This window comes from Camelus ferus, chromosome 14, assembly GCF_009834535.1.
Source record: "Camelus ferus isolate YT-003-E chromosome 14, BCGSAC_Cfer_1.0, whole genome shotgun sequence".
In the NCBI taxonomy this organism is placed as follows: domain Eukaryota; kingdom Metazoa; phylum Chordata; class Mammalia; order Artiodactyla; family Camelidae; genus Camelus; species Camelus ferus.
The window spans coordinates 10150185-10438542 of NC_045709.1; the positions used below are offsets into that span (position 1 = coordinate 10150185).

At 38.8% G+C, this 288358-nt stretch overlaps 1 long non-coding RNA gene across 1 annotated transcript; it reads left to right on the top strand.

The window, feature by feature from the left end:
* Positions 1-7157: 7157 nt before the first annotated feature.
* LOC116668538 lies at positions 7158-222667 on the top strand. Its single transcript, XR_004325672.1, has 3 exons — positions 7158-7187; positions 140114-140224; positions 222568-222667. It is a non-coding gene; the product is annotated as an uncharacterized LOC116668538 (long non-coding RNA).
* Positions 222668-288358: the final 65691 nt, after the last annotated feature.

Here is a 288358-nt window from a genome sequence, read left to right on the forward strand (position 1 = left end):
AAAACACTAAGAACTACCTGAAGGCACTGGAAAGTGAATAAATGCAAGGAGATTACGGAGGGTGGTTGGCACTTGAAGAAAGAACAAGACAAGAAATGCCTTCTCTTACTTATGGTTTTTTTAGCTTAAGAGTAGGCTATAGGCAATGCTCATAGTCTTCTGGCCTGAAGAACTAGAGGAAAGAGTTGAGAGCAGATGCAACCAGTGAGAAGTGGCCGGGTAGGGATGAGAGGGTGGTGGATCTCTAAAAGGAGAGAACCAGAGAAGGGAGCCGTAAATTCTGTGTATAAACTCCCCAAATTCCTGGCTGATTCCTGAACTATAAATGTATGTGGCAGACTACAAGTAGCTCAGTAAAGGGTAAATGAACTGAACTGACATATAAGCTATTGCCTGAAAAGCAGAGGACTTTTTAATTTTTTTACAGTTTTGCCAAAACAAAAGTATCATACTCTTTGGGAGAAATATAATAGAATTTAGAGACCTCACAAGAAACCATCCACAATGTCCAAGATATCATTCAGAGTTACTCGACACACAAAGAGCAAGAATGGGGTTCTTGACCTATTCTTGAGAAAAAATATAATCAATGTAGATCAATCCTGAGGTGGCTCAGATATTGGAATGATCAGATCTGGATTTTAAGGCAACTATTTTAACAGTAATTAGGGGGAGATTCATATCTTTAAGGACTTATGTTAGAAAAGAAATTAATGAACTAAGGTACTACCTTAGAAACCTGGAAAGATTAGAGCAAATTAAACCCCAATTCAGTAAAAAGATGAAACTACATAAGAACAGAAATCGGTGAAACTACATTGGTTACAAGAGATACACTCTAAATATAAAGACAGATGTAAAGTTGACTTTTGAAAAGATAGAGAAAATTTATAGATCCATAGCTAGACTGATCAAGAAAAAATGAGAGAACACAAAATACTGATGTCAGGAATGAAAAAGAGAACATAACTACAGACCCCATGGAGATATAATAAGACAAACGCTGACTGCTCTTTGCCCCTGTGATTCCTGGGCTCTGAGAGGCCAGCGTGCTCTGTCAGTAGTCATAACTTACAGTTCAATGGGACTCTTCTGTGTCTTCTACTTAGAATGTGCCCTTCAAGGGCCAAGGCCTCCAACTCTGCAGAACCCAGAATTGTGGGGACAGGAAGGACAAAATCCCCCAGTAGGTCATTGGAAGTGATGGCGAGTGGGGTCTCTCTGATTTCCTCCCTTGGTTACACATTTGGAACACTGAGATGTTTCAGAGCTTTTAGGTGGATATTTGGCTACAAGAATACTGTCCTTGAGAATGCTTCTCTGGAAATTCCTTCTGTAAATACTGGTCCATCTCCCTCATCACTGTGACCAGATTTCCACCTTCTTTTTTTCACCCCCGTCAATGTAACACACCTCAAAGCAGACCCTTTGCTGAAATAGTTTATTTACTTGCTCCCCTACCACTTCTGGAAGCGGGAAAGGGAGTAGAGTCGGGGAAAGAACTGGGTTTATCTGCAGTAATATGCTTAATGTTCACGACATGCTTGCTCCCCTGTATTGCCTAGTCATCTCGGCCACATGATTAGTTCTGCTCAATGGACTATAGGTGAATCTTCCGAGCTGAGGCAGTTGAGAGTCAGTGTACTTCCTCCATGGTGTTCTGGCCCTGGTATGACAACCTTAGGGGCCACATGCGAGAGAGAGTGTAGCTAGCTATGAGATGAAGGAAGCCTACCCGACACATATCAACTAACCTTTATTGTGCTAAGCCTCCGAGATTCTGGTTTATTTGTTGCGGTTGCCAAGTGCAAACTACCTTGATTAATAAATCTATTCTTGTCACACCCACCAATTAATAAACGGCATTTTAGGACCCTAATTGTAAAAGTATTTACACTTGGAAAAAGATTGGTCAGTCAAGGCTTCATTGTGTATTACGTACACCTAGCATTATGGTGGGTGTTTCACTCTTGGGTGCCCGTCTGGGTAGGTGAAACCCTCTTTCCTGGTGCCTACACAGAGGTTAAGATATTTTAAAAGCATGCCAGGTCCGCTTTATTCAGTTCTTACGAGGGCTTGGAGAAGGCTACAGGCTGCCCAGAGATGTAGAGAACACACAGTGCTACATACTCAGGTTTCTTCTCTGGCTGACTTGCTAATCCCTTCTAAGTCTCATTCCCTAAACTGGAACATCACCAGTTATTCTCTTAATGTAGGTACGTGCAGCAGATTCTTAGTGTATATTCTCTGTCTAGCCATGGGTATTAATGCTGCTGCCACAACAGCACCTCATTTGGTTATTGGAGTCTTGGGGTTAATTTACACGCAGATCCTACTGCTGTGGTCGTTGGTTCCTTCTTCCATCTCTATCTTATCAGCTCAGATGTCTTTTGCTTTGAACCCACACTTTGTTGCTTCATCCTTATAACCCCTCTATTTTCCTCTTTATCCTTTTACTAAATAAAACTTAATAACCCTATAATCAGACCAGTAGAATTGAGCAGCAGGCACAAATGTTGGGTGGTTTACATGTGTGATTTTGTGTTCAACTCTGTGAAGTAGGTTTTGTTTTTTTTCAATTTCCTCTTCACTGAAGAGAAAATGGAAGCTCAGTGAGGACACAAGACAGATGTTAGTGATGTGTTTCTCTTAGATACAGTCTAGGTAAAGAAATAATATGGACATGAGAGAAGTTTTTAATAATAGCAATATCTGTATACTGTAAACAACTAAATCTTGCTAAGAGAAATTAAAGAAGATTTAAATAAATGTGGAGATACACTGAATTCTTAGATTGGGAAACTCAGTATTTTAAAGTTGTTAATTTCCCCAAATTGATCTATAGATTCAAAGCAGACTTGATTTTTTTATAAAGATGCAAAGCATTCCGTGGAGAAAGGTTAGTCTTTTCAACAATTGGTACTGGAACAAGTGGACATCCATATGCAAAAAAAGAAAAAAAACTTTGATCTGAACCTTGGGGCATATACAGACCAAAAAAGGATCATGGACTTAAATTTAAAATCTAAAAGTATAAAATTTCTAGAAGGAAACATAAAAGAAAATTTTGGCACTCTGGCATTAAGCAAAATTTTCTTAAATTTCATATCAAAAGCATGAGCCATAAAAGAAAACATACATAAGTTTAACTTCACCAAAATTAAGAATTACTCTTTACAAGAGGCTGTTAGGAGAATGAAAATACTAGCTATATATATTTTGGAAGAAAATATTTACAGATCACGTATCTAATAAGAGACTTGCAAACAGATATCTAAAGAACTCCTGAAACTCAGTAATAAGAGAACAAATAATTCAATTAAAATTAGGCAAAAGATTTGAGCTGGCACTTTACCAGAGAAAACATACAGGTGGCAAATAAATATATTAAAAATGCTCAATATGATTATTTGTTACGGGAAAATTAAAACCATAATAAGATGATGTTACACACCTATTAGAATGAAGATAAACTATGGCAAGTTGAGGAAATGGAGCAACCGGGAACCCTCCTACACTGCTGGTGGATGTGTAAATTGTGCAACCACTTTGGAAAATAATTCAGCAGTTTCTTAGAAAGCTAAACATACACCTACCATATGACCCAGCCATTTTACTCCTGGGTATTTACTGGAGAGAAATAAAAATATTTATCTATACAAACACTTGTATGTGATTATTCATAGCAGCTTTATTGTAACAGTCAAAAAAAGAGACAACTCAAATGTCCATCACTAGGTGAATGGATAAATATGGCATATCTATACAACAGAATACTTAGCAATAGAAAGAAATGAACTATTGACATACAACAGTATTAATAAAATTTGAAGTAAGCATGCTGATAGAAACAGATGAAAATGAGTCATACTGTGTGATTCTATTTATATAAAAATCTAGAAAATTCAGGCTGTTCCATAGTCACAGAAGGCAGATACATAGTTGCCTGGGGATGGGGCATGTGGGGAGTGGTGGTGGGGGGATTATCATGAGGCTTGAAGAAACTCTTGGGGTGATGGGTATGTCCATAGTCTTGATTATGGTGACAGTTTTACAGGTACGTAGTATGTCAAAACTTATCATATTGTACATCTTAAATATGTGCAGTTTATTGTACATCAATTATACTTCAATAAAAGTGTTAAAATAACAATAATAATAGGGATTATTTGTTGGGAGGTGGGAAATGATAGTGTAGAGACTGAGTTCTTGAGCCAGAATGCCTGAGGTGCCAGTTCTAGCTTTTCCACTTACTAGTTGTATGACTTTGGTTGGGTTAGCTTCTATGAAGTGGAGAAAATTTCTACCTCAGTGAGTTGTTGTTGAGTGTTAGTTTATTGATATAAAACCCTTATGATATTCCCTGGCATATAGGATCTAATCCTCTAGTCTTATACTCTCATTTTACTGATGATGAAGCTGAGCCCTAGAGTCAAACAGAGAGCTCTGCAAAGTGTGGTCCTCAGACTGGTGCCTGTCTGAGGACCACTTACTACTGGTTGGTGGCAATATACGTACAGAAAGTGAAACTAAGAAGCATTTAGTTAAAATAAATAAGCTACAAGGATATGTTGTACAGTATAGGGAATATAGCCAATATTTTATAATAACTTTAAATGGAGTATAATCTTATATAAAAATTTTGAATTACTATATTGTATATCTGAATATTATAAATTTACTATACCTAAATTATAAAGAAAGAAAGAAAAAAATAGAATAAAACATTTAGAAACTTTTATGGTAATTTGACAGAGAAAATTTAAGTCAATAATAATAATAATAATTTAACTAATTTAATAATAATAATAAAGAAACTAGGCTATGTATGCTTCTTAAAAATTCATGTACATTTAATTCATTTTATTTTTTAGAAAAATTTTAGTTTTACAGGAATATTGAGATGATAGTACAGAGAATTCCCATATCCTATGTACCAATTTTCCCTTTTTAATTAATATATTGCATTAATATGGTCCATTCATTACAATTAATGAACTCATACTGATACATAATTAACTAATGTTCGTATTTAATTATGTATATTTCCTTAGTTTTTAACCTAACGTCCTTTTTCTATCCCAGGATCCCGTCTAAGATCCACATTAACCTTTTTTGTCATGTCTCCTTAAGCTCCTTTTGGTTGTGACAATTTCTCAGACATTTGTTGGTTTGATGACTTTGACAGCTTAGAGGAGTAGTAGTGAGGAGTTTTGTAGAGTATCCTTCAATTGGGATTTGTCTGGTATTTTCTCATGATTATATTGGGTGTATAGGTTTTTGGGAGGAAGACCAGAGAGATAAAGGGCATTTTCATCACATCATTTCAAGGGTACATATTTTCAGCGTGACTTATTACTGTTGATGTTGACCTTGATCATGTGGCTGAGGTGGCATTTGTCAGTTTTCTCCACTGTAAAGTTATCTTCCCACATCTCACTTCCATAGTGTACTTTTTCGAAGGAAGTCACTATGTGCAGCCCACACTTCAGGAGTGGCGACTTGTAATTTATTTTATTGTACTTTATAAAAATATAGCTTGTGATATATATCAAATATATATAGTGTGATATAAAAATGTAGTTGGTTTGTAATAGATTGAAAATGAAAAAGGTCTTTCACCACTGATCATTTGAGAAGCACTGCTCTAAAAACCTACTTAAGGGCACACAGAAGAAGCGCTGGAACCGAGCCCAAGACTTGTTGGCTACAATCCCAGCTCTTTTCATTCCCTAGAGCTCGACTTGAGTATCCATCTTATTGTGGAGCCAAGAGCCAAGCTGACTCTGTAACGCCATAGACTACTCTGTCACTATTTCCGTGGATCTTAAAGAAGGCTTCAGGTCTTGGTGGGAGTTTCTGGAATATCAGTCTCACCGAGCCTTGAAATGTTAGCCTCTCTGGGCTATCGTGTTAGGTCATGTAGCAAACAGATACTGAGATGGAGATTTGTACTCAGGATATTTATTAGAAGTGAGGGGAAGGAGATTGGGCAGAGGAGAACAGTTAAAGAGCAGTAAGTCCGTACAAAGGCTCCCATCAGCCCTGTGGGGAGCACTGGACCTGGGATGCCCGTTCAGAATTACCCTGAATTCACCCAGAGAGATTAGGCTTTGAACACCCTACACTGACCAGGTATTGACTGCTGTCTGTCTCTGGGAAGTAGGTGTAACTTTGGGAGAAGAGGCTCCCTTAGCCTAAGGACATAACCTAGAAAGTGACATACCTATACTTCTGGCAGCTGGGGGAATGAGCTAATGGGGAGATCTGGATGGCACCCCAGGGCATTTGTTATAGATACTATTAGTATTTTTTTTTAAATTTCTTTTGCTTTTGTTTTGTGTCTAGATTCTAGGAATCAGAAGGTAGTTTGCTATACACCTCCATGCATTGTTAACTGCCTCTAGTGCCTGAGTGTACTGATTGCACCTTGGGTATGGATGAGATAATCAAGGAAAGGAATGCTGGGAAGAGAAGCCATATGAGAAGGTTAGTGTGGGTGTAAGACATAATGCAGAGGATTTGTATTTGTGCAATCTGCCTGCTTCTATGATTCATCTGGGTCTGTGCATCCTCATAGTCAGCAGGCTCTGGTGAACTAAGCGTTGTTTTCTAAAGAAAAAGGAAAGCTGGAACTTCTGCAAGGAGGAAGGTGTATGCCCAATAGTAACACGTGCAGACAAGCACACCACACCAGGAAAACCACGTAGAATAAAACTGCAGGAAGATTTTTATAATTTTTTTTTCAGGAGAAAGGATGTAAGAGACAGAATTGTTTTAATTGGTCAAGAATTTGTCTTTCTAGACAGTTGTCTCTCATAGGATCTCAAGCTTGCTCTTTCCCACCCCTTTTGGTTGGGAGTGAGACTAGGGATTTTAATTACAGGGCAAAAGATGGAATTTGAAAGCAGAGAAGATTTGTCAAAAGTAAATTCTTTTGTAAAAACATGCTTCCTGTATTTGGTGTCTTGTTTTTCTGACTCTGCCTTATATTCATCTCTCTATTCCTTGCAGTTTGAATTCAGACATGCACTTTCCTTTCAGCTTTACCCTGGACAGAAGGATGCTTGGCATGAAGGAGCTCATCCTGGTTGACAGGAGAATCTTACACCTTAGACAAAGAGGCTCAAAAGAAATAAAGCCCTTTCCACTCAATGGGTCTTTTCAACCAGCAGCCTCAGGACATGGTATGCACCATTTGGATTATATGTAGCTGTGGGGCAGGAAGGGGTTAAAGGATTTAGAAAGCATTGAAAAGGGGTTCCTTTTCCTTTTGAGATGGCAGAATGTGAACCACCATTTTTGCATAATAACCACAGACATATATAATAATAGCTAACTGAGTGATTTCAAAGTGCTAGGCATTGTGCTAAGCACTTTATAGGCATCATCTATAAAGTTTTTATGTTCATAATGATGTGAATATTTTTATGAACCTCTCAAGACAGATGACGAAACTGAGATTGGAGAGGTTAGGTAGGTTGCTTAAATGTGGAGATGGAATTCAAATCCAGGTGCCGGATGCCAGATACCTTTGCATCACTTCCTATACTGCTTCAGTAGCTATAAAATTGGGAAGGGGGAGTGGTTTGAATAGGAAAACAGGAATTGTGCTCAGAATGGCTTTCTAGGAAAAAAGCCTTCCGAGGAACATCTTACTGTAAGTTCCTTCTTATAGCACAGGCCATTTTCTTTTACTCTTAAAAGGAGAGACCAAAGGACAGTTCAGGTCTGAGAATCAGGACCTTAAGACTGAATCTGGAAACTCTGATACTGACCTGGAAGTTTGTGACATGAAGGTGGCGCTGGAAGCCATAGGTGTGGGTAAGATTGTCTAAGGAGAGAGGGTGCAATGAAGAGTTTAAGGGCTCAGGCTGGATTCCTAGAGACCAGTATTAAGGGGAGTATAGAGGAGGACAAGCCAATAGGAAGGTCCAAAAGGAAGATTCAGTTTTGGTGCAGTCATCTAGGACAGGCTGGTGTGTGGTCATCTAGGAGAGAGTAGAGTGTGGTCATCCAGCAGAGGCTGGAATATAGTCATCCAGGACAGAGTGGTGTGTGGTCATCCAGGGGAGGGTGGGGTATAGTCATCCAGGAGAGGGTGGTATGAGGTCATCCAGAAAAGAGTGGGGTGTGGTGCGGTCATCCAGGAGAAGGGCACCATCAGAATGGAATGATGCAGAACTGTCAATTTAGGTGACATCTCTTCCTCTAAGAGAGGAGAGAAGGAAGAGGTGATGGGGGAAAGACAGATACACTAGAAAGTGTAGAGAAGACAAAGTTAAGGAAGATATGTCAAGGCCCATATATTTTTAAGGAAGTAGAATATTCTTTGGGTTTTTCTGGCTTAATTCCTTCCTTCCCAAAGTATCATGTTAGTAGTTTCTCTCATGCTGTGCATGAGCAGGAGCACTTCAACCCCAGGGTAACCCAGCTGCAGACCTGCCAATATCACGATGCCTTACCAGGGAGAAATGCATCTGAGCCTCTGCTAGGCCACTGGTGATAGACTGGTTGGACCACTGTCAGTGTTCACGTGGCCCTGTTGGGTAGTTTTCATCCCTGATGATATTCTCCAAACTTTCTTAGAAAGAGAGCTGATTGATTTCACCTTTTGTTTGTTGTTTTGGATAGAGCTCATTTCTAGCCAAGTTTGTATCCAAGTATTTGGTGGCTGCCTCCTGACAGTGGAGCATCCAGGGACAGGTGGCATGAAGACACTCAGCTGACTCCTCTTTTAGCTGAGAACTTGTGCCAAAGGCAACTTTTATGAATGCTAACGTGGTCAAGAGTTGGCAAATTCGTGGTAAACACTGTCTAAGATTAGATTCCTGTGAGGCATTTGAGATCTGGGCTTCCTGAATGCTTACCTCTCAGGAAGGTTTTCCTTGCTCTTCAGTGCTCTGGTGCCTACCACAGCTTTCCTGCTTCATTTATGTAACTGTTAGTTAAATATTCTGTACTTTGAAAAGACATGAAACCCACAAATCAGTGTAGTAAATCACTCATTCTGTGGAGAAAGACTGAGGCCTAGAGAGAACTGAACTGCCCAAAGTTACATAGTTGGGATTTGAACCCAGATCTTTTGGTTTCTAGTCCAGTGTTTTTTGCATACTGTAACTTCATCATGCAGTAAAGGGTAGCTCAGAAATACAGAAATACAGGGGGAAAGAATGGTTGCCTCTCTTCTTTCTCATAATTTTCACCACATTTGTATCTCTTGCTCCCAGTAATTCAGGATATAATTGAACTTGTCTCTCCAGGGAAGGGTACTTATAGCTCCATACCCATAGCTAAAACCAATTCAATTCCCTGAGTTTGCTCTGTTCACAATGTACTTCTTGGAGTTTTAAAATTAGTGAAAAAGCTCTTTTTTTTTTTTTTTTCCCACAGCTAGAGATACACCCATAAGACAACTGTCCTGGAGAAATTTGGCTTAAATTTAAACCAAATTATGAAACATCAATATAAGATGTTTTCCTGGGAGCAGATATTTAGTGGAGGTGGGAAGAAAATATGATAGTGGCTCAATGTTAGTTATTTTGCACATTCTGACATTATAACAATAGTAGGCATTGTTCCATTTTACTGCACAGGAAACTAGGTCACAAAGAAGTTAAGAAATTAACCCAGGTCCCCTAAGGTTAATTACGTTAATTAAGTGGCAGTGCTGGATTTCAGATCTTGGTTTATCTGCCTGCAGCGCCTGTGCTCTTTGTACCACCAAATAGCTCTTTAACTTGACATAAAAGTTTCCTGAGAAAATTGTTTAAAAAGCAGATTCCACCGTATCTAGGGATTCTAATTCAGCAAGACTGGAGTATGGTCAGGAATCTGTATTTTAAAAAGTTCCCTCAGTGATTTTGGTGTACAGCTTGTTGGGAAATACTAGAAGGGAAACAAGAAAGAGGGGCAATTAGGAAACACGGTGGGCTCCCCTCTCTGATAGTCTGGGGCAAGGCCACCAATGCCCTGAGGCTCACAGCTCTCTAGACCTAACCGAAGTTCTCCGTCTCAAAGGAGGGGATTCTGCACAAACTCTGCTAGAGGAACTTGCACTAAGGCAGGGCTTCTGAGCACATAGGTCCAAAGCTGGTCCAGAAGTTTCCAAGTTTTAGGAATGTAGTTCCAGTTGTCTTCTTCCAAAGGAAGGAGCGCTTACAACTGTACTCTAAGTGCAGAGATGAGATCTTCCTTGTCTCTGTGTACTTGGTTTCAGGCACAAGTGTCTGGCGTGTGGTGTGTGCTCAGTGTACACTGGATATGTAGGGTGGTGGGCATGCTTGTGTCCAGTCCTGGTGGGTAGGGCTGAGGGCTTACATTTTAAAGTATCTCCTGTTTGGAAGCTCCACTCTGTTTTGGGGGCCACCTCTCTGGCACATAGCTCTGAGGAAGGCATAGCTGAGAGTCAAGATGTAGCCAGTCTTCTAAGGTACACCTGATGCGTGTGTGATAGCTTTTTTCCCTTCATAATGTTTTATAAACTTAATCTCATTTACTTGTGGGAAAGTCCTATGGAGATAAAATTTTTAATCTAGTCAGCCTGTAATTATTTTATTACTTCAGCCGATTACTGATACTTCAGGCGGCTCCCTCCCCAATTCAGAGTCAGCAGCGAGTATCATTAACTTGCCTTCTAGTATTTCTCCCAAATCATTAGTATGAGATGGACAATCAGGAGATTCCACAAACCTGAAGCTTAATCAAAGAATCGTGTCTTCTGGTTTGGAGTTAGTGTCACATGTTCCAGGGCTCTAATTTCCCATGCCTGCAAGCCTCGAGAGCGCAAGTGAAGGTCTTTGATAGTTTTCAATAATGCAATTCCATGTTTTATAGGATTCCATGCCTGCCCCCTTCCTCCAGCTGTACTCTGCAGTTAAAGTAAACCACTCATGCAGAGGAGTCATGAGTTCATCCACCAACCTAATGTTCTATACTTTATCATTTATATGAACTCCAGGTTTTCCTCCTAGCCTACGTTGTCCAGAGAGCTGAAAATGGTCCAGGCACAAATTAGTGAAGGAGTTGGATGGAAGACATCAGGAAGTTGTAGCAGCTATAGTGAACTGGCAGGGCCCCCAAAGAAGGCAGTAGTAATGTTTTAGCAAAGTGGGGGCTCCAAGGAGACTGAACATCTGTCTTCCTCCCTCTCTCCTCCCCTTCCTTCTTTCTTTCCCTCCCCCTTTTTGTTTCTTCCTTCCTTCCTCTCACAAATACTTCTTAAGTTACCCCCCTCCGTAATCCAGCCACTGTACTAGGCTGAGAATACAAAGAGGCAGATGACTGTTTTTTTGCATTTTGAGAGCTTACAGCTCACTAGAGCTAATCGTTTGTCCAGGTGGAGCTATGAATGGAGCCCAAGTTTTCTGGGCCATCATTTCTGCTTTCTTGACCCCTGATAGTTTACAAAGCCTGGAGGCTGTTCTGACACAGAATCAAATGAGAGGAGGTGCTTGAGTGCTGGGCTTCTGTGTCACATTTCTCCAGCCCTCCAGGCCTCCCTTCTATCCAAACATTTCCTCATTTAGATAGGAACTGATTCTTGGCTTGTGGAGTGTGGCAGAGGGGAGGGAGTTCAGAAAGGTCTCATTTCAGAGTAACTTTTCCCATGATTGCTGTACAGTCAAAACAACTACAACTCTGAGTGGTCATGGGTTGGAGGATTTATCACTGCTGATTCTGTAACTTGACTGCTGGTAGCTGGTGGTGATAAGAACAAAGAGAGAAGAAACCTTCGTGTTGGAGAAATGCAGTATTTATAATGAACAAAACCTTATAACATTTCTATGGAATATTCAGATAAGTAGAATATTCAGTAAACCCTGAGCTAATTTGGTCCACACAGTGCCCATTTGTTCATTCATTCATCCAGTCACCCATCCATCATGGTGGTCACTGGGTTTGGAGCTGGGTTTGCAGCAGCCCTCCTTAGTCTGGTGACTGGGAAACCAGTGTTTTCAAACACTGGATCTGAGTATCTTGGCATCATGAAGAAAAGGACTTGTGGCTGCAGATGTCTGGTGGGTAGAGTAGAGGGCTCTTGGCACTTAATCTATATTAAGAACATTTTCCAGTATCATTTTACCAGCACCTCAGAGCTGTAAAAGACCTTATGAAGTTAAAAGAGAAAAATCAGGGAAGCAACTATTAAAATGTAGAATATTTTAGCTGAAAAACTTGGATGTAAAAAAACACAAAATTTTAAACTTGGGACCAGTTTTGTCTCAAAAGGGGGTTTAAAAAAATCTTAAAAATAAAAGGAGCTTCAAAGTAAGTGGTCACTTATTATGTGCAGGGCTAAGGGAAGCTTAAACTTACAATGTTGAGTAATTTTTAAAAGTTCAGCTAAGAGACATTATTTTGGGATAGAAAAAGAAAGTCTGTTTGTTCCTCAACTCCAGTTCCTCCAAAGCAGGGGGTGGATTTTGCTCCCATCTTCCAATGCAAGTGAGTTTCCATTGGGTTGAGACCAAGCATGGACAATTTCAGCCTGAAATGATTGCTTTCTGGAAATTTTCAGTGAGTGGAAATACTCATGTAGAGGTGTAGATCCTGCTACCTGGATCAATAACTTTAGCTAGTTAAGATTCCTGCCAAGAAAAGGCAAGGAAGATCAAATTTCATAGACCTAACAAACCACTGGAAACTTCTTGCATGCGTGTGTTCAAGGATCACCTTTTATGATTTATAGAAACCAAAGCACTCATTGGAATACAAATAACAGCTAACATTTATTTGTCATTTATTATGCTGGCCACTATGCCAAGTACTTTATATACATTGAGTCATTTAATCCTACTGACAACCCCACCAGCAGGTACTATTATTTTTCCTACTTTACAGATGAGAACACTGAGGCACAAAAAAGCCTAAATTACAAAGTAGAATCAATGCATCATTCATTTAGAAAATGAGTTGCTTTTGCAGGGTGTGTTCTTGGGGGCCTTTATCTTTCTCTCCAAACACCATTTACATTTCCTTTTCAAATAAGAGGTTACAAAGCTCAACAAACTGACTCATTTCCCAAGTGATTGACACATTACCTACTCTTATAAGTCTAAGCTTTCAGCAGTTGCCTAATGCTTAGGTTACATGAGATGTCATTTTCTCCTCCTGCAATGTCTGGCCTTCCACACTGTGGCTTCCCACAACTCATTCCCAGTGATGCTTTGGTACCAGTTCTCTCCTATGTTAGAAAGTTTTCTTGGCTGCTCTTTGAACTTCAGCTGATGTCTTAGCTCTGGTCATTTCCCCTGGTGTTCGCCTCACATCTACCTTATGGAGCACTCTTCTGAATGACTCCAGAATTTTGCTGTTAATCACTGAACTTTATTGCTGAATCATTTGTGGCCACAGGTGTTCCAGTCAGAATGCCCTGAGAGCCTGGACTTGCAAGAAAAAGTCTGTGAAGCCTTTGGCTCTGGCACCAAGCCACGGAATCTTGCTGAATCACACAGCTTCTCTGAGGCTCAGGGAACCCACTTTGTAAATTGTAAGGCATTAACCAAATGACAGGAGAGTGTCAAGGATTCTAGTCTACACTTACAGGCAGGTGTCTTACTTGGTCGTGATTGACAACCCCCAGATAGCCATCTTCCCTAGGGGAAACATGCTTGAGGTACACGTCCCTTGACATGCTTGGGCCTTAGGGAACATGTGTCCAAAGCGAGTTTAAACAGTGTCATCTGGGCAAACACGTTTCAGTGAGTGGCTAAGGCTGTTGGAAGTTACCACTCTGTTACATTTCACTTTAAACTCCTTCCCTTGTAAAGAAGTATAGTCAGGGCAGAGAATTGGATGGATTTGCCCTTGGCCACAGGATCAAGCAGTAAACGGAAGGGGAATAATCGTATGTGTTAAAGACCGTTAGCTTTTGCCAAACCATGGACTTTTAAAATATATATACATATATTGCACAAAGAATTTGGCATTATAAAATGGATCTTGTAAGTACCATAGTCTTTTATCCAGAATGTTATTAAGATCTTTCTATTAAAAATTAGGATGCCTTAGAAACCACATAAAATTTTAAGAGGCTTTTCAAGGGCACCTCAGGAGAGATGGAAGAATTCTCAAACAGTTGGAGAGCTCTGCAGAGGGACACTCCACTCAGCCAGTTTGCCTCCACACTGGCCCAGGGCTGCCATTCACCACCTTGTTTTTGGTTGTTTAACTGCTGTTAGGCGTTCTCCTTCATGAGCACCTGCACCATAGCAGGCAGAACGTGGTGTGCTCATGTAAGCTGGGGCTGTGGGCTCTGCAGCCCCTTGTGTGCCTTTCACTGATCTCAGTGAGCTTCCTGAAGTTCTCTGGATTTTGTGTGAATTCTCCCTAGACTGTGAGCTTAAGTACAGGATCAACCTCATATTTATTCATCAGTGCAGTTTTCTTTGTTCAACTCAACTTAGCACAAAAGGGGTCTCTTCATTTTGTGGGTCTCAAGCAGTCTGCCCTCTTTTTCTCTTCTTTGCTTGCCCTCTTTTTCTTATCTGTTAACATAGGGATGGTCTTTCTAAGTTTTTTTCTGGACCAAGAGACCCTTTTTATAGCCAAGAGGCCCTTTGCCATTCTAGGGTGCTGTAATTTGGCTAATACAGCATATGTCCCTCCCCACCCTTGCTCATCCCACGTACTCCCTTCATGGTTCCCTCACCTTGATCCTGTCCTTTCAGCTTGTGCTTTTTGGAGTGAAGAGCACCTGCTGTTTTGTCTGCTGCTTGCTATGACCACTTACTCCCTTCTCATGGGTGCTCTTCCGTATCTCTTTTGTATTTCTCTAATTCTAGCAGCAAGCTTGCAGCTCAGGTTGTAAAAGCATATGTTGCCCTCCTTCATTTCCATGTGATCAGTTGGATTTTGCCTTACCCTCAGCTCTTTTGGTTGAGGACCTGAAAACTTTGAGTTTGCCCTTTCCTGAGAGTCTCTTTTCTGCTTATGGAGAACCAGTAGACGCTCTGAACCACTCTGTGCACAGTCAGGAATTTTCCGGCCTCCTGCTATTTCCTCTTTCATGCAGGAAATATTTGCAGAGTCCCTTCTTCATGCAAGACAACATCCTCGGTGCTGGGGATACAGAGGCCTTGTCCAGAAGGCCTTGCAGGCTGCTGTGAAAGACAGACATAATGACACATCCTATCATCTATTAGATATCAGTATGCTGGGGTAGAGTTGGAGGAAGGTTATATGGGATGCTCCATCTCACACAGAGAATGCACTACCTAATTCAGCAAGGGAAGGGGTGTCAGGGAAAGTGTCACCCAAAGGTCCTAGTGAAACTGAGTTCTGAAGCAAGATGAGGTGTTCACCAGGCAGTGTCAGCCAGGACCTTCATGGTGGAGGGAGTGACACAGACAAAGGCTCAGAGTATGAAAGAGGATTGATGATGTCCAGTCTGTGAGCCTTGTCAAATGTTCATCTAGTCTGGCCTTTATGCATTTCTTGCCAGCCCTACAAGCAGAATGTGCTTTGAGTGGGTTATCAGGAAAGGTCAAAGCCTATATAGCTGATGTGAGGGGCTGGGGTAGGGAAGGGTGAGTCACTTGAAAGTTTTGTATGCTGAGGCAAAGCTCTTAAAGGAGCCCTGGAGTTTTTGTAGAGGAGAAAGTGCTAAAAAGCAGATTATGCAGCCAGCGGTGAGCCAGTAAATGGTTTCACTGGGGCCAATACTGGGACATTTTGGCAGCCCTCTTTATTGGGCTTGGGGCTCTTTGGCTACCCAATACCTTTGTGACTCTCCTTTCAAATGCTCATGAGGGGTTAGGGTGAAAATATAGGGCTTTTGAGCATTTTAATGTGATTTCAATTACTTTTTAATTTTTAATAAAACTTTTAATAAAGTTCTGCTTTAAGAGCCACAGGGATCAAAAGATTCCATTTAACAGGGAGTCCAATATTATAGTATTGGGAGATAGATGGGTTTAACAAGACTGTGGTACATCTCTTTCAAATAAATGTAATAAATGGTTCTGTTGGAATGGGAAAAAAGGGAGGGTGCCTATATACATGCATATATCTTTTTATTTTTCTGTGTAGCCAGTAATTTCACTCTTTGGAAGTAATTGCTGAGTTTCTGGCATCTTTGACTAATACCCTTCTCGTATGATAGTACATAGCTCCAAAGACAATACAGACATCTGAGCCAAACATTTTTCTCATTCGTTTGCAAGAAATTGAACTGACAGATATACCTGTCTCTTTTGGTTCCAAGAAAATGTCTTGTTAGAAATGTGTGAAAATATATCACTGAAAATGTTTCAGATGCAGCAATAAATTGATTGTGGTTTTGGGACCAGATGTGCACCATGTTTAGAATTTATTGTGCGTCTCCATATTCTAGCTCAGTGCTTAAGTAAACAGAAAGAAGTATTGTGCTTTTGAGTAAAACTCCGTGTGTGAATGGATGGCATTTTTTTCTCATTTAGTGATAGGCGATGATAGGAATCATGCAAATTGGAAATACTCACTCTTCTTACACCCACTGTAAATTAAGGGCCTGTTGTTTTGTTCTGACTCCTGAAGTTAACAGTGAGACTTAACCAGCAAATACCCATAGCTTAACTGTGTAGCATTTTTGAGCTCACACACAAACTAAAGAAATGTTCTTCCTATCTTACTGTAGTCTTTTAGATCCCTGTCTTGTGATTTAATGTATGATAGGACCTAATCAGAACTCAGTTAGAAAGGCTGAGAGAGACACCTTTTTACTATATATCCCTGCAAGACTCAAGGCAGCCTCTGTTCAAGGTTTAGAGACAGGACGTTTGATTTTCTATGTGTGTTCCTTAAAATATTTTTCTCAGTATGCAGATGGTCTGTGTGTTGTGACTGGACTCCTGTTTTATGCTATCTCATTTTCCACCACAATTCTAGCGGCACATTGTCTCGAATGGTTACAGGTCTGTCTCATTTCCTTCCAACTGAGATTGTGTTTCTAGCTTTTTGTTAATTCAGTCTCTTCAACAATTGCAGCTGATCATGTCCCGAGTCACCATGCTAGGCATTCAGTGGACCTGGTAACCAGCATAGGATATGGTCCTGCTCTCTGGAAAGGTGTGAGAGAGTTCATGAAGGGCAGGAAGGCTGAGAGCTTCACATTTGGGACCTCATTTAATGCATGGCGATCCTCACCTTTGCAAGAGGGTGTTTATTTCTTCATTTTTCAAATAATAAAACTGAGCCTCATGTAGCTCAGAAATTATGATCCAGAGCCAACAGCTCCTTGATTTCAGAGCCTACACCCTCCCTCCAGCTCACTGGCTGGCTGGTTGGAGGGTCAAGACATAACAGTGAATACCAGGCTAGAAAAATTCTGAATAAAGGCTAACATAGGTGCTATAGCATTAAAATACCAGATGGATTACAGAAGGCTCACTGAGCACCCCATAGGCAGTGAAGGCTTCCTAGTGGCGCATCCAAGCTGTGGTTGGAAGCCTGGAAAAATGAGGGCAGAAATCACAGATGCAAAGATATTGAGGGGATGAGCTTGCCATGGTGTTGACAGGCTACATCGGATTGCCAGATTGCCGTAAAGCTGGGGTGCAGTGAGCAAGCAGGAAAGGTGTAGGGTGAGGCCAGTTGATGAAGGACCCTGAATGCAGAATGGAGGTGTTTAGACCCTTGTGAGAAACTCTGTGTCTGTGTGTGTGTACATGTGCATGCCAGAGAAGGTTTTAAAATGTGGAGGAAAAGTGTCATTTAACTAAAAGTTTCAGCATTTGGGGGCTGTATGATGTTGAATTTTCCCGTAGCAGCAAGAAAAAGTAGTATTTTAATAATGAGGAGAAAGTCACGTTTCTTTTTTCCCACCAGGGAATAAAATAATTCAACCTCTTTGCTGAACTAAAAGTGTCTGAGGATTTTTGGCAAAATGAACAATTTTTTTTGGCGTCTCAGTGAGAGAAGGAGGAAACGGGACGAGGGGTCAATGGGGCATGTGAGGAGGACAAGACTGCTAGACCACCGCAGCCTGGCAGTTCTTACGACGTTCTGGAGATGCCTGGACTCTAGGAGGCAGGTGGAAATATAAAAGAAAGAAAATCCAGAGGGAAAGGCTGATGAGCCCAGGGAGCAGCAGGGAGCATGTGGGTCTGCTCTTTGGACCTGGAGGAAGAACTGGAATTTGGGAGAGATTACCTGCTCTCCCAGAGAATATAAGTTTTAAAATGTTTCCAACAAATGTATTTTATGCCAGGCACTGCAGTATAAAGCCTTTTTTCCTTTTTTATAGAGAGATACAGAGCAGTATTTTGTACAATTTTAAAAGTGGTTATGACATGTGATAAGGACATGTGACTTTATAATTGGGCAGAAGAAAAAAAATCTAAGATGTAAAAGGTGACTTAAGAATCCCATTGCGGTAATCAAAGATGCCTATCTACTGGTGAGAGCCGCATTTCAAACATGAAATCTAAATTTAGGAGAAAGGGGCTTACTGAATTCATACCTGCATTTTTCTGGTTTGAAAGAAAGTGAGGGAGTTTTGTCAAATGTTGGAAAACTTGTTATGAAATTTTCAGTGCATACATGATCATTTATGTGGTGGAAGATGGGCTAGATGCTAGGGATACATAGAGGAAGTCCAAGGAGCTTGCAGTCTATTGAAGGAGGCAGAGATATGTGTAATACAAAGTGATTGGTGCTACCATATACAAAAGAGTGGTGGGAATAAAGAAGAGGAGTGCTTCACACAGGCTGGGTAGATCAGGGAAGGCAGAGTAGATCAGAAAGTGACAGCTGATTGGGTTTTGCAGTATTGATAGGAATTCAGATGAAGAGAAAGGTGAAATAAAGGAGAATGGTGAGAAGCATCATAGGCAGAGAAATATACAAATAAAAAACTCAAGCATGTTAAAGTGTACTATCTACTTAGAGGACTAACAATAAGGCAACAACGGTGGTGCATGATGGAGGGGAAGGAAGGAGTGATAAGAAATGGAGTTGCAAGGAAGTAGATTAGAGACAGATGACAACAGCCAAACTCCTTGCTAAGGAGTTTGAACTTTATTCCTTAGACAAGTGCGTCCCAAGGTTTTTTGTTTGTTTCCTTATTTGGTTTTGTTTTTTCACATGGGGTTTCTTTTCTTTCCTTTTTTCTTCCTTCCTTCCTTCCTTCCTTCCTTCCTTCCTTCCTTCCTTCCTTCCTTCCTTCCTTCCTTCCTTCCTTCTCTCCCTCCCTCCTTCCTTCCTTCCTTCCTTCCTTCCTTCCTTCCTTCCTTCCTTCCTTCCTTCCTTCCTTTTTTTCAACATTAGTCCTGCAAGATGCCCTGAAAGAAAAATGTTCTATGGTCATAAGTTTGGGAGAGATGCTGTAAATATGCATCTTTACTCTTGGATATACACAATGTTTTCGCTACACTAATGCATTTTAGCATTGCTAAAAACTAAATAAGCTTAAATAACAAGCCCTGAGAATTCCTGAAAAAATAACACAACCAAATGGTCTAACTTTGTTTTACCTGTTACTTCCCATTTATACTACCTCAAGGTCCCCTTTTCATGTAATGCCTTCTCAGAATCTCTGAAACTAATGTTCCCGTAAAGTAGACTGGGAAATGCCATTGGGGAGCCACTGAGATTTTTTAGCAAGAGGGGGATTTAATCTGAAATGCACTGGAGGAAGGGAGTTGGTGCCAGTATGGAGGCTGGAAGGGTGGCGAACCCAGCACAGGGACATAACACAGAAAACTGAACTAATACTAGTAAGTTCTCTGTCCTGAGAACTTACTTTGTGTTGCAATTTCCATCTCTTCCTCCCTCTGACTTCCTTGTGTTAGTTATTTTAAATTCCATGCAAATATATGTTGAAAGAGTCAAGGGAAGAGTGAGCTACTGTAGTTGTTAAGAGATGCTGCTGAAGGTATGAGCTTCTTAGGGAAGCTTAGAAAAGGTGAGATACTTTGAGGCTAGAAAATAAGAAAACTCAAACTAAGTCAAGTTTAGACACAGCTCTCAGTCTTGTTATTGACTCTGATAAAGCAGTATGACTTTTTAAAAAATTTTTATTAAATGTAGTATTCCATGTGGATGTATTTTCTGTAAACCACCAGTAAGTTCTTTTGTCCGCATTGAAATGTTTTTCGTACTCTTGTGAGATTAATAAAATATAAAAGGGAAAGTATTATTTAATATATTTATGATGATGGAGGAGTATGTTAAGGAGGATAAATTACCTTTTGGTGTGGACTGACTGTTATTTTAGCAGATAAAAGACAAGTTTCTTAATGTTTATCACCGTTTTTATAGAAAAGGTGAAATAAGGGAATTGGGTAAATCTCCATTTACAATTTACTTTCTCCCAGATTTCACAGTGTGAGGCAAATCTTGAAAACGAGTTAAATGGATCATCTTACTTCATCACCATCATCACACTTGAAATGGCAGAATCACAGAGCCATCAACTTAGCTAAAGGTTGGAGGTACCCCACTGCAGCTTGGCCAGCATCCTCTAGAGGAAAGGGACCATGAAATCAAGGCCAGAACAAAGCTTTGTGAGACTATTGTAGAGTCCTGATGCACTGTAGTGGGGCAATGTTTTGAAATTTGAAATTTTGAAATTTGAATTTTGAAGTCAACTGAGGATTTTTCTAGTATTTCCTTGAGTTGTTTGGTTCTGACTTCCATTTAATAAACTAGGTCTGTCTAGTTTTACTGCCTTTGGGAAAGTAGGTCATACAGCAAGCACAAGATATGAGGTCAGTCTTGGCTTTTGGGCCCTAAAACCCTAGCTCCCTCAGGAGAGAGGAGAACCTCAGGGCATGAACAGTAGGTGAACTAGAATATCACAGGACGGGGGCCAGCTGCCCTCCCGGAGCAGGACAAGAGCCTATGGAGCAGGACCATCAGGGAGTTGTAGGGGCACATTTGGAAGCTTTGGTGTGTATAGTCCCTGAGAAAGAGGACTGGTGCCCAGTTCTTACCTGGGTCAAGCCCTGGGAAGGTGTGACTACAGAGCCCCCAGACAGATCCATGGGAATTGGATGCACACAGGATGTGCACCGTGCTGGTGGTGCTCAGATAAGAAATGACTGTATGGGGATGAAGAGCCTTAGCATCAGGTTCCCATGGCCCAGTGTGGTGGGAAAAATGATTCTCTGAGCCAGGTAGATGGGTTCTTGAATGGCCTCACAGTTTCTCTCAGCCCAGCATGGCATGGGCGGTAAATGAATTCCTGGACACCAGAGAGGAGCATACGAGAAGCAAAAGCAAAGGTATAGATGGGAATGTGGGCTGGGCAGCAGTGAACTTGTTCGATGATAACCAGGGCCAGAGAGTGGTCCAGGGGGCATCTCAGAAGACACCACTGTGGATAGTAATGACAATGACTAGGAACTCAGTGTCCACCAACCCTACCCTGCCTCCTTGTTACCACTCAACCCTCCCCCAGAATCCTGAAATGAGTGGACTAAGCTTCTCCCACCCCTTCAGCAAGTACTCTCAAATTAGAAATTCAGTTGTAGTATTGAAAAATAAAGTCTTATTTCTTACACACATGAATCTGGGGAGCTAGATCTAAGCCTTTCCCATATCTCTTTATTCCTTGCTTTGCCTATCCCCTGAGCCTAGGCAGTCTCTGATGGCCCTGCCCCAGGTCTCCTGCCTGTTCAGTCACCCCATTAAAGAGGCTCCTTCACAGTTCAGTGTCCACACAGCAAGAATCTGATTGGCTGTCTTTGGTCAGGTGTCTACTGTTAGTCCAGTCACTGGCTGGCTGTTGGTGAAGAATCGCAAAACACATTTAGAGCTTCAGGGGCAGGGATACCGATTCAGATGTTCATGGTGATCAGAAGGAGGTTGCTTTGTCAACTTGGGTGGTTCCTGGTTAAAAAAGAGGCTTAGAGGATGTACTTTGATGTTCAAGAGACTGTGTTCACATCTCAACTCAGCTTATAAAATGTGATGTTGGTCAAGTTACTTGATTTGTCTAAGTCTTCATCAGTAAGTGGGGAGTGGGGGTGATCATTTCTATCCTACAGCGATTCTTTTAGGGATTACAGGATTCAATGCATTTAAGGAATTTAGGCCAGTGTCCGTTGCTTCACAAGTACCCCATAAGTGCCAGATGTCATCAATTCTATTATTAGTGATAATAGACCATATAAATTATGCAGTCATGAAATATTGACTCATTCTATGAAGCATTTATTTATCTGCATTCAAGGTAATTACTGTGTGTTTGGTTAAGGTCTGTGTAGTTAAAATCAGAATCATGTTTTACCAAAATTGATGCAGATAATAATTAACAACAATTACAGTGATATTGGTGATGATGAAGAAATAAACCTCGATAAAATTTTGTCTCTGGCTTGTGTGGGGTAGGTATGCATATATGTACTATATCTGATTTTGATTTTATTTAAAAATCTTTGTCCTAATAACTTTTTTCCTTATCATCTTGACCCTGTTGTCACATTTAGCAAGATGTGATTTTTTTTTCAAGCTACATGTTTCATAAACAAAATATATGTTTATATCTGACTATACCCAAGCTGCTAATTATGGGCATCTCTTTCTATAGCTCATTATTAATCACTCATGTCTTTGGGGTTATATAGAGAACAATTTATGTTACAAAATAAAATCCTCCCTCAAAAATGTTTGCCCTGGGAGTGGGGAGGGAGGAAATCACAAACTGTTATTATTTTCCCTTAGATGGATCTAAATATTAACATTCCCTTAGCTTTAAAGATTATTTTTATGCCGCTCCTTTATAAACAGTTGAAGTACACTAACTCTTCTGTTGTCCCGGGTTCTGTCTACAGCATACCCAAACAACCAAGCTGAAAAAATGAGAAAATCACTTCAACAGGTTATTTGGCATTGCAAGCAGAAAATAAAAATGTTTGAGTAGCTTAAAACATTTAAGAAAGTACAGCATATAGTAAATTGATTTGATGTTAAACACTGCCTAAGGATTCCTCACACAGTGAAGGGGGTTGTTTTTAGGTTTCACTGCAGCAGTATTAACTCTCCAGCTTCCAGGCGGACAGCATCAGCAGTATTAGGAAGAATTGGAGAAGGAGGAGGAGAAGGAGGAAGAGGAGGAGGAGGAGGAGGAAGAGGAAGCTAGTATGATAACAACAACAGAAGCAGTTGTAGTAGTAGTAGTAGTTGTAATAATAGTAGTTAACACTAAGTGCAGACAGTGTTCTACGCACTTAGTATCTGGTAACATTTAATCTTTAGAACAACCTTAAGGGATAGCACTGTTATTTCCCCAGGTTATGAAAGAGAAAACTGGGACATCAAGGAGTGAAATGCCTAGTGGAGGAACCAGCATTTGAAGAACAATAACAATGGCTGACGCTGATGGAGTGTGTCATATTTCTCAGCTATTGATGTGCTTTACCCCACTGAATTCTCACAGCAATTCTAGGAAGTGGGCTTCTTTATTATGCCCAGTGAACACAGGAGGAAACTGAATCTTGGAGACTTGACTAATTAAATGGCAGACAGGGGGCTTAGACCAGGGAGTCAAAGCCACAACTGTAACTTTGCCTTTCAGTTTGGGGTTTAGAAGACGAATAAGAGTCCTGTTGGTTCTGCTTGAGCTGCTTTGTTGAGAGAGGAGAGTCCTCTGCTTAGAAATTCCCTCAAGGGCACCACTCTCCCTGATAACAGGCTCTCCTTGAGCTGCTCTCTCCTGCTGCCTAACTTGGAAAGCAGTTGCTCTTCTTCTGAGGGACCCTACTGGGGATGAGGCAGTAGGGTAAGGCGACTGAGGCACGTGCCTGGGGTACAGAGCTTAAGGGGACACCAAAACTTCAATAATTGAGATAATATTTTAATGTATTAAAATATATAAATATTAAATATTTATGATAAGCATTTTTGAAAAAAATCCATATCTGAACAAATTATCAACATTTAAAATAAGGCAGGCTCTCTGTGGTCCTGGATCATCTGCTACCAGGTCCCTGAATGGAGACCAGACAGGAGTGTGAGCCTGATGCTGGCCCTCTGCTCATGGCCACCCCCGCTGTCCTCACCTGCAAAGGGCCTTCTTGGGCCCTTCATAATGTTTTGGCCCCTCAGCCCGCTTTGCTACACCAGTGCACCCATAGGCCCCTTGCATGGTGGCACTACGGAGGAGAGGGGACGGTGTGCTGGTGCTTCTGCAGCCATCACCAAAACAATATGTCCTCATTCAGCGCTATTTTTAAGACGTGAGGATGGCATTTTCCAATGATTTGCTAAAAAAAGTTAAGCCTCTTCTCTCCCACCTTTTCTCTCCAAAGCTCAACTAAGGGGCTGTTTTAAAAAGAGACAGTTGATGCCTTTCCAATTTTAGGTCTGTGTATTGGGCTACTCTTGGTTTCTCTTTTCTTATTTACTACTTGGGGTGTCAACTTAAGAAAACACTGGCTCTCCTGCCGGCACGTCAGCTGGGACACATATGTCCTGCTGATTTCTTCTGAAGGCACTGAGGAATCGTCAGGTCCCAGTGGCCTTGGGCTTTGAGGACTCACCACAGCACTCATGCTTTTGAATACGAATATGACTGCTTCCCACTCCAAAAGACATTTTATTTATTATTTTAAAAATATTTTCTTTGGGCTTCTTTAATCCTAGGGGACATTTGCTTGATGGATAGCAAATAAGTTCCCTAACCAGACTGTTGTTATAAATATCCATGGCATTAATTCAAACCATTTGCATCGGAAACTTTTTTTTTTATGGAGGAAAAAAGGGTGGCTGACTTAACCTCAACATTTGGGACATGATTTTCCCTAAAATAACCACAACATCCATCATTTTTTTTTCCTGCTGGTGTGTCAATTTTTTAATGAGAGGCCGGGTCCCTCCAGTACCTTAGTCTCCTTAGTAACAATTCCATGTGTTTATTCTGGCTTACTGAAATAAAACACCGAGTAAAAGGTCAGTGACTCATTTTTGATTGGAGGTTACTCTAATTAAAGGATGATTACTTAAAAATTGATCACTAACTTAAAGATACTATGTGTTTAAAAATAAAATCCCTGGCAAGCATTTTAAATGACAAATTGTAAAACTTTTATACAGTCAGCTGTTTCCAAACTCTGGCTGTTTCTTCACAGGTGCAGGTGTTTTCGAAATTATTATTGTTTCATCCATGTATAACCAACCTTGACTTCCTGCCATTCCCTCTTGGTACCAGGATCTGAGTAATGCACTCAGTAATGGATTAAAGTGTCCAGAATGACGAATGCAGTTATAGAAGTCTATTTGGACCAATGGTATATGCATCTGAGATGAGCTGAATCAATACAATAAAGTCTTTCTGAGGAGAGGCAGAAACATTGTCTGAGTCCCAATCTTCCCGCTTTTTTATTCACAGAGCATCTCATGAGTTTAGTGTTTTCCAGAACACCTCTTGGGAAACAGTGCTTTAGAAAATGCAGTTTGATTGGTCCTGTGTTGTGCACTTCTGAAGAGTAGTGTGTCCTTGAAGAGAAATGTTGCAGGTAAGGCATTTCCCTTTGTTGGCTATCCTAGATGTCTGAATGTCTGGCTCATCTTCTAGGTCTCAGGCATCTCCCTGATTCTGTGAGACCAAGAACCCACCTCCACCCCTACTTGTGAATGTTACTGCAGAGAAAACTGAAAGTAGCCCCCCAAACAAAGCAAAGCAAAACAAAAACAAAAACAACTGGTGTTTGATGGCAAACATGTTAGGAGATTCCATTTTAAAGGTTAATGCAAAATAGATAGATATAAATCAGGTTTGTTTCTAAAGTTTACAAAAGTTTAAAATGACATAGGATTTTTTTGGGGCAAGTATTGTATGTGCCAAAAATGTACTGTGCTTCTCTTTTTCATCCTTAGACCACTGTAGTTCTTAAAGTATTTCTAAAAATTTAAAACAAACATGCAATTCTTCTTTGCTTGAAATATTGTAGGTGCAAAGGGCATTCACTTGCCTATCCACTGAGCTTTCGTATCCATCAGAGAGATTGCAGTAGCCTGAGTCAAGTTTGTTGCTCTGTGGAATCTGGGTGCTAATCATCTGTTGCCAAGTTTGAGGCCTGGAATCTTGGTAATAGATCTGAAATTAAAATGTGATGTATTAGGAACTGATTTCAGTGAGGTTTTTTGAAAAAAATTTTTTTATTCCTTAAAAATATTGAGAATTATGTCCAAAAGACCATGTCCATACATATGCAGATGGATGACCAAGTGGTTCTATTAGGGGACACCTCTCCCGCCTCCTGCTTCTCCTGTGGTCAATATAACACTGCACCTAATCGCTAACTTATTAAAAGTAAGGGATACCCAGCTACTGGGTAGAATTTAGGAGGTGGAAGTGCTTCAGAATAGCCAATTTTGCCTCATGAGTTTCAGGTATATTTTAGAAGAAGATGCTTCTGTGCAGCTCAAGGCACTCAGCAGCCGTAAGTCCAAGAGAGATTCCTGTGACGGGGCCCCCTTCCTCTGCTCGAGTCCCCACTGCTTCCCCACTTGCTTCTTTCTGTACCTTCCTCAGAGCAAACTCTCTTCCCAACATTTGTTGGCTGTCCTATTTTTGGGCTCCTCCTTCAAATGTGGAAATAGTTTTTCAACATTAATGTGTATCGGAATCAGTTGCAGAGATTTTTTTAAAAATGGGAGTGTTGCAACCTTTAGGTTAATCAATAAGAGTAAAGGATATATGACTAAAAAGCAGTGCTGCTGTTCACCACTTAGTAATAGTAATACTCATGTTTGGAAAGTACTTTACAATGCCCACGAACAACGTTTTTGTACAATCTGAATGTTTCCCTATTCCAGCGTCCATGGGCTGCTCATGCCTTATGTGCCTGTTGGGTTATTACACCTAATACCGTAAACTTCATCACCCACCCTGCTTCTTTAATGACAAGAAATTATATTGAATAAATTATCCTTTTCCTACCTCTGGCTTCTTTTTTACTCAAGTCCTTCCTCCCCATAGTTTCTGCTTATTTATTCATTCATTTCTTCATTCAGCCAGTCAGAAAACACTTATTGTCTGCAAAATATCAATCCCTCTGCTAGGTATTCTATTCTCTTGAACTCTCACAAAACTCTGAAAGGTAGATATTTTTACAGATTAAAGCAGTGAGATTGAGAGATTGAAGCTTTGCACGACTGGACTGTGGTAGAGCCAGGATTTGAACTCCACACACAAAAAAACCTCTTTGGTTTGTGGGCTTCTCGCTAGCTAGAGAAGCGTTTTCCCGTGTCACTGTCAACCTTGTCCTGGAGCAGTAACTCTGAACGTTTACTGGTGCCCCAGAGACAAAAGAGGGGGGAAGAAAGCACAGAGGAAACACCCAACTTTATGAACTAATAAAAGCTGAAAATAACCTTGGAGTGTTTGATGTGGAAAACCTGTTTTTGATAAGTGATAGAGCACTTGAGGTGACTTTTATTTTCATCTTGCTGAATTTGCATACAAAACAAAGAGACTGTCCACCCTGCCTGACTGAAGATAAGAAATGATAAGGCCTCTAAGAAGATGAAGTCCGTGTTGGATTTTAAGTGATTTGGGCAGTTTTTGTCAAAGTTTTAAGTGCGCCAAAAGTCACTAAGGGTTTTGTTTAAAAAAAATTTCTGATTTTGTAGTTCTGGGGAGGAGCCTGAGAATCTGTATTTCCAACAAGCTCCTGGGTGATGCCCTGGACCACACTTTGAGTGCTAGGATGTAATGTGCTGGGAACTAACTGCACCCTGACACAGACTGGGTTGTGGGGTGCTGACAGCTGTGGTTCCAGGGTAACTACATGTAGAGTTAAGAGAGTTGGAATCTAAGCCAACTCTCATCAGTTTGTAGCTTGAAGCAAGACACTTAAACTTTCTGAGCCTTTTCTCTTCCTTTAGAAGAAGCTCTCATCTTACTGAGATAATTGAGAAGATCAAAATGAGATGTTATGGGAAAGCACTTTGCAAACTATGAAGTATTAGGTTATAACCTGGATTAGTCTGTGACTCAGTTGTCCTTGTGTAATGTTGGGAGTACGCTGTTACTGAACGTGGGCTTGACAATTAATTCCTTAAATTTGAGAAAAAGCATTGAAGGATCTCTGTAATATGGAAGGGGAAGGAAAGAGGGGTGGACCTGAGTGAGTGCCAGTGTGGGAAGGGAAGGAGTATTCATGAGAACTGTGGCACTTTGGAAAACAGGGATTTTTTGGTGAGCTTGGAGGCAGGACTGGGTACGGCTTTTTTTTTTTTTTTTTTTTTGCACATATTGAAGGAAAGTGACCCTAGGTAAGTAAAACTAGGGAAAGAATGTGGAGTAGAATTCCTTTATCCCTTAAAAGCATATTAAAAATAAATGTAGTTCTATTTTCAGTAACACTAGCAAATCAGATAACCTGAAGCCCTCCAGCTAAAAAAACCCAAAAAACAAAAAAACACTTGGAAATGCTGGATAAAATATAACAAGCATTCCTTTTAAATGCATACTTGAGCTCTCAAGAAAGTAAAGGAAATACCTACGGATATAAAACAAAGAGGGATCTGAAAATTAGAACGGTGACAAGTGGCTATTGTTTTAGCTACCTTTTATTTTGTAAACTTGTTTTAGTAATTGGAGAGTTTGGGTTTAATAGTCTTTCAGGGCCTGAGATAAGACATGAAGTTGTCCAGAGGTGGGTTGTTGAAACTGAGATCCCTCCCTGAGCAAGCCTGAAGCTGAGACCCTCAAGTTCCTGTTCCCAATTCCCCAATAACTCTGACCCTCACTCTGCTTTCCCCCATTCTGTAGTTTATTCAATAAATATTTATTCGAGTCTCCTCTGTGCTGGACACACTGTGCTGGGTACTAAAGAGAAGATTCTGGTTATTCTCAGGTCACACTGGATGGTTCAATGTACTAATGCATAAAAAAGTGTTTTTGAGACTGTGAATTGCCATACCCACGTGTCTTTACGATCCTATGAGAGTCACGGGGAGGAAATGCTGGTCTCAGCCCTGCTAGCCCTGGGTGAGGCCTTGGGGGCACTTTCTTCACCTCTGCAGTTTCCTCCCCTGTAATCACTCCAGCAGGAGCTTGCTCAGTTCAGGACATTAGGCACACCCTTCTCAGCCCTAGGAAACAGTCGTTTTTAACTCCCTCCGTGGATCTTAGCATTCACCCTTCCACCCTGAGGTCAGCGTGCAAAGCTGTGGAGACCCAGGCAGAGAGGGTGGGCTTTCCACAGAGGTTGGCTGCTGGGCTTCCAGCCACCCTGTCGCACTCTCTCGGAATGGCACCCTCCATCTGCTCCAGGGGCTGGTGGATATCACCGAGAGCTTCCAGAAAACTACCCAAGAACAACAATACTTCCCATAAAACTGGAGGTAGAATGAAGCCATGAGACAAAGGGAAGGGTGGTGGAGGAGAGAATACCGTGAGCCACAGTGTTTGCACAGCCACCCCCCGGGCGATGGTTAGTAGTCCCCAGGTTGAGGCTTTGCTAGAGGAAGACAGTGGCACTCACACCCTCCCACTGCTGAAAGTCCCGAATACAATCCAGGGTTTGCTGGCTGGGGTCCCAAGTGCCTGCTGTGCTTTGAGATGGGGTGAAGAACCAGGAACTTCAGGGAGCAGCTCACAGACCCTCCCCCCTGGGGGATGGAGTTTCTCCCATAGAAGCCTTGCTGTTGGATTCTCAGGCCTACAAACAAATTCTATTTTCTGAGTCATTTAATTGGTAACTGTAAATTCACTGAAAGCTGTACCCAAGGCCAAATTTTCCCTCTGATGTAATTATTCAAGAGCCACCATGTGCTGGCAAAAGTATAAAGGGCAGAGCTTACCTCTGTCTACAGCCTGCTTTCAAAGTTTAGGAAACTGAGCTGGTTGATAGGCTAGTTGGAGTCTGGGTCCCTGGGGAGCTATTGTTGACAACTATTTACTGTCCAGTCAAGAATATGTTTTCAGGTCATTTGTTCACCAATGTTGATCCCCTTTGAGGCACAGGCTGCTTTAAAAGTTAACAGGAAAGTTCACTTCCCTTTAAAGACTGGCATCCTCCCTTTTTTTTTAGAGGTAGCTTAGATTTGGGTGCCAGAGAGACATGGCTCTCTAAATCTGGGCATTACGACTAATTAGTTATATGAACATTGACATGCCCGTTAAACTTACAGAGACTCAATTACCTCACTCTGAAATGGAAATGCTTGGCTTGCTCCGGGAGAAATCAGATGTGTTGGGATTTTGGTTTTGTGTGTGTGTGCTTTTTAGGACATTTTTGTAAAGAGTGCAAAATCTGGCTTACCTTTAGTCCTTTGCTCATCTCTGCTTACACACAGAGAGAAAAAGTTCAAAGGTGGGCAAGGATCCTCGAGCCTGTGCCATGAGACTGGGGGGAGTTTGCCCTAGAGAATCCTGACTGTTGGGAATCCACACTCAGAGCTTGTCTTAGAGACACTGCCCACTGATAACGTTCATAGCACCTAGAAAGTAGTTAGTTAAGCGATCAGAAGTAAAACGTAAATTTGGTTTGATAGTATAAAAGCAATATTTATCAGTATCAGCACTCGTTATCACCTATAAATTACTAGCTAAAGCAATGTTCAATGCAAACTTGGAGTGAATGAATACTGGTGAGGCACAGCCAAGGGCTCATTCATTCACTCAGTCATCAGATTTTTGCTAAGCCACTGCCAGGTGCCAGGCAAGGCTTTCAGAGGTTGGGGTGTGTTAGTGAAGCCAGCAAAGTGCTACCCTCTCAGAGCAAATTCCAGTCTGACAAACAACAGATTAAGAAATGAAAATGTGACACAAAGTTAAGTAGTAACAAGGTATTTGAAAAAAAAAAAATAAAGCAAGGAGAGGAGATAGAGTCAGTTTTCAATAGTGAGATCAAGACCTCTCTGAGGAGATGATGTTTAATCAGAGAACTGAGTCAAGTGAGGGCATGAACCATAGGGATATTGGGGGAAGCACCTCATTACCATAAACCAGCATTGTCCCAGAAGACCTAAAACCTTCGGTTACGTTATAGGCCCCGGTGAGGACTTTGGATTTTACTCTAAGTGTGAAGAGAAGCCATCAGGGAGAGACATGATCTGATTTTTGTTCTAAAAAGATCACTTTGGCTGTCCTATGAAGGTGGATCAGAGGAAGGCAAGAGTGGAAACAGTTGGGAGGCCATTGCAAAAGCCCACCTGGGAGATGACAGCTCATTTTTACATAGGGGTGGTTTACAAAAATTTTATTTGACTCCACCCTGAACTCATCCTGAGTGTTCAGCCCTCTCGTTTCTTCATGGACAGAATCACTTGCTCTTGATATTAAGGAAATCAGGAAGATCAGTGATCCTCATTATCTCCCTTCCGAGGATGGTGCTAGGCTGGTAGATCTTTGCAGATTCTTCCTCCAGTGTTTCACTGTCCTCCTTCCTTTGTCCTTCCCAGGGAGAGTGGAGATACCAATCCCTCTTTTTGCTCATTTCTTTCATAGGTTTTTTTTTTTTTTTTTTTTTTGGTTCCAGAACTGAACGTCCTTTCCTCCTTTTCATGTTCCATCTTTGAATCAAAAATTTCCATTAGTTCTCCGAAGTAATTTTGAGCACACACCAACTGCATCCATAAACAGTCTCATTTAGGGACATTTTGTATTTCATTGAAGTTAGTCCAAAGGTTATGATATATGAATTTGGAATTGTCAATAAAACTTGGAAAAGTTTTATTAGGTACATAGTGGACCTGGGAAAATGTGTTGGAACTTGTATGTTATGTAATTCTAATAGCTTAATTGCTAGAATGCTTGGGACTCTGACCAATGACTTCATTTCTCCTCAATGTGGGTTTCATGCATCTGGTTGCTTGGCTGTTTTCAGAAAGTAGGGGTAATAGTCACATTAACGTATCATCTTTTCCATGATTAGTAAAGAAACCTGAGAATGCTTTCCTAGCAAATATGTAGACACAGTTTCCTCCAACACCTGTTCTCTCAAGTCATGAGATGTTTGAAAATAACCACACAAGCTCCTGTGTCTGATCCACTCTTTTGAATACCAACTAGGGCAACTTAAAAATTTTGCTAATGTGAACAAATGTCAGCATGCCCCCTCGCACACACCTCTGCCCATGGATTCAAGTAAATGCCTATTGATTTGGAATCACCCAATGGATGGGTTATTTTGGTTCCGTGTAATTAATCAGCAGAGGAGAAAAACATGCTTTTTACAAGTAAAATGCCTAATTTCATACTGCTATTAAATTAAGGAGCTGGAATTCCATATTCCAAATATTCATTCACCCTACTTTACTCTGAAAAGTTTTAAAATTATGCAAAAATGCATTCTTATTGTGAAAAAATTAGGAAACACAAGTGGATTTAAAAAATGAACCTCAGATAACCGATAGAATGGGAGGAAATATTTGTAAATGATGAGACTGACAAAGGCTTAATTTCCAGAATAAACAAACAGCTCAAATAAGTTAAAAACAACAACAGCAACAACAACCCATCAAAAAATAGGCAGAAGACCTAAACAGACATTTCTCCAAATGAGGACGTACAGATGGCCAATAGGCACATGAAAAGATGTTTAGTATCGTTAATTATCAGAGAAATGCAAATCAAAATGTATTGCCTTACATCAGTCTGAATGGCCATCATTAAAAGTCTACAAATGATAAATGCTAGAGAAGATGTGAAGAAAATAGAACCCTCCTATACTGTGGTGGGAATGTAATTTGGTGCAGCCACTATGGAAAATAGTATGGAGAATCCTTAAAAAAACTAAAAATAGACTTAGCCTATGATCCAGCAATCCCACTACTGGGCATATATCTGGAGGAAACTCTAACTTGACAAGATACATGCACCCCATTGTTCATAGCAGCGCCATTTACAATAGCCAAGACATGGAAGCAACCTAAATGTCCATTGACAGATGATTGGATAAAGAAGTTGTGGTGTATCTATATAATGGAACACAACTCAGCCATAAAAAAGAATGAAATAATGCCATTTGCAGCAACATGGATGGACCTAGAGATTATCATAGCAAGTGAAGTAAGCCAGAAAGAGAACGACAAGTATCACATGATATCACTTATATGTGAGATCTAATAAAAAGTAAGATACAAATGAATTTATTTGCAAAACAGACTCAGACGTAGAAAACAAACATGGTTACTAAGGGGATAAAGAGGGGAAGGGATAAATTGGGAGTTTGAGATTTGTAGATATGAACTACTGTATATATAAAATGGATAAACAACAAGGTCCTACAGTATAGCACAGGGAACTATATTCAGTATCTTGTAGTAACCTGTAATGAAAAAGAATATATGAGTGTGTGTGTGTGTGTGTGTGTAAGTAACTGAATCACCATGCTGTACATCACAGACTAATACAACACTGTAAATCAACAATACTTCAATAATAAAAAAAAAAGAACCTCAAAAAATTTTCCACCATTCAGAGATAATCACTGCAAACATTTGGTTCACTCCTTTCCAGACATTTTTCTACACGAATATAATTACAAATATCTTTTCAAAGATGAATAATGCTTTACAACTTCATTTCTGCTAATAATATCTTGTGTTTTGTTAATGTCTTTCTATGTTATGAGTATAGATCTGCATTCTCATTTTTAAAACTTGCATTGTTTTCCATTCCAGGATGCTAGTACTACTTATTAAATATTTTAGTGTTTTTTCCTCCTCTAAGTTGGACTATTACTTGATTAACCAATCCCTCCTGTTTTAGGACATTTATTGAGTGCTAATGATATTCTTAACTTACACTAGCACTTTACATATGCTACTTCATTTATTTAACTTGATTACAATTTCTTGATATTCCTGACAATGCTTATTCTTTACATACATTTCTGTATGATTATGCAGGGGTTATTTAAAGGTTTTTCTTAAATATTGCCAAAGTATCCTTCAGAAAGGTTCTAACAGTTTATACTGACAGAGCATTGAAAGTGTTTAATTCTTCACATCCACACAACTAGTGGGTGTTATCAATTTTTAAAATCTTTCCTAGTTTTGTAGGGAAAAATGCCATCTCATTTTAGTTTGGATTATGTGATCACTAGAGAAGCAAAATATTTTTCTATTGGTGTATTCATCTTTTTCCTGAAAATACTTAAATCTAACATATTTTAAAATAATATATATTTTATTTATATATGTCCACATATACATAATTTTGTCAAATGCATACCTTTGAAATTATGAAGTGCTCTTTTTGCTGCAAGTTTTTCTTTTTCTTTTTTGTTTCACTATCCTCCTTCCTTTCACAACAGCCTATTTCTCAAGTAGCCCTAAAACAGCATCAAATCCATCTTTTTCTGCATATTTTATCTATCCTCCATATAATCTTCAGATAATGTGTAATACACATGCATACGCACAATATCATATAACAAGTTCTGTTTTATGTGTTTTTTAATGAAGGTAGGATCATATATTACATGCTTTTCTGCATCTTGCTTTTCTCATTCAACAATAGCTCATTTGAAAATCCTCCAAGTCATCTGGTAGAGCTCCAACTCATTATTTTTAATGACTAGAATTTTTAAAAAGCCATTTTTCTATTGATAGGCATTGCTTTTGTTTCTAGTTTTTTTTCTACCACGACTAACAATGCTGCAATCAGTATCTTTTTACACACATCTTTATATATAAATTATTTTATTTTATTGGAATATCCACGAATGTTATTGCTGTATGGGTCTAAGTGTGAGTATACGTTTTAATTATAATACGTGATGCCTGATTGCTTTCCCCAAAGGCTGTGACACTTCATATTCCTACCAGCAATATATGAGAGTATCCTTTCATTACATCCCAGCCAGCAATAGATGTTGTGGCTCTTTTTAATTTTTGTCAGTCTGATGAATATAAAGTGATAATCATGTAAGTACTGTAATTTGCATATTCATGGTTACCCCTTATGAATTTGTGCATCTTTTCATTTGTAACTTACCACAGGATTTATTCGTCTGTGAATTGTCTTTGCCCATTATTTTATTGGGTTACTAGTCTCTTGCCTATTTGTAAGAGATTTTTGCATATTATTAATTTAAACTTCTAAATCATCATGGTACAAATGTTTTTTCCACATCTATTGTTTATCCATTATATTTGTTTATGAGATTTGTTGTCATTACAAAAGCTTTTAAATTTTCTTTAGTCAAATTCATCTAGCTTTAGCTTCTGGATTTTTAGTCAGAGTTAAGTCACAAATTCTAGACAGTACTAGATTGTGAGATCTCAGATTTTCTTATAGGTTCTTAATTTTGTTACTTAGAACTTTAATCCATCTGGAAGTTATTTCTGTTTGTTATAAGAGACATGTTTATTGTCTTCCAGATACATATGTAGGATATTAGTACCAATTATTTTTTCTTCCAGCTTTATTGAGATAGAATTGACATACAGTGCTGTATAAGTTTAAGGTGTACAGCATAATGATTTGACTTACATAATCATGGAATGATTATCATGATAAATTAGTGAACATCATCTCATATATGTATATTATTAAAATTTTTTTCCCTTGTGGTGAGAACTCAGAATTTACTCTCTTGACAGCTTTCATATGTAACACACAGCAGTGCTAATGATGTTAATCATATTGTACATTGTATCCCTAGTGCTTATTTATTTTATAACTAGAAGTTTGTACCTTTTGACCACCTTCATCTAATTCCCTGTCTCCCCCACCTTTACCTCTGGTAGCCAAAAATCTGATCTCTTTTTCTATGAGATATTAGTAACTTGTATACTAATATTAGGATATTAGTACCAGTTATTAAACAGTCTGTAATTTTTCCTGTTGAAAATATACCACATGTATAATATATTGAGCTCTCATCTACACTGGGATTTATTTCTGGAATGTCTATCCTGTTCCACTGCTCCATTTACTTGTTTGTATTTGATTATAATGACTTTGTAATATATTCTGGCTAATCTTCCCATATCTTTTTTTATACTTTTCTTGAATACATTTTCTTTCACATATAATTTTAAAATAATGTATGATATAAAAAATTTAGTGGGATACCAATGGAAATTGCATTAATTAGTACATTAATTTTTGGAGAATCGACATTTTTTGATTTATTATTCCCTTCTAAGAGCATGGAATGCATTTTTATATTTTTCATGTATTATATATTTTAATAAGATCCTGTACATCCTGTTTTTTTATTAAATTATTTTAAAAGTAGTTTATAGTTTTTGTCTGTATTGCAAAAAGATTTGATTTTTCATTTCTCAATCCTAATTGCCAGAGAAAAGCTGTTAGTTTAAAAAAATTTTTTTAATTCAGAAATTAGAACAAATTATTTTATTAGTTTTAGAATTTTTTATATTAGAATTTCTTGAGTTTTCTCTGTATGCAAGTGTAGAGTCATGTAATCAGCAAAAACCAATTTTTTTCTTTTTTACAATTCTTTTTGCCAATTGTTTCATTTTCTTCTTTTAATATTTATTATAATACCCATAACAATGTTAAAATAATGTGAAATAGGCCATCTTTGTCTGGTTCTGATTTTAGAATTTTCTGCTAGTTTTTGGAAAGTTTTTATTGATTTAAATATTTCTTTCTAGTGCTGTTTTTAATTAGGACTGACTATTGAATTTTGTCAAATGTCTTTTAAGTATTCGTAAGACATGGGCTTTTATATTTTACATTTTTGCTGTACTGGATAAAATGGATATCTTTCCTGATATTAAGCACTTTTTAAATGACAGATTCTTGACCATCTTATGGATTATTTGGTAATTTTGATGAAAATTATCCACTTCTTGTTGGATTGGTTTTGTAATTGGTATTTTGCTAGGAAATAATTCATTCCTCTGAGTTTTCAAATCTTTTGTCATGGAGTTGCGTTTAATATTTTTATGTCATTATTCAGTCTCTCCTGACTCAATGGCTGTGTTTCTTTTCTCGTTCTTAAATTGTGTTTCCTTTGTAATTTTTGTTTATTTTATCAGGCTTACGTGCCTTTTAGTTATTTCGGTGGTCCTTTCAATGGATCAGCTTTTGGGTTTTTTAATTATCCTTTCTACTATTTTGTTGTTTTTTAAATCATTTTATGAATTTTACCTTTTATCTTTATAAATGCTATCTTCCCAGCTTATTTTTTGCTAATTTTGTTATTTTTTTCTTATTTACCAATACCAAGTTCCTTTATTCTCTGCCTTTTAAAACAAAGTAAGGCATATAAAACTGTATATTTTGCCTTGAGTATAGCTTTTATGTCCTCTAGGTGGTTTTACTATGAAGTGTTCCTTTTATTGCCTTCAGTGATTTTCTAATAGTATATATTCCTTCATTTCTTAGTAAACATCTTTGATCACTTTTTAGTTTTTTTCTTATTTTTTGTTTTTAATTTTAGTTTTATTTTTTTAATTGAAGTATAATTGACATACAATATTGTATTAGTTTCAGGTGTGCAACATAGTGATTCAATATTTGTATATATTACAAAATTATCACCAGAATAAGTATAGTTAACATCCATACCATTCAGTTACACATTTTTTTCTTCTGATGATAACTTTTAAAATGGTCTCTCAGCAACTTTCAAACATGCAGTATTATTAACTATAGTCACCATGCTGTATATTACATCCCCATGACTCATTTATTTTATAACTGGAAGATTATATCTTTTGATTTCCTTCACTTATTTCACCTACTCCCAACCTCCGCCTCTGGCAACCACCAATCTATTCTCTTTATCTATGTACTTGTTTACTTTTTTTTTTCCCCAAGATTCCACATGTAAGTGAGATCATGTGGTATTTGTCTTTCTCAGTCTGACTTACTTCACTTAGCATGATACCTTCAAAGTCCATCCATATTGTGGTAAATGGCAAGATTTCGTTCTTTTTGTTAATGGAGGAATAATATTCCATTGTATATATAAACATTTTCTTTAACTATTGATGAACACTTCGATTGTTTCCATATCTTGGCTATTGTAAATAATGCTGCAGTGAACGTGGGGGTGCTTATATCTTTTTGAGTTAGTGCTTTCATTTTCTTTAGATATATACCCAGAAGTGGAATTGTTGGATCTTATGGTAGTTCTATTTTTAATTTCTTGAGGAAACATAGTAACTTTTCCAATAGTGGCTGCACCAATTTACATTCCTACCAACAGTACACAAGAGTTCCCCTTTTCTTCATGTCCTCGCCAATACTTACTTCTTTTTGATAATAGCCATTCTAACGGGTGTGAGGTGATATCTCATTGTGGTTTTGATTTGCATTTCCCTGGTGATTAGTGTTGTTGAGCATCTTTTCATGTGTATGTTGGTCTTCTTTGGAAAAATACCTGTTCAGACTTTCTGCCCATTTTTTAACGGGATTCTTTTTTTTTTTTTTTTTTTTTTTTTTGCTATTGCCTGGTACGAGTTCTTTATATATTTTGGATATTAACCCCTTATCAGATATATGATTTGCAAATATTTTTTTCCCATTGTATTTATTCTTAGTTATATTATCTTGTGATCAGAGAAAGTAGCCTATGAAATCTCTCCTTTAAGATTTTATTTTTAAAGTTTGTTGTATGGTCAAGTACATAATAGACTTTCAAAAATGTTTTAAATATACATCTATTTGGTAACATTTTATATATCTTCTAGGGATTGTAAGAGGTTCTATATATGAGGTTTTATATATGTATGTGTACATATGTATGTGTGTGTACGTATGTGTGTTCATATACTCTTTAATTGAAGGCATTTCTTTTTTTTTATTTTTCCAGCTTTATTGAGATACAATTGACATTTAACATTGTGTAAATTTAAGATGTACAATGTGATGATTTGATACACGTGTATTGTGAAATATTTACCACATAAAGGCTAGTTAAAGGGATTTCTTAATTTCTTATTATTGTTTATTTTTTGTCCTCTAAATCTCTCCATTTTGGAGGGTTGTCTTCTACTATAGCTAAACGTTTATCAAGTCCTTTCTGCATTTTGGATACTTTTAAAAAATATGTGTTAAACTACTATAGTGTTTGGGAATAAGTCAGTTTATGAGTGTCATAGATTGTTTTAAAATGGAATCTTTTATACTTCTCTATATATTTTTAATATTATTTGTTACATTTATTCTTAAATGTTACTTTGTCTGAAATTAGTATTTTTATTCCTACATTCTTTTTGTTTTCATTTGCCCAGTACCTCTTTGGTCACTTGGAAAAAATTTTTAAAACTTCTTCCTTACTACTGTGTTTTAAGTGTGCTTCTTATAAAATAGCATATGCCCAGATTTTATTTCTTAGCCTAGTTTGATTCTTCTTAAGGGGAAAAGTTCAGCCCTTTTACAATTAGTAGGGCCATGATATGTCTCATTTCTTTTATCTGATTAATTTTTATTATTAGCACATTTGCCCTCTTATTTCTTTTTCTTATTTTTGTTAATTTGATTCAGTTGCTAGTTATTCTGTTTTATTCTAATGAATTTGGAAATTATGCTGCTGTACTTTCCCTTCCATTAAACGTTACTGTCCTTTTCTTTTTCCTCATATTAGACACTACTCTGATATCACATGGAAATAAGTGCCCCATTTCCCTACAAACATACATGGTTTTTCTTAACAAGATGCTCTATCTCTTGCCTACTGCCTTCCAGACCTATATAATGAGGCCTGAGAATAGTCTATACCCACCTCTCTACTACCTTCTTCAGAGGAGCCTTGAAAATGCTGTAACTTCCTTCCCACCTTCCAGTTCCTATGCTTTGCTGACATAGTTTAATATGTATTAAAATTTCTTTTATTTGGGTCTTGAGGTATCATAATTTAGATTTAGCGATGTAATAGATATGTTTTTGATGTATACAATCTTATATAAATAATTACAGTTTTACTTCTTGCTTTTTACTTCCTTTTGAATTTATTTTTTTCTTGCTTTAGAGCAGAGGGTGAAGTCAGCAGAAAACTACTGAATTAAAAAAAATGTAATAATGGGCATCCCTTTAAGGAAAAACTTTCAACATTTTACCATTTAGTATGATATTTTATATAGCTTTTTGATAGGTGATCTTTATCAGACTAAGAAAGTTTCTATTCTAAGGTTACTAAGAGGTTTAGATAAATTATCACAAATGTTTATTTTTAATAATGCTTTGTCTATATCTATTGAAAGTATAATTTCATTAATTGGTTTTCCATTGTTAATACAACCTTATACTCCTGGGATAAATTGATTTTTATTACAATATATTATTCTTTATATAATTCTGAATTTATTTAGCTAGTATTGGCTTAGGATTTTTTGCGTCTGTATTTTAGAATGAGTTTTTTGGATTTTCCTTTCTTGAATTATCCTAGTTGGGTTTTGTTATCAGAGCTATGATAGTCTGATGAAATAAATTATACAAATTTATGCAATGCTGGAATTATGTCATCCTTGAATGTTTGATAGAACTCACTGGTAATGTTCAGTCTTCCCCAAAAGAGTCATTTCTTAAATAGTTATATGACTATTCAGATTCTTTATTTTTTCTTGAGTTAATTTCTGTAAATTTAATTTTTCTAGGAATTTAAAAATTTCATTTAATTTCATTTTCACATGTAATTAGCAAAAGTTGTACATTGTACCCTTTAGTCTTTTTAATGTCTGTAACATCTGTAGTGATGTTGCCTTTTCTTACCTGGAAATTAATAATTTATTTTGATTCTCTCAATGTACTCTAATAATGGATTTTTCTATTTTTTCTTGTTTTATTTCTTTAGTCAAATTTATCTTGTATATTTAAATACTATATATTTAGTACATATAAATTTAAAATGATTCTATTTTCCTGCTGAATTGAACCTTTTTTCATAAAGAAATATCTCTCTTTAGCTCTAGCAAGTCTTTTAAATATAAAACCCCAGCCTTCCTTTTGTTAATATTTGTAGGATATTCAGTTTTTTCATTCTTCTGCTCTTTGCCTTACTATCTCTTTATATTTTAGATGTTTCTTGAAAACTCTTTATAGTTAAATCTTTTTCATCCAGTTTGATAATATTTTCCTCTTAAATGGAGCCAATTTAATTTTAGGGTAATTATCACTAGGATTTACATCTTACCATCATATGTTATGCTGTTTGTTCCTCTTTTTCCCATATGCCTACTTTTAGAATTTTTTTCTGATTCTATTTTCTTCTACTTGTTTGCAAGTTAAATACTCTTCCTATTATTTTAGTAATTATCAAAAAATTACCATGTTTACTGAACTTGTCAAGGTTTAAAGTTGATCAACACCTTTACCCTCCTGCCAAGAAATACAAAGACCTTAGAATATTTTAACTCAATTTACCCTCTCTCAACTTACATGTTATTGTTTTTCTTTTTATTATATCTTGCTTTAGAAAAAACTCACAAGATACTATTACGATTGTTGTTATTATTATAACACCACTACAACTACTACTATCATTAGTAGTCTTATACTGTACTCAATGGTTGTTTGGAATTATCCACATATTAATTTCTTTGCTCTTCATTCTTTCTTGCATCTCAGGACTGCTTTCCTTCTGTTTAAAACACATCTTTCAGAATTTTCTTTAGTGAAGATGATAATGCTAAACTTTCTTAGCTTTTTTTTCTTCCTTCCTGATAATGTCTATTTCACAATAATTTTTAAAGGATATTTTTACTAAGCTTAGGATTTAGGGCAACTAATTTCCTTTAGCTCATCAAAGATACCTTTTCACTGGCCTCTGACTTCCTTTGGGTCTTACTTTTAAGCAACTGAGAAGTTAGCTGATAGTCTAGTCCCCCTTTAATACTCAGTATTTTCTCTTTACGTGCCATGTTCTGAAGTTTCCTTATGCTTGTCTTCCAGTATCCTAATAGTGTCTTTCAAAAAGAAGTTTTTAATTTTGATGAAGTCCATTTTATAATTTTTGTTTCATGAAGCATTCCTTTGGTGTTTTATCTCAGAAACCTATACCTAATGTAAAATCATGTATTTTCTCCTATTTCATCCAGATGTTTTCATTTTAGGCTTTATATAATTAGGACTATGACCCATTTTGAGTTTTTTTTAATGTGGTTTGAGGTATAAATCAGTTTTTTTGTTTTGTTCTTGTGTATGGATATCCAATTCTTATGGCACCATTCATTGAAAAGACTATTCTTCATTTGTTGTATTGCCTTTTTACCTTTGTTGAAAATCAGCCATCCATATACTTGTGAGACTATTTCTGAATTTTCTGTTTTATTCTATTGATCTATAAGTCTATTTTTGTGCCCAAATCATGCTGTTTTGTCACTGGAACTTTACAATAAGTCTTGAAACTTCGTAGGATCAGTTCTCTAATTTTGTTCTTTTTTAAAGCTTCATTTCCATATGACTTTTAGAATCTGCTTGTCAATTTCTACCAAAAAAGCCTGCTGGAAAGTTGATTGGGATTGCATTGATCCTATAGACCAGTCTGGGGAAAACTGACATATTAATAATATTGAGCCTTCCAACCTATGGACATAGTATATCTTTCCAGTTATGTAGGTAATTTTTATCTTTAACTTTCCTCAGCAATGTTTTATAGTTTTTGTGAACAGATCTTGTACATCCTTTGTCAGACTTATCCCTATGTATTTCATATATTTTGATGCCATTATAAGTTATATTAAAACTTTGGGTTTTGTTGCTATATAGAAATGTAATTGATTTTTTTTGGTAAATTCATCTTGTACCCTACAGTCTTGCTAAATTTGCTTATTAGTTCTAGTAGGTTTTTTTTTTTTTTTTTTTTTTTTTTTTTTTTTTTGTAGATTCAATTGGATTATGTACATAGATGACCATGTCATCTACAAATAATAGCAGGTTTACTTTCTTTCCAATCTGAATGTCTTTTCTGGAAGAGTTTGTGTTGAATTTACATTTTTCTTCTTAAATGTTTGTAGAATTTACCAGTAAAAGCATCTGGGCCAGTAATTTACTTTGTGGGAAGGTTTTAAACTACAAATTCAACTTTTGATATAGATATAGAACTATTCAGGTTGTCTTTTTTGTTTTCTTGAGTGAACTTTAGTAATTTGTATGTTTCATGGAATTTTTCCTTTTTACCCATGTTGAATTTATTGGCATAGAATTATTGAATATTCCCATATTATCATTTTAATAGCTGTTAAATCTCTAGCAAGATCACTTTTCTCATTCCTGGTATTGTTAATTTGCTAAAGTATATTTCTTGTAAGCAGTGTGTAGTTGGGTTATTTTGTCCAATATGACAATCTCTGCTTTTTAATTAGGGTGTTTAGCCCATTTACTTTTAATGTAATTTTTGATACAGTTAGATGTATATCTGTCATATTGCTGTTTGTTTTCTGTTTGTCCCATCTGTTTTTTTTCCTCTCTTTCCCCTCATTTTGATCATTACAATACTTCCAGGCTTTAAAGTCCTGCTCAGGCAAAATCAAAACTTCAATTTTATGTTGAATCCAAAGCTTCTCCCCTCACCCTGCCCAGGTCTGAGGGCCTTTTTCTGTTCTTTGTTGCTCTTTTACTTCTCTTCCCTTGCTCTTTCTGATACTTTTGCCCCTTTCCAGGGTAGAGGTAGGATGAAACTAGATTAGAGTAAAAAGACCGTAAGTCTTTTCATTCAACAGAAGCAACAGCAACCAGAATCTTTGTTTTTATCTTATTTGTGGAAGTCTCAAGTGTTTGGCCTGTAGAAAGTTATAGATACTGAAAAGCAGACCCTGGTATTATTCCACTTGCAACTTTTGCAAGCCTATTGGATTTAAATGCAGGAGACAGTGTCTCTTGGAGCTTGGCATACGGTTGTTTACCTTAAATAGATTAGTTATTAGTAACTTAATTACTAATTAAGTCTTATGATTCTGAACTAAGATAGGATGTTTGTTAAGGCAATGTAAGCTACATTTTTTTTGGCAACAAAAATTTCTTAATAAAGCTTTATTTTATCATCTATGTAATATCTAAATTTGGTTCCCTTCCAAAAGACAAGTATCTTCTAAGTAGTGATTCAGGGCTCTCTCTATTTGTGGCTCTGCCACTTTGACATATGTCTTCTAAGGTTGCCACACCCATTTACATCAAGCTGGCATTGTTTGGGGAGATATTTTTATAGGCTAAAGCCTAGAGGTCCATTACACTTACCTGCAAGAGTGGCTAGAAATATAGTACAGTTGTGTGCCAGATGAGAACAGAAAAGTTTTGGTAAAGAGCTAGCTAGTTTATGTGTGGGATAAGTTTCCTTGTTACAAGTGGTCCATATATTTAAATATGAAATTAAAGCTCAGTGAACATGGCTCTCTTTCCTGTTTTCTGTGGCAATATGTTGACATAATATAGCCGGGTCACTCACCTCTAACTCAGCCCTCAACAGGACATTTCTTTGTAGGAGGAAAAAAAGATTACTCATCACACTAACACCAAAGCTCCCATAAGTTGCTAAACTTGAATTTTTAAGAAAATGTTTTAGAGAGACTAGGCCTTTATAATGATCATTTTAAATAGAACACTGATTAAAGTCAAGCAGTGATGACTTCATACTTCATCCTGAGAAGATTTTTTTTTTTAAGAAACTTTTGAATCTCTTTCTAGAGATATTTTTTTCATTTAAAAGTAAGAACTTAAAGTTCTGTTTTCCAAAGTTTTGATTTCAGACAAAAAGGCATTTGTATAAAGAATCTTGTAGAGTGTTTATACATGTCTCTGTGTTTAGTATTTTCTTACAAATCCCAATCCTCTGGAGTCATGGGGTGCTCTGGGTCCAGGGACTGCAGTTGGACATTAGTTTAATGGTTTTGACCCCTGCTCTGAAGTGGATTTATACAGAGGAGTCATGCCTTGCATGTCCTGAAGTCATTAGCTTGGCATGAAATGGCCCTGCTGCTTGTGTTGTCTTATACAGGATTATTTCTGAGTTGGGCTTCTGTAAAATGACCATGTCTATTTGAAGCCTTGAATAATTTGAAGAGCAAGCTGCTTGTGGAGATGACAGCATTTGAGGGCCAGTGACTCTCTGATAATACATGTAGGGATAACTCTCTTTACTTGTTTAGTTACCTAGGCACTAATCACTTAATAATTTGAGTGACCTCTTTATAAGAATGGTAAGTTTTTCCCAGCATGGCCATTGAAATGGTTCTGTATGTTGGCTAAACCAGCTCTGAATAATCTTTTGGGAACTTAGTATACTTATTATTGAATATGCTGCTCATGAATTTGGGGTCCTAAGTGTGTCTCAGTTTTTTTTTTAATATGTGGTCTTCAGTTGTGATATTTGCCTCAACTCATATCCTGGGAGTCAAGGCTTGTAGTTTCATTAATTTGACAATGATTTGTTAAATGCTTACTGTGTGCCAGGTGTCTGGAATCACTTGATATCTGTCATTTGATAGAAAGGACAAGATGACCACATTCAGGCCAAAAAGGAGGATTTAAACTAAATAAGAAAATTCAGTAGCATGTTAGAAGTTGGTAAGTGCCATGGAGAAAAATAAATGGAGATGGGAAGTTTGAGGGTGGTGGATATTGCACTTTTAAATAGGGTACTCAGTGAAGGTGACATTAATTATGTCATTAATTAATACTTGAATGAAAATTTGAAGGAACTGAGGGAGGAGCATTCTAGGTAGAAGAGATAGGAGAAATCCTTCTAAACTGATATATTTAAGGAGAGGCAAAGAAGCCAACTTGTGCAGCGGTTGAGAGTGAATGAGGGGAACATGATAGGAGAGGAGGTCAGGGAAGGTGAGTTCAGGGATGGGGTAGGGAGGAGGAAGCAGAGGAGAGTAGGCACTGGTCAGGAGCAGAATCCGAATTATGTGGCATTCTGGAGGCCAAGTGAAGAAAGCACATCGAAGAGGGAGTGATGAACTGTGCCCAAAGATGCTGGTGGGTCATGTAAGGTACCATTCGAAAACTGACCCTGGGATTAATATTTGCATTGAGTAGTTGTAGTGAGATCACAGTGAATGAGAGGAGAGGAAGTATACATATCTATTTAGAGGAGTTTTGCTGCAGTGGGGTGGTAGATATGAGATGCAGAATATTTTTTCTTATTTTTAAGAAGAGAGAAATGATAGCATGTTTGTATGCTGAAGAAAATAATCCAAGAGAGAGGGGGAAATGGATGACATAAGAGTGAGAAGAAAGAACTGATGCAGATGAGAGGGAGGGGATCTAGAGCAAAAGTAGAGAGGTTAATCTTCAATCAAATCATGGTCAGTGCATCCATGGGGGAGGGCAGAATAAAAATGGGCACACTTGCTGGTAGCAGGGGAAATAGAGAGGTGGGAGTATGTGGAGCTCTCTTTTAATTGCTGCTGTTTTCTCAGTACAGTATGGAGCAAGGTTATCATCTGGGAGAGGAATTTTGGAGCTTTGAGGAGGTAAGTTTTGATGTAATTATCTAGGAGAGAAGGGGATGAAATGGAGCAAGGAAGGGTACTGTAATTGCTGGGTAGCATTTTATTGTCTTAGATACAGAAGACTTGAGAGATAGGAATTGGGGTCTGGGAGATGAGTCGGGGTCAGATCTAGTAGAGCCTTGCAGGCTTTAATAATGACCTTGGGTTTTGTTCTAAGCAAGATGCACAGCCATTGGAGGAGTGTCATGTCACTATCTGACTTAGCATTTAAAAGGATCGCTTTGATTACTCTGTGAAGAATATTCTGCAGAAGCAGGAAGAGGTTTATTCAACAGTCTAAGTAAAAGATTCTAGTGGCTTGAACTATGGTGGAAGTGGTGAAGGTGAAGAGAAGGGGCGAGATTTGAGTTATAATTTTGTTGGCAAAGCTGAAAGAATTTTCCAATTAAATATAGAGTATGAAAAAAGGCATCAAGGATGAATTTAAGGTTTAATTCTGAGCAGTGCATGGATGCTAGAGCCAATTAGATAATCAGCTTTCTCAGCCCCAAATAAACATACAAGATCAATATTAACTTTACTGACATCTTCAGCCAAACAGCAAAATGAGCTCCATGTAGACTGAGACAACATTCCCAGTTAGGTTACCGTTGCTAATAGCGTCACATTTCAGACAAAAAGGAGGCAAATTTCGGCATGAACACACCACACTGGAGGTCTAAAATATGTAGTTTTTCTAAGTATTTTAGCATGTTTTCTTTTAATCTTGTAATTCCAAGATTAAGTAGATACCAATTTAACATACCTTCTGGAAATATGCTGAAAATTTCTTCTTTCAAAAATGACAGAATTAAGTTAGCAGCCTGGAGCTTGTTAGAGATTTCCAAATAATAAAACAAAGTGAATTTATAATGAGAAGCTCTGCTCTGTCCATTCAGTGTTTTAATATTTCTACTTTCTCCTTCTTTAAAACTGAAGTAAAACTATGAAAGTCTGAAAAATGAATATGCCATCAACTTAAAAAAAAAAAGACACTTTCCTCCTCCCTTTTAAAGAGCAGCTTGTCTCAGTTTTCCCAGTCAACATTTTTGTTTGTTGTTTGTTTTTGTTTTTGTTTTAAAATTTTACTAGCTTTTTGACGAGGTCAGCCTCATTTCATACCCTCTTGCTACTTCACCTACTTCATTGCTTTTTCATTAGCTCATCAGCATACTTTCTGATAACTGAGAAATAACTATCTTCCTTTCGTCTTCAAAAGTGTCCATAACTGCTCACTAACCAGAGAAAACCAAACTAAAGGATGCTAAGATATTTCCCCCAAAAGTGCAGTTCAGTCATTTTCTTTATTGTGTTTGCAAATGGTGCCACTGGGACGGAGGGAGGAAATTAATGTATTACATAGGAATCTTTGTTCTGTGATTTGGGGAGATCAAGAAGAAAAATCGTACCTGGATCTTTTAGTCTTGTTTTCAGTTTGTTTCTTTTGGTCTTCTTGTTGGGTGAGTGGTCAATTTCCCCCAAAGGTGAAAGGGAGCAAGTCCTTTAGAGCTTTTCCCCATAATCAGGGAACTTGATGGCTCCAGTTGTCAGTGCCTTGAAGTGCAAACAGCTGTCAGGTCTGTGGATTAGTGCTGGGGTGGGAAGTCCACAGATATTTCAGAGGAAAAAAGCAATGTTGATAGTTGGGGCTCTGGAGTTTGACTCGGGTACAGTTTTTGGTGTCACCACTCTGTAGCTGGTTAGGTCACTTAGCCTCTCTGAGGCTCAACTTACTCATATGTATAATAGGGGTAAAAATACTTGCAGAGTAGTTGTGAAGATTAAAATAAGTGATGTGTCTTATGCATTTATCATAGTACTCCGCATATAATAATACTCAATTGTTGGTAGCTATTATTATTTTTCAGTTTTATTAATTTGTAGTTTAAGGGGTATAGTAAGATAAGATTATTATAACTATTTTATTATGTATTTTATATATATGCTTATACTATTATATATACATATGTCTATATATTAAGAAAAGGTTCAGATTAGTGAAAATACTGTTTTCTCCAAGCACCCCTGAAGATCTAGACCAAATAGTTATTAAAATGTAGTCTCCAGACCAATGGCATCAACTTCACCTGGGAACTTGTTAGAAATTCAATTTTTTGAGCCCCACTCTAGAAACTCAGGGAGGAGGGCTCAACGATCTGTGTTTCAGTGAGTCTTCCCAGTAATCCTGATGCCCTGTAAAGTTTGAGAACCACTGGAATAGACACATTACCGTTCTATGTTAATGATCTTCAATCTAAAATGTAATTTGGTTTAGCTGGTGTCTTGTTTCATATAGTAACTTTGAAGCAACCTGTAAATGCTCAACTAAAATCAAATGGTAATGTTAAAAACACGAATATTTTGTTCAGCAAATGTTTACTGAGCATTTACTAGGTGCAAGATGTTATTCTAGCATGCTTTAATGTACATTTAGTATGACTGCGTTTGGCGCAGTGGGCAAATATAAGACCCAGCAGTACCACTTCTTTCCTTGTTGTTTGAAGGGTTGCGTGGTCAGACATTCTCCCTCACACATCAAGTGATTGATTGAAAATATTTGGGGCCAGCCCTGTCTGATTCCCTAAGATTCAAGGAATGGGACAAAAAACTGATGATGATGTCAATCCTGCTGGGCATTTACTATTTGGACAGCAAAGGGACACAGGGGCATATTGGTTCTCCAACTGCTTAGTGGCTTCCTGTATGACCTCACCAGGTTGCAGAATGACCCCCTCCCAACAAAAAAACCTTAACTCAGTGAATGTAAAACTTTTATGACCTCCTGGGAAGAGTTAGTTCTGTATCATTTTTTGTAGCGTGACTAAAATTACTAATGTTCTTCTTGTGGCATCTGTGAGATTAAACAATGACTGCATATGTGAATGGAATATTTAAAGTAAAATTAAAAGCATAGAGAAAATAATGAATAAATAAAAAGGTCCCATATAGTCACTATGTAGATTTAACAAACATTAATGTTTTGCCATTGTATTAGTCAGCTCAGGTTGCTGTAACAAAACGTCATCAACTATTTGGCTTAAGAAGAGAAGTCTATTTTTTCACAGTTCTGGAGGCTAGAAGTCCCAAATCAATGGGCAAGTTGATTGGTTCCTGGTGAGAGCTCTCTCTTTCTGGCTTGCAGACTTCTTGCTCTGTTCTCACCTGGCCTTTCCTTAATTTGTGTGCATGAAGAGAGAGCGAGATCTCTGGTGTCTCTTCTTATAAGGACACTAATCCTGTTGGGTAGGGCTCCAACCTTATGAGTCATTTAATCTTCATTACTTCCTTAGAGGCCCTTTCCCAAAATACAGCCACACTGGGGATTAGGGCTTCAAGCCATGAATCTTGGGGGGGACACATTTCAGTTTATAACAGCCAGATACCTGGTTTTACCCTCCTTGACCCCAGTCCCCCTCCTTTCTCTCCAGAGGTAGATTTTTCTGAAGTTAGCATGTGTTCTTCCTCTCCTTATGTTGTACGTTTACTGTACACATACATGCACATATTTATTTCTATAAGCACTGTATTACTTCATATAATGTACTTCACATTTGAATGACACTTGCTTTTTGCTTTCATCATTTTGTTTCTGACATATAACCATGTTGATGCTTGAGAATCTAGTTAATTTATTTTAATTGCTTTTTGATGCATTATTGAATGAATCTATCATGATGTACTTATCTATCCTGTAGTAACAGGCATTAAGAATAGTTTCCATTTTTTTCAGTGTCATAAATGATTCTGCATTGAGTATCCTTGTGCATGATTCCATGTGAATATGAGCTAGAGTCTCTTCAGGGGATATACCTGGGCTTGGAATTCCTGGGTGGTAGGGTATATACACCATCAGTTTTACTAGATATTGCCAATTTACTCTATTAATAAACATTCATAAAAATTTTAACTTCCACCAGTAGAGTTTTAATTTTTTATACATCCTTTGTAATTCTTGTCAGACTTCGTAATTTTTGTTTGTCTCATGGGTATAAATCACTATTTTATTGTTAATTTAAATGTACATGTCCCTGATTGTACATGAGGTTAGTAATCTTTCATATATTTATTTGTCAGTCAGATGGTTCCTTGTGAATTGACTTTTCATTTCTTTATCTACTTTCTATTGGGTTGCTTGTCTTTATCTTTATGTAAGTTATTTATATAATTTTTTAATTAAAATTTTATTATTTATAGTGATTGCAACTACCTCTTCTTGTCTGTATCTTGATTTTTCACTTCTAAAAAATAATGTTCTAATTAAGTAGAAGGTTTTTATTTTAACATAGTTGAATGTACCATTTTTTTTTCTTTTGTGGTTTGGGTTAATTATGTCTTACTTAAGAAACTATTTCCTACTCAAGGTCATAAACATATTTTCTTTGACAAGTTTTAGTTTCTGAGCTCTCCATTCTTTCCTATTGGTCTGTCGATCTTTTTGCAGATTGTTTTAATTATTACAGCTTTACAGTAGCCTTGGTATCTGATGGCACAAATCCCTATTCTTTAATCTCTTCTAAAGAGATCTTGGTCATTTTTTACTTTTTTTCATCCAAATAAAATTCAGGAAAAACATGCCAACTTTCATGACAAGGTACAATATTATTTGAGATTTCCTTGAATCTGCAGTTTAGTCTGAGAAGAATTGACATCTTTATGATATTGAGAGCATTCTGGTAAATGAATATGGCATATCTTTCCATTTATTTGAGTGTTCCTTTATATCTTTCATTAAAGTTCTATGATTTCATTTCTTCAGGTAATATACAACTTTTATTAGATTTAGTTACAAGACATTTACAGATTAAAAACAATTCCATCTATTATGGAATGAGTATTTTTATCGTCATCTACTTTCTAATTGGTTGTTTCTTGTGCATGGAAATGCCATTGTTTTCTTAAAAACTAATTGATCTTGTATTCAGTAACCTTACTGAACTCTCGTATTATTCTAATAGTTTGTGAATTCTTTCGGATTTTCTGTGACAAAAATATATTCTAAAATTAATGCCAATTTTGAACCCTTTTCTTCTTTCCTCTTATTTCTATTTCCTGTCTTATTGGATTGGCAAGGACCTCCAGTTACAAGTTGAATAGTTGTGTCAAAAACAGACATGTTCATTCTTTTCCTGACTTTATTGCAGGTGCTTCCATCATTGGTCACAAAGTAAGAGGCTCATTATTTTGTGGATACTTTTCTAGCTGAAAGAAGTTTTTTCTTATTCCTAGTTGCTAAAACTCTGTTTTATAGGAATGTTAACTTTTTTCATCATGTAATTTTCTGTATCTATTGTGATGTTTTCCTTACTCTGTTAATACAATATTTACATGAATAAATTTTACATCCATTAAATCATCCTTATATTCCTGTTTAAAGCTTGCTTGGTTTGCTAACATTAGAATTCAGAGCTTTTACATCTATAATCTATAATCATAAAAGTGATTGAGGCTATAATTTTACTTTCTTATACTGTTTTTTTGGTTTCATTTTGATATTAAGGTTTTGCTAGCCTCATAAAAGGAATTGGACAGCTTTTCCCTCTTTTTTGGCCTCTGGAATAGTTTGAATAAGAATGAGGTTATATAATATTTAAAGATATGGTAATATGCCTCGAAACCTATCTGGTTTGTATGCTTTGATGCTTCTTTATGGGATAGTTTTTTATTCCCAATGACTGATTTACTTTCTTTAATGGATATGTTTTTCTTCAGATTTTCTGTTACTTCTTAAGTCAGTTTTGGGAAATTGCAATATGTTTTCCAAGAAGTTGCCCATTATATTTAAGTTTTTAAAATTTATTGACTAATTTGGTATTCTTTTATATTTTTATAAATTTTTACTGTAGCTCTATTTTGTCTCTCTTTTCATTTCTAATATTGTGCATTCTGTACATACACTCTTCCTGTATTATACTCTCACTTGCCAAAGATTTATCTATTCAAAGAGTGTTTGATTTTGTTGATACTATTTTTTCTTTATTTTCTATTTAATTAATTACTTCTCTTACTGATATTTTCTTCCTTTTTATCCCTCTCTGGGTTTACTCCATAGCTTTTTAAATAATGTATTGAGTTGAATGCATTAATTATTAAATTTCAAAATTTCTTTTCCAAATTTGAATTTAAGTCCATATGCTTCTCTGTATCACTTTAGCTGCATACTATAAATGCATTGTTTAATTCTAAACATTTCATAATTTCCATCGCAATTCTGCTTTGACCTTTGAATTCTTTAGAAGTATATTTTTAGTTTTAAAAAACATGAATTAATTTTTTATTGATTCCTTATTTAATTACCTTATGGTTAGAGAATGTGGTCTATATAATATCATATCTTTGGTATTTGTTGAGACATCCTTAATTTGCTTCAATAATATTTTTGGAATTGTTTCATGTGTACTCAAAAAGAATGTCATTCTCCATGCTCATGCTCATTAGATCAAGCTTGCTTTTTCTGTTTTTTGAATCTTCTATAACTTTACTTGCTTTTTTCCAATCTGTTTTAATAATGTTAAAATCTTTCATGTAGGTGTTATTTGTAAGATTCTCCTTATAATTCATCAATGTATGGTTTATATATTTTGAAATTATCTAATTGTTAAGTGAATATAGCCAAGTGTCTATAGAGATGGGTATAGAAGTAGAGCATAAAGATTTGGCAGATGTCAAATACTGGAGATAAAAACCAGAGGATCTGGATAAGAAAAGCTTTTTTTTTCTCAAACTCCAAGCCAAGAGTTGACACAAAAGAAGTGCCAGGTTATATCTGCCAAGTTCATGGGAAAAAGACTCATATCAGGGACCATGTGCTGGATGAGGAGTGAAAGCATAAGATGGGGCTCCAAGATGAAGTCAGCTGGATGTAACTCACAGCCAACTGTTTTTAACTGCTGCCATACCTGTGTATTTGTTTGAAAGAAGTTAGAATTAAAGGTTGCTACCTATCACTGAATCCTGGCAGAAGGAAATTTTTTTTTTTTAGCTGAGCAGAGCAACTTCTAACATTTAATCAATTCCACCCACTTTTATTTTGGAAGGATATTCCTGACTTTTGTGTACATCTTTTTAAAATCTTAATATCACATTTCATATTACCCTTTGTGTTTTGAACTCCAGGAGGATGAATTATTCCAATCGTCTTACTTAACTGTTATTGTCTGGTGGAAACTTTACTGAATTCAGTTTACCTGGTAGCCTTTCCCTCTGAGATTTTATTTCTGGTAGACTTCACCACTGAGCAGAATACCCCTGTTACAGCACTCAGTTTATCTGTAGATGAAAACCTTTGCATATGAATAAAACACTCAGCTAGTGGGGTCATGTTTGGCTCTGTTTCTCTTCATCAGTGCTTCTGAGTCTGTTTGCCAAGTCTGAGATCCTGGACTCAGACTTCTTGGAGAAACACTAAGGGTAAAGATGCTTTTCATTGAATGTGAAAAATGGCATTTTACTTTAGGCTATTTTGTGCAATTGCCCCAAAGTAATTTACCTTGGGGAGTAGAGACCAAGACTGAAACATTCAAGACTAAAAGGAGAATATATATTTTTAAAGTACTTATAGTTATGAGCAATCAACAAAGGGGAGTTTATGATAAAAATTGTTCTTCAACCGTGACAGTGACATCCTCCATGGTAAAAGATTCAACTCTCTCATAAACATAAGTAATATGTAACCCCTCTCCTCTCATTCCTTTATTACTTTCAGGTCTTTTAATTTTGGGTGAAGAAAACAAGCAAATTTATTGTGAGATTTATTTTAATAAAACAGACAGCTACCCAGATGAATCAAGATTCTGCCCTTCCCTAACTCCATGTAAACATTTATCTCCCATATTTAGTTTATGCAAATGAAAGAGTCGCTGGGGATAGGGAGGGTGTGCCAAATACCATATAACTGCACAGTTTAAAATTTTAGTTTCTTAGTACAGTTCGGCATCTAAGATGGTGTAACATTTTCAGTCTCCAAAAAAACCTTATAACAAGCTTTATAAATTCTGTAGTTGAGTCTGAGCATTTTCTTCTTTGGTCATTTTCATGCTATTGGATTATACTGCTCCAAATTCTGCATGGTAGGTCTGGCACCAGATCCCTTCCATGAATAACTACTACTTTTCCAAATTTGAAAATATAAAAACAAACTAGCTACAATAAACAGTAAATGATCCGAGAGTTAATTTTTTAGGAGAGAAAAGAACAATAGCCCAATTAGACAGTATTCACTTTAGGACTAATGCTTACACCAGTTCCAGAATAATCTAACTCAGTTGTAGCCTCCAGACTTTGATTATGTCTCTTTGCTAAATTACTTAGAATTCATTTAAACTCAGTTCCTTTCCAGGGTAGATACTAAATGTTGGGGCTTCAGTCCAACTTGCTGTTAAAATTCCCTTCACATGACTTTTTAATTTTAATCTTACTAGCAACTTTTGTCCTTCCCAGCTCATGGTGGTATAATTACCCTGCTTATGCTGGTAGAGTGTGGACCTACTTAGATTCTTAGCTTGTCTGTGTACACTCACTAGGGAAAAGCCATGCTGCTTCTCTACCACTTCTCCTTTGGACAGAAGGTGAAAGATCCCACAAGCGCCATAAACTGACAGTGGACATCTCTACCTGACTAGAGATTGCCCGGGTAGAAGGAAGTCCTTGTCCATTACAACCACAAAGAAGAAAAATCTGTGCCACACTTCTTTTCCCAACAACCATGAAATTGAAAGCAAGACATTTATACAAAAATAGAGGTTGAAAACATTTTGTTCAGTCTAAAGATACTATAAATATTTCAAAAATTGTTCAAATCCTATAGTTTGCATGGCATGTTGCTCAGCAATATGTGTGATTTCACTTTTTACAAATTAGGAGGTGAGATGAGCATGTATACTAGCTACTATAATTTGAAGTAGTTACAGAACAAGGATCCTATGTATAATACAAACAATATGTTTACATAGTGATCCTTTCTGGCCAAAGTTATGTTTGTACTGGGCCATAGAGATGGGTAGGAATTATTAATGGGCAGACATATTTCAGTGGTACTAGGACTGGTTTAAATGGAGCATGATTATGAGTACAACAAACTGCATGAATGAGAACAAGGAATAAGAAAGAATAAGTCATGCTCAAAGACAAGGAAACCCAATTATGTTGGGTAGAAAGGGGCATAAAGTAGCATGAGGGTATAAAGGTGGTATCAGACTGTATAAAGGTGGGAGAATGATAGAAGACCCAAAATGTAAGTGTAGGTCAGGTTATGAAGAGTCATCAGTGACTGGGCTTTGTAGGTAACACGAATCACTGAATTTAGGCAGGGAAGTAATATGATGACAGTAGTGTTCGCAGAATTCTTCCATGATGGTTGTGGTAAGGATTCAAACCAGCAGCCTGCAGGTGAGGAAATCAGGTAGAAAACTTTTGCATTAGTCTGGGTGTTAAGAGCCTTGAACTGAGACTCAAAGCACATTTCTACCTATTCCATGAAGGACAGATCCAGGTTTGGTGGAGAGTAAAGCTTATCTGATTTGGGGGAATCCTCTTTACGAAAAGTAAAACAAATTTATAAGTAAAAACATTGCTATGCTTCTTCCTGGCCTTGAGGACATGCAAACGAGGGACGCTGAGCCCAACTTCATGGTAAATCCACCTCTGGGTGAAAACCGTGAGAGCTTCTGAGTTAGAATGATTTGCCCTTGTCGTTATTGTTAAATGCATCTGCTTGTTCCAGAGAACAAGGTTTTATGACATTGGCTCATATAGACAAATGAAACAGTTCAGCCCATTAGCAAATTGTCTATTTGTACAAAACTTGGGTCAAGTGGAAAAAATTTGCTTATTGCATTTTTACCAATTTTTAAGTCAATCATTTTCAACACCCAAACCAGTTCTAAAATTTAAGAACCTTTGCACTGTTGAGAGCATAAAATAGGGATTTGCCATGCAGAGGATTGGGTTCAAATACTGTGTCATCCATTTCACTATGAAAAATGCTTAGAACAGTACCTGGCATGTAGTAAGTGCTCATTAAATATTTATATATATATATATATATATATGTTTATCAATGGGGAGTTTAAAAATAAAATTAATGAAAATGTGTCCAAAACAGATGAGTGTTAATTGCTTTTAAACAGATCACTTGCCTATGGTGATTATTACCATTGTCATCTATATTTAGATTTGCAAATTAATTCCCAGAGAAGTTCTTTATTTCCTAGTGGTTTTAGATTTAGGTGGTTCACAGCTGTCTGCATATTAAATTACCTGGGACACTTTTAATTCCTAGTTCTGCCAGGGCCTCAGCATAGCCAATTTGATCAAAACCTCGTCTGTGAGTGTGGGCATCAGAGTGTCTTACAGGCTCTATGACAACTTTGTTAGACAGCAGAGTCAGAGCTGGGAGTCAAGGTATGTGGCCTCCCAGTGTTTTGGGATAACCCAGCTGTTAGGTCCAGAGCAACCTGACTTCACCCACAGGTGAGATTACCTGAGGAAGGTTCAGATTTTCTTTGCCCCATGTTATTATTCTATCAAAATAAACCATAACTCATTACAAAAATAGATAAATGTTGAACAATGAAGAAGATAATTCCAAGAGTAAATTTAAAAAGTCCTTCATACTCATTCTTAACTATGTCAATTTTTTCCAAAGCCTAATCGCCTCACAAATATTCATTACAATGTTTCTTGTTACCCATTGCTGTTTCTTTTAACTTAAAGATAAAGGACGTTCCTGGACCATTCATAGAAACAGTCGTCCTTACACTGGTAATCACATACCGAACACTTTCTAGGGATTGGGCCCTGTGTTAGTTCTGTATGTGTATTATCTCTATGTCCTTATGACCCTCTGTATGTGGTAGGCACAATTATCATGCCCATTTTACAGATGGGAAATGAATTTCCTTGGTCATACACCTGATATAAAGAAGAGTTTAAGGGCATGTGTTCTAGAAGGGAGGCAGAACAGCAGAACAGAATAGTGGCTGAGAGCCCTACGTAGGAGGTCTGACAGACCTGGCAGGTTGTCAGCCTTTGCTCTCTGTTTTGGTTTCCTCATCTGTAAAATGGGATAGAAATACTTTGTAGATTCATCATAGTTATTTTGAGGATAATAACCACAGAAGTACTCAGAGGTGGCAGCTATTAATGATCTAATGAATTAGGTGTGCTGCTGTGAGAGAGTCCTATATTTTAAGTACACTCTAGGTTTTTAATAAGTTTAAACTTCTATTGTTATTTATTATTTCACAAAGAAATGCATGTGATTGTAAAAGAACAGGAAATCAGGCAAGCAAAAGCTTTAAAAAAAAAAGTCACCATTAATTCTACAACCGAGAGAGAACTTATTTAATTTTTTTTCTATCCTCTGAATTTTTTCTATACATTCACACACATTATTTAGAATGGGATGGTGTACATGATTGTTCTTTAAATGCCTTTTCATTCCGTAATGTTTGTTTTTTGTTTTGCTATATAGTCTCACTGTCATGCTTGTAGCTGTATGCTTATGCCTGTAGATGTTTAATACCATTAAAGATAAACCAGGCCTTTGCCACAGGATCATACATGATTCGAGGACTTGCTGTTTTATATAAGATAATTCGCTTGTTTTCTTGTAGGCAAGGCTGGTTCTCCTGACTTTACACAGGGTGGAATCAGGGCAAAGGGGCCAGAAGAGGCTTGCCTGGAGGAAGTCTGTCAGACATTCTCTTGGCCCAGTTGTGAAGGCCAGAAGTTGAGGATGTTGGGAGACATTAAGGAGTTCTAGGTGGGAGGTTCCGGAGATGCTCACACTGCAAGGAGGAGCTAATGTTGGATGGAGTCCGAGGGCCAGGACAGATCTGAATCTTAGACTTGTGAGAGGCTAAATATACAAATGGACAATTGCTGGACCATATATAAGAACAGAACTCTGACCCACAACCTGCAGCAACCAGCCCAGGGGGCCAACCCCTTATTACAGTAAATAGCCCAGAAAGCCAGCCTTCTAGATGTCAGGCTTGCAGGAAGCAATCCAGGAAGCTAAACAATTCGCACCAAGGACTTGATTAATAGTTGACAGCTCCCTGTATTTTGTCCCTATTTCCAACTTAGGACCAACCAAAGAAATTCAAACATGCACCCTAACCAGTCACATCAGATGACCCACTTCTAGTTAAACCACCTCCAGCTTCCCCAGGCCAACAGCCTCCAACCAGGGCTCATCTTAAGGCTTCTCTTTATCCCACTATCAAGCTTCCTCACTCTGCCTGCTTTGAGTCTCTACCGAAACACAAGTGATGGTAGCGGACAACCTTGCTAGAGCAAGCTCTGAGTAAATAGCCTTTGCTTTTCTCATTTGCTTGGTCTTTGTTTATTTCCACACTTGCTTGATGTCCAAGGCAGGCTGCTCACTTGTGACAACTGTCAGAAAGGGCCCTTTGTCTTTGATGGAGCTTCACTTGATCTCTTCTTGTGAGCTACAGGCTATTTTTCTGAAAGGCAGAGATCATCACCTGTTCATCTCAGTGTTCGTAATGTCCAGCACTGCCTGGCTTATAATAAAGACTGCTAAAAAGAGAGGAAATGAGGTCCCACTCACAAGGATTAGGTCCTTTCTCTTCCAATATGGAGCCAGGAAAGCCCAGGGTGACTAGTCTGTTTTGTTTTGATAGAATGAAATGTCATTCCCAATTCCAGCCTAAATGTAAACCAAACTGGAATCGACCTGGGGATGAGGGGAATTTCACAGCCTGAGGGATTTTGAAAAATCTCTAGAGAACTATTTTTAAATGTTTTTGGCAAAACTTTCCCCTTTTTTGTTTAACACCTTCTAAACCCACGTGAATTTTGAGGGAAATTTAATTAAAAAGATGTTTTTCCTTAGCTAAATGGAAGCAGGTGCTATTCAGACAGTAAAGAGAACCATGGCTAAGTTAGTTTGGCTTGCTGGTTATCCGTTTCCCAAGAAGATAACTGACATGTGACCTGTGGCCTGTTAATTGTCATTGAGATCAAGTTTCATAAGGTTTCTTCACTGATTCATATTACACCAGGAACTTGACCAGAAGCCCCACGTCTCAATTACGGCCCCTGTCAGCTCCAGGCTCCCTCTTTCAGAACAGAAATACCTGTCTAGCATTGGGGCCTGGAATACTACACTTGACCTTGACGGGTGTGTTCTTCCAGAAGACTCTCCAAATTCAAACACTGAAGCAATTTTACTGTGTACCTACAACTTCTTCACATGTGGGAACAAAGTCCAAAGGTGATTTAACACTGGAGCAGTTCATTTCCAGAAATTCCACACAGATCTCAGGGCTGTAATGGTATTACTTTCTGTGTTAAACGTCTTTCTAGAATGCATCACTAGACTGCAAGCTCTACGAGAGCAGGTACCACGTCTGTCTTATTTATTTCTGTCTCTTGTCCTTGACATATAATAGCACCTGACAGGATTTTGTTCACTGTGTGCTGGGATCTTGGAATTCACAGAAGGTGCTGAAATAGAGCAGACACAGCAGAGACAGAGAGCAAAGACCCTGTTGTAAAATACATGCAAACACCAACAACATTACAGCAACTCTAACTGCAGAAGGAAGGCTATTTTGGATAGATGTTTATTAGTAAATAGACAGTTTTCTATTAGTAGAGCCCTCTTCCTGTAGAACCTTTGGTGAGTCTGGAAGTTCTGCCCAATAGAATTAAGCAGATCTCAGGATGAGTAATTTTATTGCCTCATTCAGAAGAGAAGACTTAAAATAATGCCAGTGACCCTAGGTTGGCTTGTGAATAGGCATATAATAGAGTGGCATAATGAGCTCAGACCACCAGTGGGAGGAAGGCGTGTCCCCTGAGGGTCCTGAGGAGAACAAAGCTTTTTCTTAAATTTTGCTGGCTAATGGAGAGGAAGTTTCCTCAACTTTGTTGTAACCTCTCCTCCTAAGCAGCCTAGTGTAAACAGCCATGCCAGTTCTGAGCCATCTATTTGTACAAACAAATCCTCACTGCATTTATCACCTAGTTTTCCCACAACTCTCTCAGCAGTCTTGGTGGGTGGGGGGGGAGAAGGGCTTGTGAAGAAGGTGAATCTCTCTGTATTGACTTACGTGGTGGGGTATGAGGGGTTGTCACAACATCCGTGTCAGTCTCCTTCTGCCGTGCCCCTCTACACGGCAGGGGCTGAAGAGCTAAAACTTACATTTCCAGACACCCTCGCAGTCTGAATTATGAGCTGAATTTAGATGCTCTTTTATTTAGAAGGCAGAAGTGGCGCAGAAGTATTTCTTCTGCGGCAGGGATGACTGGGAGCACGTGGTTTCCCAGTAGCCGGTATTAACAAAGTCCCCAAAACCCGGCCACTCGTGTTGTGGGTATTGAGAGTCGGGGCAGAGGCACCCATATTGCCAGTGCAGATGGTCTCCTGATGGAGTCCTGAAACCGGCAGCAAGAGTAGGGCTTGTGGAAGTCTCTTCCTCATGGCAGTAGGGTGTGTTCGTAGACCAGCTTCCCAACCAGCAGGCAGCAACCTGGGTGGCCTGGTTCTGCTGTGTGGCTTGGGAGTTATTTCTAGAAGAACCTAGAGTTTGTTTCAATAGCCCTCCCAAGGCCCTGTAAACCATCAAGCACACTAACAAACCCGGATCTGCTTAAACGAGCCAGATTGAATCTTTTCTCTGCAGTGGAACCCTGACCACTGAGGGGCTGAATCAAGCTTTCTGAGTTAGGTATTATGGAGGGCTGCCCTCCCCCATTGCTGTTGCCTTGGTTTTAGACAAGTATTTGCAAGACCACTGATGTATCACTTTTTGTTCCTCAATTCCAAGCTATTGTGCATTTGCCCACTATAGTCTAGTAAGTGGGAAGCAATTAGAAATCCAGGGTTATAGGCTTTATTATGTTTAATAAAATACCGAAACTGTTACATACTAAATTCTGATTTGTTCAGAAAAATATTGAGCCTACTAACTTATCCATCTAGGACATGAGCTTAGAATTCCCTTGTCTGTTCTTAATGAGCCTTTGCTTCTGGTGTCTCAGAAAACTCTGGATGATGTAAAATATGAAAGCAATACCAATAACCATTATAACAAAGCATTATGTTTGTGTCATTCTTTTAACGATTTTTGAAAATACTATATAGAGTTATGGGAAAGTATTATGTCAGAGTTAAGGGAAGTTATTGCGAAAAAGAAAAGTAAGTTTCTGAGATGTATGATAATTTGTTGGGAGTCACAAGGTTCGTTAGAAAATAGCAGAATCAAGCCCATACCAGGTCAAAACAGCTTATCTTTGACAACAAGAAAAGTAACTGCCTGATGTAACAGGTTTCCTCCAATAACTAGCCAAGAATAGTCTGAGATGGCCAAGGGAGCTAGCTCCCCTTTAAAAAAAAATTAACTGAAAAAGTTCATTGGATGGTACAAAATGGCTAGTGCCTTTAGAACTGTCACTTCGGGTGCAAAGGACTGTGGCATTGACTGTGGGGAGTAAAGGGCAAGAGACAGGCGTCAAGCTGAAGTAGTTCCTTGCGATATGCATTAGTGCCCAGACAAGTGTGGGTAACAGCTTTATTCCATCAAACAAGGACGTGAAAGCAGCCTTAAGGAAAAGACATTAGGGTGGGTCGAGGCAGGAGAGGAGGAGTGCAGGGGGACTTGTGGAGGAGAACAGACTACCTGCTGGGCTTAGTACCTCGGTTAACACTTCTTTGTTTTGTTTTGTTCTTGCCGTTAATTCCTATTTTTAAGAGTCCTTCAGAAGACCCTTGTAGGTTTGAAACAGAAAGAGAGTAAAACATTCTTTTCCACCAGATATCTCTTCGTTCCTTCTGGCTAAGACTTTCCTGGACTTAGTTTTAGCGTTACTGGTACATGAGGATTTTTTTTTTTTTCTTCTGTGGAAGGATTTACATGTAGCCAAATGTTTCATGGTCCTATCTGTAATGTCCTTTAAAGCCGTTTCTGAAAGTGAAATTTATTTAAAGGAAAGGCTGTTTCCTACCAGTTGGAACAACGTCTAGAAGTGTGACTCATGCAGCAGGTCCCAAGGGTTTTGATAGTAGAAACTTGCCGCAGAGCAAGTGGAAAGATGTTAACCTTTATAATGCTGCAGATCTGTCTTTGTTGGCCTGGCCACTAGGAACCTAAGCATTTCCAGTGCCTTCTGTTATTTTGCTTCCATTGGGAGGACAAGGCAACTGATGGATAATAGTAACTGAAGCCTGTTGGGGCTATTACCATAGGAGGTAAATTGATGATTGGGAGAAAGATGACGTGGAGGCTCAGCTCTCTGGTCTCAGGGCTTACCTCAGAAACCCTGTCTGGTCCATGTATGGAATCCAGGCTGGAAAGGGGCTCTTGCCATGTCCTTATATCATGGAAACTGGATGGGCTTTGCACACAGACAGTCCTGGGCCCGAGTAACTTTACTAGCTGTTTGGTTTTCGGCAAATTACATAATCTCTCTCAGTCTGGGTTTCCTCATTTATAAAATAAAGATGATGTGACCATCAAAAAGCTGTTGGGAGCACTAAAAAAAGTGCTTTAAAGGCACAAACCACAGTGCCTCCTGGCACATGATAGGTACTGAACAAATGGCAAATGACCATTCTAATTATACTTACGTTATGTGCTGGTTATTTCCGTAACCAGTGCTTAGTTTCTCTTAACTGCTCAGGTTTCTAAGTTTCTCAGTTTTCCACTCAAATCTGTTCTTCCCTATTTCTCTATATGTTATGAATGTGAGATTTACATGTAGTGTTTTTATTTCTGTATCTCAGAACCCTTATTTATACATGTGTAAATATATATGTATATACACACACACATACATCTTTGTAATAGCCTGGCAAAGTGGACAGCCAGGAAGGTATGTGTTCTTATTTCAGAGATGGATGGAAATAATGAGTTAAGAGACACTAGAGAAAAATGGTAAAGAGAGAATAAGCAGGAGTACTTAATCTTGGGTTTATGGGCTTTAACTCCTTGAAAATGAATGCAAAACAGTTTTTGATGCATTTTGATTGCGAGGAGGTCTGTAGCTTTCATTGGATTCTCAGAGGGGTCTGGGATTCCCTCACAAAGCTTATGAACCACTGTGGTTGGAGACATCTTAGAAGCCACCCAGGGGACTCTAAATCGAAGTGGTACTCCGGCCACATACTGCCATTTTAGACTCGGATGTAACGCAGGCAGGTTCCTTGCCCCGGCTCAGACCTGCAAAATCAGAGTCTCAGAAACTGGAGCTGGAGAACCTGATGGTTGAACAAGTTCTCCAGGTGATTTTTATGACTGCTAATGTGTGAAAATCCACTGATGTGGTAATAAAACCTGCCTTAGGAGTCAGATCCCCATGTGTGGACTCACCACATACGGCTGTAGGAACCTGGGCTTGTTACTTCAGTCTCCTCATCTGCATTATGGGGTGAATAACCATACCTCCATCATAAAACATTCGTGGACATTGAAACAGATGATGCCTGTGCAGTGTGGAATTAAGGGCTTACTATGATAATTACACAATAAATGTTAGCTGAACTGATAATAATGATCATTATGAGTGTTGTTATTATCGGTACTATTATTAGGAAGGAAGGAGCAAATTGAAGGTCCTGATTCTGTGGGAAGTCAATGGATGGAGCCAACTGAGTGTTTACTTCAGTTGCTTTTGTGAGTTGCCTGGCTCACACCTAGTACTTATGAGTAATCAGTTCTGTATTATGAAGACTACTGAAATGAACAAATCAGTTAGATTATAGATAATGGGAAATTTCCTTTCCTTCTTTCTCTTTAGTTTCCAGTTTTCTACTATAAGTATATATGATTTAAAAAAGAACCCCTTTATTTCAAAAGAGAGCCTTTCGTACAACTTACTGAAAAACAATTTATAGTTTATTATCTGTCACATTGTGGTAAATTCTTCGGTTGGTCAGGAATCTCACCCCCTCTATTATGTTGCTTGAAAAAATTAAATTGTACTTAAATTGCTTTGGCTTAAAGAGTCTTTTCCTTAGGAACTGAAACACATTCTCGGTAAGAGGACTGTCTGGGGAGGTGTGGCATTCTTGTTACAGGTATTAGAGTTCTAGAGGGTGCTGTCTAATGTTGGAATTGTTGCCTATCTTCATGAAAGACTGGAAAATTTGATAGTCTCCTGAAAGCTCTTACATAGTGACTGAGAAAATCTAATGAAATACTCTCACTTGTCTTCAGAAGGGCAAACAATACTTTCCATATATGTTAGCCTTATTGATACAACATTGTAAAATGACTATAACTCAGTAAAAAAATATTAAAAATAAATAAATAAACTAAAAAAAAATAAATGAATTTTGAAAAAAGAACTGGTATATATAACATAGCATTGTTTAAGATTATGTATCTATATATCATATGTACAAATATTTGGATTATAGGTTGAAAATCACACAATTCAAATCAAGACCATGAGCCAGGCCAAATATTAATAATGCTACCATCCAGCATTGAACCTTGGGCTTGGTACTGGTTGCTACATTTTTTAACGAGTTGCCAACGAGAGGAACAAGTGGCAAAGTCCTCTGGTGGCAGTAAACTACTCAGGTGAGAAAGACACGTAGCAAAGGACAGTAAAACCAAGGGACATAAGCCAACTGGGAGGAGCAGCATGCAATTTAAATTCAAAGCAATTTCACAAATCTCACAAGGAATATTTTAAGGAAACACGACCATGAGAGTGAATTAGTTTGTGGTAACTGGTGAGGAAAAATAAAAGATAGTTTGAAATGTGCAGATACTAGTTAATATATATAAAATAGATAAACAACAAGTTTCTACTGTATAGCACAGGAAACTATATTCAGTGTCTTGTGGTAATCTATAATGAAAAAATATGAAAAGGAATATATATATGTACATGTATGACTAAAACATTATGCTGTTTCAGAAATTGACACAACATTGTGAACTGACTATGCTTATAATAATAGAAAAAGATAGTCAAGTGGTAACAAAAGTCTTCTGAGAAAAGTCTCCCTTTCTTTTTTCCCTTTCATCTTCTCCTGGGCAAAGAATTGTCTTCAGGTTGCCCTTCAGCAACTTGTCAAGTATGCTCTTGGCTCTGTGCTCTTGGCTGGATTTCACTGCAGCTGGAACTCATTCTTCAAATCATACTCTGGCACTGTGAGGTTGTGTGTCATCTCCAGACACTGTCATGGCCCCATCCATTCCAGGAACGACTCAGCAGTGTGATTGGGTGTGGAGGAAACACCCGGAGTGTGACATCAAGGGGTTTAGGTGACTTGGGCCTGTGAGGTGGTGAGTCAGCATGGTCCAGCTGTGCACGTTGATAGAGCCACTGTGTCCTCCAATCATTTTCTCATGCAAAGCTCCAAACTACCATGGGTTTTTCAATGAACAAGAAAATGTCTGCATTGAGTCTGCAATCAAGCCAGGCTGGTCCGTGGTCAACTGAGAAGAAAATGGCCTAATTGGAAGCCCCATTCATATCTAATGTCAGTCACCAGAATATCCCCTGGGCCTTGACCTCAGGGAATTTCCTCTGCTCTGTGTGTGCCCAAAGTCCTCAGAGACCTCCCTTCTCTCTCTAATTTGTGAGTTCAGCAGTAGCAGCCAATCTTCACATTGTGAGGCATTCTGTACTCTCTGTGTCCAGCCCTGTTCTCATCTTCAGCTCCTACCCTTCAGGAGTAGGACTGGAAAATTGCTTCGTTGCTTTACTCAGGTAAATCTCTAAAAAAAGGTTGCCTCCACAAGTCAGGCTCGCTCTCTTATGACATCTCATTCTCTGGGTCTCTGTCTCTGAATCTGCCTCTCACACATACACATTTATAATGTATGCATTCCATGTTTTCTCTGGCATTGCTCTCTCCTTGTTCTTATAGGCTTCCTCCTGTCTTTACATAAAAGGTTCCTGCTAACTGTAATTTTTTCCTTTGTGTTAAAAATAACTTTTATTGTGGGTCCTGTTCCCATGATCATCTTCTTTCATTGCCTCAATCCTTTTTCAACCTTACTGAAATTATATATATTTATATACACATTATATGTGTTTCACTGTATACATATGAAATTAAAAGGGAGAGCACCTTCTCTTGTGAATCAGATGTCTGTGGAAACCTTTACCTTCCTCAGCTGTCTTGTGATAAAGTCCCCCAGTCCTGGGCAAACAGTAATTGACGTGGACTTAGATAATTGGTAAACTTTGTGGTTATCGTGCTAGCTCTTAAATGATGTACAAACTGTATTAAAAAAAGAATCGAAGTCTTGTGAGGAATATTTCCAGGCATTGGAGCATTTTCTTTTGACATAGCTCGAGAGTCTCCTTGAGAAACGATGAGGTGGGCTGGCACCTGAGGAGAGAATGGTCAGGAGCCCCTTTCATCAAGGCTCCTGCCTCCCACAACTCTGGTCATCAGGCTGGCTTTCCAGGCGCAGAGACAGGCATGGGAGTTTTCCACTGAGCCTGAATAAATCAAATAAGGAAATGGATGAAGGTATTGGTTTCCAGCACTTAATTTCTCCTGTGGGCTAATAGGCAAAGCCAGGGGACCATTTCAGATTTTAGTTTCTGCAGCACAGCAGGGTTGCATGAATAAAAGTAACAGTTAAAAGTTGGCAGCTTCACTCATGGGCAATCAATCTAACATCTCAAGGGAATTGTTTGGCAAAGTGGATCCAAAAGTTGGAATGAAGTTCATGGGCTAAGATTTTGGTCTTCTTCCAGGCTTACTAGTAGTATGCTATGTGACTGGGTCTGTGCCTCTCTCTCAATACTATGGAAGACACCACCACATCAGCTGAGCTGGTATAAGAATTTACTAACATATGTGAGGCGATTTATAACCCTCAGATTGATAAGTAGTAGCATGTGATCATCTCCCATTGTTGTGCACCAGCCATATCTGATACAATGTATTCTAGTCTATCAGCTTTTCATAGTTATTACCAAAATATGATTGTATTCACTCTGTGTTTAGCTCTTATTGACAACATCTGCATTGCCTTGTGCTATTTTAACCTATATATTTTCTTTGAAGTATGTCTTCAACTTGATTAATTACGTGTGGTTCTCCTCTTAGATTATTTCTATGGTGTTTTCCTCTACTCCTTTCCAAGCGTTCTCTTTTCTTAAATGTTCTTTCTGTGTCTTTTTCACCCTAGAATTTTGCCTTAGTCCTGGGATTCATTGGACCTCTTCTCCAGTGCTTCATTAGCATTTCATCCATGGCGTCTCAGGATTCCTTCACAGCCATTTTTATACTTCTTAAAACTTTTAAATCTTTGATTAAATAAACACATGTGCTAAAACACATAAAAATTCTTTGACTAGGTTGAAAAGAAACCTCTCAGAATACAATTCTTACAAACATGTTTATGCACCACATTAAGTTTAAAATAGTGTGTTTAACATTGCACGTGGTACAAATTCTAAGTTTAATTTCTAAAAGGTTCAGTAAATATACACTCTGAAATGCCTACAATTCTTATAAACAGTTCCTATCTACCTGTCAACTGTCAGTATTAACATTTATAAGTCAACAGATGACATGCTTTGACACAATCACTGAAACCTTGTCTGTTTATTTCTTGGGAGTGATCGTGTGAAAGTCACATCCAGTTGAACCTTGGAAAAACATACAAATTTTACACAGAAAGAACACAGAGAAAATAGAGGTTTTGCAACAGTGTATCTGTCTAGAACTCTTAGGGGCTTTATCCATGTCCAACTAGGACAGTCTCACTTCTTATGGCCAGTCCTGTGCTTTGGAGGTAGTGGTGTTTGATAAAGGATTTGGTTGCCAAAATATTTCTACTAAACACTGCCCGTAGGTCACCTGAAACCTTGCGGCCCCCGCCTCCCCCCGAGAAGCAAATAGAAAGCAAAAGTCACTCCAGATCTCACCATACAGAGATAGCCACCTAAATTAAAATTTTGCTGAATGTGTTTAAAGTTATTTCTCTGCAGGTTTGTATATAACCACACACAGAGAATTTCTATAAAATTAAATCTTACTATACATGCTGCTCTGCAGTTTTCCTTTTTAATCAATAATACTTCATTGACATTTCTCCATGTCAACAAATATTGGCCTGTTTCATCAATTTTAATGACTACATAGTGTTCCATTATATAGACATATTGACATTTATTTAGTTATTCCTTTATTGATGTAGGCTGTTTTCATTTTTTTAATTAACAAAGAATGCTGCCTTAAACATCCTTTGTGTTTAAATCTTTCCAATTATTTCCTTAGGATAAATTCTTAGAAATAGTTTGGGTGGGTAAATATATTTATATCTTTTATGTCATGTTTCATTTATGAGTTATAATATAACTTTGAAAACACGAGAGCTGGAGGAGATGGGTCTTTTGTTGTAGATGACAAGGTAAAGACTGAAGAAGCTGTGGTCTTGAGGGAAAGAAAAATGATGGAGAGATTTTGAGTAAAACTATCAAGCCTATTGGTTGTCCAAGAGTAACCAGAGTGGGGGTAGCATTGGGGAGAATGGAGATTTGGAGTCATTACTGTGGAGAATGAAGTATGTGTCAGAAAGAGATGGTAACAACAATAACAATTCCTAAGCCTTTGCCATATAGATGTACAGTCCTATAAACTTACAGTGTGCATTCTTACAGTTTTGAAGCCTTTATTTGGGTTTGGGGGGGCATTGAGTAGAGGCCAGCAATATTTGGGAGGATGAGTTGAGGACATTTTTATTTGGAAAGATGATGAGGATAAGGCAACTTTATTTAAGGGGAATGGTGAAGGGAAGGCACCCAGTTCTAGGGACTGGAAAAGAAAAAGCAAGCTGAAGGTGAAGGCTCTTGGGTGGCAGAGAAGTCCCCTTTGAACAACTAACCGTGTGCTCCAGGTCAAGAAGGAAGACAGAGAAAAGGCTGCCTGAAATTGGGAGACTGCCTCCGTGGAACATGGCTGGTAGAATCAGTCTTACGAAGGACCAAGGACATAGAAGGGTCAGAAATTGTGGCCAGACAGGAAATATGTGCCTTGCATGGTTATTCTCTTCTGTTCTTGGTGTTCCTTCTATATTCTGTTGAAGAAAGAGCTTTATCCCATTATTCTGTTGTTACATGTCTTTCTCCCCATCAGCCTGCCAGTTATTTGAGGGAATGGACTATGTCTTTAATTTTTAAATCTCTTGAACCTGGCACTCAAAAGGTACTTAATTCATTTTAATTGAATAAAAAAGTGTCATAGTTCAGTTAAAAATCAGCTCAATACAAGATGAGGGATACTGAAATGACAGCACTTACTCCCAGGAAAAGGCCCTGGGCGTAAATGGTTGAACATGGAGTGAGAGAATGTGCTGGAAGGTTTACTGGGGCAGTAATCTCAGTTGCACCACCCAATGTTAGTAAAAAGGAGAAAATGAGAGGGCACTCTTACATAGATACACAAAAATTACAAGCAAAATATTACCAAAGTGAACTCAACAACATATTTTTAAAATACATCATGACTTAAGTATGATTTTTTTTTCCCAGAAATGTAAGGATTATTTGTTGTCAAAAAAAAAAAAAAAATCCATCAATGCCATCGATGTAATTCAAAATCTTAACAAAGTAAAAAAGATAAAGTATATCTCATTTGATGTAGAAAGAAAGGAATAAATAAAATTAGGTGCACTCATGATTTTTTTTAAAATGGGCTTTAAAATTGTATCGGTTTCCTATGGCTTCCATGACAAATTATTTGCAAACTTAGTAGCCTGAATCAGCATGAATTTATCCCCTTACAGTTCTGGAGGCCAGAAATCCAAAAATAGTTTTAAGGGGCTAAAACTAAGGTATTGTCAGGTCTGGTTCCTCCTGGAGACTTTAGGGGAGACTCTGTTTTCTTGCCGTGTGTAGTTTCTAGAATTTGTATGCATTCCTTGGCTTGTGACCTCTTCCTTGCACCACATCATCTTTCTCCCCTTGCTTCCCTCATCACATTGCTTTTTTTCTTTTTCTTTTTTAAAAATTTCCATAGTCGAGTCTCCCTCTACCTCTCTGTACCTTAATCACTTCTATAAAGCCTCTTTTGCCATAAAGGTAACATTCACAGATTCTAGAGATTAGGATCAGGATTCTTTTGGGGGCCCTTAATCAGCTATAGAAAGTTGATTTAGAGTATAAATTGGTCTGCTACTTGTAGCATCTTATAACGCTGAAAGTACACCTATCTGTGAGCTGAAATTTTTACTTTTGGCACATGTGCAAAGGAGACATAGCCAAAGATGTTCATTGTAGCATTGCTTATGTTATAATAATAACCCCATAATATTGTTATAATAGAGGGGCAGTAAAGTGCAGTGCTGGAGTTAGAATATAGTCTTTGGAGCCAGCCAGACTTAGATTTGAGTCCTGGTGCTGTCACTAACTAGATGATTTCAGGCAAATTAGTTAACCTCTCTGGTTTACTTTCCTTATCTGTAAAATGGAGAATGTAGCAATAGCCACATCACTGGGTTATGGTGAGAAGTAAATAAGTAAATCCATGTAAAATGCTTAATTACACAGTGGTTAACACATGATACACTCTAAAAAGGTGTATAACACCACCACCACCAACAACAATAGTAATACAGTTGAGGGGTTGACCTAGCTGATGGTGGAACATTAAATACTTAGGGAATTGGAGAAAATGTCCTCTTTATACTACGTTTCTCCAGAAGACAGACCCAGGACCTGAGTGGATATTAGAGGCTGACATATTTGGAATAAAGTAAGAAAGAGTCTTCCAACCATTACAGCTCTCCAATTATAGAGCAGGCAGTCGAGCAAAAATATGAGAACTCCCTGTCTCTGGATGTTTTCAAACAGTATAAAAGGCCATCTGGCAGAGATATTGCCAAGGAGATTCCTGTTTGAGCAGGAGTTGGAATAAATACATTTTAAAGTTTCTTCCAGGTCTAATAATGTAATTATCTTTTATTTATTTAAAATGTTTAATTGGATTTTTTCTTTGAAACTAGCATTCTTGTAACAAGCCAAACCACAAAGCAACACAACAACGTGGTTGTGTGGCCAGTCTCCATACCAAGCCCCATCCTTCTGGGGTAACTGACACTGACAACTTGGTTTGTGTTTTTTGCTGCATTTTTCTTTATACTCATACAAACTTAAACAAACACACACGTACACCACTCCTCCATTCCCTTTCCCCTGACCCAGTGTTCTCTGTTTTTCAGGCCATCAGGTCATATTATATATGCTGTTCAGCACCTTGACCTTTTTTACTAAATATATCATGGCTATAACTGATTTTAAAGTTCATATAGAAGAAAAGGTGTGCTTTAAGCACTAAGACAATTTTGAAAATTGTCTTATCAGATACTAAAATTGATGATGAAGATACTGAATCAAAACTGTGTGGTATTAGCACAAAAATAGATAAATCAAAGTAGGGAGTCCAGGAATAATTCTAAATTCATATGGGCATTTGGCCTGTTCAATTAGTAAGAAAATGATTCCCACACACCCATCTATGTAGATGATTACTATTCACCATATATATGAATATAAATATAAATACAAAAGTGAATTTAAGGAATTAAATGTAAAATGTTAAAAATACTGGAAGGCCACTTAGGATGTCCTTTGTATAACTGTGGATGTGTGTGTGTGTGTGTGTGTGTGTGTGTATTGAGGTAGATTTCTAAACAATGTAAGAAATCCAGAAGCCAAAAAAAAAAAAAAAAAATTGACAAATTTAACTGTATGAAAAACTTTTTTTGGAAAAAGACAATAGACAAAGTGAAAGTGGAAACAAATCATGTAGGGAGAAAATATTCGTAACATATGTAATAGTCAAGGGGTTAATGTCCTAATGTTCTTCTTATATTTAAAAAACCCCTACAAACTGATAAGGAAAAGTTAAGTAACCCAGTTTTAAACTGGACAAAGACTATCAACAGGTAATTGAAGAGGAAACAGATGGGCAATACACAAATGAAAAGATGCAAACATCACATGTTGTGAGGGAAATGCAAATTAAAGCAACAACAAGCTGTCATTCTCATGCGTGATACTGGCAAAAATGTAAAAGATTTATAAAATCTAGAAATAAAAAGAATGTGGGGAAATAGCCTTCATAAATTGCTGCTGGGAATGTGAAGTGTCTTCTTTGGAAAGTGATCTGGCAGATTTAAGTAAAAACGAATCATATTCTGTGGCTGATTGGTTCTGCCTTTAAGAATCTCTCCTATAGAAATGAAGTCATTAGAGTGTAACACTGTATATTCAGGGATTCTTATTATGCCCTCACTTAATGGATGAGGAAAACTGAAACTCAGAGAGTTCCAGATTTTTGAAGTGGCAAAAATCTGGAAAAATCAATGTGTATAATTAGGGCATTCGATGAATAAATAATGATTTGTTTGCACATATTTTAAAAGACATATTGACTTAGTGGGAAGATCATAATTTGATTAACAAGAAACATTTTTAAATCATAGAAGTAGCACATAGTCAATATAGAAAATTCAGAAAATAAATATGAAACTATAAACTTTTAATTTATGTTTCTTAGAGTTATGTTTTGGCCAGTTTTTCAGTTCTCTCTGTGCATGTGTGTGTGTGTGTATGTGTATGTGCACGTGTACACATATATACACAATTTACATGTATATACTTATACTTATTTCTACTTACATTTGAATTTCTAAACTTAGCATTAATTGGTATTTTCTTCGCATAAAGATGTATTAAATACTATTTTAAATGCCCTAATATTAGTACATTCTGAGGCTATATAGCGTTATTTGTTTTTGCCACTAGAAATTGAGGTGGTTTACTGTTTTCAGTGTTTAAAATAATACAATGGGTTACTCATACATTGCTGGTGAAAATGTAAAATAGTACAGACACTTTGGAAAACATTTTGGCAACTCCTTAAAAAACTAAAAATGCACGACCATACAGCCCAGCAATTGAGCTCTTGGGTATTCCTCTCAGAGAAATAAAAACTTATATTCACAAAAAAACCTGTATATAAGTGCTCATAGCAACTTTATCCATAAGAGTCTCAAACTGGAGACAACCCATGTATCCTTCATTGGGTACATGGGACATCTATTCCAGGGACTACACTCAGCAAGAAAAAGGAATGAACTACTGAGACATGCAAACCTGGATGAATCTCCAGGGAATTATGTTGTGTAAAACAAGCCAGTCTCAAAGATTTCATACTGTCTGCTTCCAGTGATGTAACATTCTTGAAACGACAACACTATAAATGTAGAACACACTATTGATTGCCAGGGGTTAAGGAGGAGGTGGGAGAAAGTAGGAAGGAGGTAGGTGTGGCTATAAAGGGCAACCTGGGAAATCCTTGTGATGGAAATGTTCAGTGTCTTGGCTTTATCAATGTCAATATCCTAGCTTTAATAATGTATCATAGTTTTTGTAAGATGTTATCATTAGGGAAAATTGGAGAGAGGGTACACAGAATCTCTCTATACTGTTTCATACAACTGCATGTGAATCTACAATTATCTGAAAATTAAAAGTTCACATGAAAAAAAAATCAATGCAATGAACATTCCTTTGCATGTGAGTCTCCATCTTGTTTCTTTAGGCTGTATTCCTGGAGGTGAAATTTCTGCTGCAAATTGCACTAACACTTTTAAGGTTTTTGAAGCACATAGTTAAATTGCTTTTCCTGAAGGTTTGTACAGTTCGTGTAAGCCTGTATTTTCAGATAAGGTAGGTTGTGGCTACAGTTTTTCTATATAAATAGCCACACATTATCGAAATCTTGCCATTTGCGGGGCACTATGTCAAGCACTTTGTCTTTCATTTGACTCCCCAGAAGGCCCATGGGGCAAGCCCGATTTTGCCCTCACTTAATGGATGAGGAAAACTGAAACTCAGAGAGTTGGGGAACCTGTCCAAGGCTCCCTGCTGGCAAGTGGCATGGTGGAGACTCATACAAGGTTCGTTTAATGCCAAAACCAGTGTGTTGACCACTGTTTTATCATATGCTCTTATTTATTACACTACCTGTTAGTTTCCAGGCATGCAATCTAGGGATGAAGAGAATATTGTGCAGAGATAGGAAAAATAATTTCTGTCTGAATAGTGCCTAGACTTTAGAAGACCTAGCATTGTGGGACACAGATGACCCTTCTGGAATCAGTATTCACTGAAGTCAGGCTTTTCTGTGGCCTCTGGCTCTTCGGAGTTCTGTAGAACTAAGTGGTGTGCATAAGGGTCTCATAATGTTTTCTTCCCAAAGAAATACTCTGCTTCCTTTTAAATCATAGAAGTAAGGATGGTTGCCTGTTGCTGGTGCATTTCTGTTAAAGACAGTCCTAATTTTCTAAACACTACATTTATAACACGTGCAGTTTTGTTCCCAGCTCATTTACAGGCCATGAGGAATGTTAAAACAGGGAAAGGGACATTACACACGGTGCGGTATATACTCCATCTTCGTGAGGCCGCTCATCCTAATTCTCATAAATGTGCCAAAGCTTTCATCCTTCAGTTGTTCTCAGTAGGGAGTTAATCTTCTTTATTAAGTTTTTCCCGGAAAGTGTAAAGCTCCTTTTTTGTTGTATGATTTTCAGGTTTCATTTTATGTGCTGGATTGAGTCTTCCAGGAAAATGACATTTTCATGGCGGTCCTTTGTTTATGTAGGGCCATGTTTCACTTGAAACTTTTTAACTTGATCTATTTGTATAGTTTATTAAAGTATAGTTGATAACATTTAAATTAGAGGTTGACAGTTTTTCTAGTACAGAAAAAGTCAGAAACCAGTTTGTTTTGCTAGTCTTTGAAGACCTGGAATTTTGTATGATTTTATATTCAAAATCATTACCTTTAATTCAGTTTAAATAAATACTTTAAATCAGTTAATAAAAATTAGGTTAAAATTTTATTGTCATAATTGTGACTATAAAAACTACTAGGTTTTTATTAAAGTGATTTGGTTAATTTGTATAGCATGCCATTCATTCATTCATTCATTCATTCGTTTTATTCATTTTATTCCCCCTTGCACATTATTTCACATTTCTCTAATTACTCTGAAGTACTGTCTTCCTTTTCCAAAAACAAAGTTCCAGGCTTTTCAGTTCCTCTCTGTGTGAGAATTCTTGCTCTGTCTTGCTTTTTTATTGCTCTTTTGTGGAATTTTGTCCCTTTTGGGAGAAAATGACCCTAAATGATAAAAGATAAGTCATGGATGATTTATGAAATGGAATAATAATATACCCCATATCCCCATATTTTTTCCAAATCCTTTTACTTCTGCCTTTTTTTTTTTTTTTTGGATTACCACTGTGTACTGAGCATACATCTTCATCGAGCTGTCCAGAAAGACGACTAAGTCTTTTTACAGGTCTGGAAGCTCTCCATGTCTTCCTCAGGGCCAGTGTTAAGAAGGATTGTAAATTGCCAAGAAAGCAAAAATAAAAATTCAGATGTAATGAACATCTTATGACAGAGGTGATTGAGTTCTTGGAAGTGAAAAGTAATTGGATCTAATTGTGAAGCCCAATTGTTTATAGCAGGAACATGTGTAGAATTTATGAGTTTGGATAGTCTACTCCACATTGAATGTAACTAGTGTTAGCCCCAAGTAACTGCATAAATAAAGTGTATTACTTCAAGTCATGCTCCTTATTGGGCAAACCAGATGACAGTAATGCTGTTCCAACAATGTTTCAGGCTCTTCCACTAAAAGGAGGTCTGGAGCAAGAGTGCCCCATGGTGGTTCTCAGCACTTTTTTAATGACTTCATGCCATTCGTGTGTGTAATGTACACCTCTCACTAATTGTTCTCCTAGTTGTTCATTTCAGTGATTCTCAACAATGGCAGGGCAAAGAGTGAGTGGTGGTAGGGTGCACTGGGCACGTCTGACAGAATGTTGGGGCATGCGCTCTAGAGATGCTCCCAGGAGATTATGATCCACTGTTCCTCCTAGTGCTACTACTCCTGTTGAGAATAACATTGCAAGGGCTATAAGGAAATACTACATTAAACTCTATGCCAATAAAATGGAAATATCCAGTGTACTGTTTTCTTAGAAAATTACGAATTATCAAGATTGACTCTAAAAGGAAAAAATAATATATAGGAAAATATCATGAAAAAATTTTAATGTCAGAGATTTATATCCAAAAATGTTTAGAACCATAGGTAAGGTCTTTCAAAACTTTCAAGGAGCAAATAATTCTAATCATATAAATAAGCTGTTCCTGTATAACCATATATATGATTCCCCTATTTTTTAAACCAAATGCATATGCATGCGATTATTTGTAGGAAAAAAAGACATCGGAAACAAAGACTTCTAAATATTAAAGGCATTTATATCTGTTTGGTGGGATTTGTGGCTTTATATTTTTCTTCACACTTTATTTTCCAAATCCTCCATATTGAGTGTGGAATATTTTTAAAACTTTGTCTTTATAATTTTATAATTCAAAATCTGTGCCATCAACCTTTCTTGAAGAAAGGAAGTAGACATGACTACAGTGAGTGATAGGCCACTTGAACAAGATGTACAAAGTCTGTGACAAATGTCCACCTTGCATTGAAGGGGGTCTCTAGGGAGCAACTTTTGCCATGGTCGCTAATAGATCTTGAGTGATTCCCCTTGCCTGGTGGCCCTTCACCCTGGCTGTACATTAGAATAATCTGAGAAGCTTTGAAAATTATCTCCCAGACACGGGTATATCTTCTTAAAGCTCCCCAGGGGAGTCTAACACACAGCCTGGTTCCAACCATTGTCAGAGGCTCACCCTGTGTGTGTGAGAATTTCTGATGTTTTGGTTCATTTCAGCAGCTGAGGAAACAGAAGCCAGAGGCTTCTCTGGCAGGATGAGCTGAGGCAAGGGAAAGCCCATCCCCACCCTCTAGTCTGCTTTTCGGCCCTTTGAACGAAGGGGCAGAGCCCGCACTTCACCATTGTGTTTGCCAGGCATCCAGTCAGAATATCTGTCCTTCACGGAGATGCAATTTGGGGTAATAGCTCTCTAGTGAAAATTGCTCACTATGAGGCTATTGTTTATATGAACTCTTCAGTTCAACCCTTCTTAGGGAATGAGAGGTTTAGTTTAGTTCCTAGTGATGTGCAGTTCCAAGAATTTCCATTATACCTGGCATGGTTGTCAATTCTATTTCTTATCACTCAATAAAACAATTTATTAGGAAAATAAGATTTAAAAGTGCCAGACTACATACAATATGGCCCTTGGAAATCATAAATGTCCTAAATCTTGTTGGACAGGAGGAGAGGCAACTAAGATACGTCTTTCCTTACAGCTCCTGGCTGGGAGCTGGGTATTGAGGTCTGCACTGGGCTGGGGGATGAGACTGTGCAGATGGTTGGAAGCCAAGTGAGAAGGGCCTGGACAAAGCCTACTGGCTCCAGTCTGAAATCTGGCTATGGGCTTTGGGCTTGTCCACCTTAGATACACTTGGTTATTATCACAAATAGGAAGCCCAGTTTCTTGGCAGTAGCCAAGAATAAGGAGCCAGGTGGGCTTAAGGAATGTGACGTGAGACAGGGCTCTATTATGCAGTTCTTGGTTTTTCCATTGAACTATAAAGGTGGGGGCAGTAATGATAAAATGATTGGGGAAAGAATGGAGAGCAGAAATTTTTCTGTCTTTCCCAAACATTCTCTAATTCCTTTTATATCCCTGCCCATTTTAGATGATTTATCTTTAAAATCTAAAGTCCTCTAGAGCAGCAGGAAAATCATTACTGTACCCATCTAGTTGCAGGAACATTTAAAGCTTTCATAAAGCCCAATCTTTCGTCCTGCTTGCCCTCATCATCCAGTGAATCACAAAGATTTTGTAGATGCAAGTATTTTCCATCAAGCTTATGAATAACCACTTGGCAGAAGACCCTGAACAAAGAACCAGACTGCAATGTTTTGTAGTGACTTTACATACAATGTGCCTTAATTACTGGCAAGCCTGTCAAGAGCTTATTCCCACATATGTCAACACTTTCTTAATACACTGTAATTCATCATGTTAGCATGGCAGAAACCAGGTACTCTATGTTCTTGTGCTCATCTTTCTCCAAGTGCTGGTCTTGAACTGTGTATCCCACTGCATGTCTTCGTCTGATGAACAGAGAACAGACTATGGCGTTTAAACAGTAAGATCCCTGGAGTCCGTCAACGTCGTACATCACCAAGCACTTCTGCCTGTGCTCACAGCACTCTGCATCCAAGAAGCACTGCTTTACTGTTAAAAGGATGTTAGCTTAATAACAGCAGTAAATCCTAAAAGGCAGTCTAATTTTAGACAGAAAGCTTGGCTAAGAGGGAATCCTATCATTTACCCCTTTTGACAATTTTATTCATTGAGTTCATTTTCATGCTAGTTGTGTGATTAAATTAATATAGAATTTATTTCTTTTTATTACAGAAAAAAGAATGCCTTTTGAATTGGGGAAGGAAGGCAAGGTGGGGAAAAAAGAATTCTAAATAATGAACACTACATTTCAATTGGAAATAGAGTAATTTGAAATGCTGTGTTATGTTTTCTTAACCCTTTGGCTTTTTTGAGTGAGTTTAGAAGTGGTCTCTGAGCCTGATTTTAGATGGTTTGAGGAAGAAGTGGTGAATCTGAGTCCTGTTTCAGGAGAAAATTGGCCTTGAAATCCAAAGCAACTTTGCTTTTAATAGTTATTCAGGTTACTTATTTAACTCCAGCATTTCATTTTTTTATATATTAATGTCATGATATTTATTAGAAATAATTATTAAATATGTTTTTATTTCCTGCATCAAATTACTTACTTGTGCCACTCATACTCTCTCTTAGTTAGTTAGGGGATTATTAATCTCTCAACATCTGCGATTCTTCAAATTACATCCCCCCTCTTTTTTTTTTTTTTTTCAAACTAGACAAAGTCTCATGGAGACTATGAGAGTGGTCAAAGTGGTCTTAGGGCCTGGGGCCAATGAATATTGGTGTCATATCCTAAAGGATAAGCCATTGCTTATTTCTGGGCTAAGCTGCTCTACTTAACCCCTTGGAAATAATCAGTCTTTTCATTATAAAATGAAAATAGCCACTCTTTGGGAGAACTTTAACGTTGCCCTTTTCCATGGTTATATCCCTGGAATGACCAAGGACAGATGTGCTGTAAAATACATATACTTATTTGATTTTACTCCTTAACCATATGGATATTATTACTAATATAGAATATACTATCTTATTTTAAAATAAAATATTTATTACTTTAAAATACAAATATCAAAGCTTTACTAGGTGCTTACTCTGTGCCAAGTTATACGTTAAACACTCAGCAAGTATCATCTCATTTAGCCCTCATTTCAGCCCTGAGGTAGATACTCTTATTATCCACTTTCTGATTGCAGAAGCTGAGACACACAAAGATAAGGAACTTCCCCCTTGGACAGAATCAGTATTTGAACCAGACACTTAGAATCTAGAGCTCATGCATTTTGCTGCAATGTTAAATTTATCATTTAAAGACTATTTTTTGTGATTTTTCCCTACTAAGTTTGAGGGGAGTTGCTTTTGTACAAAGTTCTCTAGGCCTGGAGCCACAACAAACTTTTTAGACCTTGCCCTAGGGCTGGGAGCTTCGTGAAGAAAGTGAAGGCAAACTATCTGAAATAGTAGCATTTCCAGGAAGGTGGGTGAGGCAATAGTAGAATTAGGCAGTACCTGAATGTCATGTGAACATAACATGATATAGAAACATGTAGATCTCTAGGGAAGAAAATTCCAGAATCTCTCTTGGGAACACAGTTCTGCAATGGTTCCGCTATGTTCGAATTGCTCTTTTGTTTAAAACATAGGCAGTCTTTTCCTAGAGATATTTTTGGAATCAATAAAATTATCTCCTAATTTAATATAGCAATGTTAAAACCATGGGTATTACATACTTCTTTCTCCCAAATATTAGAGCTACAAAGTATTAATATTCTCTCAAATATTGTAACTATGTAGAGCTTTCCTCGAACAGCCAAAGCAATGTTTTGTAGGTCTCTCTCTCTCTCTTTTTTCTTTCTCTTTCTTCTTTTTTGTTTTCTTATGGTTTGGTAACTAGAGAAGGTCCTTTAACATTTTGTTGTAAAGCTGGTTTGGTGGTGCTAAAATCTTTTATCTTTTGTTTAACTGTGAAGATTTTGATTTCTCCATCAAGTCTGAACTAGTGCCTTGCTGGATAGAGTATTCTTGGTTGTAAGTTTCCCCCTTTCATCACTTTAAATATATCGTGCCACTCCCTTCTAGCCTGTAGTTTCTGCTGAAAAATCAGCTGATAACCTTATGGGAGTTCCCTTGTATGTTATTTGTTGCTTTACTCTTGCAAATTTTAATATTTTCTCCTTATCCTTAATTGTTGTCAATTTGATGACTATGTGCCTTGGTGTGTTCCTCTTAGAGTTGATTCTGTGTGGTACTCTCTGTGTTTCCTGGACTTGGGTGACTGTTTCCTTTCCCAAGTTGGGGAAGTTTTCAGTGATTATCTCTCCAAAAATTTTCTCAGGTCCTTTCTCTCTTCTGTTTCTGGGACCCCTATAATGTGAATATTAGTGCACTTCATGTTGTCCCAGAGTTCTCTTAAATTATCCTCATTCCTTTTCATTCTTTTTTCTGTTTTATGTCCTAAAGTAGTGATTTCCACTAATCTGTCTTCTAGCTTACTGATCCATTCTTCTGCCTCATTTGTTCTATTCTTGGTTCCTTCTAGTGTACTGTTCATTTCAGTGATTTTATTCTTCAACTCTGGGTGTTCTTTATATTTTCCAACTCTTTGCTAAAAACTTCACTCTGTGCATCTATACTCTCTTGAGTTCTCTGAACATCTTGGCTATCATTACTTTAAACTCTTTCTCAGATAAGTTGCCTATCTCCTCATCACTTATTTCTTCTTCTGGGATTTTATCTTGTTCATTGGCCTGGGAGATATTCCTTTGCCGCTTCATATTGTCCATCTTTCTGTGTGTTTGTGGATTCATTCCACAGGCTTTGGGATTACTGTTTTCTTATTTTCAGTATCTGTTCCTGGTGGATGAGGCTGGACTAGAGGCTTATGCAGGTTTCCTGGCAGGAGGAGCCAGTTCCTGCCCACTGCTGGGTGAAGCTTGGTCTTGGACCTCTGGGCAGGGCTGTGTCTAGAGGCCTTTGTGGCTTTGGAGTCTGTTGATGGGGGAGTTGTGTTCCCACCCTGTATGTTGTTTGGCCTCAGGCTTCCCTACAGGCTGTTGGGTGGGGCTAGGTCTTGGTGCTAATGATCCAATCAAGATGTCAGCCTCTAGGAAAGCTCATGTAGATTAACACTCCTGGAATATCTTCCACCAGCTTTTATGTCCCCTGAGTGAGCCACACAGCAGTCCGCCACATCCCCCAGGAGACCCTCCAAATCCTGCAGGCAGGTCTGGCCCAGGTTCCTATGAAATCACTGCCTCTGCCCTTGGACCTGGTGCCTGTGAGTTTCTGTGTACACTTCCTAAGCGAATGGAGTCTCCGTTTCCCCTAGTCCCGTGAGGCTCCCAGAGCCAAGCCCCTCTCGCCTTTAGAACCAGATGTCCTGGGGTCTCCTTCTCTTCCCAGTGCTGGAACCTGAGCTGGGGAGTGTGGTGTCGGGCTTAGAGCTCTCACTCTTGTGGGAGGGCCTCTGCAACTTAACAAATCTTCAGCTTGTGGGTTGCCCACCCAAGGGGTATGGAGTCCAACTAAATTGGGAGCATGCCCCTCCTACCATCCTGCTGTGGTTTTCTCTTTATGTTTCCAGTTGCAGAAGATCTTTTTTGCTAGGTTACAGTCTTTTTTTTGATGATTGTTTAGCATTCAGTTGTGGTTTCATTGTAGTCACAAGGAGAGGCAAGCTGATGGTCCTAACACTCTGCCATCTTGACCAGAAATCTCTGCATTTCATTTTTATAGTTTAGGAGAGAGAAGATAAATTTATCTACCTAAAATTTCAGATTTCTTGAGCTATGCGTCATATGATCTCTTGGGTAATAGAAGAATTTTAGAGAGTTCTGAAGAAGGGTATGAGGAACTGAGTATGTGAAGCAGAAACTTTCTTTCTGGCACTGCTAAGGCTTCAAGGAAAGTTCTTTCTGTGTGTCCACCTTGCTATTTTTAAAAAATTATTGTTATATTATTTTTAAAATATATTTTTATTGAAGTATAGTCAGTTTACAATGTTGTGTCAATTTCTGGTGTACAGCACAATACTTTAGTCATGTAGGAATATACGTATATTCGTTTTCATATACTCTTTCACCGTAAGTTACTACAAGACATTGAATATAGTTCCCTGTGCTATACAGTATAAACTTATTTATCTATTTTTTATATATTAATTAGTATCTGTAAATCTCAGACTCCCAATTTATCCCTTCCCACCTCCTCCTCCCTGGTAACCGTAAGTCTGTGAGTCTGTTTCTGTTTTGTAAATAAGTTTATTTATTTATTTTTTTTTTAGATTCCACATGTAATTGACCATATGGTATTTTTCTTTCTCTTTCTGGCTTACTTGGCTTAGAATGACATTCTCCATCCATCCATGTTACTGCAAATGGCATTATTTTATTATTTTTTATGGCTGAGTAGTATTCCACTGTCTATAAGTAAACCACAACGTCTTTATCCAGTCATCTATTGATGGACATTTAGGTTGTTTCTGTGCCTTGGCTATTGTAAATAGTGCTGCTATGAACATTAGGATGCATGTGTCTTTTTGAGTATATTAATATATGCCCAGGAGTGGGATTGCTGGATCATATGATAAGTCTATTTTTAGTTTTTTGAGAAATCTCTGTACTGTTTTGCATAATGGCTTCACTGATTCTTTGATTACCATTCCTTACCCTCAACTGTTGAAATACATGAGTGGGATTAATGGTGGCATCTTGGTCAACAATGGAGAAACCACCTGTTTTGCATCAATCTTTTATATTATGCTACATTGATGTTTTTCAATAATTGGAGCAAATTACATGTGGTAGAGCTATATTAACAGTCCTTAAATTTTAATATTTGTCAAATATGGAGCATAAAAATGCCACAGTACGAAACATATGAATAATAAACAAATCCCCATCATAGCAAATCTCTCTCTCCATGCATATAATCATGACACAATTATGATGATGATGTTAAAGCATAAAAGGAGGCATACATTTTTCTGTCTTCTAGAGACTTGCAGTTCAGGTGTGTGGTTTGTGTATGGTTAAGTGCCCATAGGAGATATCCTGATGGTAAATGTAAAGGCTGTAGAGGAAGGGATATGGGATGGTTAGTTTAAGTTCTAGGGAGAAATTGCCTCTGGAGTTAGGCCCTGACTGATAATAGACCTTATCAGAGCAGAAGAGAGAGCAAATTCCAGGAAAATAGGAAAACAACAAACAACTTTTTTGAAGATGCAGTGCAGACATCTCGAAAAGAAGCTTTCTAATTTTCTAGAGACATGTAGCATGTTACAATATACATTGAATGACTTGACATGAAGATAAAGCTTAATATATAGGTTTTTCCTTCACAACTTGTTTCTTTTCTTGTATTCCTTTGTGTATTCATGGAACCAACATTCTGTCTGTTTTCTAGGTTCTAAATCTCAAAAGGATCTTTGCTCCTTCTCTTTCATCTTTGCCTGCATCTGAGTGTGCACCAAAAAATCCTGTTGATTTTCTGTAGTAGTGCTGCAAGCCCTTTCCCCTTTTGCTACTCCCTTATCCCTGATCTCAGACTAGCAATAACTTCTCCCCTGAGCTCTCAGCCTCCAGTCTCCCTGCCTAATTTATTATGCTTTAGCTGCAGGTTAGGCTTTTTTGGAAGCACAGTCTTACACTCTCCTTCTCAAAACCTTTCAGTAATGCTCACTGCTTATAGAAAAGTTTACAAATTCCCTTTCCTACATGCAAGAATCTCTCCATTTTGGCTCTATAGACCTTTTTATCCTGTATAATTTTGTTAAGCAAACACTACTCCGTACTTTTCTTCCTTTCTTGATTGTTCTTTGTACTTTGAACTCAGTCCCTAGGGTCAGTACTTAAAACATGTTTTGTTGAATAAGGATATTGGAGTTTTGAACAGGAAAAGTTAATTTATTGGAGGCTTTCATGAATTGGTAAATGAAATAGTATTAATAGGAGTTAGGGATTAGATATTTATAGAACTATTTCTATCCATATGTTAAGACAAACATTTTCAAATATTCCTTCCATTTACATTAAATCAATGGTCCTTTCAGTTACTGGTAGAATTAGAAATCCTTTGACTGTCTTCCTTCCCAATAATATTTGATTCTGATAACCAAAAGTCCAGATACAAGATTATAGCAAGCAGAGAAATAGAAAGAAGAGGAAGATCAATGTACTAGAGTAATATTATGTTGTTGTGTTACATTGCACTAATTAGATAAAAGCCTACATTCCCCTGATTTGATAGAACAAAGGCTCATTTCTCACCACATAAAGCCCAGTGCAGGTCAGGTAACCCTTGAGAGCATTTCTCCTCGAGGCAGAGGCTTTGGGGTTCAGGCTTCCTCCATCATATGATACTACCATCTCAAGACACGGATGCATAAGCACAAGGGTGCTTATTTTCACACATTTTTTTCTCTCATATTCCATCAATTGTAACTAGTCATATGGCCTTGCCTAAGCAAGGGATGTCAGAGGAGTATTGGAACATTTGGTGAGTACTACCATCTTTGCCATAGAAAAGAAAGAGTTAGTGAGAAGTATGCTGGTGGAGCCCTATTAACATAGAAGATAGTCATTTGGCTAGTACTAGCTGTGTGACTCTTGGCAGTTTGTTAAGTGTAAAATGTATATAATAATAATATTAATAATAATAATAATAATAATAACAATGCTGATCTCATAGGGTTGTAGAGTTTATAATTCCTGTAAAGCAGTTGGAAGTGTGCCTGGAACATTTTAAGTTTCAGTTGATGTTAGTTATTATTATTATTAATATGGAAAACTTGGGATAAGAGGCAAAGAGAACCATGACTTGCAATAAAGGCCTTAAGAATAAGCTTAATGGGAGAAATAAAGGTATCTTTAAGCCTTGACAAGCGTTGGGGAAATAATCACAGTGGCCAAGTGTTCTATCAGGAAATTTTTTGAGGATTTGGGATAAAGAAGAAATATGGTTGTTTTGTGTTATTATTATTCTTTTAAGGGAATCTGTCTGAAAATTATGCTCAGAAGACTAGATTTTAAACTTATGGCATAGATAAAGATGCTTCAGTTGACAAGATGAGCTTTTTAATCATCAGACAGTAGAATGAACTGAAGGATGATCTTTATACTCTTGGCAACAGGAGACGGTAGAAGCATTCATATGTGAGGAAAAACTATGCCTGTGGTTTCCAGATGTGCCAAACAGACAGTAGAGCCTGTTGATGCAGTGTAGAGGCATGGTTGGGTGCAACATGCTCCTTGGAGCTGGGCTTTGGGGCTTCCAAGTCCTGAATCTGCCTCTTTCTAACTGTGCTGCCTTAATCCTCCTGTGCCTCAACTTCACTTTCTATAAAATGGAAATAGTAATTGTACCTAGCCTCCCAGTACACTCATTGTGAGGATTAAAGACAATAGGTCTTTAATAATAGTATGTCAAAATGCTAGCTCCACAGTAAATGCTCATTAATTATTAGCTGTTGTTATTATCTAGCTGAGGACAATGAAGAAATGTAAATCATGGTGAAGATGCTCAGGAGAGTAGGACTAAATGTCATGATGGAAAATGGAGAAACATGTGCTCAGCAAATACGACAGTGAAGTATATGAAGTTGTGGAACAGGGTCCCCAAGGATGATGTGGAATCTCTGAAGCTGCAGTCATGTAAGCTCAGGCAAAACACAGGCAGAGTATGCCACAGAAAGTATTCTTATGCTTGTCAGTTTATGGACAAGATGCCCTAATAAAGTATCTTTCACCTTGCATTTTTCTGGTAGCTTGGTTAGGAAGCTGGAGAGACTTTTTTTCAGAGAGGGAACTACTTTAAGCATCTCTGCCAGCTAAGTCTGTGCTGAGTTAGTCACAGAGGTCATTCTGAGCTTGGTGCTGACGTGCATCATCACTTCTAAAGGTGGGGGCTCTTCAGGCTCCAAAGTCCAGTGTAGAACGGAGTCAACCACCTGGCTAATTTGGGCCAAAATGCCACAGCAAAATGATGGGAAGGAAGCTTTTGAATTTAATTATCTGGAAAATTACTTTAATTCCCACCATCATTTTGCATGTTATAAACATCCCTTACTTCTAGATATTTTGGAAAACAAGTCTGTGGGTTGCAGGTTTTGACATGCCTTAGTAAAGAATGTTTAATGTATTTTGATATTTCTTGGTATCACTTTTCATGTGTCAGGCTAAACACAGATGCCAGGTACATATTCACAGAAGTAGTCTCTACTTTTTATTTTATTTTTTCTTAGTCAGGAGGAGGAAACTTAGGCTCATTGGTAGAAGTAATGGAGGAGAATCTTAGCATTCCCCACAAAGTCCTAACAGTATATGGGGTTCATGGCATAGTGTGCCTTTAGAAAATTATTTCTAATATTATATTATTTACATTTGAAAATAAATAAAAACTTTCATTTTCTTAATATGAGCTACCTAAAGATTATAAAAAACAGAGCTGGTATAAAGAAGATGCAATGATTCTTAGTGGTTTTCAAGAATGGATATCATAATATATTAAAGGAAGGACTATGTGTGGTATGGGTGTATACATGAATACACACACACATACATATGCACTCATCTTTTAATGAACCAAGTTCACCATCTCAACAGAGGGAAGACCAAACTTTTTGACTGAGACAGTCTCAGTTTATGCACATAGAAGGAAAAGCAAGATGGTGCAATAGAAGAGTTCTGGGTCAGAAATGCTGGGCTCCTGTCAAGTTGAGGTTCCAATTCTGAAACCTTGAGCAAGTCACTTAACCTCATCAAGCCTGTCTCCTCATCTGCAAAATGGGAGTAATAATAACATTCCTTTATGAGTTTTAGAGTTCAAATATACATATAATAAATTTCAAAATATGTTGCCAATTGTAAAGTGCTAAAATGTGAAGATGCTATTATTATTATGATACCATCACTGCCATACCTGAACTTATCTTAAAGTATACAACGAAGACCCACTTACTGTCAATACACTCACACACACACACACACACACACACACACACACACACACACACACATTCTTAAATATGCCATAATTTTTCCATTTGGGGCTCAAGTATTCTTTTCTTCCTCCCTTCCTTCCTTCCTCCCTCCCTCCTCCCTCCTTCCTTCCTTCCTTCCTTCCTTCCTTCCTTCCTTCCTTCCTTCCTCTCTTTCTTTCTCTTTCTCTCTCTCTCTCTCTTTCTTTCTTTCTTTCTTTCTTTCTTTCTTTCTTTCTTTCTTTCTTCCTTCCTTCCTTCCTTCCTTCCTTCCTTCCTTCCTTTCTTTCTTCCTTTCTTTCTTTCTTTCTTTCTTTCACAAGTGTTCTTTCTATCCTCATTTTGGGAGGACAAGAGGTACTTTAAAACTAGATGAAGGCGGTCACAATAACCATTTCCTTTATTCTGAGTTTATCCAGCCACCTGTGCTTGATAGTGAGTGATCTGTGCAGGAATATACTTTTGAGAACATAAAGAATTATTTTAACTTTAGCCTCTTCTCTAGGGGAATAGGGATATTCAATGTTCAGGTCTCCAACAATTATTTCTCTGAAAATAACATTCTTCTTATTATTCAAACTTCCTCCTCGTGCTTCTGATGTCTTTTTGGCATGAAACAGACAGCTGGAAATGCCAAACCTTCCAGGATCTTGTCTTCTCTCTTGAGAATTCATGATTGGACTCTTGACCTTTGACCTTCTCCATGTTGCTCTAATGGAGAGCCCTCATTCTGACAGTCCTGGTGCATGAAGGCAGAGATAATTATAGAACATCAAGTTATTGTACCGGCTTGTGTCCTTATGGTTAAATACTGGGTTTCTGCCTCCAAATTAGTAGTTTACTATGTTTTCTTAAGTGCTGGAAATTTATGGAGTTATCATAGTTGAATTCTTGTTTCTAAAACAAAAACAAAGGAAAATAGCACTTGCTGATTTCTTACTATTTTTATGTCTTTGGATAGCTTATATTGCCCTGCAGTAGCAATCAAGAATGTTACAGAGTTGCTTTCCTCAGAACCAAACTGGTTTTTTGGGAGGTACTTCATGTATATCTTTTAATAATGATGCTGTCCTCAGACCCAGGAAATCACTAATAGAGAGAGTGGTGTTTGCATTATGTTAAACTGTTAGCCATTTCTTTGACTGTCTAATATTTTATCTCACAATAGAGGTAATTGGTGAAATGTGAAATCTGCATGTATACTGACAGTTACCTAGGAGACTTTGAAAATATTTCAAATCATTTAAAACTAGGAACAAAATCTGTGGAGGGGATGAGATTCCTAAAACTAATTCACAGTATCATAAAAACTCAAATTAAAAAGTACTTTGGGCCCAAAGGACCTAGAAAATTAACTCACAGTTCTTACAAGTACTGGTGCAAAGCATGTTTTATTTAAATTTTTATTATCTCCTAAGTTTTTATTATGCCTTAGATGCCCCATGGGTGTAGGGATGAGATGAGATATAATCTGTGTAGAAAAAAGAAGAATGATATGATTTTAAAATTTTGTTCCATAAGATATTAGGGAAGCAAGAATTCTTGGAACATGGCAGCAGTGGCAATATAGTGTAAGACAATCCCTGAATCCTCTAGTAAACACAGGCAGAGCAGCAAAGCAAAACTGCAAAGATGAAGTCTACAATAAAACAGTAAAAAACATCTCCCTAATAAATGTGCATTTGGGTACAAAACCCTGATGGCAAAAAAATGTGTGGTATCACCAAAACTATGCAAGCAACCAAGGGAAGGAATTGAGACCTATAACGGACCTGATTGCTAGAGACCCACATCACCAGTGCTACTCACTGGAAGGCTCAGTGGTCTCCTCTGAGAAGGACAACTGATTCTGGGAAGAGGCTTCACAGAATTCAGTTCATTGGTGAGTGCAAAGAGGCTGTGGTAACTGAGCAGAATGGGGACAATGGAAACAAAGAAAGAGTAAGTCCCCACAACAATGATGCAAATGAGGAAAGATCTCACGGAGTATGAGGCCATATTCTGAAATACTTCAGGGAGGAAAAAAATAGAAGAGATGTTTTAGAGTGTAAATTAAGGCTCTTGTTACTGCTCTCAAGTATAAGAACACTCAACATCAACACGAGAAACGGAAAAGGACTACAGACTAATCCCATATACAGTTACTGTAAGAAAAAAGAGAGATGGAGTAGAATAGTGTCTCTCCAGACAATGAAGGCACTCCAGAAAGATAGGCCCCAAAAGCAGATAAAAACTGTAACCTAATATTTCAAAAGGAGCCAAAAGAAATTGAGAAAACTCTAATAGATATGAAAGAAGAACACAAATCTGAATTAGAAAAGTTTAGAGATGAGATGATTGAAAGAAATAATATTTGGAAAGAGGGATGACAGAACTTAGGAAAATTTGATAATAAAATATAAAATATCAATTTCAGTAGAAGAAACCCAAGAACAAATAAATACCTTAAGAAAACAAGATAAAGGAAAGAAAAAAAACTTAAAATATAAAAATGAATGAAGAGATTAAAAGGATTGAGGAGAAGGTAACAGCTATACAAAAAGGCCAAGTAAATCCAACACATATATAATAGGAGTCCCCAAGGAACAAATCAGAGCAATAGAAGAGAACAAGTACTCAAAATTATGATTCAAGAAGAATTTCCTGACTTGAAAATACTTTTTTAAAAACATTTTTAATTGAGTTATAGTCATTTTACAATGTTGTGTCAAATTCCAGTGTAGAGCACAATTTTTCATTTATACATGAACATACATATATTATTGTCACATTTTTTTTTCGCTCTGAGCTACCACAAGATCTTGTATATATTTCCCTGTGCTATACAGTATAATCTTGTTTATCTATTCTACATATGCCTGTGAGTATCTACAAATTTTGAAATCCAAGTCTGTCCTTTCCCACCCCCCACCCCCTTGGCAACCACAAGTTTGTATTCTATGTCTATAAGTCTTTCTGTTTTGTATTTATGTTCTTTTTTTTTTTTAGATTTCTCATATGAGCGATCTCATATGGTATTTTTCTTTCTCTTTCTGGCTTAATTCACTTAGAATGACATTCTCCAGGGACATCCATGTTGCTGCAAATGGCGTTATGTTGCCGGTTTTTATGGCTGAATATTCCATTGTATAAATACACCACCTCTTTATCCAGTCATTTGTCAATGGACATTTAGGTTGTTTCTGTGTCTTGTCTATTGTAAATAGTGCTGCTATGAACACTGGGGTGCAGGTGTCTTTTTGAAGTAGGGATCCTTCTGGATATGTGCCCAGGAGGGGGATTCCTGGGTCATATGGTAAGTCTATTCCTAGTCTTTTGAGGAATCTCCATACTGTTTTCCACAGTGGCTGCACCAAACTTCATTCCCACCAGCAGTGAAGGAGGGTTCCCCTTTCTCCACAGCCTCTCCAGCATTTGTCATTTGTGGACTTTTGAATGGTGGCCATTCTGACTGGTGTGAGGTGATACTTCATCATAGTTTTGATTTGCATTTCTCTGATAATTAGTGATATTGAGCACTTTTTCATATGCCTATTGATCATTTGTATTTCTTCCTTGGAGAATTGCTTGTTTAGATCTTCTGCCCATTTTTGGATTGGATTGTTTGTTTTTTTCTTATTATGTTGTATGAGCTGCTTATATATTCTGGAGATCAAGCCTTTGTTGGTTTCATCGTTTGCAAAAATTTTCTCCCATTCGTTAGGTTGTTGTTTTGTTTTACTTATGGTTTCCTTTTTGTGCAGAAGCTTGTAAATTTAATTAGGTCCCATTTGTTCATTCTTGCTTTTATTTCTATTGCTTGGGTAGACTGCCCTATGAGAACATTTTTGAGATGTATGTGAGATAATGTTTTGCCTATATTTTCTTCTGAAAGGTTTATTGTATCTTGTCTTATGTTTAAGTCTTTGATCTATTTTGAATTTATTTTTGTGTATGGTGTAAGGGAGTGTTCTAGCTTCATTGATTTACACGCTGCTGTCCAGTTTCCCCAACACCATTTGCTGAAGAGACTGTCTTTATTCCATTGTATATTCTTCCATCCTTTGTCAAAGATTAGTTGACCAAAAGTTTGTGGGTTCATTTCTGGGCTCTCTATACTGTTCCATTGGTCCATATGTCGTACCAATACCATGCTGTCTTGATGACTGTAGCTCTGTAGTATTGTCTGAAGTCTGGGAGAGTTATTCCTCTAGCCTCTTTCTTTTTCTTTTGGCAATTCTAGGTCTTTTGTGGTTCCATATAAATTTTATTATGATTTGTCCTAGTTCTGTGAAATATGTCCTGGGTAATTGGATAGGGATTCCATTAAATCTGTAGATTGCCTTGGGCAGTATGACCATTTTAACAATATTGATTCTTCCAATCCAGGAGCATGGGATATCTTTCCATTTTTTAAGTCTTCTTTAATTTCCTTCCTCAGTGGTTTATAGTTTTCCATGTATTAATCTTTCACCTCCTTGGTTAGATTTATTCTTAGGTATTTTATTACTTTGGGTGCTATTTTAAAGGGAATTGTTTCTTTACTTTCTTTTTCTGTTGATTCATCATTAGTGTAAAGAAATGCAACTGATTTTTGAACTGGCAATACTTATTAAAAGGTATTACTGCAAACCTGGTAAAATTGACTTAGGAGATATTCCACTAAAACTGGACTGTAAAGGAAAGAAAACAATCCTTTGGTCATTCAAGCAAAATATTGAAGTCATTGATAAGAGGAAGGAAATCAGATTGTATAAGACTTCTCAACACTGAAACTTTTATTGCAAGACATTTAAGAAAACTAAGAATTGAAATATGAGCCAAAGATATTGTAACTTGTGAAACTGACATTTAATTATAAAGATCATAGACAAACATTTTACTATGCAAAAACTCTTGGAATATTGCTTCCCTGAGACTTTCTGAAGACTGCACTAAAAAAAAAACCAAGATTCAGACAACTAAAATGATTGGAGGGACTGGATTGAGAGCTTTAAATATATATTTATATGAAGAATTAAGATTACATAATATTTATAAGGGAGAAATTTTATAATATATATTGGCTATATGCTCTGAAAATGTAAATAAACAGAATTTAAAAGAATTTGGGAGATAATTAGGAAATTATTAATATAAGTAAAGTAAGTTCACTTATTGCCTTATAGGTAAAATTGGGAATATGAGGACATTATTTCAAATTAGATACTAGAGAAGGGATAGAATGGGAGAAGTATTTAGTGGCTAATTTCAATCATGCCCATAATAGGGACCCAATAGACAACAGCAAAATGAAAACAAACAAACAAACAAAAACAGTTGAGGGAAAACTAAAGAGGGAAGATTTTCAAATCTATTTTTTAAATGAGATAATATTGACCACCAAACCAGGTCAAAGGCTGCACCAAAAAGAGAAAATTACAGAATAGTCTCAAATATGAGTAGTGATTAAAATTTTTTAAAATAGAATATTAACAGCATATTAAAAAAATTACACATCATTACCATGTGGGATTTACTCTAGGAATACAAAGTTCAATCAATATTGGAAATCCAGAGAATTAAGGAAAAGATTATAATTAGCTCTGTATGATTAGAAAAGGCATGCAACAGAATTCAGTGTCCTTTTATGCTACAAAAGAGTCAAGAAAACAGGACTCATGGATGTTTTTAAAACATGACAATATACCTCAGGGTTAAAGTGGAAAATTATTGGTGTGTTTCCTTCTAAAGTCACATTCAGGAACAAGACAAGGAAGTCCATTATCTCTACCACCATTTAACATTTTGTTGAAGGTATCAGCCAATGCAGTTAGAGGAAAGAAGGCAATTAGCAGTAAGGAATTGGGAAGGAAAAAGTAAATTATCTTTATTTATATACTATGTTAGATTAAATATCTGGAAATCTCAATGATATCAACTGAAAAACTACTATAAATAATAAAAGAATTTCACAGAGTGTTAGATTATAAAATCAGCATATAAAATAAGCAGATTTTATACATAAAAACAAAAACTACTCAATATATATAATGGAAAAAAAGACTCAGCAAATAAAATAATGTAAAATGAAGTGAAAATAAATGAAATATTTCAAAAAGACACATTTAAAAATTATTTGAAGAAAACTGTAAACCTTTCCCCAAAATACAAAAATAAACTTGAACAAATAGAAAGGAATAGTATATTCTTGGATAGGATGATTCAGCATTAAAAAGTTTTCAGTCCTCCTTATATTAGTTTGCCCATTTAATGCCATCAGGTTTTTAAATTTTTATAATCAGTTAGACAAGTTGATTAAAAAGTTTACCTGAAATAACAAAGAAGGAAGAACAGTTAGGAAAAGAACAAAAGTAGAGAATGGAGCAAGTACAAGCTGATAATAAGACACATTATAACGTCTATATAATGAAAAGAAAGTAGCTTGTGTACATGAATCAACAGTCAGACCAATGCATCAGAATAGAAAATCCAGAAATAGATCAATTACTAATGGAACTCAGTGGGAAAAGAGATGGACTTTCAAAAAGTGTTGTTGGGAAAACTGGATGGCCCTATGCAAAAATATAAAATTGGATTCATTCTGTGAACCCTGCACATCAAGATAAATCTCAAATGTATCAGAGATTTAAAGGTAAAAACTGACAGCTTAGAAGTGCCAGAAGAAAGTACAGTGGAGAAAACTTTTCTGTAACTCAAAAATCAAAAGCAGTAATAGAAAAGATGGATACACTTGATGATACAAATGCAAACAAAATTTTCATGGCAGGAAAAATCTACCATAAGAAAAACAAGAAGACAAACGATAAACATGGAAAAAATATTTGCAATTTGTATCATGGATAAAGGGTTATATCCTTTACATAAAATGAGCTTCTGAAAACAGAAGAGTAAACGATAATCAGCCTACAGGAAGATCAGCTAGAGATGAGACAATTCACAGAAAAAGAAATACAAATAACCTTGGCCATATGAAGAGATAGATACTCAGTCTCCTGTATAGTAAGAGAATCACAGGTTAAAATTACATTGAGATATCACTTAATCAGCAGATTGATTGTGTCGTTAAGAGCCAGAATTTTTGCCTAGGGAAAAGACTTAAAAATGTAAGGTGAAGGAGGTTAAGTAAAAATGCAGTACTCTTAAATAAAACTTATTTTATCTCAAAAAATACCAAACATACTAAAAAAATACCACCATCTTTTCAATGCGAAGAAATAAAAACAATCACTAATTCAGTGGTAATGAATACCTGTAGGATTTAGATTGTGTTCTTTAAATCTCAGCTACCAATAAAAGGAATCAGGACTCTGGAGAAATGACTTGTTCTTGGTCTGGATCGGGAAATGTATACTGTTAGCCTGGACTACCTTGTCATAAAGAAAGCAAGGAAGCTTTGAGATTATTGAGAGCTGTGCAAAGGTAACTGTTTTGAAGTTGTTCCCACTGGCTAAATTTTGAGTATCAAAAAGGACAGAAATGTCGGTGAGTTGTGACACATCAAATATATTTAAATCTACGAATTTTAATTATAAAAATATCTAGTTATAAAAACATCACTTTGTATTTTATAATAACTACAAATGAAGTATAATCTTTAAGTTATGAATCACTATATTGTATGCACATAACCTATAATATTGTATATCAACTATACTTCAATAAAAAAGAAACAACAAAAAAATCACTTTGGTCACCTTTGGAAGACTTAGGGAACCATTCAATATTTTGAGGAATAGAAAAGAAATACCAGCATTTATCCTTCCTTTCCTATATTAAAACTATGTCAGGGTAAACCAACAACTGATGAAGAGAAGTTTCTCTTAGCAATGGATTCTTGGTAATACATGGAAGAGAAATAAGAGAATTGAAGTATCACCATTTTGCAGCCATAGTGAACAAATGAATGTAGGCAATAATCCTCAATAGCTGCTCACATCACCAAAAGAGAGACAACTAGACATTATATGTCCTTCCTGATCAAATTTCACATTCCCACTATGAAGTATTCTGGCCAAAAAAATTGAACCTAAATCCAATCATTTCTAAATCTAATCGCCATCTTACAGGATCAGAAGGGCCAGCAGAACACATTCAGTGAGGCCATGGGAGTACAATTGGCAAAACCTGGATTGAGGAAATCTCTGTAGGAAAGTCAGTCTGGTATTCTCAACAAGAGCAGAAAGTGGCAAAGGAAAAAGGTAGGGAAGAAACCAGCATTAAAGAAGCACGTCAACCTATAACAACATACGGACCTTATTTGAATCTCAATTAAGAAAACAAAACTCCTCTAAATATTAACAAGATATTTGGTACTACTAAGAAATCAGTGTTAAATTAATTTTTTAGGCACGATAATGGTACTGCATTTTTGTTTTAAAAACTTTGTCTTTTATCTAAGAATTCTTAGAAATATTTATGGGTGAAATTATGTTTTCTTGGATGGGCTTCAAATAATCCAGGAATAGGGGAGTGGGGTACAGGTGAAACAAAACTGGCGGTGAACTGATAGCTGTTGAAACTGAGTATTGGAGACTTGGGGATTTATTATACTCTTCTATGTTTGAATATATTTGAAACTTTCTGTGATAAGTGGTTTTAGAAAAATTAGGGAATGTCTCTTTTTTTAAAAACAAGGGTAGACTTTAGGTGTAGAAAGTGTTAACTGAGCATGTAAGAACTTCTTGAAAATACTTTTTGGAATCGCTGGAGTCCTAAACACTATGCCAAATACTTTCCCTATTATTTGACATATCATTTGTATTTTAAAAGTAATTTAATTTAGATGTTTCTACTTAGCTCATTCAAATATTATTGTATGAGAACAATTTGATGTTCAGTTTCTACTCATCCAGATAAACAAAAACAAAAACCCCAGACCAAAAACAAACAACAAATGCTTATCTTTTGTGTTCTATTTAAAATTTGAAGCTGTTGTTTTGCCAAAATAGACCAAAAAAAAAAAATAGACAAAAGATACAAAAAAAGCAGATGCTGCCAAATTTTCTTAATGTCTTGAGCTCGGAAGTCCCAGAACATTCTTCCGTATTCTATTGGTTAAAGCTGTCACGGGCCAGCCAAATTCAAGTAAAGGAGGAAATATACTCCATCTCTTGATGAGAAGAGCAACATGTGTATATATGGGAGATTGGGACTCTTTGGGGCTGTGGAGACGAGTTACCACAATTAGTTTATGTGCAAAGTCAGAACATTCCTACTTATCAGAGCCTGCCTCCCGTCATCCGGGATGATGTATATATTTCATATCTCTCTACAGGTATAATGCAATATATAAAATACAGTGTATGTTGTAAATGTATATATACAACAAATAAAATAAGCTTTGGTGTCAGCTTAGCCAGGTGGGCCCACATAAATGACGCATAGCCCCATTTTTGCCTGAAAGGGAAAACTACATAGTATGGGAAGAATGTGTAAGGACCTAAATGGGAGTTTAAGAAAGCCTACAAGTTATATTTTAGACCTGTTCAATCCACTACATATCGCACAGATATGGGTACAATTTCTAAGTCAGCTACTGTCTTGTGACTGATGTGATACATGGCTCTTCTTGGGGGAAAATGCTGTGTCTTTGCTTTAAACATTCCTTCTCTGATTTGCCTTTTCAGTTGTGGGGACTATGTTTTTAAACCCACAAAATGCAAGGAAACAATGGACGTCTTTCTTAGCTACTTGCAAAAGGTCATATGGAAAATGCGCCTGGGCAGAGTGGTTCCAACTAGACATGCAAGCACATGTGTAAATGAACACACTTAGAACATTGTTTGTTAGGGTTAACCCTTTGCCTATGCAGAAAAAAAGGAGACTGTATTCCTGTATTTCAGATGGTTTTAAACAGAATTTGCGTGAAGTAGAAAACAGAGGTGAATCACTGAAACTTTTACTTGATCTGTTAATGCTAGAGCTCTGGGATGACCCAGTATGGAGGTGGTGCCTGAGTCCTGGAAGAGATAGGTCGCTCAGGACCTTTCCTCTCTGGTCTATTGTTAGGACAATAAGCAGACCAGAGCTGCAGGAAAACTTTCAAAGGCCTCTAGTACTATAAATATTATGCCCCTCCAACACAAGTCAAAAGAAAACTAGCAAGAAACTGTAATTAAGTAGAAGGTAGTAGAAGATATAAATAAGATATTCTGACCTTTATTCTTATTTTTCCATGTGATTAATAATTTTTGTAAAAAAAGTATCACATTCTTACAAAGGTTTTTTGTTTTTTTTTTTCCCATGGTATAGTGTTCTTGCTTTATTATTGGGGCCTAAATACTTGCATCATTTTTGGGCAATACAGCACTGGCTCAGATCCATCTTCTCAGGAAGCACAGGTAATACTTGTCAGGAAACGTGGTAGGATGGTCAGTTTGCCATTGTAGTTTATTGACTGATACTTTTGCACTGATCTAAGAGTACTGTTTACTTTTGGTTGGATTATGGCTCTTTGGGGAGAAACTGGTGAGGTTAGGTCATCCTCAGATTTCTGGAAAATATTTTATTATAATAGATCTAGCCATACAAAGGAGGATTATAATACCTCATGGATCATCTAGAAGAAGAAAACCCCTGGTCTTCAATGCCACTATTTCCAACAGGAAACAAAAATACTTCAGTCCATTTCCCACAATGTAGAATTCTAAATTTGTAAAATTTGGCATTTTGATTGCTACACATAAACAAGAAGGGACTTAAATATATGCAACGCTGTAAGAAACTCTTCTGTAAAGCAATGCAACTAACAGTTTTAGACAAATGCTTTTGGTAGTGATATTGAGCACACATGCAAAAATGAAGGTGGGCTTCTCCAGTAAGAGATACAGGAAAAGCATGTGTGAGATGCACACATGAGAATAAACAGTAGTCATAAAATGTTCTCAGAAATCCAGCTTGTCTTTCTATAAAGATGGAGCAACAGAGTAAATACCCATTGTGTATCAGTAATGTCTGAAAGCCCAAGAACTTGTGTGATCTGCACTAAATTCTGTGAATATAGTGCATGCAACTGATGATTTCATTTTGAGTGCACAAGTCATTTTTCTGCTAATATTTTTTTCTGCTCTCTTCTTTCCTTCCCTCCCTCCTGTCCTAGCACCCTTCCTCCTCTCTACTTCTAAAAGAAGAGAGCACTGTTCCCAGAACTCTCTCAGGCTTTCTTAATTGAAAGCAATGGTTCTGAGTCACTCCTTTATATTAAGTGAAACACTTTTGCATGAATCTCCAGGGAAGAAGTGATTAGCACAGCAAGAAGCCAGTGGACTCCGGTTGTCCCTGCAAGTGGTGGAAAGAATTAAATACAATTTTGCAAAGATAACACTGAAAGAATGGTATTTTCTTTCAAAACATGTCCCTCTCTGAAACATCAGTGCAGACATATGTCGAGATAGAAACTAGATCGTATTTCTAACAGTTGAAGACTCAGATTTCATCAAACAAGGCTGTTTGTTCTCAGGCCCAAACTGTATCCTATACTGTCCCCTTGTCTGGACTATAATGGAATATAACATTAACTTTGGACAGTGGGGGTTGAGTTGGTGCCAACCTTGCTAATAAACATGTGGTTTAAATAATAATGTGGCTACTTGCGTGTTAGGTGGCAAGGTGCCAGGTACTTAATGTCGAGGGGGCAACCAATGTAAAAAGGACCATCTCCTGATATGATTGCATTTACAAAAATGCTCTGTGCTCAGATCGAGACTCAGCAAATCAGGAGGTGTCACTTGGTATGAGGGAGTTAAAGGCATTGACAGATGAGGAGGAGGCCTGCAGATCTTTCTGCGAACCTGAAGCATCCCACAGTGTTGGTGATAATGAAATTGATAACACTGCAGTGTGGAAAAACTCAGCCTGCCCCAGGAGAGGGGTGGGAGGGGAAAGGATTAGGATCACTCCCTGCTTCAAGTTCCTGGTGTTCTGGACTCTGGGACTTGAGGGTCTGAAAGCTAGAAGACAGTGAAATGAATTACAGTTTAATGATATTCCCACTACACTGACAAAATGGATTCAATTACATAATGGTAGCATTAAATGTTATTAAGAAGGGATCCAGAGTCTTGAGGCCAGACTCTTAGAAAATCACGATAAGCTGCTTAAAACAGCTGAAATAGCACATTTATAGGCTTTCCAGTCCTCGGTTTGTTGAAGAGGAAAAGAGCTACATTTGCTCAAACATTCTGCAGTGCTTGTCTTGTTACATGGTGAGGTAAATCATGTTAAATCTGATTTAATTATTCTATTTTAAAATTCACCCCCCCCCCCCAAATGCTTTGTGAAGTGCAGAGCTAAATGGCTTGCCTGAGGCCTTGGTGGCTTGGGATGACTTGAGAGGGCAATGATTTTTCTTGGAGGCAGGACCCCTTCTGTAAGGGGACCAGATTTATATGGACGGTTTTTCTTCAATTGTGTCTTCTCCTTTGGAATGAAAGGCCTTTTATTTTTGTTTTACTTTTAAATTTGCATAATGTAAAATTCTCTCTTTGTGTTGTACAGTTTTGACAAATACATAGAGTTGTCTATCTACTACCATAATCAATAGTGTTCCATCACATCAAAAGATGTCTTATGTAGTCAGTTTTCCTCCTCACCTCCAATCCCTGGCAACCCCTGACCTGTTCTCCACCTAAGGTTTTGCCTTTTCCTGAGTATCACATAAAGGGAATCTGCAGTATGAAGTCTTTTGGGTCTGACTTGTTTCACTTAGCAAGATTCATTTGAGATTCATCCATGTTCATGTATCACTGGATTATTCCTTTTTATTTCTGAGTAGTATCCCATTGTATGGCTGTACCATAGCTTATCTTTTCTCCTGTGGGACATTTGTGCTGTTTCCAGTTTTTGGTGATTATGAAATAAGCAGCTATAAACATTTGCATACAGGCTTTTTGTATGAACATAGGTTTTTATTTAGGTAAAATCTTAGGAGTGAGATTGCTGGATCATATATGGTAAATAAAGGTTTAACTGTATAATAAAAGGGTAAGTTGTTTTTCAAAGGCGCTATTAATAGTTTGTTCCCACCAGCAAAGTATGAGAGTTTTAGCTCCTCTCTATCCTCACCAACTCATGACATTGTCAGTTTGTTTCTTTAAATCATTGCAGCACATTGTGATTTTAATACACATTTTCCTAATGATTATGGATGTTGAATATCTTTTCCTGTGCTTATTTGCCATCTGTGTATGTTTTTTGGTGAAGTGTCTCTTCCAGTCTTTTATCCATTTTTAAACTGAGTTGTTTTCTTATTATTAAGCTTTGAAGGTTCTTTATATATTCTAGACACAATCACTGGTCAGATATGCTAATTGTAAATATTTTCTCTCAATTTTTGATTTGTCTTTTGATTTCCTTACAGTATCTTTTGCAGAGTTAAAGTTCTTAATTTTGATAGAGCATAACAATCAATATTTTCTTTTGTAGATTATTCTTTGATGTTATGTCTGAGATTTCATTGGTTAACACAAGATCACAAAGACTTATCCCGTTTTCTTCTATGAATTTCCTAGTTTTATATTTTACATTAGGTCTATGATCAATTTTGAGTTATTTTTTGAGTAGTGGGTAAGCTGTGGGTTGAAATTCTTTTTGTATGTGTGTATATATGCAATTTTTTGAAAAGACTATTCTTTATCCATGGAATTGCCTTTGCAACTTTGTCAAAAGTTAGTTGACTGTATTTGCATATTTTTTTTCTGGACTCTATTCTGTTTCATTCATCTGTGTGCCTGTACACACATAGAACGTGTTCTTTTTACTGTGGATTTATAATAAATCTTGAGAACGGATAGTGTGAGTCCTCCAACTTTGTTCTTTTTTTATCCCAAATTGTTTTGACTATTCTATTCGATAATTATTTTAAAAGTTCCTTTTGAGATATTGACTGAGTTTGCATGGAATTTATAGATCAATTTAGGGGAAATTGACATCTTAACAATATTTAATCTTCCAGTTATGAACATGGTATATCTATACTTATCTAAGACTTTTTTTAAATCAGTATTTATAGTTTATAGCATATATATTCTGCATGTATTTTGTTCAGTTTATAACTATATTTTAGTGCTGTAAGCAGTGCTATTTGTATATTTTGAATTCCACTAACAATTGTGTTTCTATATTGCTGGTATATAAAAATACAATTGATTTTTGTACACTGACTTTTTATTTTACAACCTTGCTAAACTCACTTATTAGTTGTAGGAGCATTGTGTGTATGGTACAGATTCTGTGTATCTCCTTAGAAAGGCATTTGATCTGTAACTAGAGACAGTTTCACTTCTTCCTTTCCAACTCATATACCTTTCCTTTATTTCTTTTTCCGTCCTTATTGCATCAGCTAGGATTTACAGTATGATGTTGAATATGAGTAGTGAGACAAGACACCCTTGCCTTGTTCTTGAGCATTTGAGAAAAATATTCAGTCTTTTACTTTTTTTTTTTTAAATTGAATCATCGGTTTACAATGTTGTATTAATTTCTGGTGTACAGCATAGTGATTCAGTTATATATATACATACTTTTTTTCATATTCTTTTATATTATAGGCTATTATAATGTATTGAATATAGTTACCTGTGCTATACAGTAGGTCCTTGTTCTTTATTTTATATATAGTTGTATCTTTGAATCCCAAACTCCAACTTATTCCTCCTCACCCCTCCCCTTTCCTTCCTGGTAACCATAAGTTTGTTTTCTATGTCTGTAAGTCCATTTCTATTTTGTAATAAGTTTGTTTGTGTCACTGTTTTTTAGATTCCACATATAACTGATATCATATGGTATTTTTCTTACTCTTTCTGGCTAATTTCACTTAGTATGACAATCTCTAGGTCCATCCATGTTGCTGAAAACAGCATTATTTTATTCATTTTTTGACTAAGTAGTATTCCGTTGTATATGTATACCACATCTTTTTTATCCATTCATTTGTTGATGGACACTTAAGTTGCTTCTATGTCTTGGCTATTGTAAACAGCACTGCTATGAACATTGAGGTGCATGTATCTTTTCAAATTAGAGTTTTCTCCTGGTATGTGCTCAGGAGTGGGATTGCTGGATCATGGGGTAAGTCTATTTTTAGTTTTTTAAGGAATCTGCGTACTGTTTTCCACAGTGGCTGCACCAAATTGCATTCCCAGCAACAGTGTAGGAGGGTTCCCTTTTCTCCACACCCTCTTCAGCATTTATCATTTATAAACTTTTTAATGACAGCCATTCTGACTGGTGTGAGGTCGTACCTCATTGTAGTTTCAGTTTGCATTTCTCTGATAATTAGCGATACTGAGAATTTTTTCACGTGCTTATTGGCCATTCGTGTATCTTCACTGGAGAGATGTTTGTTTAGGTCTTCTGCCAGTTTTTTGATTGGGTTGTTTGGTTTTTTGTTATTGAGATATATGAGATGTTTGCATATCCTGGAAATTAAACCCTTGTCAGTTGCATCGTTTGCAAATATTTCTCCCATTCCATAGATGTCTTTTCATTTTGTTTCTAGTTTCCTTTGCTGTGCAAAAGCTTGTAAATTTAATTAGGCCCTATTTGTTTATTTTATTTCTATCGTCTTGCTAGATTGCCCTAAGAGAACATTGCTAAGATTTATGTCAGAGAATGTTTTGCCTATTATTTATTTTACTACGGTACATGTTACAATTAGTGACCCAATACTGATAAATTACTATTAACTAAAGTCCATACATAATTCAGATTTTATTAATTTTTACCTGATGTCCCTTTTTGTGTTCTAGAATCTCATCTAGAATATCACATTCCTTATACTCCTCTTGTCTGTGACAGTTTTTCAGATTTTCTTTGTTTTTGATGATCTTGATAGTTTTGAAGAGGACTGGTGAGGTGTTTTTAGAATTTCCCTCAATTTGTATCTATCTGATGTTTTTCTTATGATTAGATTGGAGTTACAGGTTTTTGAGAGCAAGAACATTTAAGATAAAGTGCTATTCTCATCACATCATATGAAGACTACATGCCATCAACATGACTTATCTCTGTTGATGTTTACCTTGATCATCTGACTGATTTAGTGTTTTTCAGGTTTCTCCCTGTTAATTTCTTCTTCTTCTGTCCTCTTTGGAAGGAAGTGAATATGCACCGCTCATGCTTAAGGAGTAGGGAATTATGCTCCACATCTTTGAAGGTGGAGTATCTTCATATTTTATTCGGAATTCTTCTGCAAAGGAGATTGGTCTCTTTTCCCCCAATGATTAATTTATTCAGTCATTTATTTATATCAGTATAAAAATGCATCTTTTATTTTTATCTGCCTTCAAAATTTTCTCCTCTTTTCTTTGTCTTTTTAGCAGTTTGCATAAATTGTGTCTAGAGTTTGTTTTGTATTGTGTGTATCCTCCTTGATGTTCTTTGTGGTTCTTGGATCTGTAGTTTGATATATATCGATAGTTTTGGAAAATTCTTGGCTGTTATATCTTCAAATGATTCTTCTGCCATGTTCCTTCTCTCTTCTTGCAGGATTCCAATTAAACATTTTTATAGATGGATGTTCCATTCTGCTTTTCCCCCTCTTTTTATCTTCTGTGTTTCAATCTGGTTAATTTATATTGAACTCTATTCGGGTTTCCTGATTCTTTTCTTGATTATGTCGAATCTACTCAATGACATCCTTCATCTCCCTTACTGTGTCTTTTGTTTCTAGCATTTCTACTTAATCTCCTTTGTAGTTTCTATCTATCTGCTGAAATTACTTGTCTGATTCTGCATGTTGTCCCCCTTTCCCATTAAAGCATTTACCATATTAATTATAGTTATTTTAAAATTTCCTGTCTTACAGTTTCAATAGTTGTGTCATATGTGAGTCTGATTCTGTTTATTTCCTCTTGACAGTGTGTTGTTTGTTTTTCCTTGCTTTATTTTTGTATGCTTTGTAACATTTTGTTGAAAGCTGGACACCTTCTGTAGGACAGTAGATACTAAAGTATGTGTTTTATTTGTGGAAATAGGCACATTTCTTTCTGCTAGGACTTAGTATGGATTATTGAGTCAGTCTAGTTAGGAATTGAGCTAAAACTGGGGAATTTTATTATTGCCATAGTTACTCATAATGCTTTATAAACCTCTGATTCTTCTAGTGTTCCTTTGTGCTTTGTGTGGAGACTGGTGGCAAGAAGGCTTTTCTCGATGTCCATTCTCTGATTTTGGTCTTTAATTTGCAGTATGCCCCAGAGAGTCTCTTTCCACACTCATCTAATTCTCCCAGCACTCCTCCACTGTTGCTTGCTGCTTACTACTTTTAGCCCGGTGATGTAGAGTCAGGAGGACGTTCTCTGTTGTTCTCATGAAGCCTGCCTTGGGCTAGTACTGGGTCCCTGCAGACTTTTTTCTACATATTTTTAATTTGTTACTTTAAAGAGTATGGTATTTATTCTTAAGGATCTGGGGAGGAGTAAGGAGGTGTCCTGACGCAGTTTAATGCAAAGAACGTATCTGAGCACCAACTGTATGCCAGACATGTTGCTAAATGCTTGAGATGCAAACGTGACTGTAGCTTGGCTCATCCATGCAGAGAACCACAAGCTGGTAAATATCACAACCTAGGGTGTTTTGTGATAGGAGTGGACTCTCTGTGTTTTGAAACCCAGCAGAGGGCCTTTTAGCTTTAGCTTGGTTGAGGGTAAAGTTCAGGGTAGTCTTCCTGAGTGAAACTGGGCAGATCATCATCTCTTTAGGACATCTTAACTTTGTGCTTCTTTAGTCAAGTGACAGTGGATTTGGGATGAGAGAGAGAAAGGCCTGAGGATCTGAAGTAAGGATACAGGAGGCAGATGAGGAAACTGGAGAAATACAGTACCTGCTCAAAGTCATAGTCTTTGCATTACTTCAGTTACCTTCATGGTGTCATTTCTAGAAAAATCGAGCTTTTGATTCAGACAAATCTGGGTTTGAAATCTGGCTTTCTCACCTACAAGCTGAGGAACCTTGGGAAAATTACTTCCCCAAGGTTCAATTTCCTCATATATAAAATGGTGAAGGTGCTTCCTATCTCACAGGATTATTGTTGACATTATGGGAAGCACCAGACATCTAGAAGAGGGTCCATAATGAGTAGCTGTTGTGACTCTTGTTGTTGTTGTTGTTGTTTGGAGCCATTAAATTTATTTTAAAATTAAAATTCTTTAGGTACTCAATGATGAACTCAACCCGAGGTCTTCTTGGGAGGCCACTTGGAAATGAGAAGCATCTGTCCTTCCTGTAGAAGCTCTTTCCAGAGTGGTTGGTTCTATGCTAATGGTGAAGAAGCAGCTTGCAAATAAGATCCCATAAAGGTATATCTAAAAACTCAGCTCCTGTGGTCACCTCTTCCAAAAGCTTAAGTCTCAAGAGTTTTTTTTTCCAGCGAGCCTATAGGCGCCATAGGGTTCATAACCCTGCAGTGTCTTTGCCTTGTGTACCCATCTGGTACATTCAGCCACCAAACTGGAATATGATATTGCGTTTTCTGTACAGGATTAAGAGTGAGTTCTTTTGGGCTCAAATGACCCCTGCAATCAGGGGCAAGAGGGCTGTAATTGAAATGTCACTCAACGAACATGCCAAAAATAATAGAAATGGAGATGAATACCTTGCCTTGTGGTGAGTGCCCTCCTTTTGGGGCAATATTTAGCAATATGGTCAGAGGATGAACAGATGGCAGCACTACATGTCTAGCCCTGCTTCTTCCTTTAGCATATAATCTAGTTTGTTTTAGAAACTGGACACCAGTGATGTGGCTATGACAACTTCTTCCTTAGAAAACCAATATTTGTCTTCACAAATAGAGACTCCAGTTAAGATTATGGGAGCTGGGTGGATGAGGAATGCTTCTGTGCCAGTCTTAATTCCTTCATTTATTCATTCATCAGAAAATAAAGGCCAGTGTATTAACTGGAGCACTTGGTCTTAGAAAAGAGAAGAGCTAATTCTATTCTAACAGAAAGAGAAGAGGAAGAACATAGATGTCAGGACTTCATTGTGGAAACTCCTGTCTTGTGGCTTTTTGTGTGTTTGTGTGCAGTTGGAAGTGAGGGAAGAATGAGAGGGAAGGTGGAGGACAAAAGGGCAATATAGAGATCTGAGAAGAGTAGAGGAAGTTTGAAATACGCTCTAGAAATGTGGGAGAGAGAAGTGATTTAGATGCACATAGGAGTCTTGCTGGGATGTGTTGAGGACACATTGGTTTTGGTATTTGTGACTTCACAATGATGCCAGTCTGCTCTGTGTGTCACTTTCTCCAGCTATACTTGTTTATTTGGGCTCAGGCACAAGGGAGAAAGGATAATGGGGTTCAGGTAACATTGGCATTTTGTTAGCAGCTGCTGATATAAATAAATAAAAAAGAGTCTAGGGCACTGGCAAATATATTATTAAAATTATGTACCATGGAGTTCAAGTTTGGAAAGGAGGGATTTGAAAAAGAGGCTGATGGATTGGGAGGAAGTAAAAGAGTCAGTAGAATGGAGGTCTTAAAAGAGCTGAAGAACATTTGTAATCTGAGGAGTCAGCTAGTAAGCCGGATGGAGAGGAGTCAGTAGGATCATGATTTAATCATTTTGGTGATAGAGAGGGTTGGAGTCATGACAAGCTCCAAGGTAGCACTGGGAGAAAATTCTCCATGAGTGTTTCTGTATTCCTGCACATTCTGGGCTTTCTGAGCAAGAATGCTGGCAAACTTGGTTAAAGGATGATTGAATAGCAAATATGCCTTAGAAAGTAGTGATAGTGTATATTGCTCCAGAGAGATTTAGAGACTTACTTCTCATAGAGTCACGTATTTCCATTTCTAGGTGGTAAAAACCTAGGGACCTTCCCCTCAAATTCCCAGAGAGGATTTGTTTCCATTCCAGGGTATTCTGCTGTGTGGTGTACTGGTCGTTACTGCATCATGGACCTCCCCCAAGATTCCACCTCTTGATAAGGGAGCATACAAGGAGGAAAGGGGTTGATGGTGGCCATTTGGAGACAGGTACTCTAGTCTCCCCTCAGGCTACAACAATTCACCTCTCTCCATGTGGAAAATACACTAGTCCTCTCCTAAGACTGCCCCAAAGCCTCATCCTGTCATAGTAAAAGGCTCAAGTTAAAGTCCAGGATCTCACTAGCCTGGCTACAGATAAGGTACAACTTTCTTAGATGCGACTTCTTGTAAGTGGTTCCTCTCAGTCTGAAGATCTGTTAACTAAAGAGACAAGTTATGTGGCCCCCACACTTAAGGTACAATAACAAAAGACATAGGATAACACAAAAAAGGTGAGAACTGGAGCCAGATAACAGTTACTATTCCATGGCAACTCTGATCTCAGACAGGCATACAATGCCGGTTGCTGTTTTAGAGCCCTGTCTTGCTATCTGAAAATGTTTCTCCATGGCACTTTTCATGGCTTTCTGAGTTATTTTTCCTTGTCCGTAAAAAATTATCTTTATTTGCAACTGAGTGGCTACCTCAGTCTGCTTCCCAGCTATAGAACGTTGGGGCCCCCAGGAGCTCTTTTATTTTGAACTCTCTTTATTCCTTTTGGTCCAAGTCAGTGATCCTCTTTCTCTAAGCATCATTCTTTTAATTTTGCATATTGTCTATAAATCTTTTTGGGGCTCATTTAAGTGGACAAAAGCAGCATTCATAAATCTCTAAGAGATTAAATAAAATTAAAAATTAAAACTTATGTGTACGTATAACATGTATGTGTAGTACACTTTCATATACGTGTATTACATTTCACAAACTGTCTTACAGCTACATGTTTTATTTTTATCCTGAGGCCAGTTATTACTTTGAGTGAGACTCTTTCCCTGGATGGACAGATTATCTTAGTGCCTCTATAGTTTCTTTAAATTCTGTTTAAAAACTGAACAGTTTTGTTGCTGTCTTATCTCTTTTATCTGTCCATTATCAAATGTTGCTGAAAGAAACTATTTGGCACTTCCAGTGTCCTGCCTGGAATTCTCTATCCAAATTCACATATTCATTAGGAATATTATCTATTTTTCCTCACATTATCAAGGGTGATATATGGTTAAACTTTTCACCACCACATAACATTAGTCGTCCTTCTTTCAGCCTGCAGTAACATTATCCTCATTGTCCTTTCAATTTTAAGAGTCCTCTCAAGGCCTCTGGCCTCTGTCCGTTGCCCGGTTCAAAGTCAATGTCACACTCTTTGGATTTTGTTATGGTGGCACTATAGTTCCAAGTACTAGTTTCTTTTGTGACTATCTGTGGCTGCAAAACCATCTACTCAAAAACTTAGTAACTTAAAATGACTATTTTGTCTCTAACAGTTCTGTGGGTTGACTGAGCTTGGCTGTGTGGTTCTCATTTGAAGTCACTCAAGAGGTTGCAGTCAGACGGTGGCTGGGACTGAGCTGAATATCTAAGATGACTTCTTCATTTACATGGTTTCGGTGCCTCAGACAGGAGGACTGGAACAGCTTGAGACTAGCTGAACGTTTCTTTGCCTCTCCATGGCCTCTCCATTTAGGTACCTTGGGATTTCTTGTAGCAGGAAGGTCTCAGGGTGCCTGGACTTCTTGTATAGCAACCAGCTTCCCTCAGAGTATGTGTTCCCAATGACCAAAGTGGAATCTTCAAAGCTTCTTAAGAGCAGCTTTGGATATTATACAACATCATTTTACTGCATTTTATTGGACATGCGTGCCAGCCTTGTTTCAATGTGGGAAGGGTCTAGATAAGAGCATGAATCCCAGGGGGTATGGTTCATTGAGGGGGCCATATTTGCAGACTAGTTACCGTATGTGGGTATACCATAACTTATTCAACCATTCCTCTATTGGTTAAAATAACTTTAGGTTACTTAAATTTGCTATTCTTGTAAACCTTGCTGCAGAGAACACCCTTTTCATATGTTTTTATCAGTCCTTCTCAGAAGTATATACAAATGTAATGTTATTTAATTGAACATAAGTAAGGATTTTTTAGGGAACTCTAAAGATTTATTATAAAACTTTATGGAAGAAAAGGTATATGAAACTTGCCAATAAATTTTTGAAAAAGAATAGTAAAAAGACAAAATTTCCCAGACATTTCAGCATATTCTAAAGCTACTGTAATAAAAACAATATGGTACTTGCAGAGGAAAACAAAAGTAAAACAGTGTAACAGAGTCTAGAAACAGACTCAAACATATATGTAAGTTTAAGATCTGATGATGGCATTTCAAATCAGAAGGATAATAATGTATCATTTTTTATTTTATAATTTGTGATTTTACTAGATATATAATTTAATGCTATCGCATTCCACCTGGTTATGCTGCAGATGACCACAATTCAGCCATGCTAGTTTGTCTCTTCTTCCTTACCCAGGGGTATCTCTGCCTCTTCATGTTCCCACCTCCCAGTCTGTGGTATTATTGTCGTGTCTATAACACCAGCTGCAGTTGAGCATAAACTCAGAAAACACGAGCCTATTTCTGTTTCTCCTTGGTTCAATAAGTGATCGTGCCATTATTACTGACTACCTTGTATGTACCAGGCACCTACTGTGAAGAGCAAAACAGACAAGATGGAAAGAAATAGTTAGATTCAGGTTGTATTTTAATAGTATAGTTGAGAGGACTTGTTGAAGGACTGGATGTAGAGTTTGAGCAAAAGATGGGCAAAGATGATCCCAAGGCTTTTGCCAATGGGCCACTGGAGCAAGGAGCTGCCATATACTGGGATGAGACAGACAAAGAAGAAGAAGGTTTGGGAGGTAGAGAGCAAGAGATCAGTTTTTGGAAGTATTAAGCTTGATATGCCATGAGACATCCAAATGGAGATGTATGGGTCCAAGTGGAGATTATGGGGCTAGAGCTCAGGAGAGAGATCCAGGCTGGGGATTTGTCAACAAAGAGATGATGAGATCACCAAGTAATCAGGGTACCTAGAAAAGTGAAGAGAATAAAAGACTAAGCCCTGGGACCTGTCACTGGGACGCTATTTAGCTGGCATGGATGAGAATAAACAAAGGAGGCTGAAAGCAGCAATCAGTGAGGTAGGAGGAAATCCAGATGGTTTTCTGAAAGCCAAGTGAAGAACGTTTATCAAGCAGGAAAGAGTGATCAACTGAGTTAAAAGTTGTTGGTGAGTTAGGCAAGATATAGGCTGAGAATTGACAAATAGAGCAAAATGGGGATTATGGGAGATTTTGACAAGAAACATTTCAGTAGAGGGGTGAAGGCAAAAGTCTGAAAGGAGTGGGTTCAGGAGAGAATGGGAGGAGAAATTGGGACAGTCAGAATGCACTCTCCATTATGGACGCTATGCACAGGTGGCCATTGGGTATCTGAAATGTGGTTACTCTGAATTGAAATTTGCTGTAAGGATGACATACACATCAGATTAGAATTAAAAAAAAGTGTAACGTCTCAATAATTTTTGTTAACAGTTACATGTTGAAATGACACTATTTTGGATATGTTGGGTTAACTAAAATATAAAATTAACTTCATTTGTTTCTCTACTTTTTTCATGTGGCTATGAGAAAAATTAAAATTATAGATGTTGCCTCTTACATTTCTACTGAACAGCACTGGTATAAACAGTGCTTTCAAATAGTTTTACTGTAAAGGGTAACATGGGTGGTAGCTGGGGGTGAAGTGGGGTTAAGAGGAATCCACTCCATGGGGTATGGATTATTCATATAGCGTTTAACTGAAGGGAAGTAATGGTCTGGAAGTGGAAAGGTGGGTATTTATGGAAGTTCCTCTTCTGTATTCTTAGTGACATAGGAAGTCAATCTTCAGCTGAGAAAGAAGATGGGAAAGGAGGTCTTTTCTGATACACACTGTAGACCAGAGAGTTTGACAAAAGCTACTTGACAGTAGGTTGCTTAGAAGAGAAGGAAGGGAGATTACAAGGGTGCTTTCTGGGTTCATTGGTAGTTCATTACTGAAGGCATAAAATGAAATAACCCCTTGGAGAACTCGTCCCACTTGGTCATCTTTTCTCTTTTATTTCTTGGATTCAATTTCTTTTTATCAAAGCAGAAAATGAAAAATTGACCTTAAACCCCCTCAATTTGCTCAGTCTTCAACATAGTGTCTCCTGCTGCAGGCAGCTTGTTTTTGTTTGTTTTGTTTTTGTTTTTGTTTTTGTTTTTTTAACAATTTAAGTGCTGCAGAAATATTTGAATCCAGAGCCTTAAAATCTCCAGCTCATCCTTTTGTGTTTCTTGTTTCCCTACTTCGTTTTTTGCCTTCAAGAAAGAAGAGGACAACCCTGCCTGTCTCGGCCACTCTGAGGAGGCTGCATGGGCTAGGGAGGCAGCTTCCCTCTCTGAATGTGGCCATTCCTGGCCTATAGCAGCCAGGCTTCAAAGAGAAACCACCACTTCCTCCCCTAGCCCCAACACCAGCTTCATAGGCAGCTGGGCTGATGAAACACTTAAGTTTCACTTTGAGCTACTTTAAACATTTGCTTTATTCCAGAAAGCTAAACTGGGAATTATTTTCAGGTATCCCATTGGGATATAGGCCATTTTTTATGCCCCAGTACATTGCTTGGTTTTGAAATGTTTCTTCATAGTTGCAACACCCAAAGGTTAACAAAAAGGTTTAAGTAAAAGCCTTACACTGACCTCTGTGTTCCCTGGATGGGACACTGGTCAGTGTGAAGACAGCTGGACAACCAGCCAAGCCAATTTGGTACAAGAGTACCAAATTGTGACTCTTTGAGTTGTCAAAGATTATGTTCTGGTGGAGAGGAAAGAGAAAAGGGCTGAAGTGACCAGTCTAAGACTCAGATTTGGTTTGAGTTTTGGCTGGGATCAAAACTTAAAAATGGTTTTGATAGTATGCTGAATTCTTTTGTCTTCCCTTGCTGACTTGGGGCAAGGATCACATAAAAATTCTCTGAGTTTATTTTCTGTGAAATAGTTGCAGTTCACCTTGAGCTGTTGAGCATCTGCACCTAAAAGACTGTAAAAAATGGAAGAGTTTACAAGACACTGTGAGTTGGCACAACCCAGCAGGGGAGGAGAAAGCACTTAGGAAGAGTAAATATTTTACAGCATCTGCATTTTCAGACTGCATTTGACTTAAAGGACAGCCTCCTCTCTCTCTCCCAGCTCTCCACTCCCTTCCCTTTCCTTTGGCTTGTTTTCTTTCTGTCATTCTTTCATTTTTTTCCTCTTTCTCAAAATTAATTATTCCATTTAATTCTACCTGCTTCCTCCAGTAGTTACCTTGTTAATTAGCCATTTAAATATTTTATAAATTTCTTTGAACTTGTCATAGCTGTTTTCTTGGCCGACCATCTGGAGTCATTCCATGTCAGGAGACAGTCTGAACTAGAAAGACTCAAACTTTAGGGTGGGTTGAGTTGGGTTACCCCTGCTGTGACAAAGCCAGTCTTTATGAAAACAAAAAGAAAAACGTGCAAAACAAAAGGAAAGACCACAGACAGCCAGCCTTAGTAAGCTACATGCCTCTTTCTCTACCTGTTGCCCTTGTTTTTGTGCATGAGATTTGCCTGGGTTTTTGAAGGGATACTTCACTTTACAGCTGCCACTGCCCTCACTGAATTAGTTTTTGGTGCAATAAATCATACCCAGAGGGGCCTCCTAAGTCAGAGAGGATGGTTTCTTTTGGCTCTAAGGAGCATGTGAATTTTGACAGCAGTTTGTTCCAAGTAAATGCTCATCTTAAGTTTGAAAGGTATAACGGAACAGAATATGTTTCTAGACAATGTTAGTTTTTGTTTTTAGTTTAGGGTTGGGTGTTAGGCTTAGTTAAATGTTTTTGCAAATGAATGAATTTGCAAAAATTCTCAATTTTTGTAATGCTGAAAAATTAATGACCAGATGGCAGAATACTCTGACTGTGGGCATTATGTAAAGCATTGAAGGACACTGCCTAATGGAGACAGACGAGGTTTTCCTCTGACTCCATAAAGGAGTTAGATTTTAAAATGCAGTTGGGCTTAATATTTCATCTTAATCAGCATTCCATGGCATGATGTCAATTTACCATAAAAATTAGAGAGTTTCTATTGGTTAGGGAAAAAAAAAGAAAGTAGAGATGTGATTGCTCTGTTGAAAAGATTAATCAAGTTTATGAGGGAATAAAAATATTTTGTACGTATATGGCAAATCTTCTTACGTGAGGCTCTCACATCTGCCAAAGGGTGTAAATCAGTTATGATGATGTCGTATCAAACAAGAGTGAGAGCTCTGCCCTGGGACAAGAAGAAGGGGTTTTCTTTGCACTCCTTGCAAGAGGCTTAGTTTTTCTAGAGCCTGACACACAAGTCTGAGGGCAATTCAGAAAAGGTGCAAATGTGATCATCAGAAAGCTAATTCCCAATGTTTAGTGAATATTAGATTGAACTTTTCCTCGTTTAATTCTTAAATGAGGGTAAGGGAAATTAAAAGTGGTGGTGGTTCGGGCAGTTGTCTGAATATTTATTCAGAAGTTTCAGTTATGCATAATGAGTAAGTTCTGGAAATCTAATGTACAGCATGGTGACAATAGGCAACAATACTATATTGTTACTCGAAATTTGCTATGAGGGTAGAACTTAAGTGTTCTGACCACCAAAAAAAAAAAAAAAAAGAAAAGAATAAAGAAAATGGTAACCATGTAAGGTGGTGGATATTTTCATTAGCTGGATTGTGGTGATCATTTAATGTATATATATCAAAATGTCAAGTTATATACCTTAAATATACACAATTTAAAGTTATCTATTATATCTCAATAAAAAGAGAGGTATGACAATTAAAAAATACAAAAAACAAAAACAAAAAACCAATAAAAAACTCATTGCCAAACCCAAGATCACCTAGAATTTCTGTTACGTTATCTTGCAGAAGTTTCATAGTTTTGCATTTTACATTAAGGCCTATGACACATTTTGAGTACATTTTTATGAAAAATGAAAAAGAGAAGTGAGATTTTAAGTAAAGAACAAATCTTAAAAAAAAAAAAAAAAAAGAGCAGATAGTCCATTGCAGCTGTGGGGCCTCATATTAGGCTGTGGCCCACTGTCCCTATCTCAAGCTCCTGGGGGCTTTACCAGGTATGACAGGGAACTGGGCTATTCAGGGAGTCAGCTCACCTACATTGCTTGATTGTTTCCATGATGTGGGCTGAAATTCACCCTAAGTTGACGTCTTTGCAATTATTTCACTTGCGTCATATTGTGGGCTGTCATGATCTAGCACTTCAGATGGCCCCCTAGACTCCCCATTTTGGTCTCACTCTGGTGGGAGTTTTTAACATGAATCTGGATTGGTGATGCCAACTCTGGAATTTTTTGCAATTATTTTTTATTGTGGTAAAAAGTGCATAACATGAAATTTACCGTCTTAACCATTTCTAAGTGTAAGTGTTAAGTACATTCACATTGTTATATAGCCAATTTCCATAACTTCCCCAGCTTGCAAAATTGCAGCTTTATACCCAGTGAACAATAGCTCCCCATTCTCCCTTATTCCAGCCCCTGGAAACCATTCTACTTTCTGTTTCTATAAATTTGAGTATTCTAGATAACTCATATAGGTGGAATCATACAGTATTTGTCTTTCTGTCACTAACTTATCTCACTTAGTGTAATGTTCTCAAGGTTCATCCACGTTGTAGCATGTGTCAGATTTTCTTCATTTTTAAGGCTGCATAATATTCCATGGTGACAATAGACCATGCTTTGTGTATTCATTCAATACCTCAATGAACACTTGGGGTACTTCTACCTCTGAATCTGTATTTCTTAGAATTCAACATAATTTGAGTGTCAGTGCTGTTCTGTTAATATGTATACAACCATCTGTCCCAAGGCCTCAATTGTCTTACTATATGAAACACCTCTTCCCCAAAAAGCACTTTACTGGTGCTAAGACGAAGTTTCAACTTGGAATAAGGCAAAAGGATGGCTGCATGTTCTTTCACTGTCTTACTGGAGCATTTTCCAACAGGTCCATGCAAGGATTATCTGATTATCTAAGGGAATGCACCTTTTTTGACATACTGTTTGCCATTGGTTAAGTCTCAGACCCTAGGAAATGTTTATTTGTAGATTTTTTCAGTAGTGATGTGAGCGATTTGGATCCAGTAGCAAAGAGGACCCTGTAGGCTGTTCTTTTATAGCTGTGTGTAGCATTAACCAGTGTGCTATCTTACCAAGCTGTCTCCTTCAAACATTCATTCTTCACTGCATATATATATATATTCAGCCCCTCAAATGCTCTTTGCACCAGCTTTACCATTCTTCTTCCCTTTTCATTAATGAATTAAGTGAATCTTTGCCATATGCTCGTGTTATGTTTATATGTAAGCCATATTTATAACTTGAAAAATTTACAATTTAAATTTTTTTTCCTGCCAGGGCAGCTAGTGTAAATGACCACTACACTAGCTTAACAAAAAAAGTGAAGTTTTTGTTAAGAAGCTATAGAGAAGCCCAGTTGTGTCAGAAGAGTAAGCATGAGACCCATTCTAGGATAAAGTTAGAAAATGGCTTTCTGCTAAATATAATTATAAATGGACTTTCCTTTCTTTTTAAAGAAAGCTGACCAACAATACAACAAATTTAGCCTATAAATATGCCCGAGTGTTTTTATCTAATATAAGGACAAAATAAGCCTACATGTCGATGCTTGGGCAAAGAACTACCAGGCTTCTTCCGTCCATTGCAACTCAACTATGCAATGGGAGTCAGGAGGCTGAAGAGGCCTCAAGGTATGTTTCCCAAGTCAGAATAGGAAGGCTGGCTAAGCTTACAGGTTTCAACAAAGATATTAAAAGTAAATAAATGAAAGGCGAAGTTTCCACAAACTCTGCATTCTCATACCCACCTGCAGCAAAGCTCCCTAATTTGGAGATGTGGCGCCCCCCCCCCCCTTTTTTATTCGCAGGGTTTACTGTTATAGTTGCACTCTACATAGGCAAAGAGCAAATAACTGGAAAACAGGCCAGAGACACAGTCCGCCCCTGCTGATTCCTTTTCCTTTCTACGTGTGTGTGTGTGTGTGTGTGTGTGTGGTTGCTCCATAACACACACAGCATGGAATTTTAAGTGTTCCAGAGGTTCATTTATTTGACATTTAGTGAAGAACTAGTGGCTCATTTTAAATGTATATCCCTAAAGATCAGGGACTTACTCTCAAGATGGAGGTAATATATTGGTTGCCTTCCTTTTTTAATATCCGGTACCTAGAAGAGAGACCAGCATGAATTAATCAATGCCTTATTGAATTCTGAAATCTTGCTTCTTCTTTTGCCCCATGTGAGACAGAATACTAAGATAAACGGTAATTTCTAGACTAAGATTCAAGGAGGATTAGAAAAGCAAATGGTATATTTCAACTACTTAGTACCAGGCCATAGTGAACTCTTCTAAAAGCCTCTCCTACCACTTAATCATTGTCACATTGCAAACTCTAACTTGATAAAAAGAAAAATTTTAAACTATGGCCTTCCTCAATTTTTTCCATCTCTGTGTGGGAGCTCTCCCCTGTGAGATCTTCTGTTTGAATTTGACTCTAAATTATTCAATCAGCCAATGTTCCATTCTGGTTTGGTAGCCCTTTGGCTAAAATGGAAGGGTTGGTGGTCTCGCCCTGGGAATATACAGATACCTCCCTGGCATAGTGACTTCACCCTGTGGAGTCAACAAGTGACAGACAGATTTCTCTGTTGAAGCTAATGAGGCTCTGTCCATTTCTAGAAAATCTTTCTTAATTCTGGATTTATAATTTTATGAACCCCTGCTTTACAAGCAATACTTCTGTTTTGTGTTATTTCAGACTTTTAAGCAAAACTGGTATCCAGCTTTTTTTTTTTTGTGGTGGTATTTTGCATTCTTACTTTGATGTCATAATATTTCAGGAATAACCACAAATGATTCTGTAATTCTTCCAGACATTTTATTTTTAACCTGAAGAAACCATGGTCAGTGTCAATAAACGTTTATTGAGTGTCAGTTGGGTATGAGCCCTGTCCCTGGCCCTTAAACAAGTCTGTTCCAAGTAGTCTGGGTTTCCAAGATGGTCCATTGTCTGATTTAGGAGTCATATATTTCCCCAAAGGGGTCTTTGGAGTTTCCTAAGTTTTAAAACTAAGTTCCCAATTTTTAAAGACAGTATCTGTAAGATAAGAGTGTCCAGCAGTTTTCATTTGTTAAGTGCTTACTATGGGCCAGAAATGGTTTTACAATGTATTTCCTAATCTTAATCCCCACAAAAACCCACTGAGTAGAGGGGTGACTCTTATGATTCCCATATTAGAGGTGAGAACACTAAGGCTTAGTGAGAACGTGTCATTTGTTTCAGGTTGTACAGCAAGCCTGAAATTCAGTTTGAGTCCAGGTCTGTCTGATTCCACAGCCTCTCTGCTACACTAATGTCCAGTTTGATATTTGGTAAACTTCTGTAAATTCTCATTTGGTGCCATAATATGTCAGAAATTATGAGTCATTTGGTTATACGTTTTAAATCTTAGGAACCTAGGTCTGCATCAGTGCATGTTTACCAACTGCTGAGTGACTCCGTACTTAACATGGTGCATGACTTTTTTGCATCGTCTGGATTTCCAAGTTATTTCATTAACTGATTATTTCGGTTAGATGTGTTTCAGAAGGGGACTTTGAGAGTGAAACTTACTTTAAATTCCCAATTATCCAGGATATTTTGTCTGAAGATGCGAACAGCTGGCAGTTTTAATTCCCAAAGTGTTGAAATATTGTGGAAAAGAGAAACCCCAAACCAGCTTGTTAACAAATGGCTTAGTGAATGAATCAGCAGGATTGAGCGCTCTCTGGTTCTTTTTGGATGTTTTCTATGTGTCCGCACAATCTGGGTGTAGTGTGATGAGCTGTTCTGCTGAGAAACCAGAGTTGAAAGAATAAACAGGGTTGACAGAATAAACAGAGTAAACCCTGATTGTGGGGGAAGGTTTACAAGTCAGCTTCCTTCTGTGCTTTAACTCACATTTCTGGCCTTTAGGGAATACACCAGAGCTTTCCCTTTGTGAACGAGTGGAAATGGCTTAGTGCCTCTGATTTGTTTGGTTTCTCATTGACTAGTGCAGGGTCCTAGACAGGCCCCAGCAGATGGATGCTGCCATTGGAGGAGCCCAGAAAGCTGGACATCACTCAGTGAACAAACACATGCACGGGTGTGCTGAGGAAAGAGAGGGAGAGAATGGGATACAGCACAGTGCCTGCGCGCGCACACAGACAATTACTTAACAGAAAACCAATGCCTTTATTGATGTTGACCATTGTGGCTGATACCTCAAATTAAATGTCACATTTGTCTAAAAAATTTTGCAGTTTATATTTGTCAAGTGCTCTCCCCTTAGGAGCTTTAAAAGCACACATCACTCCATAAGAGCTGATCAACTAGCACTGTTAAATGAGCAAGTTGGGTGGAGGATGGGCAGGAAAGGGACATTGAAGAGGGAGTTGAAAAGAAAAGGGAAGAACAAACCTCAGGCGCCACCCGTAGTCACTCAGCTTTGGGAATAATGACAGGAGGCGCCCACAGCAGAGCTCCCTGTATCAGCAGGGCTCTGTGGGCATGTCTGGGACCTGGACACATTTCCTTGCTGAGAAGAGCTGTTATCTGGGAGTGAGTTCTTAAGGCTTAAAATCCTTGTCTGTGCAGTCCTGTGCTTTGAGCACGTTTCAGATGTTTTCAAGAAAGTTGTAGAACTTGTTCATAATTTGTATAGCAGAACAGCTGCACTTTGGAGCCTAGGTGGTGATGTCCCAGAGGTGGGCCCGAGGGAGAACAGGGGCCTGGTGGTCGGTGACAAGGATGCATGTTTCCTGTGCTGCTTTGGACATCTCAGGACTGACTCCCAGTGACACCAGCCCCCAACCACAGGCCAGCAGTGTGCACTTGTAACATGAGCTCAGGCAGATCTGTTGACCTCCAGGACAGCTGCAGCTTGAGTTAATAGCACATAATTCAGCCCCTCACTGAGGCTTTCCTAGAAATCCAACCATGAACTCTATATGGAGTCAGTCCAGGAACTCCTTTTCTATTTCAGAAAGCAAAAATGCATCTTTTGGCATTTGATCATTTGCAGCAGTTGGATGAAGCCTCAGTCACCAGCGTCTCTTTTTCTTCTTCTTTTTGTCCCATGTGTCCCCAGTGCTCTTTTCAGAGTGCTGTTTGTGAGACATAGTAGGGACATCCAGTCACATTCAGGATCTTTAGCAGTAGGAGTTTCCTGGTGATGTAGAGAAGACATTCCTGATTTCCAGTCCCCAGGAAACAGAGGCACAGCTGAGACACAGTGAAATTTGAAGATCATGATTTGGGGGAAAAAAATGGAGCAGCAAGTTGAAACCTGGCTGACTAAGAGTTCTTCTCTTTAGGTGTACACATTCTTTTGATCATATCTCCCTCCAAAAGCACAAGCCTTTCAAGGTGACATTTGTTTCCTTGGCACTGAAACCCAGCATATTGAATGTGATGCTACTTACTAACCGAAGCTCCTGAACTGAAGATGTCTTCTGTACACAGAGTGCGTGGAAATGGAGAGGAACAGGACAGGAGGAGCTGCTTTTTGCATCTTTTAGAAATAGCTTCATATTTTCCCTACATTCTTATTCCCTTAATAATGTGCTTTGCTCTTTGAAGCTGAGCCCCCCTTTTCCATCTGAAGGCAGTATTTCCTTCTGTCTTTATGATAGCCTCAGAAAAGTTCTCCTGCAGTAAGTAGATGGATTTCACATTTTGAAAGGAGAAAGGAACGCCACTCCAGAACACCGTAGAATGGCCAGGGCACTATTTATTTACTTTAGAGGTGGTGGCAGCTAGGGAGGAAGGTTCAAAAGACATGGAGTTGTATATGAATTATGATGTGATACGTTCACTTTGAGCTCACCACCGGGCAGACCTTCAAAGTTAGTTTTCAGTGGGCTTTTCTCAGGGGGCCACACCATCATCTTCCAAATGTGACTCTGAGGATGCTTCCCATCTTACATCACTCACAAATAACTGCCAGAGCAACAAGAAACAAAAACTATACAATTTATAGTTCACCCTCTTTGATGTGACGTGGCATGGGGGACGCAGGGCAAGGGCCTCTGAGTAGATGGCCACAGAGAGCAAACTCTTATTTCCTTAAGAAAGCAAACTGCACTAGCACATTAAAATTATTAGAAAGCCTTTACTCAGATTAAATTGAGCTTGATCTGGGTCAAGGTGGGGGAGGGGGAGAGGAAAGAAACCAAACAGCATGGGCCAAGGATTTGCTGAACATGTTTAAAAAAAAAAAATGCTGATGGGCATTAAATTAAGTAACAACTGAAGATTACACAAGAGTAAACACTGCTGCTAATGTTTGATTAAAAGCTAACTGAGGGCTCGAAGTGACTCTGGTTAATTTACAGATCATGCCAATAGCAGCCCCAGTTCAGCCCCAGGAAACTGGGGCTGCTAAGGGTAGGGGAGAAGTTTTATATGCAGAAGCCACATTTTTAAATGTAGAAAAAGAAAACTAGAGCTGAAGGAACTGCTTTATAAACTTCAGGGAAGGAGAAAAGAGAGAGAGAGAGTGAGAGAGAGGGAGGAGAGGGGGTGGGGGGGAAGAAAGGGGAATTGTGTCTGTGTTTGCTGGGCTTGGGGTAATAAAAAAAAGGGGGGGGGAGACGTGTAACTTTTAAATAACTCTTCTAGGAGGAGAGAGTGTGCTAGGATCAAAGAGTTAACTGTTCCTGTGGGACAGAAGTCTTAATAAATTCTAGACTGTGCCAGGGGTTCCATCTACCCCAAATGAAAGAGTGTAAATTCCCCCGTGTGATCAAATAAAATTGATTTAACTTTGCAACATTTAGCTTCAGGTTTAAATTTAAATGTACAGTCAAACAGTAAATGATTTTAAAATTATAGTCCCTCTCCAGCACAACCTCTTTTGATACAGTTTTAAATGCTTTTATAATGGGATGTGTCGTTTATTTAGTAACATAGCAGTTGATATCCTTAGATTGGGGTTTCATCATGTACTTTAATTTTCTAGGGCATAGGGGATTGACCATAATTGCTGAACAATTCAGTGGAATGGAATGGGCTAATTCAGCACTTTTTTTTTCTGCATTTTTCCACAGAATATCTAAAATCTTCTTTCTCCTCCATCATAGTATGTTTATGAAAGCAAGGCATTTAACCCTCATATTTCCTGGGCTTGAATAGTTTTCTTAATAAGACATAAAACATTTGCAAGTTCATCCCATTTACATTAGCATGTTGTTATGGAGGAGACAGTGTTGGTCAGTGTGTCAGGGCTGGATCCTGTCTGCCTGGTGTTTGGCTACCCTCAGAAGATACTCAAGGAAATCCAGTCTCTCCAAAGACCCTTCTTTCTTTTCAAGTTTCTGTCTTCTCTCAGACAAAAGCAAAAATATCTGCTGTGCTAGGCCAGTCTTTAGTTTAATCTTGGAGTCTGGAAAACAAACAGTGGTATGGTCTGGATAACATTGATACACATTTCTGTGTTTGCCCAGATGAAACTTTAAAAATGCTAAAAGCCACCAGAATCTCTGCTCTTTCCCTTAATTGCCCTGGATTATCAGGCTGGGGAAATAGAATGGGTGGGTATGTTCCAGTGCTATTAAATCTTGTGCTCACTTTACTGATACCGGCGGCCTCGTCTGCTTTCCAGCATTCTCCAGGGACCCTCCCAGGATGTCAGAAACCAAACACCCTGTCTGCAGGGACAGGGCCGATGCCAGAACTTGTGTTCTGTGAGAGAGGCTAGAAGAGAAAAATCATGCTGTCTCATTCCTTCTGCACTGTCAGTTGACTCCCTTTATGACTTTTATTGCCAGATCCAAAACCTGATGGCTGACCTAAGGTCACCAGCCCCACAAAGATATTTTTAAAATTGAAAATCACTTGGCATTTTCAGTTCTTGCCATTTATGAGTTTGCTCCAATATTCTGATGAGCAATGCCAAACTTGAAGGCGTGTGTGCCAAACCATAGCAAAACTGAAAGTGACACTTCAGAGTGACTGGAATTAGTAGACATTGGTTTGGAACCCCTTGTCCCCCCTACTTGACCTTAAAAACAAGACTAGCATCACCCATGTCTACTGGGTCAGTTTATTAAAAAAAAAATTGAGGAAGGTCTAAGGGGGACTGGGTTTTCATGTACAGAGATGTTTTGAAACTCAAGCTATTCACTGTAATTTGTAAGAAGTTTGAGATGAAGGGACGATTGTAGATATTGTCACACTGTATGAACAAACAGCTAGATTGTGACGGTGTGGCATTTCCTTTCCTTGTCTTTAACAGAAGATATGACATTAGGTTGCATTTATCTGGCAGTTTCACTCTTCTACTTTAACCTAAAAAATTCATGTAATTTCTCAGAACTTCAAATCACAAAGCTGGGGAATGGCAAACGGTATCATAATAACAATCATAGCTGAAATTTATTGTGTATCTTCTCTGTGCACCGCTCTAATAAACAGCCCTGTAGAGCAGAAACTATTGTTCTTCTATTGCAAAGTTTAGAAAGGGAGGACAAAGAGATAAGCCAGGTGCCCATGGTCACCCAGCAGGTGGTGGGGGAGCCTGGATTCAGCCACAACTGTCTTCATCCAATCTTGGGCTCCATCAGGGACAGGAGACATCATCACTCTGCATTCCCAGGCATCCACGTGCATACACTCACCATTTTGGTTCCACTGGACCCCGTCATTAACCTGTCTTGGCATGTCAGACCCTTCACACTGGAATAGGGGAAGAGGAATTGGATTTCTTGAAGCTCCATTCTCCATTATGCCTAAAAAGTCCATCCCTTCCCACAGTTTAAAACACACATTTCATTTTTTAAAGAGTGGGCTATTTTATTGGAAAAGAATAATAGCTACATATAGTCTACTACACATCAGATATTATTCAAATTATATTTCTTATTCATTTTATTCTCACAATAGGTTGAGGTAGATAGTACTTTTAAAACCATTCTACAGATGAGTAAACTGAAGCACAGACAGGTCCATGTCACTTGCTTAAAGCTGCCCTAGTTAGGGGGATGCAGAGATGGACTCACACCCAGCAGGTTGGTCACATGGTTCGTGGTCTTAACACTACCTTCTCTCTCTCCAGTGAACTGAGGACTAACCGGGCAGTGTAAGGGCTAGCAATGAAATGACTTCTGTCAGATAATTTGGGCTGAGTTCTGTCACAGCTGATTGTGGAATTCATCACTAATGAGAGCAGCACTGCGCGTGTTCCTGTGACTGATACAGCAGCACATTCCAGAAGGAGGACGCTGGGAGGATCTACAGAGACCTGGATTACTTTCCCAGCAGCTCAGACTGGACCATTTCCAAGTCTTGCTCTCCATGCCTTGGTTCTCTCTCCTTCAGCACACAGGCCTAACAACAAACAATAGCCTCTTTTATTGGTGCAGATCTCCAGTGTTCAAAGCAATTCCTTGCAGTTTTCCTTGTGTGATGTGAGGCTCACTATGGTTTTATAAGATGTAATTATGCAGTGAGGGGCTTCAGGAAACTGTAGCTCAGAGACACTGAAGGCCACAAAACTGGTCAAAAATGGCGAGACATAAGACCTGGCTTTCTCATTCTAAGACAAAATGTGTTTCAGCCAGATCCCCAGTTCTTTCTGCAGTAGAAACAACCTCTTAGAGCTAGTTTCCCATCACATGGCAGTATCAGTGCGTGATCTCATAAAACCCTCTCCTTGTTCCTTAAAGCAAGTCTCTGACGTGGTCCAACCAGCCACTCAGACTGGCTGAAGACCATCACATGCTGCTCGCACTGTTTTTTGTGCTTGAATCCACTGGCCACGGTAGATATCTTTCAATGGTAAATGAGGATATTAGAACAAGTTATGTTTATGAAAACAGGTTGGGGTGGAGCCCACAGATCGGGCAACAAGGTCACCAACCACGCAGAGGTGGGAAATGTGCTTAAAATATGCTGGGCTTCGGGTTCCAGCCTCATGATTGTGGGGAAGTGTTGCTTTATCTTAAAGAAATGAACAAGACCTGTTGTCAGTGAGTGGGGGTGCCAGTCCCCCATGCTTCCCTTCCTCCTCCACTCCGTTGAGCATGGCATGCCGGCACAGGGAGGAGTGGGTGGTTGGCCTACTTATTCATGGCAGTTTGCATAGCTTAACTGGAGGATGGGTCCTGGAACCTCAGCTCAGAATTTCAGAACAGTTGGGCAGTTTCCACAGATCTGAATCTGGAACCTGGAAGCAGGCTCTTACAATGTGTTCTCAGATAGTGTGACTGGATGGCTCATAAAATGTTCCTAAGAAAGCTGAAATCCTCTGCTCCAACCAGTGGAGGGAGGAAAAGAGAGGAACCTGGAGAGAAAAAGGCAAAAAATTTAAAAATTAAAAAATAAAGACTTGTAGAAGGAAAACTCACAAAGCCCCTCTCCTAAGAAGCCTTTAAGCGGGAGCCGACCAGCAAGGCACAAGCAGACACATATGGGCAGGTTAATGTCCCTGAAATCAAGCGGGAGCCAGTAGTAACAGGGTCAGGCAAATAGAAAGTTCCAGCTGGTAAGGAAGTCTGTGCAGCTCCATGCCATTACCCACAGAAATTACTCTAGATACGGGACTAGCTCCCCAGCTCCGGGCACACACGCTGGGGCCGGAGAAACGGGCCCTGCTTATCATAAAGCAGCTGCCTCTCGCTGGGACAGATCCCTGGAGAATTAGGAAGGCTTCACAGTGAAATCAAGCATTATCTCGGCCGGGTTCTGGAGGCCAGGTTAGAAGCGGCCTGCATGATTATTACTTGAAGCTGGGATGGTCTTTGTGGGCAGGGGCCTGGGTGGAGGAGGGAGAGGGCTGTGTATGTGTGTATGTGTGTGCGTGTGTGTGCTGTGACTTTGCAAGTTGTGTGGCAGCTGTGAGATACAGCGGTGTTTGCTGCTGTGACTGGGGCCCCGACTTGCTGATCGTTTGTTGCCCCTTGCCATCCTTGGGTGGTGTGGGTATGCACTTCTTTAGGGGAACAAACTGAACATGACAAGTTTCTGAGGCCGGCAGCAGCTGCCAATCGCTTGCTTGTGTGTTGCCCAGCTCTTTCTTTGTCTAAAGCAGCGGAGTGCCAGCTTCTGTTTCACTGGTTTCTGTTTCTGTGAAAAACATTTCAGAACCACTTTCCTCATCATTCCCACTAAAGATCAACCTTCCCTTCTCTTCTGTGCTGGAAGAACTGACCCACATTCACCCGATCCATTCCCTCCTCCACCGCTTCCAGCGCCAGATGGGTTGCTGCCATCAGATGATGCCCTGCCCTGGCCAGGGGAACCCATACCATGTTCCTAAATAAGTTCTAGATAAAGTAAATAAATAAACATTAAATAAAGTTTAAAAAAAAAGGAATAATAGAAGTGATGGTAAATATTCATCAGTTCCCATTCTATGGAAACACTTTTTAAGCAAAAAGAAGAATCTATGAAAAGATCAATTTTCTGGTATAAAATGAAAAGCTTTTACATATCAAAACTTATGATTAAATAAAGCATAAAGAAATCTGGACAAATGGCAAAATACTAGACAAAGGTAAACATGGTTAATACATGAAGAGTGTCTAGAAATCAATAATTAGAAGATAAATATTCTAAGTAGAAAAATAGTCAATGTTCACAGAAAAGCACTTTGTACAAGCAGAAAAAAATTAGACAACTCATGGAAAAATTTCAAACTTACAATTAATTTAAAAATAACTAAAGGAAGACTAGTTTTTGCCTGTCAAACTGGCAAATGTTTTAAACAAAACAAATAATTTCATATTTGGGGAAAAGTTTAAGAAAAAGTATCATACAGTGCTGGGGGAAGTTAAAGATTTTTCAAGTTTTCTGGTTGTAAATGTGGCAACATGTATCCAAAGACAAATTTGTGGACAATATTTGATTATAATTCCTCTTCTAGGAATCCATCCTTAGAAGATACTTTTAAGAAATATAAAAATTTAAGTTCAAGGATGATTATTGCAGTGTTATTTATAACAGGAAAACATTCTAAAAATAGGTTTAATTAATTTACAGTGCATCTGTAAGCACTGAAAATTACATCCTCAAAAATATTGAAGGCTTTTTAAAATGTAAAAAATAGGATGCAAAGCTGCATGTACAACTTGCTTTTGATTTTTGTAAAAAATGTGGGTTTGGTTTTATATATGTGTGTGTATGTGTATATATATATATATACACACAGAAAAAAGACTGGAAGGATTTGTACAAATGAAAGGTTAATAGTGATTCTCAGGATAGTGTAGTTATCAGTGGTTTTAAAATTATTTTATTTGGTATTTCTGCAGGTTTTCTGCAAAAAGAATACTAACTTTATGATCAGAAGCATAAATATTTTTGTAATTTTCTTTGCTATCAAGGGCTCCCCCTGCTGCTCATCTAAAAAATTATGGAGGCTTGGCCTCCTATTTATTTCTCATTTTCCTGATCTTCTAAAACCTCTGTTCTTGATCTTAATGACCGCTCTCTACTTCTTTTTCTCCTTAGAAGCAAACTCTGCTCATTTGAATACTTGGAAAGGTGTGTCAAGTTCTAGACTTTTTTTTTTTTCAAAAATTGAGATATAATTCACATACACTAGTCATTCATTTAAATTGTATGATTCAGTGGGTTGTTTTTTTTTTTTAGTATAATATTGGGCAACTGTCACTAATATCTAATTCCAGAACATTTTCATCACCCCAAAAGAAACCTTGTTCTCATTAGCAGTCACTTCCTGATACCACTAAGCTACTTTCTGTGTCTACAGATTTGCCTGTTTTGGATATATCATATAAATGGAATCACACCATATGTGGTCTCTTGCCTCTGGCTTCTTTCACTTAGCGTAATGCTTGCAAAGTTCGTCTACATGGTAGCGTGTGTCAGGGCTTCATTCCTTTTATGACTGGATAGTATTCCGTTGTTTAATATTCCATGTTTCATTTATCTATTCATCTGTTAATGGCTATTTGTGTTAGTTCCACTTTGGAGCCATCATAGTTAACACTGCTATTCCCTTTTTTGTGAAGATATGTTTTCAGTTCTCTTGGGTATACACTTGGAAGTGGACTTGCTGAGTCGTATTATAACTCTATGTTTAACTTTTTGAGGAGCTGCGCAACTTATTTTCAAAGTGACTGTGTTATTCTGTGTTCCCACTAGCATTACATGAGGGTTCCAATCTCTCTTTATCTTCACCAATGCGTATATATTGTGTTTCTAATTAAAGCCACTTTAGTGAGTGTAAAGTATCATCTCATTCTGGTTTTGACTTGTATTTCTCTAACAACTAATGATGTTGAGCATCTTTCCATGTGCTTGCTTGTTATTTGTACATCTTCTTTGGAGAAATGGCTGTTCAGATTCTCTGTCTGTTTTTTAGTTGGGTAATTTGTCTTTTTATTGTTTGGTTGCGGTAGTTTTTATATATGTTCTGGATACTAGGTCCTTATCAGATACATGGTTTGCAAATGTTTTCTGCCATTCTGCAGTCTGACTTTTCACTTTCTTGATGATACCCTTTGAAACACAAGCAGTTTTTGTTTTGATGAAGTCCAGTATATCTATTTTTTCTTTTATTGCTTGTGTTTTTGGTGTTATATTTAGAAAATAGACCTAATCCAAAGTTGTTAATTTTACAGCTATGATTTGTTCTAAGAGCTTTGTAGTTCTAGCTTTAAAACTTTTAAATGTACCTTTAAATCTTTGGTATTTGTTTGTTTGTTTTGTTGGTATATAGTGTGAAGCCGGGGTCTGACTATTCTTTTGCATGTGGATATCTAGTTGTTGTAGCACCATTTGTTTAAAAGACTATTGTTTCCCCCATTGAATTGTCTTGATACTCATGTCAAAACTCAATTGACCATAAATGTATTGGTTAATTTTTAGACTCTCAGTCCTGTTTGCAATAATCTGTATAACTATCCTTATGCCACTAGCACACAGTCTTGATTGCTGTAACTTTGTGCTGTAGCTTTCAAATAGGGAAGTGTGAACGTCCCAAGTTCTTCTTTTCAGGTTGTTTTGGTTATTCTAAATCCCTTGAATTTCCATATGAACTTTAGGATTAGCTTATCAATTTTTGTCATAAAAAGGCATTTGAAATTTTGATATAGTATGGAATCTACAGATTAATCCAGGGAGTATTCTTTCTTTTTTTTTTTTAATATTTTTTATTGGTTTATAACCATTTTACAATGTTGTGTCAAATTCCAGTGTAGAGCACAATTTTTCAGTTATACATGAACATATATATATATATATATATATATATATATATATATATATATTCATTGTCACGTTTTTTTCTGTGACCTACCATAAGATCTTGTATATATTTCCCTGTGCTATACAGTATAATCTTGTTTATCTATTATACAGTTTTGAAATCCCAGTCTATCTCTTCCCACCCCCTGCCCCCTTGGCAACCACAAGTTTATATTCTATGTCTGTGAGTCTATTTCTGTTTTGTATTTATGCTTTGTTTGTTTGTTTGTTTGTTTTTTAGATTCCACATATGAGCGATCTCATATGGTATTTTTCTTTCTCTTTCTGGCTTACTTCACTTAGAGTGACATTCTCCAGGAGCATCTGTGTTGCTGCAAATGGCGTTATGTTGTCGGTTTTTATGGCTGAGTAGTATTCCATTGTATAAATATACCACCTCTTCTTTATCCAGTCATCTGTTGATGGACATTTAGGCTGTTTCCAGGGAGTATTCTGATTTAAATAGTTTTAGGTTTCCAATCCATGAACACTAGATGTATTTCCAGTTATTAAGATCTTTTAAAATTTCTTTCAGTGCTGTTTTGTGTTTTTCACTGTACAAGTCTGACACATTTTTTGTTAAATTTATTCCCGAGTATTTTATTCTTTTTAATACTGTTATAAATTAGATTTTCTTTATTTCATTTTCTGATTGTTCAATAGAAATTTAACTGATTTTTCTAGATTGATTTTATATTCTGTAATTTGCTGATCTGGCTTATTATCTCTAATAGATATTTCTGGATTCCTTAGAGTTTTCTGTTTACAAGATCATGTCGTCCGCAAATAGGATATATTTACTTCCTCCTTTCCAATCTGGATACTTTTTTTTTCTTTACTAATTGTCCTGGTTAGAACGTCCAGTACAATGTTGAGTAGAAGTGGCTAGAAAGAACATTCTTTTCCTGGTCTTAGTGAGGCTTTCAGCATTAAATATGATGTTAGCTGTGGGTTTTTCTTAGATGCTGTTTATAAGCTTGAGGAAGCTCCTTTCCATCACAGTTTGTTGTGTTCTAACATGATAGCATTTTCATCATGGATTTGGTTAAATGCTTCTTCTGTGTCTATTGGGATGATTCTGTGATATTTATTCTTTTTTTCTGTTAATACGGTGTATGACAAAGATTAATTTTGGTATGTTGAATCAACCTTGCATTTCAGAGATAAATTCCTGCTCATTATTTTGTATAATTCCCCCCTCCTTTTCTTTTTCTGTTGCTAAATTAACTATGTTAGTACCTTGTTGAGAATTTTTACAAATGCATTTATAAGGCGTGGAGGTCTGTAGTTTTCTTGTGATGTCTTTGTCTGGTTTTGGTATCAGCATGACACTGATCTCATAGAATGAGTTGGAAATATTACCTCTTATTCTATTTTTTGGAAGAGTTTGTGAAGGATTGATGTTAAATCTTCTTTAAACATTTGGTTGCATTTATCACTGAAGCCATCTGGTCCTGGGCTTTTCTTTTGTGGGGAGTTTTTTGATTACTAGTTCAGTCTCTTTACTTGTAAAGGTTTATTTATGTTTTCTATTTCTACCTGAGTCAATTTCTGTAATTTGTGTCTTCCCAGAAATTTGTCTGTTTCATCTAGGTTACATTTTTTTGTTATACATTTATTAAAATAGTCCCTTTTAGTCCTTTTTATTTTCTATGTAAATAAAAAATCCTTTATTTTCTTTCTGTAAGGTTAGTAGCAATGTCCCCTCTTTTGTTTCTGATCTTAGTGATCAAAGTCGTCTCTCTTTTTTCATAATTCTAGCTGAAGTTTTGTTAATTTTGTTCATCTTTTCAAAGAACCAACTTTTAATTTCATTGAATTTTCTCTATTGTTTCTCTCTTTTCTATTTCATTTATTTCCACTCATATATATATTATTTCTTAACTTCTTCTATTTGGGGGTTTATTTTGCTCTTATTTTTCTAGTTTCTTACAGTGTGAGCTGAGTTTATCGATTTTAATTTTTTTTTTCATAAAAGGTACTTACAACTGTAGGTTTCTCTCTGATTGCTACTTTAGCTACATCTCATAAGTTTTTATATGTTATCTTTTCATTTTCATTCATGTCAAAGTATTCTAATTTCCCCTGTGATTTCTTCTTTGATTAACTTATTACTTAAGAACATGTTGCTTAATTTCTATATATCTGTGAATTCCCCAAATTTCTTTCTGTAGTTGATTTCTAATTTCATTCCATTGTGGTTGGAGAACATACTTGTTATGATTTTAATTCTTGTAAATTTATTAAGATTTGTTTTATGGCCTAACATATGGTGTATCCTGAAAACCTTAACATGTGCATTTGAAAAGAATATGTATTCTACTGTTATTATGTGGAGTGTTCAATAGAAAGTTAATAGATGTCTGCTAGGTTTAGTTGTCTGTTAGATTCATAGTGTTTTTAAAGTTTCTATTTCCTTATTTATCTTCTGTCTAGTTGTTTTCTGTATTATTGAAAGTGGGTTTTGAAACCTCCAACAGTATTGTTGAATTGTCTATTTCTTCCTTCAGTTCTGTTTTTGGTTTGTGTACTTTTGGACTCTGTTATTAGATTCATATACATTTATAAGTGCTATGTTTCTTTATAGACTGGCCTTAAAATGTCTTCCTTTGTGTCTAGTAACAATTTTTGTGTTAAAGTCTACTTTGTCTCCTGTTAGTATAGAAAGTCCAGCTATCTTTTGTTTACTGTTTGCTTGGTATATCTTTTTCCATCTTTTAACTTTCAATCTTTTGTGTCTTTGACTCCAAAGTGTGCCTTTGGAGACAGCATATAATTGGATCTTTTTCTTTTTCTTTTATTTTTTGTCCATTCTGCTAATATCACCTTTTGATTTGAACATCACCTTTTGATTTGAATGTTCACACATTTACACTTAATGTAATTACTGATAAGGTAGGATTCACATCTGTCATTTTGCTGTTTGGTTTCTATAAGTTTTATGTCTTTTTTTGTTCCTCTGTTCTTCCATTACTGCCTTCACCTCCTCCCCTTAACAGAAGTAATGGGGATGGGGATCGAACCCAGGACCTTGTGCATCCCCCGCACTAGCTCTACCACTGAGCTATACCCCCCACTGCATTACTGCCTATTTTGTATTGAATAGATGTTTTCTAGTGATCATTACTTTTACAGTATTTTGTTGAGTTATTTTCTTAGTGATTACTCAGGGGATTACAATTAACATCTTAATTTGTAACAGTCTTGTTTAGGTTAATACAAATTTTAATGTAAAATTGATAGTGTAATTTTAAAGAAAATTTTTTATTGAGTTATAGTTGATGTAAAGATTAATACAAATTTAGTTTTAATAGTATATAAAAACCTTGTCCTCATATAGCTCCATTCCTGCTTGTCTCCTTTGTGCTGATATTGTCAACAAATTACATATTTATACATTGTATGCTCATTGACACAGGTTCATAAGTATTACTTTATAAACTTTTAAGAATAATTTAAGAGAAAAAAGAGAGTTACGAACAAAAATATATTTACACCATGTTGTAATTACCTTTACAATGCTTTTTATTTTCCTCATATAAATTTGTGTTATTGTCTAGCATCCTTTTATTTTAGTCTAAAGGACTCACTTTAATATTTCTTGTAGAGTTGTCTGTGACAGATTATCTCAGTTGCTTATTAGGAATATCCTAGTTTCTCCTCTACTTTTTGAAGGATAGTTTTGCTGTATATAGAATTCTCAGTTTGTAAACATTTTTCCTCAGTCCTTTGAATATGTAATTCAACTGCTTTTGGCCTCTGCAGTTTCTGATGGGAAAACAGCCATTAATCTAATAAGATTAGAACATCCTCCAATAGAAGATAAACTGTACCTGATAAGTTGCTTCTCTCTTGTTGATTCCAGATTCTCTATCTGTAGTTCAGCAGTTTTGTGTGGTTCTCTTTGACTTTATCCTGCTTTGAATTTGTTGAGCTTTTTGGATGTACAGACTAACATTTTTCATCAAGTTTGGGAAGTCTTGAGTCATTATTTCTCAAATACTCTTTCTGCTCCTTTCTCTCCTCTGCTTCTGGGTTTCCATTTATGCATATATTGATATGCTTGATGCTCTCTGAGTCTCTGTTTACTTTTTTTACTTCTTTCTAATTTCTGTATGGTGACTGAGTACTCTCAGTTGATCTATCTTAAAGTTCACTGATTCTTTCTCCTGCTTGTTAAATTCTGCTGTTGAGTCCCTAGCCCCCAGTGAACTTAAATTTTTTTAGTTCCGGAATTTCTATTTAATTTATTTTTTATAATTTTTATTTCCTTATTGATATTCTTTATTTATTGTGATGTCATTCTCATACTTACCTTGAGTTCTTTAAATATGATTCCTTAGTTCTTTGCCCATATTTAAAAGAGCTGATTTAAAGTCTATGTCTTATATGTCTAATGTCTGATCTTCCTCAGGGACAAATTCTCCTGGCTATGTGTTTTCTCCCTATATATGGCCTTTACTTTCTTTTATCTTTGTATGTCTTTTAAGATTTTGTTGAAAATTGAATATTCTTTTATCTTTGTATGTTTTTAAGATTTTGTTGAAAATTGAATATTTAAAATAATGTAGCCACTCTGGAAATCAGATTCTCCCTCCTCCTAGGGTTTGGTGGTGATAGTGGTTTAGTGATGTTTCTAAACAAATTATGTAAAGTCTGTTTGTTTGTCTTTATTGTGTTATAACCACTGAAGTCTCTGCTATGGTCAGATAATGATTAGAAAGAGATTTTTGTTAGATGCCTGGAACCAGTAAGTCTCCCAATTTTTGCTGAGGGACTCTGTGTACATATTAGAGTACACCTTCAACACTCAGGAAGAACTTGACTATTCTACCTGAGCCTTAATTTCCTGCATGTACAGAGCCTCACTTTTAATTGGAGGTGAGAACTTTGGGCCCTCTCTGATCTTCCCTGAGCATGTGCAAAGTCAAGAGCTTGCACACAGTTCCATACATGCATATGGCCTTCTAGATTCCCAGAAATATGTTGGAGCTTTTCAAAGTCACCTATGGACATTTCATCTTTTCCTTTAAAGTCACTTACCACTGATGGTTTTTGACAAATGCCCCTGAATAAAAGGCTGTTTGCAGTAGGTGACCTGTGAATCAGGTCAAATAAAGACAGTTTTGGAAGTAGGATTTTCCAGAGTACCTCCAGATAGGTCAAATAATGACAATTGTCTGGAAGTAGATATTTGAAGAAACTCTAACCTCTTTCTGTTCCCCCCAGTGGCTACAACACTGCTGTTTTTCAACATGATTGAGGGCTGTTAGTTTTGAAGGCAACCATGGATCTGGGGAAGGTTAGGTAGAGGAATAATTGGAAGAGGACAAGTTAAAATGACACAAAGCTCTCTACACTTACTGAGATTTAGCCATTTTTATGAACAAACACTCCTCAAATTGCTGCAAGCTTTTCGTTCATTTCTAGAGTTCTGAAAAAGTTAATTCTGATAATTTGTTGCCAGTTTTCTCATTGCTTATATTGTAGTAGAGGATTTTCAGAGGGCCATACTCCCATTTTTGTTGACATCACCTCAAGTTCTAGACTTTTAATGAAATAAATATTTTTGGAGAATTATCAAAATTCTTCTTAATCATGCCTAAATAGCCCACTTTTTTTTTCTTTTCTTTTTTTTTTTTTAGTTTACATTATCTTAATAAGGATAGAGTTCAGTTTAACTCCCCTGGCAACCTTGGTGAAATGCAGAATCAACTGAGACATTACTCTTTCCCTAAATAATGCCGATTGAATGCAATGTCACTTGGATAGACATTGAAGTCGAAAAAATGTTTGATACTATATAGGTGTCTGTATTTGATCCTATGCTGGGTGCTGAATAGGTAGAGTGTTAAAGTTCCTGACTCTCAGCCAACAAACATATGAAAAGATACTTAACATCACTAATCATAAGAGAAAAACAAAGCAAACCCACAGTGAGATATCTCCTGACACCCATTAGGATGATTGTTATCAAAAGAACAGAAAACAATCAGTGTTGACAAGGATATGGAGCAATTGGAACTCTTGCACCATTGATGGGAATGCAAAATGCAAAATGTAGCCACTATGTAATATAGTATGGAGGTTCTTCAAAAAATTAAATAGAATTACATATGATCCAGCTATCCAAATTCTGGGTATATATACAAAAGAATTCAAAACAGGATCTCAAAGGGATATTTGCACATCCATGTTCATTGCAGCATTGTTCATGATAGCCAAGAGCTAGAAGCTACTCAAATGTCTATCCATTGAGAGGTGGATGGATTAAAAAAAAAGGTGATATAGACATGCAATGGTATATTATGCAGCCATAAAAAAGAAGGAAATCCTGTCATATGCTTCAATGTGAATAAAGCTTGAGAACATTATGCTGAGTGGAATAAGCCAGCCACAAAAGGACAAATACTGTATTATTCCACTCACATGAAGTATTTGAAATAGTCAAATTCATTTAAACAGAAAGTAGAAAGACAGTTAGCAAGGATAGAGAAGGGGGGAGGGGAATTAGTGTTTAGTGGGTACAGAGTTTCAATTTGGCAAGATGAAAGTGTATGGCGATCTGTTGCACAAATATGTAAATATACTATTTAACTGTACATTGAAAAAAAGAAAAATTGCCAGTATTTCAGGAGAAAAACTGCCAAATGTGTATGGGAAAGTGGATCATAGGATTACTGTTCTTATGACAAAATTTTTAGAAAATTTTAAAAAATCATAATTAAAAAAAAAATCTTGACTCTCAAGTTTGGTGGTATTATTTCTCTGTTTCTGACCAGACACTGAGTTCTTCTTACAAATCTGGGCTGTGTGGATGACATCTTATATTCAGTAGATTGTTAATGCTTGTATTTTGCGTTTTAGGGGAGGACACTTTAAGACTGCATAATTTCTGGGTTTTCAATCTTGGATCCTTTTAGAGATGAAAAGATTCTTATGTATTACCTGGCTTATCATGTATGAAAGGTGTGCTAGAAGTGTCAATAGGTGCTAAAGGACAATTCTGTGAACAAATGCCTTGGGGAAGTCCTGCTGAAACAAAGTTAAACAGGTTTGTTTACTGCTAGAGTTTTCATAGCCTTCAATATACTATTTTGCACTGTAAATTTCTAGAAGGGGGATACAGTCTGCTGCATTTCCCAAATTAATTGGAGAATGGCCTTCTTAAAAATTTTATTAAGAAGTATCTTCTATTAACATATGATCTAGCAATCCCACTTCTGGGCATATATCCTGAGGGAACTCTAAGTTGAAAAGATACATGCACCTTAATGTTCATAGCAGCACTATATACAATAGCCAAGATGTGGAAGCAACCTCAATGTCCATTGACAGATGACTGGATGAAGAAGTTGTGATATATTTATACAATATATATAATTATACAATAAAATACTAGTCAGCCATAAAAATTAATAAAATGATGCCATTTGCAGCAACATGGGTGGACCTGGAGATCATCATTCTAAGTAAAGTAAGCCAGAAAGAGAAAGAAAAATACCATATGATATCAGTCATATATGGAATCTAAAAAAAGAAAAAAGAAGACACTAATGAACTCATCTACAAAACAGAAACAGAATTGCAGACATAGTAAACAGTCTTATGGTTACTAGGTGAAAGAGAGTGGAAAGGGATAAATTTGGGAGTTAGAGATTTGCAAATATTAACTACTATATATAAAAACAGCTAAAAATCAGATTTCTTTTGTATAGCACAGGAAACTATATTTGATATATTGTGATAACCTTTTACAAAAATGAATATATGTACATATATGTATGACTGCGACATTATGAAGTATACCACTAATTAACACATTATAACTATCTATAATTTAATTTTTTAAAAAAGTATCTTCTAGAAATAGTGTTCTGCAGGGTTAGGGAAACGCTGGCTTAATCCAATGCAGTTATTTTACCTATGAGGTTCAGACAGGTTAAATCAAGGCTGCCAGATTTAACGAATTAAAATGCAGGCTACCCAATTCAATCTGAATTTCATATAAATAATGAATAACTTTTTAGCATTTACATGAGACATACTTATACAACAAATTTGTTTTTTATCCGAAACTCGCATTTAACTAGGCATCTTGTATTTTACCTGGCAGCCTTAATAACTGACTTGCCCAAAGCCACACAGCAAGTTCATTGGAAGAACTGGGGGTAAAATTAAAGTTTTCTCAGTCTTGTTCAGTTATTTTATTCTCTAAGGCACATAAGCATGGTTGATAATCTAATGACATTCTGATGTACTAAGGAGATACTGTCATACCTAATCTGAACCACTTCACTCTTCTGTGATTCTCCTTTAATGAGTCTACGTGACATACTAGCAGGATAATACTATAACTAGTACCTCTGTAATTTATTAGTGATAATGATGGCTAACCTTTATTAGTTGCTTACTACATACCAAATTCTGCTTCTTGAGGAGTTTATCTTTTATTGTTTAAAAAGCTCTTTGGGGTAGGGGCTATGACTCTCCCGTGTTACAAATGAAGAAACTGAGGTGCAGGAGGTTAAACAACTTACCCAAGATCTCTTCCAGCAAGTAAGTGGCAAAGCGGAGAAAGAAATGATCCTCATTCATTATGGGAGGCGGGGGTTGGTAAAACCTAATGTTCCCTTTGACCAGATACTCTGGCTTAAATGAGGATGGAATGAAATCACTTACAAGATATAAAACCTTCAAGAGATAGGTAAATATTTTTATTGCAAAATAAGTTTTTATCATACAGATCTCTGCTGGATCGGGGTGTCTCTTTTTAGAGGAAAGTTTAAGGCAGAAAAACAGGTCTAAGACTTGGAGCTGCAAACAGCAACAGGTCCTCCCTAATGGTATGTGCATTTGTAAACGGAGGACAGAAGCCTTGTCTTCTTACTCTACTTTCCTCCACAGAGTACCCTGCAGATAGAATGAACTCAATGAAGATTTGTTAAGTTGAATGGGAATGAAAGGGAGTATTTATGGGTATATATCAGGGTCAAGGACACTCGCTGATCCTTTGAGTCAGAGCTACACATTCATAGTGCTGTCACCAAAACGTTCTTTTTCCATGTGAAAGACATTGTTGTGTGTGAGAATGCCTACAGACACCCTTTTGCCAGTGGAACGTGGCGTACTTGTGGATTAAGGCCCCAACTAGGTCTCAGATTCCTTGACTGCAAAGCTGCCTTGAAGAGTTAAGAAAATTGAGACTTCCAGAAAATTGAGGTGAGGAGGCACAAGCCTCTCAAAGTTATCATATTAAAGTCATTATGTTGACCTTCATCTCCAGAAGATTTAGCCTACAGAGAAGGAGAAGGTGGACTTGGGCACAGAGGAATGTGATTTAATCTCAGTGATTAGTTGGAGTCTCTGTGTATGGATTTCCTCATTCATGTGGCTTTCCTCAATGATAGCCAGCCCTTGTTTGCCAAGTCTCTTTGGCCTTAAAGGAGCTGCCTTGCTAGCTACATGATGAATTATTTGGATCTGATGCTCATTGAATGAATCCTTAGCTTTCCTTCCTCCCTCGAACTGGTGCAGACACTCCCTCTTGGGCTCTTGACAAAGTCATTTTAATCATTATAGATTTATGGCCCACAAATCTGAGAAATTATACACTGGTATCTTAAAATGGCAACCAGACCCCTATATTGTCTCTCTATGACTACAACTAATATAAATAATAACTGTTATGTACTGAGAGCCTGCTGTGTTCCATGTACTCTATTAAGCACTTCACATACATTAACTATTGATCAAATAGATTCTATTATTTCCCTGGAGGAATAAACTGATGATCAGAGAGGTTAAGTAACTTGCCTGAGGTTCCACAGGGAGTTAATGGTCTGGGAATAAATGTGCACTAAAGGATTGCAATAAAAATTTACTATTTCAGACTAATGGAGGCGAGACAACCTGAATTTGTGAGACACATGCTTTAATAAACTATTTTTAAAGCTGAAGAGTTTATTGCCTTCTTAGACTCTGAGTAACTTAAACTGTATATGGAAAGAGAGCAGTTGCCTCCTAGGGGGTCTTGGAAGACCTACAGATAGGCATTATTTATAATTAGCATGTCACTCTTAAAGCATTATTTATAATTAATATGTCAGTTATTTATAGTGGAAGAAGTACTTCTAGATCATTTAAAAAGGATTTTAAGAAACAGTGTATCTTAAGCTATTTAAATTGTAATTCTTTACATCCTTGATTTGCTTAGGATTTACTTAGCAAACCTCAGGCCAGTCTTGTAACTGACTCTGAATTGATGGGAGTGTGGACTAATGCAGTTCAATGTAGAGGATTGTAGCCATCCTTGGTTGCCTTTCTTATTTAAAATACATGCCTTAATGACTAGGACTGGCTGTTTGGATATCTGTGAGATTCATTCTTTGTAATGATAATACAATCAAAGCCTGTAAGGAATTGGGTTTCGTTCTGAGAACCTGGAGTCTTCCTTTGAAGTGACCCTTTAAAAATATTAGCAAGTATCAGCCTTAATATCCAACTTGTATGCCTCACCAAGTTTTCATGAGATTAGAAGCCATTACTAGTTCTTTGTCTGGCAGTTGAAATGAAAAGCAAAAAGTTGCAGTGGGCTGAGTGAACACTTCTGTTTCATGTCCCCATGCCTGTTTTTGTCCAAATGACTCAGATACAGTACTACAGCTGTTTCAGCATTCTTGGGTTTTGTTTGCCAGCTCTATTGGAGACTAACGCTTATATAAGTAATATAAAACCTCAGCATTTACAACATAAAGGCACCACAAGAACTCTCAGACATTAAGCTTTGGTAGGATTTTATTTGGAGGAATTTTATTTTAAAATGTAATATCCTTTTCCTTTCTTTGGCAAAATAGAATCAGGAGAACTTGGATGGAACTCTACTGCTTATGAAAAGTCTCACCCTGTTCATATAAGCAAGTCTGTCACCCTTGATTGGAAAGTAATAATTCATAAAGCTTAATGTTATTATCATCCCTCTGCCTGGAGTGATAGATATTCTTGAGGCCTTTTAAATAAAAAGTTTAAAATTGAATTTGCAACTCAAAAGATTGGTGGGTTCAGATGTTAGTTTCCTGCTGAGTAACTGGGAAAACAATTCTAAAGTAGCCAGTAGTGTGTTAGGCATGGCAGTTTTATTAAATGTCTTGACGGAGTGCAATGAAAACACACTTTTGGTGTCTTTACGCAGCCTTTCCCTCTACAAAAGTAATAGTTTTCTTATAGACGTTAGTGTTTGCCTTCACTCTACTTATTTGGTTATTCTCTCAGTTCAGGTTTTCTGCAAATTTTTCAATAAGAAGATGAGATTTGGTTTTAGTAATAGCAGACCAAAAAAATTCTTACGTATGAACTAGTTGTCTGACACTGCTCAGAGATTACTGATTTGCATTTCATTGTAATTTTGTAGAACGACAAATCTTAAACAATCCTTTTGGTCTAAAATAGTGCCACTAAGTATTATGTTCTCATGGTAATGTGCCGTCCAACATTGCAGATCTTGAATGAAGTCCTTGAAGGAACTGGGTCTTGCTGGAAGGAAGAGAACTATCCAGATGTGGGAAGGCTCCTCTCTCCCAATAGAAAACCGGCAAGTTCATTTAAAAAGGTATCTTTCAATTACGAAAACTGGCAGGCATCAAAGGACATTTGGCAGTTGAACTTTGCAAAAACATTTGCACTGGCGGCTGAAGAGGACCTTCTCTTCTTTTGCTGGTTTGATGAAAAAAAAAATGAAACATTTTGCAGTTTCACCTCAGTTTCCTCTCTCCTTTTTTCCACAAAAACAAAAGGTAATTTTTCAAGGTCCTGTATCAGCCTTATTTGACATCCTCATGTGGGTTTGACCAAATAACCAAGCAAACCCCTGAGGATGAAAATTGGAAATCTGTTATGATTTCCACCCCTCACCCCCAGTCCTGTCTCCCAGTCAATGGCAAATTGTCTCTTTTCCCAGTTTCTTTATTTTTCCCCCTATGGGCAAAAAACACTGCTGCTATAAAAATAAAAACAGTGAAATTCCAGCCTTGACTAAATCTGGGAATTCTCATACACATGAAAAAAATCTTTGTTTCTCCTTGGGAAATTGGCAAAGTGAAAATTGACAGCTTAGCTTTTCTCACATTGGCACTTACGGTAACTGCAGGAATTGGATTTTTAAATGATTTTAAACATAATTTTAGGTAAAAACCAAAATGCTACTACGTGTAAGTGTGGCTTATGTTTATCTACACCACCAAATGTCTTGTATGGAGATCCTTATAATCAGACCTGGAGCATCCCTTTCTTCTTGGGCAAGAGTGTAGCTTTGTATGAATGGAGGCCTCTTCCTCACTAATCCTTGAGTCAAGACATTGTCTATTCTTGCTTGGATTATTAGGGATAGTGGTGGGTAAGGAAGCCTCAGGCTGCCAAGTGGCTGGCGAGTTAAGTGCATCTTTGAGTCTCTGGCAAGACATCAACAAAGCCCTCACATCAGCAGACTTTGGGTCCCCTGTGCCTAAAAGTATTTGCCTATGATATAAAATAACTCTGGTTAATCTTATCTGTATCATTCAATGCACTAGTGGTTCAAGTCCTACTCTGTAATTTGTGTGTACATGTATGTGTGTTTTCTTCAATGTTTATCCTGAACAGAGTGAAATATTTGCTCTAAAATCCTATGCATAAACATAGGTATAACAACTGGTGAAGAGAGAAAGAGCAACCCACTCAGATTTTAAACCCCCAAATTTAACTCTCTTCTTTCCGACACGTCTTTTTTTTTTTTTTTTTGTAATTTTGTTTCTAATATCCAAATTACAAAATAAATTTAGTTGTCTGTTGCAATTTTGGTGAAACTTTTGGTTCCACCTGTAAGTCATGGAGGAATTGTCTTGCATTCTGCACTTAAATGTGCCTGTTGGGAGCGTTAACCCGTTCAGCTATGAAGGGAAAATGGCTAGCTGGTGGAATTGGCAGGGAGAAATCTTTGCTGTTGCTTGTGAAGAGATCAAGCCATCTTGATTAGTTTGAGGCATGAAGAAGAAAAGGGTTTCCATTCTCCTGCAGTGAGCCTTAGTGTCAACTGTTGGTTTAAGAAAAGTGAAGGAAAAAGTGTGCAATTTTTTTGTTTCATGAGCACATCAGTGCTTTGCCTTTGGCCGCAGCCATGGCTGTCTTGCCATTTTCAGATGTGGGAGATGATTCATTCCCCTCTTCCCTTCCCACCTCTATCCTCTACCCTCCTGTGGCAGGCTGTAAAAGGGCCTCCCAAAGATGTCTAGGTCCTAATCCTCAGAACGTACAAGTACCTTACCTTATGTGGCATAAAGGACTTTGCAGATGTGATTAAGATTTCTGAGATAGGCTTATTATTCCAGGGTATCCAAGTGATGAATATCATCAGAAGGGTCTTGTATAAAGAAGGATGCAGGAAAGTAAGACAGGGGAGAAGGCAATGTGACTAGAGAAGCAAACATTGGAGTGATGGGGCCATAAGCCAGGGCAATTTCTAGAAGCTGGAAAGGCAATGAACAGATTCTCCACTAAGAGCCTCCAGAAGGAACCAGCCCTGCTGACACTTTGATTTTAGCCCCTTTAAACTCTTTTTGGACTTCTGACCTCCATAACTGTAAGAGAATACATTTGCGATGTTCTGAGCCACAAGTTTGTGTAATTTGTTATAGCAGCTGCTTATCCTCCCCTCGCCTCCTTCTCAGAATCTGACTTCGCTTCCATCTTCACTTTTGCTTTTACTCAAGTTTCTCATCTCTGTCCCAGTTCTCTTGACCAAGGATTTGTCTACTCTTCCTTTAATTAACCATCCTCCATACCTAGATTCTTGAACAGCCAAGGAACTAGTCAGTCTTACCCTTCAATAAGGGCCTGTGGTTACAGAGCCAGAGTACCATTTCTCAAAAGGTGCTCCATGACGTATAGGTCCTTGAATATGTGAACACAGGGTATATAGTAAGGAAATGTTGCTTATCTTAGCCCCCTCTTAGAGACTTATACTCCATATTAGCATGTTAATAAGCTTGATAATTCTACAATTTTGTTCAATGCTATATTTTCCAAATTTATGTAGCTACAGAACATTTTTCCCATAACAACAAGTATGACTATGTCCCAGAAATGGTGTTCTGAGGAGCTGGCTTGGGAACAAGCTGTCCTGGGGTATACCCAGGGTCTTTGGGTTGGTAATATCCTTCCCCATGCCCTGAAGCAAATGTCTGGCCTCTGGATGTGAAAGGAAAGCCAGCTTCCATCAACCAGCGGCTGGGCTCTGTGGATTTCCCCTGCATTAGATGAGGGGTATAAGAAAATCAGTTGATCGAACAGGCTCTGTGTATTTATGGCAGTTTCCTACTTGGCTTCTTGGGAAATGGGTTTGAAAGTCACATGGACAGATTTGACTCGTGTTTCGTAGATCTGCAGTGGCAGGGGGCCTTTAGTATACAGATCCAGTAGGTTTTCCGGGCAATGGCCTGATCATGGACTATGTAAACTCTTCTAAGATACGTGTGTAAGATCTGAAGAAGATGATAATCTATGAGAACCTCCCAAACAGCCCAACCTTCCTGGTTCCCAAATCCAGAAAGGATACTTACTGGCCTCCTTAGGGTCAGGTGCCTCCTCTAGACCCCAGCACTGACTAGGACACAGGCTGAGTGTATGATATGAATACCTGGTGTCAGAATTGTATCATATGCTTGCCAGTCTGTTATACTCATCTCTCCCTCATAACTGATCCTCTCACCAGTCTGTTTTGGGAGAATCATGACTGTCAGTTGGTGTCTGATCTTCTTGAAGAAAGAAGTTATATTCTGCTGCTTGAAAAACTATGCTGAGTTTAGTTATTGTTCTTTCTTGAATAATTTTCTTTTAGTTATTGTTCTTTCTTGAATAATTTTCTTAAGTTTTTTCCTATCACAAAAGTAAATACATATTTATTTTAGAAAAGAAAGCTAAGCAAAAGTAAGAAAAAAATTTAAATCACCAATAATTCTAGAAGATAATTGCTATTAACCTTTTGATGTTAATATTGTTTCTATTTTTTTTTACTCTATGTTCTCTACATATGCTTTCATACTGTGTTTTTTTTACTTTATATGTTTTCTCCAAATGGTAATACTCTAAAATGCAGTTTTTTGAAAATTGCTTCCTTTTATTTGGTATATCTTGGACAATTCTCATGCACTAAATATTCTACAACTTTTTTTTTAAAATGACTGCATGATGATGTGGCATATTTAAGTTGTTTCCATTTTTGTTTCTGATTGTTGTTAAACAATGTTGCAATGAACATCTTTGAGATATGTTTTAGACTCATGATTAATAGTCAATCTTGATGGCAACGTTTTGGATCTCTTGAAAGTCCGTTGCATTGAATTACAAAGGGAGAAAACTGATTCATTCAATTTACTTCTACTGGCCAGTGCCCAGAAATAAAATTAGGTGATAACTAAATGAAAACTTGTTGACAAGGATGAATAGAATCTAAAGCAGTTGCTTCCTTTCCAGGTAGACTTCACGCCAGTAGTCTAGAAAGTAGGATCCATGAGAATAGCTGGGTCTCATGCAGCAGGTGACTGGCATGGAGGCTCATGTGGCCTCACCCTCATTCATACCTTGTTTCATATGAATCATGACCTTCCCAATATTCTAGAGCGAATAGGACACTTTTGGAGCATTGTTAAACTTAGATATGCCTCCCTCCCCTGACCCTTACCAGGGCTTTGTTTTTCCCTTGGAAATAAATTATGTTGCTGAGCCCAAGTCGTGGTATTTTTAGCTCATTTGCTGACAAATGATCTTCTAAAGTTACTAGTAATTATTTTTCCCTAGAGGTTTAAATTCTGAAATTTTTCATTGTTATGAAAATCTGTATATTAAAATCACTTTTTTACAGTGGAATATCATGCAGCCATCCATAAGGATGTGTTAGATCTGTGTTTTGACATGAAAAGATACACATAATAGGATATTCCATTCATACTAAACAAATATATGTATGTACATATGTTCATATGTGCCCAGAAAAATCAATGAGCATATAAGGACTGTTAACAGTTGTTACCACTAATGGGTGCTTTTACTGTCTACTTTTCTCTCAAAGTGTTATTTGAATTTTCATAATAAGCAGGAGTTTTCTTTCATAGGAATCAAAACAATAAATGATGTTTTAGAAAGACAAACAATTTTTTGAATGCCGCCTGTATTATTGTTTATAATGATAAGGAGATAGATTTAATTTATATTTTGAACTCAGCTTTTATGATTTAGGGGCCATAATATGTGCTCCCAGAATTTATAATACAGTCTTTTAAAAAATACGTTTTGGTTAAAGAAGTAGACTCTATATTGCATATAATGCCATGTTTTTCTCATAACTTCTTATAAATGTGTGTTCCTTAAGTATATCAAAAGTATTTTGCTGGTGCATTAACTTATTAATTCACTCATTCATTCCTTCAACAGGCATTCATTGAATGTTTTATGTTTCTTGCACTGGGCCACACAGGGCATACAGTTGTAAGCCCACAGACCAGGTCCTGCACAAAACATAATTCATTCATTCCAAGTGAAAATTGATTTTTCACAAGATAATGGATTCTGGACTAGGTAGCATTTCACTGGTATGCCTCGTTTAGGACACAATTAACTTTTCATGATGAAAAGAAATCGGAAGGAATCAAGTACTTAATTTATTGAACAAGTCACATCGAATGCAAGTTTGTCAAATCTTTCACAATAGACTGTTAATTAGAACACTTGATATTATACGCATTCTTTAATTTCCACAGTCTTGAAGAAGATACTCTTCCCTCCTCCGGGAATTCTGAATGATGCTGGCAGGAGTAGAGGGTGGCCTGATGTTCTCCTTTCTCCCATTCTGTTCTTTCTATGTTTGTTACTGGTACGAGGGGATTACTACCAGGTAGGCATTTGGGGGACTTCCAGTTCTAAAACCAGTAGAGTCCAAGGCAAACTGGGACAAGCTGGTTACCCTGAGTAGAAGGGAGGCTGTAGGCTTCTGTGAGCAGTGAAGAATGTCCTGAAATGAGATTCCAGGTCTGCCTATATTTACTATAATTTCAGAAGAAAGATGATATTTCTAAGTCCTTTATGACAGCAACCTAAGATGTTCTTTCTCTTTTAATATTTACCCAATTTTCTTACACTTAAGAAGTATACATTTTATGTAAATTGTAACTCAAAAGTTTCAAGTTGCAAGCTGGGAAAAATATTTACAACATATATATAAGCAATGAAGAATTAACATCCATACGTTTGAAAGAACTTTTACAAATCAGTTTTAAAAATGTACAGACCAGTAGAAAACTAAAGCCATGCACAGACAAATTTAGAAAAGAAAAATACACACGGTAAATTAAAACAAATAGTTACACAATTTTCCACATTTTCCTTTCTTACCTTCTCGTCGAGCCTAGAGAAGCATCAGATGTAAACAACAATGAGAGAACTTCAGGTCAGAAAACTAGTGAGCTCTAGACTAATGGAAGCCATGTGTCCCTGGCAGGAGAGCCACTTCCAGGGGCTCCAGTCAGTGGCCACTGCCTGCCCACAGGGGCCAGGACCCCTGTGACAGCACACCCTCAAGAGTTTTTTGAACAAGAGCTTTCCAAAAACAACACCACAAAGTGCATCCCTCATCGTCTCTTTGTGATGGTCTGTGGAGTGGCCAAGGGTAGACTTGGGTAGCAAGCGTATAATCACTTTTTTTATTTTTGGAAGCAGAAAGCATGTCTACTTATTGGCAGCTAAAACGCTGGCATGGGCCAGAGGGAAAAGTTTAGATTACACTGCTTCCTAGTGCCCTTGTTTATCTAAACCAACCCCTGGGGCAATGGCTTTGGCAAATCTCTAAGTGGTTGCCTTTGAGGAAATCTACCAGAAGTCTTATTCTTTTGTTTTGAAATGTGGATATCACTTGTGAAAAATGAAACAGAAACGAAATAAAACAAAATAATCCTTTCAGTGACCCTGAGCTTTGTCCCTGTTCCCCTACTGCCCCATCCTGCACTCTTGCTGCTGTGGCTCTGAGAAGTGGGGGTGGAGGTGCCCTCCATTCCCTGAAACTGAATGCCAGCCTCTCTCAGCCAGGCCTGATCCAGCAGGACCCACAACTGGTTATGTAGTCTTTTTGTCTAGATTTGGGTTTCCGTAAGGAGTAGTTGATAATTGTCACGGTGACGTGGAGAAATCAACCTAGCTTCGGCTGTGGGTGTAAGGGATTGACACAGGGAAGCTCCGTTTTGCCAGAGGGAGCCATAAAAAGTTTACTTGGAGATTATTTAGTGGAAATGCATTTGAATTCAGATAATAAAAAGTGATAGCTCCTGGAATGAGTGGAAAGATCACTGACGATCAAAAGATTGGCTTCCAGTCGTAGCTGTGCTGCTGTCCACCCTGTGAGCTCGGCCAGTCCCGTCAGTCAGCTCTCTGGACTTTAGTTTTCCTACCTAGTGAGTGAGGATAGTAGGTGGTGTCATCATCTCCACACATTAGTTAATTTGGAATATTGTACTCATTGACCATTCAATGATCCAAACTTTATTGTCATCTTTCAAGCATAAAATAAGTAAACACTATTAATTACTCCATTACTTAAATCAACATTAATCAGTGTTTATTATGCTCCAGGCACTGAAAAATGGGGAGACAAGGATGTATTGCCTGAACCTTTAACAAGGAAACTGGTATAAGAAACAAATTTGTCACTTATGGTATTATCCTTCACAGTTTCCTTTAAATCTTATCACTATTTCTATGTACATTTTAAATGTCATCTCCTCCATATGCCTCCAGTTTCTTTTATGCTACTTTGGACCATTTTATGTATCTCTTGTAGTCTTTTAAATATATTTCCTTGCATTCTTAATTACTTGTATTTCTATCCAGTCTGCTCTTTCCTCAAGCCTATTAAATTTGAAGACAGGTACTGAAGTGGGTTTCAGTGTTTTCTATCTCCAGTGGCACAGTGAGCACACAGTAGGTGCTCAGGACATGTTTGTTCAATTGCATCAACTGATGGAGTCCTAATTAATGGCTTTTTATTATCTGTGTCCACTTGCCTTCTGTCAATGGTGCTCTCTTTGTGTCCTAATGACACCCACCTCCCCACCCCACCCGCCCACACCAGGCTCCTTTCAGGGGATGTTCAGCTGGAAACCAGAAAGAAACCTTTCAGGAATGGAAGATTGTTTTTCCTTGAAGACAGGGAAACTCACATTATTAACCTCGGGATTTTAAGAAGAGCTTTTGCGAACATGAAGTAGTTTGGATTATGGCACAGGTGTCGTGGCACCCCGTCACATCAACACCAGGAATATTCATTGCTAGCAGCTGTAGGTTTGAATTTCCCTTAAACCAGCTGTAAGTCTGGATGGAGGTGAGAATTTGCTAAGGGCCACAGGGTACCCTCTGAATTCCACAGCCGAAAGGTCAAGGGGAGGCATTCTTACTACCTGCTAATGCAGCTCAGGAAACAGATACGATCTGGGCTTATTGTATTGCACTTAGATGCAATAACTTGATACAGACTGTATTTAATGGGTTCACTTTAAGAAGTGGCAGTCAGTACACTCTGTTGAGTGTTCACCTGTTGTTTGAAAGTCTGCAAAGTAGTATTTCCTATTTACGGAGTGCTTCCAATGTGCCAGGTTCTCATCCCGTGTTCTATTCCATTGAATCCTCACAATGAGAGTGTCAGATTGGTAGGTGGTATACAGAGGAAGGGGTCAGTCGGTGCCTTACTCGTGAGTAGGGGGTGGTTGAAATAGAACTAATTCATGCAATCAGACAGTGATTTCAAGCAAAACTGTGTAGGTACAACAGTTATTTGCTCCAGGATTGTCATCCAGATCATCTAGGATATCTTTATATTGATTTCCAGAAGATTTTGATAGCAGTAACCCCATACTCCCACACCCCTCAAAAAAAAGGAAATCTTGGTAGAGAACTGTGGACTCCTGGGAATATACATATTCACTTTCATGGTTCATTAGATCCATGCTTGAGAAACTATCTTACTAAAGCTTGCAAATCAACCAGAGCAAGATTAGCTTTTAAAAGAAATATTTCAAGCCTCAGAGCTCCTAGTTGCGTTCCTGATAAAGGACTCTGGGTCTTTGCTTCTCCGCTGTCAGCATCTCGAGGTGAGAATTTACCTGGGCTCATAATCAGGTTTTCAGCAAAGCCTATGGAGATGGGAGAGCCAGAAGGAGATGTCTCAGCATGATTCACCCATCTCCAAATGATGGCTTTGTATTTACACTGAAATCAGACTTTCATCCCAAATGTGCCACTGCAGTTGGTTTACTCTTGGCAAAGCAAGACTTCCTGTTTTTCAGAACAGACTTAAAGAGGCTTAGACAAGAGGCTTGAGAGCTTTCTCACACACCAATCAGTTCTTGCAAAATAGCATTTTAATTATTTAAGTGCAAGTGAATCAGTAACATCTGAATTAGATTTTCTGGAAAAAAATACAATTGGCTTTTGAAACTAAAGGGAAAAGTGCTTGGCTGGCTAAAAACAATTTAGGTATTGTGGTAACTCCAAAGTGTTTGAAAAACAATTTACATATTTGATGAGCTCAAAATGTCTCTGGATTAGGCCTTGTTCCCAGGATAAAATACACAATAAATATGGACATTTTAAATAGGGGTCACATTGGGTTCCATTTCACAGGGTCTCAAATTTGGTAATCAAAGGTTGAAGAAGCCTGTCCTTAATTTTTACATGGTACATTTTCAAAACCATTAACACTCTTTTAAAAAATTATTCAAATAATGAAAACATCTTATGAACTAGGCTCTTCATGGTGTCAGAGCAGAATAACCTGTCAAAGTATTTAATAACATTTTTATAGCTACTTTTAACTGAGCCTATCTTGTACAAAGAAGAAATTATTTCAGGTAAAGTCTAAGAGTATTTAGGTTCTCAGAGAGTCTGAGACCACAACACATTTTCCTGAAAAATTAGCCATCAAGATAATTTTAGAACTTAGATTTAGCTGTATTCATGGGAGGTTCACACCAAATTGGGTTGATTGTGCTTATTAATCAATTTATGCTGCCCTTGCATTTTCTTAGAAAGCTCCTATTTAACCAGTATAGATGTTTTCTGGTTGACAGTTATAAACCCAGTCACAAGAGTGTGTGAATCACCAGTGGTGAAGTTTAGGTGAAAACCAAAAACCAAGAGATGTCCACTGGGAAACATGAGAACCTACTGATTAAAACTTGCTATGAACTGACAATGTGGTTGGCAATTTAGTGGACTTAAAGCTAGAAAATTTTGTTTTCTCTTCAAACATGTCAGTGGCAGGCAAATTGTTTAGCCTCTATCCTCTGGTCTATGAATGCCCTGCCTGATTCAGGCTAATAGAGAAAGAAGGGGCAGCTTGACATTGGGTTCTCAGATACTGGCAAGGTAAAATTCTTCCTGGACTTTCATATTGGTTTGGAGTCTCTAACAGCATGTTGACTTGATTAAGTTTCTGCTACTTCTATAAAATATTGATAAGGTATGTGCAGAGTCTTTTGCTTGAAGTCTAAGCTTACTTCCTTTCCTTAATAAGTGCTTGTCAAATTGGATTGATTTTATATAATCAGGCCATACTTTTACATTGGAATGATGTGTCTCATTCACTCCTGTATCATTTCTCTTCGAGCATCTGTTGTAAGGGACATGATGAATGAAACAGGCAAGTTACTGTCCTTATGCCGGGTACTCTGTAAGGCACTGTAGACTTAGAGATGATAAAATCAATCCTGGACCTCAGGAAACTATGGTGCAGAGGGAAGATAGATTGAAAAAAAGTAATTGTAATTCACAATGTGGGCTGTTGTCAGAAGCTACAGTTACCTACCCCGACATCTGCTTTCCCACTTCTCCTTAGAAATCAACCCATTTATATCTGGGTATGTGATCTCCAAGCATAATCAGTTCTATTCCTTGATTTGCTTTGCTGCTAGGTGTGGTCTGGGGAGATGTAAAGGGAGATATATTATGTGGCCTTTCCAAGAGAAATACTTACAGGAAGCTAACTTAGCAGGAGGGGTCCTTTTTCACAGTTGCCTTTCCTTCTGCTTCTGGCCTGAAACTCCAGCAGCTGTCTTGAAACATGAAGTAAACACAATATGGAATAGAGAGGTGAAGAGATGATAGCAAGCAGCAGCTTTATCAACCATGGAATGCTTGCTCCTAATTTGCTTTGTTTTTAGCACAAGAAATAAATTCCTGCCTTGCTTAAGCCACTGTTTTTCTGGAGTTTTCTATTTATGCAGCCAAGCTAAAATCTAACAGATGCAGCAGACATTGGGGGATTTCTATAAAGTAACATGAGCGTCCAGAGCAGGATGACCTCACTATACGCTGGGAGACAGGTAAGTCTCTCTAGGGAAGGAAATCCTTGAATGAACCCTGAAGATAAGGTTCCTATCATAAGATAGGAAGATAAGGTTGGGCAGGACAGAGATGATATTCTAGGTAAAGGGAAGATGGCTGTGTGCTGAAGTAGTGGTCAGAATGGGGGCCTCCTGCAGCCTTGGGAGGGAAAGTACCGTATTTCCAGGGCAAGGTAATTGCAAAAGGTCAAAAGAAAGAATCCCAAAGTCGCCAGGTGCTACCTCCCTTTCTACCCTTATACCCTCCAACCAATTATCTTTAGTATCAAAATATTGAAGAAACTTTAAGATGGCCAAAATCAATTAAATCATTCTTGCTCTGAGAGGGCTTCCATTCTAAGGGAGAGAAGAGCAACAAACATCTGTGAACATAATAAAAAAGTAAACACAGGAAGGGGATGGGAAAGTGTAGAGGGTAGGTGGAAGGGAGGTGACTATTACCCTCAAGGTTCCAACTGGGAACTTTGGTGTTACCCCGAGGCTGCTTTAAAATCCCATCCTACCCAGGGTTTGGGAACAGAAATTGGTGAAGTGAGATGGGGTTGTGAAAACTTTTAAGACCACCCAGTAGCACAGTGGATGGTGGCCTGGCCCTTAGGGAAATCAACAGGTAAGCATTGAAGACATTTTTTGTGGAAGCATCCTATGGTGGACAGACTTAGCCATAGCTAGAGGATGCTTCTTCTGGGAAGGAGAAGGTGCTTTGTGCAACAGAAATGTAGAAAGACATTTGAGAGAGTTCCAGATTAGAATATGAAGCAAACACACTGGGGATTCACAGGCTGTGACTTGCAGCTTGGAGTGGTCTGAGTAATCGTGAAGTCATCTGGCCGTATCTCCCCAAAATACTCCCGGTATTTGCTTTTTGTGGTCCAAGAGGCTGCAAACTCAACAGGGAACAAGGTCAGAAGAAGAAAACCTTAGAATTTGTAGCCTATTAGGGGATCAATTTGAGTAACTGGTATATTGTTTAAGAAGCCCGGGTATAGGAAAAACTGAGAGCATCTATGCAGGGGCTGGGATACTAATTTCAGGAAGTGACTTATCTGAAAGTTTGTAGGAAGTGAAACCAAAATTTGAATTTTCTTTAAGCCCTGGGGGAAGGGTAGAGAAAAAGATGATAAAAAGTGCATATCTGCTTTGTTTCATATGCCAGGACATAGCACTGTGTGCTTAGGGCAAGAAGGACTGTACTGAGCGTCATTGTGGTTGGGGGGTATGGGTGGGGGCAGGGAATAGAGAACAAAATGAAGCTAAATATACCAACATAACAGTTCCAGAACAATTTCACCTCCCAAGAAGAATGTGACACTCTGGGTCCCTCCTCCTCTGCAGAAATAATAGATAAAGAAATCTGTTGCTTAGTGAAATAGGTCATGTGAATGGATTGTTCTAGGGAAGACAGAGATTTGGAGCATAATTTCGAAAAGAGATGGGGCTTCAAAGCCATTCATTAGCGATCCAAAGAGCCTTTGTGGTGTCTGTAGAGTCCCTGTGTTTTGGGCTCATGTCTAGCCTTGGAATGCCCTTGTCTGAAAGAGCACAGATGCCAGCATGGGACCTATTTGGACAGACACCCACCTCCAACTTGTCCAAGGCTGTTAATGCAAACCACCCACAGGGCTGCAAGTCAGAGAAAAACACTGCTGGCATTTTGCTGTTGCCCCGCCTGTCTTTTGTCTGTTAACATGGCATGGCATGGCATGGCCTCTGGAACTAGTCTGCCTGGGACCTGCCACTTATAAACTGTGTGACATGGTCAAATTAGTTAGCTTTTCTCAGTCTCCTCTTCAAAATTGCCTACGTGAAAGGTGCTGTCTCTCTCCCTCTCTCTCTCTCTCTCTCTCTCTCTCTCTCTCTCTCTCTCTCTCTCTCTCTGTGTGTGTAGGTTTTAGAGTATTTCTAGTTAACTTGTGAGAATTTCTTGTGTAACAAGAATACTAGCAGAAAAAGCATTTGATAAAATTCAACACCCATTTATGATAAAAACTCTCCCCAAAGTGGGTATAGAGGGAACATATCTCAACATAATAAAAGCTATATATGACAGACCTACAGCCAGCATAGTACTCAATGGTGAAAAACTCAAAAGCTTCTCACTAAAATCTGGAACAAGACAAGGATGCCCACTGTCAACACTTCTATTCAACATAGTCCTGGAAGTCCTAGCCACATCAGTCAGGCAAGAAAGAGAAATAAAAGGGATCCAAATTGGAAAAGGAGAGGTAAAAGTATCACTATGTGCTGATGACATGTTACTATATATAGAAAACCCTAAAAGGTCCAGACAAAAACTACTAGAGCTGATCGAAGAATTCATCAAGGGAGCAGGTTACAAGATTAACGTTCAAAAATCAGTGGCATTTCTTTACAATAACGATGAATCAACAGAAAAAGAAAGTAAAGAAACAATCCCTTTTAAAATAGCACCCAAAGTAATAAAGTACCTAGGAATAAATCTAACCGAGGAGGTGAAAGAATTATACACAGAAAACTATAAACCATTGATGAAGAAAATTAAAGAAGACTTTAAAAAATGAAAAGATATCCCATGCTCTTGGATTGGAAGAATCAATATTGTTAAAATGGTCATACTACCCAAGGCAATCTACAGATTTAATGTAATCCCTATCAAATTACCCAGGACATATTTCACAGAACTAGAACAAATCATAATAAACTTTATATGGAACCATCAAAGACCTAGAATTGCCAAAGCATTACTGAAGAAAAAGATAGAGGCTAGAGGAATAACTCTCCCAAACTTCTGACAATACTATGGAGCTACAGTCATCAAGACAGCATGGTACTCGTACAAAAACAGACATATGGACCAATGGAACAGAACAGAGAGCCCAGAAATGAACCCACAAACTTTTGGTCAACTCATCTTCGACAAAGGAGGCAAGAATATACAATGGAATAAAGACAGTCTCTTTAGCAAATGGTGTTGGGAAAACTGGACAGTAGCATGTAAGTCAGTGAAGCTAGAACACTCCCTTACACCATACACAAAAATAAACTCAAAATGGCTCAAAGACTTAAACATAAGACAAGATACAATAAACCTCCTAGAGGAAAATATAGGCAAAACATTATCTGACATACATCTCAAAAATGTTCTCCTAGAACAGTCCACTCAAGCAATAGAAATAAAAGCAAGAATAAACAAATGGGACCTACTGAAAATTACAAGCTTCTGCACAGCAAAGGAAACCATAAGTAAAACAAAAAGACAACCTATGGAATGGGAGAAAATTTTTGCAAGTGAAACCGACAAAGGCTTGATCTCTGGAATATATAAACAGCTCATACAACTTAGTAAGCAAAAAACCAACAACCCAGTCCAAAAATGGGCAGAAGACCTAAACAAGCAATTCTCCAGGGAAGACATACAAATGATCAATAGGCACATGAAAAATGCTCCATATCACTAATTATCAGAGAAATGCAAATCAAAACTATGATGAAGTATCACCTCACACCAGTCAGAATGGCCATCATTCAAAAATCCACAAATGACAAATGCTGGAGAGGCTGTGGAGAAAAGGGAACCCTTCTCCACTGCTGGTGGGAATGCAGTTTGGTGCAGCCACTGTGGAAAACAGTATGGAGATTCCTCAAAAGACTAGGAACAGACTTACCGTATGACCCAGGAATCCCGCTCCTGGGTATATATCCAGAAGGAACCCTACTTCAAGATGACACCTGCACCCCAATGTTCATAGCAGCACTATTTACAATAGCCAAGACATGGAAACAGCCTAAATGTCCATCAACAGATGACTGGATAAAGAAGAGGTGGTATATTTATACAATGGAATACTATTCAGCCATAAAAACCGAAAACATAATGCCATTTGCAGCAACATGGATGCTCCTGGAGAATGTCATTCTAAGTGAAGTAAGCCTGAAAGAGAAAGAAAAATACCATATGAGATCACTCATATGTGGAATCTAAAAAAAAAAAAAAAAAAGGCATAAATACAAAACAGAAACAGACTCATAGACATAGAATACAAACTTGTGGTTGCTAAGGGGGTAGGGGTGGGAAGGGATAGACTGGGATTTCAAAATTGTAGAATAGATAAACAAAATGTGACAATGAATATATATATATGTTCATGTATGACTGAAAAATTGTGCTCTACACTGGAATTTGACACAACATTGTAAAATGATTATAAATCAATAAAAAATGTTTAAAAAAAAGAACTAAAAAAAATAAGAATGCTAATATATTATCTTCCAGGGAGAGTATGATTTTTTCAGATTTTTTTTCTACCATTTAGTTATTTGTTGATGATATTTTTTAGTTAAAGGCATTTTAACATCGTAAAATAAACCAGGTTTTACTGCTTGATTTATACAATTGTTTTTGCTTAGATTTTTCTCGTCCCAATAGACACAGTTGTATGCCAAATTTATTATACCAGTTTTACAATTAATTTTGGAATCCATTTAGAAGTTATTTTTAGACAGTGTATAAATGTAATTCTGAGTAATTTTTTAATCTAAAGATTCAGCCAATTTTCTAAACACTATTGAATAATTCAGTATTTATTAATGTGTGTTCCTTTATTGGATGTTAAATTCTTATATATAACATAGTCTGGTTTTAGCCTCGTGATTCTTGCCAATACCACACTGTTTAACTAAAGTAGTACTATAATATATTTTAATACTCAGTCATACAAGTCTTCTGGATTAGTTTACCTTTATAAAATCTTCTTACATGTTTGTTTGTTTGTTTGTTTGTTTATGTATCCAAATTAACTTTAAGTCATTTTATTTCTAAGAAAATTTCTACTGAAAAAAAGAAATAATTTTAAAATACTCAGTCTCCCAAATAAAGACATGATCTTTTCTTATTACATATTATGGTTTTCTTCATATGGGTCATGCACACTTGAGATTAGACAGTCCACAAATATTTCACAGTTGTCCACTATAAGAGTCTGTAAGATTTTTTCACTTTTGTGTCTGTGCACACACACACACACACAGAGGAAAATTAGCATCTAATATAAATTGCTGCTTTTTAAAAATTATTATTCTGGCCTTTGTAACCAGGTATATGGCTCTCCTTCATTCGGCGAAAGCATCCCTCTTAATGTCTCTTTATAGATGGTATTTTAATCTCAACATCCTTGAGCACTTGCAGTGATGTTAAGATGGCAATGGCAACAGTGAATCCCAAACTTTCCTAATAGATAACTTCACTACCCTTCTAACTAAGGAGTAAATGGTCAAGTGTCATTTTATGAGTGGCAGCCTTCTCATTCTGTAGAAACAATACAATAGACTGAGACAATAAATAATCATTGCTGGGATCTTTGAACTAAATAAATACCACCCTGTTCCCTGCTGGATTTACAAACCAACTGATAAATAAAACATGAGTCAGCAGATGGAGTGCTTCAGTGTGGTAACTGGACGATAGAGCAAAACTGAATCCCCCAGCACAAGCTCCCACTGGTTCAGCTACAGAAAGAAGGAGAAAGAAAGGACAGGTCTTTTCCCTAGAATTTTGATAGATGATCTCAACCCAGAACAGTGAGAGACTGGCTAATACCTTAACCAAAGTAACACTCTTACCCTTTGGTGGCAGGAGTAAGAGGGTGTTTGGAAAAAAATTTTTTTTTGTGTGTGAAAACCAGGAGGGAAAAGAGATAGTGCCTCTTAAAAATCAAGGCTTTGTGTGTGCTCTCAGCCCGAGAAATAGGCTCACCTTCTTTTTATTGGTCCAATTACTTTTTTTCTCAGGACATATTTCTGTGTCCATTCTGCACCAGACATAGTTCTGGGGTCAGCCCTGAAGACTGAAAACCCCTGCTTTCTTGGAGCTTGCAGGCTGGAAGAGGAAATATAGACCAGAAACAAAACGAAGAGAAATAAATAAATGGTGATATGCCATGAACAATAAAACAGGACAATGGGACCAGACGGGGATGGACATGGAGCTTGAATCTGCACGAGTCTCGGAGGAGATGATACTGAGCTAAGGCTCAAATGATATGGAGTAAAAATCAGTCACTTGAAGATCTGGAAGATTAGGGCTCCTGGAAGAGGCAGCAGCTGAGTCCCCAGGGCAAGAACAACCTCAAATTGTCCCTGAACCTACATCTTGTGTTCTTGTGAACCTGTAGCCATGGCACAGAGAGGGAGCTTAGAGGGTCTCTGACAAATTGCTGTGGCCCTCAGAGGCTGGGGTGCGCTAAATCTTTACTTGTTTAAAGAACATGTAATTGAAATGATTACCTTTACTCTTGGTAAATCCTTATGAGGGAAAGCAAACCCACTTGATCTGGAGGGTTGAGAATGAATACAAACTGAGACCAAAGTCTAAACTCTTAACATTCCTCACACCTGTGACTGGTGGTGTAGGACAGAGACGTCTCTAGCGGCCCAGAGCAGGTACTCCTACCACCATGTGTACGAGGCACTGGGAATAAAGATGTGAGCAAGCTTGGTTCCTACCTCAGTCAGGAGTCTTATGGGGATGATAGGTGCTTAGAATATTAAACAGAGCATTGAATTTTCCTGGTTGGGGTTGCTGCTAGGTATTTTATTGTTGTGTGGCCTAAGTGAATAAAATGATTTCCCCCATTCTGTATTTTAACTGGTTATTGCTAGTTGTAGTGGTTTGCAGGGGCTGCCATAACAAAATACCACAGACTAGGTATCTATTTTCTCACAGCCCCAGAAGCAGGAAGTCAAGAGCAAGGTGTTGGCAGGTCTAGTTTCTTCAGAGGCTTCTCTCCTTGGCTTGTAGATAGTCGTCTTGCTCTGCCCACACAGGGGCTTTGCTCTGCACACAAACATGTATGAGTCTCTCCTTGTATTCAGATTTCCTCTTCTAATAAGGACACTGTCAGATTGGATTAAGACCGGCCCTAAGGGCCTCATTTTCACTTAATCTCCTTTTTAAAGGCTCCATTTTCAAATGTAGTCACATTCTGAGATTCTCTGGGGGTTAGGGCTTCAACACACGAATTTGGAAGTATACAATTCAGCTCATAACACTTGTAGATAGGGAAATTATTTATTTTTTATAAATTTAAGGAAAATTTTATATATATATATATATATATATATATATATATATATATATATATATATATATATATATATTTGGCTACTTTATTGAACTGTTTTACTGATTCTAAAATGATTCTATTTTATTCCTTTTGAGTTTTCTGGGTACAAAGACATACCATCCTATAAATAATAGAAAATTTTTTTCTTTAAGTAATTAGAACCCTTATTTTTGTTTAATATCTAGTTGTATTGGGCAGAACTTTCAGAACAAAATGATAAATAGTGGTCATGAAAGAAAATCTCATTTTAAAACTGATTTTAATGTTAGCATTTCCCCATTAGTATTAATTCAGCAAATATTTATTGAGCTCCTATTATGTTTCAGGCTTAGTTCTAGGTGCTGAGGATACAGAGGTGAACAAAATAGAAATTCCTGCCTGCATGGGGCTTACATTTCAGTTTGGAGAGACAGACACTAAACAACATTACTAAGAAAGACACATAGTACATTAGAAGGTGGTAAGCCCTGTAGAGATGAAAAAAGCAGGGAATGGGAGTGAAAAACACTGAAGTGGGTTGAAATTTTTGTGAGTGATTAGGGAAGGCTAAGCTGACATTGTGCAAGTCAGAGAGTGGATAACCAGGGAATATGTATCGAAGGCAGAGGGAACAGCAAGTACAAAGGCCCTGTGGTGGAAATATGCCTGATATGTTTGAGGAATAGGCTGGAAACTAAATGTTGCTGTTGTGACAGGGAGAGTGGTAGGAGATGAGGTAAGAGAGAAAATAAGGGGCTGGACTGTGTAAGATCTAGGAGGCCATTAAATTTTTTTCTTAGTGAAATCAGGAGTCATAGAAAAAAGCTTGAGCAGAAAAGAAACATGATCCTGTAGTATTTTAACAGGGTCACTCTGGATGTTGTGTTGAGAATTGATTACAAAGAAGGAAAAAAGAAGCAAATAGGCTAGTTAGAAGGCTGTTGCAGTTACACAAGCAAAAAATAATGACATGGACCAGGATGACAGCAGTAGAGGGAAGCAAAGAGAGTCTGAATATGTGTTGGGGATAGGATCAAATTGTGTGGGTGGCATAAGATAAAGAAAAGAAATGAGAATTAAACCTTCTCGAAGGTTTCTGGTTTGAAAAACTGAGTAAGGGGAATTGCCATTGTGAATATATGGCATTGTGGGAGGAAAAGTTTTATGGGGGAAGCTAACAGATCCTAATCTTGATATGTCTAACAGACATCTAAATAGAGATGTTGAGTAGGAATTTTATTTGAAATCTGGAGTTCAGGGGAAAGCTCTATGCTAAAGATATCAACATAGGTGTTGATACTTAGTTGACCACAGGAGTGGATGATAGCACAAAAGGTATGAGTATAGGTACAGTAGACTAGAGGTCCAAGGACTGAGCCCTGGTATACTTCAGCATTTAGGGATTGAGAAGGGATGAAGAGCCAGCAGCTAAGAAGCAACTACTATGATAGGAGGAAAATCATGGAATGTAGTATCCTGGAAGACAAAGTGTCTCAAGAGGATGGAATAATCAATGATGTGGAATATAGATGATGGGTCATAAAAGAAAGAATTGGTTTTGCAAAAGGACTTAGCAAAGGGGAAGTCATTAGTGACTTTGACCAGAATAATTTTACTGTGATGGTATAGGTGAAAGCCTGATTGGAACAGGCTTAAGAGAGAATAGGAGGGAAATTAGAGAAACTAGTGTGAATAATGCTTTCAAAGAATTTATTTAGAGAAATAGAGCAGTACCTGAAATGATAACTGAAGAGAGTATCTTAAGAGCTTTTACAAAAATCGATTTTCCTGACGTGTAATTTGTATACTATAAATGTACCTATTTTGAATGTTCATTTTGATGAGTTTTGACAAACTTATATACCCATGAAACCACACCATAACTTAAGTAGAGAACATTTATATCATTCCCCTAAAGTTCCCCTCTGTCCCTCCCCAGTCAATCCCTCCACTGCTGACCCAGGCAACCACGAATCTACTTTCTGTCACTACAGATTATATTTGCCTTTTATAGAATTTCATTTAAATGGAATCATACAGTATGTACTCCTTTGTGTATGGAATTTTTTACCCAATAATAATTTTTTTAAAAAGATTTGTCCATGTTGTTGAGTGTTTATCCCTTTTATTTCTGGTTAGTATTCTTTTGTCTGTATATATTACAATCTGTTTATCCATTCACCTGATGATGGACTTTTTATTCTTTCCAGTTTTGGATGATTATGAATTGATGTGCTGTAATTATTTGTTTTCACCTATGTGTTCATTTCTATTATATAAATCTTTTAGAAATGGAGTTGCTAGGTGAAATGGTAAACGTCTGTGCAACTTTATAAGAAAACTGCCAGCTTGTTTTCTACAGTAACTCTATGATTTTCATACCAGAGGTATAAGAGTTCCAGTTGCTCCAAATTCTTCTAACATTTGGGATTATCAATCTTTTAAATTTTAGTTAGTCTAGTGGGTATGTAGTGGGTGTCTTGTGGTTTTCTATTTCTTCATAAGGCAGTTTTGGCAATGTGGAATTTGCAAGGAATTTGTTTACTTCATTGAAGTTGTTAAATGTATTGTTCTAATGTTATTCGTAATGTGCACTTACTTTGCTTCTAATGCCTGTGTGATCTGAGGTGATGCCTTTGCTCTCATTCCTGATACTGATATTTTGTTGTTGTCAATGATTAGTTTAGGTAGGGTCTCATCAAATGTGTTTAGTATTTTTAAAGAACTAACTTAAAAAATTTTGAGATATAATTGATGTATAACATTATGTTTGTTTCAGGTATACAATCAACTTGATCCTCTGTATCTATGAATTTGATTTTGGTGGGGTTTTTTTTTGTTTGTTTTTCATTTGGTTTTCTTTCAGGCTCCATATAAATGAAATCAGATGATATTGGTCTTTCTCTGTCTGATTTATTTCACTTAGGTTAATGCCTTCAAAGTCATCCATATTATCACAAATGGCAAGTTTTTCTTCTCTTTATGTCTGAATAATATTCCATCCTCAGCTTTGTTTATCTCAAAAAGTTCTTATTTTACCTTAATTTGAAAAGCTATTTTTACTGTGTGTAGAATTATTGGAATTAAAGATCCCCTCACTCCTTTAAAAATACAATTACATTGTCTTCTGTCTTGCATAGTTTCTGATGAGAATTTGTGTGTTATCTTTGTTCCTCTGTGCAAAGGTCTTTATTCTTTGGTTGCATTTAAGATGTTCTCTTTATCATTGATTTTTATCTGTTTGATTATTACATGCCTTTGAATGTTTTGTGTATATATGTGTGTGGATGTATTCTGCTTGAGATTTGTTTTGTCTTTTGAGTCAGTGGGCTTAAAGTTTTAGTCAAATTTGGAAAAATTTCAGCCATTATTATTTTCATTCCTTCTGATACTACAATTACAAAGGTATTAGACTATTTAATATTACTCCAGAGATCACTGAAGCTCTGGTAATTTTATTTTCAGCCTCATATCTCTTAGTGTTTTGTTTTGGATAAATTCTATTGTAGTGCCTTCAAGTCTATTGACCTTTTCCTTTGCAGTGTCTAATCCAGTGTTCATCCCATTCAGTAAAATTCTCATTTCAAATATTGTAGTTTTTAATCTCTAGACATTTCCTTAGGTTCATTTAAATAGCTTCCATTTCTTTCTTCATTACATTAATATTTTCCTATAAATATTTGCACATAATCTCAATAGTGCTTTAACACCATTGTCTACAGTTCCATCACCTCTGTTATTTCTGGGTTAGTGTCAATTCACAGATTTTCCCCCAGTTATCTGTCACATTGCCTTCCCCTTAGCATATCCATTTTTCATTTTTAAGATCTCTAACTGCTTTCTTTACAGAGTGTTTTTTCTTAATTCATATATATGATACCTTCTCTGTTCCTTTGAGAATATTACCTTTTATAAAAGGTTCTTATTTGTTTATTCTATTAACTGTGTATCTTCAAGTGTTAACTCTCCTATTTGTTGAATTTGTATTTTATCTGGGTGTTTGTGATTCTGTGTTTATGCTTCTCTCAGATTCCTTCCTCTTTTTATATGGTTGCTACTGTACATTGCAGTTACTTTCAGTTATTTTAGGGGAGAGGTAAATTGTTTAGCAGCTGGGCAGCATGTGCCAGTAGCTCATCTTCTGGGTAAGTGGAATTACCTCTTCCCCCAGGATATAACTAGACTCCCATGGGACCTCCCTGTGTTTTGCACCTAAACATTTGCATTTCTTACTGCAACCTCAGAAGCAAAAGTCTACTGCTTATATCTTGCCCCAAGTTAGGGATGAATGGGTAGATAGGAAAAAACTACTGTCATGGATGCTCTCTGAGTCTAGTGATCAGCTGACTCATCCTCTAGATACTGTTCCTGATGTACACTGCTTCTGCATTTGAAGTTTTCTAGACCCACTTCCAACTTACACAAAGTCTTCTCATGTATTATTACAGAGTGGTGTTTACTTCCATTAATTCATTTCTTTTTGCTTTATATCTTTAAAGGACTTCTGAACAAATTTGTTCTACAATAGAATTTTCTAATTTTCTGGAGTGATTATTAAGATTTTCTTAATTTTTCTGTCATTTCATAATCAGTATTTGAATTTCTTCTGTATTTTTATTATCACTTCTTCAGATTTATTTATTTGTTTGTTTTATTACTTCTGTTTTCTTAGTAAAAATTTGCCAGAATTTTATGTTCCATATAGTTGATTTCAAATAACTAATTTCTATAATTGTTAATTTTTTGATTTATGTTTTCCAGTTATCCTGATTTCCTTAAGTTTTTTCTAAATATCTTGTTTATTTCCATTCTATTTTATTTAATAATAAAGATATTGAAATCAGTAATTTTGCTTGTATTTCAGTTTTAGCATATCTTAAGTTTTGATTTCTAACATTTCTTAACAATTATTTTCTAAATTATTTGTTTTGAAAATTTGACTATTAAGTCAAAGATGAAATGGTAGGGCTTTGTAATTTGTAATTACTAAGGTTTTAAAAAAGCTTTTTTTTTTCTGTAAGTCTCAGCAAATATCTCATCATATATCATTGATTCTGATTGTTTGTGCTCATCCTTATATCAAGTTCTGAACTCATCTCAGTATTAATTATTAGGGTCAGAATGATGAGAAATAAGACTTCTGGCTTGACATTATGCAAGTGATTGATAATGGGAGACAGTTGGTTCCCCAAAGACTATCTGGAGTGCTACGTGAATGGGGAAAGAGAGGTATGGATTCTGGATGGCAACCAAAAATATCCACTAGAGTAGACTGATTTTCCTTTTTTATTCTATTAAGAATGTCATAATGGCTGCAACATTATCTTAGCAAACACTATTAATAATACAGAAGTGAATAACAAAAACAACAATTTTATGTTTGCCTGTTAACTCATTTTTAAAACTCATTTTCTCCTCACACCATCCATGTGAAATAAATTAGGATTTATATTATTGTTCTTATGTTGCAGATGTGGAAAATGAGGCTCATAGAGATGAAATAATTTCTCCAATGTTCCACACTTATTCTGGTGGTAGTTATTTCTCAGGCTAGCCAAGACAGTACACTTTCCAACTGAAAATTCAACTAAACATCCTTTGTCTTCTTTACCTTTACTCCAATAAAGTTTTCTCATTTTAAAATTGCCATATAATTTTTGGTACCAATTACCCTATTTTGAATTGCTACCAAAAAGCCTATCATTTTCACCATATGATTACTTTTTTTTTAGGGGTAAATTATAGATAGTCTTAACCTCATAATTCTGGTTAGGCTGATGTGGGTAAATAATATGATGTTCTTTTCAATAGCATATTTGAAAATGGTGTCACATTGTTTATTGCATTTCTTTTGTGCTATTCTCCATGTTCTAGGTTTAATGGTTTAAAAATCTTATAATTTTGTAAACCAATTTATAAAGATTGCTTTTATATTTGCTAAAATAGTGCTTTCTATAATCTCACAATTTGGTAACAGTATTCAGTCTTTTAAATTATGACTCCCTAGTTTTTTACCATTTAGTAGGGTCAAGAATTTTTTCAGTTGAAATTTTCAAGCAAGATGCATGCTTGGTTTTTAATACTTTGATGCTGTAGTGACAGGACCATTTTCATTAAGAATAAATGCTTTAACTCTATTCCTTAGGATTTAATTTTATTTCTTGCACTTATATACATTGCCATATATAGTAGTAAAAATTTCCAGTAGCTTGACAAACTGTTTTGCAGTTGGCATAAAAGTGCAAATCATTCATCACAAAGATTCATGATATGATGATCATGTTTTAGCTTAACACCATGATCAGGATCATTTACTTTTCTATTTCTATTTTTAGCCAAACTCAGCAACAACTAAGTCAATGCCTTGGATATAGGTCCTACTTTATCATACAATTCCTTATCATATGAGACTCTCTTCTTCCTCTGAGAAATATCAGCATGTATTTTATTTTATCTGACTCAGAATATCAATATTTGAAGTGTCACAAACTTATAAAATCCTTAATAATACAGAATAAGTTGGGAATATGGAGCTGAGCTTTAATCTTGAAAAATGACTCATACTCAATTTTTAAATTTTATTAGAAAAGATGTCTATTTCTTAATGTTTATATATGTAAAAAGAGCAAAATGACAGAATTGAAAGTTAGCTGGCTTTGGGTTTGGAAGGTTCTAGCTCTGGCATGGGCTCTAGCATGAGGTAGCTGGGAAACACTGAGCTGGATACTTGGGTCTCTGAGCTTGTTTTCTCATGTATTTATGAGAATAATAACATTTGTCTGATCCCGAAGAGTAGCTGAGAGGCTCAAATGAGATCATATATACAGAAGGGAACTGCCAAAATGTAATGCAGCATGGTGGCCATGTTAGCTTGTGTACGCGTCGGGTTTCAGGCCTGAATGTAAACAATGCTCCACCAGCCCATGTTGGAAGGGAGAAGGAGAAGAACCTATGAGGGAAGGGCCCCTTTATTTTAAAAAATTCTGAATTTGATTGGTCAAGACATGCCCTCTTCTAGCAGAGGACAGCAGCATCGTGGCTACATCGTGTTCACTCTGGTATTGTCACTCTTGCTTCCAGGGAGGGATATTTTAGGAATTCTCAAGTGCTTCCTCATGACTCTGACACTCTATTAAATGGTAGTCCATCTTCTGGATCTTTTAATTGTGATTGCTAAACGTACACTGTAGCTCTTACGCTGATTTTTGAAGCATTTAAAATATCTTTTCTCTTACGGTTTTATTTTATATTTGTGACTATTTTTAATAAGCATATCAATTATTTTCGTCAAACTGTCATCATTCAGATGATTCATTCAGATTAATTATCCTAGTAACTTCATTATGGAAACATCTATGTAACACTTAAGATATAGATTGCTTCTGGGTGCAGAGAATACTAAATCAAATAAGATACGGTCTTATTCCAGCAACTTTGTATTCAAATTAGGAAAATGCAGACCCAAACAGCTAACTCTAATAGAATGTGATAAGAGCTACATGAAATGACATAAATAGAGTGATAAATAGAGCTCTAGCTTGGCCTGGACACCAATGTACATGTTTAAAAAAATTAGGTGGTTTAAAAAAATTTCAGGTAGAGTGCAAAGCTCTGACATTTAAATACATCAAGTAATTCTGTTTATCTAGGGTAGAGTCCACAAATTGGTGGCTGCAGGCTAGATTTGCTTGCATATGTGTTTATTTTGGCTCATAGAATATTTTTAAAAATTTGAACCAACACAAAAACATTACGAGGTTTCATACAAAAGTCCAAATTTCTCAGTTTCTCTTGAAATTTTTTTTTAAAGATTTGCCATTAGTCCTTAACTAATGTCTATAACATTAGTCATATTTTGTACATGACGACAGATGAATAGACTCTGCCTGCCTTAAAAAAGGCCAAATGCTCTCAAGTTCACCACTAGCTGTGCCATTCCACACTCCCCTCTGCTTGTCATTTCTGCAACACCCACGTTGGCTCCCATCTCATGGCCTCTGCATTTGCTGGTCTCTTCTTCCCCCTCCATTCATTCAGGGCTCTGGTGAAAGGTCACCTTATTCATAGAGGCTTTCCCTGACCTCCCACCCTAAAAGGACACACTTACCTCATCACTGTCCCTTTATCCTACTTAATGTTCTTTGAGATACTTACTGCCATATGGGATATTATGTATTTTTTAAATGTTTATTTATTTATTAAATATGCCCCTCTGATGGAACACACGCTTTATGAGATCTGGGCCTTTGTTTTGTTAACCGTATTTTTCTTGCCACCTATCCAAGTGTGTAGCACAGAACAGCCAATAAACATGTGTTGAGTGAATGCTGCTGAATGTATACACAATGTGTGTACAATGTACATTACATCTGAAACATACAAAAATGTTAACATCTACAGTATGTATTGTAATGACCACAGAAACTGTTCTCAGAGTCTGATTACCTGAATAGTGAAAAAAGAACCCTGTTTGATCATGAATGCTACAAATTCAAGAGGCTGTGGAATGCACATGATTTGGGACATACCGTGCCATTTGGATCAAGCTGAAATTCTGAGCATTTCATAATTTCTCCCTAACACTTGACAATATAACTCTCCCACCAGTGTATTGTAGTTTTATTTCAGATCATATGAAAACCACTGTTATGGAGGTGAAGGGGATGTAGAAAATAACACATTTTATGGCTTTTGTTTATGAATTCTCGTACTCCCTGTAGAGCTCTGGATTGGAAGTAAAAATTTGTCCGGGAGAATCAAGACAAAGAATTGAAGAAATGTTTGACAGGATAGATGAGAAGGAAATGGGGGAGGGAACATGTTGAGTCCAGATAAGTTATACCACAATGTAAGAGTAAGCTCCCATAATCCCCCTGCCCTCATTGTGCCCTCAACAAATGACACAAATATGGAAAGATTTATGTAATTCAGTGAGTCTCACACTGTTAGGAAGAAATATGGGACTGAGGGAGTGAGTGTCGCTGTGAAACCCTGACTGTGAACTTGGCTTTTCACTAGCCTGACTGTGTGGTACGTGTGTGTGTGTGTGTGTGTGTACTCCCCAAACAATTAAGAAATATTTCGTTTTGCTCCGTAGCAGATATGCCTCATTCCCATGTATTACCACCAACTCTTCTTTCTTCTTACAACTCAAAGAAAAAGGATAAACTCCCTATCCATGATTTCTTACCCATCTGTGACTTAATGGCTCCCCAACTGTGCTATTCTCTCTGCTTTATAATTGTAAGGCATTCTCATTTATCCAGAAAATGTTTATCGAGTGCCTACTAGTTCTAAGCACTAGGGATATACCATGGAACAACAGATAAAGCTTTCTGAACACTTTCCATGATCTGAGTAAGCTCCGTGGAGAATTTTTACAGATACTGGTTGAAAAATGCATCAAAGAAGGATGTTGAGAAAAAGTAAACAAATGATATTCCTTTCCTGCAAAAGATAGACACTTAATCCTGGTGTTCAGTGGAAAATCTCACTGTAAGATGTATAGGGAGGTATGTATGCCAGTGGTTCTCTATCAAAATAAGTACAAATTCTAACACCAAGAAGAATGTCTCAGAAGAAGCTAGGACCAGATGTTTTAAGACATGTGCATAAACGGCACACAGGAATGTGCTTATATATTTTATCAGTCTTATATCTTCAGGCTGAGATGCCTAACCCTGAGAAATAAGAGGAGTATGCTAACATCGTATAGAAAGTCCTCAGCCCCTCTTGCTGCTTAAAGAAGGAAATAAAAACATTATTTTGGAAACCAGCTGAGTAGGTGGTTCCCTGAGTATGATGGACATCTTTTTTTAGGGACATTTTAATCAGCAAATTATTGAGATGACATCATGTATTGTTTTTAGCTGAATTCTGTTGCAGAAAGTGTGTAGGAAGAAGCCACAGTCCTGTAGAAAAGTTAATGTCATTCAATATTTCCTATATTCTTTTAAACCAAGATGGGAGCAGCAGTTTTGGTAGCAGAAATATTTGGTTTTTAGAGTTTTCTTTGCTCCCCCATTGGCACTCATTCTTCATGAGAGTTGTGAATGTGGAAGTTATAAATGCACTGCTACGTTGTGCTACCCATTTGCCAGCAGGTGTTGGGGATGTTCAGAAAAGTTCTTGGGAGCACAGGGGTAAGGTAGCTCTTTCTGCCTACTCAGTTGAGGCTCTGGACAACTGGGATGGTTGGAGAAAGGGAAGTTCTGACATTGGATTTTCTGATTAACTCTGTTACTAAGAAGACTCCTGTTTGTTTCCATTCTTTCCAAGAAGTCTGCTTACCTTTATTAGTAAATACTGTTTACAAACTATAATGGAGTCTTTGCTCAAGGTTGAGGACCTTGCACCATCGGGCACCTACGGTGGGGATTATAACTGTGGTCTAGTTGTAGAGGAGAGGACATTCCATAGATGCTGGATTTTGGACTATATCTCTAATGAAGATTTGTGTGCTGCCTTTCTTAGAGCTAGTAAGATTCTGGGTAGCTGTGTGTGCCTGTGCTGCAGCCTTCCGGCCACAAGCATTTTGAGAAGAAAGAGACTCTTGGGGGGTTATTTCCAAAAGTTATATGACTAGTAAGTGACAAGGGAGTGATTCAAACCCAAAGCCTTAAATATTAACAATGTAAAACAATCTCAGTTTATAAATAACTAAGTGACACCCAGAGAAGTAGGGGAATCATTCAAGGCCACAGAACAGGTTAAAAGCAGAGACAGGCCAGGCGTCTGTCTCCCAGGCTGGTCTTCCAACCACACCATACATCTCTATGTGTGTACAGCCAACTAGGGTCTCAAGAGAAGTCTTGGGACAAAGGGAATCCTTACCACATCAGCTATAGCACAAACAGAACCTAGGCACTCTTTTGGGAAAGTCTTTTTGCTCCTAGCTATCATTTATTTGACCCCCTACTATACGGCCAAACTCTACGAGGTACTTTACTTCTATGATCCTCTCAACAACTCTATGAGATGGCAGTAGTATTATGTTTACTTTACAGATTAGTAAACTGAGCCTCAGTTCCATTAAGGAACTTGCTCAAGGTTGCACAGGTAAAAAGAAACTGAGCTGGGATCCAGACCTTGGTCAGTGGGACTTGAACTTGTTCTCTTTCCACAACACACAGTATCCTTCTCTGTTGCTCCTGGGGATGAGGGGGGAAGGTGCCCTGTGCAAACATCTCCTCCTGCCCAGCCCCAGAGATCACTGCCATGCTTGGCCAGGTGCCTGGCACCTGTGAGCTTGGAGCCAGCTGCAGCTAGACTTTGCAGGCATCAGAGGCTAGGCTGGGTGGGCATGTCACTCCCAACTGTGTGAATGAATGTTTGATTTGCCTTAGCTCACCATTGGGTGGAGTCCACTTTGGGCAGAACACTTAGTGGCTGAATAAACACTCAGAGCATCTTGGAAAGGCTGCATGGGCTGGTGGTTTGACATTGATTTGGGTGTTTGGAGAAGCGCCACTGAAAGCCAGCTTTGACCACTGGTGTGTATTGAGAGACCTTGCCTTCTTAGCCTCTCACTGTCCTAGTTTCCTTGGAGGTCAACTGAGGACAAAAAAATCCTGTTATTTCTGCTGAGTTTCTCTTCTCCAGACTGTGGACAGAGGCAGGAGACACCTCGGAAATTCTGGACAAAATAAACAAAATGCTGCCAAAATGGAAGAGGCTGCTTCAGAACCTCACACCTGGGAGGGTGATAAAGATGTGTAACTTGGGCACAGATGGAAGAAACTCTTTTTTATATTCTCAGAGCCCCTTGGAGCTAGCCTGTTAGCAGAGCTGTTTCTTTTTATCACCTCAAGGACTGGGTTAGAGGCTTTGGGGAGCCTATGCTGTGACTTGGATCTCAGAAGGACATGATTGCTATGGCCATGAGGCTGAGAAAAGTGCAAAAGAGTGGGAGTTAGTATGTGACTGTGAATGCTGCTGCACTGTTCCTGGAGACACATGGACAGGAAGAGTGTTCCCATTGCGCCAAGACAGCCCATTACACGGAGGAAGTGGGGAAGCTCTGCTGTGAATTATTCAAACTTAAAGCTAGAGCATGAACACTGGGGACAAATTCATTGCATTTTTTTCCTATGGCCCATATAAAGATCTAATCTATGCACATATGAAAACTCACAGGAGATCCCAAAACTAAGCTAGAAAAATGTCTTTGATATAGGAAATGTTCTTTGACTATGTAAAATTAATTTTTCCTTGACTGATTGAAATGAGGCACTTGGAGATTCAAGACGGTTGATGGGATAATAAAGTGCCATTGTGTCTTCAAAGAAGTAATGAACAAGAGTCAAAGAGAATAAAGCCATCTATGACGGATATTATGAAATGGATATACCTGCTACAAATATCCCAAAGGAGAGCCATCTCTGGAGCTCGAGACCTGAACCGCTGACTTTCAAAATAGTGTTTTTTCTATCCCCTGTCGATCTCTACCCAAATAAAATGATCACACTTGAGTAAATTATTTCTCACACTGTGTCTCACGGAGAACACTGCAATTATTGTGCAGCTGAAAAATTACTGACAGGCATAAGGGATGTGTTACTCTAAGTAGCCTGGAAAGGTGTCTAAACAGTTCAGTAACTTCGTGTGATTAATGACCGTGTGAGAGTCAATAGTAGGGGCGGAGCTCTGAGTTCAATTTCTAGTCCTTAATGCTAATGAGCAGGGAATTGGGACTGGCTTAGATTTAGGAAGTTGAATGAGAATCTGAATAATTTAGAATCATGATAATATAGCTCTAAATAAGGGTTTTGTCACCTTCAACTGTATGCCAACTTGAGCCTTTTTTATTGAATGACTCTTCGGTGGCATAAGGGAAAAATAGCATTAAAAAATGTTGAAGACATCTCAGAAAATCAAAACCAGATATTTCAGGAGAAGACAGCTGCCTCTTTCTTATCTCCCAAGGGTTCAACTTAAATAACTATAAATAATCATTCTCTCTGCCAAGAGGCTTTCTTTAACTTGTCTAAAATGTTAGACACTCGTCTTACAATTTCATAGCTCCTTGGACTTTTCTTTTTGTTATATTAATCACAATTGTAAATCTGTAGTAACTTTGTAATTATTTGTTAAATCTCTCTCTCAAGACCATGAAGGTAGAGGCTGTGTCCATTGTCTTAAATTCCTTGTTTCCATCTCCTATCACTAAAGCTGGCACATAGTAGGAATTTAATAATCTATGTAGAATAAATGAGTGAATGAAAAACTCCTTCACAACTACTACTAAATTTTGTTGTTATAATCTCATTCTATACACATTTCGATTCTTTGAAGCATTCAGAGAGATACGGGTCTGATCAATTCAGTATCTTTGGAAGGCTAGGAATTCTCGAGATGAGCTGTTGAAACTAAGCATACATTTTTCCAAAATGAATTCTGATTTCAAGTGATAGCACTTACAGCTGTTTTGCAGCATCGAGCAACTCCGTTATCCTGGGTTCGTATTTTTGGAGGGGAATTCCCATATCGAAATGGGATTCTTCTCTCTCTTGTCAACAAGGCTCTGTATTTCCTCATGACCAAGAGTTATGGAAATACTATTGGGGAGGATTATCAGAGACATGGACACCAAAGAATGATGGTTATTAGGTCTGTCTTGCAGGCCATGACTAATGAATCTTCACTGCAGTTCAAGGTGTAGGCCATTTCCATGCCCCTGACTGCCTGTAAGCAGGAGTCTTGGTTCTTAACGTGGGCACCAAATCTATAGAGTGAAAAGTTTTCTCGGAATTTTTAAACTTTTTTTTTCCTGATGATTTAAGGGGAAATTTCCAGAATAAACTTCAAAGAGCCATGAATCAACAAAGAAGAAAGTCATAAAATTGATAAACTGGAGAAAAATGTGCTTTCCCTCCCTGCTCTCTTTCAGGACATTGAAAACGAGGTTTTGAAGGCAAGTTGTTAAAATCAAGTGAGGGTGCAAACTTTGACCTTTGTTATGGCCTTTGAGCCTAACTCTGCTTTTTCTCAAAAAGCATTTCTGACTCCACAGAGCCAGCATGAGCTAGAGGAAGATGCTGAGAGCTGCACAAAATGCCTCTGGGAGCCTGTGACTCGTGTAGCTCATGCTGGGCCACCACCAGGGGCAGCGTTCATTCCGTGCCGACTCCAGTGAAGCGTTCTTCCATACCTGAGATGACAGCAGAATGTTGCTGTGAAAATAAGCTGATAGGTTTTCACTTCTGTTTCTATCTGGTTGACTTTGAAACGTCAGTTTTCTGGTCAGAAAGCTGCTCACTCTACAGTGGTGGATGTGCGTGGATCCCTTCCACACAGCAATGAAATGCTTCGTTGTTGTGAGTAATTCACATCATGAAGTGAGTTAGGACACAGTAGCCTGGCACTGGGACTTGTCCTGGGTCCTAGTTTCGGTTTTGACACTATTTCATCCTATTCTCTGAATTTTGAGTAAAAATCTTGTTAAGCTGTAGTTTACATATCTGCGAAAATGGTTAAACTGAATAGATCATCTAGTCTGATCTTTAGAAGCTAGTATTGTATGAGTCCTCGATGGTCAGGCGAGCCACGTCACTCTTTTCTACATGTGGCTAAAAATACTAGATCACCCTTGCCAAGGCCTGTCCGTTTTAGCTGTGTTATCAGGGCCTTTCCTTTCATACGCTTTCTCCAACTCTGTTCTCAATCATACTCTGCATCAATAAGAAGTACAAAGAAGGAAAAATATTTGAGGCACAAGAATACATACAGTTTGCTTACATCTGCACTAGTATGTCTCAAACAGTACTTCTTCGTACCACTTAGACAATTTAGATACTGGGCAGCAACTTTGATAATTCTAGACGTTTCACCATGTAAGCACATTTTTCAATATCCAACCAGTTTCTTTTTCTTAGCTTGACTCTTCTGTTAGACTTTTTAAAAATTACTGATTTGCACACAACTGTTTCTAAATTACAATATTGACTCCTACTAATAATGTGATAATTGCAAATAGTTGTAGAATGTTTTGCAGTTTATTTTTGTCCTTAGAACACATCCCACTTAGAGGTATCCCAGAAAATTACTGTTTCTTTCTAAATTTGAAAAACAATAGGGAAACATGAATGTTGTTTTGATGAAAAGGGGGCAGATCTTTAGTCACCAGTATCTCTTACTTTGGAAATATCCACTTTGTTATTTGCATTCATTTGGAAATCAAAATTCAAATTTGGTTGAGCCCCAAGATGGTGCTTCTAAAGACTCAGAATCTGATCTTGCACAGTAGATTCATCATTTAAAGACAGAGAAAGAAAGCTGTTAATTCTACAGAGGTAGAAGTGTATAGATCCCCTCTTTCATACAGAAAGCAGAGAAGGCTGCCTCACAGAGAGCAGAAAGGACCATACTTGCCCCCGAAGTAGTCCCATTCTTTGACCCAAGCAAGCACCTGAGTCTCCCCTAAGGGCTTCCAAGACTATCACTCCTCAATGACAAGTGGCCCCACCAATAAGTGACCTCTCTTGTGGTGTCCACTTGATGTAGTGACATCATACCCTGCCCAGGGTGAGAGAACAACACTTCTTGTGTGAATACAACCACTCTCACCACTCTGTCCATAGGCTCTTCTTATCCTCCGTATTGGTGGTAGTGTGTGAAAGGCAGGGGTGTGGCCAATAAAGAAAAAGTTCCCACTGAAGGAGTACAGAGCTTACAGCCTAAAGAATATAGGAGACAACATGATTGGAAGACGTGTTGTTCTATATTTATACTGCAAAATCTGAATGGTTAATTTAACATTACCAGAAAGCAAAGTGTTGTCCACATTAGCCTATGTGATCTGGGTAAGACTTGTATTTGTGGTCATTTTCCATGAACCAGTAACAACCTTGGAAAGAGTAATTGGAAACCAAGATTCGCATGACTACGATGTAATTAGCATAAAAAAAATGTAGGGGCATGAGCTATCATGTTTCAATATATACAGCTTCTGAAGAGCCATGGTCTTGTGAGTAAAGCAGTGTCGCTATGTTTTGTCTCATGGTGGAATACATGAAACTAGCCAGCATAATTGGCAATAAAAAACCTAAAAAGATGGTTCCTAGACTTGAAAGGAGAAGGTAGCACCTGGATTCCATATGAGCTGTCGGACAACAAAGTAGTGCGAAAGTAATGCTTCTCTGTTTATTACCTCAAATCTTTCTTGATAAATCACTATATCTCACATGGGGCTATGATTTTGTAATTTTTTAACTGGAGATTAAGTTCACATAACATAAAATTAACTATTTTAAAGTGTATCATTCAGTGGCATTTAGTACTTTCACATGTACAACCATCACCTCTATCTAGTTCTAAAGTATTTTTATGACACCAAAAGGAAACACTGCTTGTAATTATCCAACCAGAATCTAACTTGAATGTATATAATTATCTGAACTTAGAACCTAAACTAAAATATATGTACACACAAATTTTTCTTATAGTTTTAATAAATATAAGACTTTTAAATGTAAGTGCTTCTACTGTGTATATTGAAGGAAGATAGTTCTTTGTTTCATTCAGCACTTAACCAAATATTGTTTTGGAAAATGGCTTCACTGATGTTGATACTGAACCTTGTGTTTGAGTCTTCATTAATCAGTCTGATTTTCTAACTGCCATATTTGTAATAATTCCACATATAGGTATGGTAAAGGATACTTTTTGAAAGTGCTTGTAATGATGACTTTCATTCAGCTGTAAAATGAGCTTGTGTGATGGTTAATTTCAACATGATTATTTTCTTTTAATTTTACTTTATATTATAACTAGAGGAATGTATTAATTATTTTAAAAGTATGTGTTCAGATAAATTATATTATCTATGGAGTTCATTTTAGAATGCTAGATGAGATGTTAGGAAATATTTGTTACAAAAAAGGGACATTAAGTCTGTTACAGTTGAGGGCCACTGGACAAAACAATCTTTAAGGCTTCTTCCAACTTTGCAATCCTGGCTGACACCTTGATTTCAAAACATCTAATTTTATTTTATTTTTTTCATAATTCTACTAAATTAATTTATTGTTTAAAAATTTTTTATTGATTTATAATCATTTTACAATGTTGTGTCAAATTCCAGTGTAGAGCACACTTTTTCAGTTATACATGAACATACATATATTCATTGTCACATTTTTTTTCTCTGTGAGCTACCATAAGATCTTGTGTATATCTCCCTGTGCTATACAGTATAATCTTGTTTATCTATTCTACAATTTTGAAATCCCGTCTATCTCTTCCCACCCTCCGCCCCCTTGGCAACCACAAGTTTGTATTCTGTGTCTATGAGTCTATTTCTGTTTTGTATTTATGCTTTTTTTTTTTTTTTTTTTTTAGATTCCACATATGAGCGATCTCTTATGGCATTTTTCTTTCTCTTTCTGGCTTAATTCACTTAGAATGACATTCTCCAGGAGCATCCATGTTGCTGCAAATGGCATTATGTTTTCGGTTTTTATGGCTGAGTAGTATTCCATTGTATAAATATACCACCTCTTCTTTATCCAGTCATCTGTTGATGGACATTTAGGCTGTTTCCATGTCTTGGCTATTGTAAATAGTGCTGCTATGAACATTGGGGTGCAGGTGTCATCTTGAAGTAGGGTTCCTTCTGGATATATACCCAGGAGCGGGATTCCTGGGTCATACGGTAAGTCTGTTCCTAGTCTTTTGAGGAATCTCCACACTGTTTTCCACAGTGGCTGCACCAAACTGCATTCCCACCAGCAGTGGAGAAGGGTTCCCTTTTCTCCACAGCCTCTCCAGCATTTGTCATTTGTGGATTTTTGAATGATGGCCATTCTGACTGGTGTGAGGTGACACCTCATTGTAGTTTTGATTTGCATTTCTCTGATAATTAGTGATATGGAGCATTTTTCATGTGCCTATTGATCATTTGTATGTCTTCCCTGGAGAATTGCTTGTTTAGGTCTTCTGCCCATTTTTGGACTGGGTTGTTGGTTTTTTGCTTACTAAGTTGTATGAGCTGTTTATATATTCCAGAGATCAAGCCTTTGTCGGTTTCACTTGCAAAAATTTTCTCCCATTCCATAGGTTGTCTTTTTGTTTTACTTACTGTTTCCTTTGCTGTGCAGAAGCTTGTAATTTTCATTAGGTCCCATTTGTTTATTCTTGCTTTTATTTCTATTGCTTGAGTGGACTGTTCTAGGAGAACATTTTTGAGATGTATGTCAGATAATGTTTTGCCTATATTTTCCTCTAGGAGGTTTATTGTATCTTGTCTTATGTTTAAGTCTTTGAGCCATTTTGAGTTTATTTTTGTGTATGGTGTAAGGGAGTGTTCTAGCTTCACTGACTTACACGCTGCTGTCCAGTTTACCCAACACCACTTGCTAAAGAGACCATCTTATTCCATTGTATATTCTTGCCTCCTTTGTCGAAGATGAGTTGACCAAAAGTTTGTGGGTTCATTTCTGGGTTCTCTGTTCTGTTCCATTGGTCCATATGTCTGTTTTTGTACCAGTACCATGCTGTCTTGATGACTGTAGCTCTATAGTATTGTCTGAAGTCTGGGAGAGTTATTCCTCCAGCCTCTTTCTTTCTCTTCAGTAATGCTTTAGCAATTCTAGGTCTTTGATGGTTCCATATAAAGTTTATTATGATTTGTTCTAGTTCTGTGAAATATGTCCTGGGTAATTTGATAGGGATTATATTAAATCTGTAGATTGCCTTGGGCAGTGTGACCATTTTAACAATATTGATTCTTCCAATCCAGGAGCATGAGATATCTTTCCATTTTTTAAAGTCTTCTTTAATTTTCTTCATCAATGGTTTATAGTTTTCTGTGTATAATTCTTTCACCTCCTTGGTTAGGTTTATTCCTACGTATTTTATTACTTTAGGTGCTATTTTAAAGGGAATTGTTTCTTTACTTTCTTTTTCTGTTGATTCATCGTTATTGTAAAGAAATGCCACTGATTTTTGAACGTTAATCTTGTAACCTGCTCCCTTGCTGAATTCTTCGATCAGCTCTAGTAGTTTTTGTGTGGACCTTTTAGAGTTTTCTATATATGGTAACTTGTCGTTGGCATATAGTGACACTTTTACCTCTTCTTTTCCAATTTGGATCCCTTTTATTTCTCTGTCTTGCCTGATTGCTGTGGCTAGGACTTCCAAGACTATGTTGAATAGGAGTGGTGATAGTGGGCATCCTTGTCTTGTCCCAGATTTTAGTGGGAAGCTTTTGAGTTTTTCACTGTTGAGTACTATGCTGGCTGTAGGTTTGTCATATATAGCTTTTATTATGTTGAGATATGTTCCCTCTATACCCACTTTGGGGAGAGTTTTTATCATAAATGGGTGTTGAATTTTATCAAATGCTTTTTCTGCATTGATTGAGTTGATCATGTGGTTTTTGTCCTTTCTCTTGTTGATGTGATGTATTACATTGATTGATTTGCGTATGTTGAAGCACCCTTGTGTCCCTGGGATGAACTCCTATTGGTCATGATGTATAATCTTTTTTATGTGTTGTTGGATTCTATTTACTAATATTTTGGTGAGGATTTTGGCGTCTTAGTTCATCAGTGATATTGGCCTATAATTCTCTTTTTTGGTTGTGTCTTTGCCTGGTTTTGGTATCAGTGTGGTGGTGGCTTCATAGAATGAGTTTGGGAGTATTCCCTCCTTTTCAGTCTTCTGGAAGAGTTTGAGAAGGACTGGTATGAGTTCTTCTTTGTATGTTTGGTAGAATTCCCCAGTGAAGCCGTCTGGTCCTGAACTTTTATTTGTAGGGAGGATTTTTATTGCTATTTTGATTTCATTTCTAGTGATTGGTTTGTTCAAGAGGTCGGTTTCTTCTTGATTCAGTCTTGGTGGACAGTATGTTTCCAGAAACTTGTCCATCTCCTCTAGGTTATCCAGTTTGGTTCCATATAGTTTTTCATAATATTCTCGTATGATATTCTGTATTTCTATTTTATTTGTTGTAATTTCTCCATTAGCCTTTCTTATTTTGCTAATTTGTGCTCTCTCTTTTTTCTTCTTTGTGAGTTTGGCCAGAGGTTTGTTGATTTTATTTACTTTTTCAGAAAACCAGCTTTTGGTTTGACTGATTTTTTTCTATGGTATTTTTAACCTGTATTGTATTTATTTCCTCCCTAATCTTCATAATTTTCTTCCTTCTGCTGCCTTTGGGGGATTTTTGTTCTTCTTTTTCTAGTTCATTTAGCTGGTGGGTTAAATTGTTTATTTGAGATTGTTCTTCTTTTTTGAGGAAGGCCTGTATCGCTATAAACTTCCCTCTTAGCACTGCCTTTGCTGTGTCCCATAAATTTTGTGTGGTTGTGCTTTCATTTTCATTTGTCTCAAGTTATTTTTTAATTTTAGCTTTGATTTCCTCATTGACCCATTGGTTTTTTAATAACATATTGTTTAATCTCCATGCCTTCCTTTTGTTCTCCTTTGTTTCCTCTGTTGTTGATTTCCAGTTTCATGGCTTTGTGGTCAGTAAAGATGCTTGAGATAATTTCTATCTTCTTAAAATTGCTGAGGTTTCTTTTGTGCCCAAGTATATGATCAATCCTGGAAAATGTTCCATGTGCACTTGAAAAGAATGTATATCCTATTTTTGGGGGGTGTAATGCTCTGAAAATATCCACCAAGTCTAATTTTTCTATTGTAGTATTTAATTTCTCTGTTGCCTTATTTATTTTCTGTCTGGAAGATCTGTCTAGTGATGTTAATGCGGTGTTGAAATCTCCAACTATGATTGTATTCCCATCAATATCCCCCTTTATCTCTGTTAGTAATTGTTTTTTGTACTTAGGTGCTCCTATATTGGGTGCATGTATATGAATGAGTGTAATATCCTCATGTTGTATCACTCCTTAAATCATTATAAAATGTCCTTTATCTTTCTTTATGGCCTTTGTTTTAAAGTCTATTTTGTCTGAAATCAGTACTGCAACACCTGCTTTTTTGGCTTTTCCATTTGCATGGAATATTCTTTTCCATCCTTTCACTCTCAGTCTATATGTGTCCTTCTCCCTAAAGTGGGTCTCTTGTATGCGGCATATTGAAGGTTCTTGCTTTGTTATCCTCAAAACATCTAATTTTAAACTGGTTTTGGTGCTATTTTTGCATTGCAATTCTCACCTCATAAACCCCAACTTTCAGTAAAAGTCTCTTGCCTTGGGGAGAAATGAAATGGGGAGGATGCCCAGTATAGGGTCAGAAAAGGGCCAGGCTGCTTCAGGGGTAAGAAAGAGACAGTAGAGAGGGAATTTAGGAGCAGAAAATTAGGACCAGAAGTGGCATCAAGACCTAAGCTCCCCACCCAGGAAACTCCAGAGATAGCACAAAGGATGCTGGAATTTCCATAAGCCGGTTTACTCATTAAAGAACAGGGTGCCCCAACCTATTGGAAGACTTCACAACTCCAGGAGGATGGCAAGCATATATATATATCTACCTGCATGGAAGGGACAGAGCAAAACTTTCTAACAGAGGGCATACATTTGGCTCAATAAACTGGGTTTAGGGCAGAAATAATAGAAGACAGAGAACAGAGACTTGGGAAAGAAGCAGTGAGTAAAGAATGCAGGTGAAGGACAGTGGGAAAGCCAGTTGAGTCCTTTATGTATTCCAGAGAACTATTCTGGTGTCAGGTTGTAGCTTTTTCATGTCAATATTTTATGATTTACCAAAAATCTAATTCATTCTTTGGGTTTCATTTATATTAGGTGCTTCCTGAGTGCAGGAAGATGAGCTAGGCTCTTCATGAGTAAACGTCAGCAGAGCCTGATCTGGTTTTATTTCCACACGGTATGACTATTTCTTAGTTGAAGGATTTACTTGCACTTCTGTGAAGCTGCAGAGTGCTTTATCTTGGCAGATGTGTTGAGTCTGCATCAGCTGTGTCAGCAGATGTCCCTAAGACGGTACTGCTCCCCTGGGACTCCAGGCAGGGATTTTCTTCTTTAAACCTCTCCCCCTCCCTTTTATTTAAGTGCTGGCAATAGAGTTATAATGAGGAACGTATCTCAAAACCATTTTCTCCGTCCCTATCTATTTCTGCAATCTTTATTTCAGTAAATAAAACCCAGGGTCCAAGTCCTGTTTTCCCAGAACAATTTCATCTCTCACACAATAGTGTGTTTCTAAAATACTAAATCAAGAGCTGTTGGGAGCATCCTCAGAGCACAGAACAGCACGAGCTGATGCAAACATTTTCTTTACAGGGCCCTTCATCTGTGTCCTTCCACAGCTATACCAAGGGAACTGTGCAAAATGTTGCATTTTTTTTCACACAGACCTCAGGCTTTCTGACATCTGGAAAAAGTGGTTTGCTATTGGGACCTTCCAGCAAAGTTCTCTTTCGGTTGGATTCACATAAGACAATATTGCTCCGTTGTAGTTTGGATGACAGTGACACCTCTCTTTTCACTTGGCAGTGCTAGAAGCTATTTGGATAGAAATGAAAGCCCTTGAAAAAGCATTAAGGAAGTTGCCATACTCCTGTTGTAAAGGGGTGACAGACTTGCTCAGTCTCCTGACCAGACCTGGAGAGGTCTCTAAGCTCACCTGAATTATTGCGGCCCTTTGAATGGGCGTCTAAACTCCTGATGTTAAGAGTTTGGCATCTTTAAAGTTTAGTACTGGGGTACCAGGTGGCAGAGCTGCAGGGAAGCCAGGTCTGCAGAGGATAACCTGAAATGAAAACCCCTTTGGTTGGCTTGTAAGGGCCTGGGTGATGCAGACCAATTGTCGACCCCACTCATAGTCCCAAGCCATCAGTCAGCACCTCCCTTCCCTTATCCTAGAAAGAGTTTCCCATAGAAGAGGATTTTGCGGATCTGAGCGGGGCTTGGAAAAAGAATCACAAAGAGAATGGCAAGAAGCAGGAGAGAAAAATCATCAAGATGAAAAATGAACAAGATTTATGAGGGCAGCCTGTTCCCCACCTGCTGCACAGCTCCGTTTCCTGAGATATATTTTCCAGCCCCTCATACAGACTGGTTTCAAATGAGGCAAATTAGCCGGCTGCCGTCACTTTCTTTGAGAAACTGTCAACAGATTAATAGATCTTCCCAATATAGTAACTGCCCTCAAAGTGAGCCTATATTTTCCATCATATCACTGAATTTATGTTTTCCTTGGAGTAGCCTAAGCCTTTGTTTATGCCCTTTGACTGCTTGTTTCATATCCACCGCTATTATATTTCCTTTTAGCAATGTGATCTCTTGGCCAGGTTATACAGAGTTAAGCCTTTAGAGTAAATCCTTCCAACCATAACTATTTTCATGGCGCTCTTCACATTTCCTCTGTGTATCATTGTCTTCTTGTGCTTTGGAGCTCTACCCTGTGCAAGGATAGTGGTAAAGTGGCCGTGCTTGAACCCTGGTACCTGGAGCAGAGTTCAGTACTTGGAGGGCTTCAGCTCTTTCTGGCATCCACTCTTGCTTTATGACAAGTTATTAAACTTCTGGAAGTCTAAAATTTCTTACTAGTGACAAGAGTAATTTTTGCCTCTTCCCTCAAGTCTTGGCCACTGAGTTCCTTTTCATACTCTGCTAACCTCTACACCCAAGTTTGGAGGTGTCTCATTCTCAGAGTAATTTGTCCCCACCATGTCCTATGACCCTTTTGAATGTGGAGACTAAGGACACAGAGGTGAGAAGAGAAAGGACAGGTCTTTGGTAATTCTCCCACAAGGGGAAAGAGAATGAAGAAATACAAATTGCCTTGTAGAATATAGACAGAATTTGATGGAGGTAGAGTGAGAATTTGAATTTCTTGGAACAAAAGTGTTAACTAAATACAGTGTTTGCATCATAACTTACAGTCTCAAGACGCTGCACACAAGATCACCTTACTTTGTCAGGTTCAGTTGTTGCCTCATTTGCTCTCATCAGCTTGATTTTCTGCTGCTGTGTTCTTGATTTTTTTTTTCTTTCACCAAATTTCAGGCTTTTTGTAGTATTTTTCTCCCACGTGTACTTAAATTAAAAAAAAAATTCATCTGTGTCCTTTGGTTTTTTAGAAAGTTCTTGACAAAAACCTGAAAACCATTAGGACTTCGAAAGGCCGCTTGATTAAGATGCCACCCCCTCCTCCAACCCCGCAACTCCTTCATTTAAAAAGAAAAGTTCTTCAAAGTCGTACAGCTATGAAGAACACATTTTTAGGTTCCTTGCGGTTACTTTAATGTCTGACCTTTCTTTGACATTGCATTTGTGAAAGACAGGGGATATCTCCAGAGATAACAGTTGGATCTACCATCTCAGCCCATGCCAAGTCCCAAACAGCTAACCCTGACTCATCTTGTTAGAGTCAAATGGTCCCCTTCTTTTGCTCACACCCCTTGAGTGGAGCATCACTCAGACCTTTTGGTGCCTGCTTCCCGTCCTCTCCCCACGTCCTCCCAGTTCATGGAAACAAAAGTTTTTCCGTCACCAAGGAAGTCAGCAATGCTGACCAGGTGCTGCACTTTGCTGCCTGTAACCATGATTTACCCACTATCTGCTCTTCAGTACAAATGACATGGGCATGAAGTCTGGCCTGGGACCCACTCTTGGCAGGGCTCCTCTGGGCTCCCCTCTGCCTGCAGCTGCCCCCCAGGTACAGGGTCCATGTGTGCACACCCTCTCCTAGACTGTCCCTAGAGAGCTGGGACCTGGGACCCTTGATGACTGAACAACAGCCCCAAGCCCCCTTCCAGGGCCCGTGTGCAATCTGGCATTGAGGAGGAGCCAGTGGGGGGGCTGTGTGGGCGCTGAGGGCAGAGCTTGGAAGTGAGGGCTGCGATGTCAACTCTCTGTGATGTTGGACAGAACCGGGGGGAAAGGGCAGTAGGATGGGTCACAGGCTGGGAGCTGGGTGACCGGGTCCAGCTTTCCCTAAGCCCTGGTGTTCTGAGGAGTCTGTGGATTCTCAATGAGTACTAGGCCTTCTGGCTATAGACACGTTTAATGGAGCAGACACATTTAATGGTTCGTTGGCTTGCTGTATAACTTGTGAATAGCTAGACCTACACGAAGCGCCCCTCCCTTTGTAGTCTTTGCCCTGGGCCTGCTAGCACACATGTTAGGAGCAGGCCTGCTCAGGACTGCAGCGTGGAGCAGTCTGATTTTGTTGCTCAGGGTGAAAACCATCAGAAATGGGTGCTTTCTGCTGAATGAAAGAGGAGGCTAGAGACTGAATCCCGGGCCCAGCCTCCTGAGAGTTCCCAGAGTTTTTCCATCTGTTTGTCTCCTCAAGGGAATGTGGCTCTCTGGGGAAAGAGCTGTGATAGTTCCAGAATCCGCCGGCCATAGGGAGCTGGCTTTGGCATGTGCTCTCCTAATGACACATCAGTGACCCTGCAAAGCTGACTGCGGGGTGGGGTGGGGAGCTGCTCCCTTTTGTTACAATCACCACTCACACTGAACCAAACGTGTGGCTTTACACCGGTACAGGTCTGTAGGGAACCAAAATGCCTTTCTCTCTTTGGCGCAGACATTGGCACTATTGGATTCCCAAAGCACTGTTCATCTAAAGTCCAAGTCACTTGCATCCTTTGAGGAAAGGGTTAAATATTAAATATCACTGTGCTCTTTTCCCTAAGTGAATAAAATAGTAACATCTTCAAAATGGTGATTTCTTTTTTTAAGTCCCCCAAATAATATTATTAAACATTTTCACGCTGATGAAATAAACTTTTCAAAGTAATATGGAAAAAATGATTTCATTTAAACACCTTTTAGCCAAAAAAACATATGCTGCTGGTTAAGCAGTGCAGGAGTGGAGACTTTTGCAGGGCTTGCCTGCACATCCTGAGGTCTGTGGTTCGGCCACTGGCCCCACCACTGACTCGGGACTCGACCGGAGTGGAACCCAGCAAACAGGCAGACCCATGTGTCCTGGTGGGTCCCCAGAATGCAGGCAGGTTTGCAGAGGCAGGCAGGGAAGTGACTTGAGTGAACATGTGCATGACTGTGCAAACTTCTCTGCAGAAGCAGCCTGCCAAGTCATGCTGCAGGCTTTGAAGTCTTCAGGTGTCCAGAGCTCTGACCGATTTATGACTAACGCATGCATTTTTGAGTTCAGGCTATCCACAGATTCAGGATCTTAAGTAACTGCCAAAGAAGAAGACTCTTCTCTCTTCTCAGTAATTGCTTTATTTTACAGTGTCAGGAAATCTCATTATAGGTAAGCAGTATGCTTGAAACTTTAGCATTAGCTATGCTCTTCTGCAAATAAACAAGAGAAAGTAAAAATACAAACTCTTTCCAGCAACCCTGGATAGGACTCCCTGAGAAAAAGTTATGCATTCATGTAATAAATATTTATCATGAGCCTATACTATGTGCAATCAGTCAAGGCAAAAGGTATGAACCAGAGGGATCAGAAGCATAGGCTGAGCAGGGACATAGGGAATGCTGTCCTCTTGCCCTGGTTTTGTAACATATTGACTCACCAAGTAACTGTCTTGGTGAAAGTTACTTATATCCTCCTGCTTCTGTTTCCACCAACACACTCATGTAGTTTAAGTGTGCTCAGTGCCATTGATTCTGAACAATGACAATAAGGCTCAACAAAGTTTAACACACTTTATTTTGTTTAACAAACACTTACACAGCTCTTTCCAAGCACTGTTCTAAGAACTTTACAAATACTCATTTAATCTTCATAACAACCCCGTGGGGCAGGTACTATTATTATTTCCATCTTAAGCATGGAGAATCCAAGGCAGAGTAGCTTAATACCTTGCTCAAGGTCAGACAGCGAAGCAGTGGTGGAACTGGGATTGAAACCTAAGGAGGCTGACCAGTCACCCTGATTTGTCCGGTACTGAGGGGTCTCCCAGGACATGGAACTTTCAGTGTTAAAACTGAGACAGCCCCAGGACAGAGATAGATGGTCACCTGAGGAGTCCAGCCTCAAAGTCTGTGTCAGTTGTTAGAACTCATTACTTCCTTAATTCTTTTGAAGTCATTGGCTAATGGTGAACTTCATTCAAAAACTCTCATCCGGTTCCTTTCCTGGCGGGTGGGTACATGAGACTGGGAGATGCCTGGCCTGTTGAGGTTCCTGGAAGGTAGAGATGCTGTGTATTTTGGAGCTGACACTGATTTCATCAGTTTTTCCCACATCAGTGGGTCCAGACCTCTGTCACATACTTGATCCTGAGAAAAGTGTCTGTGTTGTTCTACTTTGTTTCTCTCAATCATGGAACAAAGGGAATAGTGACTAAACAGACAGATCCAATTGGTACTGGTCAGTTTTGATGAATTTCAAACTGTACTTTCAAGTGTACAGTACTTGAGACCAGAAGTGATTCTTTCCAGAGATAGAGTCAGCTTGGGCTCCATAACAGGCAGAAATAAATAATAATTATTTCTCATAGTTCTGGAGGCTGGGAAGTCCAAGATCAAGGGGCTAGCAGATCTGGTGTCTGGTGAGGACCCTCTTCCTGGCTTGCAGCTGGTCATCTTCTTGTTGTATCCTTACATGGAGGAGAGCAGATAGAGGAAGTAAACTCTCTCATGTCTCTTCTTATACAGGCACTAAACTCATCATGAGGAATCCATCCCCATAACCTCATCTAAACCTAATTACCTCCCTAAGACCCCCATCTCCATATACCATCACACTGGGGATTGGGGTTTCAACATGTGAATTTTGAGGGGACAAGCACATTCAGTCCATAGCAACTTTCTGCCTCTTCTTCCCCAGCCAGTGCTTGTGAGCAGTCTGGAGCAGAGGACAGTGCATTCTCCCGACTAGACTGCTTGTCCACTGTGGATGAGCATGTTCACACTGGACTCCACAGGGCTTCAGCTCTGTGTGATGGAGGAGCTCCCCTCCCAGGCCACTCCCAAGACACAAACCCCCTTGCTCTGCAGGCTTTGCTGCTGTTGTATCATTAGCAATACCCGGAGGAGTCAGAGCAGAGCAGAATTTCAAACATCCCTAATACTGTGTTCAAGAAAAGAATCATCATCTGGTCATAAATTTCACATATGTTTGCAATAGATAACCACCTACTTCTCATTTTCCAATGTTCTTTTGTGCCATAGAACTCAGACTCAGGCAGCTTTGGGTATGAATCCCAGCTCTCTGATTTTCTGTTGTGTAGTTCTAACTGAAACTTGGTTTACTCTTCTCTAAAATGGGTATATTCATGCCTACCTCACATGATCAGCTATAATCTGAGTGATGCACTTAGCTTAGTGCCTGGCCCATACCTGGTACTTAATACATGGTGCCATGAGGAACTTCCATATAAGGATAAAGCCTGAGCATCCATTGGTAACCCATACACACATTATGTTTAGCAATTAAAATGTGAATGTTTTCATTTGCTCTGAATTGGTGATATTTATACATAGGAGAGATATGAAAACATATACAGTGAAGTCTCTCTCTACCCATAGTTCCTAAACTCCCCTTAGATCCTCTCTCCCGAAATAAATGTAGTCTTTTCGTAGCCACCTTTGGCTTACATAAGGAAGTACGCACAGTAATCATCCTTATCCACGGTTTTGCTTTCTGTGGTTTCAGCTACACGTGGTCAACAGAGTTCTGAAAATATTAGATGGAAAATTCCAGAAATGAACAATTCATAAGTTTTGAATTGTACGCCATCCTAAGTAGTGTGATGAAATCTTGCTCCTACCCTGTCTGTCCTGCCCGGGATGTGAATCACCCCTTTGTCCAGCATAACTTGCCTGTTAGTCACTTAGTAGCTGTCTAGGTTATCGAGTCAACTGTCTTGGTATTACAGAGCTTGTGTTCAAGTAACTCTTATTTTACTTAATAATGGCGCAAAGCACAAGAGCACACTGGCAATTCAGATATGCCAAAGAGAAGCCATTAAGTGGTTCCTTTAAATGAAATGGTGAAAGTTCTTGACTTAATAAGGAAAGAGAAAAAAAAATATGCTGAGGTTGCTAAGATTTATAGTAAGAACAAATCTTCAATCCATGAAATTGGTGAAGAGGGGAAAGAAATTCATGTTCGTTTTACTGTTGCACCTCACACTGCAAACATTGCCACAGTGTGTGACAAGTGTTTAGTTAAGATGGAAAAGTATTAAATTTGTACAATAAGGCGTTTTGAGAGAGAGACCACATTCATGTAACTTTTATTACATTATATTGTAATAATTGTTCTATTTTATTATTAGCTATTGTAAATTTCTTACTGTGCCTAATCTATAAATTAAACTTATTTAGGAAAAAAAAGTATATATAGGGTTTGGCACTATCCGCGGTTTCAGGCATCCACTGGCAGGGCTTGGAAGGTATCCCCTGCAGATAAGGAGGAAACAACTGTATACTCTTTACTCTTCCCCCCGCTTTGTACACACATGTAGTTGTTTTAAACTTAGTATATCTTGGAGATTGTTGAGTTCAGAAACTGTTTCATTTATTCACAACTTAAGGTATTCCATTGTATGGATGAACATGTCTATAATCTCCTGTCTGTAATTTCTAACTTAAAAAACAAAACTCTGAAATCAAAAGTTTTCCTCAGTTTGTGGCAAACTCATTTGGTGGCAAACATAACTTGGATTGACATGAGTTGTATTTCTCCCACTTTGTATGAATATTCATAGTTTCTCCACAGAAATATTAATGGATTTGATTACTGGGTGTTGCCCCAGAACCCTCTGGGATGTTACACAACATATAGAACATGCACTATATTAGCCTTCTAAATTTCAAAAAGTAATGACATGTAAACCACATCAAACCCCAGGGTTTCAGATAAAGAATTGTGGAGCTGTACCATAATTCATTTAACTAGTCCCCTGTTGACTGCCATTTGGATTTTAAAAATACTTTTTGCTATCACAGTGTGATAGTAAATAACTTTGTACCTATGTTATTTCACATGTATAAAATAATACACATAGGGCAAATTCCTAGAATTGTGATTGCTGGGTCAAAGAATTTGCAGTTTTGACAGATTTGGCTAAATTGTCCTCTGTAGAGGTTGTATACCTTTTTATCCCCATCAGCCTATTTGGCTGTCTTGCCCCAATGTAGAATTATTCTTTTTCATTTTTCCCCATTTGAATGAGAGTAAAGATCTTCTCATACTAAATATTCAGGGCCATATTTAGTTCCTTTTCTGTAACTGTCCATCTATTTTGCTTATTTTTTACATTATTGTTGGAATTTTTCTTACTGATTAGTTGGAGCTCTTTATATATGAAGAACATGAACCTTTTCTGATGTAATTCACAATTTTTTTCTAGATTCTTTTGGTCTTTTTGACTTTCCTTGCAGTAGCTTTTGCTCTAGAGTTTGTTTATTTGTGTCTTTATTCACTTATTTATACTCTCCTTCCACAAACAACTTTCCTTCAAGCTATGTGTTTTAATTCTGTATTTTGCATAATATATCCCTTTTTTTTTTCATCAGAAGGGAAAATAGAAAAGATGTAGGGTGAAAAGCTATCCATATGACCCAGATCTTTGGAGAATCAGAAAATTCATAGGAAACACTGGACATTCAATTCAGCATTTAAAATAAGAGTTTTGTTTTAATTTTTTTGTATCTGCTATAGCAATAGCAACTTACATCAGTGCATAATAAAATATATTTTATTTTTGAAAACAAATATTTGTCTCAGTAAGAAAGCACAGCTGTGTGAACACTCTCTAACCATGTCTGTCATCTGGCCCCTGCTTTCCTTTCTCAAAGCATATTCTGCTTGTGTGTGTGCATGTGTGCATGTGTTTTGTTTTAAAGAATTTTGCTCCTGTCCTCATTTGCCTTTTGCAAAAGTCATTAAAGAGCAAGCTTGATTGGTTATCCATGTATTTTATAAATATATCAGGTATTGAAGGACACTTATGGTATTTTCAAAGAAGAGATGGGTATTTGAAGTAAGTACTTGAAGATGAATGAGACTTCCATTGAAGTCACTGACTTAACTTTCAACTATTCAAATCAAAACATTAAAATCAAGCATGGTTAACCGCCTGACATTATTGCTACACATACTGTAGTAAAGACATAAAACTGAAATTTAAGAGGGAATAGATCCTACTATTAGCTTACAGAGGTGCCTATTTTATTAGGGCTCTGTCTCATGCACATCATGCAGTTCAACTTGCATACTCTTTGGGCTTGTGCAGCCGTCATCTTCTCTTTCACTTTAAGCCTGTGGTTAACTTTCAAGTGAGAGGGCCCGGGGCAGTGAGGCCTGAGAAGGGCTAGGGGCGGTCAGGAAGGGGCCCCTGCAGAAGGCAGGCCTCTGTTTATTCATGGCGCAGGTGCAGGGAGGGTGGCGGGCAGGCCGTGCCCCTGGGGTTTCCCCCAATCAATCACCCCAGCTGGGCCACTGGTTGTCCCCTTGGGGCTGCTGTGCACAAAGTGTAGCCTTTCTCTGTAACATCCCAAACAGGCAGAGGGGCCAAAGTTCACGGAGAGCAGGGCTTTTACTACTTGGCTGTTTTTAAGATTTAGTCCAAAAGTTAAATTGGGGATAGGGTCCCAAGTGGTCAAAATCTAAATAGTCTCTCTTTCCTCTCCACTCTCTCCTCTCCCTGGAGCTGTTCTGACAGTACCTTCCATTTCCTGCCTTGAGCCTCCCCACTCCATTTGACGAGATCACTGTTGTTTTTTCCCTCCTGTGAAACTCCCACTTAGCTTCCAGCCTTTGGAAGAAGTACTTAATATTTTCAGCGGCAAAAACCTGTATTTGCAAGCTTCAAAAATAGAACTTTCCTTTAGGACAAGAGACGTGAGACCATAGCCTATTCTGAAACTAACAGCCTCTACCTCGATAGATGTTAGAGGAAGAAGAGGTGAGGAACTTGGTAATGTACTTCACGAAACCAAGTAAGCTCTGAAAAATTATTAATTATACTCTTCCTCAGGGTAAAACACTGTATGAAGGATAGGGCAGGGAGATGAAGACATAGAGAAACAGTTTCTATACTTTGGCTTACAGTCTACTTGGAGAGATAAAATAATGGCACATTAAAACAGGAGACAATGAATCAGGTAACTCATGGTTTAAATCCTAGCGTTCTTAGTGAATAGCTGTGTGACCTTGGCAGATTGCTAAACCTCTCTGAGCTTCTATTCCTCATCAGTAAATTGAGGATAATGATAGCATCTATCTCAAAGGGTTGTCCTGACAATTAAATGGGATAATGTATTTAAAACACATCACTTGGCCTTTAGCAAGCCATGATGAATGTGAATGTTCATTAGTACAAACCAAATATATGCCAACAGAGTAGGGCAGGAGTTCAGAAACAAGTAACACCCCACTGTGGACAGGAGGATTAGAGAGAAGTCTTCATGAGGAAAGAAAGATTTGGCTAGAGCCTTGAAAGAAGTGAAAAACTTATATATATGGAGAGAAGTGGGATGAAAACTTTCGCTTGGGGAGCGCAGGCGAGTGGGTGGTGTTAGGGCTCCCAGTGAGGGAGTGGGGGTGGGAGGGCTCTCAATTTTATGTGAACAAGAAGAGCTCCACTATTAACATTGTATGTACTGGGGAGCTGGGTCTTCCAAATAAGGTTTTGTTTGAAGTAAGGATTCTGTTCATTAAAAAACAAATTGAAAACCAATGACTCAATGAAAGGCACTTGGTTAGTGAGACAAAACCAGTGTCTGAAAGGTCATTTATATTCTCTAATATTTGTTTGTTTGAAGAGTCATTCAATAAACATTTACTGAGCACCTGCATGTGCTGGGTAAGGAGAAGACACAGAGGTAACTGATGTACTAGTGGGTCCTGCTCCCAGTTTCTGCTCACAAGGCAGATAGAGCCAACAGACAGCCTGCATGAATTAAGTGACAGCACCATAAGCAAAGGGCTACTGCAGCCATCAAATCTGCCTGGAATACAATGGAAAGGTCCAGACTGAAGGATCTGGAAAGGCTTCATAGTTGGGGGAAGTGACGTGTGAGCTGTGTGGCTGAGCCATGCATGCTGTCTCGTTACACTTGATCTTAGCCAAAAGGCCGAGAAGCGATCCTGCTGTCTCTTTATGTTTCAGGACAGCAAGGGGTGCCTTGCCCCCTCCAAAGATATACTTAGGGATGCTTCCCTCCATAGAAGAGAGAAGGTAGGCAGTGTGTGGGAGAAGGAGGGGGAAAGCTGAGCTCAGGCAATGCAGCTGCCAGTGTGAGCCCTTGGCAGAGCCTTGCTCAGAGCCTGGACCTGCAAAGGTGAAAGTGCATTTGGGCCCTGACTGAGCCTGGGGTGGGAAAGCAGGACAAGGCCCTTTGGGAAGATTTGAGTTAGTGACTATTTTCTAGACTTGCTGTGACTTAACCTTTCTGCTTCTGCCTCCCCCTTTCTGCTTTAACAGCCATTTCTTAAGTCCTTGTGTTAGAAGGAATAGTCCTTTATGTGCAGGATCATAGGGCTCTACTGATCAGATGAGGAGACTCAACAATGTGAATGAAATGAGGCCACCTAATTCCTTTTAGGGACCCTTAACTTTTCATTTTCGTATAGCTGCACAAGGGCATGCCTAGTATTATCTTTGGAGCTCAGGGTGCTTTGTGGAAAATGGATGCATAATATACATTTGTACCATGGAATGAAACAAAGCCAAATGGGGCACAGCTTCCTAATTAAATTTACAGATGAAACCTGATAGAGATAGGATCTGAGAACACCAGTGACAATTGAGAAACTGCCCCAAAGGGATGGAAGGGAAAGGGACTAGCTGCATGGGCAGGAAATAACAACTGGAGGTTTGACCTTGAACAATGGCAGGGTAATTCACCTAGGGTGACATAATTGAAAACACAGATACTCAGCCTAGAAAAGGCACATTGAAATCTAAGACGTTGATAAGAACTTGGAGAGGCTAAGTAGCGAGTTGGATTGCAGATTAAATCAGGACAAGGCTGCAAAGGCTGAACTCCTGTGAGGGGTCTGCCAGACTTGTAGCCCAGTTTGGCTCCGCTGTGGACACTGTTGGCTAGTGCAGGCAGTAGAAAGACCGGGATATCATAAAATAGGAACAAGGGGCTCCCAAGATCAGCGTTATAAACGCGTATAGTAAGGCAGGCAAGGGCTCATATCTGGGAGGCCACTGGTTGGTGAAGGTCTGAGCGTGATAAAGACTACATCTCTCTTGGCTTCAATAAAGTGGGGAACAACATTTTGTCCCATTGATGTGTTGGGACGAGGTTGGGTGGGGAGGCTTCAGAGAGGAGGCTGGTGGAGGTGCTGATATAGGTGAAGGGGAAATTGATCAGGAAAGGCTCTCCTTCACATTGAGCAGAGAACGTGGCACCTGCTAGCCCCCAGTCGGAGTTAAAATGAATCTGAGTTTATTTCAACCACTGCTCCCAGAATAAATAATTCTGACGGCTCTCCAGTGGAGATGTTAGGCATCTTGGGGTTCTCCAGGTGGTCCCAAGCTGGCACATTGTGTGCTTTTTTTTTTTTTTTTAAGGTTTTCAGTGTCCAAGTCTTTTGCTTTCAGTATGAGTTAACTTTTTAGAGTTTTATGTCTTTTCATTAAGTCTCGTAAAAGTGGCCTCATTTTTTTATGGAGATTAAATAGCATCTTTGGGCCCACTTAAATGTTGAAACAATCTGAGAACCAACACTTTAGAAAGTGTCAGTGATTCAGTTTAGAGGCTAATTTAGCATTTTTTAATCCTCCCAGCTACACAGGCATGAAAGGACTGTTGGATTTCTATCCCTTCCTTTTGCCACTCATGTTGGTGTTTCGGTCCAGTGGATTCTGTCTCCTTAAATATCTTTGCAGCTGTCCCCTTCTCTCCATCCCACAGCACTGACCTGCTTCACCTGAGGCGGTGCAGTAGCTTCATCCTTGCTCTCCCCATCTCCTCTTCCACTGTCCTCTGCCATCTGAAACTGGGCCTTAACTGGGTCTCTCCCCTTCTCAAAAATCTTCAATGACTTCTCATTGCTTTTTTAGGTATTCTCAAATCCTGCTCTGCTATTCAAGGCGCCCAACACTTGCCCCTCCTACCTCTGCAACTTCCTCATCACTCCACCTCCCGTACCTGAGATGACGCCTTCCTCCCCAGGTCCTGGGCTTTCCCCAGCGATGTCTTTTCCCCAGGCTTCCTTCTCTCTAGCAGATCTTCCCTGTCCCACCTCTGTCCCCCCTCTCCCATATCCTCAGGTCTAAAACCTACTAATCTTTCAAGGCGCAGCTTGGACACATAAGCCTTTCTAGTTCCTCCAGCTTGAAGTTCTGTCTCCCTCCTCTGGGCTCCAGTGACACTTGGCCCTTATCTGACCATCTCATGGGGGATAGATGCACCAGAGTCATTGTGTTGTTATGTAACGAGCACATACTTTAGAGTTCAAAACCTTGCTCGGTCTCTTACTAACCATGTAACTTCTCTGAGTTTGAGCTTCCCTGCCTGTGAAACGTGTGACGTGCCTGGCAAGGTGGCCGCGATGATCAGCAAGAATGCGTGGCACGGGGTGAGGGATCACTAAGCGACAGCTATCACTACCACATACTAACTATCCTAAAAATAAAATGTTAGTTTATTATATTCATCCATGTTCATGTCTCATCTTAAGCCTTTCCTTCGAGGCAGAGCCCCTGACTAACTCATCCCTGTTCCTTCTGCAGCACCTAGCACATCACTTCCCATCAACTAGGTCCTCAAAGAGTGCTTACTGATGGCATTGATGACCAAATAAACAGAAACACAGTCAATGGCACGACGTGGAACACTCTCTTGAGGCAATCATCTTGTCATTTGACTCAGCCTGACCTTTGCAGTTGAACTGAAGTGACTGCAAATTTCAGGCATTTACAGGCGCCCTGGTGGAAGCAGAAAGCATTCTGATGAGCAGGTTACAACCTGAGGCATTGCCTGCTTGGGTTATACAGTGAACTAACTGACTTCCATGCCTTATTTCCTTTCTCTATTTGACTAATCCGAACCTACCCAGCAGCCAACACTGCAACAGAGTCCTGGAAATGCAGGCAGGTTTCCTTCTTTGGGTCCCCTGGGAGCTTCACTACCACAACCATTATTAACTGGCCGGAAACAATTTAGCATCTGGCTCCCAAGAGGTAGAAATGTACAGAATAGGGAAGGGGTGAACGTACATCCCATCCTGTTGATTAAACAATATTCTGGCTCTGAAAGGAATAAATCTAAACATATTTTTTCCAAGAAAATATTATAATAGTTATTCTTCTTGAAAAAGCCCAATGTTTCTAGACTTTTGATAACAAAGACTGGGTCTAAAGGGGAGGCATCATTGCACACAACAAGGTCTGTCTGGAAGAATTTTGTGGGAGGCTTTCCTTCTGAACTGATTTTTTTTCCCCACTTCCTCCCCTTAGTATGTACCCCCATGACCTTCTGGTACCACCCTTGGAACTTAGTTCTTGTTTTCTCCCCTGGGCCAGGCATGCCCTGGGTTGATGCCCTGGGCCCTTCTCCTGGGGCTGGGTCCTGTAGTCTGACCCTTTCCACTTCTCCTCTCGCCTTACTTTCGGCCACATCTTCTCCCAAACTAGTCTGAGGTGCTCACCTGTTACTGTTCCGTGAAACATCAATGCTTTTTAATTTTGTGTGTGTGTGTGTGCGCGTGCGAGTGCGCGTGCACGTGCAGGCTTTTGGGGTGAAATAAGTTTTCAAATCCATTGGGGAAATACCTTGGGGCACAACTGGTGGGTCATATTATAAGACTATGTTCAGCTTTATAAGAAGCTTCCAGCTGTCTACCCAAGTAGCTGTGCCATTTTGCATTCCCATTGGCAAGGAAAGAGAGTTTCTATTCCCCAGCATCCTCGCCAACAATTGGTATGGTCAGCTTTTGGATTTTAGCCATTCGAATGTGTGGAGTGGTACTTCATTGCTTCAGTTTACGGTTCCCTGAAGACAAATGATGCTGGTTATTCACAATCTGCACATCTTCTTTGATGAGATAATCTGTTTCTGATCTTTTGCTCATTTTAAAATTATGTTGTTTGTTTTCCTATTTTTGAGCTTTAAGAGTTCTTTGTGTTTTTTGGATATAAGTCCTTTATCAGTCTGTGACTTATCTTTTGATTTTCCTCACAGTGTCTTTTACAGAGCAAAAGATTTTAATTTCAATAAAGTCCAACTTAGCTATGTTTCATTTCAAGGATCATGCTTTTGGTGTTATAGGCAAAAACTCACCACCAAATACAAGGCGACACAGAATTTCTAGTGTTTTCTTCTAGAAACTTAAAAGTTTTTTTTTTATTGTTGTTTTGTTTTGTTCTTATTATGAGGCTATCTTCTTATTAAGAAAAAGGTTTGGCATTTTACATTTAGGTATTTGATCCATTTTGAGTTCTTTCTTGCTTGGGTGTGAGGTCTGTGTCTAGGTTGATTTGTTGTGTTTTGTTTTGTTTGCATACAAATACCTATCAAAGAGTGCTTCTAATGGCAGAAAGAATTGGTTCCAGTCTAATCTACCTTCACTCAGTGCCAGGCCTGGAAACTATGGCTGTTTCTATGTATCTTCATTTTCTTTCAAGTAATCTTTCCCTAACCTGCCAGGGAAAGAGTTACAACAAAAACTAAACTGAGTAATCATACATGAAAATTCATATTGGGGCATTTTCATCAAAGTGACACCATATTTAAATATCATATTGGAGAATGGTTTGCTTTCAGGGAAAATTATTTCCTACTGGTTTGTAAGTACAATTTGAAGATTTTAAACCTTAGAAAAAAGAATTAAGGCCCAGACTCCCTTCCTCCATCCATTCTGATCTGAAACACTTTCCAAAGTTCTGCAAAAACACAGAATAGGTCTATTGTTTGTACAAGAGGGAAAGATGATTGCTCATAAGTTGTTCTCAAGCTTCACATGGAGCAAAAAGCCTAGTAAGGGGCAAATGTTTTAATCGTCAGGATTCTGAAGCCTTTTCAAAATAAGATGAAAAGACAAAACAAGATTGAAGTGAGAGATAGTTTAAATAAGGAAAATATAATGCCAAGAAAGGAGAGCAGGAACTCAATGAAAACAAGGATAGTTAACACCATCAGGACTTTTTGAAGTAAGGAAACAAACAAACAAATAAACAAAAAAACCACTGACAGTATGGAAGTGTATCCTTCTAGAGAAAAACTCCTGTTTCAAAGAAAACCTGAGCTATGATACACTCTACCTGTTGTGTTTAGATGAAGAAATGAAATTGGTGTCCCATTAAGATGCAATCCATGACGTCTAAAATGGCAGGAGTTAATTTGGATTTTAATTGTATGCAGTATTATATACAATTACAGAATATAATAATATATTTTACAAAATTTATAACAAGCATTTCCCTCTTTCAATAAATATTCTTCTAAGGCATGCATTTCATGGCTGTGCAGTATTTTATTATATAGCTATAGTATAATGTATTTAATCATTTATTTAATCCAATCTCCATCAGACTGTCTCCACTTTTTTTCACTGTTATAAATAAAGCCACAATAACTATCCATGCATGTATTTCTTCTTCTCTGGTTCAAAAGAATAATTTGAGGTTACCTCAAACCATGGATTTCACAAGGCATATAGCTATGAACAGATTTTCCAGTGGTATTTGCCAACTGCTATTTTCTTTTACATATTCCTAAGACCTTCACTGCTTGCCAGGATGCTCCACCATTATTCTCTCTGGATATCTCAGTATATTAAGATTGGAGGCCAACCATGGTGGTACTGGAAGCGCTGTAGCAAATGCATGAGGATGGAGGGATATGAGCCAACACCTGTATTTCAAATAACAGCAGCAGCTACTTAAAGTTCTGCCTGTAACTGAGACTCTTATCTTACCCTCTCAAAGAGCTGAGCCAGCCATAACTAATACAAGACATCATAATTATTTTTATTGGGACATATAAAGTGCCTATGTTCTTTATTTCTCTTACTATCTTATCAATCGCTACTTTTGCAACCGGTTCCAAGTGGTGTCTCCGAATCTCTTGGCATTTTGCATTTCATGGATGAAATGGAAATGAAGATGATATCAGCAGTGATGGAATGGAATGAACTTTTCATCCAGCTGAAAAATCACCCTGAGCTACTGAAATATAACAGCATACATCATAGTCAAGTTGTCAAAGGGGGATATTTCACAGCTATGACCTCACAGCCATAAAACATAAGCCGTGTAATGTGTAAGGAAACCCAAGACAACTTTTCCAGATTTTTTTAACTAATAAGATTACCATATGGAAAATAACTTTAACTAGTTATAGTAATCTAATTAAAAGAATACTTGGAAATTGTATAGACTTTTCCATTTTCAAGGGCTTAAATTTCATATTTATTATCTACACAGTACAAAGTTATATTGTCTGTTCTCATATCACATGCTCAGCCCCAGAGTATCCAGGGAAGGGACTGAGTCTTTTCGCACCTATCATGTTTGAAGTCCATCCCTGCCTGCCTTATCCTCCATTACTAACTGGACCACAGCAGCAGGTGGGATCTGGTGAGTTAACTCCCAGTCGACAGTGGAGCTTTGCAAGCAGCTGTCAAAATCAGTCTGGGGCAGGCTTTAACAAAAACTATCCTTTTGACCTTTCCCCACACAGAACTCACATCCAACTCGAACAATTCATCAAGGACTTTTGATGGCAGTTCTGCAAGTTTCTGAGGTTACTTTAGATATCCCTTTGTTTCCTTTTATTTAAGTGTCTTTGTATTTTTTCAGAGTAAATTTGATGACACTTTTTTTCCTTCTTTGCATCTCAGCTTTCTTATTTATGATTAACAAGGCTTATGGCAAAATCAACAGTGCTGGAAGCATTTGATGATTTATGTAAACACTCTTTCTGATCTTTATCGGGATTCCCACTACTCCTGGATGAGTATCCTGTTTCTTCCCCATTTTGGAAAAGCACAAGCTGATTTAGGTGACCACTAGAGGGGAGAGACAAGGGTGAACATTATCTAGAGATTATTGTACAAGAAATGTCAAAGCGTCAGTGAAATTTCAATCGGCAGGCTGTTTCTACCTATGGTGTTGCAACATAGACATTTACTGGTGACATTCTGTCCTGAGGATAGATCATCACCATTTCAGACCTTATGAAAAGTCCAGCACTCACACCAAAAATTTGTACGAGTGTCCAAAGGGTGTACATCTCATGATCACATTTGACTCCAACTTCCAGTCTTCACTGCATCTTGTTTTCTGTTCTGTCTTATGGCTGTTGCTTAGTCTCTGCCTTTTCCGTTGGCTCCAACATAGAACGTATCCTTTTCCATGGTTTCCTTTCAAAACAAAAACCAACACAGGAACTTACTTATGTAAAACTTTCCTGAATGTTTGGGGAAGTGAAAAGGGCTTATGTTGCAACAGTGACTGGCATTCCTAGTGATAACAGTCCCCTGGTTCTTTCACCTTTCTTCTTAATTCTGCTCTTTGCTCTCTCTTTCTCCGGAACATTCACCCTATTCCTGCTCACCAACTTCTCCATCTTCTTATGCAGGGTCATTGGCGTCCCTCCAGTTCTTCCACAGATTATGCTGAGCCAGGTGGATCTCTCAGCCCATTCAAGGATTTCACTGACTCTTTGACACTCTTGTACAAACAGTTTCTACATAATATTCATCCTTGTCCCCATGCACTCTCTGGAGAAAGGGGGGAACAGAGCTGTAGTCTCAGTCAGGAGACACATTTCATGAGAGTCAACACTGAAGACCTATTAAATATTTACTTCACAAATTTTGCTTTGCTTTTTAGAATTTTTGTCTCTGTCCCCCACAGTTTCTTCTTCTGTTAGTCCAGTCCCTCATAGATAATAACTCATCAAATATTGAGCCCAAATCCCTTTCCAGATTAGTAGACATGAGTATCCTCAGTAGATGTATTGGATACTGAGCTGGATACACTGGTGCAGATTAAATCACTGCACGGCTCCCCAGCAGTGATCTCATCAGTTCAGCGACAAAATGATTGATGGAGTCCGACAGGAAAACGTGCATTTTTGCTGTCCAGCAAAATAATATATAAAAATACATCACTTCTTAATGGACATAGGGGAGGTGAACAATTCAATCTGGTTAACATATAAAAGCAGCAAACTTTTACATGTAATCATGAAGTTACTGCTTTTGAAAATGATCTATTGGCCTGCTCTTACCACCAAATTGAAAAGGAATGAGGACAAGCTTTGTGAGCTACAGCTGGAGTTTGGGAAGAGTGGAAAGGAGGGGGAAGCGGACAACAGGAGATGGAAGTCTCATCTACAGGAAAAGCCCAGCAGTGCTATTTAGCATCCCTGTAATTACTGCTAACATCTACTGAGCTCTGCCTATGGACTCCACATGCAATGGCTCACTTAATCTCAAATCTGTACATAAGGGAGGCTCTATATTTTTCATAGGAAAGTCAAGTAACTGGTGCCCATGTGCACCCAGCCAGTAAGAGCAGAGTCTGACTCCAGAGTTGGTGTCCTTGACCTTCACATATATTGCTTCTCTGGAAGGTCCAAGAGGGCATTTACTTTCCCCACATAAATGCATGTAAGGATTCCAGTGGCTATGAATAGTAGGATACTTTTTGTGGCCCCCAGAGCGTCATCTCACCTTACTGAGGATACATGGAGAAGTGCCGTGGACAGTGTTGTTAGTACTCTTGTCACCACGCATGTCGTTTCAGTTCTTAAGGCTGCTTTCTTTATCTTGACACCCACTGCACTCCGATAAGGTAGGCAAGGAAGGTATTACTGAACCAATTTCACAGATGATGAGAGCGAACATTCCAGAAGTCTTTGCATCTTAAAAAGAAAGGAGCTTTGGAGCAATTCAGTCCTTTATTCATGTACTAGGCTGCACCATTAACTGGCTGTGGTGCTTTGGGCAAGTCATGTACCCTTAATGGGGCTCATTTTTTCATTTATAAAGAGAAATGCTAATGCCTCCCTCTAAGGCTATGGTGAGCATTAGAAGTAATGAGTGTAAAACACCTGTCCCAGTGTCAGGCACACAGTGGGCTTGTTCTTTGTGCCCAAAAGATGAAGTGTTTTCTTCCTCTTGGGTTTGAGGGAAAGTGGGGTCCCTAATTTCCTATTCTAACCCTTGAACCTAACTCTGAACGTTAAGCATATAATTGTGTAGGACAGCATGCTAGGAGGAGAGGGTGGCACCTCTGAGACAACAACCAAAAATAAGTTTCCAAGAAAACTCACATCAAATGGGCGCCCAGGTCACTATATACTCTGGATCCTAAGATACCAGCAACAACAGCCTCCATGGGGCACGTTCTCTTTTTCAAAGCACTTTCAAACAAAGAATCTCACTTCATGGTCACAGCAAGCCCATGCAGTGTGCCAGCCAGGTAACAGTATGCCCACCTGGCAAAGACAAAACAGGGATCAGCATAAATGGAGTAATAGCCACAAATCTTGGATACTTTGGTAAATATTTCTAAGTCATCCTGTAGGTTGAAAATCAGCACAACTATCATGAAATAGCTCAGAGTTGGAAATTAGACTTGTAGGTTAAAACGCTCCCCATTTGGCAGATAAGTCACCAAACCTTCACTTTGTGCTACGTGGGTGGTTTATGTACAAACATGAATAAATCAAGAGTACTTATTGACCATTTCTGTGACTTCAGTATTCAATACACGTTTTTGAATGTTTGAGGTTGATTCAAAAATATCTATTGGCGTCCCCTTATGCAAGACACGGCCAGGTGCTTGGGACACAAGCCCTTCAGTGAGCTCCCAGTCTCGTGGGGAACAGCATACGGCATAGTCAAGGTTGTGCTACCATTATCATCAAGCAGGGAGTGACCGAGACTGCCTCAGGGGTCTAGGAGAAGTCTCACCTAGGAGCTGACGTGTGAACTAGACCTTGAGGGAGTGGAGAGGAGCCAGGAAGTGGGCGCATATGTAAGGTATTGGCTTTTTCATTCCCACCTGTGCCTGACCAGCGTGCAGACACATCAGCATGCTGAGAAACGAGACTTTGCACCCCATCCCCATGCATCCCAAGCCAGAGAAAGGACCATTAGATCCCTGTCGTTATGCACTGTTATTTAGGGCACCCTTCATTTCTCTGCCTGGAATGTTCTCCCCTACTCAGTGATTCTTCTGATTTTTCTTCTTTTAACCTCTCACTCCTCCTTAAAAGCCAAGCTGAAAGGTGAGCCATGAAGTGAATTCTTTCTGCACTAACCCTCCAGTGCATGTTTAACTGTTTCTTCCTCTCCCTACACATTGGAGAGGGTCAAGACCTCAATATGGCAGCCCCACCATGTGCCTCCTCCACAAGACTGTAAACTCCTGGAAGCCAGGATTTTATTCACACCTGTTTCCCCAGAGCCCAGAATGGTGCCCAGCCCAGAGCAAGTGCCCAGCAGATACTTGTGGAAGGACTAGAGAAATGCAGGCAACGGAGAACTCCTGCCTGTTTCAAACAGACAGTAGCCACCTCAGCATATTGACTGGGAGAGGATTTTCTTTGGCTTAAGGGTCTATTATTTGGAATTTAAGATAAATTGTTTTAAGTGTGTGCCCATGGACCTTTTTATTCCCACTCTTAGGCTTTCTGGAAAAATCTAAGTTTCAGAGAAATGGTTTGATTTACCCAAAGTCACTTTGCACACAGTGCTTGGGAGCCTCTCCTAACTTTTAGAGGGTGGAGCTGAGTCAGCACTGGGACCCAGGTCCCCTGCCTGGCCAAGTGTTCTCGCTCTGACTCGGTACTCCTCCTTCTAAAAGCTTGCTGCATATGCAAATTACACACCAGATTTTGAAGACTTAGTGTATCAAGTCTTCAAAAGAGTGTAAAATAACTCATTATACTTTTATATTTTTATATGTCAAAAATGACAATATTTTGGACATATTGGCTTAAGTAAAATATATTATTAAAATTCATTTCACTGATTTATTTTTGCTTTTTTGTTGTGAATACTAGAAAATTTATAATGGCATCTGTGACTCACATTTTATTTTATTAGAACAATGTTGCTTTATAGTATTCAACCTAAGTAGATTTGTTCTCACCTATAGAAGTGACAAAAGCGTTCTCTAAAATGTGATTGCAGCTAATTTTAGAGGAAGCGAAAGACTGTTAAGTTAGAAATGATCCTAATGATAATATTAATAATGAACAACAGCGACATCAGCCAGTGTTGGCCAAGGGGTTCTTGGTGCTGTGCACTGTACCGAACATATATTATGTATATTATATCTGCATATATTAACATGCTTAAAATTCATGACAAGCTATGGAGTGGGTCCTATCATTATCCCCATTATACAGACAAAGAAACTGAGGTACAGGCAGAAATGATACATTATCCCTCATGGTGCAGTGGAGCTGGGATTCAAACTCAATGCCTTTTGGCCCCAGAGCCCACATCATTAACTGATGTTGGTCTGACTGGGACTCACCCTGTAGAATCAAATGCCTCACAAGTCTCTGAAAATATGGCCGGGGATAGAGACTCTCACTTCGAAGGAACTTTGTCTTGCATGACACTGTTCCAAGTGGCCCGTGAAGCCTTTCTGGTTCATGGGTGAGAAAAGTTCACTGTTAATGTAGCGTTGACTCCAGGGCCGATCATGGTGGCTTTTACAAGTCAGAACGAGAGCTGGGCATTTCCTCACATGTCCCGTGGAGACAGGACTGTGAACTTCTCAGCTCAACGAACCACACAGTTAGCACCCAGCACTCAGGGCAAACAAAAGGAGTAAACACAGAGAGGAGGGAGGGAATGTTCCTCCAGTCAGGCTGATGGGAAACTGAGCTAATACACGTGAAGGTCCTGAACACAGTGCCCAGAATAACTTAAGTGCTTAATACATAGCTGTTCCTTTCCTTTCTGCTTTCCTCGCTAAAATCTAAAATTCAGGGTCCTCTGCTACAGTTATTTAGTAAACATTACGTGAGTCACATTCACTGTCAATGTAAACTGACCATTCATGCATCCGCTAAGAGTTTAGTTGAAGCCCCCCAAAATCAGATGAAGAACTACGCATTGTGACTTTCTAAGAATGTCCACACCTTTTCTCAAAAACAGTATTGCTACAAGAAGTGCCATCATCGTCACAGTTTCCCACAGTAAAAAAAAAAAAAAAAAAAAAAAAACAACCCTGTTTTTATGTGTTTTTTTCTCCTTTTATTACTGAATTCAGGTTCAGCTGCTTGCTACTTGAAAGCTAATACTCGAGAGACAAGTGTTGGTAGGAAAGGAGATTGCTTTATTTAGGAGGCCAGCAACCTGGGGAGAAGGTGGAAAATGTGAAAAGCCAACTCCCAACTGGTGATTAGGGGGCAAGAGCTTTTAAAGGACAGTTTCAGAGGTGTATAGTTAAAGGGAGGGGTTTGCATGCGGAACAGCCCCATCAGCTCCGCAGTCATCTTGAAATTGGTCGTGCAGGGTCTGAGCAGTGTCGTCTGGATTGTTTTAAGTACAGTTAATTTTCAGTTCCAGGACTGGTTTGTTCTCGTTTCCTTGAGGCTAGTTCTTGGACTTGTGCAAGATGCAGCAGCTTATGTCATGGCTACAGTCTGGTCATCACGTAGTTAACGTCGTCCACCTGGTGGGGGTTTCAGTATCTGCAAAACAGCTCAAAAGACATAGCTCAGAACATTATCCATAGTCCTGGAGGAGGAACTAAAGGTCCTTGACTTGACTTAATAGCTAAACTATTATTCTGTCTTGTTTGACTGTTTTCCTTTGTTTCTGCATTTTCTCATTTCTCTGATTGAATTAATTTTTTGGCTGAAGTTTTTCTACAGACATAGGCAGGGGGTGAGGGCAGTCTGTCCTGGAAAGACCCCATAGGGTCTTGCTCTGCTACATTGTGATTCCCATTTGCTCTTTTTTCTTTCTGGAATAATTTGAAGCAAATCCCAGACAGTTATACATTTCACTTATAAATAGTTCATTATGAATTACTAACAGATAAGGACTTTAAAAAAATCCACAATACTACTATTTTACTCAGAAAATTAGTAACAGTCTCTTAGTATAATACCCATTTTCTAGTTCCCTCACTTGTCTCAAAATGTCTTCTTAGAGTTGTCTGACTCGGGATACATTCTTTAAAAATTTCATTTCTCTCGTTCTCTCTCCTTCCCTATTCCAGAAAATATTTAAATGATCTTTCAAAGATACAAATGGGACTGTGAAACAGACTAATTCCAAAGTAAGTGACAAAATATGGCAAAGGGGTGAATACAAGTAGATAAGACAGATGGAGCCAAGGCTGGGTGAGGACCCACAACACCGGCTGTGAAGTTGCACGTGCCCTTTCCCCGGGAGCCACCCAATTCCTGCTGCGTTTTCTAGCAGGCGCTGCAAAGTTGGCACATGTGCATTTGTAGGACTCAGATTTGATAACACACAATAAAATTGCTTAGGAGAAGCAGGAGCTGAGAGAGATTTTCCTGTGGATCTCAATAAAGGGAGCATTTGGTAATCTGGAAAACCACGTTCTCCATAGACATCCATGCTCGCTTGAAATACAAGAGCTATGAGTTTCATAGGGATTTTAAAAAATCGCATCCTGAGTATCCTAATGATGTGCCTGAGAATCAATTTCTTTAAAGCATAAACATTCCTTAGGGTTCAGTCATGACCATGCCCAGATCCCTCTGACAACTGCCTTGCCGACTTTTCCTGGAGTGGCGCCCCATCTCACCCAGCCCAGCCTGTCTGGCCTGCAGGCCCTCCAGGCTAACCTTCCTAAGAGACCACTTTAAACCTGCTGCTCCCTTGCTCAAGGCTCTCCAGCTGTTCCTTATTGTCCACTACTGCATGTTCAAGTCCAAGTTTCTCTACTGCAGTGATGTTTCTCAACTTACTCTGCTAATATCTCAGATGCTGAGTGAGGAGAGAATTTGAAGAAGGCAGGTTTGCTTAAGACTTTTAAAAGCTTCAGAGAGGCTGAGGAAAATAAGGACTTAGAAAGGCATATGGATTTGGTCACTAGTTGTTTACGGAGTGATCTTTTAGAGAGCATTTTCTGAAAAATGGCTGGAGGCGAAATGAGACCTAGATTTAAAACCACAATGTTTAGCATTTAAACGCTCTTTTCTTGTTTCATATGGGCTTAAACTTTGTGTTCTCAGTGCCTGGATTCTAGTCCCAGACATATCAGTGCTTTGAAAAAATGACCTAATCTGGCTGTGCCTCAGTTTTCTCATCTGTAAAATGAGGATAAGGTAATAATATGTCTCTGGGTATTATTAGAACATATTGCTGGGGAGACTGAGTAAGCCACACAGAGGAAGCGCTATGTAAGTGTTAGCTGTCATTCCCCCGGATTGAGAGCCACGCTTCTTTGTACCAAGTGCAGCAATTCATTTTTTTAATTTATTTTTTAAATTTAAAAAATTATTGAAGTATAGTTGCTGTACAATACTGTAAGTTACAAGTTTACAATATGTTGATTCGTAATTTTTAAAGATTATATTCTACTTATAATTATTGTAAAACTTTGGTTATATTCCCCATGTAATATATCTTTGTAGTTTATTTTATACTTAATAGTTTGTACCTCTTAATCCCCTACCCCTAAATTGCCCCTCCCCACTTTTCTCTCCCCACTGGTAACCACTCGTTTGTTCTCTATATCTGTGAGTCTGCTTCTTTTTTGTTATATTCACTAGTGGGTTGTATTTTTTGGATTCCACATGTAAGTGATATCCTACAGTATTTGTCTTTCTGTGATTTATTTCACTAAGCATAATGCCCTCCAAGTCCATCCTTGTTGCTGCAAATGGCAAAATTTCACTCCTTTTGTGCCTGAGTAGTATCTCATTGTGTGTGTGTGTGTGTGTGTGTGTGTGTGTGTATACACCACATCTTCTTTATCCATTGGTGGACACTTAGGTTGCTTCCATATCTTACCTATTGTAAATAATGTTGCTATGAACATGGGGGTATATGAATCTTTTCGAATTAAGTGTTCTTGTTATTTTTTTTAATATATACCCAGGAGTGGAATTGCTGGGTTATATGATAGTTCTAGTTGTAGCTTTTTGAGAAACCTCTATACTTTTTCCCACAGTGGCTGCACCAGTTTACATTCTCACCAACAGGGTATGGGGGTTCTCTTTTCTCCACGTCCTCAGTCGCATTTGTTATTTGTGTTCTTTTTGATGATAGCCATTCTGACAGGTGTGAGGTGATCATTGTGGTTTTGATTTGCATTTCCCTGATGATTAGTGGTGTTGAGCATTTCTTTCACGTGTCTGCTGGTCATCTGCATTCCCTCTTTGGAAAGATGTCCGTTTATCTCTTTTGCCCATTTTTCAGTCGGGCTATTTGTTTCTCAGTGTTGAATTGTATGAGCTGTTTATGTATGTTGGATATTAACCCCTGTCTGGTCATACCACTTGCAGATATTTTCTCCTGCTCTGTGGGTTGTTTTTGTTTTGTTTTGTTTTGTCTTGGTTTCCTTTGCAAAAGCTTTTAAGTTTAATTAGGTTCCATTTGTTTATTTTTGCTTTTATCTCCTTTGCTTTAGGAGACGGATCCAAAAAAATTGCTATGATTTATGTCAAAGAGCAACTCTTAATATTTACTATAGCCTGCATTCGCTTTATTTTCTAAACATTTTCTCCTATCTCTTGTCAATAATCTCTGAAAAAAACATTTTTTAAAGAGTAAAACAAGAGAAAAAATTGTTAAGGTTAGTTTCTCAAGTTGAAAACTGTAATAAGTAGTTACTAGGGGTTGAGGAGAGAGGAGTGGGGGACTTAGTGCTTAATGTCCTGGATGGTGGAAAGTTCTGGAGTAGTGGCAGTGGCTGCACAACTATCTGAGTGCACTTCATACACTGAACTGTACACTCAGAAAGAGTCAGAATGGTAAATGCTATGTGTATTTTATCACAATACAAGTATCCTAGGTAATACAGGCTAAGAAAGAATTATGTTTAATTAAATTTAATAGAAATCCTAAAAAAGTCATAAAGAATCACACAACTACAAAGTTTAGATTTGCAGATACTAACTAATATATATAAAACAAATAAACAACAAATTTATACTGTAGAGCACAGGAAACTGCATTCAATATCATATAGTAACTTATGGTTAAAAAGAATATGAAAACGAATACATGTATGTTCCTATGTGACTGAAGTATTGTACTGTATGCCAGAAATTGACGCAACGTTGTAAACTGACTGTCCTTCAATAAAGATATATAAAAAATAAAATAATCACAAAAGACAAAAAGATAAAGATCACTGGTTCACTGACTCTCCTGAGAAACCATTCGGTCAGTGTTATTCAAGAATGAGGAACTTTTTATAAAGTAGTCACACGCCTTGTTTTGAGCTGCAGTTAAAAGGTGCGATAAAAACCCCACCTCACACCAGCAGATGGGCCCTCTGGTACCACTGTCAGATGCGGACATACCACTGGTTTGAACATACTGGAAATTCTCAAACTTTATTGTCTAAAATTCTATTTGCATTCAGCCAGGTTTCCATGAGATCATCTTTCATCAGATCATATTATTTATGAAATCCAATTTTAGAAGAAATGGCTCCAGAATCATTCTTTGGCTGCATTAAGGTCTTCGGTGGGATGGCAGAGTCACAGCATCTGGCCCCACTTTTCTTTTTAAAATCCACTGAACACAACTTAAATATTTCTTGAGAATTAGAAAAGAAAATATCCATGAAACTTGAAAACAGCCCAACTACTGATTAGTGCAGTCAGGTTGGGCTTGGTTAAGAGAGGAGGTTGGAAGAAGAGTCATGACTCTCAGAGCTCAGGAGACACAGAACCTGCCTGAAATGGGCTGAGCATCTGAAAGAAGAGATCCTTGGCTTCAGTGAACAGCGAGGTCTTGATAGGAGGGCAAACTTGGGGGCAGCCCTGAGCCTTGTGAGAGGATGCAGAACTTAAAGAAGAAAGGAAGAGACATGACATCTTTGCTAAAAGGCAGCGTGGAAGAGTGGGTGATGACCATGAAGCTCTGTGTTGACCATTCTGGCTGGCCAAGCCTACCTCCTGTCAGATGGGAGACAAAACCCACAGGGCAGAGAGAAATCCAGGAAGGTGACTGACCCAGCTCACTTCACTGTACTCTTTGCCATATCATATATTAGGAAATAGTTCACCTATAAAAAACAGTCCACATGAATTAATGAGTACTCTCATGAAAATATAAGTCATAATACAAGAGGAGTTTGTGTGGAACATGATGCAGATATACTGCAAGAAAAATAAATGAGAGGGACATGGCAAAGGGCAGACTCACATTCCCGAAAATTATGCTATAATGTAGATAAAAATTGTAGAGAAACACATTTCCATTAAAAATGTTTAAATATGGCTTTTCTGAAGCAGTAGTTCAAAGAAGAGTTATACTGGCTTAAGTAAGAAATAGTTAAATAACAGAAAATGATTAAAAAATAGAAACTATAAGTTTCTGGAAAGAAATAAAGAGTAGATTTGTAAAAATAAAGGGAAATAAGTAGGAAAGAATATTTAAACATTTAAAATGATTATTGAGAAAATGCTAGTTGTAGAATGCGGAAAAGGAATTTCAGCTTTCCCATGAATGGTGTCTCTAATAAAGGAAACAGAACAAACACTCAGATATAATAGAGTAAATATTTCCTGAAATAAATAAGACCTGAATCCATAGTTTGAAATAGGTCCAGCTGTGCCAGGAAAAAAAAAACAACGAAAAAAAAGAAAAATCGGCAAAATCAACACTGAGACATGGCTTAGTAAACCTACTGGACTTCAAAGATAGAGGAAAGAATCCAGGCCTTAAAAAAAAAAGTCAGCCAGAAAGAGAAGGAAAAATTTAACTTTGTTTTCAGACTATTTCTTAGCAATATTAACTACTAGAAGATGAAAAAAAAAAGTGGAAAATATATGACCCAAGAATTTTTTACCTAGTCAGTTTGTTGTTTGATATTTCCAAGCATGCAAGAATGCTAGGGAAAAAAAGAAAAAAAATTCTGTGTCCTTTTTTTAAAAAAGAATTACTTGAAGATGCCAATCAGAAGATGAAGGGAATAGCTGTGGTGGTGAGGAGAGAAAGCACTGAATTTATGGAATAAAGGCATAAGGCTAAGCAACTGTAGGAATTATGATTACAGAATACAATGTAACGTAGAAATAGTAGTACTAGCAGTAGTAACCAAGCCAAAAATGAGAGGTAGAGAGAGGAAAAAGCAGTGTAAGCCTGAGTTCCTCATGTTTTGTAGTATGATTTCCAAACTTACCATTTAAAATGATAACCCAGCTGATGGAGGTGTCAGTGCGTTACTTAAAAGTGTAAAGATAACAACCAGAAGCGTTAATGAAAATAATAATCTAATAAACCAAAACTGGGGAGGAGTAGGATAGGCAAGATGGAGTAAGTGTAAGTGTAATTTGCAGCGGTGAATCATCAGATGCCATGTAAGAATTTGAAAATATGATAATAATACATAAAATTGTAAAGGTAACCACTAAAAGATCCTAGAACAGACTATAAGCCTTTAAAATGATCAAAATGAAAACACACACAATAAATAAACCAAGGACCAAATAGGAAAAAGATATGTGTGTGTTTTTAATTTGTGTGCGTACAACATTATAAAGGAAAACTGCAGCTAAGGGTGATGGAACTGTGACCAAATATTTCTCTCATATCAAGAAATGTAAACCTACAGAAAGAAAAAAAAACTCTAAGCTTAGATCACAAAGCACAGTCCAAATATATGCTGTATACAGACGAAGGCAGCTAAAATCATGCCAGGCAAATGCAGCGAAAGAAGCAGGGCTCCTGATACTAATGTTACTTCAGGGTGAATTAAGACAAAATTATTAAAGAGAAAGAAGAACATCTTAAAATGAAAAAAGGTTACAATCCATAATGAAGCTCTCATTTTCATGAATCTTCATATATCAAATATCTAGGCATAAAAATTCATAAAGCAAAAGCTACTAGAAATATAAAGAGAAGTAAGGAGGAACTTACTGATAGAGGAGTCTGGATTCTCTTCTCTCATCCCATGAGAGTTAAAAAAAAAAAAAAGAGTAAGTCAGGCTTGAACAACATAATTAATAAGGTAGATCTAAGCAGTAGACATACACGTCTCTTTTTTCTAATTGTATCACCAAAGAGAAAAATACTTCTTCTTTTAACTCCACATTTAAAAAAACGACAATAAAGGAATCTTCAGTAAACCCCACAAGTTGAAAAGGTGTTGAACTAACTACATTCTCGTAGCTTAATGAAAAAAAAGCATAAATTAATGACAAAAATAGACAACAAAACCTCTTCTCTCCAGAAATTTTAAAGCCAAACAGAAAGAACAGAATCTCCCGTGGAAAAAGTATGAATAAAAAGCATTACTCACCTCATGCCAGTGAGTTGTCATACCCCTTGCTGAGCTTGCTACTCCATTAACTGAGCTTTTTTTTTCCTTCAAAAAAGGCAAGGATAAAATTGATTTCTTCAACGCACTTTTAAACTAGAAATTTCCTAGTAAACATGTACAGCTGCTCTACTGTATTCATCCTAGTTCCTTACATAGGTGTGTTAAATTTATTAGGATTTAATTGCACTTGCCACGTATTATAAGAGAACAAACTATTTAAAAATTCTTGGGGGGAGGGTATAGCTCAGGTGGCAGAATGCTTCCTTAGCATGCATGAGGTCCTTGGTTCAATCCCCAGTACCTCCTCTAAAAGTAAGTTAAACCTAGTTACCTCCCCTATCCAAATTAAATAATTAAATAATAAATAAAACATAAAGCTAAAAAAAAAAAAAGAAGATATTTGTAGGACTAAAGACTACATTTAATATCATTAGCAACTTGGATGTCATATGCTCCTTAATATTACAAAATATAAATGAAAACCATGAGATATACAGCAAAAAAAACCCAAAAAAAACAAAATCACAGCATGTTAGCAAAACAGGATGCATACTGAGTCAAAATACAAAAAAAAATTCTTTATTTGAATTACTGCCTTGGTTTCAAATAAACAAGCTTATTTCCTTGTGTACTAAGACACTGCAAGTAGCCGATTGGAGCAGCCTGACTCAGAAAGAGACAAGGTGAGGCTGTCATCCCAAGGTGGCTTTGGAATCTGAGGACAGAACTCCTGGATGAGCCTGTCCACATTCTTTTCTGTACCTGGCCTGCCTTGGCTGCGTGCTGATGAAATTTCTGCACTCCCTTGCTGCCCTGCAGCGGGATAGTCTTTCTTTTCACCTCTAGGCTGTGTTCTGCTTTTCCCACGCCTGGGATCTGAAAGCCTGGGGAGCTTGAAAACTACAGATCGCCCACTCCCATTTTCTTGCTGGATAGCTAGCACCTGGCCCGCACAACAGCCTGCCAGATGACCAAGCTGTCACCAATCTGTGCTTTCCTGACTCACTCAATGCTTTGCCCCCTCACTTCTCTGAAAGGGTGCTGGTACATGTTGGCAGAGCTAAATAAGTCTGACTGTGACCCAGAGACACTGTCCAGATTATCTGCTCCAGGAATCTTCATCTAGTATTTAATAATTATCCTCTTCTTGTGCAGCCTGGTTTTTGCACACACTACTCAGTTTTTATATTAATTTCTTTTCATCTTTGTTTGTATGTAAATAATTGGTAAGAAAATAATACCTGATTGAGGAAAAAAAAAAAGCAAACAAGTAAGCACATGGCCACTGACAACTCGCCTCGTTTCTGTACAGTGAACTTACTCCCTATTCCTTTGTCAAAACCTGAAGTTGGGGAGGAGATTGGAGCACAATCTCTGATAAAATTTATAGTGTTTACCACAATATTCAAACAAGCTTTCAAAGTTTGGGGGCAAGTTGTTTGTAGCAAAAGCATCGTGATGCAGTATTATGTGTGTTAATGATGATAGTCTACTTTCTTTACAAAGGCAATGGATCTTGAAGTTTTCTTCGACTATCAGGGGCACCATCAGTGCAAATTGATTCACGTATGTCAAGCATTGACTTATACTTTGAAAAAGCAGGCACTGACAGTACTGAACTCATCAACTCCTTTGTAGTTGTTTGCAGTGGTTCACAGAACAAGACTTCTTTGATCTGTCTCTCCTTTCTGTACATCACAAACATGGGCGCTCACTACAGCCTTCAGCCTCAGATGACTCAGATGAATAGCTACTTTGAGAGGGCAAGTGTGGTTATCTTCTAAAACTTGCTCTTTAGTGAATTCTAGAAGAGACAACATCATTTTCTCAGGAACCTACTGAGGATTCTTTTCTGCATTTGCTTCCAGTACTATTTTTGGGGGGAATCCCTTTCAACACACACGATGTCACTAATTTTTCAACTATTGTATGAAATTTTCTTCTCTTGCCACACACATATGCAAAAGGACAGGAAACTCAGAATAAACAAGGGCTTCTCAGGTGCCAAACCCAAACATTTCAAGACATTTCTAGAAACAGTCTCATGTCCAGCTGCACAGCCTTCTTTTGTTGAAAGTTTGGACAGTTCTGATGGTTTGGATGTGAAACAAATAAATTGCACAAACACACTGAAGTTTATAGCCATTGCAGAATGAGCCTCTAAGGAATATGTTTCTGCTCCCATTTGTGTTTCTTTAACGTGGCTCACTCCCAAATATATGGGTATTTCCCTGAGATGATGTCAAGTTTTGCTGAGTGAATTAGCCTCGGCGCTATCTGTATTACCTGTGTAAGTGTTGTGATAGCAGCTAACGTTTAACAAGCAGTTTCTATGTTGTAGGTTCTGTGCTTTCCAAGTATTATTGCATATAATCCTCACAACAACCAAGTGTGGGTAAGAATATTATCATCATTTTATAGAAACAGAAGTTGATGCTTAAGTATGGTTAAAAGAATAGGTTTTTCAAATCCCATTTCCCACTAAAAGGAACCCTGGTGGTATTGGAGAAATAGCTAATTCCAGGTCTGGAGAGGAAATGTACGTGCTGAGCCTAGAATTCCTTGTCTTACCACAGAATACTGGAGCTAGCAAAGACTAGTGAGGTTAGGGTGACCAGCCCCCTCCAATTTGCCCAGCACTCTCCCCATTATCAGACTGAAAGTTGTGTCACAGGAACCTCTCTGGCTCCCAGGTAGACTGGGACAGTGGTCATGTCAAAAGGACATAAGAGCCAACTTCAGTAGCCTCCATGGGACAAAGAAGAATAATTTGAGCATAAACAAAAATAATAACTACAGTATATTGAAATATGTCAAATACGTATAAATACACGAATTCATAATGATACTAAAAAACCTAACAGAAACACAACTAATTGGTTACTGTTGGAGAGAACCAACTCACTATTTGAAAATCAAGCATTTATCTGGCCTTTCTAAAATAAACAGTATTCTTGAATATTAAGATTTGTAGGTGAGGAGACGTTTCTATCGATGTATTCCAGCTAATACATGGGGAAGAAAAAAAATTAGAATATTACCATTTTGCAACCCCTAAAGAATCTAGGCATTGAACATAAACAAAAAGAGAGACAACCAAATATTATATACTACCTGTTGGAAGAACTAACACTACCTATGCAGAATTCTTCTAGATCTAATTACAGGAAACTCAGAGGACACAGGGCCATGTTAAACAATACCCAGGAATGCAATCAGCAAAATACAGACTGTGGGAATTTCTACAGGGCAAATGACCAGTTTTCTTCAGGCAATAATTACATGGGAAAAAGGTGAAAGCAGAATGTAAAAATTAAAAGAGACTTAAGAGATGTGTCAACTAATTGCAATGTGTGGACAATGGAAAATAATTTAAACTGATAAACTATAAAAAATTAGAAATTTTGAGATAATTGTAAATTTAAACACTGCATAGTTGATGATGTTAAAGAATTATTTTAATTTTTAAGGGTGCTAATGGTAGCCTGGTTTTATTTGTTTTAAAACAATATTTATATTTTAAAGATATATACTGAAATGTTATGAATAAAGTGGTATGACATGTTATCTGGGATGTGCCTCAAAATAATACACTGTAGAGGTGGGGGAATGGGTTGCAATGTTAATGAAACAAGATTGGCTGAATTAATAATTGTTGCAATCAGGTGAGAGATACATGAGGATCATCTACCCTTGAATCTATTCTTGTACATTTTAAAAATTCTTCATAATAAAAAGGAGAGAGACAGATGAGATTAAGGTTTTAATGTCACATAGCTAGGAAGTAGATGAGCCAGGATTTGAACAAAGAAAATTTTAGTCTAGAATTGAATTTCTTAAGTTCTCTACTACCTCAAAAAAATCTTGAAAGGTGGATACTAATTAAACAATGACAGAGAGCTGAACAAAAGCAACTTAACCACTTCTCATCTCCCTAGTGATAGTCATTTCAGTCTAAAATGGCAACGTGAATTGAATTTTAGAAAACTGAGCTTTTTCTACATGTTTTGGTTGAGCTACCATAATGCTTCTATATTTATTTTTTCTGCAATTTCTCTTTCTCCAAGGAAGAACATCTTATTTCCCTAGAGGATGCATAGATTACTGGTAAAGAATCTCTCACAAGACTTAATAATTATTTTCAAAGGAAAGTCAGCCGCAAGCCTTTACTTTTCCTAAAAGATGAAACTTAATGTTAGTTATTTCATGCTTCTGTGTTTTACTTAAGGATTTTCTAAGTCAGTTCGTGGTTGACCTGTTGACTTCCTTCCTGCTTCTCAATGGAAGTGTATCAAAAGTCTTCGTGCCTCAAGCCATCAGGGCATGAGGGAGGGGACAGGAACGATGTCTAGTCTTTGTTTGCCATCTATCTATCCATGGGGAATCTGCTACTATATCCTTAGCCATATTGGTGTCCAGGCATTGGTGGATATACACATGTAAAAGAGCTCTATTCCCCCATCTAGTGTCTGTCCAAAGTCCAATCAGATCATTCTACATCCCACTTGGTCCCATGATAGGGGTTCTTCAGGTCCACTGACTCCCACTAGACATAGCTCTCTTGAATGCTCGTCTTTACCACTGAAGCTGTCTCAGGACCCATTGCCCAGACTGACTGGACTGCCCAGTCTAGTCAAGTGCTGTTCCACCACTCAGGATAGGGAAGAGACCTGCATCCTTATTGCTCTTCTAGGTTCCACTCAGGAAGTGAGACACAGATTTCCTCCACCCTGATTTCCTCAAATTTACAAACAGTTCCACTGTTTTCTGCGTTGTAGATTTTGACCTCAGGAGAGTGTAGTATCCCTTACCAGACTCCTTTAGTACTACTTTCCTTTTACTCTTTCTTCCTCCCCAAGCCCAAGGAGTTTTTATCTAGTATCCAGTGGGCAGAAAATTCACTCTGTCTGCTCATGGAATTTTCCAACTCTTTTGCCTCACATCTGGACCTCAGATTTTGAAGCTCAAAAGCTAAGAATTAACGTTTTATTTTTGTTCCGTACAGTCAGCTATGACCTTCGTATAGGCAATAGATTCTCATATCTAACTGGCTAAATGGGGCAGGGTCATGGGTTAACAGGGAATACATGAAAAAGACCATAGCTGTTGACACATTAAAACACTGTCTTGTCACAAGGGGATAGTAATTGTACTGAATGGGCTGCAGCAGAAGTCCATACAATCTGGAATGCTTTCTCTTACATACCTACTTTTGAAGGAAAGTGGTTTCAGTTGGTTCTTTCTAGCATAAGCTGCTATGACATGCCATTTTCTTTTTAAGTGAAACTAAGCCTCCCAATCTAGGTATAGCTGATTAGACCAAAGAGCAATTTTTTGGACACAGGCTACCACTTGTATGAATACCAGGGAAGCTGTCTTTGAAGTAGCTGGGCAAGGTATTTGAGCAGTAAGTTCAAATACTGGCCAAATATTCAACCTGTACTAGATGGGTACAAATGGACCCAACCAAGTCCTCCCCTTTAGGATTAGCAATTGCTAGAAAAATTAAAAGAACACAGTTCCTTTGAGCTAAGGTAGCCATCCCACAGAATACTGAGTAACTTGTTGGTAACCGTAACTCACACTGTATACTGTAGCATTGGGAATCAGGAGATACAGAAATGATTGTGTGGCTGAGAGGGTTAACTTTAGGGTCTTATGTTCTTTCAGATTCAGTTAGGGAGGTAGGTAAGATAACCCTTCTCAATCTGGGGAATCCTCCCCACTGGAGCACTCAGCAGCTGGGGGTTCCCCAGGCTATGGGAAACGGGGCATGTTTCTACGATATGTGATTTTAAAACTTCTTCTATATTTAAGCATTCATGGACAACTTATGACATATAATGAAAAATCTACACGAATAAGGGCAAGACATGGGGCCCCAAAGAAAATCCCTAGTTGTAGTCAGCTGTCATGGGGACTGCTCTTTCCTCTCATCCTTGTTTACAATGTAAAGCACTGGGCAGAAACATCCTGCCAGGTTCCCTCCAACGTTAAAAATGGCGAGGACATGGCAGTGTTCATTCCAAGTACATCTGTCTCTCCATTTAGGCAGTGGGTAAGTTTCTGAAAAGGGGTGGGAAATTTTAAATGTCCAAGTCAATAAGTATATTTTAGTAGGGCAGACCTTCCAAATCAGTCATACCCTACCATATTGTATTAATTAGAAAATTATACTTTTAACAGATACTTGTAGAGTGTCAGCTCAAGAAGGAGTGAAGCAGGAGGCAAGGCACATGAGAGTCAAGTGAGGTCTGAGGAGGAAGTGTGCTTGGAGGTCAGTGCACCTGTATTGAGGCAGGGGAGGGTATTAGGAAATGATATGGGACCAGAACCAGGTTCTGCCTGGGCTCCACCCTGGACAAGTTCAAACCTAATTGGTAGGGGTGGTACAGGCGTATATGTTACTTAAAGCTCCCTAGATGACTTAGATGCCCACTGGGAGTTGAGAATCACTGATGTGGGGGCCTTGTTGGTTTTTTCTCTGAGTAGAGTGGAAAGCCATCAGTCTTTTAAAAATAAATTTCATTGTGGTAAAATACAAATAATATAAAATTTACCATCTTAACAGTTTTTTGTGTACAATTCAGAGGTTTGCACATATTCATAATATTGTATAACTGTAACCACGATCCATCTCCATGACTCTTTCATACTGTAAAACTGAAACTCTGTACCCATTAAATGATAACTCCTCATTCTCCTTCCCCCCTCAAATCCCTTGCAACCACCATTGTGCTTTCTGTTTCTATGACTTTGACTAATCCAAGCATCTCAAAGTGGAATCATACAGTATTTATCTTCTTGTGACTGGCTTGTTTCATGTAGCATAATTTTCTTAAGGTTCATCCATGTGATAGCATGTGTCAGAATTTCCTTCTTTCTCAGGCCAAATAATATTCCACTGTATGTATATACCACATTTTACTTAACCATTCATCTGTCTCTGCCACTTGAGTTGCTTCCACTATTGTGAATAATGCTGTTATGAATAAGAGTGTACATGGTGTACAGACTCTGCTTTCAGTTATTTTGGGCGTATACCAAGAAGTAGAATTGCTGTACCATACAGTAATTTATCAAGGATCACTTGTATGTGACAGATTCCTTCTTTCTTGCTTCTTTCAAGAGTCTCTCTATTTGATTATATTGAGTCCCAGTGTGGATTTCTTTGAGCTCATCTTACTTGGAATTCATGTAGCTTCTTGGGTATTTATATTCATGTCTTTGCTCAAATTTGGGAAGCCTTCAACCATTGTTTATTCAAATATTCTCTCTGCCCCTTTCTCTCTCTCTCTGTTTCTCTCTCCCTTCCTTCCACAGGACATATGCTGGTCCACATAATGATGTTCCATAGGTCCCTTAGGCTCTGTTTGCTTTTCTTCATTGTTTTTTCTTTCTGCTCTTCAGACTCAATAGTTTACATTGTCCTATCTTCAAGTTCACCAATTCTTTCTTCTGCCTGATTAAATCTGCCTTTGAGTCTCTCTAGTGAAATTTTCATTTCACTTGTACTTTTCAGCTCCCAGACTTTCTTTTTTGTTCTTTTTAGATTTTCTCTTTACTGATATTCTATTTTGTTCAAAAATAATTTTATTGAGTTTCCTCACATCTTTCTTTCATCCTTTGAAAACCTGTAAGATGATTATTTTGAAGTCTTTGTCTGATTCAGCTGCCATCAGGTCTTTTTCAAGGATTTATTGTTTTCCTTTGAATGGGCCATACTTTTCTGTGTCAATGTATACCTTCTGGGTTTTTTTTTTTTTTTTTTTTTTTTTTGCTGTTGTTGAAAACTGGACATTTGAATCTAATTATGTGGTAACTCTGGAAATCAGATTATCTCCCTTCTCTAGAGTTTGCTGGTCTTGGTTATTGTTTCCTGTTTTGTTTTGTTTTTTAAATTGTTGTAATCTGTCTCTGTGCCAAGGAACTGGCTTAAACTTAAAATCGTCTCAGGTCCTCTGAGCCTGTGACTTTCCCTGGACATGTGTGATTACTTTCTAATTTTCCCCATATATGCAATTCTTTTTGAATGTCCTGGTCTTTAATGTCTGACTCCTAAAAAGGGGAAAAGAAAAATAAAGAAGGAGGAGGGTGTGCCAGTTCTTAAAATCCCCTGTAAGTTACTTTAGCCATGAGAGGAGGGACTTGCAACAATGTGGGGAGGTGCAACAATAATGGTTGCCCTCCTATTTGTTGGCACCTCTGTAATCAGAAGCAGCAGCCAGCTATTAGAGCACAGATCACTGATACTTGGTGGACAGGGTACTTTTTGCCCACCTTGGCTCCTACAAGTTGTGTGCAAGCTTGTCCACAAACACATGCACAGCTGCCTCCCATGCAGCTGGGAGTAGGGGATGGGTAGCTCCTACTCTAGTATGGGTTAAAACTGACCAAAAGTAACCACAATGTACTGTCCATGCCGTCCTCTGGAAGTTGTGAGCTTTCAGTAGACTCTAGAGTTCCAAATAGTTGCATCAGACAGATTCTACCAGTGAAATTGTTGTTTAGATGGGGAGACAGATTCCTGGTACTTCTTATTACCCCATCTTCCCCAAATCCTCTCCTAGTGGTGAATTTTTGAACAGAGCTCCTCTATGTCTGTAAATCACTCTGGATGCTGCATTGGGAACAAACCACAGGGAGGCCAAGGTGGGTGAATGGGGGCCTAAGAGGAGACTACTACAGTAATCCAGGTGAGAGTAATCATGCCTGACCACCATAGGGTTGTCATGGTGATAAATACGGGAATCTGGATATAATTTGAAGTCAGAGTTGCCACGATTTGCTGCTTAATGAGAGACAAATAAAATTTTATGGATAAAAAGTAAATATAAGAGATATTTGAAATATAAGAAATATATTTGAAAAGAACAAAAATAGTTACTGAATTGTCCCAGGAAGCTCCAAAGAGCATTAGCTTTTGACTATTAGCTCTGACATTCCCTATCTTCTTCATTTTGATAATCCTTACCATGATTTTTGGTCATGGCCACTGAAATTGCAGACACAGCCCTTTCTCTCCTCTGAGCTGCATTGGCATCACTTGGTCTTACCATGTATTCTCATGGATAAAACCTGTGACTTCCCTTTTCAATGGGCTTGAAAACATCCATTTTGGCTCCAAAGATGAAAACTGTTTGCTGATTCTCAACTGGGGGCCTCCCAGAGATGATAGCTGATATTTTTGCAATGATAGCTTTATTTTGGACACACATAAAACCACCTGGAAAAATAAGTATAGTCTATTTGTAGCTCTCCTGAACTATTCTGCTAACATCAGATCCTCCAAAATTTTAGCAAGTGCTTTAAGTTGTATAATTCTGAAATTAGTATGTCTTTCCAAAAAGGATTTGGCCTACACTCTTAAAGACTGTAATAGGTGACAGTAAAACACATCACTCATCTGCTTTTTCAATTTCTGGTACTCTCTACCAGGGGGTAGTTTATCCTTGAGAACCAAAAACATATCTTTGAGATCCTTCAAATCAATGAGAGGCACTGGGGAGAGGGGAGAAATTCCTCACATGTGACAGACATTTTAGGCGATGTAGTTATAATCAGTCTTGTCTTCTCGGACTCCCAAAAGTGCAGCTCAGTCAACATTGTGAATCACAGAATCCTCTCATTGGTAAGCCCCGTTTCAAGGGTGTTAAATGTCTCGCTTGGCACTTTGTTTTATTTAGCTAACTTTTCAGCCTATTTTAACACGTGGAACCTCCTGAAACATGAGCCAGAGAGCCTACGGCTCTAGCTCCATTTCGTTCTGGTCTGTCACTTTGGTGTTAGCATTTTCCTCACTCTTGTTTCCAGTTTGAGTTATGAAACCATTTCAGTTCAGTTTTAATAACCTCCCTGGCATGGCAAGCTCTACAAGGCTGCCAAACTTAATACGTTGACTCCCTGTGAAGAGGGCAGCAGCTCTGGCCAGGGAAGGATGGGAGGTGGATTTTCTATAAACGCATCCGTTTTCCATTACAGCTCGTTCTGATTTGGTAGCCGACTGCCAGGTGCAGCTGGCTTCCTCTTCTATACACAATCACTTTTGACTTTGGTTTCTGAATTTCCTTGTCTCCTGACTCACCCATGATCCTCTGACAAAATAAACTACCTTGTGATCAATCTTCCTGCTCACAGAGTAGGTCCCAGGGCTCAGCGGCTATGAGAGGGCTAGCTTCACCCTGCAGGACAAGACTCTGAGCAGTGACTTCCATGTCTGCTTGTGGAGACTTCCATGACCACTATGGGGAAACAGCTGCTCTGGTGCAGAGAGAGCGCTGTCTTTGTGGAGTGAAAGCAGGATTCTTTTCTGCAGATGGATTTCCAAGTGAGCTGCAAGCACACCACTGAAGATGTCAAAACTCTCTGAGTCTCCACCAGTGAGAACTCCCCACCAGCCACTCCTCTGAAACAAAACAAAGGTTAGGGTAGGAGTCCAGGTCCCTATTCTTCAGTTTCACCCTTTCCTTAGATTCTGTTTTTATTTAAGACACAGATGCTCTCATCTCATTGACTAGAGGACATGGAAATTTTTATTTCTTACACAATGTTCAATAGACTATAGATTTCATGGCTGGTTTACAATATAGATACCCTGCTTTAAGCCAATGAAATGCAGGAAATTCCAAGTTTATAAACAAATAGAAAGGTTAAGGCAGTATGCAACTACTTGCTTTACAGGAAGAATGGCCATAAGAAATTCTAAGTAGCTATTCTCTATCAGGACAATGATAGACTATCATTTCTTTATTCAACCAAGGTGAGCTATTCCTGTCACAAGAATATTTAGTAGAAAAATAGGTCAGGGGCCAATCCAAAAGGCTGCCCAAAACTGGTGTGTAAATTCCCATTTGGGAGTGTGGCCACCTATAATTTCCTTTGGAACCTCAGCTTAATCTTACTACATTTCCACTGAAATTCTCTAGGGGAATTAAGTGGTGGGGGTTGGAGAGGTAGAGTTTCCTTGGGTTTTAGCTGCTCATGTGTGTTTGTGGCCTCTGGAAACAGAGGGCTCAGAGCAGAAACCTCAGAGATGCAAACTCACAGTGTGGAGAGAGGTCAGGCATCTGGGCATCTCATCACCGGGCAGTTCTCAGTCTTTTCTTCTGCTACCGCCTGTGATGGGTGATGACTTATCCCTGTGGGCATGGACTGCAGGCTGCTTCATCGAGAAGAGAGACCATGAGTGAAGTGCAGTTCTGCAGGTGGTGGCTGAAATCCCCCCACCTTCTCCCCTGCTCAGGAAAGTGCCTTAGGATGCGAGTGAACAAAAGATTCAGCATTATCACAGGGGGAACTTGGGATGTCCTCTCACTGTTTTTATGTTTATCATCCATAAACTTTGGTACCTTCTAACTCTTTAGTAACAGTTTGCTTGTTATAAACCTCTTATTTCTGTTGCCAGTAGTCTTCAAAGCACAGCCCTTTTCTGAAACACAACAAAACCTTCTAATTAACAGTCTCTGGCCATGAAGAGTTGCAGCTTGTTTTATGTGTCCTAAAAAAAGCTAGGCAATTTTTTAAACCCAAAGTTTGATTCAGAGACATATCCTTAATTTATTGATAACCAAGTTAAATGAGCACAAATTCTTCTGTAATATTGAAAATTATTTTTAAATTTAACAAAAGTATTCACTGAACTACTTTTTTCCTTACAGGAAAAAGAAAATGTCATAGCAACAAAAGGGGACCTTAAAAAAATGAAAAATCTGTTGTTATTCCAGCTTTTCTTCTTTGCCCTCCCCTGACCCCTGGGGCACCTACAGAATTCAGCTTCCTTGAAGGGGAACTATTCTGGAACCTATTGTGGAATATAGGGGTGGCCACTTAGATTCATCAAGGCTATGTGTTAGTTAGAACAAATGGAAAAAGAGAATGACCTCATTATCCTGGGAGTATTCTCAAGAAAGGAAAGTCAATGGGAGGACAGGGGCTTCTAAATCTGGCTTTGTGGGGTCCCTTAGTGGGTATGGGGTGAAAAGTGGAGAGGGAAGGTGCTATAGATTGAATGTTTGTGCTCCCCCAAAATCATACGTTGAAGCTCTTAAGTTCCAGTGTTGCCGTTTTTGGAAGTAGGGCCTTTGGGAGGTAATTAGTTAGAGGTCAAGAGGGTGGAGCCTCCGTGATGGGATTACTGTCCTCAAAGGAACAGAAGAGACCAGAGCTCTTTCTTTCTCTCCACCAGATACAGCAAGAAGAAAGTTACATGCAAACCAGAAAGAGGACTCTCACCAGACACTGACTCTGCTGGCACCTTGATCTTGGACTTCCCAGCCTCCAGAACTGTAAGAAATGAATGTTTATTGTTTAAACCATATGATAACTTGCTATAGCAGCCTGAGGTGACCAAGACAGGAGGAGAAAAGGTTGAACAGAGCAAGTTCAGGTTTTTTTCCTCCAACCTGAGAAGCTCTACTTTTGGGAAAAGAGGAATTATCTTTTTTCATTCAAACAACCATGTGGGTATACACGTATAGACATTCTCCAGGCTTACTATTTGATACCAATGTTCTATTGTCATTTAATGCCAAGTACAATTTAAAATTTGGCAGGGGGAAATCAATATACTCTAAAAAATTGCCAAAATTTCCTGTCTCCTAAGATTACTTACTGCAGAGCAGGGAGCAGAGGAAAAAAAAATGGATTAAAAAATTACAAGTAATGATGAAAGAAAATTCTGCCTTTTTTTTTTTTTTTTGTATGGGCAACTGCATTTGCTATTGTGAAACTGAATGATATATACCTCCCAGAGCTGTTCCAGAAAGAGCTACTCAGTAAGGGGAAATTCATCATTAGTGCGTTCAGAAATTACAGCTCCAGTATGTGTTTTGGATGACCAGATACAAAAGATCATCCATAGTCATGAAAACTAAAGAACAGCAAAGTTAATGAGTATATTTAGAAATGTGTATTCCTATCCTATCAAAGAATCTCTCTCTACATGAATGGCAGCTGTGTCCTTGATTTGGGTAACTGTTTCTGCTAATCAAACAAAACTCAAGCTAATGGACCCATATATCTTATCAGTACTAGAATGCAAAGAGATGTTCTTGGAAGTTTGATTGTTAGTGATGCCCATTAGTGTCTTTCAAGTAGATAAATAGTGTAGCATGTAATCATAAATGTAGATTACAATGGCATGCAGTGTTCTCATTTTGAAAAGAGAGGATTAGACCAGGGAATCTCTTCCCTAAGCTTGACACTGTTCCTCAAAATGCATATAGTCTACTAATTGAGGAGATATGGCTTCTATAATAAATAAGGTACCTTGTAATACAAAATCTGTGCCAAATAGCCGTTTGTTCCTGGTCACTAAGACAGATACCAGCAGTAAGAGGCTCAGAGTTAGGGTGATGGTAGGAACATGGGCTTTGGAATTTGATTTGCCCAGATCCAAGTCCCAGCTGTCAGCAGAGTCATCTAAGCAAATTAGATGACTCTGAATCTTGTTTTCTTCCTTTGTAAAATGGGAACAAAATTACACATCTCACAAGGTCAACTGAATATGAAAATTGTCTAGTATAAAAGTGCCTTGCCTACAGCAGCCACTCATATATACTGGGTTTCTTTATTTTTCTTACAGACTGCCTGAGAAAGGATGTGTTAACTTATCAGGGGTCAGGCATCTTGAGGGATTCAGCTAGGTCTCCCTTGGTGATGGTTTTTTCTGCGTGGTCCAGAATGCAAGGCCAGTACCTGGAGAGGTGCATGGTCATGTCCAGGTAGAATACTGATGATGGGGGCTGCATGGATGTTGTTCTGAATTGCTCCCATTCACTGGCATCCGTCTGAGCTTCCCATCTTTAGATTCTGCTGAAGTGCATGTGGTACCTAGATGTTAACCTGCCTAGCAATGGCTCTGCCCAGCAGCACTGATGAGACATTTGGTTGAAGAAGCTTTCAGAAATCCTTTGAACTTCATTTCTTTTGGAGATGAAGTAGGGAAAAATTAGTTTTCTTGGAAATTCTTGCAATCTGGCAAGTATTTTGAAAATTGATCAAAGCATTGAAATTGGCTTGGAATTATCAAGAGGCTCCACTGTGTTTTAAATATTAGGCTTCCTGATGAGATTTCATTGAAGAAAGATTTCTGCCCCAAAGAATTTGTAAACCACTGACAGTAGCACAAGAGAGCTGTACCCTAAGAATGAAGTGCCTCAGACTGAGTTGTGTCGCTCGTTTGCTGTGGGATGCTCTACTTTTGTGTGTCACTGTCTTCAGAGTTAGAATATGGAAAAGATAATGTATTTGGGGCATGATAGTAGCTTTTTAAAGTTATATATAAAGTATATGCATCACAGAGATCATCTGAACACTGGAAGTTCACTTTGTTCTCAATAGAAGGTTTGCTGTTGTTTAAATTATCTCAATATCATAATTGCTTTGATGGGCCATCTCAAAACACAGCTGAAATTAATTAGTTCAGCGTGGAAGAAACAGAATATCTTTTTGTTTTCTTATGCTTTTTAAACATCAAGCATTAAGAAGTTTGCTAGTCCTTCTAGTTAGAGAAAGGACATCTATTTTTGTGTAAGTTTGTTTTCTCATCAATCCCAAAAAATCTTTTCATGGAGCAAATCCCAAGAATAGAAAAAAATTTCCCCCAGTTCCAACTAATCAGTGTTTCCTGTGAGTTCCTCAGTCCATTTCAATTAAGGGTGAAAACCATCTCTGTTCAATTAAAGTATGTAGAACACTATGTCACTTTGCACCTGCTTTTCGAGCACATAATGTGCAAACATTAGGCAAGACAGGCATTGTAAAATTACACTGTGAAAACATGTATCTAAATAGTCTCACAACATGAAATGTTTTCCAGAGCAGTGCTTTATAATTAATGAGGGTGCTTGTGAGCATCCATAAGACATTGTGCAATAAAAATAATGTCTGATTCCTTAAAAAATGTAAATGTGATACGAAATGTAAGTAACAAATACTGATTTAAAAGCTGACGTTAACTGCCAATTGAAACTTAATCATGAGCTATTTACCATAACATCTGGGAGTCCTGATTAAAATTCCAGTAACCCAAAGAATTGTAACCTATTACACTCAATTTAGAAAAAAGGAAACAGTGACCATTTTAATTGTAAGCTTTTGTCTTGATCACCATGCACAGCTCTTACCAAATGCAGTCATACAATGAGATACCTTTCCTATTTTTGAAAAATTGTGGATAGAATGCAGTGTACAGCAGGTTTCTATAGAAGCAAAATTTGGAGCTGAAAGGCATGTGGAAGTTTCATAAAGATATAATTTGTGTCATTTATATTTTTATTGAAATGAAGATTTGGTTCAGGAAAAATTTTTAACCAGTTGGGCTGAAGAATCCGGTCATGGGAGCTCTAAAATGAGTTCCAGTGTTTTTTAGGGAGGAGATAAGGAGGAAGGAAAATCACTTTCCTCTGTTCTTCATCCTATAAAGGGGCTTTCGCACTCTGGCCACTTGGAGACCTCCTTAAACACTTGCCATTACAGAAGGAGTCACTAATCTGATTGATCAGCTTGAAATTAATCAGACCACATTAGCAGGGGGCAAGTTCTGCAAACGGGCCCCCCTCCTGCTGTTCTGCCTGTGCCCAGCTGGGTCACTAGCCTCCAAGTCTGCCCCGGAGGAACAGGCATGGTGCCTCTCTCCCTCTCTCTGGAGGACACCTCACCATAGGGAATCGAAGATTTAGAGTCAAGGTAGAAAGCCTCACATTTGCTTTCATTCTAAGTCCCATTTTCCTATCCGGTTTACCTGAAGTCTCGCCTTTCCTAGTTTTCTGTGACTTACCTACATGAATAAGTTGGTATCTCATGTTTCATTTCTCTAGTTGTCATTGTTTGCTCTGTGAGAACCTGCGGGGGAAGAGAGGCTAGTAATAGGAAGTACTGGGGGTGCAGGAGGGAGGGACATAGGGTACTTAGAGGGAGTCTTCTGTTCTCAGAGCAAATAAAACACACAGAGAACAAGGCCGAGCAAGCCAAGGAGGGACATCCTGGAAAGATGTTTTCTCTTCCTCCATCCCATCTCTTCTGCACTAACCACCTGCTGCTGTCTACATGAAGACCTTCTGGAGGTCTTGACAATTGACGGAATCAGAACTGCATCTAGTGCCTGAACCATTACACGCTCAGAGACAAAAAGCAGGCTACCAGCGGATGAATAACTAGGAAGGATATATTGAATACAATGTTCTGCTTTTCAAAATAAGATTTTTTCCTGATTTGATGTGTAAATATACACTCACATGTGGAAAATAGAAAATACATAAAATGGGAAACAAATATCATCTGCATCCTACCAGCCAGGAATAGTACTTTCTTTCTCTGTTTCTGAGTTCCCCTCAGCCACCTCTAAGCTGTTGGCTGTCCCACCTGGTTCTGCTTAGGCTCAGCTGCTGGTTGGAGCACAGGTGTTAAAGACCTCATTAGCACAGTTTTGCTACTCACTTGGAGAACTAAATACTCTCCAGTGACTCTTAAGTTCTCCCAGCACAATCCGTTTCTCCAGCTGGCAAGTCCAGAGTTTTAGAAGTTTGTTGTGTCGCTGCTGCCTTCTCTTGAGCTGCTCTGATTTGTCTTTCAAAAAGGACACACGTAACTGCACTGTGTTAGGCCCAGCTGTTCCTGATTTCCTGGCTCCGGGTTACTTCCGCACACCATATTACTGGTTTCATTTTATTTGCAGGGCAGGGGGGTATGATCATTTTTATTTCTTTCCCACAAATGAACACAGAAACAAAGCAAGAAGCAATGGTTTAAACCCATTTCTTCACAACTTCATTCTAAATTGTCCAAGGAAATTAAGTCCCCATATGACAGGGAATTGTGCAACTTCTTACGTCATAGTACTGGCTGGAATGCTAGTAGAAGACAGTGCCCTTCTAACTGTTGAATATAGGGTGCAGAGAAGCGAAAATCCTAAGCATGGTATTGGATCCAACGTGCTCCAATATGCATGTTCCCATGGGTGTAGCAAACATGTCTGCTCTTCAAAAATCAGGGTGAGCTCTGGGGAACACAGTTCAAAGTAACAGAGAATAATTTTTTCACAAATGTTTTTCTTCCAACATTTTAAGCAATAGATCACATCAAGTTATGTTTTTTTCTGACCATTCTTTTTCTGTTTTCTTGTCAGCTTCCTCTTTCTCCTCCCAAGTATCAATGTCTCCAGGGTTCTGTTCTTGAATTTTTGTCCTTCTCTTTTTTCAGACTCTCTCAGGGACGTTCTAGCTCACCTCAGCTTCAGTTACCACTGCTTCGCAAAGGGCTCCTAGACCCTTCCTGAACTTTTCTGAAAACAGTCTAAAAAAGTTAAGAGTCTGCATTTTCAAGTCCCAGAGCCACACATCATTGCTGTGTGCCTTTGAAAAAGTTTTTCAGTCTCTGGGTCTCCATTTCTTCAGCCATACAGTGGTGAGCAAAGCATGAGATGGTATCTGGAGGCATTTAAGTATTAGTAAAGGTGTGTTGGTCGTAAATTATCTCAGGAGCATTTGTTTGTTTGTTTGAAAATGTCTCTATTTCATTTTGATTAAAACCCAACTTGAGTTCCCTTTATCTTTTGAAAAAATTATGTATTCACATAGGAATTTCAAAATGTACCGCAGGATATGCATACATGTAAATCTCCCTTAACTTTCATCCCTCAGCCACCTTCCAGCAGCAACTACTTTTTCATGCCTCACTTCTAGCTGCTAGGAAAATTCTCTTGTAAGAGCTCTTGAAATATCTTGTTGGATATACAGCAACTTATTATTCATTATACGGTTTGTAGATTTCAGCCTAATTCCAATTACATTATTAAAATCAATGGTGGACAGGCTTGAATATAATTGAACTGATATTGATGGGTCAAAGGATATATGCATATTTTGTGATTAGGTTTTTTGAGCTATAAATTACACACAATAAAATTAAAGACTTTCAAGTGTACAGATCTGTAAGTTTTGAAAGATGCATAAGATGCATACAGTTGTACACCACCACCAAGAAGACCAAGATGTGGAGCGCTTCCATCACCTCAGAAACTTCCCTTGTGCCTAGTGGTGTGTTGGAGCCAGCAGATTGTTAAGCTTTAAGGAATTTTTGAAGACAGTTGTTTAAAAAAGCCATTATTTAGAATTAACATACAGACTTTTATGTGAATATTAGGTTTTTTTGTCTTGAGTAAATACCTAGGAGTGAGATTGTTGGTTCATACAAGAAGTGTATATTTTACCTTATGAGAAACTGTCAAACTGTTTTCCAATGTGGCTGTATCATTTTCCATCTTGACAGTAATGTATAAGAGTTCTAGTTGCTCTTCATCCTTGATAACATTCATTTTTGTTAGTTTTTAAATTTTAGACATTCTAATAGGTTTTTAGTGGCATCTTGTTGCTGCAGGAGCATTGGTCTATTACAAGGTTCTTAAAAGTAGAAATCCTTTACTTTAGTTTTTGAAGACTATTTCCACAAAATACGTAATTTATAAGTTGACTATAATTTTCTTTAAGAACTTTGAAGAATTATTCCATTGGTTTTTCACTTTTAATCTTTCTGTTGTGAAGTTTACATTCAGTCTTATAATTGTTCCTTTAAAGGTTATATGCCATTTTTTCTGTATCTGTTTAAGAGTTTGTTTTTTGTCTTTGATTCTCAGAAGTTTTATTATTATGTGCTTCTATGTGGTTTGTTTGTGTCTTTATCCTGTTCAGGGTTGGTTGAATTTCTTGTATCAGTGGCTTTGTGTCTTTCATCATTTAAAAAAAACTCATAGCCATTATCTTTTCAAATATTACTCCTTCCAAGACTTTTTTCTTTTCTTTTCTTCTTTTTTCTTTTCTTTTCTTTTTTTTTTTTTTTTTTTTTTTTGCAGGGAACCTGGCTAATGGACTTACCAGAAGGAATTCATGGGGCTGAATAGCCACTCTTTTTCTTTTGAAATTGAAGTATAGTCAATTTACAATGTTGTGTTAATTTCTGGTGTACAGCATAGTGATTCAGTTATATATATATGTATCTCCTTTTCATATTCTTTTTCAATATAGGTTATTACAAGATACTGAATATAGTCCCCTGTGCTATACAGTATGACCTTGTTATTTATCTATTTTATTAGAAGACTTTTTCTTTTATTCATTCTTTATATTCCTTTTTAAGTTTTACATTTTCATTTACTACACTTAACAGTTACGTGTCTTCTACCCCAGTTTATAAGGCTTACTAAGAGCTGTTTGCTGCTTTAAAGGCAGGACGAGGTCTTCTGAGATATTCTGTCTGTCTGAAGTTCCACTTATTTTCCTTCAATATACCTCCCATTTCTTCCTCTTCCGTCCTGCCACTGCCCTATACTCAGTCATTAAGGCTGTGAGCTCCTTGAAGGAAGGATCTGACACAGGTGCTTAAATAATGGTCATTGAGTTGAATTAAATGAAACATTTTTTCAAAAATAAAGTTTCATGAAAATAAAACTGCCTCAGGAAACTGAAGCCTTATTTGATCAACCTTGATTAAATTCAGTCCATACCTACCTGAACTAGTAGAGAGAAAATATCTTTCTTGCTGTAAATGAAAATAGTGCTCAGTTCCTACTCTGCTGAGTACCCATTTACTCTGTACTGTCTTTCCTCGAGATGTTATAATATTAGCTAGCATTACTTCGTGCCTGACATGTGCCAGGCATAATGCTATCTTTTGCCATGTGTTTTCCAATTTTGTCCTCACAGTAATTCCACATGGTAGATGCTGTTGTTATTAAGGCTGGGAGCTGCTAGGCAATCTTACCAAGATCACATATCTGGTGAGTGGCTGACCCAGGACACAAACCAGGGTATATCTAACCTTAAAACCCAAGCTTGTGTAACACTGTACTAAACATTAGTAGGAAAAGCATGGCTCTACACCTGGGTTCAGACCTCATTTCTGTGACTAACAGTGTATCATAGGACGAACTACCTAAGTTTTCAGATCCTCAGTTTCCTCCTCTAAAACAACTGAATTCAATTCCTCCCTGAAAAGTTCTAAGGAAAGAGTGTCAGATGTATTATAGGTGCTTGATAAATATGATTACTCTCTTACACACACACACACACACACACACACTTTGCGCATTTCTTTCTTTTATTGTTTTCTTATTTTTCATAGCATCCGTTATTTGACTATATCTACCTTAGTTATTTATGCATTCTTTTTCTATACTCCAGGAGGTGCTAGCATGGTTTTAACTAACTTCATATGAACTACTTACTTACCATTAATGACATATTTACTATCAATTGCACAATTGCTTTACAGAGCTCTAGTAAAACATTACTTCAAGTATAAAATATGTCTAGTTAAGAACAAATTACCCATGCTAATAAACAAATTTGACACAAGCCATTATTTGCTGAGCTTAAAGCTGTATTTTTTGAAAAGCTTCAAGTCATTTAATTTTTGCTGAGGACTCATATTTAAGTAATTGTGTAATATAGTCATTCATTACTGCCAAGCTATACGTCTCTCTGCCTTTACAACAAAGAATGCAGTCCAGCATTTAGTGCATATTCTACAGAATTATTTCTCATTGGGAAAAAAACAGAGAGATTTCTAACAATCCTGGATGAAGGGAAAAAGTAATGGATTAGTACTGTTCAATACATTATTTCATAAAGTGGTCATATTTTAGCACACTTGCTTTTAGTTTGTCTGCCTAGCTTTCTCTCATCACTTTGATAAAAATAAAACAAAATACAAAGACTACACTGATGCTAGTTTCCTTGGTTATTTTGAATATCAAAATCTGTTTTAACAACTGCTTTCTGCACATCCAATTGGTTCCCTCTGCGAGATGTCCATCTGTGACACTGAAGTAGGTGAGGACACCTGCAGGCCATTTGTAAGACTGGCCAGAGAGAGGGCTATAGTGAAGGGCTTGGTTTCTTAAACATTTCTGATAAGAATTACCTTGGGCTCTTGGTGAAATGGACTTGGCCTTCCTAGTCCTAGCTCGTAGCGATTCTGATCCAGTCACTTGAAAAATCCAAAAGAAAGCCCAGATAACTTTCCAAACTTATCCTCAGGTACATTTGGAAAACACTGTTACAAAGGTTGTATGAGCCTTTAAAATGCTACCTTTTTATTTGATGAGATACAGCAGCATCCCTTGACACAGCACTCGTGGCCCAAACTCCGACAAGCCATTTCCTGGGAGGATTCGGCACTGAAATGGCTGCCCCCAAACAGTTGCTACATTTGAAAACAAAGTAGCATTCTGTTTTTTTCTATAAATGGTTCTTGCTACCCTGGCTCCAGCTGTCTGCACCAGGGATCGGTGAGGAAACCAAGAGCAGCCACACGTGCGCTAGGCACGTGAGAAGCCCTTTGCAGAGGCTTGGTGAGAGAGTTTGTCTAGTAGTAACAATTCCTATTGGATAGAGGTATACCAATCCAGCGAAAACCCCTTTTGGAGCAAATGCCAAGGTACAAAGGGAAGGCAAGACTTTCAAATGTAGGTTGTATACTGAGTGACACTTGCCAGATGTCCTTGTTTCAGCTATGGTCACTGAAACCCTGAGTGACCATAGCTACTGAGATCACTTATGACACCACAATTCCATGAAATTTTGACATTGAAGTTTTTCCCCAAAGCAATCTGTTCATGTACCTTTCTTGCAAGCCTAAATAGCCAAGTAATATAAGCACACACTGTCCACCTGAGCACTGACCCCATGTCAGTCAGCAACCACAGAGAGCTGTGGGTCCTGGGAAGTTCAGGATATAGCATAAATTAGCTACGTTGCCTTAAATCCAGAAATCTGACTCTACTGGTGAAGGTTTATGTAATTTTCAGTTTATATAATGACCAATACATTGTGGTACCATCTAACCAGAACGGATGCTGGCTATCAAATACCAACTTTGTTCAGGGTCCTTAGCTGAGAACACACAATCTACTCTAACTAGTTTAAGCAGGAAAGGATTTATTTAGAGGTGCTGAAAGTTCATATAGTCATTGTGAGGGCTAAAGGAATAGACTCTGATCTCAGTTTTCAGGTTATGTCTCAGAACAACGATGCGGAACTAGAAAGTCAAGGGAGCTGCTACCTCTGACTTGATCAAAAGCTGAAGAGTCAGGAAATGGCTGCTATGGCTCCTCGCTCCAGAGCAATACCGCCCTCACTGCAGTCCACACAGGCAAACAGAGGCTTTGTGATCTACCTCTCTCCCTGCATGTAGCAAATGCTGTAGTGTGTCACCCAGACTCTTTAGGCTCTAAGGCATGGTCCTAGTGTGGTCCCCCAGATGCTAGGAATGTTGGCTGCAACTCAGAACTGAGAATTCCTCTTGGCCATAGGAAGCTGCCTAGCCCCAAGTCTGCATTCCACACCACTGACTGGCTGCTGCAGGGCAGAGACCAGCCTCCTTTCTTCAGTTGGGACAGCTCTGAAGAGCCATCCTAGCTACAGAGCATCCTACAGGATCAGCAGAGGTCTCTGTTGCTATTATATCTCAGTTAGCCTCTTCTTCACATTGGAAGCAAGTGGGTGTAATGATTGTTATGAGTGGTCTGAGTGGAGCCAGACCAGTGGTCTGAGTGGTCAGGAAGCCTGACTCAGAGAGAGCCATGGGGGTGATAAGTGGGACATGGCATTCCAAGGGGCAAGAGAGGTAGGCAGCCAACAAGGGTATTTCTCAATCTATACAATCAAAAGAAATTAAAAATGGATGATTAGGGGACTAAGGGCAGCAACCTCACTAAGTAGTTCGTAGACTTGAGCTGGCTCTCAGATATGAAATCCATTAACTGAAAAAGAAGCTGGGCCTCAGGACAGGGGACCCCGGAGCAGCATGGTAATTGTGTCTGGTGATGATCCCCTCTACCCCTCCCCAGAGGGATCTACAGCCAGCTGCTTGGGTAACTATAAACTTGAGAAAGGAAAATACTCCAACATTTTGAGGACAAGAGGACGTGGACTCCAAGCTGACTGTGATAGCTGGGGACCTGGAGCAGCAAGGCCCCTCTGTTGGATATGGGAGCTAGGTAATACATGGAGTTCTGGCCCAGATCTGGCTCATAGTAGATTGCTGGGTCCAGAGACCCACCCACTGGTCATTTCAATGATCCCTGAGTGTATATTTTGAATGAACAAGCTTAGTAGTTGGCAAATCTTCCACACTGGTTTCTTGGCCTGGGAGGTTAGAGCTTTTGTAGTGGAGAATGGCAAGTGGAAGGCTTTGAAACTATCTCCCTCTTCCTGCCATGACTGTAAATGAAAAATAGTATCACATCTTGGGGCCGGTGACAGAGATAAATGCCAAAACAAATACTTCAGAGGCTTTGGTAAGTCTGTGAGCTTCATGGGACAGGAGGTGACCCTATGAAGTTCAGAGGCCTCCGCATCAGTATAGGTTTTAAGGTCTGGATGTCTCAGGGCATGGATTCCCGAGTTAAGGACAAATTATTGTACCTCATACACCCCATCACTAAGAAGGAAGCACACGTAAGATAGACCTCTGAGTTTTGGATGCAGCAAATTCCATACTTGGGAGTATTTCTCCAATCCATTTATCAGGTGACAAGGAAGCCTGCCTGCTGGGAGAGGTAGAGGTGGAGCGAGAAGGGCAGAGCAGCAGAGCAGGAAGGGGTTGTGCAGCAGGAGCAGCCTTCTGTAGAAGCGGCCTGGCCACTTGGGCAGTGGTCGGGTACTAGGATAGAGACATCTTTGGTGGAAACAGATGCCCTGTGGAGTTATGGCAAGTTTATCCCTAGAATCACAACACAGACACCTAGCAAGGCAGTTGATATCTGCAGCATAAAATTATATTCCATATGAAAAACAGTTCTTAGTATAGCCCACAGGGCCCTGACCATGGGGTTTCAAGTGGCCATCTGGTCAGAGCTGCCCATCTGTCATGTGCACCAAGTCCTAGGGCTGGTGGCCCAGCTGCAGTCTATTGTAAGATGGAAGTGGTGCATCTGGGATTGGCACAAATTAGCTGCACAAGCAGGTAACCCCAATCCTTGTGTCATCTGCCACTGGCACTGGTGTTTCTCAGTGCACACATGTAGCCACATGGTGAGTCTCCTATTGCCAGATGAGAAAAGAGGGAGAAGGTTATGCTTCATTCGCAGGTGGGATGCTGTCCTCTAGGACACAATACACTCAAATCCAACCAACATTATATGGTGCTGTGCTCCCAGGAGGTAGAATGCATGTGCCTAGGAACTAAGGGGTACAAATATGAGTAGCCCAAATTATCACGCTCGCAGTGAACCCCCCCTCCCCCAGGGGAATTCGTGCTTTCTATCCCTGCACCTTTAGGCACTATGGCTCGTCACGCCAAAAGACCAAGGGGAGGAGTCACCCTGCGGGTGGGAATAATTGTCCTTGATAACCTGCAGTGGTAGGGAGCACAAAAGATACAACAAACTATAATTCTGGCATTTTGGTGATTGACTGGAATTGACAGCTTTTTGTTTGACCCTGTGCAATTTTGGTGATTAGTGGACAGGTGCAGTAGCCACAGCCTGAAAAGAGCATGCTGACCAGGGGTTCAGACCTTCAGGGAGGAGGATTTGGTCACTGCACCAGGGAAGCATCTAGCCCGGAAGTGATAGCTAGGGTGAAAGGAATCTAGAACAAGCAGTAGAGAAAGGAGACAGTGAGTATCAGTCATGACCTTAAAACCAACTGCATCAGTGGAGGCTGTAGTTCATTGACCAATCTCTTTTATAAGTTTTCTCTGGAAATGAAGCCAACCAAAATCCCAGTGAAGCTGTTTGCAGAAGGGGTATATATAGCATAAGCAAGTCGGTCTGAGCAGCACAGTGGGTGCTCAGTAGTGGACTTCAGGGGTCTGCGCCGGGCCGTCCGCATTCCCCCTTCAAAACCCAGGCACTCATTCTCCCAGCTGCCAGGAGAGTTGACTGCTGATGGCTGTGTCCATCTTTGAAAAGCTCTCTTGACTGTTGGGGGATGCCTTGCCCAAGGTGTACCTTGTCCTTGGGGGCAGCCCACGTCCATTGACATACAGATGCAAGATGGGCTATACTGGTCCCATCTGCCTCGACGGGGGACACCAATGAATGGCCTTCCCAGTGCAGAGTAGCCATGGGATTGGTTGAAATCTCTCTTGCAACTACACTGCAGTTCAGCTTTTCCAAACTCAGTCCAGTCCTGCTTCGCTTTTTCCTCTGGATGTTGTTCCTGAAGACAGTCCCTAATAAACCTTCTGTATACAAATATTTACCTAGGAATCTGTTTTCAGGGATTCCAAACTAACATACCGTATAAATTGATTTTAAATCTAATGGTGCATCTGATTACTGCAATCTACTTCAGATATGAAATGCTAATTGTAAAGGGTCTGAGAAATGCAGTAGTTAGTGTTGCAAACTCTGAACTACTGGAAGACATGCCCGAATGGGGACTGTGTGCAAAGGGAGTTGATTTGTGGTATCCACCCTGGAAACCCATAAAGATATGTCTCAGGAGCCTGTCCAGCATGCCGACCTGCCTTCAATCGTAGGAAATGGTGGCTGGAAATTATTTCATGGAGCAGGGAGAAAGCTTGCTTCTACCTCAATGCCTTTGTACCCCTAATCATCAGCACAGAGTGGTTTTTCCTTTGGCGTTGACTCCTCACTACCAACAGTCTAAGTAGCAAACTGTTCAAATATATGCCTAGAATGATTGTCAGTCACATGTGCTTGAGAGACTTGTGAAGGACATTGATACTCATGGGTGATTTAGTTTGTGCCAGGCATGGTGTGAGGTGAGTTCTTGGTGGATTTAGGAACAGTGACTCAATGTTTGGATATTACCATCTAGAAAACTAGAAACAGAAACTGGGGAGTTAAATTGGTATTTTGTTGAATTTTGTTCTGTTTTTGCATCATAGTGGCAGTTGTGGGATTTGAACTTTCCTCTGACTCCGAAGCCCGTTCTCTTTCCACAATACTGTGATGTCTGTTGAGTAGCAGGGAGAAAGTCTTCCTTTTCAACCAGAGTCTAAATGAGCTTCTTGCTCCATGGGGCTGATGGAACAAAGGGTCCTGGTTTTATATTTCCCCCAAAGATGTGTCTGTCATGTGTGGTCTCACTGCCATGGAGCATATCCGGGACAGCAGCCCATCCCACGTGCCCATGGACACAGCGGGAGTCAGTCCAGATAGACTCAGGAGGCTGGCCACGGCTCCAACACCATCCCTGTGAAAACAGCCTGGAGGTCAGGGCCTGCTAAAAGCAGGGCAGAAGGGGTGCTTTTGTGTCTTAAAAGCAGTGCACAGTCATTCCAGTGTTCTGTGGAGAAGATGAGCTTAAAGCAGAAATATGCAGCTGCAGCATCTCAAGCATCTTTATCGTGCCAAAGGACAAGTGGTCAAAACCTTTGCTGGCAAATTTGAAGGCAATTTGGACTTTGTCAATTACTTACCTGAACATACGGAAAGAATTTTTCCCATCTCTGCTTAACCTAGTATGAGAATTGCATTTATGGGAAAGGAAGCAACATTTACTGAGTGACCACTGTGCATTGGGCACTGAATTCCCTCAGTTACACTGTGAGTTTGGGTGGTGTTAGCCAATGTTTATGGATTAAAAAATTAAGACTTGGCGAAATTTCGTAAATCACCCAACATCCCTACACTGAGGAATACCTGCCTGAAATGCTAATCCAGTCTGTTTGGCCTGAAGCCCACACTTTGTCTAATACACTGTTTGGGGGAAAAGCTGGACAAGGTGAGTACTGCTGAGCTAGTTCCCTCACAACTCCTTTGCTGAAGTGCATTTGCTTCGTCTATCTTAGCAGTCAAAGGTGGTTTTGCAGCATCTCTGGAAGGGATGTGTTCACAGATGGTGCATAGATTTCTCAGCCAAGAGCTCTTAAATATTATGTGACTATATTCTCCTGAGGAATTCCCCGAGCACACTGGGTCTCCGTGCCTTCGACTACTTGGACACCTGCACACACAAAACTTACACTCTGCCCTCCACGTTCTTCCACACAGATGCACATTTTCTCCCGTTCTCTCACACACTCCCTCTCTCACAGCACACCTGTTACTGCCTCTCAACAAAGGCAGTTTTGTGCTGTGAAAGCACCAATTCAGAAGGAAAACGTAAACCATATGGAGGGAATGGCAGAAGGGAAGTTCTTAAGCAAATAAATAACATAACTTGTCTCATGAATTTTCCCATTTTCCCTTGGGGTGAAGATGAAGTAAAGGGAACTAGTGCCCACCTGCCCTAGTGTTCTTGCCAACTGCAGTTTGTTTCCAATTTTAATGGAGAAAAGTAGCTCTTTCCTAGGACTAACCAGTAGTGACTGGGGGAGGCGGAGCCTAGGAGTGTCAGTTGCTAGAGGAGCTGAATATGATGCAGCAGATTGCAGAATATCGAGGGAAATTAGTATATTCCTGTACTGAGATTAGCTCCAAGTCCCAGATGACCAGGAGAAGATGGAATTTGGTACCAATTCCTATAATTTTCCAATGGTAGTCCAACTAAACTGTATGTACCCATAAATGTACAAGTTGGCAGGTCAATAAAATACATATATAAATATTTTTTTCACTATCACACTGAGTAGAAAACACCATGTTGAATCTTGCAAGAAGTTTTCTAAGTTGTTCTTTACAAAAAGGTCCTGAAAAATCCAAGTGCTGGTTGTGAGATGCAATTCAAAATTGAACAGTTATAGGATTTCCTCCCATTTCCTTTTGTCTATCCCTTCTCATCAGGGAGAAAGAAAACCTTAGCAAAATAAATAAAAGCAGATAAAGTGGCCTGTGGAGAAGTAAGAATCATGGGGTTGATGGAAATGAGTTTTTAGTGATCATTTTCCCAGTTTCCTCATTCTACAAATAAAGACACAAGAGGTCCAGAAAGGTCCCCAAGATAGCTCTCCAGGATGAACAGCTGGCAAAGGGGGAGCAGGGCAGGGCTCTGACCCCACATCCAGGGTTGTTTCCCACTATTACTCTGCCCAGAGGGAGAACGCTGGGGAGTAAAAGGGAAGCCTGGAATTTTCCCCACAGGTGTAATCTGTGCATAAGACAACATGAAAAACAATTGTTAAGTTGATGCCATCTTCAAAATGATCCCTGTGTCCCAGGATTTATGCAGTACGACTATTTTGGAATAAATGTAGAGAAACATTACTTCGCTCCCTCCAGTGCTCTGAAACGGGTCGGATGGTGCAAGTTTTTGGCTCTTACATGGTTCCTAATCCAAGTCCAGGGAGTGTCTTGGGCACCAAGAGGGCTGGAAGCCAACATTTGGTATTTCTGTCTTAAATTACACTTGCAGGGCCCACGAACATCTCATTTTCTAATTCCGTTTCTCACAAAACTAGCCAACATCTGCCTTTTGTTATTTCTAATCCTTGTTGTCTCTGAAACAGTCATAGTACGTTTTGAGTAAAACTGCCTTTACAGAAACTGCCTGGCAGGGCCTGGGCACAGTCATACCCTTGGCAGAAGGCTCACACCCTCCTCCTCCCCTTGTCACCAACACTCAGGGTGTTTCCTGAGGTCACCTGGGCCTTGCCCAAAAGGTGGGACTTCAAGATGGAAAAAAAAAAAAAAAAAAAGCGAACCAGGCAATTTGTGGAGAGGGGTCTTACAGGATTAGGTGGGGACAAAGGCAAGAGCCTTCTTCCCTTTCCTAGCCACATGTGGCCAATTTTGTTACCACTCTTGACCCCCCATTTTTTGTAAGAGGCCTGTGAGAAGAGACAAAAGAAAAGCTATTTTCAGGTATATTTTGCAGGCAGGGCCGAAAAGGAAAATAAAGCTTAAGTTCGTCACAGACAACCTGGAACACGTTCTCCCACATCTTACTGCTACACGGAGGACAGAAGGGGATGCGTAAAAGAAGTAGAGAAGAAGGGGGGAGGTATAGCTCAAGTGGTAGAGCACATGCTTAGCATGCACGAGGTCCCAGATTCAACCCCCAGCACCTCCTCTAAAAATAATTTATAAGCAAATAAACCTAATTTCCTCCCCCAACCAAAAAAGAAGGAGAAGAAGGAGGAGAAGGAGGAGGAGGAGGGAGAGGGAGAGGAAGAAGAAAGAAGGAAGAGGAAGAGGAAGAAGAAGAAGAAGAAGAAGAAGAAGAAGAAGAAGAAGAAGAAGGATTTGTGCTGCTTCGGTCATGTGGAAATGGAGGAGGGATTTAGGCGTTCGGAAGAGGGCCTTGGGGACGAGGGCTCCCAGTCATGATTCTGCATCAAGATGTTGATGAGTCTTTGTAAGATACAGCCCAGTGGCCCCATTATGAAGGAGATCATTTAGGTCACATTTTTGATCTATCTTTTATTCACTGGAACCAGTCCATTTTCCTTTGAAACAAGTGAGTCACAGTTGCTGGCTGGAGTCACAGAAAAACTGAAGCTTTGGAGTACCCGTGGCATAAGCAAAGACACCCCCATACAAGGAATTGTATAAAGTTCCTTCTTAAAAGTCTCATTGCTTTTAAGTTCCACTGAATTCAGGATACATGACGATAAAGGGTAGTACATACAAAAGGAAGTGAGAAGTGAAATTTTGAGTGATTATTTGAATTAAAATTCTGCCTCTGCATGGCCATCATTAAAAAGTCCACAAACAGTAAATGCTGGAGAGGGTGTGAAGGAAAGGGACCTATACTGGGAATGTAGTTTGGTGCAGCCACTGGAAAATAGTATGGAGATTCCTTACAAAACTAAAATTAACGTTATCGTTTGATCCAACAATCCCACTCCTGGGCATATATCCAGAGAAAACTCTAATTCAAAAAGAAACATGTACCCTAATGTTCACAGCAGCACTATTTACAATAGCTAAGACCTGGAAGCAACCTAAATGTCCATCAACAGATGACTAGATAAAGAAGATTGGATAAAGACATATGATTAGAATACTACTCAGCCATAAGAAAGAATGAAATAATGCCATTTGCAGCAATATGGATAGACCCAGAGATTATCATACTAAGTGAAGTAAGACAGAGAAAGACAAATATCATATGATATCACTTATATGTGGAATCTAAAAAAAGAAGAATGATACAAATAAACTTATTTACGAAACAGAAATAGACTCAGAAAGAGAAAACAAACCTATGGTTACCAAAGGGGAAAGGGGGGAGGGGTAAATTAGGAGTTTGGGACTAGCAGGTAGAAACTACTATACATAAAGTAGATAAACAAGGTCCTAACATATAGCACAGGGAACTACTTTCAATATTTTGTAGTAATCTATAGTGGAAAAGAATGTATATGTATATGTATAACTGAATCAGTGTGCTGTGCACAAGAAACTAACTCAACATTGTAAATCAACTCTACAGAAAAAAAAAAATTCTGCCTGTGCTGGTTTCTGACTGGGTGATCTTCTTTGAGTGGCCTGAGTTCTCTGAGCCTCAGTTTCCTCAACCATAGATTAGAGAGAATTTGGGGATTTAGTTGAAAATCAAATAATGTCTGATGAAAGCACTGTGAAGATGCTGTAAAGACAATTCAAATGAGGGAGGTGGTCATCAATGCCCATCTAGTTGCTGACCGCTCCTCAGGGGTCCGTTCTTCCCCAGGAAAAAAATAGAGGCCTTGCAATGAGTTTTTAGACTTTATAAAACATGACCTCATTGTGAAATCTTGCACAAACAGAAGCTTTTCCATTATTTTAATTGAAAACATTGCTAAAATGTTCACTTGGCCCATTTTCTTGCCTTATGAAGTAGCACATAAAGGACAGAACAGAGTCTTGATTTCAGCACTTTCAGAAGCCCAGCTTCACCAGCTGGCGCTAGAGATGTGAACGTGGAAGAGGAGATTTCTCTGGGAAGGAAGCAGAGAAGAAACTGGGGTTCGGGGAGGGTGAGGGCACATCCTCCACTTCATGTCTGTCCATGACGGAGCCTGAACCAGCTAGACTGTGCCGAGGGCCTGATCTTCTGCCCGCTAAACCTGCTCCTCCTGCAGCTGGTCCTCTCACACTCAGTCCTTGGCGGCTCCATCTTCCATTTGCTCAGGTCCAGACCTCTGAATCCTACTTGACTCCTCTCTCACACCTTCCACGTTCACTCCATCTGCAGACCCCGGGGGCTTGCTGTCACATTACTAGACTCCCACTGTTCTTCACCACTTCCCGCTACCGCTCCAGTCCAGGCATCGTTTCTCCGTAGATGATTTCAGAAGCCTTCTTGCCTCTGCTCCAGTCTCAGCATGGCAGCCAGTGGGAGCCAATCTCAGCATGGCAGCCAGATTATGTCACTCATCCATGTAAACTCTCCAATGGCTCCCCAACTTTACCTAGATAAAAGCCAAAGTCCTTGTGGTGATCTAGAAGACCCTGCATGTTGTGACTCCTCATTTTCTCTCTGCTTCATCTCAATACTCTTCTTTCTCTCTTTCCTGGACTCTTCATTGTTCCTTAAATACACCAGGCACTCTCTTGCCCCAGGGCCTTTGCACTTGCTCTTCTCTTTCTTGGAATGTGCTTCCCCTGGACACTTGCAAGGCTGGCTCTCTCATCTCCTTTTGGTCTGTGTTCAAATGACACTTTTTCATTGAAAACTTTCCTGATCACCCTGCCTAAAAAGGTAACTTCCTCTCTGTCTCCCTCCCCCTAAACTTTCTATAACTCCTTTGTTGCTTTATTTTTCTATTAGCACTTATGATTATCTAATATATTACCTACCAGACTTATTATTTTATTTTTCTCCCCAAATAAAATGTAAGTTTCATGAAGTTTTGGAGATTACATTTTGTCTAGAGCAGTGCCTAGCACAAAGTAAGTACTCAATAAATAATTTTTGAATAGATAAATAAAGTGACCACAAAAAAAAAAAAAAACCCTAACCACAGTAGGTTAAACAGAGAAAAGAAATATTACACAATAGAAATTCCAATCAGGCAGACTAGGGCTCTATAACGATGTCATCAGGGACCCAGTTTCATTCCACTTTTCCATTTCACCATCCTTAACCCATATGTCTTTATCTGCAAAAGAACTGTGGTTGCCTCATGGTTGCAAAATGGTTGCTGCACCACCAGACAACACATTATCTTTACAAAGCAGAAAGAAAATGAAGTAGAAATAGGAAATGGCAGTATTAGGAAAGTGACAACTTTCCCAGAAGTCCTCAGTTCATATATCATTAGCCAGGACTTCATTCCATCACCATCCCTAGCTGCAACATTAAACAAAAACTTGGGTTTTGTTAGTGAGGAAGAGAGGGGAATGGATGCCGGGCAGGCAGCTCACAACATTTGCCATTAAGCTTAAGTCTGTAACCTCAACACCAGCTCATGCTTCTCTGCTTGGACAGGATGGGAAGGCGCTTATGAGACCTCAAGGCAAGCAGAAGGACATGGGGAAGCCTTATATCAGACTGTTGCTGGAGAAGAAGCTTCAGTCCTAATCTGGAAGAGGAGCTCTGGAGTGGAACACTTAAAACACTTCAGCAGCATGTCCCCAGCTTGGGGATGAAGCTGACCAGAAAGGATAATGGAAAAGTACAGAAAAAAAAAAAAAAAAAAAAAAAGATGCAAGCAATCAAGGGAGAAAGTCCCAGTGGCCTTCATGTCTTTGCTTGCAGGTGTTAGGGGGCCTTGCTACAGGGCTTTCTAGTGTGGTGATAGTGAAACTTTTATCGTGTGCCTTGATGTAAATGAAAGACAGGTCAGTTTAGACTTGGCTCACTGTCCCACCTATAAACCAGCAGTTCTCACAAAGGGAGAGCCAGCTGAGGAGGTTTGGCAACTTACACTGTGTGTGCCCGTCCACACGCCCCCACAGCAAGAGAGGACACATGGGAATCTGCAGTGCAAACCCTCTTCTTTTCCCCCAAGCCATGAATATTTTCAAACACCTCCCCAGATGATCCCGATACCCAGCCCCCCTTCAACAGTGGGGTCCCTCTGTTCTAAACCCAAGGCAGAAGATTTGGTGCAGAGAAGCAACGTCATCTGTGTGAAGAGCCTAATGGGGTCCCTGCCCCTGGAGTGATGCGGATTCCCTATGCGATGAGCCATGTAGAAAGCATGCTGTTACATCTGAGCCTCCTCATAGCCTGCATGCAAATAGGCCCGACGCTGCCTGGGGGAGGGGAGTGAGGAAAGTGATGAGAGAGAGATCTGTCCGGCTTCTTATTTCTCCGAAAGCCAGGGTCAGGAACCTGGGCTGTGGCCCACTTACGGTGAAGGGTCAGTGTTCACTCCCACGTCACCGCCAGTCACCACCCTTTCCCAGCTCCGAGGCCAAGCCCTGTCCTGCAGCTGTGCGTTGCCTGTAAGGCTGAGGGCCTCCGGGGAATGGGATGTGTGCTGTTGGAGGACCCTGAAGGCTAGTGCTCTGTGCAGAGCCCAGGATGGGGAAGCAGTCGCTAGGCTTGTTTATTCAGCTCCTTTTTCTTTGCCGAATGGCCAGAATCCTGGACTGAGAGACAGACTGATCCCTTCAGCACTCTGGTAAGAAGGGCTCACAGTCCTTCTGTGGAGAAGAGAGGTTTCTGCCGCGATTCTGCTATAATCATGATGACAGGACGCACTGGGAACCTCAGGCTCCTTCCCCAGAGTGTCCTGACAAGGCTGAGGAGGGAGGATGGAACCCCAATTTCTCCACCACCTCAGAGACATTGACCAGGCTGCCCTGGGAGAATTCCTGCCTTTGCAGCTATGAGTAGGTTATGGGCAAGAGAAGCTGTGTGTGTGTGTGTGTGTGTGTGTGTGTGTGTGTGTTGGTTTCGTGGGATGGCAGAGGGGGAGGACCTACACGCTGTCATTAAAAAGCACCATGACATCTAGAAATCTTGAGAATGATCTAAAAATCTGTTACAAAAGGGCTGGTGGGAAGGTCTGGAAGTCTGACCTTGAGAGAAAAGATTTGGGACATCTGATAGGAGATTTCACATATTTGAAGGAAAAATTAGGTATGTTCTTCAAAATGTCAGTGGGAAAAGCAAGAGAGACATTGCAATAAGTTACAAGAGTTCTTCCTGTTTTTATCAGCAAGTAACTCAATGGGACAAGCTTCTTCTGGAGGTAGTAAGCTTCCTGTCTCTGGATGTATTCAAGCACAGACTGCATGGTCATCTAGCAGGCACGTTGCTGAGTGGACTTCTCTGTGGGTGGAGGCATAGCCTAGATGGCTCTGCCAAAGTTGAGAGCCTTTAAACCTGTGATATCCCCTTCCTCCTTGTGATTCAATGCCTGAACGTCCACAGATGGCAGGTCTCTCTCTTTCTCAAATTACTCTTGAGGGAACAGGCACTAACAATTCTCACTGGAGTGTTAATGCCTCAAAAGCTTTTCTCCTCTGACAGCCGCCATGACTAGGCTGGAGCTTGGCTGGGCTTCCGTTTACTCCTAATTCAGTCAGCTCTTACAGGTTAGCCACCAGTCTCAGTAGAGCCAGCATGGTTACTCTGCAGGGAAGCTTCAAGATAAATTCTCTAGCTCTTAAAAAAGCAGATTCCAGGCCTCTGATGCAAATCTGAGGTAGGATTATAAAAGTGTTTCTAGCTGATTCTTGTGGTTAGTCTAGATTTGGGAACACTTTCCTAAGCTTTGCCTCAGCCGAATCCCCAAGGATCAACTGGGAAGGATTATTTTGACCTTCCTTTATCTAGCATGTAGATTTCTATGGGATGTCCTTATTCTGATCCATGTGCTTTCGCAGCCCTAAAAAGCTGCTTCTGTCTTCTGCTCCAACAATCCCCAGACCCCCTGGCCGCTGGCATTGAACTTTTGTGTGGCCTTTGATCCCAACCACGCTCCTCCCTCACTTCTCCAACCTGTATCTTTTTAGACTACCCACTTTAACAGGCGTTATGACCACCATAAAGATGGCTAAAGTTTTTCAACTATTTGTGCATAATGTTCATCCCAGATGGAACCTGATGTACATGTTTCACTGTGTAGTCCTGGTTTGTTTGTGTATCCTCTCCCCAGACCCTACCATCCTCTAGTTCCTCAAGAGCCAGGACTGTGCCTTTCTTCTTAGGACTTCCTGAATGTCTCGCAGAATGAGGCACATTCTCAGTGTGCTCAGTATTTGAGGAGGGAAAGAAGGAAGAAGAGCAGGAAGGATACACTTGTCCCAAGGCTTACGTCTAGTTCCAACAAAGACTGCTTGAGTGTTGTGCAAAAATGCTAGTAGGGAGTAGGGCAGTGTGTGTGTGTGTGTGTGTGTGTGTGTGTGTGTGTGTGTGTGTGTGAAGTGCTCAGGGATTCAGGACTCGAGAGTTACTGTTTTTTTCTATGTCTTAACCAGTCATAAGGCATCATTAGACTGAGAGCACAACTCACCACTCTCAACCTGCCCTCGGCCTCTTCCAGCAGAAGTCTCCAAGCTGTTATCCTGCTCCTCATAAAGATAGCCAGTGATCCTGACGGGAGAGTTTTCTAAAGTCATTCACTGACACTTTTTTTTTTTTTTAGCAAAAACTGTGAATACCTTGAGATGAATACAGTATGGAGACAACTGTCATCACAACCACATGTGGTATTATTTACTCACGTCAGTTTGAGTGATTAATGTGGAAAAGTGGCTGGGCGGCTAATAAGATTGAAGGCCGTGTAGGACAGTTTCTGTGTGATTTTAAACAATGCCCACAGTGTCTGTGGCAAGTCGCAGAGACGTGAATCACTGGACGGCTGCCCCTACTCTCTGCTGACTCCCTTTCTCGGCTGGGTCCTCCCCCGGCACCTCCCACCCCTAGAGACTCCAGATTTCCCAGCTGCAGCCAAGGAAGGGAACGCAAGGACACTTTCCATTTCAGCGCCTGGGGTTGTGAGTGGTGGCAGCTGTGTGGCTGACGTCGTCCTTGACTCCTCAGGCAGCAGAGACAGAGGAGCCTCGTGGGGCCGTGCAAGAGTCCAGGACTGCTGGCAGGTCTTTGCCCCCTTTAATGAGTGGCTACAAAGATATTGTTAAAAACCAAATAATGGTTCATTCTCTAGAGAACCGTCATTGAACTGGAAGAGTCTGAGAGAGAATGAGATGCTACAAAAAGTCTGGGGTCTGTTCTGTAGGCCTGTCAGGTCTGTAAATGTCCAGAATTCTGCTTTAAAAAGTCCTGGTTTGATGTACAGCCCCAGGGAATAAGAATTTTCTGTGTTCTTTCCTTTGTGGAACACCTGAGGGACAGCACGATAAGACAGTTATCAGCATCTGTCTTGACTACTTGTCCTGTGATTATTACTATCACCTCCACTTCACTGAGAGCTCAGCGCTGAGCACTTGCTAGAACCATACTAAATGCCTTAGTGTGTTGCCTTGTTTAAATCTCAAAGGTGGTGTGGAAAATTGAGGCTCAAGGAGTTGAAATAAGCTACTCAGGGTCAAGCAGTGGTAAGTGACCAGTTGGGACTGGAATCCAGTGCTGTGTGACTCCAAAAGTTGGGTTTGTCACACATCCACCTTGTGTGTCTTCTGTTTTCATTCCATTCCTTTGGTTTTTGTGGTGTGTGTGGGAGGACGGGGCTTAGTATCATGAGAAGGAAGTAGAGGAAGTGGCAGAGTCCAGCGCCCTCCAGACCGCCTACCACATGGCGATGAGCAGCCCGTGGGTGGGATGTGGGGATGCTGGGGCTGGGGCTGGGGTTGAGGTGATAGGCAAGCCGGCACCAAACAGAGGAGACAATGAGAAGAAACTGGCTTTCTCCTCCTGGGTTATAAATCACGGTGCCAAACTTGGCAATGTTGCTTGAGGAGTATTCTTTTCAATGACGTCACCTCAGCTATGAGGCAAGAGTTGTCAGTGCATAAGACACAAGGTAGATTCAGCAGAAACTGAAAACCGTGAGTGTCTCTTAGACGTGTTACTTGTAGCTCTGACCCTTGTTGAGAAGTTTGCTAACCCTTTAGAAGGAGGAACCTTGAGGCACACAATTTACACATTTACATGAGGCTGTGCATCTCCTGGGGCCCTTGGTCCTGCTACAGCATTCAGGTGGTTATCAAACTTCTCATCACCCCTGCAGGCTGACCCTTGTGAATGAAGCTCGGGGACACAGTGAGAGGCTGTCTGTGGAGTGCTGACACCACCGGCCCTTGTGCGTGTGGTTTGTGATACTAACATCAGACAAGACCTGAAATCCGAATCAGTAGCTTATTTTCCTGTTATTTAAAAAAAGCTACATTTTTCATACATGCAGACAGCAAGAGACAAAAAGACTCTTTTTCTGCCTGAGAAGTTTATAAAAATGTTCAGGCAGAGGTACCAAAAAAACCAGAATGAAGTGGCAATGTTAAATCTAAACATTTCATCTCTTTATCACTAAGGATACTAAATCCTATTATTAATTTCTTTTACTTTGGAGTCTTTTAAAAAATTCCTATTTCCTTCCTGTTTTGATTTTGGATCCAGCATTAGTCATGTTTGACTCAGCACTATCTTACCACCACCATTGCGTCAGTGTTTTCCTATCTTCATCCTGCTTTAGAAGATAGGTCTGGGAATAAATTTATGTTAAAAAATTATTTTGTAATTATTCCTTTTCACTAAAATGTCTGGATAACACTACCTGGTGTGACATACATACATACATATATATCTTTGATGTCTCTTGACTTGAAGACAGCCCCAATGATAGGGTCTAGATGGTAACCAATAGAAGCATAGTCATCCACTGGAGCCTTCAAAGTACCAGTCATGGCATCAGTTGCGCCAGCTTCCCAGACACTTCACTCTGTGCAGTTTTGGACAATGTTTTCATTAATAATGTGACTATACCTATTAATGTCAATGATCCATTTTGACTAATAGGAGAGCTCCTTTCAAACTAACGATGCCACTATATCTTATACCCATGATTTGGATGCCATGTTTCTCAAAAGATGTTCCTGGAAGAGAATTGCCCAGAGTGATGGTGAAAACTTACTTAGTAAGACCCTCTGGAGGTGAGCCCAGGAACGTGCATTTAAAAAGTAAGCCCTGTGGATGATTCTTGTGTGTACTGGAATCAAAAACCACTGGTTTAGAGCTCAGGTAACTTAAGCAACACTTTTGTAGTTCTGCATGGTCAGCATTAGTGATGAGGGAAGGTTCAGAAGTCCTGAGAATTGGCATTCATCTATTCATTCATTCAGTGAGCCTTTATTGCATACCTCTGGTAGTCAGTCGTGGACTGAGAAAATGAATGTGGATTCTATAGAAGTTCATTCTCCTTGCCTTTGAAACAGAAACATGGGTCTAAAGTAGTGATTCTCAAACCTGCATGTGTATCAACATAATGGGGAGCTTGATAAAAATGCATATTCTCTCTCTACACAGACACACACACACACACACAAATATACACCACCCACATACACATACACATATATACATACACAGATACAAACACACATTCTACAGAAACATGCCCTCCCCCCCCACTGGTTACACTTTGTATCCTTTCTAGAACAAGATAAAATGTTAGGTATATGGCCCATATTTTAACTAATCACCCCACTACTGTTGTTCAAGGTGATCGAATTCAATTCTTAGTTTCATAAAGAGTACATACCATGTTGATTTTTTCCCCTGATTTCAGCATTTCCTTAGGACAGACATCTAGAAATGAATACTTCATTTGGTGACTTCTCTGAACTTGGCTCAGTTCTGCTTTGCCCACTCTCAATGCCAAAGCAAGACTATGACCCTGAGAAAACATAGATGGGTCTATAAGCTGGTCTCTGACCTCAAACCACATGCTTGTTAGGGTAGGGGTGAGCTGCTATTACAAAGAGATCCCATAGTACTCTGATGTCAACCAGATGGAAACTTAACTTCACTCTCACTTTACTGCTCAGATAAGAATGTTTCAGGGCTGGTGAGGAGTCTCTGATGTTCTTAACACATGGCTTCCATTTCTGGATTCACAGTGACTATTCTCCTCAGCGTTTCACAGACAATGAGAAGGAGGCAATAATCTGGGAGAAGTACACAAGTTACTTCAAAGGCAAAATCCAAAAGTGGCACACATCATTTCAGTTTACATCCTATTGGTGGGGACTCAATCACTGGTTTCACATAACTGCAAGGAAGGACAGAAAATCAAGCAGTTTCCTGGACAGCCACATGCTCAGCTGAAAGTGGGAGAAGAGATTTGGACACACAAGTAGCAGTCACGCTTCCCCACTGAGGTCTTGGAATCCAGAAGGTGAAGAATTCAGAAGGGCTTTGTGTAATTGGTCCTTTATTCTATGATCCCTGTCTTGCTCAACTTTGAGCCTTTGAGATAAAAGCATTAGAAACCTTAGAGTCAGATAGTGAAACTTTTGCTGATCTGACAAGGAATCAAGGTTCATTAAACTCCTAAATGTGGCATTTTTATAGAGTATGGATAGATGAGTTGGCTAAGTGCAGACGTCATTAGCTACAGATTCATTTGAACTCCACAGTGCATTTTCTTCTCCCCCTCCCCATTCTCCACATTTCCTTTCTATTTTGGAAGTCTCCTTTTTGCTATTGATAGGTGCACAAGGAGAAAATCCAGGGTTTCAGTGGCAAAAAAACAAGTTTTAAAGTAGAATTTTCAACGAGACGCCCAATGAACAATGGCCTATTCGCACAGCTGAAAGCTCTACTCACAAATCTCTTTCTCTTTTAGATTTGTGAGGAACAAGGGGTTATAGACTCTGCATGGGATTTTGCTTCTGGGCTAGGGTTGACTGCAAGTTTATTGGAATGAGCACTATGTTTTGTTTTGTTTTTACCATCAGGGACTTCTGCAAAGAGCCCCAGTGCTCGTCATGTGTTCTGAGGAAAATGGAGAGAGTTTGCAGAACGTTCTTTCCCTTCATTCAAAATTAGGTTCAAGCTGAGAACCACTGGTGATTTTTCAAGTCTTGTTTTGGATGGAATAAGCAGACATATTTGAATTAATTAACATCGTAAGGTGACTCTTAGCTCTGAGACCGAGCTAACCTGATAGAAGCAGCGCTGAGCCAGCAATCGCAAAGCCCCGCCCTAACCTTGGCCTTGCCACAAACTCGTTGTAGGACTGTGGGCAAGTCACCAGCACCTCTGTGCCTTGGTCCCCCAGTTGCATAAATTCAGAACTACTTCACTATTTTAGAAGAAGAATGATCATAGATACTCTTGTCTGACTTTCTTACGGTAAAGCAGAAGACTGAGGTGGTGAGCCCTTGCTGACCAGCCTCCCCTCCGTGAACCAGGTAGAATGGACTGTCCCCTGCTTGGAGACCCCCATACCCTAGCACTCTATATTCCACACTATAAATCTTACAAGACTGAGTGGCTTACATTTTATTTATGGGGCTGCTTTCCCATGACCCTCTTGGAAACAGAGCCCATTCCTACCTATCTGTGTTGTCCCTGTAGGGCCTAGTATTGGGTTAGCTCATAAGTAGATGCTTGATGTTGGATAAATGAATAAAAGAAAGCACATCTAAAGTCAGATGGCTGGTCAGGGCCAAGTCCAGTCTTATTATTCCCAGGCCAGTCTTTTTCATATTCAACCTCTCAGTACCCTCAAGAATAAAGGTAAAATGTGACATCCAGTGTAAGATGTGCTTGAGCACTGGCGCTTCTGGGACAGGACATGAGTGATTTCCTCTGCTCAGGCTTGATCTGTGGCTTAGTCTGTTTGTCCTTAATGATGATTTGTTGTCATAACATACTTCTCTCTTCCTTTCTCCTCTAGAACCTCTGTTTGAGGTGGTTGGGTAGAGGTGCCTCAGGCCAAAGCAAGGAGAAAGATATTGCAGTAGGGCCCACAGCATTTCATAGGAGCTTTTGATGTCAAAATCGGAAGTCCGCAATATCCATTATCTGAGATGAGGGCTGACTTTCCACGATGCGGCTTGCGGGAGCCGCCCTAAGGAAGGCAGAGCGCCTCACACCTTGGGAATCGGGCGCAAGACCAAGAGGCCTACGCCTGGAGCTATCACCCAGGTCTCCACCTGAGCCTGGTCGGCCTGTTTAAGAATGGGGTCCATGCTGTCCCGGTCATCAGAATAACCACTCGGTGGGGGAGGACATAACCAAGCATCTCAGGAAGCCCTGACAGGGGTTGCTGTTAGCACATGGAGGGAATAAGACAACCAAAGCTACAGCAACAGGCTGAGGAGGAAGGAAGGCAGCTTGGAGTCACTGGGAGAAGCACTTCCTGCCATTGTCTGGCTACACGGAGGGGAGTGAAAATAAAAATAGGTGGGACTCGAAGACTGCTTGTGTGCCTTTGGAGCCAGATCCATGCTGTGTTTGTGAGCCATGGAGAAACGACCCAGGGCATCGCTGCCCTGTGAGTATGGGATGTGGAGGTCAGAGACCCAAGGAGAGAGGTTGATAAGCCCTAACCAGGCTGTAAGCCTTTTAGAGAAGAGGTTCTCAGCCTGTGATTGATAGAACAGAGAATTGTGCAATACAAAACACTGAAGTCTGATGTAACATTCAGGGCAAAGCACAGAGTGACAAAGTCCTGTTTCATAAATGCTAAACAAAAGCTGAAAGCCAGGTTTGCAAGCCTGCTTAGATTCTCACCTTGTTTCCCTAAGATTTGTTGATAGTCCAAGAAGGGCTATCTGGGGACCTTGTATTCTTCTCTGGCCCCTCAGACCTATGCATCCCCTATGCAGAGAGAAAACCAAGGCCAACTTACCATGCGAGGAAAGGAACGCTGATGCTTGGCCCTTTCGTTTCCACTCTAGAGTAATGTAGCAAACACTTGGTATGCCAGGAGCAGAGAGGGCAACCCCCAAATTGGAGGCAAGCACACTGGCAACATAAAGAGAAAGTAACTGACAAATCCCAAATTCTGGAAGATACCCAGAGAGGCTGGGCCTGGAGCCAGGAGCTTAACAAGTTTCCATTGTTATTGGCAGCCTACAAATTTAGAAGCAGACAGGGGACTTTCTTATCATGGGGAATTTTGTTAGCTGAGGCTGTATACATTTAAAAAGCACAATCAACCTGTAGTGAGCTAAGGGATTAAACATGATTTTTCTCAACTTGAATGACCCTTCTCCCTAAATTAAGCTGCCTATTTAGCGCCCTTAATAAATACATAGATAATTTAAACCATGTGGCAGCAAATTGAAAGCACGGGCTTTTTGAACTATGTATTTTCTTTCTCATGTTGGAACATTTCCCTCGAGAAAATCTCAGGTCTCATGATTATGGAAAAGAAAGATCTGTATATCTTTCTGATTAAGTGTTTCATGATACACACATACACATTGATCAAGTTTTTTTTTTCTTTTTTCTTGGCTAAAGTGGAGCATATGCTTCTGAGAAAAGTGTTCCATCGACGCTTCTCTGTCGGCTGCCTAGTGTATTTGTCAACAAAACAAAATGTGAAAGGATTATATTTCCATAAAAGTAATTGCATTTCAAAGTAGCTTGTTATTATATACCATGTGGCATTACATGGAACCAGGATGCTGTTTTCTGCCTGATTCTTAGAAGTAACGATCTGTATTCACAAGTCAGTAAAATATTCAAATATTATATTTTCTCTTTTGCTTCATTGGGAAAATAATACTCCCTGCTGGAATGCCTGGAGGTCTGGACTGAATGATTTGACACGCCGGTTTTCAGATATCTGTATAGATCTTCTGATTTAAAATACACCTACACACATTCACACAGTATTTATTGTAATGTTAGGAATCTTGATTTGGATCAAAAAATATTGTGTTTTTTTTTTTATAGTTTCTGTATGATTTCCCCTTTTCCTTGAATTAATGAGTCACATCAAAGAGTATCTCAGCTTTTAGAAGCTTTGTTACAATTTGCCTTGATGTCTTTCATGTATGTCCAAAAAATGGTCCATAAACAGTTTTCCGTGCTCGTGGGCCCATGGGACTCATCTGGTCTCCTTATCTTCTCTACGGTCAGAGTACTTACTGAGACAGTTTTCACCACAAATTCTCTAGAGATAATTATAGTCTGCGGCTTCCCTTCTGATTCCAAGATTGTAACCCTCCGCATTATCAAGCAAAGAGTCTTAGACAAAATTAAACAATAGGACAAATCTTGAAATTCCAGTTTAAATCTGGACTGGCTTTCTCCTGCTACAAAGATGGCAAATGTATATTAGCAGTAGACCTTTTGCGGCTTCTGCAGACCCCAAGGATATTTTAGGAAGAGGAGAATCAGCCACCCCAAAACCAGGGAACTGTTCACATAGGCAAATTTCGTCTGGTTAAAATTTTTTGTTTTCTCTTGAAAGACGGACATCGAAAGACAAGCCTTCAAGGCCAGACTTTATCAGGACAAGAAAGCCTGATTGTCTGGTAAAGCATGTGAGGAGACACGAGCATTAGCCTTTTGAGCCCATTACGCATTAGCATGCCATGGAGCTAGCACCACCTCGCTTTGAGTTAGTTCTCTGAATGTCCTCTGCCTGACTTCTCTGTGGCCGACTGTCTGATGTTGGTGATCAATTGTATCATTTGACAGAGCCAGTGTTTCAGATTGAAGCATGAAAGCATCTTAGGAAGCCTTTATACTGTATTGATTTGTAAATCTAAATATTGCATACAGCTCTTGGTTCAACAATGCTCCTCTTTTTCTAATAATTTACTGAAACTAATTGGATACAGGACACAGCTAGCTGGTGGGCAAGTTGAGATGTTTCAGTTGGCTTCTGTGACAATACATGGCAGAAGAAAGCAGAACTCCCTGACCTTTACAAATTATTTAGAGGTTATACTTAGAAATAAATAATTTGTATTTCTTTTAGAGATCAGCTGAATAGTTAAAAATTAAGAAGACACAGAAGGGTTATAGATAGCTACTATACATTCTCATGTCTTTACTTTCTTACCAGGATTAGACAAGATAGATTTATTCAAAGCAAAATGACTATTTGTGATAGCTTCTATGCTGAATCTAGTGTTACTTGTGTAATCAAAAATAGAGATGCTTTTTCTCTTCATTATCTCATATTGAACTCCTGGTATTTGTAAAATGTATACTATGCAATGCTATAATAAGTGGTACATTTTGGTAGTTTAGGCATGAGACCAAGTCCTAGTAGAGGATGGTGTAACAAGCCTAGTGAATTTAATTTATCTAGACCAGCTCTCTAAAACTCTGCTGTCCAATATGATACCGACTAGCCACCTGTACTTATTTATATGAAAATTTAAACTGAAAACTCAGTTTTTGAGTTGTGCTAGTCATATTTCAAGTGCTTAATAGATACTGTATTAGACATTTCCATCATTACAGAAAGTTCTTTTAGAACGTGCTGCTCTGAAGAATCCTGAATTCACTGGGTAGTTACCCCATGTGTGCACTTAATCTCCGTATTCCCTCAACTGGGAAATAAGAGGGGGCTATTACATGGCCTTTAGTATCCTCTCATTTCTGAGAGTCTCATCCTGAGCACCTTCTTGATACCTGGGGGTCAGTTCTGCATGACAGCTCTCAGAAAGGCCACAGTGAGAAAGGCAGCAGTGTTGTGGGGAAAACATCTTGGATCGACCTCGACTTTAGTGACTCCCAGCACCATCCATTCCAGCTACATAACTCAGGAAAAACCACTGTTACTCTGAATCATTCATCAAATGAAGGCACTGGGCCGAATGATTTCTAAGGCCTGTGTTGCTCCAAAATTCTAAAATATTACTGACTTTTAAAAATACTCCTTGCTTATGAGGTTGAATCAACCAGATTTTAGTATTGTGTAGTCCAGGCTATTTTCTTTGAAAACATTCTGAATTCTCACAACACCCATTTAAGGAAGTGGGAACTTATTACCATTTTCCTTTCCATGAAAGGTTTGCAGCAATGGAGTCCTCCCTGCACGCAACATTTGGAAGATGTGTGGAAAATGGCCAGTCAAGCAGCTGGTTTCAATATAAAGATTCTTGGCGTACATATGCAGGGTATCAGAATGATCAAAGTTTTCACTTTTCTCCAAAAATTTGGGTGTCTTGTAGACTTACCATGTGAAAAATACTTAGTTTAGTATTTTAATTTGATCTTAGCTAGTACATTATGGACTTTAATTTTTAATATGATAAGCAATATAGAAAAAAATGTTTAGGCATTTCGTTTAGAGGTTTTGGCATAAATGTTTCTGTAAGTGTGGTGTTTGTTCACTTGACATTAAATGATTAATCATGGAATATTTTCATTTATCTAGAACTTTAGAGGACCAAAGCCAAAATTAAGGAGAAGGACCTATAAATGTATTCAAATGATATTTAATGACCACTTTCTATGTGGCACGCACTATTCTAGATGGTTAATACTCAGCAATAAACAAGAGAAACAAAAAGCTCTCCTCTAAAGGGCCTCTATTCCAGAGAGGAGCCTCTGGTACAGTTTCTAAAGCATATTCCATGGAAATAGATTCGCTGAGATATTAACAGAGATTGCACAGGCAAACAAAGACTATGCTCAAAGAAGGGGAGGAAATTGTGTTCTAAACAAAAATTAAGATTTGTTTGTTTATCGCTATGGGATTTCCAGAGTTTTTTCATTGCTAAGAACATTGTGAATTTTTGAGATTAGAATATAGTAGGCAGTGTGAAATAAATTCTTTTGATCACTGAACCCTTTTCCCCTCATAGAATACTTCAAGAAAATGATTAAAGCTCTGTTGAAAAGGAACAGCTTGGTAGAAAACCTTTATAGCTGTATGATGGGCTAAGTCATTAAGACGGAAACCTATTACATTCCCTAAACAGAGTCCAGCCAATACTTTCAATCAACTAGTCTCCTCACGGTGGGGTTTAGCCCTAGACACCATTCCAGGCACATGAAATAGTTGGGCAGGCCACTGAATGCACAGCTGGTGCTTGGTCATCCTCAACAACCAAAAGATGCCTGAGATAGATCATAGGGGATGCCGGGGAGCTTGCTTTTCAAGTCAGAGCTGTAACACATCACACTGACCTTGGGGGATACCCAAAGTCCTTGGGCTTTAGACTCAGAAGGACTAGGTTGGCATCCCAACACTACCTCTTATTTGCTGAACACCCTTGGATGAACTGCTTACTTCTCTGAGCCTGTTGCCCTGCTTGTCAGAAAGAAGATATGACAGCCACTCCTTGGGCTCATGATGAGCCTGAGATGAGATCTTGTGTGTGAGTGTAATTCATAGTCTTGGCTCTGACTACAGAGCAGGCCACACTGGCATGAGCTACATGGTCATACCCCTCATCCAAATGGGTATTTTGGCAAAGCAGGGAGCTGAGATCCACACTGTCTTCTTATATACCTATATGACAGAACATGGCCCTTCCCCTGCTTATAAAGATTCTTGCTCCAGCCTAAACACTCAGCATTGAAGACTCAATAATAGATCCAAGTCACATTCTGATTTATATAATTTGAGTACAAAAAGTATGCCTATGTTTCCAGTACACTGTTAAATATGGCATTGTTTGTAAGTCATTCTTTAAAAAAAGAGAGAGAGAGAACATGCTTATTTTTGTTTTAATTATGCTAGCAAGCTGATTCTTCTCAGATAGACCAGTGCAATGCAGAAAGGATTGCAGGGAAAAAAAATTTTCAACCAAGATTGTCATTTGATTATTGAGAAAACTGGACTTTCCTTGGATTATTCTATGGAATTTACCATCTTCCGACTACTATTACAATTCTGTGGTCAGCATCCTCTCTTTCCCCAGTGGAGAGGCCAAGAAGAAACTGTTGAGTAAAATTCTCCACCCACCCTAAGTGGTCAGGGTTGACATGTAGGGTCCTCTGGTGAAGAAATAGTTCTCCCCCATCAACATCTTTGAGAAGGAAAAGAACAAAAGCATGCTGTCTCCAAAAAAAGGCATTAGTGATGGTTGAAAGGTCTAAGGGGAGAGATTTGCTGACTTGACAAACCATGATTACTTTTTACAGCTCATGAAACTGTCTTCTGAAGAGACATGCTCTACAGCCTTAAGTTTATTGCACTCATGATTTTAGAAATGTCATCCTTCAGAAACATGAGAAGTCCTCAATGAGAAAAAACAATAATGGCATAGCTTTGTCATGATGCTAAGCATCTTAGCATTTGTTGCCAAACAGGAAAAAGAATGCAGAACCAGTCTTCAGAGGCCCACAGGCTGGGGAGCTGTGTCATCCCTCAGCACAGATAAGCACCCAACCCCACTTCATTCCTTAATAATAAGTTGTGCTAGTCTGCATTATTTTATAGACTGATAGTAAACAGCCCAGCTTGAATTACTCCTTAATAGGTGGTGACCAGGAGCACATCACTTATTAACCTCTGTGAGTCTTGATTCCTTCTTGTGTTAAAAAATGAGGATAGTAACAGGCACCTCTTTGAGTGTTGGGATGATCGGCAGCTAAGGGACCCTGTTGAAATGTAAGTTACATAATTCACTCATCTACTCAAAATCCTCAAAGGCTGCCCATGTCACTCCAAGTAAAAACTAAAATCCTGACAGTGGCTCACAAGAAAGACCCCTTAGGATCTGCTGCCCCATCCTCCTCTCTGATCTCTTTCCCTGTTAACCTCCCCTCTAGCCATGCTGATCTTCTTGTTATTGCTTACAAAAGCCAGACTCATGTCTGGCATATGCTATTTCCCCCACCTGGAGTGCTCTTCCTCAGATGTTGGCATGGCCTGGATCCTTAACTTGTATGGTCTTTACTCAAATGTCTTATTCTCAGAGATCCTATTCAAAATTACAGATGCTCCTCCTTTACTGCCTCAACTTCTTTTCTCTTTCTCTACCTAATTTTTTTCCATAGCACTTATCAACACTTAACATATATATTTTACTCATTTATTATGTTACCTGCTTTTCTCCTCCTGAATGAAGTTTATGAAGTTGGGATTCTTGTCTGTTCACTGCTGGAACAGTGTCTGACACATAGTAGACACTAAATAAATAGGTGTTGGATGAATGAATATTAAATTATACCACCATTAAAGCACCTAGCACTGTGCTTTTGGTTTAAAACAAACAAAAAGATGTGAAGAGGTAGGGAGGGAAACATTGACTTGAATGTGCAGTATGTTCAAAATTTTATTCCACTGTCTTGTAGCAAATGTCAAAAAATCAGCCCACAGATGACTTGAGAGTCACAAAGGAAACACATGTTAAAAATAAACTTTAAAAAAGGGAAGAATTTTTATAGACTAATACTGTCGACTGAAATAAAATGCACAACCTAAAAGTTGAGAGTTATGTTTTATTTGGCTGATTTCTTGAGGACTTGAGCCCAGGACATAGCATCTCAGATCTCTCTAAGAGTCTGTTCTAAAGTGGCAAGGGAAAAGCCAGGGTATATGAGGTTTTGCAACAAAGACCAGGTAGTCGGAATATCAAAAGATTACTGTTAATTAAAGAAAACCAGACATCTCAAGTTAAGGAATTTAGCACTTTTCTGTGTAGGAGAATGTGCAAAGGTCTAGGCTCATTGAAATCATTCCTTTGATATGCACCCAGCTGTCTAGGGCCAGTATCCTGTTCCTTCACATCCTGAGTTCCCTCAGGGTGCACCGTTGGGGATGGCTGCAGAGGCCGGGCTGCCTGCTTGTCTGCATCCTGAGCTCTCTCCGCTCACTGTCCGGGAGGGAGGTGGAGGTGGCAGCAGCAGCTAAGGACTTAATGGCCACAGCGTTCTTTGTTTACTTATGATATGGCTGGCAATATTTTTCATTCACAATACCATCTAATAAATGTTGAAGGAATGATAGAATTAAAGAATCACCATTTCACAGCCCCTAGTGAAAGAATTCATTTCAACATAGATCATCAATGGGTATTAAAACTGTGAGATGAGAGAGGGCTGGGGAAGTGGGTAGCTGAGTGGGCCTAAAATAGCAACCCACAGATTTCTTGCTAGTCACGTAGGTAGACATATTTTTAAAACCCAGTTATTCTGTGGGCTTCATTTGCTGTGTCAGGAGCCTCAGGAGACAAGAGGAGTGCAAGGAGGGAGGTGTGCGTTTCTGCATGAACACTTCCACCCGCCCCAGAGCCCCAGACCCAAAGCTCGGAGCTTGTTCAGGACCAGGCCTGTGACACATGGCATCATGGCCCAGAGTGTCCTATGCTGGTGTGTGTAGCAGCCTGCAATCTTTAACCTCACCAATGGGGCTTATAAGCGAGTTACATTCACTAATGAAAACAGCTTTATACGGAGCTTCATTTTCCAAGCATACCCTATTTTTACTTGTACTTCTCCTTTCACTCTTAGACAGTTCGATTCAAATTCTACTTACATTTAAAAAAAAAAAAAGGAGAAGCAACGAATGTCAGTGGTCTCTTCTAGTCCCCACTTCTCACTGTCACCATATGACGGATCAGTGGTCTGGGCTCTGCAGAAACCACTGTGAGGAGAGAACTTCACCAGCCCGGTCTGTCTACCCACCTTCTCTGTAACTTGTCACGGGGAGAGACTGGAGCATGGATTAATATTGCTGACAGCTGTAAAACTACCCAGGGCCTAGGTTTCTGCAAAGAGGAAGAAGACAGCATTCAGTTATAAAATGACTCCAGAGGAAACCAGGAATTCGGCGCCTGGAATGGAGTCATCTGGCCCCAGGCGCCCTGATGACTAAGCATTCTGCAAGGAGGGCTCTCCCAGCCCAGTCTTTCTTTTCCTCTTCTCCTTTGTTCTGTTTATTCCTTTTGAAAGGAAAAACAAAAATACCTTTCTGTCCTCAGTGGAGAGTTTATCAGGGGAAATAAGATGTCAACAAGTCTTGAGAGTAGCTGGGCCCTAGACAGCATGGGGACTTGCTTGTAAACGATACCATTTTAAAAACCAATGTAAGACTTCACAGGAAAGCAGTGCAACATCCAAGAGCAGAGGCAAGAGAAGGGCTGCTGGGCCCCAGAACAGGGGGGCCTCACAAATCATGTTTCTTCTTCCTCAGCCCAGCCTTGGGAATCCCCTCTCCTGGGTTTGGCAGCCTGGCTTTTGATTAGGAAGTATACATGGAACTTAAAGAAGAATGCAGTTGCTGTTTGGGTTTTAGTTTACTGGTGTTAGAGAACACAGGTCAAGTGTGGAGTTGGTGTTTCTGATTATGTCACAGCCAGAAGGCAATTCTGTGGTGGTCCTGCTAGATCCCCTAGCCTCCAGCTCATTGTCTGCTTTTGCTCTCTGAGAGTGGGCTCCCAGTTTTTATCTCCATGGACTCCATACTTTAAAAGTTGATTTTTAAGAGTGCACTGTGTCTTAAGTAATAGTCCAGATGGCCTTAAGGTTTTCATTTAGCTTTATAAAATAGCCCTATCTGATATTCCACCTGTCTGGATGGGTTGGGAAGTCCAATTGGTGAGGTCCTGAGGGCTAGTCTGAGCCCAGTCAGAGGTGGGGTGGAAGAATCTATCACGTTTCCTTTGACATTCCACTATCAGAATCAAGGCCCAGAACTAGGAGACGTCAACAGGGTAGTCAAGAGGATCAGCCCAGAAGAGGCAGCTATGAGGTCTGAGCATGAAATGAACAGTCAGAGTGGAAGGGCTAGTGAGACCTGGAGAAATTCCTTGGACCATGGTTTGTCTTCCTTTGTGGGATTTGGCGGGCTGGTGTGACCTGACATCTTTCACAAGGGAGGGTAACCTTTAACTCCTCGTGCTTACATGACTTCGGGCACAAAGGGCGTCACAGAGGGCATGATCAGCTCGTGAACGATTTTCTGATTGGTTGATGTTGAGGTAACAGGGAAGGGACGGAGTCATGAAAGAGTAAGGCTGGGGATTTTGGTAGCGGGTTGTGACTGGTCCTGGCTCTGGGCATAGTAAGGTTGATTATTGTCTTGAGTAGTTAGTTCAGCTAAGACAGGTACGTATTAAGAAAGGAATGTTCTTTGTTATCTTTAAAGGGCAGCGGCTAGACTAAGGGGCCTTGAAGCAGGAATCTGCCAGATGTCTGTGGACCCCACATCTTCCAGAGGCTCTTTAATGCATTACCCACTGCCTCAAGCATTATTGGGTGAATAATGGAAGAAGCTAAGGAAACCAAACATCTCGAGGCACTCAATACCAGTTTTGGAGACCTGCCTCAGTCCAGGGGAACATGCAAATAGACAATGCAACCCATACATGCCTATGGAGCAGCAGTTGGCCCAGAATGAAGGACCTGGCCAACGACTGTCAGCTTCTCTGTATTTTGGCCCCCATTTCCAACTCAGGACCAATCGGAGAAAATCAAACACGCTCCCCAAACCTATCACATAAGATGCACTGCTTCTAGTTAGCCTGCCTCCAGGTTTGCCAACAACCTCTAATCAGCATACCTGAAATCTTTTCTTTTTTCACTCTGCAGCTTTCCCACTCCTCTGCCTGCCTGTGAATCTCAGCCACAGGCTGGTGATGAGGGCTGACTCCCTCTACAGTAAGCTGAATAAATAGCCCATGTGTTCCCCTTTGGGTAGTTTGTGTTATTTCCACAGACCTATAATAGACATATGAAGATTCATTATTTAAACAAGCAGCTCAGAACCTGCACATCTAAGTAGTGCTGCCCTTAATTCTCCAAAGTAGTCTCTTTGAAGAATTAAGATCTTTTTCTATGTTACCATCATTATTCAGTGTTTTTTTGGCACTCCTTTTTTCAGCATTGAATTTAGAGCCAAGACAGGGTTACAGGGTTGTATAGGGAGGCTCTCTGTCCATCTCATACTTTCACAGTTTCATTCCCTCTCTCTCGTACATACACACACACACCTCAGTATGTTTCATTTCTGTTCTACAGTATGCCCTCTGCCATGTTAATGTTAACCTTACTCACCAATCTTATCTCCAGAATGATTTTAAACTGTTTCCCTAATTGACCCACTCCCCAGAAGAGTGTTATTTACCAAAATGATATTCCAAAGAGTGACTCAAGGTGTTGCCATCTATTTGAGAGGTTTGTCTCAGACTCTTCCTGTCTTTGCATTTTGCAGTTCCAGTGGGTAAGGGCAAATATTTAATTAATTTTACCTTGTCCCAAATCCTCCCTAAGTCCATTCTGCACTATGTCCTTCCTCAGATAGGAGACACCATCAGTGTGCAGACCAGAGTGGGGAGGGTAGACCCTCTCTCACTAGTAAAGCAGATGGTGCGTTTTCATTCCCTAGACACATGCGCAGGACAAACTGTTTTGTGTCTGCTCTTGTCATGCCCTGGAAACAGTACACCAGCATCTGTAGGAGAGATCAGTTGGTTTTGGAGAATTGTAAAATACCTGAACAAATGTGGATTGCGAGCAGTCGCTTGGGCTCTCGTCCTCGTTGTGAATTCCTACGGTGAATGGTACTTGTCCCTGTGCATCACTGTTTTCGCTCATAAGGTTCAAACGGCAGAACTCCTGCCAAGTGCCTCTTTCAGTCTGGGTGGGCTTATAATGATTCTGGCTTTTGTGAAGCAACGGAACAAAGCAGCCCCGGGTCAGCAGTGTTCATCTCGTTGAAGTCTGGAGTGTACAGATACAAACGTTAGAGACGTGCTGGATTGTTTACGATGCACTCAGGCCGTGGAGCTGAAAGCCCGCTGAAGGACAATTACTGGAAGTGGCCTATAAACAATTCATAATAAGCATATTCAAAATGGGCACCTGGCTTTGAAATGATAAAAATCACTTGAATTGTTTGGAATGCCCACATTGATACTTTGAAATTCTTCAGACATTCCTCCTGTGGAATGCTATGAGGCTGGGGAATGACTGGGAGGATATTTCAGCAGTTTCTTTCTAATTTTTCACCGTATGCCAGCTGTTGGGGGGGTAGGAAGGAAGTCTTCCCAATCCTTCTTTTCTCATTCTTGCAGCTCAAGAAATTTCCTGTCCTTGTTGGCCCTTCTAAAACATTAATTACTACTCAGGGTTATGTATATTGGCACTCCCATCCTGTCTGCACAAATGACCTTGGGGGCTGACAGGAAAATCCAGGGGACTCAGAGTCTGGTGGTTGCCTCTCTGCACATTGTCGCCTCACTGGGACACCAAGATAGTGAGGGAAGGGCGCTTCTCCGCCCACCTGTGGTTCCTGATTCAGGAGCAGCAGTTTTCAGGAGCCCAGGCAGCCCCTGTCACCCCCCGCCCTAACCTGGGATTAGACTCCTCTCCGCTCTACCCGACAGCGCTCTGTGCTGGTCTCCGTCTTAACACGTCTCTCTAATTGCTCACGTAGGCCTTACCTCCCGAGAGACTGCACGTTCCTCAGGGCAGGACTGCATCTTAGAGCCCATGTGTTTGTTACCTGCTGAATCAAATAAGCAATAGTGAAAAGTAACCAACATCAGAACTCAGTGCTGAACATTTCAGACAATCTGGGAATTACTTGTAGAAATAAGAAATGTATCTATGTAAAATTAATCACAGTTAAAGTATGTCATAAGACTATATGATCATGTCCAACTGACTTCTTGTGAGACCCAAAGCACTTAACAGATGTAAAAATCACTTTTAAAAAATCACTTTAAAAATCATGTTAAAAAAACCCATAAAACTTTCAGGCCATAGGTAATACATTATTAATACAATAATTAATATAATATTTAAACACCTCAGCATATTTCTCTCAGCAACAGGAGAGTTCAGGCAGCAGAACTCTAGCAGGAGAACTTTCTATTACTTCAGAAAATCTAATATTTGAATAAATGTCTAACTTGGCTAACCATATTTAGGCTGTTTTGTCTGTCTGGGTTTGATCTTCGCATCAACCTGTAATTCACTTGATTTCTCTACGTATCATTTGGATTAGACTGCAAGTTTTCTTGCAGCTCTGAAATAGTACACTTTATTTATCTGTATTGGCTTCCTTTCTCTCATAGATAGGTAGATAGATAGATAATGCAGATATAAATATATAGCCAATATCATGACATGTTTGTCATAAATACTTCATCATGCATTTCCTTGGAATAAGAGATTCTGCTACATAATGATATTTTCTTTATCACAGTCAAGAAACATAAGCATATATCATATAAGATCAGGCCCTATTTAACTTTCCCAATTTTCCCAAAAATGACTTTCTAATTTTATTTCTCTGATCCAGGATCCAATCAAGATTCACACATTTTACTACAGTACAGTTCTCATTTCTCCTACCTTTGCTTTTTTTTTTTTTTTAATGGCACACATCTTTCTGAAGAGTTCAGGGAAATTGTCTTCCAGAATATCCCACTGTCTTCTTTTGTATATTTGCTTCTTCATGATGGGATTCAGGTTAAACTACTTCACAAGAATACCATATAAGAATACTACATAAGTGATATTGTGCATAAGTGAAATAATTTTCATTAAAGTACTTTGTAATCATAGATACTAAAAACTATAGCAGAAAATTATAAAATAGGAAAGGAAAGGAAGCCACCGATAATCTCACTGTCCTAACTCATACAGTAACGTTTTGATGTGTTTCCAACCTTTTCCCTGTTATTCTTCTTAGCATAGTTTTAATTGTACTGTGGATGTAACTTTGTAGTCTGGTCGTTTTTGGTATAACATCACATGATAAGCATTTTCACTAGAAATAATGGCAATGATACTGACAATACCAACTACCACTTATTGAGTTGAGTGAGCATTTATCCAGTTGCAGACGGCACCAAGCACTCTTTCTATACTGTTTCTTTAAAAATTATGACAACACTGAAGTAGTTTTTTTTCATTATTCCCATTTTAGAGGTGAGCAAACTGAGACTTCATCCCACAGATGGTAAGGGATTAAGAAGAGATTTGAACCCGAGTGTATGTAACTCCATTGCACCATCTGTCTCCTGTCATTTTTACTGAATGTGGTTTGATGTTTTCATTTCATGTAAACACACTAGTAGACATTATCGACTTAGACTGCCCTGCTTTTAAGAGTATTTCCCAAGCCCTGGCTTTTTTTGACCACCTTCTTTCGATTGTGGGCATAGCCTAAGACTGGTTTCAGAAACTAGTGCTTTCTATTTCTTGTCCAAAGAACTTAATCTAAACCAAATTTGGTTTTCCCAGTCTATTTTCATTTATCAAGGAGGCAGTGCAATTTATAGGTAAATGACAAAGCCATCGAGATACCAAGTAGGGATGAGTGAACAAAATAAACCAAAAGAGACAACTTCTAGAGGCCAAAGTCTCAAGTATCCCAGGCCACCTTGAGCTTTCCTAAGAGTTGATAGGATGTGGCAGGGTTCTGTCCCTGAACCCTGGAGGCCCCTCTTACAAGGATATTGCCACTGACAGCAACATGGCTGTGGGGCATCTGTCTTCTCTTCGGTTCCACCAGGAGACTCCAGAATTTAAGCTGCACAGAATTATTCTGTTGTTAAGGGCCTCTGATCTAAACACACCCTACTGATTAGACATGTGCTCGATGTCAAAACCCTGATAAACACAAATTCCAATACTTCTAAATGCACTTGAATATGGGTTAAATGCCTACATTTGTCTCACAGCCCACAGGGCCAGCTGGAGAAGAGGCAGCAGTAGCAGCAACACTGCCAGCCCAGCCTTTGGGAAGGCTCCGAGCACAGCAGGAAGGAGCTGAATGCATTTCAACTGCAGCCAAGTTAGCGGTTCAAACTTCATAAACATGTCTTAAATGTTATGACTCTTATCTTTATGCCATGACATTCCTTACCTCAAAGAATAGCTATTAAAAATAAAACACACAATTCAGCAAATAGTTCTAAGAACTTTGATTTAAAAAAAAAAAAAAAAAGAGAGAGTTGATTCATCATTGTTGGTTGCTTGTCTTTCTTTTGACCTTTTCCTCTAGATCCATCTCCATATCACAGTCAGGGTGCTCAATCATTTACCAAAAGGGTTAAGATGTTATAAATACCTCGTGATTAAAAATAAAAATGAAGTGAAATGGAATTCCCCATAGTTTTACAGTTTTACTTGACTCAGGGATTGGAAGTGGTGAATAGGACTTAGTAGCATTTCTCTTATAAATTTTTTTCTTTAATGCTTGATATTGAGAATAAAGAGAAAAAAACAAGTTTCAGATTAAGCCATGAAACTAGCAACATCTGATTAAAGAATGTCCTAGCCCTGGTCAGTTATTGCATGATGCTGTTTGTAAAGAGTTTAAAGAGACTATGTATTACCCAGATGCATTGGTTATCTATTGCCACAATGACTCTGTGTAACAAACAAACATAAGACTTCAATGGTGTACAGTAATAAGCATTTCTAGCACCTGCATTTGGAATGGTTGTCCACACAGCTGGTTATGCTGATCTTAGCTGTGCGCGTTCACATATCTGGGGGTCAGTTTGCTGTCAGATGTTCTTGGCTGCTCTTGCCTAGGATGACTAGGGCAACCTGGTTTTGCTACACATATCTCTCATTGTCTAGCGAGTATATTCTCAAGGCAATAGCAAAAGCATGAGAAAGCAAGTCCCAGTGTGCAAGATCATTTCAAGTCTTTATGTCGTATCTGCTAAATTCCATGGGACAAAGGTCGTCACATGGTTAACCATAGCTTCAAAGGTAGAGCAGGTTACCCTATCCACAATAGGAGGCCACTTCAAGATCACATGGCAAAGACATGGTTAAAGGGTGGGATAAAAACTTAGACCCATAATTTCAAAATACCATAGCAAGTAATTCTGTGCCCTGTAGGGTTAAAGTCATTATGAATGGTCTGCCAATAGCTAATATCCAGTGCGGATTCACTTATGAGGCCAAATTGTATAAGAATAGTATAATTGGATGGCTGGCCTCATAATCCAAGGTAGAAGAAATGATTTGGCATCAAAAGATGGCCAGAAAGATTCAATATTGTTAAGATGTCAGTCTTTCTTAAACGGATCTGTAGATTCAATATAATCCCAATGGAAAATCCAGCAATCCTGTTTTTATAGAAATCACTAAGATAATGCTTAAATTTATATGGGAAAGCAAAGGAAATGATAGTGAAAACAATTTTGAAAAGTAACAAGATTATTGAAAAATAATCAATAAAATTTTGATTTCAAGACGTACATGAAACTACAATAATCAAGTGTGTGTATCAATGAAAGGATAACGTACAAACAAACCAGTGGGATAAAATAGAATCAGATGCATAAATACATGGCAACTTTGTTCATAATCTTCAAAAACTAAAGAAGCAAGGAAATTCAATAGAAATAGTTTTTCAGCAGATTGTTTTGGAATTTGGACATCCATATGTAAAATTAAGGACCTTGACCCATACCTTGCAAAAAATCATATCTGTAAAAATCAATTCAAAATGAAACATAGACCCACATGTAAAACCTAACAATATGAAATTTTTAGAGGAAAATATTGGAAAAAATGTATTTACAACCAGAGATAAGGCAAAGATTTCTCACGTGTGACACAAAAATGATGAATTATGAAAGAAAAAAATGATAAGTGGGACTTCGTCAAAATTAAAAACACCAGCTCTTTAAAAGGCCCTGTTAAGAAAAGGAAAGTGAGCAACACTATTTACAATGGCCAAGACATGGACGCAACCTAAATGTCCACTGACAGATGACTGGATAAAGAAGTTGTGGTATATATGTATACAATAGAATATTACTCAACCATAAAAAAATGGGATAATGCCATTTGCAGCAGCATGGATGGACCTAGAGATTATCATACTGAGTGAAGTAAATCAGACAGAGAAAGACAAATGTCATAGAATATCACTTGTATGTGGAATCTTAAAAAAAAATGACACAAATGAACTTACTTACAAAACAGAAAGAGACCTACAGACATAGAAAACAAATGTATGGTTACCAGAGAAGAAGAGGGCAGGAGGGATAGATTAGGAATTTGAGATTGTCAGATACAAACTACTATATACAAAATAGATAAACAGTAGGTCCTACTGTATAGCACAAAGAAGTACATTTAATATCTTATAATAACCTATAATGAAAAAGAATATATAAAATATATATATGTATGACTGAATTGCTATGCTGTGCACCAGAAACTAGCACAACATTGTAAATCAACTATACTTCAATTAAAAAAAAAAAAGGAAAATGAATAGGCAAGCCACAGACTGGGGGAAAATACTTGCTAAGTACATTTATTATAAAAGACTTGTATCCAGAATACCTAAAGAACTCTGAGAAATAATAAAAGCAAACAACCCAGCAAAAATGAGAAAATATTTGGATATTTCACCCAAGAAGCTATATGGATGGCAAAGGAACAAATGAAAAGATACTCAACATTATTAGTCATTAGAGAAGTGCAAATTAAAACCACAATAAAGTACCAACACTCATCTCTTGATGACTAAAATTTAAAAACCAACAAGATCAAGAAGAGATGAGAATATGGAGCAATTGGAACCCTCGTACAAAATGGTGCAGCCACTATGGAAAACTGCTTGACAGTTCCTTGTAAAGTTAAATGTCACTTATAATGACTGAGCATTTGGGTATTCACTCAAGAGAAATGAAAATACATGCCCACACCAAAAGCTGTATGTCAATGTTTATAGCAGCTTTGTTCATAATCTCCAAAAACTAGAAACACCCCAAATAACCACCACCTGGTGAATAGATAAACAAACTCTGGTACGTTGGTACAATAGAATAAATAGGAAAGAACTGATGATAGAGGTAACAATGTGGATACTCGAATGCATTATGCTAAGTGAAAAAAGTCAGACTTAAAAAAACTACCTGTTCTATCATTCCATTTAAATAACATGCTGGAAAAAGAAAAACTATGGGAACAGAGGAGTGGTTGCCTGGAGCTAGGGATGGGATGACAGGACTGAACACAAAGGTGCATGAGAGAACTTTTTGGGTGATAGAAAATGTTCTGTATATTGATTGTGGTGGTGCTTACACAACTGAATGTATTTTTCAGAATTCATAAAGCTCTACACTGAAACAGAATTTTACTGTATGTGAATTATACCTCAAAAAAAAAAAATCCTGACTTAAAAAAAGTGGGAGCTGGGAAAGCAAAATACAGAACCATTGACGTCATAACTCAGTAGATGTGTGGCTGAAGCCTTAGATCCGACCACAGAGAGAGGCCAGTATGTGTTCATCTTTTCTAGTCTTTTCAGTCAAGAACTATTGTTAGAAGAACCAAAAGCTTAAAAAATTTTAGTACTTCATGACCCACCTTCATTTCTAGGAATATATCCTAAGGAAAGAATCATAAATTATTTTCCTAAAAGGGAATTATTGGCCACAAAGTTCAAAATTCTAAAAAATTGGAAATAACGTTAATGCCACCAATACCGCTGGCAGTGGGAGGGTTGAGGGTGGAAATATTAAATAAGCTTTGGCACGTCCATGCAGTGGAACACTGTCCTGCTATAAAAGAATATTCAACGATCTGGAAATGTGGTCTCTATAGAGTAAGCTTTAAAAATCAGATTAAAAAAAAGTATTTATGGCATGATCCCTCTTTTTTTTTAATGAGAGTTGAGGATTTTTATTTTTAGTTGACGTATAGTTGAATTACAATGTTGTGCTAGTTTTAGGTATACAGCAAAGTGAGTCACTTATGCATATGCATATATATATTCTTTTTCAGATTCTTTTCCATTATAGGTTATTATGAGATATTGAAGATAGTTCCCTGTGCTATATAGTAGGTGCTTGTTGTTTGTCTATTTTTTAAAATTGATTCATTTATTTAATTGAAGTATAGTCAATTTACAATGTTGTGTTAGTTTCTGGTGTACAGCAAAGTGATATATATACACACACACATACATACACACATACATTCCTTTTCATATTCTTTCTCATTAGAAGTTACTACAAGATACTGAATATAGTTCCCTGCACTATACAGTAAGTCCTTGTTGTTTATCTGTTTTATATATAGAATTAGTATCTGCAAATCCCAAACTCCCAATTTATCCCTCCCCACCCTCTTCCCTCCCTGCCACCCTGGTAACCATAAGTTTGTTTTCTACGTGTGCGAGTCTGTCTCTATGTTGTAAATAAGTTCATTTGCATCATTTTTTTCTTTAGATTCCACATATAAGTGATATCATATGGTATTTTTCTTTCTCTTTCTGGCTTGCTTGATTGCTTTATTTATTTATTTATTTATTATTTATTTTATTTTATTTATTTATTTTTGGCTTACTTTATTTAGTATGATGATCTCCAGGTCCATCCTTGTTGCAAATGGCATTATTTTATTCTTTTTATGGCTGTGTAGTATTCCATTGCATATATATACCGTGACTTCTTTATCGGGTCATTTGTCAATGGACAGTTAGGTTGCTTCCGTGTCTTGGCTATTGTCAATAGTGCTGCTATGAACATTGGAATGCATGTGTCTTTTTTAGTTGTATTTTCCTCTGGGCATATGCCCAGGAATGGGATTGCTGGCTCTTATGGTAAGTCTAATTTTAGTTTTTTAAGGAACCTCCATACTGTCCTCCATAGTGGCTGCACCAATGTACATGCCCACTAACAGTGTAAGAGGGTTCCTTTTTCTCCACTCCCTCTCCAGTACTTATCGTTTGTAGACTATTTCGTGATGGCCACTCTGGCTGGTGTGAGGGGCAGCATTACAGGTTGCAGCTGTCCTCACACCACACTCTCCTCACTCCTGCAGATACTTTCTTTGTGGCCCTATCCCTTTAGGTTAAAGTAGCATCAAATAAGGCTGTAGACAATGGTAGCATGATGGAAGAAATTGGCCCTCTACCTTAAATAGTTTCCCTTATATTTTGTATAAGAATTGTGCTATAATTTTCAAAATATCTGAAAATTTTTTGTTAATAATACTATTTGATTTTTCTGAAGTAAATGTGATAGTTGTTCTGGAATGAGATTCAGCTTTCTGTTTTCTGGGTCTTTGGGCATGGTCCACAGCTTCTGCACAGCTGTTCTGAAACAAGCAGGAATCCACCCTACCTAAGCTGGCTCTCCCAGAGGTGGCCCTGGGGTTGGAGCTGGGTTATCTCAGGTATGTGCCTTTAATCAGTGAAATGCAGCTTCTTGCTATCTTTTCCAGTGGTGCCAAGGGGTCATTTCAGGTTGTCTCTGGAAATCGGAAATTCCATTGATCTGATCATTCCCACAACTGTGCTGGCTGAATGACTGATGGGCTGGAGCCTTTAAAGAAGCCAGTCCTTACCATTTCCCTGGATCTACATCTGGCCCTGTGAGCTGCACTCAAGTTGTCAGCCTGATCTCAGTGGTAGGTATGGACATTTGTAACCCTGGGATAAGCTTAGAAACTACTGTGGCCAGAGCTCAGGTTGATCCAAAGAGAAGACTATGATCTGTTCATGGTTTCTCTCTGTCAGTGCCTTAGGACTGGAGTGTGGTAAATTCTGGAAGGTGCTGAAAGTTGGACTAGTAAGGGCAGGGGAGGAGGGACATGGCTGAAGCACTGACAGCATCTGCTATAGCCCATCCAGGCTCCACTCAAATCCACTCACCTTCCATTTAAGTCCATTCTGTCTTGCCACTGATTCTTAAGGGTGTAGTTCTTGACCGTTTTAAAAAGGGACAGAATTACATCAGAAGGGTTAGTGGGCTAAGCTGTAGTCCCTACTCAGAAGCTGGTCCCTAGGTCATAATTATATTAATGACCCCAGAACTTCATATCTGAGGGGCCTGACGCCCCCGAGTTACTTCATCTGAAGGATCCAAAGAGACAAGCTGAATCTTATTCCAGAATAGCCACCCCAAGGTTTCTGCAGTTGCCCATTCAGTTATTACCAGGTATGGAAGCACCTAGAGACATCTCAGTAAATCCCTCTAAGATCCAGGCATGCTCCCTTGTGCCTTTATAATATAGCAATAGGCCTGTGGGGCTGAATTGTTAACCTTGACTTAATATGTGTAAGACTAATTGCCAAGGGAAGTGGGATTTTGCTTGGCTGTGACCCTGAGTGCTAGAAATAGGAAGAATGAGTGGAAATTACAGAGAAGCAGGCCTTGATCCAAAATAAGAAAACATTTTCTTATTCAAAGATAGAAAAATATTTAAAGTAAAGGAGATCCAGGCATCAGATGGATGAGATGTTAGACTTTATATCTCCCTTCCAATCCTGAACTTCTTTGAATCAAAACCACTGTTTTCTTCATTAAGGTTGCAGTTCTAGCTAGATTAGACATTGAGAGTGAGTCTTTTGGTTTCACTTACTGTGTCATGCATAGCACATGTGTGTCTCTTCTCATCTATAACTGTAGGATGTTATTGGGATGTCTTTTCCAAAGGAAAATGTTCCTAAGACTATTTATTACTATTTTATACTTCCTATCTCATGAGCTTGCCTTGCCCTAAGCTGGCCTATGTTTCCTCAAATCTACCCAGCGAGGCTCAACTTTGCTTAGCTGTGTCTTTGCTGGTATTATTTTTTGTGGAAATGAATGCACACGAACTCTAATAATTTACACATATTCAGAAGTAACCATAAGGAGACACCAACAGTTTTTTATATATATATATACCAACAGTTTTATATATATATATATATATATAAACATAAATATACAATATTTATAATATATGTGTAATTATAAATATATAAATATGACTATATAAATATATTAAATTATATAATATATATAGATATAAATAAGTTATATATATATATATATATATATATATATATATATATAGCTATATATTATATAGCTATAAATCTGGGGTCTAGAAATGAATAGTTTCTCTTCCTCTGAACACATTTGCCACGATTGGTGTTTTCTGCACTCTTGAAAGCACTGGATTATATCAATATAACACTGAAACATGTGAACATTTAAGTAAAAACAATTTGGCCAGTTAAACCAGATACATCAGTTAACTCAATGACAAATAAGTCAAACACTTACTTAGCTTTGGCTTCACATGAAGGCATTCAAGACACCATCGTCTGTTTTATTTTTGACAGCTGCATCTGGTCCTCATATATCCATCTAACACTTTCAGTAGATCTTGACCTCAGTTTGAAACTTGCCCATGTCTTCAGATCTACAAAGGACAGATTTTTTAACCATTATTCTGAAAATGCTTTCCCTTCTATAAAAAATGAAGAAGAATTAATTAAAAAAACAAAGAAAGAAAGACTGTTTTACATTAAACTGTTTATTTTAGCCATGAAGATAAGTCCTAGCCATTCTCAGATGCTGAAATATTCTCGTTTGGAACATCTTTACTGCTTGCTTCTTGGCCTGGAGCCTCATCATGCTAAAGAATGTGTTTGAATATTCTATTTTTCAAGTTGTTTGTTTGCAAAAAGTCCAATCTGGGGTGTGGAACCAATGTTATTATTAAGGACCTTTTATGTTCAAGACTTGTGTCAGGCATTTAACATGTATTATCTCATTTAATCCTCGTGAGTCGTTACCCAGTGGATGTGAGCATCGTTACTCACATAAGAAAGTAGGCTCAGTGATGGGATCAGACCTGGTATAAGGGGCTCGGGTCAGCTCACTCCAAGGTTCATACATTTTCTTCAACATCACAGGGAAGTGATGGGGAAAAGGGAAAGAGAAACCCACTATGAATTTAGGTAATCCAAAGTTAAAATTCAGGAAATCATTTCTGAAACTATCTCCTTGAGTCGTAATTCAGTTGCCCATTAAATTAACCTATAGGGAGACGTGAGTACAGACATCTGTTGATTAGCCTTAAAGTGAATCTGTGAGATAGAAAGTCACTAAAGTCTTTGCATAACAGATTGCACTTGCTTCTGACTTGGAACTGTTAGGTTTATCATTAGCAAATAACTTAGGGGCCATGTGCCCTATCAGCCTTGAGTGAACTTCAGAACTTCTCTTTCCCCTGATTTACACAACTTGTGTATGCCTGCTCTGGTAACCCCTACCATGCTCAAAGTGTGCCCACCTTAAGGTCGATACCCTCCTTCTGTATTTATTTTCTCCTTGATGTTTAAACAGTATGTGGAGTCAACATTTCCCCCAGAGCTTTTTTAGCGCTTTCCACTAAAGAGTTATAGTGAGAGCTGCATTCAGTTCAACTTTCTCTCCCTGTTTCTTTCCCTTCTCTGGTTTAGTGTGTTGAAAAATCCTTTCACATCAGCATTTATGCAGCATCTATTTTTTTTCACTCTCATCCAAAGGCACATTTGGATTTACTATTTCACTTGAACAGTTGGTGTTCACTGGCAGCAACAAGAACAAAATTTATAGCAGCAAATGGAAGCTGAACTTGCATGCTGGCTCTGCACCGAAGCGCTTTGTGTTTGCCATTTCCTGATTGTGAAAACAATATGTCCAAGGTTTTGCAGTCATCAGCATTCTAATGTAACGATTTCCATCTGGTCAAAGGAAGAGATTCAGAACCTCTATCTCCTTGAATTTAATTCCTGTCCAATGCGAAGGTAACTGGCTTAGAAGAATGTGGGGAAGACAGGAGAAATTCAGACGAAATATGTTCTGAAAAGTGTCTGTAACGTCTGCTTACCCGCGGGATAATTTTCCTGAAGAACAAACAAGGGTAGGGAAAAAGTTTGCCATGATCTTCCTAATGGAAGCGGCTCTAACTGGAGCAAGATGACAGGATTACTTGGAGGTGAGAGAGGATGAAGAAGGCAGAATGATTTGTGGGGCGTTCCAATTGGAGGTAATAAGGAGTCCGAGATCCATAGAGACGAAGCAGTTGGAGAATAATACCGAGGCAATCAAGGCCAACAACGTGGTAATAAGAAGAGGTTTAACCTCCCATCTCATCCCATCTGGCATTAAGAATTTGGCACCGGTCGTTGAAATGTGAAACTCACGATGGCCCTCACACTCCTCCAGTGACCTCCCTCGCTCATTAGTGTGGACTTGAAACCAAAAGAAATGTAGCATAGTATTTCAAATGCTTGGTTTGCATCTTTCCGTGTTCATTGATTCAACAAATGTTTATCAGGCGCTCCACTGTATGTCAGGAATGGCATTAGGTGCTGAGGATACGGACCGTAAGCATCACTTGGCTGTCTGTTATAGATAATTAAATGAGAAACATAAAATACATCTAGAATGATCTTTTTGAGGTGTTTCAGCTGAAACAACCCACAGGAAAGACTTTTCTACATATTAATCTTTTTCTTTGTACTTGATATTCATCCTTTTCTTCCTGAAGTGAGTATGAAAAGGAAATAGGATTCTAGAAATTACCCTACAGTTGCCTTTGACTGTATAGAATAAGTGAGCTCTTGCAGGAAGAGGATTCTCTCCATGATCTCACGATTCCTAAAAACAGCACCAGCATCACAAACACATCAACCTCCAGATTGGAGGCCATAGCCCAGCACGTGGTAGGCATTCGATGAGTAGGTATCAACTGGCCAAACAGAGGAAGCTTGAATAGATTGGTCGAGTCTGTTAAATCCTAGCTCCAACATGATCTTTAAGGGCAGCAGCATGGGACGGAAACTGTGAGGAAGTTGCCTCCCACCTGCCTCCTTCCTCAGATACACATCAATCTGCAGATGTGCAGGTTTTGCCCAGTATATGGCCCTCAGTACAGGGCAGTGGCGTCCCACAGGTCCTACCCCCTACCCACCCACAGGCCATGGATGTTGCCACAGAACTGCCACTCTGTCTCCTGCTTCCTTCATCCTCATGCTTTTGGAACTTCAAGCTGTGCAATCATAAAACTCAGAGAGGAAGGGGTCAACTATTGTACTTACTTATGCTACAAAGCTCTGGTTCATTCCATTCTTGCAGGCTCTTGTAGGAAGATGTAAGCATTACACTTCCCTGTGAATCATTCCCCATCCAGAACCACCAAACTCTAACTCCTGTCTCCTCCTGCTGCTGCTTCTGACTTGGGTCCCACCAAGCCCAAAGTCTAGGGCTAGAAGCTGTGTTTCCATCCACGCTAACTCTGGTCTTGGGCAACTTGGATTTTTTTTCTGTCTTGTTTCTCTTCCCATTCTGGCAATGAATTCTCCCTGGGATCTCATCTCCTTCTCCTGTTACCCTTCTTTAAAAGCCACCCCAGTCTATCCAAAATGTTTCCAGAAGGTTAAACCTGAGAGGGAAGGAAACTCTGCTGATATGTTCCTGTAACAGGATATTAAAATAAGACTTTCCTGTTGTCTTAGTGTTAGCTGTGGCTCTAGGGCTAAGAACAAATGTTGGTAAATACTCATCTGTTCTAAAGAGATGTAATTTGTTAAGAGGTGTCTTAAAAATGGTCCAGGAATCCTTAGCCCTTCCTCCAATCTCAGATCTATAGAGGAAAGCAAGGATTGATGGATGAGGAAAGCAAGGATTTCAACAGAGACAATTTTTAGGCTGCTAAAATGTTTCCTCTGCCCTTGCCAGAGTTTCCTTCTGATTAAGATAAGCAAGTGAGAGGGGGCTTCTGAAACGCACTTAAAGAACTGACCAGTGTAGAGTGTATTTGTTTCCTGTTGCTGCCCTAATAAATTACCACAAACTTAACAGCTTACAACAGCACATTCATTATCTCACAGTTCTGCAGGCCAGAAGTCCAGTGGGCTCAGCTGGTTTCTCTACTTTGAGCCTCACAGGGCTGAAATCAAGGTGTTGGTTGGGCTGCATTTTCTTCAGGAGGCTCTAGGGGAGATTCTGTTTCCACACTCATTCAGGTTGTTGGCAGAGTTCAGTTCCATTCGGCTGTTGGACTGAGGTCCCTGTTTCCTTGCTGGTTGTCGGCTGGGGACCGCCCTTGGCTCCTGGGGCCTCTTTCTGGTTTTTGCACAAGGGCTCCTACATCTCAGAGCCAGCCAGAGCATGTGGAGTCTTTCTCATGCTGCCCTATCTCTCTGACTTCAGCCAGGAAATGTTCTCTGCTTTTAAAAGCTCATGTAATTATACTGATCCCCACCCCAATAATCCAGGATAATCTCCTCATCTCAAAATCCGTAACCTGAATCACATGTGCAAAATCCCTTTCACCACGTAGTGTAAACTGTTCACAGGTTATGGGGATTACACTGTGGAGATCTTTGCGAGGGACATTATTCAGCCTACCACATTGAGAACGGGACCTGCAAAAGTCAGAGGGTGAGAAGCTAGACAGAGCAGGCTGTGGCAGCTGAGTGAGAGAGGCAGCAGTCACTGAAATCCGGTGTACTTCCACTGATGAGACAGCTTGTTCCCTGGGGGACTCCAGGGAGGGACCTGGACTTGGCTAGCCTTCGATGGTGCTCCAGCCACAGGTACGCAGCAGAATGAAGTTAGAGGTGGACTAGTGGGAGCCAGGGCATAAGGGGAAGTAACAGTAGCCAGCTGGAGGAGACACCTGTGCTGGGAAGCCGCACTGGGCGTTCCCCAGTGCCCAGTGGGGGTGTGTCTGAGGAGTGCTAAAGGCGCCCCATAAGAGAGAGTACAAGCCTTCAGATAACTCCTCGTGCAGAAAGCTCTCTCAGATGACAAGCTTGCCTTTCCTCCCTGCTGCTGTTCCGATGCTAGAGGGTCCAAAGGCAGCAAAGAATCCAGAGGAGTAGAAAGCAAGGTGGGGAGAGGTGAGCCTACCCACGCCCTGCTTCCTCCACTCTGGTTTCGAGGCAGGTCTGAGCTGGAGGAGGGAGGGAACTCTCAATGGAGTGAGCAACTGAAGCTTCTGTATTAGACCAAACTGGGATTTCAACATCTCAAAACAGGAAGTGTTTAATACCTGAGAGTGACATAAATGTTATGGAACTGTCTAGGGTCCCAAAATGGGAAAACAGTTTCATCAGTCAGTTGTAACAAAGAATAATTTTGCTTTCTGCTTGCTCCTTTTTGTTTAATAGATCAGCTCCATGAACTGCTCAGCCCTTCTCTAGCAACCTCTAAGATCTGATTACCAAGAGCTGTCTCAGGGGAGGAACCACACATCTCCACTGACAGGAACTCAGACCCTTGTTGAGTTAAAATGTTTGGTTACAGCTTAATCAATATAATTGAATAACTGTTCTAGAGCTGGGTCTTCTGCTAACTACATACATGTGAGCACATGATTTCACCTCCTTGAGTGTCAGTTCCTTTGCGTGTAAATTAGTTAACAGGAATGGCTGGCCTGCCCACCTCATGATATTGTAAGGAGAATCAAACGTCGTAATCATCATGAAAACATATTTCTAAACTTTAATCTGTATAGATAAGGTGTTATTAGTAACTGAGGATTTCTATATATTCCGTAATAGATAGTAATACATTGTTAAAGAAATCTGAGATTGCTTAATGGACTATTAATAGTCCACTGTGTAACAGTCTATGCTTAATGGACTATTTCTGGAAGGACACATAAGAAACTGCTAATAGTAGTTGTCTTCAGGTGGAGGCTCAACTGGTGGGGAGGGGAGACTTGTTTTTCACTCTATTCCTTTTGGTATCTTTTGAATTAATACCATGTGTATACATTATGCATTCAAACAAATAAAACTTAACAATAATTTGAAAAATTGAAGAAAGAAGACATTTATTCTTAGTAATAAACTGAATATAATCTAATTCTTCTGTAACAGGACATTTTAGGATCTGTAATGCTTCAGGATTAAATGAGATGATTTTGTTAATGCAAACAGCACAGAAATTGGCACATAGTAGGTGTTCAGAAAGTGGTCGTGCCCTTTATCTTGAGGTCATTCTTATGACTGTCAACTCCTGGTGAATTAGCTATATACAAAGACATAGCTAACGGGATGCTGGATATTAGAAAGTTTATTGGATTTTACTAGGATGTTGGACACAGATGGTAAGTAAGAATGCCAGAAAGTTGATGAATCATCTGGTAAACTAGTGGAAAAGGTGAGTGGAGCCAGAAACAGGCCAGAGAGGGCAAGGAAACAAACAGATCTGGAGAAAGGCAGCTTCACTCATTATATCATGTAGCTTGCTTTTCAGTTGCTGATGTTTACAGAATATTAAAATGCATTTTACAAATTGGAGTTATTCTAATCTTCATGGTATTAAATGCTCATTAAATAACAAATAGCTTGAAATCTCATTAGACTGTAAAACTTCTTTCCTTTGAATTTATTTTTTCTCCTTTTTTATGATGAGCAGTGAGTCTATAAATCAGAACGCTTTATGGGGAGCTGTAACGCCTAGCCCTAACGCCAAGACTGAGAATCTGATAGCACAGCTATTAGAAATGAAGACTCCTGAAAGACTGCAGTTCCTGCTGGCAGGAATGCCCAAAGCAGCCAGACACTATGTCTCCCTTTTTGTTTTAATGTAGTTGCATCATTTCTGCTCTTCTGTTATAAAGCAAGCACCCAGGATGGCACTTAGGAAGTGGGCAAAATGAAAACAAAACTTGGGATAAAAATTATCCCATACGGAAATTGCCACCGATGCTAAGGCATTATCGGTATTGTTGAGGTGTCTGTGGAACGGTTTGGAGTCTTGCTGTGTGGGGGAGCTCGTTCCCAACACGGACTCTCAGGCCCTCCCCCAGGACCTACCAAATCAGAATCTCGAGTTCCACGAGGTCCCAAGGTGATTTCTATAAACATGAAGATTTGAGAAGCACTGATTTAAATGTGTCAATATGTTGTAGGTTAAAAAAAAAAAAAGATACTAATTGAAATGCAGCATTCATTTTATCTCAGAAAGGAGAAATGGTCAACTTTAAATTATTCCATGAGCCTAAATAATTAGTAAACAAAGTCAGCCAAAAATATAACTTTTCCAAGGAAAGGCTTTGGGACAGTGGAATCATTTGGAGGCCATGAGAATTGAAAGAAGGAAACAGGTAGGAAAAGAATAAGCTCAAAGGTAGAGGCTCTAAGTTTTGGCAAATGACTGAATGTAGAGTCCATCTCCACACTGGTGACTAAGAGAATGAGGAGGCTGTTCGTTGAATAACTAGTGAGAAGCCAAGGAAACAAAACTCCCATTTACAATTAAGGACATTTAAAACCCTAGATATTTTCTGTATTGGATTGTCCATTCTTTGAGTCGGTGATTCTGTTTGACACCAAGCATCGCTTTTACTGCTTTCCCTTCCAAATGGATGCTTTATCTTTCACTCTCCATTTGTTAAGTAAGAATATGCCCCCCACTTTTATTCATAAAATTGCTGTTGACCAGTGTGAGAGAATGTATGTTCCCCTTAGGGTTGCTATGATTTCTGATAAAAACAAAGAAACTTGATGACTTAATTGGTGTATAAAGTTTCCCATATATGATTTTGATTGGAAAAAAAAATGCAAGAGTTCACCCTAAGTGTGACCATTAGTAAAGATTCCTGTGGCTGCAGGGAGAGGAGAAGAATGGAGGACAACGTGGGGGCAAAATTAAGAGGAAGTTTTACTGTTTCTGCCATGAGCACTTCCCATTAAAGAACTCAGTCAAAGGAAACAAGGATGAACATATATACCTGGGAATGCTCAGACCTGTCCCACTTACACACAAACTGCAAAGACAGTAGACATCAGCACCCGGCTGGTGACTCTTAATTTTGACTCTTGGTAATAATAAATGAATGGGAAAAACTTAAACACCACTTCCAATGTGGAAGACCCTCATCGTTCTAATTGTAGGGGACCAAGTTATAATCTATTACAGTGAACCATTGATCTTGGAAAGTACCTATGTAATAAACCAGACTATCAGGACACTAACCAGCTTTAGGTTAAATTTTTGATGATTTAGGGAATTTGTTACAATAGATGGTATTTCTGATAGTGGAAATTTACTTGCATGTAGCCAAAGTCTTGACCTCTTGAATAATCTTCAGATTATTCAATCTTGGGAGAAATGGAAAGTTTTCTCTAGCTTTGAAATGTACAGATTTTCAGTAAGGCTTTCAATTAACAAAAACTAATAAACTTTCTTTTAAAATTTTTTTAAAAATTAAAGTGTAGTTGATTTACAATGTTAGTTTTAGGTATACAGCAAAGCGATTCAGCTATACATATACATACATGTATACATACATATATTTTCACATTCTTTTCCATTATAGCTTACTAGAAAAAAAACTGAATATAGTTCCCTGTGCTATACAGTAGGTTCTTGTTGTTTATCTGTTTTCAATATAGTAATGTCTGTCTGTTAATCTCAAACTCCCAATTTATTCCTCCCTTCCTGTTTCCTCTTTGGTAAGGAAATTCTTTCTTAATGGGGTAGCTTTTAAAGGTACGTTAATTATATAAAAGAGCGTTTTGTGTGGGCAAGTTTGGAGAATAGTGTAGCAGCTGATAAGTGTGGGTGATTATTGGGTCCCAGCTTGCACAGACAGAGAACGACTTTTTAAGTCTCTGTTATATGTGTAAGTCTAGGTGAAGTCATCTCAGATTTGAGTCATGCTTGTGGGTTTCCATGTGTTACAAGGCCTGGGTGAATATGCCACCATGGTTCAGTGCTAATAGGAATTAGTATGCGGCTTAGTTAGCAGTTAAAACTGTTTCACATTAGACAGGACTTCACAGCAGACAGTTTTATAAGGAGAATGGAATGAACTGAATACAGTCACTTGAATTAGAACATCTTTTATATTCTCTGTGGTCCCTTGGAGCTGATGACAAACCTAGAGAAGCATGCTAGAACAAGCAGACCAGAAAATTAAATTCTTCTCCTTCTTGCTTTGTGCAGTAGTGTCAGAGTGTTAGCCTCAAATATTTTTCTGTGTATTTTGTGTTTTCTTTTCTTCCTTTCCTTCTTTATAAGTCAGCTAAACTTGGTAAGATCATTAAAATGGTACTTTTGCAAACCTAATGATGAAATCAGGGAAACATTGAGCTGGAAAGATCCTCTGAGTGAGTCAGGTCCAGTGCTTTGTCTCCTGGTGTCTGACATCTCAGGGCTGTGGGAATCCAGAGTGATGATGTGTATGAGAGCACCACCAAAATATAGCAGGCAAGCTTGTGCAGATACACGGCGTTATTTTTGTGAGTATGGACCCAGACCATCCACGATGATTAGCAAGTTTTGTTGTTTAAAATAAATTCTATTTCCATATCCACCCTAAATTTATCCTTTAAACATATTGAACCATTCCCTCATTTATTTCTTAACAGAGAGGGAGAAGAGTGGTCATAGTCCTCTCTATATAGTGAAACCTACTTAATTTGACCCAAGGAATTTTTTTAAATGAAGAAAAGCACCTCTCTAAAAAAGAAAAAAAAAAAACCTAGAAAAAATGAGCAAACAATTGCATGAACCAGGATAGGAAAGCCTTTTCTAAGTAACATAATGCCAAAGGTAGGAACCTTAAAAGAAAAGATTCATAGATTGGTTGTGTATAAATTTTACACATTTGTATATTAAAGACCACTATAGAAGAAAACAAAATGCAAGTTATAAACTAGGGAATAATAATGTTTGTAACTCATATGGACAGATTTTTTAAATGATGTTATTTGTTATAGTTACATTGTTTACGTTACAAAATGAAGTTAAAGGAATAAAAATAATACAAAATTACACAGAAAACAAAAGAGGAGACAGTAGCAGACAAGGGATAGCAACAAATCTTTGAACGATGGAAGAGCAAATGGAAAGCTAAACAATTTCTGCCCTAAATATCTGTAGAGGAAATGCCTGCAAAGGAAATGAGATGTGAGCCAATCCCTGCAAAGCAACATTAGGAAGTTCAGGGGTGGAAAGTACCGGTTAGCGCAGAAAGCAGAATAATTTACAAGAGAAACATAATATCCAATAGTCCGATCACTGCTTTCAAAACCACTAGAAAAGACATGCAAATTTAAAGAGAGATTAATATCAGACAGAAAGGCTGAAAATACACTGTTCAGCATTTGTTCATTCATTCATGAAACATATCCCAGGAGCCTAAACTATACCCCTGATACTCTTCTGGGTCTTCCAGATGAAGTAACAAATGAAACGGAGTCCCACTGCAGGAGTGCAGACCAACGCTGTAGGGAGATCAGTGAGTGAGGGACTGGGGAGAGGCGGAAAGGTCAGCAGGACCCAGGCTTTTCTTTCTCTTTCACTCTTGATTTCTGTGAGTTTCCCTCTTCAGAAGTAAAGGGTATTACTCGTCCTTTGCTGTGTGATAATGTGGGGTATGCTGCAAGCCCTGACGCCCAGCGGGGTGAGCCAGAATGGGACTGACCCAGCACAAGAATGGAGACCCAAAGTGGTGGTGATTAAGGTGCCATAATTGGGCATTTTGAGTACAGAACGAGTGAGCTTATTCAAGAGCATCCTTTAATTAAAGAGAAAAAGAGAAGACAGATCTTATATCTGAGTGGGAGGAGATGTCAGGTGGTTACAGATGCTAGTTAAAGAAAGAAACAGGGATTCCTGTTTTCTGTGCTGTGGTCATGGGAGGCCTCTTCCTTCAAGCAGAAGAGACCTGAGGAGGTGGAGAGCTTCCCCCTTGGCTTTCCGAGAGAAAAACCCTCCAGACAGAAGGAGTAACAGGTGCAAAGACGCTGAGCAGGGAGAATAGCTGGCTTGTCGAAGAGCAGTAAGCAGGCCTGTGTCCCTGGGGCCATGAGATGTGGGAAAGAGTGGTGAGAAATAAAATCAGAGAGGCAGCCAAGGAGGCCGTAAACATTCAGAGTGTTTTGAGGAGGGAAATGATGGCATCTGACTTGCATTTGACAAGGATCACTGACCTCTATGTGGGATGTGGATTTGGGGGAGCAAGGACAAGAGTGGGGAGACCAGTTTGGAGACTATTGACATAATCCAGGCAAAGAAGACCACGATAGGTGTGTAAAGTAGTAGAGGAGGTGGAAGAGGTAAGAAGTGGTCAGATTCTGGATATATTTTAAAAGTTGGGCCAAAAGGACTTGAAGATGGATTGGGTGCGATGTGGGAGAGAAAGACTTGAGTCAAGGATAATTACAAGATTCAAAGCCCGAGCAACTAGAAAGATGGAGTTGCCGTGTACTCAAATAAGAAGATTGTGGGCAGAGTGTGTAGGGTTTGTGTTGTTGTGGTTGTGGTTGTTGCTATGAGATGCAGAATCAAGACTTTGATTTTGGTCTTATTGATTTTGCGATGCCTATCATACGTCTGAGAAGAGATGCTGGTTAGGCAGTCTGGGGTTCAGAAGGTAAGTCAGGACTAGACAAATCAATTTGCTCATCAGCTGCAGAAGATGCTTATTTTGAGCCATGGCACTGGACAGGCTTACTCAAGAGTGAGGGTAAATCGAGGTCCGACCTAGTGAGCACTCAAGCACTTAGAGTTCCTACAAGTTAGGAATATAAGGATGTAGCTGCGAAGACTGGAAGGGACCAGCCAGTAGAATCAAGAGTGAAGAGAAAGACAGCCAGAAAAGGAAAACCAAGAGAGGAGTGTTCCAAAGGCAAAGTAAGAAAAAAAAATTTTTTTTGAGGCAGAGGGAGTGAGCAATTATGCCAGGAGCTGCTGATAGCTTAGGTAAGATGAGGACCAGGACTTGAGCACTGGGTTGGGCAAAGTAGAAGTCTTTGAAAGAGCAGGTTTAGTGCAGTGGTGGGGAAAGAAGCTTGATCACATTGGATTCAAGAAAAATATGAATGGAAGAAGTAGAGATAGCAAGTAAAGACAATTGGTTGGAGGAGTTTTGCTGAAAGGACCCATTTACATTTCTTTACCAGAGAAAGGTGATGATAACTGGAGAAGACAGGGTGCTGGCAGATTGTGGTGATGGTCCCGTATCTTCACTCCTCCTTATGTCTATGCCCTTTGCCATGTAACTCTGCGTTATCCTCTCTACATGTGTGGGGTGACCTGACCCACCTTTGATTCTTATCTTACATGTGACATACTTTGGCCCAAAGAAAAAAGAATGAGGTGGAAGTGGTGATGTTCCAGTTCTGAACCTAAACCTGGGTTTGCAGTGCTGCTGTCACCATGACAACATGCCAGGACTCACCTGTGAGTCCCAGAAGGTGGGGCGGATGGGAGCATTCAGGTAGATGCCCACAAAAATGTTACCAATCTTTCTAAACCATTTTATAACCTGCTTGTTTTTTAACTTTCTTAACAAATCCCCAAGTCAATAAATATTCTTCTACAATATATATATTTGGAGATTCTTATATATATATTGCAATACTTCGATGAAATAAATGAACAAATCACAAGTACATTTCCTCTGTATGATTTTCCTGCTAATTGATAGAAAATAAAAGAATATCTTTTCTGAAATGAAGGAATGCTGTAATGTAGAGTGGGTTGGGAAGTGGAATTACTTTTCCAAAATACAATTTTCATCTACTTAAAGTACACTAATGACCAGCCTCACAGAATTCTGTACAATATTGATCCATTACTTAAGTATTCTGAAATAAGAACTCATATCCAAATACTATTATCCTCCATAAATCATTTCCACTATTTTTTTTGTTTTTAAATTAAATTTATTTGGAGAAAATTATAGATTTATATGTAGTTGTAAGAAATAACATAGAGAAATTCTGCATACCCTTTACCCAGTTTCCCCAAAGAGTGACATCTAGCAAAATTATATTCTACACAGCATCCAGGATGCTGGCACTGATACAATCCACTGATCTTATTCAAATAAGAATAGTAATTCTTAATGAATAAGTGAAACCTGGCAGGAAAAATCTTATGTAATAATTAAATTTTAATAATACTTCCCAATATTATATATTAATACCCCCAATTTTAAAAAGAAACACTCCTGACCTCTGTATCTGTTAGCTCTCATTGCATAACATACCATCCTTCAGTAACTTTCAACAATAAATGTATATTTTTATATATTTATATTATAATTATTCTTTAAAATATATATATTGTTTAAAACATATATGTGTGTGTGTGTGTGTGTGTGTGTGTGTGTAAATATTCTGTGTGGGCTGCCGTAACAGAAATATCATAGATTGGCTGGCTTAAACAACAGAAATTTATTTTCTCACAATCTGGGGGCTGGAAGTCTAAGATCAGGGGGCCAAGATTTGGTGAGAATCATCTTCCTAGCTTGCAAATATTCATCTTCTTGCTGTATCCTCACATGGCAGAGAGAGAGAGAAAGTAAGCACTCTAGTGTCTCTTTTTATAGGAGCACTAATTGCATGATGGGAGCCCTACCTCATGACCTCATCTAAACCTAATTACCACACGAAGGCCCCACTTCCACATACCATCATATCGGGAGTTAGGACTTCAACACGTGAATTTTGGGAGGATATAATTAAGTCTGTAACTCTATATATTTAAAAGTCTCCACTGTCATGTTACAAAATGGTGAATGGTTATTTTCTGGGTGGCAGAAATACAGGAAATTCTAGAACTTTTTCCTTGTGTTTCTTTGCATATTCCCAAGTTTTATTCACTGATCATACACTATACTTGTGCTTACGAAATACCCAGTTTTCCAAAAAAGGAATGCTTTATATTATGAGGTACAGATGGTGGATTGACACACTTAATAACAAAAATTGGGGTGACACATAACCCATCAGTAACTGAAGAAATGGCTTTGAATCATTCTTTTAAATAAACTAATGAAAAACAGATGAAATTCCACTGTACATGATAGTCACCATCATTCCCCATCTATTGTTTTTCGAAATAATTATCGAAACTTTCATCTCTTTTCCAACAGTGTCGTATTTCTTAATTTATCTTGCAAAATTATTTTTTTCTTTTTTCTGAATGCATGCCACACTTCTTTATGCTTTATCCTTGAAACTCCAAGGTGAGCTCATGGAATGCTTCCAGCAATCTCAGTTTTTGTTAAGAAGCCATCAGAGGGGCAGCGGGAAAAAACAGTGTCACAGCCTCCTACTGGGGAAATCTGACAGGAACAAAAAACAACAGCAACAAAAGCTTAAAGATTTACCTTGATAGAGCAAAAGTACATTGGAGGGAAAGTTGGTATAGTGTTAGGGAAGAGAGAGGTGGAGTTAAGAGTTGACTGGCTTGGAAATGATACTGGAGGTTCTATCAACCAGATAATGTTAGATTTTGCTGCGGTATCGAATAACCTCCAAATCCTAGTAGTCTATTCCACACTCACTCATGCTAAGCCCGTAATACAGGGCATATATTCTGTTCACTATAAGCACTTAGGAACCCAGACTGCAGGGAGAAAGCATTGCTCGTTGCCAGCTAGAAGGAAACAGGGTCACATGCCAGCGTTAAGTGTTCTGGTATAGAAGTGACATACACCATTTCTACTTGTTACATAATTGATTAAAACTATTTATTTGACCCCACTCTCCCAGTCAACAATAAAGGGGCAGAGGATCATCCTACCACAGGCCTTAAAAAAAAAAAAAGACCTGGAAATATTTTCCAAACAGCACTCATATCTACAAACAGGATGGTCTGGGCTGACTGTGTGTATATAAGCCTAAGTCTATTTAACAGAATCCCCAGCTCCCCCATTTGCAATGCCTTTAAGTCTCTGCCTGGTGCCAGCAGTGGCCTGCCTTGCCTCCAGTGCCCCTAAATATGAAGCATGTGCAAAGAGAAATAGAACCAGGGAGGAGGAAATCTGGGTCCCAGCCTCAGCTAGCCAGCCACGTAGGCTTGGGCAGGTCACACACCATCTCACCGGCTGTGATTTCCTCTCATATCTCTTTCTGCTCTGACTTGCTTTGATTCCTAGGGATGTGCACTTGTGTACCAGTTTGCCAGATTCTAGGGAAAGTGAGCGGCTATGCGCTACTTCCAATCCAAGGTTTGGTTTCTCCCTTCTTTAGCCAAGATGGACACTGGAGGCAGGCAGCTGCTGCCCTGAGGCGGGATCTCAGCCACAAGCTTGGGCAGTGACTGCTCCAAAACCCAAGGTTTTTAAGTGCAAAGGGATTATCCTTCCATGAAATTCAGAATAAAAAGTCAGCCCCTATAGAGAAGGAAGGGAGGCCAGCAGTGAATCAGAAGGAGGGGGCAGTGAAAGGTCTACCCAGGTCTAAGCAGCGTGGCTGGTTCAGTTGCTGGAACTGATCCAAATAGATTGAGGTGAACAACGTTTGACTCCGCTTTTCCATTTTCTATGTATTTTTATATATTTTTTCTGTGCTACATTGACCAGTAGGTTTATTTCATTTCACCGAGTCAGTTATTTTACCAGTTTGGCGTGAAGCCTGTAAATGTTAGCAAGTGACCCTAATCATTACGGTCTTTGTCTAGGCTTGTTAGTTTTGGGTGGTTTCGACTGGAAATGCATTCTTTTTCTCATTTATTTATCACGTATTCGCTAAGCATTTTCTTAGCGTCAAGTATGTGCTAAGCATTATCTAGGCCCTAAGGATACAAAGATCAATACTGTGTGACACCTGACTTCAAGGGGCCTATTGCCTTATAGGACAAGGAACCAAAAAATGGAGGCCGCAAGCAGCCTGATGGTGAG